A 239,537-nucleotide genomic window follows, 5' to 3' on the forward strand; every position below is an offset into this window, starting at 1 on the left:
CAGGGCTGGGAGATGCAACCTCCCAGCTCTGGGTCCCTGCAGGAAGTGTTGGCAAGCACTGGGCCAGTCCTCCAAAGGCCCAGGTGCAGGGAGCCCAGGCCAAGCAGCCTGTGCAAGAAGCCACATGCCGTGCCACCCCGGGAACACGACTGCAGGTCACGGCCCCTCCCTCCCCCCACTCCTCTTCCTCCTCCTCCTCCTCCTCCTCCTCCTCCTCCACCTCCTCCTCCCCACCCCCGACATGGCGCAGGGCTCAGAGACACCTCAGACGCTGCTACCAAAGTCCACAGGGCATCGGTTGCTACTCCAAAGCACCCGAGCAGACCGCGTTGTCCAGCCAGCCCCTGGGCCTCCCTGGGGTGCCCACACAAAAGTGCAGACAACCACCGGACTCGCAATGTCAGTTTGAGGATGTTTCTGCCACTCTAAGGACCCGCAGGCCAGCTGGGCCTTCGGGCAGGACAGAGAGCCCCGGAATCCGACGTGGAGAGCTGCGTGTACGTCCCCATCAGGAGGCGGTCCCCACCTCCCCGGCTCTCCCCTTGCAGGGAGCGGCAGCTGCAGGGCCTCAGGGAAGACACCAGGCTGGGCCCCCGCGGCACAGCGGGGCACCTGAGCCAGACTGCTTAGGCCGCCCTGCTGCCGGGTTCCCGGAGGGCTTCCTGGAAGCAGCGTCCACACCAAGCCCTTGGAAGGCCCAGGCGATGGAGGAGCCGGTCAGGCAGGGTCCTAGGAGGGTGACGGGTGGGGAGGATCGTGTAAGGCAGGGGCCGAGGTGAGGGGCCGGGCGGGGAGGAGGGTGTCAGGCAGGGGCAGAGGACGGTGACAGGCCGGGCGGGAAGGAGCCGGTCAGGCAGGGGCCCAGGACGGTGACCGGCCGGGTGGGGAGGAGCGAGTCAGGCAGGGGCCGAGGTGAGGGGCCGGGCGGGGAGGAGGGTGTCAGGCAGGGGCAGAGGACGGTGACAGGCCGGGCGGGAAGGAGCCGGTCAGGCAGGGGCCCAGGACGGTGACCGGCCGGGTGGGGAGGAGCGAGTCAGGCAGGGGCCGAGGTGAGGGGCCGGGCGGGGAGGAGGGTGTCAGGCAGGGGCAGAGGACGGTGACAGGCCGGGCGGGAAGGAGCCGGTCAGGCAGGGGCCCAGGACAGTGACGGGCCTGGCCGGGGAGGAGCGCCTCAGGCAGGGGCAGAGGAGACGGGCTGGGTAAGGGTTAGGGTTACAGTTAGGGCACAATTCACAATGCAAAGATGTGGAAGCGACCCGAGTGCCCATCCATCCAGGAGTGCATTAATAACATGTGGCGCGTGGACACCACAGAGTGCTATTCGGCTGTGAGGAGCAGCGGTGAGAGGGCGCCTCTCGTGCTCTCCTGGCCAGAGCTGGAACCCGTTCCAGTAAGCCAAGTATCCCAAGAATGGACACACGAGCACCACGTGAGCGCGCTCACCAGCAAATTGGTAGGAACGGATGGACACCTAAGTGGACTGAGGGGAATCACCTTCATCGGGTGGGTGTCGGGCGGGCGTGGGGAGGGGGTGGACATACACATCCATTAGGGAGGGGGTGGGTGCGCACCAACTGGGGGATGGGCGCGCTTGGAGCTCTGACCCGAGGGGGGAGGCGGGGAAAGAGCAATGCACCTGACCTTAACCTTGGTACCCTCACAATAGGCTGGGAGAAAATGAGAAATAAATGAATAAGAAAACAGGGGCTGGGGGGCAGGGGCAATACATGTCACCTCAATGCTTGGACTCCCATCATCTGCTTGGAAAGAGAGAGAAAAGAAAATGCAATAATAGAGATAAGAGACACTTTTTAAGAAAATGAATCCGAAAAGAAAAGTAAAAGGAGGCCTGTGGAGCAGGTCTGGGTGTGACTCCGGATCCCCCAACATCTGGTGCCACCACCAAAGATTCCTAGGTGTAGCCCATAGAACCCCGAAAGCAACGGGACGAGTTCTGGTCACATACTCCCTCAAATTACATCCTGGAATGCTTCCGGAACTCCCTCCCCTCTCAGACTCTCAAGGTTTCCTCCAGCGTGTCGGTTCCCACAGACCAGACCTTTGGTCTGAGACCTGACAGTCCAGATGGCACGCATGCTGCCGCGTGGCGGCGGTGCCGCGGCTCGGGACAAGAGGAGGCCCCACGGTGTGGGCTGTGGTGGCAGGCACCCCGGGGGGCGCTGAGGGTGGGGGTGATCCGCGGGACCCGCCGCCGCCTCCGCAGTAGCACTCCCAGAAAGGGGACAGAATGAGAGGCAAAAAAAAAAAGAAAAGTAAAGAAAAAAAAAAAGCCTCCGGCACCCGGTATTCCCAGGCGGTCTCCCATGCAAGTACTAACCAGGACGGAAGCTGCTTAGCTTCGGAGATCAGAAGAGATGGGAAGCGTTCAGGGTGGTGTGGCCTTAGACAGCGGAGGGCGCCCCTGCCCCGCTCAAGAAGCCGAGTCTCACTGCACTTCCCCGCGATAGCTCTGCCCCGCGCCGGGCCGGGCCTGTTGAGTTCGCCGGTCGGACAGGGCCTGTTGAGTTCGCGGGACTGAGGTGAGGGACGGGGCGGGGTGGGGGGCTGTCTCTCCACACACAGACACACAGACACTGACAGACACACACACACACACACACACACACACACACGATGTGCCTCCACGGCTGGACCCGCCAAGGTGGGGACCTTCCAGCCCCCCTCCTCTCCTCACCTCGCCTCCTTCACCTACCCGCTCCCCACTCCCAGGGCGCCGGCCTCCGCTGACTGCGCACACGTGGGGCGCTTGCCCTTTGCCCCCAGCCAGGGGCCGGCCTCGCGCACAACCCCTTTCACCTGCGCCCCCAGCCCTGTGGGTGGGCTGCCGCCTATTCCCCCGGGCTAGGGCTGCGGCACAGCGCATGGGGGAGGCGAGCGAGTGTAGGGGCGTCTCTCGGGATGTGTCCCATGGGTGGGGTGGGGTGGCGTGGCCTGTGGGGCTCTGAAGAAATCAGTCCCCTCCATCTCCTACCTCTGGAAAACCCCCAAGCCCTTGGAGAATGCCGGCACCGCGACCGTGGGGGCCGGGACCCTGCTCTGTGTCCTCCTGTGGCCCAGTCCAAGGGGCCTGGGCCTGGCCGGGGCTGCATTGGACCCCAACCACCCTGGGGTGTGGACTTGCTAAAAGTCGGCGATTAGATATTGGATTCGAGCTTCATTGAGGTCTTTTCACTAATGAATGCACCGAAAAGAGTTTCCTAATCCATCTGTGAGGGTGGCAACTGAAAGAGAATTTTAAAGCTGACAGAATAGGCTAGGAAAGGCATAGGAGATTTCCAAACCCAGTAAGGAAGCCTTTCCCGAAACGGAAGAAAGAAACGAGCAAACAGAAACACCGGTAGCCCGCCCGGATCAGAGTCTGCCCCTGAGAGAAAGTACACTGACCAGGTTCACCCGTGGGTGGGTGGCGAGCTAGCGGCGTTCAGAAGAGCGAGGCCCGCAGTCTGTGCAGAAGACACCTGCACTCGGGTGTGTGTGGCGGCACAATTCCCAAGCAGCTCCAAATGGTAATCCAAAGAGAAGCCAGGGAGTTCCCAACGCCCCAGGTGTCCGCAGCCCACGACTGGCTGCTGTGGGAATGCGAAGCCCGGCTCCTTGTCTCAGAGCGGGACAACCAGGAGGTGTGATGTCCACTCCGGGGGTTCCCAGGAGGATGAGGCTGAAGCTGGGACTTGGCCTGAAAGTGTCCCCTCGCATGGGCACCCCCTTCCGCTTCCGGCTCCTCTACCCCTGGTGCCCCTCCATCCAGGGGCCAGACCTTAAAAAATCACCCGCAAGAGAATCCTGGTCCCAAAGAAGCCCTCTGGGGGACCCGTGCTGAGAGAGCTTGTGGGCATGGCCCACTGGGGCTCTGCCCGACCCAGGGCTGGGAGATGCAACCTCCCAGCTCTGGGTCCCTGCAGGAAGTGTTGGCAAGCACTGGGCCAGTCCTCCAAAGGCCCAGGTGCAGGGAGCCCAGGCCAAGCAGCCTGTGCAAGAAGCCACATGCCGTGCCACCCCGGGAACACGACTGCAGGTCACGGCCCCTCCCTCCCCCCACTCCTCTTCCTCCTCCTCCTCCTCCTCCTCCTCCTCCTCCACCTCCTCCTCCCCACCCCCGACATGGCGCAGGGCTCAGAGACACCTCAGACGCTGCTACCAAAGTCCACAGGGCATCCGTTGCTACTCCAAAGCACCCGAGCAGACCGCGTTGTCCAGCCAGCCCCTGGGCCTCCCTGGGGTGCCCACACAAAAGTGCAGACAACCACCGGACTCGCAATGTCAGTTTGAGGATGTTTCTGCCACTCTAAGGACCCGCAGGCCAGCTGGGCCTTCGGGCAGGACAGAGAGCCCCGGAATCCGACGTGGAGAGCTGCGTGTACGTCCCCATCAGGAGGCGGTCCCCACCTCCCCGGCTCTCCCCTTGCGGGGAGCGGCAGCTGCAGGGCCTCAGGGAAGACACCAGGCTGGGCCCCCGCGGCACAGCGGGGCACCTGAGCCAGACTGCTGAGGCCGCCCTGCTGCCGAGTTCCCGGAGGGCTTCCTGGAAGCAGCGTCCACACCAAGCCCTTGGAAGGCCCAGGCGATGGAGGAGCCGGTCAGGCAGGGTCCTAGGAGGGTGACGGGCGGGGAGGAGCGTGTAAGGCAGGGGCAGAGGACGGTGACAGGCCGGGCGGGAAGGAGCCGGTCAGGCAGGGGCCCAGGACGGTGACCGGCCGGGTGGGGAGGAGCGAGTCAGGCAGGGGCCGAGGTGAGGGGCCGGGCGGGGAGGAGGGTGTCAGGCAGGGGCAGAGGACGGTGACAGGCCGGGCGGGAAGGAGCCGGTCAGGCAGGGGCCCAGGACGGTGACCGGCCGGGTGGGGAGGAGCGAGTCAGGCAGGGGCCGAGGTGAGGGGCCGGGCGGGGAGGAGGGTGTCAGGCAGGGGCAGAGGACGGTGACAGGCCGGGCGGGAAGGAGCCGGTCAGGCAGGGGCCCAGGACAGTGACGGGCCTGGCCGGGGAGGAGCGCCTCAGGCAGGGGCAGAGGAGACGGGCTGGGTAAGGGTTAGGGTTACAGTTAGGGCACAATTCACAATGCAAAGATGTGGAAGCGACCCGAGTGCCCATCCATCCAGGAGTGCATTAATAACATGTGGCGCGTGGACACCACAGAGTGCTATTCGGCTGTGAGGAGCAGCGGTGAGAGGGCGCCTCTCGTGCTCTCCTGGCCAGAGCTGGAACCCGTTCCAGTAAGCCAAGTATCCCAAGAATGGACACACGAGCACCACGTGAGCGCGCTCACCAGCAAATTGGTAGGAACGGATGGACACCTAAGTGGACTGAGGGGAATCACCTTCATCGGGTGGGTGTCGGGCGGGCGTGGGGAGGGGGTGGACATACACATCCATTAGGGAGGGGGTGGGTGCGCACCAACTGGGGGATGGGCGCGCTTGGAGCTCTGACCCGAGGGGGGAGGCGGGGAAAGAGCAATGCACCTGACCTTAACCTTGGTACCCTCACAATAGGCTGGGAGAAAATGAGAAATAAATGAATAAGAAAACAGGGGCTGGGGGGCAGGGGCAATACATGTCACCTCAATGCTTGGACTCCCATCATCTGCTTGGAAAGAGAGAGAAAAGAAAATGCAATAATAGAGATAAGAGACACTTTTTAAGAAAATGAATCCGAAAAGAAAAGTAAAAGGAGGCCTGTGGAGCAGGTCTGGGTGTGACTCCGGATCCCCCAACATCTGGTGCCACCACCAAAGATTCCTAGGTGTAGCCCATAGAACCCCGAAAGCAACGGGACGAGTTCTGGTCACATACTCCCTCAAATTACATCCTGGAATGCTTCCGGAACTCCCTCCCCTCTCAGACTCTCAAGGTTTCCTCCAGCGTGTCGGTTCCCACAGACCAGACCTTTGGTCTGAGACCTGACAGTCCAGATGGCACGCATGCTGCCGCGTGGCGGCGGTGCCGCGGCTCGGGACAAGAGGAGGCCCCACGGTGTGGGCTGTGGTGGCAGGCACCCCGGGGGGCGCTGAGGGTGGGGGTGATCCGCGGGGCCCGCAGCCGCCACCGCAGTAGCACTCCCAGAAAGGGGACAGAATGAGACACAAAAAAAAAAGAAAAGTAAAGAAAAAAAAAAAGCCTCCGGCACCCGGTATTCCCAGGCGGTCTCCCATGCAAGTACTAACCAGGACGGAAGCTGCTTAGCTTCGGAGATCAGAAGAGATGGGAAGCGTTCAGGGTGGTGTGGCCTTAGACGGCGGAGGGCGCCCCTGCCCCGCTCAAGAAGCCGAGTCTCACTGCACTTCCCCGCGATAGCTCTGCCCCGCGCCGGGCCGGGCCTGTTGAGTTCGCGGGACTGAGGTGAGGGACTGGGCGGGGTGGGGTGCTGTCTCTCCACACACAGACACACAGACACACAGACACACACACACACACACACACACACACACACACACACACACACACGATGTGCCTCCACGGCTGGACCCGCCAAGGTGGGGACCTTCCAGCCCCCCTCCTCTCCTCACCTCGCCTCCTTCACCTACCCGCTCCCCACTCCCAGGGCGCCGGCCGCTGCTGACTGCGCACGCGTGGGGCGCTCGCCCTTTGCCCCCAGCCAGGGGCCGGCCTCGCGCACAACCCCTTTCACCTGCGCCCCCAGCCCTGTGGGTGGGCTGCCGCCTATTCCCCCGGGCCAGGGCTGCGGCACAGCGCATGGGGGAGGCGAGCGAGTGTAGGGGCGTCTCTCGGGATGTGTCCCATGGGTGGGGTGGGGTGGCGTGGCCTGTGGGGCGCTGAAGAAATCAATCCTCTCCATCTCCTACCTCTGGAAAACCCCCAAGCCCTTGGAGAATGCCGGCACCGCGACCGTGGGGGCCGGGACCCTGCTCTGTGTCCTCCTGTGGCCCAGTCCAAGGGGCCTGGGCCTGGCCGGGGCTGCATTGGACCCCAACCACCCTGGGGTGTGGACTTGCTAAAAGTCGGCGATTAGATATTGGATTCGAGCTTCATTGAGGTCTTTTCACTAATGAATGCACCGAAAAGAGTTTCCTAATCCATCTGTGAGGGTGGCAACTGAAAGAGAATTTTAAAGCTGACAGAATAGGCGAGGAAAGGCACAGGAGATTTCCAAACCCATTAAGGAAGCCTTTCCCGAAACGGAAGAAAGAAACGAGCAAACAGAAACACCGGTAGCCCGCCCGGATCAGAGTCTGCCCCTGAGAGAAAGTACCCTGACCAGGTTCACCCGTGGGTGGGTGGCGAGCTAGCGGCATTCAGAAGAGCGAGGCCCGCAGTCTGTGCAGAAGACACCTGCACTCGGGTGTGTGTGGCGGCACAATTCCCAAGCAGCTCCAAATGGTAATCCAAAGAGAAGCCAGGGAGTTCCCAACGCCCCAGGTGTCCGCAGCCCACGACTGGCTGCTGTGGGAATGCGAAGCCCGGCTCCTTGTCTCAGAGCGGGACAACCAGGAGGTGTGATGTCCACTCCGGGGGTTCCCAGGAGGATGAGGCTGAAGCTGGGACTTGGCCTGAAAGTGTCCCCTCGCATGGGCACCCCCTTCCGCTTCCGGCTCCTCTACCCCTGGTGCCCCTCCATCCAGGGGCCAGACCTTAAAAAATCACCCGCAAGAGAATCCTGGTCCCAAAGAAGCCCTCTGGGGGACCCGTGCTGAGAGAGCTTGTGGGCATGGCCCGCTGGGGCTCTGCCCGACCCAGGGCTGGGAGATGCAACCTCCCAGCTCTGGGTCCCTGCAGGAAGTGTTGGCAAGCACTGGGCCAGTCCTCCAAAGGCCCAGGTGCAGGGAGCCCAGGCCAAGCAGCCTGTGCAAGAAGCCACATGCCGTGCCACCCCGGGAACACGACTGCAGGTCACGGCCCCTCCCTCCCCCCACTCCTCTTCCTCCTCCTCCTCCTCCTCCTCCTCCACCTCCTCCTCCCCACCCCCGACATGGCGCAGGGCTCAGAGACACCTCAGACGCTGCTACCAAAGTCCACAGGGCATCGGTTGCTACTCCAAAGCACCCGAGCAGACCGCGTTGTCCAGCCAGCCCCTGGGCCTCCCTGGGGTGCCCACACAAAAGTGCAGACAACCACCGGACTCGCAATGTCAGTTTGAGGATGTTTCTGCCACTCTAAGGACCCGCAGGCCAGCTGGGCCTTCGGGCAGGACAGAGAGCCCCGGAATCCGACGTGGAGAGCTGTGTGTACGTCCCCATCAGGAGGCGGTCCCTACCTCCCCGGCTCTCCCCTTGCGGGGAGCGGCAGCTGCAGGGCCTCAGGGAAGACACCAGGCTGGGCCCCCGCGGCACAGCGGGGCACCTGAGCCAGACTGCTGAGGCCGCCCTGCTGCCGGGTGCCCGGAGGGCTTCCCGGAAGCAGCGTCCACACCAAGCCCTTGGAAGGCCCAGGCGATGGAGGAGCCGGACAGGCAGGGTCCTAGGAGGGTGACGGGCGGGGTGAGCGTGTCAGGCAGGGGCAGAGGACGGTGACAAACCGGGCGGGAAGGAGCCGGTCAGGCAGGGGCCCAGGACGGTGACCGGCCGGGTGGGGAGGAGCGAGTCAGGCAGGGTCCTAGGAGGGTGACGGGCGGGGAGGAGCGTGTAAGGCAGGGGCAGAGGACGGTGACAGGCCGGGCGGGAAGGAGCCGGTCAGGCAGGGGCCCAGGACGGTGACCGGCCGGGTGGGGAGGAGCGAGTCAGGCAGGGGCCGAGGTGAGGGGCCGGGCGGGGAGGAGGGTGTCAGGCAGGGGCAGAGGACGGTGACAGGCCGGGCGGGAAGGAGCCGGTCAGGCAGGGGCCCAGGACGGTGACCGGCCGCGTGGGGAGGAGCGAGTTAGGCAGGGGCCGAGGTGAGGGGCCGGGCGGGGAGGAGGGTGTCAGGCAGGGGCAGAGGACGGTGACAGGCCGGGCGGGAAGGAGCCGGTCAGGCAGGGGCCCAGGACAGTGACGGGCCTGGCCGGGGAGGAGCGCCTCAGGCAGGGGCAGAGGAGACGGGCTGGGTAAGGGTTAGGGTTACAGTTAGGGCACAATTCACAATCGCAAAGATGTGGAAGCGACCCGAGTGCCCATCCATCCAGGAGTGCATTAATAACATGTGGCGCGTGGACACCACGGAGTGCTATTCGGCTATGAGGAGCAGCGGTGAGAGGGCGCCTCTCATGCTCTCCTGGCCAGAGCTGGAACCCGTTCCAGTAAGCCAAGTATCCCAAGAATGGACACACGAGCACCACGTGAGCGCGCTCACCAGCAAATTGGTAGGAACGGATGGACACCTAAGTGGACTGAGGGGAATCACCTTCATCGGGTGGGTGTCGGGCGGGCGTGGGGAGGGGGTGGACATACACATCCATTAGGGAGGGGGTGGGTGCGCACCAACTGGGGGATGGGCGCGCTTGGAGCTCTGACCCGAGGGGGGAGGCGGGGAAAGAGCAATGCACCTGACCTTAACCTTGGTACCCTCACAATAGGCTGGGAGAAAATGAGAAATAAATGAATAAGAAAACAGGGGCTGGGGGGCAGGGGCAATACATGTCACCTCAATGCTTGGACTCCCATCATCTGCTTGGAAAGAGAGAGAAAAGAAAATGCAATAATAGAGATAAGAGACACTTTTTAAGAAAATGAATCCGAAAAGAAAAGTAAAAGGAGGCCTGTGGAGCAGGTCTGGGTGTGACTCCGGATCCCCCAACATCTGGTGCCACCACCAAAGATTCCTAGGTGTAGCCCATAGAACCCCGAAAGCAACGGGACGAGTTCTGGTCACATACTCCCTCAAATTACATCCTGGAATGCTTCCGGAACTCCCTCCCCTCTCAGACTCTCAAGGTTTCCTCCAGCGTGTCGGTTCCCACAGACCAGACCTTTGGTCTGAGACCTGACAGTCCAGATGGCACGCATGCTGCCGCGTGGCGGCGGTGCCGCGGCTGGGGACAAGAGGAGGCCCCACGGTGTGGGCTGTGGTGGCAGGCACCCCGGGGGGCGCTGAGGGTGGGGGTGATCCGCGGGACCCGCCGCCGCCACCGCAGTAGCACTCCCAGAAAGGGGACAGAATGAGAGGCAAAAAAAAAAGAAAAGTAAAGAAAAAAAAAAAGCCTCCAGCACCCGGTATTCCCAGGCGGTCTCCCATGCAAGTACTAACCAGGACGGAAGCTGCTTAGCTTCGGAGATCAGAAGAGATGGGAAGCGTTCAGGGTGGTGTGGCCTTAGACAGCGGAGGGCGCCCCTGCCCCGCTCAAGAAGCCGAGTCTCACTGCACTTCCCCGGGATAGCTCTGCCCTTTGCCGGGCCGGGCCTGTTGAGTTCGCCGGTCGGACAGGGCCTGTTGAGTTCGCGGGACTGAGGTGAGGGACGGGGCGGGGTGGGGGGCTGTCTCTCCACACACAGACACACAGACACACACACACACACACACACACACACACACACACACACACACACACGATGTGCCTCCACGTCTGGACCCGCCAAGGTGGGGACCTTCCAGCCCCCCTCCTCTCCTCACCTCGCCTCCTTCACCTACCCGCTCCCCACTCCCAGGGCGCCGGCCGCCGCTGACTGCGCACGCGTGGGGCGCTCGCCCTTTGCCCCCAGCCAGGGGCCCGCCTCGTGCACAACCCCTTTCACCTGCGCCCCCAGCCCTGTGGGTGGGCTGCCGCCTATTCCCCCGGGCCAGGGCTGCGGCACAGCGCATGGGGGAGGCGAGCGAGTGTAGGGGCGTCTCTCGGGATGTGTCCCATGGGTGGGGTGGGGTGGCGTGTCCTGTGGGGCGCTGAAGAAATCAGTCCCCTCCATCTCCTACCTCTGGAAAACCCCCAAGCCCTTGGAGAATGCCGGCACCGCGACCGTGGGGGCCGGGACCCTGCTCTGTGTCCTCCTGTGGCCCAGTCCAAGGGGCCTGGGCCTGGCCGGGGCTGCATTGGACCCCAACCACCCTGGGGTGTGGACTTGCTAAAAGTCGGCGATTAGATATTGGATTCGAGCTTCATTGAGGTCTTTTCACTAATGAATGCACCGAAAAGAGTTTCCTAATCCATCTGTGAGGGTAGCAACTGAAAGAGAATTTTAAAGCTGACAGAATAGGCGAGGAAAGGCATAGGAGATTTCCAAACCCAGTAAGGAAGCCTTTCCCGAAACGGAAGAAAGAAACGAGCAAACAGAAACACCGGTAGCCCGCCCGGATCAGAGTCTGCCCCTGAGAGAAAGTACCCTGACCAGGTTCACCCGTGGGTGGGTGGCGAGCTAGCGGCGTTCAGAAGAGCGAGGCCCGCAGTCTGTGCAGAAGACACCTGCACTCGGGTGTGTGTGGCGGCACAATTCCCAAGCAGCTCCAAATGGTAATCCAAAGAGAAGCCAGGGAGTTCCCAACGCCCCAGGTGTCCGCAGCCCACGACTGGCTGCTGTGGGAATGCGAAGCCCGGCTCCTTGTCTCAGAGCGGGACAACCAGGAGGTGTGATGTCCACTCCGGGGGTTCCCAGGAGGATGAGGCTGAAGCTGGGACTTGGCCTGAAAGTGTCCCCTCGCATGGGCACCCCCTTCCGCTTCCGGCTCCTCTACCCCTGGTGCCCCTCCATCCAGGGGCCAGACCTTAAAAAATCACCCGCAAGAGAATCCTGGTCCCAAAGAAGCCCTCTGGGGGACCCGTGCTGAGAGAGCTTGTGGGCATGGCCCGCTGGGGCTCTGCCCGACCCAGGGCTGGGAGATGCAACCTCCCAGCTCTGGGTCCCTGCAGGAAGTGTTGGCAAGCACTGGGCCAGTCCTCCAAAGGCCCAGGTGCAGGGAGCCCAGGCCAAGCAGCCTGTGCAAGAAGCCACATGCCGTGCCACCCCGGGAACACGACTGCAGGTCACGGCCCCTCCCTCCCCCCACTCCTCTTCCTCCTCCTCCTCCTCCTCCTCCTCCTCCTCCTCCTCCTCCACCTCCTCCTCCCCACCCCCGACATGGCGCAGGGCTCAGAGACACCTCAGACGCTGCTACCAAAGTCCACAGGGCATCGGTTGCTACTCCAAAGCACCCGAGCAGACCGCGTTGTCCAGCCAGCCCCTGGGCCTCCCTGGGGTGCCCACACAAAAGTGCAGACAACCACCGGACTCGCAATGTCAGTTTGAGGATGTTTCTGCCACTCTAAGGACCCGCAGGCCAGCTGGGCCTTCGGGCAGGACAGAGAGCCCCGGAATCCGACGTGGAGAGCTGCGTGTACGTCCCCATCAGGAGGCGGTCCCCACCTCCCCGGCTCTCCCCTTGCGGGGAGCGGCAGCTGCAGGGCCTCAGGGAAGACACCAGGCTGGGCCCCCGCGGCACAGCGGGGCACCTGAGCCAGACTGCTGAGGCCGCCCTGCTGCCGGGTGCCCGGAGGGCTTCCTGGAAGCAGCGTCCACACCAAGCCCTTGGAAGGCCCAGGCGATGGAGGAGCCGGTCAGGCAGGGTCCTAGGAGGGTGTCGGGCGGGGTGAGCGTGTCAGGCAGGGGCAGAGGACGGTGACAAACCGGGCGGGAAGGAGCCGGTCAGGCAGGGGCCCAGGACGGTGACCGGCCGGGTGGGGAGGAGCGAGTCAGGCAGGGGCCGAGGTGAGGGGCCGGGCGGGGAGGAGGGTGTCAGGCAGGGGCAGAGGACGGTGACAGGCCAGGCGGGAAGGAGCCGGTCAGGCAGGGGCCCAGGACAGTGACGGGCCTGGCCGGGGAGGAGCGCCTCAGGCAGGGGCAGAGGAGACGGGCTGGGTAAGGGTTAGGGTTACAGTTAGGGCACAATTCACAATCGCAAAGATGTGGAAGCGACCCGAGTGCCCATCCATCCAGGAGTGCATTAATAACATGTGGCGCGTGGACACCACGGAGTGCTATTCGGCTATGAGGAGCAGCGGTGAGAGGGCGCCTCTCCTGCTCTCCTGGCCAGAGCTGGAACCCGTTCCAGTAAGCCAAGTATCCCAAGAATGGACACACGAGCACCACGTGAGCGCGCTCACCAGCAAATTGGTAGGAACGGATGGACACCTAAGTGGACTGAGGGGAATCACCTTCATCGGGTGGGTGTCGGGCGGGCGTGGGGAGGGGGTGGACATACACATCCATTAGGGAGGGGGTGGGTGCGCACCAACTGGGGGATGGGCGCGCTTGGAGCTCTGACCCGAGGGGGGAGGCGGGGAAAGAGCAATGCACCTGACCTTAACCTTGGTACCCTCACAATAGGCTGGGAGAAAATGAGAAATAAATGAATAAGAAAACAGGGGCTGGGGGGCAGGGGCAATACATGTCACCTCAATGCTTGGACTCCCATCATCTGCTTGGAAAGAGAGAGAAAAGAAAATGCAATAATAGAGATAAGAGACACTTTTTAAGAAAATGAATCCGAAAAGAAAAGTAAAAGGAGGCCTGTGGAGCAGGTCTGGGTGTGACTCCGGATCCCCCAACATCTGGTGCCACCACCAAAGATTCCTAGGTGTAGCCCATAGAACCCCGAAAGCAACGGGACGAGTTCTGGTCACATACTCCCTCAAATTACATCCTGGAATGCTTCCGGAACTCCCTCCCCTCTCAGACTCTCAAGGTTTCCTCCAGCGTGTCGGTTCCCACAGACCAGACCTTTGGTCTGAGACCTGACAGTCCAGATGGCACGCATGCTGCCGCGTGGCGGCGGTGCCGCGGCTCGGGACAAGAGGAGGCCCCACGGTGTGGGCTGTGGTGGCAGGCACCCCGGGGGGCGCTGAGGGTGGGGGTGATCCGCGGGGCCCGCAGCCACCACCGCAGTAGCACTCCCAGAAAGGGGACAGAATGAGAGGCAAAAAAAAAAGAAAAGTAAAGAAAAAAAAAAAGCCTCCAGCACCCGGTATTCCCAGGCGGTCTCCCATGCAAGTACTAACCAGGACGGAAGCTGCTTAGCTTCGGAGATCAGAAGAGATGGGAAGCGTTCAGGGTGGTGTGGCCTTAGACAGCGGAGGGCGCCCCTGCCCCGCTCAAGAAGCCGAGTCTCACTGCACTTCCCCGGGATAGCTCTGCCCCGCGCCGGGCCGGGCCTGTTGAGTTCGCAGGTCGGACAGGGCCTGTTGAGTTCGCGGGACTGAGGTGAGGGACGGGGCGGGGTGGGGGGCTGTCTCTCCACACACAGACACACAGACACACAGACACACACACACACACACACACACACACACACACACACGATGTGCCTCCACGTCTGGACCCGCCAAGGTGGGGACCTTCCAGCCCCCCTCCTCTCCTCACCTCGCCTCCTTCACCTACCCGCTCCCCACTCCCAGGGCGCCGGCTTCCGCTGACTGCGCACGCGTGTGGCGCTCGCCCTTTGCCCCCAGCCAGGGGCCGGCCTCGCGCACAACCCCTTTCACCTGTGCCCCCAGCCCTGTGGGTGGGCTGCCGCCTATTCCCCCGGGCCCGGGCTGGGGCACAGCGCATGGGGGAGGGGAGCGAGTGTATGGGGTGTCTCTCTCTCTCTCTAGGGATGTGTCCCATGGGTGGGGTGGGGTGGCGTGGCCTGTGGGGCGCTGAAGAAATCAGTCCCCTCCATCTCCTACCTCTGGAAAACCCCCAAGCCCTTGGAGAATGCCGGCACCGCGACCGTGGGGGCCGGGACCCTGCTCTGTGTCCTCCTGTGGCCCAGTCCAAGGGGCCTGGGCCTGGCCGGGACTGCATTGGACCCCAACCACCCTGGGGTGTGGACTTGCTAAAAGTCGGCGATTAGATATTGGATTCGAGCTTCATTGAGGTCTTTTCACTAATGAATGCACCGAAAAGAGTTTCCTAATCCATCTGTGAGGGTGGCAACTGAAAGAGAATTTTAAAGCTGACAGAATAGGCGAGGAAAGGCATAGGAGATTTCCAAACCCAGTAAGGAAGCCTTTCCCGAAACGGAAGAAAGAAACGAGCAAACAGAAACACCGGTAGCCTGCCCGGATCAGAGTCTGCCCCTGAGAGAAAGTACCCTGACCAGATTCACCCGTGGGTGGGTGGCGAGCTAGCGGCGTTCAGAAGAGCGAGGCCCGCAGTCTGTGCAGAAGACACCTGCACTCGGGTGTGTGTGGCGGCACAATTCCCAAGCAGCTCCAAATGGTAATCCAAAGAGAAGCCAGGGAGTTCCCAACGCCCCAGGTGTCCGCAGCCCACGACTGGCTGCTGTGGTAATGCGAAGCCCGGCTCCTTGTCTCAGAGCGGGACAACCAGGAGGTGTGATGTCCACTCCGGGGGTTCCCAGGAGGATGAGGCTGAAGCTGGGACTTGGCCTGAAAGTGTCCCCTCGCATGGGCACCCCCTTCCGCTTCCGGCTCCTCTACCCCTGGTGCCCCTCCATCCAGGGGCCAGACCTTAAAAAATCACCCGCAAGAGAATCCTGGTCCCAAAGAAGCCCTCTGGGGGACCCGTGCTGAGAGAGCTTGTGGGCATGGCCCGCTGGGGCTCTGCCCGACCCAGGGCTGGGAGATGCAACCTCCCAGCTCTGGGTCCCTGCAGGAAGTGTTGGCAAGCACTGGGCCAGTCCTCCAAAGGCCCAGGTGCAGGGAGCCCAGGCCAAGCAGCCTGTGCAAGAAGCCACATGCCGTGCCACCCCGGGGACACGACTGCAGGTCACGGCCCCTCCCTCCCCCCACTCCTCTTCCTCCTCCTCCTCCTCCTCCTCCTCCTCCTCCACCTCCTCCTCCCCTCCCCCGACATGGCGCAGGGCTCAGAGACACCTCAGACGCTGCTACCAAAGTCCACAGGGCATCGGTTGCTACTCCAAAGCACCCGAGCAGACCGCGTTGTCCAGCCAGCCCCTGGGCCTCCCTGGGGTGCCCACACAAAAGTGCAGACAACCACCGGACTCGCAATGTCAGTTTGAGGATGTTTCTGCCACTCTAAGGACCCGCAGGCCAGCTGGGCCTTCGGGCAGGACAGAGAGCCCCGGAATCCGACGTGGAGAGCTGCGTGTACGTCCCCATCAGGAGGCGGTCCCCACCTCCCCGGCTCTCCCCTTGCGGGGAGCGGCAGCTGCAGGGCCTCAGGGAAGACACCAGGCTGGGCCCCCGCGGCACAGCGGGGCACCTGAGCCAGACTGCTGAGGCCGCCCTGCTGCCGGGTTCCCGGAGGGCTTCCTGGAAGCAGCGTCCACACCAAGCCCTTGGAAGGCCCAGGCGATGGAGGAGCCGGTCAGGCAGGGTCCTAGGAGGGTGACGGGCGGGGAGGAGCGTGTAAGGCAGGGGCAGAGGAGGGAGACAGGCCGGGCGGGAAGGAGCCGGTCAGGCAGGGGCGCAGGACGGTGACAGGCCGGGTGGGGAGGAGCGAGTCAGGCAGGGGCCGAGTTGAGGGGCCGGGCGGGGAGGAAGGTGTCAGGCAGGGGCAGAGGATGGTGACAGGCCGGGCGGGAAGGAGCCGGTCAGGCAGGGGCCCAGGACAGTGACGGGCCTGGCCGGGGAGGAGCGCGTCAGGCAGGGGCAGAGGAGACGGGCTGGGTAAGGGTTAGGGTTACAGTTAGGGCACAATTCACAATCACAAAGATGTGGAAGCGACCCGAGTGCCCATCCATCAAGGAGTGCATTAATAACATGTGGCGCGTGGACACCACGGTGTGCTATTCAGCTAGGAGGAGCAGCGGTGAGAGGGCACCTCTCGTGCTCTCCTGGCCAGAGCTGGAACCCGTTCCAGTAAGCCAAGTATCCCAAGAATGGACACACGAGCACCACGTGAGCGCGCTCACCAGCAAATTGGTAGGAATGGATGGACACCTAAGTGGACAGAGGGGAATCACCTTCATCGGGTGGGTTTCGGGCGGGTGGGGGGAGGGGATGGGCATACACCTCCATTAGGTATGGAGTGGGTGTGCACCGACTGTGGGATGGGCACACTTGAAGCTCTGACCTGAGGGGGGAGGTTGGGAGAGGGCAATGTACCTGACCTTAACATTGGTACCCCCACAATACGCTGGAACGACATCAGAGGTAAATGAGTAAGAACACAGGGGGGAGGGGGGCACGGGCAACACATGTCACCTGAATACTTGTACTCCCATCATCTTCTTGAAACAGAGAGAAAAGAAAATGCAATGATAGAGGTGGAGACACTTTTTAAAAATAATGAATCCGAAGAGAAAAGTAAAAGGAGGCCTGTGGAGCAGGTCTGGGTGTGACTCCGGATCCCCCACCATCAGGTGCCACCACTCTAGAATCCTACGTGTAGCCCATAGAACCCCAAAACCAATGGGACGAGTTCTGGTCACATACTCCCTCAAAATGACCTCCTGGCCTTCTTCTGGAACTCCGTCCCCTCTCAGACTGTCAAGGTTTCCTCCAGCGTGTCGGTTCCCAAAGAGCAGACGCTGTGAGGATCTTCCCGTATCCACACACCCACGGGAGACAGGCAGGCGGGGTCGTGTGTGGAACTGGCTGTGTCCACACACCTATGGGTGATGGTCAGGCAGGGCACAGTGTGGAACTTGCTGTGTCCACACACCCACTGGAGATGGGCAGGAAGGGCGCTGTGTGGACATGGCTGTTTCCACTGATTCACGGGAGATGGGCAGGCAGGGCGCTGTGTGGATCTGGGTGTGTCCACACACCCACGGGAGACGGGCAGGCAGGGCGCAGTTGGAACTGGCTGTTTCCCCACACCCATGGGATACGGTCAGGCCGGGCGCGGTGTGGATCCGGCTGTGTCCACTCACCCATGAGACGGGCAGGCAGGACTCAGTGTGGATGTTGCTGTGTCCACTCACCCATGGGAGACGGGCAGGCAGAGCTCTGAGTGGAACTGGCTGTGTCCACTCACCCACGGGAGATGGGCAGGCAGGGCGCAGTGTGGATGTGGCTGTATCCACACACCCACGGGTGACGGTCAGGCAGAATGCTGTGTGGATGTGGCTTGTCCACACACCCACGGGAGATTGGCAGGCTGGGCGCCTAGTGGATCGGGCTGAGTCCACACACCCAAGGGAGACGGGCAGGTAGGGCACAGTGTGGATGTGACTGTGTCCACTCACCCCCGGTAGACCGGCAGGCTGGGTGCAGTGTGGAACTGGCTGTGTCCAATGACCCAAGTGAGACGGGCAGGCCGGGCGCAGTGTGGATGTGGCTGTGTCCACTCACCCACGGGAGACTGGCAGGTAGGGCGCAGTGTTGAACTGGCTGTGTCCACTCACCCACGAGATACGGGCAGTCAGGGCGCAGTGTGAAACTGGCTGTCGGCACACACCAAAGGGAGACGGGCAAGCAGGGCGCATTGTGGACCTGGCTGTGTCCACTCACCCATGGGTGACGGGCACGCAGGGCGCAGTGTGGAACTGGCTGTGTCCACACACTCACGAGAGATGAGCAGGCAGGGCTCAGTGTGGAACTGGCTGTGTCCACACACCCATGAGAGACGGGCAGGCCGTGCACTGTGCTGATCTGGGTGTGTCCACACACCCTTGGGAGACTGGCAGGCCGTGCGCTGTGTTGATCTGGCTGAGTCCACACACCCACGGGAGACGGGCAGGCAGGACGCTGTGTGTAACTGGCTGTGTCCACACACCCATGGGTGACGGGCAGGCAGGGCACAGTGTGGAACTTGCTGTGTCCACACTCCCACCGGAGACTGGCAGGAAGGGCGCTGTGTGGACATGGCTTTTTCCACTGACCCACAGGAGATGGGCAGGCAGGGCGCTCTGTGGACTTGGCTGTGTCCACTCACCCAAAGGAGACAGGCAGGCAGGGCGCTGTGTGGATCTGGGTGTGTCCACACACCAACGGGAGACGGGCAGGCAGGGCGCAGTTGGAACAGGCTGTGTCCACAAACCCTTGGAAAACGGTCAGGCAGGTTGCTGTGTGGATCTGGCTGTGTCCACACACCCAAGGGAGATGGGCAGGCTGGGCGCTGTGTGGAACTGGCTGTGTCCACTCACCCACAGGAGACGGGCAGGCATGGCTCAGTAAGGAACTGGCTGTGTCCACGCACCCATGGGGGTCGGTCTGGCAGGGTGCTGTGTGGATCTGGCCGTGTCCACACACCCACGGGAGACGAGCAGTCAGGGCACAGTGTGGAACTTGCTGTGTCCACATACCCACTGGAGACTGGCAGGAAGGGCGCTTTGTGTACATGGCTGTTTCCACTGACCCACGGGAGACAGGCAGGCAGGGCGCTCTGTGGACGTGGCTGTGTCCACTCTCCCAAAGGAGAGAGGCAGGCAGGGCGCAGTGTGGATGTGCCTGTGTCCACTCACCCACGGGAGACGGGAAGGCAGTGTGCAGTGTGGATCTTGCTGTGTCCACACACCCACGGGAGACGGGCAGGCAGGGCGCAGTGTGGATGTGGCTGTTTCCACTCACCCACGGGAGACGGGAAGGTAGGGCAGAGTGTGGAACTTGCTATGTCCACTCACACATGGGCGACGGGCAAGTAGGGCAAAGTGTGGATCTTGCCGTGTCCACACACCCACCGAGGATGGGCAGGCAGGGCGCAGTGTGGAACTGGCTTTGTCCACTCACCCATGGGTGACGGGCAGGCAGGGCGTTGTGTGGATGTGGCTGTGTCCACTCACCCATGGGAGACGGGCAGGCAGGGCGCTGTGTGGATGTGGCTGTGTCCACTCACACATGGGAGACGGGCAAGCTGGGTGCCGTGTGGATCTGGCTGTGTCCACTCACCCATGGGTGATGGGCAGGCAGGGCACAGAGTGAACTAGCTGTGTCCACACAAGCACAGGAGACGGGCAGGCAGAGCTCTGTGTGGAACTTGCTGTGACCACACACGCACGCGAGACGGGCAGGCAGGGCGCAGTGTGGATCTGGCTGTGTCCACTCACTCACGGGAGACGGGCAGGCTGGGTGCCGTGTGGATCTGGCTGTGTCCAAACACCCACAGGAGACGGGCAGGCAGGGCGCAGTGTGCATCTTGCTGTGTCCATACACCCACGGGAGACGGGCAGTCGGGGCGCAGTGTGGATGTGGCTGTATCCACTCACCCTTGGGAGACGGGCAGGTAGGGCGCAGTGTGGAACTAGCTGTGTCCACTCAAACATGGGTGATGGGCCGGCAGGGCACAATTTGGAACTGGCTGTGTCCACACACCCACCGGAGAGGGGCAGGCAGGGCTCTGTGTAGAAATGGCTATGTCCACATACCCACGGGAGACGGGCAGGCAGGGTGCAGTGTGGATCTGGCTGTGTCCACTCAACCAAGGGAGACGGGCAGGCAGGGTGCAGTGTGGATCTGGCTGTGTCCACTCACCCATGGGTGATGGGCAGGCAGGGCGCAGTGTGGAACTGGCTGTGTCCACACACCCATGGGAGACGGGCAGGCCGTGCGCTGTGTTGATCTGGCTGTGTCCACTCACCCACTGGAGATGGGCAGGCTGGGCGCTGAGTTGATCTGGATGTGTCCCCACACCGATTAGAGATGGGCATGAAGGGCGCAGTGTGGAACTGGGTGTGTCCACACACCCACGGGAGTCGGGCAGGCAGGGCGCAGTGTGGATCTGGCTGTGTCCACTCACCCATGGGTGACAGGCAGGCAGGGCGCAGTGTGGAACTGGCTGTGACCACACACCCATGGGAGACGGCAGGCCGTGCGCTGTGTTGATCTGGGTGTGTCCACACACCCATGGGAGACTGGCAGGCCGTGTGCTGTGTTGATCTGGGTGTGTCCACACACCCACGGGAGACGGGCAGGCAGGGCGCAGTGTGGAACTGGCTGTGTCCACTCACCCACGGGAGACGGGCAAGCAGGGCTCTGTGTGGAACTGGCTGTCTACACAGCCCATGGGAGACGGTCAGGCAGGGCGCTGTGTGGAACTTGCTGTGTCCACACACTCACCAGAGACAAGCAGGCAGGGCGCAGTGTGGATCTGGCTGTGTCCACTAACCCACGGGAGACGGGCAGGCAGGGCGCTGTGTGGATCTTGCCGTGTCCACACAGCCACGGGAGATGGGCAGGCAGGGCGCTGTCTGGGTCTGGCTGTGTCCAATTACCCATGTGGGACGGGCAGGCAGGGCGCTGTGTGGATCTGGCTGTGTCCACACACCCACGGGAGACGGGCAGGCAGGGAGCAGTGTGGAACTGGCTGTGTCTACACACCCTCAGGAGACGGGCAGGCACGGTGCTTTGTGGATCTAGATGTTTCCACACAACCATGGGATACGGTCAGGCAGGGTGCTGTGTGGATGTGGCTGTGTCCACACACCCACGGGAGACGGGCAGGCTGGGCGCCGTGTGGATCTGGCTGTGTCCACACACCCCCGGGAGACAGACAGGCAGGGCACATTGTGGATGTGTCTGTGTCCACTCACCCACAAGAGATGGGCAGGAAGGGCGCAGTGTGGAACCGGCTGTGTCCACTCACCCACGGGATACAGGCAGGTAGGGTGCAGTGTGGATCTTGCCGTGTCCACACACCCACGGGAGACGGGCAGGCAAGGCACAGTGTGGAACTGGCTGTGTCCACTCACCCATGGGTGACGGGCACACAGGGCACAGTGTAGAACTGGCTGTGTCCACTCACCCACGGGAGACGGGAAGGCAGGGCGCAGTGTGGATATGACTGTGTCCACTCACCCATGGGTGATGGGCAGGCAGAGCTCTGTGTAAATCTGGCTGTGTCCACACACCCACCGGAGAAGGGAAGGTAGGGCGCTGTGTGGATCTGGGTGTGTCCACTCACCCATGGGAGACAGTCAGGCAGGGGGCTGAGTGGATGTGGCTGTGTCCACTCACTCACGGGAGACGGGCTGGCAGAGCGCAGTGTGGATCTTGCCATGTCCACACACCCACGGGAGACGGGCAGGCAGTGCGCAGATTCGATGTGGCCGTGTGCACACACCCACGGGAGATGGGCAGGCAGGGCGCAGTGTGGATCTTGTCGTGTCCAAACACCCACGGGAGACCGGCAGGCAGGGCGCAGTGTGGAAATGGCAGTGTCCACACACCCTCGGGAGATGGGCAGGCAGGGCGCTGTGTGGATCTGGCTGTGTCCAATCACCCACGGGAGACGGGCAGGCAGGGCGCAGTATGGATCTGGCCGTGACCACCCACCCACGGGAGACGGACAGGCAGGGCGCTGTGTGGATCTTGCCGTGTTCACACAGCCACGGGAGATGGGCAGGCAGGGCGCTGTGTGGGTCTGCCTGTGTCTAATTACCCATGGGGGACAGGCAGGCAGGGCGCTGTGTAGATCTGGCTCTGTCCACACACCCATGGGAGACGGTCAGGCAGGGCAGTGTTGGATCTGGCTGTGTCCACACACCCACGGGAGACGGGCAGGCAGGGCGCTGTGTAGATCTGCCCGTATACACACACCCACGGGAGATGGGCAGGCAGGGCGCAGTGTGGAACTGGCTGTGTCCACTCACCAACGAGATACGGGCAGTCAGGGCGCAGTGTGAAACAGGCTGTGTGCACACACCAAAGGGAGATGGGCAAGCAGGGAGTATTGTGGATCTGGCTGTGTCCACTCACCCATGGGTGACGGGCAGGCAGGGCGCATTGTGGAACTGGCTGTGTCCACACACCCACGGGAGACTGGCAGGCAGGGCGCAGTGTGGATCTTGCCATGTCCACACACCCACGGGAGACGGGCAGGCAGGGCGCAGTGTGAAACTGGCTGTGTCCACTCACCCACGGGAGACGGGCAAGCAGGGCTCTGTGTGGAACTGGCTGTCTACACATCCCATGGGAGACGGTCAGGCAGGGCGGTGTGTGGATCTGGCTGTGTCCACACACCCACGGGAGTCGTGCAGGCAGGGCGCTGTGTGGAACTTGCTGTGTCCACAAACTCACCAGAGACAAGCAGGCAGGGCGCAGTGTGGATCTAGCTGTGTCCACTAACCCACGGGAGACGGGCAGGCAGGGCGCTGTGTGGATCTTGCCGTGTTCACACAGCCACGGGAGATGGGCAGGCAGGGTGCTGTGTGGGTCTGCCTGTGTCCAATTACCCATGGGGGACAGGCAGGCAGGGCGCTGTGTAGACCTGGCTCTGTCCACACACTCATGGGAGACGGTCAGGCAGGGCAGTGTTGGATCTGGCTGTGTCCACACACCAACGGGAGACAGGCAGGCAGGGCGCTGTGTAGATCTGCCCGTATACACACACCCACGGGAGACAGGCAGGGAGGGCGCAGTGTGGATGTGGCCGTGTCCACACACCCACGGGAGACGGGCAGGCCGGGCGCTGTGTGGATCTGGCTGTGTCCACACACCCATGGGAGACGGGCAGGCAGGGCGCAGTGTGGAAATGGCTGTGTCCACACACCCACCAGAGACAGGCAGGCAGGGCGCTGCGTTGATGTGGCTGTCTCCACTCACCCACTGGAGACAGGCAGGCAGGGCTCAGTGTGGAACTGGCTGTGTCTACACACCCACGGGAGACGGGCAGGCAGGGTGCTGTGTGGATGTGGCTGTGTCCACACACCCACGGGAGACGGGCAGGCTGGGCGCCGTGTGGATCTGGCTGTGTCCAACACTCCCGGGAGACGGACAGGCAGGGCACGTTGTGGATGTGGCTGTGTCCACTCACCCACAAGAGATGGGCAGGAAGGGCGCAGTGTGGAACCGGCTGTGTCCACTCACCCACGGGATACAGGCAGGCAGGGCGCAGTGTGGATATGGCTGTGTCCACTCACCCACGGGGGACGGGCAGGCAGGGCGCTGTTTTATACTGGCAGTGTTCACTCACCCACGGGACACGGGCAGGCAGGGCGTGGTGTGGATCTGGCAGTGTCCACTCACCCACGGCTGACGGGCAGGTAGGGCGCAGTGTGGAACTGGCAGTGTCCACTCACCCACGGTTGACAGGCAGGTAGGGCGCTGTGTGGAACTGGCAGTGTCCACTCACCCACGGTTGACGCGCAGGTAGGGCGCTGTGTGGAACTCGCTGTGTCCACTGACCCACGGGTGATGGGCAGGTAGGGCGCTGTGTGGAACTGGCAGTGTCCACTCACCCACGGGAGACGGGCAGGCAGGGTGCGGTTTGGAACTGGCGCTGTCCACTCACCCATGGTAGAGAGGCACTTAGGGCGCTCTGTGGGATGGGCTGTGTCCACTGACCCACGGGTGACGGGTAGATAAGGCACTGTGTGACACTGGCTTTGTCCACTCACCCACGCGGGACGGGCAGGTAGGGCGCAGTGTTGAACTGGCAGTGTCCACTCACCCACGGCTGATGGCAGTTAGGGCGCTGTGTGGAATTGGCTCTGTCCACTGACCCATGGGTGACAGGCAAGTAGGGCGCTGTGTGGAAGTGGCAGTGTCCACTCACCCACGGGAGACAGGCAGGCAGGTCGCTGTGTTGAACTGGCTGAGTCCATTCACACACGGGAGACAGGCAGGCAGGGCGCTATGTTGAACTGGCAGTGTCCACTCACCAACGGTATCGGGCAGGCAGGTCACTGTCTTGACCTGGCTGTGTCCACTCACCCATGGGACACGGGCAGGCAGAGCATGGTGTGGAACTGGCAGTGTCCACTCACCCACAGTTGACGGGCAGGTAAGGCACTGTGTGGAACTGGCTTTGTCCACTCACCCCCGGGGGACGGGCAGGCAGGGCGCTGTTTTCTACTGGCAGTGTCCACTCTCCCACAAGACACGGGTAGGCAGGGCGCTGTTTTGTACTGGCAGTGTCCACTCTCCCACGGGACACGGGCATTCAGGGCACGGTGTGGAACTGGCAGTGTCCACTCACCCACGGCTGACGGACAGGTAGGGCGCTGTGTGGAACTGGCTCTGTCCACTGACCCACAGGTGACAGGCAAGTAGGGCGCTGTGTTGAACTGGCAGTGTCCACTCACCCACGGGAGACGGGCAGGCAGGTCGCTGTGTTGAACTGGCTGTGTCCACTCACACATGGGAGATGGGCAGGCAGGGCACGGTGTGGAACTGGCAGTGTCCACTCCCCCACGGCTGACGGGCAGGTAGGGTGCTGTGTGGAACTGGCTGTGTCCACTGACCCACGGGTGACAGGCAGGTAGGGCGCTGTGTGGAACTGGCAGTGTCCACTCACCCACGGTTGACGGGCAGGTAGTGCGCTGTGTGGAACTGGCAGTGTCCACTCACCCACGGTTGACGCGCAGGTAGGGCGCTGTGTGGAACTTGCTGTGTCCACTGACCACGAGTGATGGGCAGGTAGGGCGCTGTGTGGAACTGGCAGTGTCCACTCACCCACGGGAGACGGGCAGACAGAGTGCAGTGTGGAACTGGCGCTGTCCACTCACCCATGGTAGAGAGGCAGGTAGGGCGCTCTGTGGGACGGGCTGTGTCCACTGACCCATGGGTGACGTGTAGGCAAGGCACTGTGTAGAACTTGCTTTGTCCACTCACCTACGCGGGACGGGAAGGCAGGGCGCTGTGTTAAACTGGAAGTGTCCACTCACCCACAGCTGATGGCTGGTAGGGCGCGGTGTGGAATTGGTTCTGTCCACTGACCCATGGGTGACAGGCAGGTAGGGCGCTGTGTGGAACTGGCAGTGTCCACTCACCCACGGCTGATGGCAGTTAGGGCGCTGTGTGGAATTGGCTCTGTCCACTGACCCATGGGTGACAGGCAGGTAGGGCGCTGTGTGGAACTGGCAGTGTCCACTCAGCCACGGGAGACAGTCAGGCAGGTCGCTGTGTTGAACTGGCTGAGTCCACTCACACACGGGAGATGGGCAGGCAGGGCGCTGTGTTGACCTGGCAGTGTCCACTGACCCACGGAACACGGGCAGGCAGGGAGTGGTGTGGAACTGGCAGTGTCCACTCACCCAAGGCTGACGGGCAGGTAGGGCGCTCTGTGGAACTGGCTGTGTCCACTGACCCACGGGTGATGGGCAGGTAGGGCGCTGTGTGCAACTGGCAGTGTCCACTCACTCACGGGAGACGGGCAGGCAGGGCGCGGTGTGGAACAGGCGCTGTCCACTCACCCATGGTAGAGAGGCAGGTAGGGTGCTCTGTGGGAAGGGCTAGGTCCCCTGACCCACGGGTGACGGGTAGGTAAGGCACTGTGTGGAACTGGCTTTGTACACTCACCCACGGGATACGGGCAGGCAGGGCGCCGTGTTGAACTGGCTGTGTCCACTCACCCACGGTAGACGGGCAGGACGGTCACTCTGTTGACCTGGCTGTGTCCACTGACCCACGGGAGACGGCCAGATAGGGAGCTGTGTGGAACTGCCTGTGTCCACTCACGGACGGGAGACGGGCAGGCAGGGCGTGGTGTGGAACTGGCAGTGTCCACTCACTGATGGTTGACGGGCAGGTAGGGCGCTGTGTGGAACTGGCTGTGTCCACAGACCCACGGGTGACGGGCAGGTAGGGCGCTGTGTGGAACTGGCAGTGTCCACTCACCCACGGGAGACGGTCAGGCAGGGCACGGTGTGGAACTGGCACTGTCCACTCACCCATGGTAGAGAGGCAGGTAGGGCGCTCTGTGGGACGGACTATGTCCACTGACCCACGGGTGACGGGTAGGTAAGGCACTGTGTGGAACTGGCTTTGTCCATTCACCCACGGGGGATGGACAGGCAGGGTGGTGTTTTGTACTGGCAGTGTCCACTCACCCACAGGACACGGGCAGGCAGGGCGTGGTGTGGAACTGGCAGTGTCCACTCACCTACGGCTGAAGGGAAGGTAGGGCGCTGTGTGGAACTGGCTGTGTCCACTGACTGACGGGTGACAGGCAGGTAGGGCGCAGTGTGAAACTGGCAGTGTCCACTCACCCATGGGAGACTGGCAGGCAGATCGCTGTGTTGAACTGGCTGTGTCCACTCACACACGGGAGACGGGCAGGCAGGGCGCTGTGTTGAACTGGCAGTGTCCACTCACCCACGGGAGACGGGCAGGCAGGTCACTGTGTTGACCTGGCTGTGTCCACTCACGTACGGGACACGGGCAGGCAGGGCGCAGTGTGGATCTGGCGCTGTCCACTCACCCATGGTAGAGAGGAATGTAGGGCGCTGTGTGGAACTGGCTGTGTCCACTGACCCACAGGTGACGGGCAGGTAGGGCGCTGTCTGGAACTGGCTGTGTCCACTCACCCAAGGGAGACGGGCAGGCAGGGCACGGTGTGGAACTGGCCCCTTCCACTCACCCATGGTAGAGAGGCAGGTAGGGCGCTCTGTGGGACGGGCTGTGTCCACTGACCCACGGGTGACGGGTAGTTAAGACACTGTGTGGAACTGGCTTTGTCCACTCACCCACGGGGGACGGTCAGGCAGGGCGCTGTTTGGTACTGGCAGTGTCCACTCACCCGCGGTTGACGGGCAGGTAGGGTGCTGTGTGGAACTGGCTGTGTCCACTGACCCATGGGTGACGGGCAGGTAAGGCACTGTTTGGAACTGGCAGTGTCCACTCACCCACGGCAGACGGGCAGGAAGGGCACGGTGTGGAACTGTCGCTGTCCACTCACCCATGGTAGAGAGGCAGGTAGGGTGCTCTGTGGGACGTGCTGTGTCCACAGACTCACGGGTGATGGGCAGGTAGGGCGCTGTGTGGAACTGGCATTGTCCACTCACCCATGGGAGACGGGCAGGCAGGTCACTGTCTTGAACTGGCTGTGTCCACTCACACACGGGAGACGGGCAGGCAGGGCGCTGTGTTGAACTGGCAGTGTCCACTCACCCACGAGAGACGGGAAGGCAGTTCACTGTGTTGACCTGGCTGTGTCCACTCACCCACGGGACACGAGCAGTAAGGGGGAGGTGTGAAACTGGCAGTGTCCACTTACCGACGGTTGACGGGCAGGTAGGGCGCTGTGTGGAACTGGCTGTGTCCACAGACCCATGGGTGACGGGCAGGTAGGGCGCTGTGTGGAACTGGCAGTGTCCACTCATGCACAGGAGACGGGCAGGCAGGGCACGGTGTGGATCTGGCGCTGTCCACTCACCCATGGTAGAGAGGCAGGTAGGGCGCTCTGTGGGACGGGCTGTGTCCACTGACACACGGGTGACGGGTAGGTAAGGCACTGTGTGGAAGTGGCTTTGTCCACACACCCACGGGGAACGGGCAGGCAGGGCGCTGTTTTTTCCTGGCAGTGTCCACTCACCCACGGGACACGGGCAGGCAATGCGTGGTGTGGAACTGGCAGTGTCCACTCACCCACAGCTGACGGGCAGGTAGGGCACTGTGTGTAACTGGCTCTGTCCACTGACCCACGGGTGACTGGCAGGTAGGGGGCTGTGTGGAACTGGCTGTGTCCACTGACCCACGGGTGACGGGCAGGCAGGGTGCTGTGTGGAACTGGCAGTGTCCACTCACCCACGGGAGACGGGCAGGCAGGCCACGGTGTGGAACTGGTGCTGTCCACTCACCCATGGTAGAGAGGCAGGTAGGGCGCTCTGTGGGACGGGCTGTTTCCACTGACCCATGGGTGATGGGTAGGTAAGGCACTGTGTGGAAGTGGCTTTCTCCACTCACCCACGGGGGATGGGCAGGCAGTGCGCTGTTTTGTACTGGCAGTGTCAACTCACCCACGGGACACGGGCAGGCAGGGCGTGGTGTGGAACTGGCAGTGTCCACTGACCCATGGGTGATGGGCAGGTAGGGTGCTGTGTGGAACTGGCAATGTCCACTCACCCACGGGAGACCGGCAGGCAGGGCGCGGTGTGGAAATGGCGCTGTCCACTCACCCATGGTAGAGAGGCAGGTAGGGCGCTCTGTGGGACGGGCTGTGTCCACTGACCCACGGGTGACGGGTAGGTAAGGCACTGTGTGGAAGTGGCTTTCTCCACTCACCCACGGGGTACGGGCAGGCAGGGCGCTGTTTTGTACTGGCAGTGTCCACTCACCCACGGGAGACGGGCAAGCAGGGCTCTGTGTGGAACTGGCTGTCTACACACCCCATGGGAGACGGTCAGGCAGGGCGGTGTGTGGATCTGGCTGTGTCCACACACCCACGGGAGTCGGGCAGGCAGGGCGCTGTGTGGAACTTGCTGTGTCCACACACTCACCAGAGACAAGCAGGCAGGGCGCAGTGTGGATCTGGCTGTGTCCACTAACCCACGGGAGATGGGCAGGCAGGGCGCTGTGTGGATCTTGCTGTGTCCACACAGCCACGGGAGATGGGCAGGCAGGGCGCTGTGTGGGTCTGGCTGTGTCCAATTACCCATGGGTGACGGGCAGGCAGGGCGCTGTGTGGATCTGGCTCTGTCCACACACCCACGGGAGTTGGGCAGGCAGGGCGCAGTGTGGATGTGGCCTTGTCCACACATCCACGGGAGACAAGCAGGGCACAGTGTGGAACTGGCAGTGTCCACACACCCACGGGAGACAGGCAGGAAGGGCTCTGTGTGGATGTGCCTGTCCTCAGTCACCCACGGAACATGGGCAGGCAGGGCGCAGTGTGGATCTGGCTGTTTCCACACACCCATGGATACGGTCAGGCAGGGCGCTGTTTGGATCTGGCGGTGTCCACATACACAACGAAGATGGGCAGGAAGGGCGCTGTGTGGAACTTGCTGTGTCCACACACCCACCGGAGAGGGGCAGGCGGGGCATAGTGTGGAACTGGCTGTGTCCACACACCCATGGGAGACTGTTACGCAGGGTGCTGTGTGGATGTGGCTGTATCCACTCACCCACCGGAGATGACCAGGCTGGGCACCGTGTCGATCTGGCTGTGTACATTCACAAATGGGATACGGTCAGGCAGAGCGCTGTGTGGATCTGGCTGTGTCCACTCACCCACGGGAGACGGGCAGGCAGGGCGCTGTGTGGATCTGGCCATGTCCACACACCCACGGGAGATGGGCAGGCAGGGCGCAGTGTGGATCTGGCCGTTTACACTCACCCACGAAGAGGGGCAGGCAGTGCGCTGTGTGGTTGTGTCTGTGTCCACTCACCCACGGGAGACGGGCAGGTAGGCGCAGTGTGCAACTGGCTGTGTCCACTCACCCATGGGAGATGGGCAGGCAGGGCGCAGTGTGGATCTTGCCGTGTCCACACACCCACGAAAGAGGGGCAGGCAGGGCGCAGTGTGGATGTGGCTGTGTCCACTCACCCACGGGAGACGGGCTGGTAGGGCACAGTTTGGAACTGGCTGTGTCCACTCACCCTCGGGAGACTTGCAGGATGGGTGCGGTGTGGATCTGGCTGTTTCCCCACACCCATGGGATACGGTCAGGCCGGGCGCGGTGTGGATCCGGCTGTGTCCACTCACCCACGAGACGGGCAGGCAGGACTCAGTGTAGATATTGCTGTGTCCCCTCATCCATGGGAGACAGGCAGTCAGGGCTCTGTGTGGAACTGGCTGTGTCCACTCACCCACGGGAGATGGGCAGGCAGGGCGCAGTGTGGATGTGGCTGTGTCCACTCACCCACGGGAGACGGGGAGGCAGGGCGCTGTGTGGATGTGGCTGTGTCCACTCAGCCACGTGAGACAGGCAGGCTGGGCATAGTGAGGAACTGGCTGTGTCCACTCACCCACGGGAGACGGGCAGGCAGGTCTCTGTGTAGAACTGGCTGTGTCCACTCACACATGGGCGACGGGCAGGCAGGGCGCAGTGTGGATCTTGCTGTGTCCACACACCCATGAGTGATGGGCAGGAAAGGTGCAGTGTGGAACTGGCTGTGTCCACACACGCACCGGAGACGGGCAGGCAGGGCTCTGTGTGGATCTGGCTGTGACCACACACCCACGGGAGACGGGCAGGCAGGGCGCAGTGTGGAACAGGCTGTGTCAACACACCCACCAGAGAAGGGCCGGCAGGGCTCTGTGTAGAACTGGCAGTGTCAACACACCCACGGGAGACGGGCAGGCAGGGGCAGTGTGGATCTGGCTGTGATCACTCACCCATGGGTGACAAGCAGGCATGGCGCAGTGTGGAAATGGCTGTGTCCAAACACCCACCAGAGACGGGAAGGCAGGGCGCTGTGTGCTTGTGGCTGTCTCCACTCACCCACGGGAGACGGGCAGGCAGGGCGCAGCGTGGAACTGGCTGTTTCTACTCACCCATGGGAGACGGGCAGGAAGGACGCTGTGTGGACATGGCTGTTTCCACACACCCAAGGGATATGGTCGGGCAGGGCGCTCTGTGGATCTGGCTGTGTCCACTCACCCACGGGAGATGGGCTGGCAGAGCGCAGTGTGGATCTTGTCGTGTCCACACTCCCACGGGAGACGGGCACGCAGGGCGCAGTGTGGATCTGGCTGTGTCCACTCACCCACGGGAGATGATCTGGCAGGACGCAGTGTGGATTTGTCGTGTCCAAACACCCACGGGAGATGGACAGGCAGGGCGCAGTGTGGATCTGGCTTGTCCACACACCCTCAGGAGACGGGCAGGCAGGGGGCAGTCTGGATGTGGCCGTGTCCACACACCCACGGTAGACGGGCAGGCAGGGCGCAGTGTGGATCTGGCTATGTCTACTCACCCACAGGAGATGGGCAGGCAGGGCGCAGTTTGGATCTGACTGTTTCCACTCACCCATGGGTTACGGGCAGGCAGAGCTCTGTGTGGATCTGCCTGTGTCCACACAGCCACCGGAGACGGGCAGGCAGGGCGCTGTGTGGATCTGGCTGTCTCCAAACACCCAAGGGATACAGTCAGGCAGGGCGCTGTGTGGAACTGGCTGTGGCCACTCACGGTAGACGGGCAGGCAGGGCGCTCTGTGGATCTGGCTTGTCCACTCACCCACAGGAGATGGGCAGGCAGGGCGCAGTGTGGAACTGGCTGTGTCCACAGCCCATGGGGGACGGTCAGGCAGGGCGCTGTGTAGATCTGGCTGTGTCCACACACCCACGAGAGACGGGCAGGCAGGGCGCAGTGTGGATTAGGCTGTGTCCACTAACCCACGGAAGACGGGCAGGCAGGGCGCTGTGTGGATCTGGCTGTGTCCACACAACCATGAGAGACAGGCTGGCAGGGCGCAGTGTGGATCTTGCCGTGTCCACACACCCATGAGAGCCGGGCAGGCAGGGCGCTGTGTGGATCTGGCTGTGTCCAATTACCCATGGGTGACGGGCAGGCAGGGCGCTGTGTGGATCTGGCTCTGTCCACACACCCACGGGAGATGGGCAGGCAGGGCGCTGAGTGGATCTGGCCGTGTACACTCACCCACGGGAGACGGGCAGGCAGGGCGCTGTGTAGATCTGGCCGTGTCCACACACCCACGGGAGATGGGCAGGCAGGGCGCAGTGTGGAGGTGGCCGTGTCCCCTCACCCATGGGTGACGGGCAGGCAGGGGACAGAGTGGAAATGGCTGTGTCCACACACCCACCGGAGACAGGCAGGCTGGGCGCCGTGTGGATCTGGTTGTGTCCACTCACCCATGGGTGATGGGCAGGCAGGGCGCAGTGTGGAACTGGCAGTGTCCACACACCCACCGGAGACGGGCAGGAAGGGCTCTGTGTGGATGTAGCTGTTCTCAGTCACCCACGGAACATGGGCAGGCAGGGTGCAGTGTGGATCTGGCTGTTTCCACACACCCATGGATACGGTCAGGCAGGGCGCTGTTTGGATCTGGCTGTGTCCACATACACAACGGAGACTGGCATGAAGGGCGCTGTGTGGAACTTTCTGTGTCCACACACCCACGGGAGACGGGCAGGCAGGGCGCAGTGTGGATCTTGCCGTGTTCACACACCCAAGTCAGACGGGCAAGCAGGTCGCAGTGTGGAACTGTCTGTGTCCTCTCATCCACAGGAGACGTACAGGAAGGTCGTATGTGGATGTGGCTGTGTCCACTCACCTACAGGAGACGGGCAGGCAGGGCAGAGTGTAGAAGTGGCTGTGTCCACTCACCCAAGGGAGACGGGCAGGAAGGGCTCTGTGTGGAACTGGCTGTGTCCACTCACCCACGGGAGACGTACAGGCAGGGCGCAGTGTGGATCTTGCTGTGTCCACACACCCATGGGAGACGGGCAGGCACGGCGCAGTGTGAATGTGGCTCTGTCCCCTCACCCACGGGAACGGGGAGGCAGGGTGCAGTGTGGAACTTGCTGTGTCCACACACCCACCGGAGACGTCAGGTACGGCGCTTTGTGGAACTGGCTGTGTCCACAGACCCATGGGAGACGGTCAGGCAGGGTGCTGTGTGGATGTGGCTGTGTCCACTCACCCACGAGAGACGGGCAGGCTGGGTGCTGTGTGGATCTGGCGGTGTCCACTCATCCACAGTAGACGGGCAGGCAGGCGCTGTGTGGATGTGGCTGTCTCCACTCACCCGCGGAAGACGGGCAGGTAGGGTGCAGTGTGTAAAAGGCTGTGTCCACTCACCCACGGTAAACGGGGAGGCAGGGCACCGTGTGGATCTTGCCGTGTTCACACACCCATGGGAGACAGGCAGGCAGGGCGCAGTGTGGTTGTGGCTGTGTCCACACACCCACGGGAGACAGGCACGCTGGGCGCCGTGTGGACCTGGTTGTGTACACACACCCACGGGAGATGGGTAGGCAGGGCGCAGTGTGGATGTGGCTGTGTCCACTCACCAACCGGAGATGGGCAGGTAGGGCGCAGTGTGAAACTGGCCTTGTCTAAACACCCCAGGGAGATGGGCAGGCAGTGCGCTGTGTGGCTGTGGCTTTGTCCACACACCCACGGGGTGGGCAGGCAGGGCGCAGTGTGGATCTGGCTGTGTCCACTCACACACGGGCGACGTGCAGGTAGGGTGCAGTGTGGATATTGCCGTGTCCACACATCCACGGGAGACGGGCAGGCAGGGCGCAGTGTGGAACTGGCTGTGTCCACTCACCCATGGGTGATGGGCAGACAGGGCGCGGTATGGAACTGGCTGTGTCCACACACCCACCGGAGATGGGTAGGCAGGGCCCAATATAGATGTGGCTGTGTCCACACACCAACGGGAGACGGGCAGGCAGGGCGCAGTGTGGATCTTGCCGTATCCACACACCCACGGGTGACGGGCAGGCAGGGCGCAGTGTTGATGTGGCTGTGTCCACTCACCCATGGGAGAGGGGCAGGCAGGGCGCAGTGTGGATCTTGGTGTGTCCACACACCCACGGGATATGGGCAGGCTGGTCGCCATGTGGATCTGGCTGTGTCCAATCACCCACGGGAGACGGGCAGGCTGGGCCCCGTGTGGATCTGGCTGTGTTCACACACCCATGGGTGATGGGCAGGCAGGGCACACTTTGGAACTTGCTGTGTCCACACACCCACCGGAGATGGGCAGGCAGGGCTCTGTGTGGAAGTGGCTGTCTCCACACACCCACAGAAAATGCGTAGGCAGGGCGCAGTGTGGAACTGGCTGTGTCTACTCACCCATGGGAGACGGGCAGGCAGGGCGCTGTGTGTATCTGTCTGTTTCCACACACACATGGGAGACGGTCTGGCAGGGTGCTCTGTGGATGTGGCTGTGTCCACACACCCACGGGAGACAGGCACGCTGGGCGCCGTGTGGATCTGGCTGTGTCCACACACCTTCGGGAGATGGGCAGGCAGGGCGCACGGTGGATATGGCTGTGTCCACTCACCAACGGGAGACGGGCAGGTAGGGCGCAGTCTGGAACTGGCCATATCCAAACACCCCCGGGAGATGGGCAGGCCGGGCGCTTTGTGGATGTGGCTTTGTCCACACACCCATGGGAGAGGGCAGGCAGGGCGCAGTGTGGAACTGTCTGTGTCCACTCACACACGGGAGACGTACAGGAAGGTCGCAGAGTGGATGTGGCTGTGTCCACTCACCCACGGGAAATGGGCATGCAGGGCACAGTGTGGAACTGGCTATGTCCACTCACCCATGGGAGACGGGCAGTAAGGGCTCTGTGTGGAACTGGCTGTGTCCACTCACCGACGGGAGACGCATAGGCAGGGCACAGAGTGGATCTTGCTGTGTCCACACACGCATGGGAGACGGGCAGGCACAGCGCAGTGTGAATGTGGCTGTGTCCACTCACCCACGGGAGAAGGGCAGGCAGGGTGCAGTGTGGAACTTGCTGTGTCCACACAACCACCTGAGACGTCAGGTAGGGCGCTGTGTGGAACTGGCTGTGTCCACTCACTCACGAGACAGACAGGCAGGGCGCAGTGTGGAACTGGCTATGTCCACTCACCCATGGGTGATGGGCAGACAGGGCGCAGTATGGAATGTGCTGTGTCCACACACCCACCGGAGACGGGCAGGCAGGGCGCAGTATAGATGTGGCTGTGCCCACTCACACACGGGAGACGGGCAGGTAGGGTGCCGTGTGCATCTGACTGTGTCCACACACTCATGGGAGACGGGCAGGCTGGGCGACGTGTGGATCCGGCTGTGTGCACACACCCATGGGAGACTGCCAGGCAGGGTTCTGTGTGGAACTCGCTGTGTCCACACACCCACGGGAGACGGGCATGCAGAGTGCAGTGTGGTTCTGGCCGTGTCCACACACCCATGGGAGACGTGCAGGCAGGGAGCTGTGTGTATCTGGCTGTGTCCACTCACCCATGGGAGACGGGCAGGCAGGGTGCAGTGTGGATCTGGCTGTGTCCACTCACCCACGGGAGACGGGCAGGCAGGGCGCTGTGTGTATCTGGCTGTGTCCACACACCCATGGGAGACGTGCAGGCTGGGCGCCGTGTGGATCTGGTTGTGTCGACACACTCATGAGAGACGGACAGGCAGGGCACTGTGTGGATCTGGCTGTGCCTACTCACCCATGGGAGACGGGCAGGCAGGGCGCTGTGTGGATCTGGCTGTGTCTACTCACCCACGGGAGACGGGCAGGCAGGGCGCAGTGTGGAACTGGCTGTGTCCACTCAACTACAGGAGACGGGCAGGTAGGGCACAGTGTGGATCTTGCCGTGTCCACACACTCATGGGAGACGGGCAGGCAGGGCCCAGTGTTGAACTGGCTGGTTCCACTCACCCAGGGGTGTCGGGCAGACAGGGTGCAGTGTGGAACTGGTGTGTCCACACACCCACGGGAAACGGGAGGCAGGGCGCAGTGTGGATGTGGCTGTGTCCACTCACCCACGGGAGATGGGCAGGCAGAGCGCAGTGTGGAACTTGCTGTGTCCACACACCCATGGGAGATGGTCAGGCAAGGTGCTTTGTGGATGTGGCTGTGTCCACTCACCAATGGGAGACGGGCAGGCTGGGCGCCATGTGTATCTGGCTCTGTCCACTCACCCACGGGAGATGGGCAGGCAGCGCGCAGTGTGGATCCTGCTGTTTCCACTCACCCACGGGAGACGGGCAGGCAGGGCGCAGTGTGGATCTGACTGTGTCCACTCACCCATGGGTGATGGGCATGCAGAGCTCTGTGTGGATCTGGCTTTGTCCACACACCCACTAGAGACGGGAAGGCAGGGCGCTGTTTGGATCTGGGTGTGTCCACTTACCCATGGGATACGGTCAGGCAGGGCGCTGTGTGGAACTGGCTGTGTCCACTCACCCATGGGAGACGGGCAGGCTGGGCGCCGTGTGGATGTTGCCATGTACACACACTCACGGGAGACGGGCAGGGAGGGCGCTATGTGGATCTGGCTCTGTCCACTCACCCACGGCAGATGGGCAGGCAGGGCGCTGTGTGGAACATGCTGTGTCCACACATCCATGGGAGATGGTCAGAAAGGGTGCTGTGTGGATGTGGCTGAGTCCACTCACCCACCGGAGACGGGCAGGCAGGGCGCTGTGTGGATCGGGCTGTGTCCACACACCCACCGGAGACGGGCAGGCAGGGCGCTGTGTGGATCTGGCTGTGTCCACACACCCACCGGAGACGGGCAGGCAGGGTGCTGTGTGGATATGGCTGTGTCCACACACCCACCGGAGACAGGCAGGCAGGGTGCTGTGTGGATCTGGTTGTGTCCACTTACACATGGTTGACGGGCAAGCAGGGCGCAGTGTGGAAATGGCTGTGTACACACAGCCACAAGAGACGGGCAGGCAGGGCGCTGTGTGGATGTGGCTATCTCCACTCACCCACAGGAGACTGGCAGGCAGGGCGCAGTGTGGAACTGGCTGTGTCCACTCACCCACGGGAGACGGGCAGTCTGGGTGCAGTGTGGAACTGGCTGTGTCCACTCAACCACGGGAGACGAGCAGGCAGGGTGCAGTGTGGATCTGGCTTGTCCAATCTCCAATGGGTGACGGGCAGGCAGGGCGCAGTGTGGAACTGGCTGTGATCACTCACCCATGGGTGACGGGCAAGCAGGACGCAGTGTGGAAATGGCTGTGTCCACACACCCACCAGAGACGGGCAGGCAGGGCATGTGTGGATGTGGCTGTCTCCACTCACCCACGGGAGACGGGCAGGCAGGGCGCAGTGTGGAACTGGCTGTGTCTACTCACCCACGGGAGACGGTCAGGCAGGGTGCTGTGTGGATGTGGCTGTGTCAACACACCCACGGGAGACGGGCAGGCTGGGAGCCGTGTGGATCTGGCTGTGTCCACACACAAACGGGAGACGGGCATGCAGGGCGCAGTGTGCATCTGGCTGTGTCCACTCACGCATGGGTGACGAGAAGGCAGAGCACAGTGTGGAACTGGCTATGTCCACACACCTACGGGAGACTGTCAGGCAGTGCTCTGTGTGGAACTGACTCTGTCCACACAAGCACGGGAGATGAGCAGGCCGGGCGCAGTGTGGATCTAGCTGTGTCCACTCACCCATGGGTAACGGGCAGGCTAGGCACAGTGTGGAACTGGCTGTGTCCACTCACCCACGGGAGACGGGCATGCAGGGCGCATTATGGATGTGGAGGTGTCCACTCACCAAAGGGAGATGGGCAGGCAGGGCTCTGTGTGGAACTGGCTGTGTCCACTTACTCACGGGAGACGGGCAGGCAGTGCGTCGTGTGGATGTGGCTGTGTCCAAAAACCCAAGGGAGACGGTCAGGCAGGGCGCAGTGTGGATGTGGCTGTGTCCACTCAACCATCGGAGACGGGCAGGCTGTTCGCCGTGTGGATCTGGCTGTGTCCACTCACCCATGGGTGATGAACAGGCAGGGCACAGTGTGGAACTGGCTATGTCAACACAGGCACCGGAGACGTGCAGGTAGGACTCTGTGTGGAACTGGCTGTGTCCACACACCCATGGGAGATGGGCAGGCAGGGCGCAGTTTGGATCTTGCCGTGTCCACACACCCACGGGAGACGGGCAGGCAGGGCGCAGTGTGGATCTTGCCGTGTCCACACACCCACGGGAGACGGGATGGCAGGTTGCAGTGTGGATGTGGCTGTGTCCACTCACCCACGGGAGACGGGTAGGCAGGGCGCAGTGTAGATCTGGCTGTTTCCACTGACTCACGGTAGACGGGCAGGCAGGGCGCTGTGTGGATGTGGCTGTGTCCACTCACCCATGGGAGACGGGCAGGCAGGGCGCTGTTTGGATCTGGGTGTGTCCACTTACCCATGGGATATGGTCAGGCAGGGCGCTGTGTGGAACATGGTGTGTCTACTTACCCACGGGAGACGGGACGGCAGGGCGCTGTTTGGATCTGGGTGTGTCCACTTACCCATGCGATATGGTCAGGCAGGGCGCTGTGTGGAACTGGCTGTGTCCACTCACCCACAGGAGACAGGGAGGCAGGGCGCAGTGTCGATCTTGCCATGTCCACACAGCCACGGGAGACGGGGAGGCAGGGCGCAGTGTGGATCTTGCCGTGTCCACACACCCACGGGAGACGGGATGGCAGGTTGCAGTGTGGATGTGGCTGTGTCCACTCACCCACGGGAGACGGGTAGGCAGGGCGCAGTGTAGATCTGGCTGTTTCCACTGACTCACGGTAGACGAGCAGGCAAGGCGCTGTGTGGATGTGGCTGTGTCCACTCACGCACGGGAGACGGGCAGGCTGGGCGCTGTGTGGATGTTGCCGTGTACACACACTCACGGGAGACGGGCAGGGAGGGCGCTATGTGGATCTGGCTCTGTCCACTCACCCACGGCAGATGGGCAGGCAGGGCGCTGTGTGGAACATGCTGTGTCCACACATCCATGGGAGATGGTCAGAAAGGGTGCTGTGTGGATGTGGCTGTGTCCACTCACCCACCGGAAACGGGCAGGCAGGGCGCTGTGTGGATCTGACTGTGTCCACACACCCACCGGAGACGGGCAGGCAGGGCGCTGTGTGGATCTGGCTGTGTCCACTCACCCATGGGAGACGGGCAGGCAGGGCGCTGTGTGGATATGGCTGTGTCCACACACCCACCGGAGACAGGCAGGCAGGGTGCTGTGTGGATCTGGCTGTGTCCACTTACACATGGTTGACGGGCAAGCAGGGCGCAGTGTGGAAATGGCTGTGTACACACAGCCACAAGAGACGGGCAGGCAGGGCGCTGTGTGGATGTGGCGATCTCCACTCACCCACAGGAGACTGGCAGGCAGGGCGCAGTGTGGAACTGGCTGTGTCCACTCACCCACGGGAGACGGGCAGTCTGGGTGCAGTGTGGAACTGGCTGTGTCCACTCAACCACGGGAGACGGGCAGGCAGGGTGCAGTGTGGATCTGGCTTGTCCAATCTCCAATGGGTGACGGGCCGGCAGGGCGCAGTGTGGAACTGGCTGTGTCCACACACCCATGGGAGATGGGCAGGCAGGGCGCAGTTTGGATCCTGCCGTGTCCACACACCCACGGGAGACGGGCAGGCAGGGCGCAGTGTGGATGTGGCTGTGTCCACTCACCCATGGGAGACGGGCAGGCAGGGTGCAGTGTGGATGTGGCTGTGTCCACTCACCCATGGGAGACGGGCAGGCAGGTCGCAGTGTGGATCTGGCTGTGTCCTCACACACACGGGAGACTTGCAGGCAGGGCGCAGTGTACATCTGGCTGTGTCCACTCACCCATGCGTGATGGGCAGGCAGGGCCCAGTGTGGAACTGGCTGTGTACACACCCCCACCGGAGACGGGCAGGCAGGGCGCTGTGTGGATGTGGATGTCCTCACTCACCCACGGAAGATGGGCAGGCAGGGCGCAGTGTGGAACTAGCTGTGTCTACTTACCCACGGGAGACGGGCAGGCAGGGCGCTGTGTGGATCTGGCTGTTTCCACACACCCATGGGATACGTTCAGGCAGGGCGCTGTGTGGATGTGGCTGTGTCCACTCACCCACACAAGATGGGCAGGCTGGGCACCGTGACGATCTGGCTGTGTCCACTCACCCACGGGAGACGGGCAGGCAGGGTGCAGTGTGGATCTGGCTGTGTCCACTCACCCACGGGAGACGGGCAGACAGGGCGCTGTATCTGGCTGTGTCCACACACCCATGGGAGACGTGCAGGCTGGGCGCCGTGTGGATCTGGTTGTGTCGACACACTCATGAGAGACGGACAGGCAGGGCACTGTGTGGATCTGCCTGTGTCTACTCACCCACGGGAGACGGGCAGGCAGGGCGCAGTGTGGAACTGGCTGTGTCCACTCCACCACAGGAGACGGGCAGGTAGGGCACAGTGTGGATCTTGCCGTGTCCACACACTCATGGGAGACGGGCAGGCAGGGCCCAGTGTTGAACTGGCTGGTTCCACTCACCCAGGGGTGTCAGGCAGACAGGGTGCAGTGTGGAACTGGTGTGTCCACACACCCACAGGAAACGGGAGGCAGGGCGCAGTGTTGATGTGGCTGTGTCCACTCACCCACGGGAGATGGGCAGGCAGAGCGCAGTGTGGAACTTGCTGTGTCCACACACCCATGGGAGATGGTCAGGCAAGGTGCTTTGTGGATGTGGCTGTGTCCACTCACCAATGGGAGACGGGCAGGCTGGGCGCCGTGTGTATCTGGCTCTGTCCACTCACCCACTGGAGATGGGCAGGCAGCGCGCAGTGTGGATCCTGCTGTTTCCACTCAACCACGGGAGACGGGCAGGCAGGGCGCAGTGTGGATCTGACTGTGTCCACTCACCCATGGGTGATGGGCAGGCAGAGCTCTGTGTGGATCTGGCTTTGTCTACACACCCAATGGAGACAGGAAGGCAGGGCGCTGTTTGGATCTGGGTGTGTCCACTTACCCATGGGATATGGTCAGGCAGGGCGCTGTGTGGAACTGGCTGTGTCCACTCACCCACAGGAGACAGGGAGGCAGGGTGCAGTGTCGATCTGCCGTGTCCACACAGTTACGGTAGACGGGGAGGCAGGGCGCAGTGTGGATCTTGCCGTGTCCACACACCCATGGGAGACGGGATGGCAGGTTGCAGTGTGGATGTGGCTGTGTCCACTCACCCACGGGAGATGAGCAGGCAGGGCGCAGTGTAGATCTGGCTGTTTCCACTGACCCACGGTAGATGGGCAGGCAGGGCGCTGTGTGGATGTGGCTGTGTCCACTCACGCACGGGAGACGGGCAGGGAGGGCGCTATGTGGATCTGGCTCTGTCCACTCACCCACGGCAGATGGGCAGGCAGGGCGCTGTGTGGAACATGCTGTGTCCACACATCCATGGGAGATGGTCAGAAAGGGTGCTGTGTGGATGTGGCTGTGTCCACTCACCCACCGGAGACGGGCAGGCAGGGCGCTGTGTGGATCTGGCTGTGTCCACACACCCACCAGAGATGGGCAGGCAGGGCGCGGTGTGGATCTGGCTGTGTCCACTCACCCATGGGAGACGGGCAGGAAGGGTGCTGTGTGGATGTGGCTGTGTCAACACACCCACGGGAGACGGGCAGAGAGTGTGCTGTTTGGATCTGGCCAGAAAGGGTGCTGTGTGGATGTGGCTGTGTCCACTCACCCACCGGAGACGGGCAGGCAGGGCACTGTGTAGATCTGGCTGTGTCCACACACCCACCGGAGACGGGCAGGCAGGGCGCGGTGTGGATCTGGCTGTGTCCACACACCCATGGGGGACGGTCAGACAGGGTGCCAGACTTTTGGTCTGAGACCTGAGAGTCCAGATGCCACGCATGCTGCCGCGTGGCAGCGGTGTCGCGGCTTGGGACAAGAGGAGGCCCCACGGTGAGGGCTGGCGCGCCAGGCACCACGGCGGGCGCCGAGGGTGGGGGTCACCCCCACCCCGGCCGCTGCTGCGCTCCCAGAAAGGGGACAGAACAAGAGGCAAAAAAAAGAAGAAGAAGAAGAAGAAGCCTGTGGCACCCGGTATGCCCAGGCGTTCTCCCATCCAGGTACTAACGATGGCCCAACCCTGCTTAGCTTCTAAGACCAGACGAGATACGGGGCGTTCAGGGTGGTGTGGCCACCCTCTGTGCTTCCCCCCCCCCCCCCCCCCCCCGCCTCCTCCCGCCCCAGGCCCCGTGGGCTCCCAGGGAAGGAAGGGGGTGATGGGCGGGGCGGGGCAGGGTGGCGGGCTGTCTCTCTATACACACACACACACTCACACTAACACAAGATGCGCCTCCATGGCTGGACTCGCCAAGGTGGAGCCCTTCCAGCCCCCCTCGTCTCCTCCCCCGGCCTCCATCACCTACCCGCTGCCCACCCCCAGCCCGTCGCCACCACTGACTACGCACAGCGCCGGATGCTCGCCCTTTGACCACAGCCAGGGGCCGCCCTCCCCCACAACCCCTTTCAGCTGCGCCCCCCCTCGCCCTGTGGGTGGGCTGCCGCCTATTCCCCCGGGCCAGGGCTGGGGCACAGCGCAAGGGGAAGGGGAGCCAGTGTATGGGGACTCTCTCTGGGGATGTGTCCCATGGGTGGGGTGGGGTGGCGTGGTTTGTGGGGCGCTGAAGAAATCAGTCCCCTCCATCTCCTACCTCTGGAAAACGCCCAAGCCCGTGGAGAAATGCCGGCACCGCTTCCTGGGGGCTGGGACCCTCCTCTGTGTCCTCCTGTGGCCCGGTCCAAGGGGCCTGGGCCTGGCCGGGGCTGCATTGGACCCCGACCACCCTGGCGTGTGGACTCGCTAAAAATCGGTGATTAGATATTGGATTCCAGCTTCATTGAGGTCATTTCACTAATGAGTGCACCAGAAAGAGTTTCCTAATCCATCTCTGAGGGTGGCAACTGAAAGAGAATTTTAAAGCAGACAGAATAGGCGAGGAAAGGCATAGGAGATTTCCACACCCAAAAAGGAAGACTTTCCCGAAATGGAAGAAAGAAACGAGCAAACAGAGACACAGTTAGCCCGCCCGGATCAGAGTCTGCCCCTGAGAGAAAGTACCCTGACCAGGTTCACCTGTGGGTGGGTCGCGAGCTGGCGGCATTCAGAAGAGCGAGGCCCGCAGTCTGTGCGGAAGACACCCGCACTCGGGTGTGTGTGGCGGCACAATTCACAAGCAGCTCCAGATGTTAAGCCAAGGAGAAGCCAGGGAGTTCCCAACCCCCCAGGTGTCCTCAGCCCACGACTGGCTGCTGTGGGAATGCGAAGCCCGGCTCCTTGTCTCAGAGCGGGGTTCCCAGGAGGATCAGGCTGAAGCTGGGACTTGGCCTCAAAGTGTCCCCTCGCATGGCCACCCCCTTCCCCTTCCTGCTCCTCTACTCCTGGTGCCCCTCCATCCAGGGACCAGACCTTAAAGAGTCACCCGCAAGAGAATCCTGGTCCCAAAAGAGCCTTCTGGGGGACCCGTGCTGAGAGAGGTTGTGGGCATGGCCCGCTGGGGCTCTGCCTGACCCAGGGCTGAGAGATGCAACCTCCCAGCTCTGGGTCCCTGCAGGGGAAGCGTTGGCAAGCACAGGGCCAGTCCTCCAAAGGCCCAGGTGCAGGGAGCCCAGGCCAAGCAGCCACATCCACCGGACCCTCAATCTCAGTTTTCGGATGTTTTTGCCACTCTAAGGACCCGCAGGCCAGCTGGGCCTTCTGGCAGGACAGAGAGCCCCGGAATCCGATGTGGAGAGCTGGGTGTACGTCCCCACGAGGAGGCGGTCCCCACCTCCGCGGCTCTCCCCTTGAGGGGGAAAAGCAGCCGCTGGGCCTCAGAGAAGACACCAGGCTGGGCGCCCACGGCACAGCGGGGGCACGTCCCCCGCAGGCCACTTAGCGATGGCCGCCACCAAAGATTCCTACGTGTAGCTCATAGAACCCCAAAAGCAACGGGACGAGTTCTGGTCACATACTCCCTCAAAATGACATCCTGGCCTTCTTCTGGAACTCCCTCCCCTCTCAGACTCTCAAGGTTTCCTCCAGCGTGTCGGTTCCCACAGAGCAGACCTTTGGTCTGAGACCTGACAGTCCAGAAGCCACGCATGCTGCCGCGTGACGGCGGTGTCGCGGCTTGGGACAAGAGGAGGCCCCACGGTGCGGGCTGGGGCGCCAGGCACCGCGGCGGGCGCTGAGGGTGGGGGTGACCCCCACCCCGGGCCGCCGACTCGCTCCCAGAAAGGGGACAGAACAAGAGGCAAAACAACAACAACAAAAAAGAAGCAGCCTACAGCACCCGGTATTCCCAGGCGGTCTGGCATCCAAGTACTAACCAGGCCAGACTCTGCTTAGCTCCCGAGATCAGACGAGGTCGGGCGCGTTCAGGGTGGTGTGGCCCCAGACGGCGGAGGGCGCCCCTGCCCCGCTCAAGAAGCCGAGCCTCTCTGCGCTTCCCCGCCGCCTCCTCCCGCCCCAGGCCCCGCGCCGGGCCGGTCTGTTGAGTTCACAGGCCAGGTCCTGCGTGCTCTGAGGGACGGGGGTGACAGGCAGGGAGGGGCGGGGCAGGTAGGGAGCGGCGGACCGGGGTGGGGGGCTGTCTCTCTCTATACACACACACACACACACACTCACACTCACACTCACTCACTCACACTCACATAAGATGCGCCTCCACGGCTGGACTCGCCAGGTGGAGACCTTCCAGCCCCCTTCCTCTCCTCGCCTGGCCTCCTTCACCTACCCGCCCCCCACCCCCAGCTCCTGGCCACCGCCGCCGCCACCGCCAATTGCGCACGCGCGGGTCGCCCGCCCTTTGACCCCAGGCAGGGGCCGCCCTCCCCCACAACCCCTTTCAGCTGCGCCCCCAACCCTGTGGGTGGGCTGCCGCCTATTCTCCATGGCCAGGGCTGGGGCAAAGCACATGGGGGAGGGGAGCGAGTGTATGGGACGTCTCTCTCTCTCTCTAGGGATGTGTCCCATGGGTGGGGTGGCGTGGTTTGTGGGGCGTGGTTTGTGGGGCTGCATTGGACCCCTCAGCTTCGTTGAGGTCATTTCACTAATGAGTGCACCGGAAAGAGTTTCTTAATCCATCTGTGAGGGTGGCAACTGAAAGAGAATTTTAAAGCTGACAGAATAGGCGAGGAAAGGCATAGGAGATTTCCACACCCAGTAAGGAAGCCTTTCCCGAAATGGAAGAAAGAAACGAGCAAACAGAGACACCGGTAGCCCGCCAGGATCAGAGTCTGCCCCCGAGAGAAAGTACCCTGACCAGGTTCACCCGTGGGTGGGTGGCGAGCTAGCGGCATTCAGAAGAGCGAGGCCCGCAGTCTGTGCGGAAGACACCTGCACTCGGGTGTGTGTGGCGGCACGATTCACAAGCAGCTCCAGATGTTAAGCCAAGGAGAAGCCAGGGAGTTCCCAACGCCCCAGGTGTCCTCAGCCCACGACTGGCTGCTGGGGGAATGCGAAGCCCGGCTCCTTGTCTCAGAGCGGGACAACCAGGAGGTGTGACATACACCCCGGGGTTCCCAGGAGGATCAGGCTGAAGCTGGGACTTGGCCTGAAAGTGTCCCCTCGCATGGCCACCCCCTTCCCCTTCCTGCTCCTCTACTCCTGGTGCCCCTCCATCCAGGGGCCAGACCTTAAAGAGTCACCCGCAAGAGAATCCTGGTCCCAAAGGAGCCTTCTGGGGGACCCGTGCTGAGAGAGGTTGTGGGCATGGCCCGCTGGGGCTCTGCCCGACCCAGGGCTGAGAGATGCAACCTCCCAGCTCTGGGTCCCTGCAGGGGAAGCGTTGGCAAGCACAGGGCCAGTCCTCCAAAGGCCCAGGTGCAGGGAGCCCAGGCCAAGCAGCCTGTGGAAGAAGCCACCCCGGGAACACGACTGCAGGCCACGGCCCTTCCCACCTCCTCCTCCTCCTCCTCCTGCTCCTCCACCCCCCCCCCCGACCTCCCACCCCCCCCCCCCCCGCGACATGGCGCAGGGCTCAGAGACACCTCAGACACTTGCTACCCAAAGTGCAAAGGGCATCAGTTGCTCCTCCAAACCCCCCCCCTGCCCAGCAGACCACGTTGTCCAGCCAGCCCCCGGGCCTCCTTGGGGTGCCCAGCACAAAAGTGCAGACAACCACCGGACCCTCAATCTCAGTTTTCGGATGTTTTTGCCACTCTAAGGACCCGCAGGCCAGCTGGGCCTTCTGGCAGGACAGAGAGCCCCGGAATCCGACGTGGAGAGCTGGGTGTACGTCCCCACGAGGAGGCGGTCCCCACCTCCGCGGCTCTCCCCTTGCGGGGGGGAAAAGCAGCCACGGGGCCTCAGAGAAGACACCAGGCTGGGCGCCCGCCCCACAGTGGGGGCACGTCCCCCGCAGGCCACTTAGCGACGGCCGCCGGCCGGCGGACGGTTGGGTGGCGCGAGACGCTGCGGCCGCCCTGCTACCGGGTTCCTGGGAGGGCGTCCTGGAACCAGCGTCCACACCAAGCCCTTGGAAGGCCCAGGCGACGGAGGAGCCCCGTCAGGCAGGGGCCGAGGACGGTGACGGCCCGGGCGGGGAGGAGCGTGTCAGGCAGGGGCAGAGGACGGTGACAGGTGACAGGCCGGGCGGGAAGGAGTCAGTCAGGCAGGGGCCGAGGAGGAGACGGGCTGGGTAAGGGTTAGGGTTAGAGTCAGGGCACAAGTCACAATCGCAAAGACCTGGAAGCGACCCGAGTGCCCATCGACCCACGAGTGCGTAAATGAAATGTGGCGCGTGGACACCACGGAGTGCTATTCAGCTAGGAGGAGCAGCGGTGAGAGGGCACCTCTCGTGGTTCTCCTGGCCAGAGCTGGAACCCGTTCCAGTAAGCCAGGTAGCCCAAGAATGGACACACGAGCACCACGTGCTCGCGCTCACCAGCAAATGGGTACGAACCGATGGACACCTAAGTGGACACAGAGGAATCACCTTCATCGGGTGGGTGTCGGGCGGGTGGGGGGAGGGGATGGGCATACACCTCCATTAGGAACGGGGTGGGTGCGCACCGACTGGGGGATGGGCGCACTTGAGGCTCTGACCCGAGGGGGGAGGCTGGGAGAGGGCAACGTACCCGACCTTAACATTGGTACCCCCACAATACGCTGGAACAACATCAGAGGTTAATGAATAAGAACACAGGGGGGAGGGGGGCACGGGCAACACATGTCACCTTAATACTTGGACTCCCATCATCTGCTTGAAAAGAGAGAGAAAAGAAAATGCAATCATAGAGATAAGAGACACTTTTTAAACATAATGAATCCGAAGAGAAAAGTAAAAGGAGGCCTGTGGAGCAGGTCTGGGTGTGACTCCGGATCCCCCAACATCAGGTGCCACCACCAAAGATTCCTACGTGTAGCCCATAGAACCCCAAAAGCAACGGGACGAGTTCTGGTCACATACTCCCTCAAAATGACATCCTGGCCTTCTTCTGGAACTCCCTCCCCTCTCAGACTCTCAAGGTTTCCTCCAGCGTGTCGGTTCCCACAGAGCAGACCTTTGGTCTGAGACCTGACAGTCCAGAAGCCACGCATGCTGCCGCGTGACGGCGGTGTCGCGGCTTGGGACAAGAGGAGGCCCCACGGTGCGGGCTGGGGCACCAGGCACCGCGGCGGGCGCTGAGGGTGGGGGTGACCCCCGCCCCGGGCCGCCGCCTGGCTCCCAGAGAGGGGACAGAACAAGAGGCAAAACAAAAAAAAAAAAAAAAAAGAAGCCTAAGGCACCCGGTATTCCCAGGCGGTCTCCCATCCAAGTACTAACCAGGCCCGACCCTGCTTAGCTTTGTGAACTAAAATCCTCAACCCCTACCGGCTGACTGAATGGACCCCCTCGTGGCCAGAGGAATATTCAAGGGCAAAGTTGCCTGCCAGGAGGAGGGAGGTCAGACAGGCCTTATCATGCCCCCCTCCCTTCTTGGAGATTTCCTTTGTAACCCATTAATAGGCCTGAGGGTATGCAAGACAAACCTGCAGGCCTTCTATTTGCAACAAATGGTGGCTTACCTCTGGTAAACAGTTTATGTTAAAACATTCCACCTCTTTAGACAAAGCATGTGTCTTTAGCCAATTACAATCTAAAGAATCTTTAAACCCACCTATAACCTGTAAGCCCCCCCGCTTCGAGATGGCCCTCCTTTTTGGGCCAAACCAATGTATACCTCCCACACATTGATTGATGGCTTTACCCATAACCCTTGTCTCTAAAATGTATAAAAACCAAACTGTAACCCAGCCACAGCGAGTCCACTTGCCCAAGGCCTCTTGGCAGTGGCTCCGGGTCATGGTCCTCAAATTTGGCTCAGAATAAATCTCTTTAAAATTATTTTACAGAGTTTGGATTTTTTTCCGTTAACAATTTTGGCGTAGTCGGCAGGACCTCAGAGAAGACTCAGGGCCGCCTAAGGAGCAGCGCGGACTCGGCGCCAGGTACCGGCACGGCCCTTTTAGGCCTCCGACTCCGAGCTTCTCCTTTGGCGGGAACTGGTAAGTCCTCCTGAGATCCGGACCTCCCGTTTTTGGTTGATGGTCTTGGTTTATTCTGAGCTGGTTCTTTTCCTAGGAATTGTTGTTTGGGATCCTAATTTAGTTTTGGAGGTGCATTCTAAAGGGCTTTCTCCGTTGCCTTTTTTCCACTTAAGAGTGAGGAAGGGCAAAGAAAATGACTCCTGTTGGGGCACCCCAGTTGGTTTGTGGCATCTCTACTTGCAAGTATTTTTGTAAATGAAAAGATTCAAAGGCATGCCAGGTTTTCTAGAGCTCCAGCTGGTTATAGCTAATTCTTGTGCACAAGGTTTTAAGAAAGGGCAAAATTACATCAAGAAAAATTCAGAGCTGAAATGGTCGACCCCCCACTATTAAAATGTCTCAACCTATCTCTCTTTCTTTCTGGCTACTCTAAAATCTGCTAACTTTTTCTAGTGATGTTAAGATAACTCATTGTTTGTGGTATTTACAATTGAAAGGCTACCTGGAGACCTTGCAGCCAGTTCCAGCTAAAATGCTAACATAGAAAACTCATTTTGCACTGAAAAAAAAAAAATCAAACTACCATAAAAACTGCTTTACCCAAAACTTTGATCCACAGGCCTAATTAAGTTACCTATCAGGTCAACTAAAGTTTGCCAGGTGTACAAGTTCCAGTCTCGTCAGAAGAAATTTAGATCCAGCTTTCTTTTACAGACTGGTGAGTTTGTGTTACCATTTCATGGCTAACATTCTAAGGTAAAATTTATCAGAACTTTTTGTGTATGTATGCTTCTGAGAGAGTGTATATGTTTGGGTATGTTTTATGTCTGTCCATGTATCACATGTTTGTGCTTATAGGTTTCGGACTGTTTTAAAATTAAGGAAGCGCTCATAAATTAAACCCAAATGCTTCATGTGAATTTAGTAACCGTTGGTAAATAAGCTGTGTTGTTATTAATAAATAAGGTGTTATTAGTAAAGTAATAGTAAAAATGCTTTCAAACTGTCAGCATACATTTGTTTTTGCCTGGGTTTTACTGGACATTTTTAAGTTCTTGACGTGTAAAGGTTTGATAAAAATGTAAACTCAGCCAAAGACAAAGTAATGGGTGATTTTTGATAAGTAAAGTAAATTTAATATTTGGTCAAATGATATTAACTGAATCTGGGTTACCAACAAAAATACTTAATGTGTTTAACTTTAAGGTAAAAATGCAAATGTGCCTGAGTCAGCAAATTAGAATAAATAAAACAACAAATAGAGGGAAAAAAAAACAAATTTAATCGTTAAAGGTGTATAAAAAAAAACATTTTGGTTTTGATCTTTTAATCCTAACTGCAGAAATAGTTTACCTCCACTCATTCAATGCCTGTGCACAAGGTGTGTTCAACTCATTTAACAGTACTGTTAGGGATTCAAAGTTGTCCTGAAAGTTGAAAGATCTTAAATTGAAAGCTTTAGTGTTACCTTGGTCTTGTCCATTTTTGTCCTACTCTTTACAATCTAGCTGGTTATGATTACATTGTGTTACTGTAATAATGTTTTTGCCTAGAAAAAAATTTCTAAATTATTAATTTTTATATAGTAATTTATTTTAAGATAAAAAGTGAATGATGGTTAAAATCCATGAGAATCTCAAAGTAATCTTACTCTATAAATGTGCTCAAGTTTATGCACTAAACATTGTTTTGAGACCATTTAGATAGTTTTTTTTAACAGCTTAATCTTGAGCCTCATGTAAAAAGCATGTTACCACTTTGTATCATTGTTTGAGGTGCTAACAAATGATGCTGAAAGTTTTTTTCCTCAGTCTACAGCCAGGAGATCTTATGTTGATGGGATCAAAAAAAAAAAAAAAACTAGCTTAAAATAAAGGCTTCAGAAGCAAAATTTTTTGACCTTGCTTGCCTCTTGTGCCAATTCTTCCCTGAAGCTAGCCATAAAACCTAAAATTATTCTATGTAAAATGGCCATAAAGCAATTATCTGACCTATTTTGTTTGTACTTTGTTTTACTGTAAAACCCCATGCCAGAAAGGGCTTTGTCCTACACCCAGAAGGGAAAATGCACACTCAAGAGGCCAAGCAAAATCTAAATATAAAATGCCTAGCTGGTTCTGCCACTAAGCCTGTTAGAATTAGCTCGTATCCTTTTTGTCCAATCATCTTTCTACACAGCTGTCCATACTTTAAACATAAAAAATGGACAATTTCCCCTGCATCTTTGTGTTCATTCTAAAAACGTCCATGTATAAGTTTTAAGTCCTTCTCTTATTAATCCTATTAATTTTAATGTCAGTAGATTTTCAGCAAGCCTTTAGGAGAACAGTGGCCTTTGCTCCCAAACTTTGGGTGCCAGAGACATTCCCCTATGATGCCAATAGATTTTGTTTGGGGATGTGATATTTTGGAAGGATCTAATTAGCAAATACCTTTAAACAAGATATTCTAAAATGACTACTATGTTTACAAAATTTAGAAGTGATGTTATATTTTGTTTAAAATAACAAGTCTTATTTAAATGCTAATTGTTTCTGATAAGATTTGAGTTTGTATTTTAATCCGTGTTCTGTTATATATATCTAGTTTACAGGGTATAAAAATGGTTAATAAAGTAACTTAAACTTTTAATAGCTAAGATCTAAGTAAGGTGCTAATATAGATGAATTAGGTAAATACAAATGCAATAAATGCAAATAAATCTTAAAGTCATGTTAAGTTAAAAAATAATCATAAAATGTCATTATATGTCCCTTATAAATGGGTCATTTGTAAGGTAAAGTACTAGAACATCAGTTCTTAAATATAAGTTTATACCTTCATAGCTTTATATTTAGGAATATTAATACAATTGGTGACTAACAGTTCAAAGTTAATTTAACTTCCTAAGTTTTTCTAAGAGTTAATATTATGATCAGTACGTGTAATTAAAACTTCTAGATAAAAAAAAGAACAATTCTGTACAAAAATTCTTTTAAATAAAATGTTATACAGCATAAGTATTAGTTTTGTTAAAAGATAATTTTGTTTAGGCATTTATGGAAACAAACTTTCCTCTCAGGACTGCTTTAGCTGTGTCCCACAGGTTTTGATAACTTGTGTTTGATAACTTGTGTTGTCATTTAGTTAAAAAAAAAAAATCTTTTGATTTCCATCTTGATTTCCTCATTTATGAAGTGATCATTTAGTAGAAGGTTGTTTAGTTTCCATGATTTTGTGTAAAAATGAGAGTTCCTGTTAGGGTTGATCTCTACATTTACTCCATTGTGATCTAAAAAAGACACGGTATAATTTCTATTTTTAAAAAAAAAAAATTGTTTGAGATATGCTTTGTGTCCTAGGATATGGTCAATCTTAGAGAATGACCCATGAGCTGATGAGAAGAATGTATATTCAGTGGTTTTGGGGTAGAATGTGCTATAAAATGTCAGTCAGGCCCATTTGTTCTAGAGTTCTGTTTAAGTCCATTATTTTGTTTAATTTATTGGTTTCTTTGAAACTACTTATTCAATATGTAAATAATCATTAAAAATTAAGTGGATATAAAAGTTAAAGGTTATAAAAGGTTTATAAAAGTCTTATAGTCTTATAGGTTAAAATTAGATAGATTTGTTTATAAGATTTTATTAAAATTAACTTTGATCATTAATACACTAATACAATGAAATTTGGTTTTCTCTTTTAAACTAGATTGTCATATGATAGGAATAACAAAAGATTTTTTATTCACCTTTTAATAAACTGCAAAAAAAAAAGACACAGATTCAGTTTCCTTATTAACTTATACTGCAGTCTGTCTATTAGGTCTTTTTTTTTTTTTTTTTTTTGAGACAGAGTCTCGCTTTCTTGCCTAGGCTAGAGTGAGTGCCGTGGCGTCAGCCTAGCTCACAGCAACCTCAAACTCCTGGGCTTAAGCAATCCTACTGCCTCAGCCTCCCGAGTTGCTGGGACTATAGGCATGAGCCACCATGCCCAGCTAATTTTTTATATATATATATTAGTTGGCCAATTAATTTCTTTCTATTTTTATAGTAGAGACGGGGTCTCGCTCAGGCTGGTTTTGAACTCCTGACCTTGAGCAATCCGCCCGCCTCGGCCTCCCAGAGTGCTAGGATTACAAGCGTGAGCCACCGCGCCCGGCCATGTCTATTAGGTCTTATAGTTGTTTGAGACACTGAGTCTCCTTTCTCAAAAAATAGGATTTTGGCACTTAAAAAAATATATATATATTTGAATTATTAATTTGGCTATAATTTTACAGTAACCTACAATCTTGTTTCATGACAACTGTCTTATGATAAACAATTCATGACTTCCTACTTAAAAAGATGTAAAGGGACAATGAATATAGAAATATGTTTTTGGTAAGAAAGGTTAATGTAAGGTAAGAAAGTTTAACAGAAAGTAATATAAAGAAAGGATCTTGCATGAAATTTTTGTCCTAAAATGAATGGTTATTTAGGAAAAGGGAATGTTAGGACAAAATCGAAAGTTTTAAGGTATGTTTTGTAAATGGTGTATGGTATGTGCAGGTGAGAATAAAGTTTATAAAAGAAAATTTATTAAAGAATTTTGGCTAAAACAAAGATTTCTGTCAATATTAATTTACTCTTAATGAAATAACATGATGTGTATTCATTTTAATTTTATAACATATTTTTTTTCCTTTTAATATAAAAAGTAGTGTAGTACAAAAGGTTTTTGTTTAATTTTGGTAATTGGCATTTTATGCTTTGGTAAAACATTTTATACTCTGTCAGATAATCCCTGTGCTCTCTTTATTAGGTTCTGACTAACCAGAAAAACTAAAAATAAAGGGTTAAGATTTATATCCATATAACTTTATCACCTTTAGATTTATTTGATGTCTCTCTTTCTTTGTTAAATTATTTTATAGTGGTTTGTGATTATATATGAACAAATGCTTTAAGCCTTTGATATTTGATGACCTTTCCAAAAGTTAAATTCTAAATCCAGCCTTTTGACCTTAAACTAGCTTTTTATACATTAGGATCACTAAAAGTCTAAGAAAGACATTAGATTTATTTAATGTGTCAAAACCATCCAGGGAACATTGTCAAATATAAAATGGTGTTTAATTTTCTTTGGGCTATACTTGTATAAGTATGTTATTAATATACTAGTTTTGTAAATTATTGGCATGTCTTGGTATGTGTATCAATAATAATTATGGTTATGTAAATTGCTATATGTCACATAATAACCAATTTGGTTTGTCAATTGTCTGTAACCATGGCTGGTCAAGTTTTATCATCTTTTAAGTTATTATTTTACTTTGATTCATCTCAGAAAGTGGTTCTTTCTGGCTAAGTCTAAAATTGGCTTCTTCATGGAAAGGACTGACAAATCCACTTAAATACTGGTTTCTAATAACTTTAGAGATTATATATACCACTGGACTAAAACAAAACAAAGTTCCAAGACTTTAATTAAAAATCTGATATGACCATGAGTATAGCTAACTCAAACCTCATGAGATGGAACTAAATTTTCATATAAAGACTCTTTATTTAAAACATTACTAATTCTTTTGTTTTCTAGAGTCCTGACAAATTTTAGGTAATTAGCAAGTTTACCTGATCTCTGGGACCTTAAAACCATGGAATCTGCAAAAGCCTTGTTCAAATATCCTCCCTCTGAGCCCAGGGAATATTGCGGAAGAGGGGGCGTGCCAGATTGTAAGGGCCAATTCTGAGGGATGGAATTAGTTACCCTCCAGATATAGGAGGGACGCTCAAAAGCCTAAAGGAATACTAAAAGAAATACTTTGTCTTTTCAGGCCACATGCTGCAGATATCCATCCCAATCATAAAAGTTCTTTTTTTTCCTGCTTTTTATAAACTTAAAACTTACTGAGTGTAATTTTTATCAGTTACAGATTATACAAAAGAAAATATAATGAGTAATTTATCAGCCACCTTAGTATAAATTACTAAACTTCCTTAGCTTAAATGTTAATTAATGATGCTTATATTTGCTACAAGTCTTCCACTAAACCCAAGAATATAGTATATCTCAATACTTGTAGGTAAATTAGTTTTGTAGCCTTGCCTTTAATATTTTGCATTTTACTCTTATGTCATCTAAAAAATTTTAGCATATTAATGAGTGCCTGTCTACCTCCCATCCTGTATGGCTTATTTAATTGGCTATAAGCCCCAGTTTGGCTCTTCGGTCCTCTTGACCACAAGGGTCCCACCGAGGGACTAGATGGACCCAGGGCAGGTAGCCACACCACCCTGGCAACGGATGGGACAAAATAAAAGTTTGGCCATAGATGCTGCCTATGACAGATCTTGGCCAAAGGGGGGGAATTGTGAACTAAAATCCTCAACCCCTACCGGCTGACTGAATGGACCCCCTCGTGGCCAGAGGAATATTCAAGGGCAAAGTTGCCTGCCAGGAGGAGGGAGGTCAGACAGGCCTTATCATGCCCCCCTCCCTTCTTGGAGATTTCCTTTGTAACCCATTAATAGGCCTGAGGGTATGCAAGACAAACCTGCAGGCCTTCTATTTGCAACAAATGGTGGCTTACCTCTGGTAAACAGTTTATGTTAAAACATTCCACCTCTTTAGACAAAGCATGTGTCTTTAGCCAATTACAATCTAAAGAATCTTTAAACCCACCTATAACCTGTAAGCCCCCCGCTTCGAGATGGCCCTCCTTTTTGGGCCAAACCAATGTATACCTCCCACACATTGATTGATGGCTTTACCCATAACCCTTGTCTCTAAAATGTATAAAAACCAAACTGTAACCCAGCCACAGCGAGTCCACTTGCCCAAGGCCTCTTGGCAGTGGCTCCGGGTCATGGTCCTCAAATTTGGCTCAGAATAAATCTCTTTAAAATTATTTTACAGAGTTTAGATTTTTTTCCGTTAACAGCTTCCGAGACCAGACGAGATCGGGCGCGTTCAGGGTGGTGTGGCCCTAGACGGTGGAGGGCGGCCCTGCCCCGCTCAAGAAGCCGAGCCTCTCTGCGCTTCCCCGCCGACTCCTCCCGCCCCAGGCCCGGCGCCGGCGCTGACCCGCACCGGGCGTACCTGTTGAGTTCACCGGCCGGGTCCGGCGGGCTCCGAGGGACGGGGGTGACAGGCGGGGCGGGGCGGGGCGGGCAGGGAACGGCGGGCCGGGGTGGGGGGCTGTCTCTCTATACACACACACACACACACACACACTCACACTCACTCACTCACACTCACACAAGATGCGCCTCCATGGCTGGAATCGCCAAGGTGGAGACCTTCCAGCCCCCTTCCTCTCCTCGCCTGGCCCACCCCCAGCTCGTGGCCGCCGCCGCCGATTGCGCACGCGCGGGTCGCCTGCCCTTTGACCCCAGGCAGGGGCCGCCCTCCCCGACAACCCCTTTCAGCTGCACCCCCCACCCTGTGGGTGGGCTGCCGCCTATTCCCCCGGGCCCGGGCTGGGGCACAGCGCATGGGGGAGGGGAGCGAGTGTATGGGGCGTCTCTCTCTCTCTCTAGGGATGTGTCCCATGGGTGGGGTGGCGTGGTTTGTGGGGCGCTGAAGAAATCAGTCCCCTCCATCTCCTACCTCTGGAAAACGCCCAAGCCCTTGGAGAACTGCCGGCAACGCGACCGTGGGGGCCGGGACCCTCCTCTGTGTCCTCCTGTGGCCCAGTCCAAGGGGCCTGGGCCTGGCCGGGGCTGCATTGGACCCCGACCACCCTGGCGTGTGGACTCGCTAAAAATCGGCGATTAGATATTGGATTCCAGCTTCATTGAGGTCATTTCACTAATGAGTGCACCGGAAAGAGTTTCCTAATCCATCTGTGAGGGTGGCAACTGAAAGAGAATTTTAAAGCTGACAGAATAGGCGAGGAAAGGCATAGGAGATTTCCACACCCAGTAAGGAAGCCTTTCCCGAAATGGAAGAAAGAAACGAGCAAACAGAGACACCGGTAGCCCACCAGGATCAGAGTCTGCCCCCGAGAGAAAGTACCCTGACCAGGTTCACCCGTGGGTGGGTGGCGAGCTAGCGGCATTCAGAAGAGCGAGGCCCGCAGTCTGTGCAGAAGACACCTGCACTCGGGTGTGTGCGGCGGCACGATTCACAAGCAGCTCCAGATGTTAAGCCAAGGAGAAGCCAGGGAGTTCCCAACGCCCCAGGTGTCCTCAGCCCACGACTGGCTGCTGGGGGAATGCGAAGCCCGGCTCCTTGTCTCAGAGCGGGAAACCAGGAGGTGTGACGTACACCCCGGGGTTCCCAGGAGGATCAGGCTGAAGCTGGGACTTGGCCTGAAAGTGTCTCCTCGCATGGCCACCCCCTTCCCCTTCCTGCTCCTCTACTCCTGGTGCCCCTCCATCCAAGGGCCAGACCTTAAAGAGTCACCCGCAAGAGAATCCTGGTCCCAAAGGAGCCTTCTGGGGGACCCGTGCTGAGAGAGGTTGTGGGCATGGCCTGCTGGGGCTCTGCCCCACCCAGGGCTGAGAGATGCAACCTCCCAGCTCTGGGTCCCTGCAGGGGAAGCGTTGGCAAGCACAGGGCCAGTCCTCCAAAGGCCCAGGTGCAGGGAGCCCAGGCCAAGCAGCCTGTGGAAGAAGCCACCCCGGGAACACGACTGCAGGCCACGGCCCTTCCCACCTCCTCCTCCTCCTCCTCCTGCTCCTCCACCCCCCCGAACTCCCACCCCCCCCAGACATGGCGCAGGGCTCAGAGACACCTCAGACACTTGCTACCCAAAGTGCAAAGGGCATCAGTTGCTCCTCCAAACCCCCCCCCCTGCCCAGCAGACCACGTTGTCCAGCCAGCCCCCGGGCCTCCCTGGGGTGCCCAGCACAAAAGTGCAGACAACCACCGGACCCTCAATCTCAGTTTTCGGATGTTTTTGCCACTCTAAGGACCCGCAGGCCAGCTGGGCCTTCTGGCAGGACAGAGAGCCCCGGAATCCGACGTGGAGAGCTGGGTGTACGTCCCCACGAGGAGGCGGTCCCCACCTCCGCGGCTCTCCCCTTGCGGGGGGGAAAAGCAGCCACGGGGCCTCAGAGAAGACACCAGGCTGGGCGCCCGCCCCACAGTGGGGGCACGTCCCCCGCAGGCCACTTAGCGCCGGCCGCCGGCCGGCGGACGGTTGGGTGGCGCGAGACGCTGCGGCCGCCCTGCTACCGGGTTCCTGGGAGGGCGTCCTGGAACCAGCGTCCACACCAAGCCCTTGGAAGGCCCAGGCGACGGAGGAGCCCCGTCAGGCAGGGGCCGAGGACGGTGACGGCCCGGGCGGGGAGGAGCGTGTCAGGCAGGGGCAGAGGACGGTGACAGGTGACAGGCCGGGCGGGAAGGAGTCAGTCAGGCAGGGGCCGAGGAGGAGACGGGCTGGGTAAGGGTTAGGGTTAGAGTCAGGGCACAAGTCACAATCGCAAAGACCTGGAAGCGACCCGAGTGCCCATCGACCCACGAGTGCGTAAATGAAATGTGGCGCGTGGACACCACGGAGTGCTATTCAGCTAGGAGGAGCAGCGGTGAGAGGGCACCTCTCGTGGTTCTCCTGGCCAGAGCTGGAACCCGTTCCAGTAAGCCAGGTAGCCCAAGAATGGACACACGAGCACCACGTGCTCGCGCTCACCAGCAAATGGGTACGAACCGATGGACACCTAAGTGGACACAGAGGAATCACCTTCATCGGGTGGGTGTCGGGCGGGTGGGGGGAGGGGATGGGCATACACCTCCATTAGGAACGGGGTGGGTGCGCACCGACTGGGGGATGGGCGCACTTGAGGCTCTGACCCGAGGGGGGAGGCTGGGAGAGGGCAACGTACCCGACCTTAACATTGGTACCCCCACAATACGCTGGAACAACATCAGAGGTTAATGAATAAGAACACAGGGGGGAGGGGGGCACGGGCAACACATGTCACCTTAATACTTGGACTCCCATCATCTGCTTGAAAAGAGAGAGAAAAGAAAATGCAATCATAGAGATAAGAGACACTTTTTAAACATAATGAATCCGAAGAGAAAAGTAAAAGGAGGCCTGTGGAGCAGGTCTGGGTGTGACTCCGGATCCCCCAACATCAGGTGCCACCACCAAAGATTCCTACGTGTAGCCCATAGAACCCCAAAAGCAACGGGACGAGTTCTGGTCACATACTCCCTCAAAATGACATCCTGGCCTTCTTCTGGAACTCCCTCCCCTCTCAGACTCTCAAGGTTTCCTCCAGCGTGTCGGTTCCCACAGAGCAGACCTTTGGTCTGAGACCTGACAGTCCAGAAGCCACGCATGCTGCCGCGTGACGGCGGTGTCGCGGCTTGGGACAAGAGGAGGCCCCACGGTGCGGGCTGGGGCGCCAGGCACCGCGGCGGGCGCTGAGGGTGGGGGTGACCCCCACCCCGGGCCGCCGACTCGCTCCCAGAAAGGGGACAGAACAAGAGGCAAAACAAAAAAAAAAAAAAGAAGAAGCCTACGGCACCCGGTATTCCCAGGCGGTCTCCCATCCAAGTACTAACCAGGCCCGACCCTGCTTAGCTTCCGAGACCAGACGAGATCGGGCGCGTTCAGGGTGGTGTGGCCCTAGACGGCGGAGGGCGCCCCTGCCCCGCTCAAGAAGCCGAGCCTCTCTGCGCTTCCCCGCCGCCTCCTCCCCCCGCCCCAGGCCCCGCGCCGGCGCTGACCCGCACCGGGCCGGGCCTGTTGAGTTCACCGGCCGGGTCCGGCGGGCTCCGAGGGACGGGGGTGACAGGCGGGGCGGGGCGGGCAGGGAGCGGCGGGCCGGGGTGGGGGGCTGTCTCTCTATACACACACACACACACACACACACACACACTCACACTCACACTCACTCACTCACACTCACACAAGATGCGCCTCCACGGCTGGACTCGCCAAGGTGGAGACCTTCCAGCCCCCTTCCTCTCCTCGCCTGGCCCACCCCCAGCTCGTGGCCGCCGCCGCCGCCGCCGCCGCCGCCGCCGATTGCGCACGCGCGGGTCGCCTGCCCTTTGACCCCAGGCAGGGGCCGCCATCCCCACAACCCCTTTCAGCTGCGCCCCCCACCCTGTGGGTGGGCTGCCGCCTATTCCCCCGGGCCCGGGCTGGGGCACAGCGCATGGGGGAGGGGAGCGAGTGTATGGGGCGTCTCTCTCTCTCTCTAGGGATGTGTCCCATGGGTGGGGTGGCGTGGTTTGTGGGGCGCTGAAGAAATCAGTCCCCTCCATCTCCTACCTCTGGAAAACGCCCAAGCCCTTGGAGAACTGCCGGCAACGCGACCGTGGGGGCCGGGAACCTCCTCTGGGTCCTCCTGTGGCCCAGTCCAAGGGGCCTGGGCCTGGCCGGGGCTGCATTAGACCCCGACCACCCTGGCGTGTGGACTCGCTAAAAATCGGCGATTAGATATTGGATTCCAGCTTCATTGAGGTCATTTCACTAATGAGTGCACCGGAAAGAGTTTCCTAATCCATCTGTGAGGGTGGCAACTGAAAGAGAATTTTAAAGCTGACAGAATAGGCGAGGAAAGGCATAGGAGATTTCCACACCCAGTAAGGAAGCCTTTCCCGAAATGGAAGAAAGAAACGAGCAAACAGAAACACCGGTAGCCCGCCAGGATCAGAGTCTGCCCCCGAGAGAAAGTACCCTGACCAGGTTCACCCGTGGGTGGGTGGCGAGCTAGCGGCATTCAGAAGAGCGAGGCCCGCAGTCTGTGCAGAAGACACCTGCACTCGGGTGTGTGTGGCGGCACGATTCACAAGCAGCTCCAGATGTTAAGCCAAGGAGAAGCCAGGGAGTTCCCAACGCCCCAGGTGTCCTCAGCCCACGACTGGCTGCTGGGGGAATGCGAAGCCCGGCTCCTTGTCTCAGAGCCCTTGTCTCAGAGCGGGACAACCAGGAGGTGTGACGTACACCCCGGGGTTCCCAGGAGGATCAGGCTGAAGCTGGGACTTGGCCTGAAAGTGTCCCCTCGCATGGCCACCCCCTTCCCCTTCCTGCTCCTCTACTCCTGGTGCCCCTCCATCCAGGGGCCAGACCTTAAAGAGTCACCCGCAAGAGAATCCTGGTCCCAAAGGAGCCTTCTGGGGGACCCGTGCTGAGAGAGGTTGTGGGCATGGCCCGCTGGGGCTCTGCCCGACCCAGGGCTGAGAGATGCAACCTCCCAGCTCTGGGTCCCTGCAGGGGAAGCGTTGGCAAGCACAGGGCCAGTCCTCCAAAGGCCCAGGTGCAGGGAGCCCAGGCCAAGCAGCCTGTGGAAGAAGCCACCCCGGGAACACGACTGCAGGCCACGGCCCTTCCCACCTCCTCCTCCTCCTCCTCCTGCTCCTCCACCCCCCCCGACCTCCCACCCCCCCACCCCACCCCCCGACATGGCGCAGGGCTCAGAGACACCTCAGACACTTGCTACCCAAAGTGCAAAGGGCATCAGTTGCTCCTCCAAACCCCCCCCCCGCCCAGCAGACCGCGTTGTCCAGCCAGCCCCCGGGCCTCCCTGGGGTGCCCAGCACAAAAGTGCAGACAACCACCGGACCCTCAATCTCAGTTTTCGGATGTTTTTGCCACTCTAAGGACCCGCAGGCCAGCTGGGCCTTCTGGCAGGACAGAGAGCCCCGGAATCCGACGTGGAGAGCTGGGTGTACGTCCCCACGAGGAGGCGGTCCCCACCTCCGCGGCTCTCCCCTTGCGGGGGGGAAAAGCAGCCACGGGGCCTCAGAGAAGACACCAGGCTGGGCGCCCGCCCCACAGTGGGGGCACGTCCCCCGCAGGCCACTTAGCGCCGGCCGCCGGCCGGCGGACGGTTGGGTGGCGCGAGACGCTGCGGCCGCCCTGCTACCGGGTTCCTGGGAGGGCGTCCTGGAACCAGCGTCCACACCAAGCCCTTGGAAGGCCCAGGCGACGGAGGAGCCCCGTCAGGCAGGGGCCGAGGACGGTGACGGCCCGGGCGGGGAGGAGCGTGTCAGGCAGGGGCAGAGGACGGTGACAGGTGACAGGCCGGGCGGGAAGGAGTCAGTCAGGCAGGGGCCGAGGAGGAGACGGGCTGGGTAAGGGTTAGGGTTAGAGTCAGGGCACAAGTCACAATCGCAAAGACCTGGAAGCGACCCGAGTGCCCATCGACCCACGAGTGCGTAAATGAAATGTGGCGCGTGGACACCACGGAGTGCTATTCAGCTAGGAGGAGCAGCGGTGAGAGGGCACCTCTCGTGGTTCTCCTGGCCAGAGCTGGAACCCGTTCCAGTAAGCCAGGTAGCCCAAGAATGGACACACGAGCACCACGTGCTCGCGCTCACCAGCAAATGGGTACGAACCGATGGACACCTAAGTGGACACAGAGGAATCACCTTCATCGGGTGGGTGTCGGGCGGGTGGGGGGAGGGGATGGGCATACACCTCCATTAGGAACGGGGTGGGTGCGCACCGACTGGGGGATGGGCGCACTTGAGGCTCTGACCCGAGGGGGGAGGCTGGGAGAGGGCAACGTACCCGACCTTAACATTGGTACCCCCACAATACGCTGGAACAACATCAGAGGTTAATGAATAAGAACACAGGGGGGAGGGGGGCACGGGCAACACATGTCACCTTAATACTTGGACTCCCATCATCTGCTTGAAAAGAGAGAGAAAAGAAAATGCAATCATAGAGATAAGAGACACTTTTTAAACATAATGAATCCGAAGAGAAAAGTAAAAGGAGGCCTGTGGAGCAGGTCTGGGTGTGACTCCGGATCCCCCAACATCAGGTGCCACCACCAAAGATTCCTACGTGTAGCCCATAGAACCCCAAAAGCAACGGGACGAGTTCTGGTCACATACTCCCTCAAAATGACATCCTGGCCTTCTTCTGGAACTCCCTCCCCTCTCAGACTCTCAAGGTTTCCTCCAGCGTGTCGGTTCCCACAGAGCAGACCTTTGGTCTGAGACCTGACAGTCCAGAAGCCACGCATGCTGCCGCGTGACGGCGGTGTCGCGGCTTGGGACAAGAGGAGGCCCCACGGTGCGGGCTGGGGCGCCAGGCACCGCGGCGGGCGCTGAGGGTGGGGGTGACCCCCACCCCGGGCCGCCGACTCGCTCCCAGAAAGGGGACAGAACAAGAGGCAAAACAAAAAAAAAAAAAAAGAAGAAGCCTACGGCACCCGGTATTCCCAGGCGGTCTCCCATCCAAGTACTAACCAGGCCCGACCCTGCTTAGCTTCCGAGACCAGACGAGATCGGGCGCGTTCAGGGTGGTGTGGCCCTAGACGGCGGAGGGCGCCCCTGCCCCGCTCAAGAAGCCGAGCCTCTCTGCGCTTCCCCGCCGCCTCCTCCCCCCGCCCCAGGCCCCGCGCCGGCGCTGACCCGCACCGGGCCGGGCCTGTTGAGTTCACCGGCCGGGTCCGGCGGGCTCCGAGGGACGGGGGTGACAGGCGGGGCGGGGCGGGCAGGGAGCGGCGGGCCGGGGTGGGGGGCTGTCTCTCTATACACACACACACACACACACACACACACACTCACACTCACACTCACTCACTCACACTCACACAAGATGCGCCTCCACGGCTGGACTCGCCAAGGTGGAGACCTTCCAGCCCCCTTCCTCTCCTCGCCTGGCCCACCCCCAGCTCGTGGCCGCCGCCGCCGCCGCCGCCGCCGCCGCCGATTGCGCACGCGCGGGTCGCCTGCCCTTTGACCCCAGGCAGGGGCCGCCATCCCCACAACCCCTTTCAGCTGCGCCCCCCACCCTGTGGGTGGGCTGCCGCCTATTCCCCCGGGCCCGGGCTGGGGCACAGCGCATGGGGGAGGGGAGCGAGTGTATGGGGCGTCTCTCTCTCTCTCTAGGGATGTGTCCCATGGGTGGGGTGGCGTGGTTTGTGGGGCGCTGAAGAAATCAGTCCCCTCCATCTCCTACCTCTGGAAAACGCCCAAGCCCTTGGAGAACTGCCGGCAACGCGACCGTGGGGGCCGGGAACCTCCTCTGGGTCCTCCTGTGGCCCAGTCCAAGGGGCCTGGGCCTGGCCGGGGCTGCATTAGACCCCGACCACCCTGGCGTGTGGACTCGCTAAAAATCGGCGATTAGATATTGGATTCCAGCTTCATTGAGGTCATTTCACTAATGAGTGCACCGGAAAGAGTTTCCTAATCCATCTGTGAGGGTGGCAACTGAAAGAGAATTTTAAAGCTGACAGAATAGGCGAGGAAAGGCATAGGAGATTTCCACACCCAGTAAGGAAGCCTTTCCCGAAATGGAAGAAAGAAACGAGCAAACAGAAACACCGGTAGCCCGCCAGGATCAGAGTCTGCCCCCGAGAGAAAGTACCCTGACCAGGTTCACCCGTGGGTGGGTGGCGAGCTAGCGGCATTCAGAAGAGCGAGGCCCGCAGTCTGTGCAGAAGACACCTGCACTCGGGTGTGTGTGGCGGCACGATTCACAAGCAGCTCCAGATGTTAAGCCAAGGAGAAGCCAGGGAGTTCCCAACGCCCCAGGTGTCCTCAGCCCACGACTGGCTGCTGGGGGAATGCGAAGCCCGGCTCCTTGTCTCAGAGCCCTTGTCTCAGAGCGGGACAACCAGGAGGTGTGACGTACACCCCGGGGTTCCCAGGAGGATCAGGCTGAAGCTGGGACTTGGCCTGAAAGTGTCCCCTCGCATGGCCACCCCCTTCCCCTTCCTGCTCCTCTACTCCTGGTGCCCCTCCATCCAGGGGCCAGACCTTAAAGAGTCACCCGCAAGAGAATCCTGGTCCCAAAGGAGCCTTCTGGGGGACCCGTGCTGAGAGAGGTTGTGGGCATGGCCCGCTGGGGCTCTGCCCGACCCAGGGCTGAGAGATGCAACCTCCCAGCTCTGGGTCCCTGCAGGGGAAGCGTTGGCAAGCACAGGGCCAGTCCTCCAAAGGCCCAGGTGCAGGGAGCCCAGGCCAAGCAGCCTGTGGAAGAAGCCACCCCGGGAACACGACTGCAGGCCACGGCCCTTCCCACCTCCTCCTCCTCCTCCTCCTGCTCCTCCACCCCCCCCGACCTCCCACCCCCCCACCCCACCCCCCGACATGGCGCAGGGCTCAGAGACACCTCAGACACTTGCTACCCAAAGTGCAAAGGGCATCAGTTGCTCCTCCAAACCCCCCCCCCGCCCAGCAGACCGCGTTGTCCAGCCAGCCCCCGGGCCTCCCTGGGGTGCCCAGCACAAAAGTGCAGACAACCACCGGACCCTCAATCTCAGTTTTCGGATGTTTTTGCCACTCTAAGGACCCGCAGGCCAGCTGGGCCTTCTGGCAGGACAGAGAGCCCCGGAATCCGACGTGGAGAGCTGGGTGTACGTCCCCACGAGGAGGCGGTCCCCACCTCCGCGGCTCTCCCCTTGCGGGGGGGAAAAGCAGCCACGGGGCCTCAGAGAAGACACCAGGCTGGGCGCCCGCCCCACAGTGGGGGCACGTCCCCCGCAGGCCACTTAGCGCCGGCCGCCGGCCGGCGGACGGTTGGGTGGCGCGAGACGCTGCGGCCGCCCTGCTACCGGGTTCCTGGGAGGGCGTCCTGGAACCAGCGTCCACACCAAGCCCTTGGAAGGCCCAGGCGACGGAGGAGCCCCGTCAGGCAGGGGCCGAGGACGGTGACGGCCCGGGCGGGGAGGAGCGTGTCAGGCAGGGGCAGAGGACGGTGACAGGTGACAGGCCGGGCGGGAAGGAGTCAGTCAGGCAGGGGCCGAGGAGGAGACGGGCTGGGTAAGGGTTAGGGTTAGAGTCAGGGCACAAGTCACAATCGCAAAGACCTGGAAGCGACCCGAGTGCCCATCGACCCACGAGTGCGTAAATGAAATGTGGCGCGTGGACACCACGGAGTGCTATTCAGCTAGGAGGAGCAGCGGTGAGAGGGCACCTCTCGTGGTTCTCCTGGCCAGAGCTGGAACCCGTTCCAGTAAGCCAGGTAGCCCAAGAATGGACACACGAGCACCACGTGCTCGCGCTCACCAGCAAATGGGTACGAACCGATGGACACCTAAGTGGACACAGAGGAATCACCTTCATCGGGTGGGTGTCGGGCGGGTGGGGGGAGGGGATGGGCATACACCTCCATTAGGAACGGGGTGGGTGCGCACCGACTGGGGGATGGGCGCACTTGAGGCTCTGACCCGAGGGGGGAGGCTGGGAGAGGGCAACGTACCCGACCTTAACATTGGTACCCCCACAATACGCTGGAACAACATCAGAGGTTAATGAATAAGAACACAGGGGGGAGGGGGGCACGGGCAACACATGTCACCTTAATACTTGGACTCCCATCATCTGCTTGAAAAGAGAGAGAAAAGAAAATGCAATCATAGAGATAAGAGACACTTTTTAAACATAATGAATCCGAAGAGAAAAGTAAAAGGAGGCCTGTGGAGCAGGTCTGGGTGTGACTCCGGATCCCCCAACATCAGGTGCCACCACCAAAGATTCCTACGTGTAGCCCATAGAACCCCAAAAGCAACGGGACGAGTTCTGGTCACATACTCCCTCAAAATGACATCCTGGCCTTCTTCTGGAACTCCCTCCCCTCTCAGACTCTCAAGGTTTCCTCCAGCGTGTCGGTTCCCACAGAGCAGACCTTTGGTCTGAGACCTGACAGTCCAGAAGCCACGCATGCTGCCGCGTGACGGCGGTGTCGCGGCTTGGGACAAGAGGAGGCCCCACGGTGCGGGCTGGGGCGCCAGGCACCGCGGCGGGCGCTGAGGGTGGGGGTGACCCCCACCCCGGGCCGCCGACTCGCTCCCAGAAAGGGGACAGAACAAGAGGCAAAACAAAAAAAAAAAAAAGAAGAAGCCTACGGCACCCGGTATTCCCAGGCGGTCTCCCATCCAAGTACTAACCAGGCCCGACCCTGCTTAGCTTCCGAGACCAGACGAGATCGGGCGCGTTCAGGGTGGTGTGGCCCTAGACGGCGGAGGGCGCCCCTGCCCCGCTCAAGAAGCCGAGCCTCTCTGCGCTTCCCCGCCGCCTCCTCCCCCCGCCCCAGGCCCCGCGCCGGCGCTGACCCGCACCGGGCCGGGCCTGTTGAGTTCACCGGCCGGGTCCGGCGGGCTCCGAGGGACGGGGGTGACAGGCGGGGCGGGGCGGGCAGGGAGCGGCGGGCCGGGGTGGGGGGCTGTCTCTCTATACACACACACACACACACACACACACACACTCACACTCACACTCACTCACTCACACTCACACAAGATGCGCCTCCACGGCTGGACTCGCCAAGGTGGAGACCTTCCAGCCCCCTTCCTCTCCTCGCCTGGCCCACCCCCAGCTCGTGGCCGCCGCCGCCGCCGCCGCTGCCGCCGCCGCCAATTGCGCACGCGCGGGTCGCCTGCCCTTTGACCCCAGGCAGGGGCCGCCATCCCCACAACCCCTTTCAGCTGCGCCCCCCACCCTGTGGGTGGGCTGCCGCCTATTCCCCCGGGCCCGGGCTGGGGCACAGCGCATGGGGGAGGGGAGCGAGTGTATGGGGCGTCTCTCTCTCTCTCTAGGGATGTGTCCCATGGGTGGGGTGGCGTGGTTTGTGGGGCGCTGAAGAAATCAGTCCCCTCCATCTCCTACCTCTGGAAAACGCCCAAGCCCTTGGAGAACTGCCGGCAACGCGACCGTGGGGGCCGGGAACCTCCTCTGGGTCCTCCTGTGGCCCAGTCCAAGGGGCCTGGGCCTGGCCGGGGCTGCATTAGACCCCGACCACCCTGGCGTGTGGACTCGCTAAAAATCGGCGATTAGATATTGGATTCCAGCTTCATTGAGGTCATTTCACTAATGAGTGCACCGGAAAGAGTTTCCTAATCCATCTGTGAGGGTGGCAACTGAAAGAGAATTTTAAAGCTGACAGAATAGGCGAGGAAAGGCATAGGAGATTTCCACACCCAGTAAGGAAGCCTTTCCCGAAATGGAAGAAAGAAACGAGCAAACAGAAACACCGGTAGCCCGCCAGGATCAGAGTCTGCCCCCGAGAGAAAGTACCCTGACCAGGTTCACCCGTGGGTGGGTGGCGAGCTAGCGGCATTCAGAAGAGCGAGGCCCGCAGTCTGTGCAGAAGACACCTGCACTCGGGTGTGTGTGGCGGCACGATTCACAAGCAGCTCCAGATGTTAAGCCAAGGAGAAGCCAGGGAGTTCCCAACGCCCCAGGTGTCCTCAGCCCACGACTGGCTGCTGGGGGAATGCGAAGCCCGGCTCCTTGTCTCAGAGCCCTTGTCTCAGAGCGGGACAACCAGGAGGTGTGACGTACACCCCGGGGTTCCCAGGAGGATCAGGCTGAAGCTGGGACTTGGCCTGAAAGTGTCCCCTCGCATGGCCACCCCCTTCCCCTTCCTGCTCCTCTACTCCTGGTGCCCCTCCATCCAGGGGCCAGACCTTAAAGAGTCACCCGCAAGAGAATCCTGGTCCCAAAGGAGCCTTCTGGGGGACCCGTGCTGAGAGAGGTTGTGGGCATGGCCCGCTGGGGCTCTGCCCGACCCAGGGCTGAGAGATGCAACCTCCCAGCTCTGGGTCCCTGCAGGGGAAGCGTTGGCAAGCACAGGGCCAGTCCTCCAAAGGCCCAGGTGCAGGGAGCCCAGGCCAAGCAGCCTGTGGAAGAAGCCACCCCGGGAACACGACTGCAGGCCACGGCCCTTCCCACCTCCTCCTCCTCCTCCTCCTGCTCCTCCACCCCCCCCCGACCTCCCACCCCCCCACCCCACCCCCCGACATGGCGCAGGGCTCAGAGACACCTCAGACACTTGCTACCCAAAGTGCAAAGGGCATCAGTTGCTCCTCCAAACCCCCCCCGTGCCCAGCAGACCGCGTTGTCCAGCCAGCCCCCGGGCCTCCCTGGGGTGCCCAGCACAAAAGTGCAGACAACCACCGGACCCTCAATCTCAGTTTTCGGATGTTTTTGCCACTCTAAGGACCCGCAGGCCAGCTGGGCCTTCTGGCAGGACAGAGAGCCCCGGAATCCGACGTGGAGAGCTGGGTGTACGTCCCCACGAGGAGGCGGTCCCCACCTCCGCGGCTCTCCCCTTGCGGGGGGGAAAAGCAGCCACGGGGCCTCAGAGAAGACACCAGGCTGGGCGCCCGCCCCACAGTGGGGGCACGTCCCCCGCAGGCCACTTAGCGCCGGCCGCCGGCCGGCGGACGGTTGGGTGGCGCGAGACGCTGCGGCCGCCCTGCTACCGGGTTCCTGGGAGGGCGTCCTGGAACCAGCGTCCACACCAAGCCCTTGGAAGGCCCAGGCGACGGAGGAGCCCCGTCAGGCAGGGGCCGAGGACGGTGACGGCCCGGGCGGGGAGGAGCGTGTCAGGCAGGGGCAGAGGACGGTGACAGGTGACAGGCCGGGCGGGAAGGAGTCAGTCAGGCAGGGGCCGAGGAGGAGACGGGCTGGGTAAGGGTTAGGGTTAGAGTCAGGGCACAAGTCACAATCGCAAAGACCTGGAAGCGACCCGAGTGCCCATCGACCCACGAGTGCGTAAATGAAATGTGGCGCGTGGACACCACGGAGTGCTATTCAGCTAGGAGGAGCAGCGGTGAGAGGGCACCTCTCGTGGTTCTCCTGGCCAGAGCTGGAACCCGTTCCAGTAAGCCAGGTAGCCCAAGAATGGACACACGAGCACCACGTGCTCGCGCTCACCAGCAAATGGGTACGAACCGATGGACACCTAAGTGGACACAGAGGAATCACCTTCATCGGGTGGGTGTCGGGCGGGTGGGGGGAGGGGATGGGCATACACCTCCATTAGGAACGGGGTGGGTGCGCACCGACTGGGGGATGGGCGCACTTGAGGCTCTGACCCGAGGGGGGAGGCTGGGAGAGGGCAACGTACCCGACCTTAACATTGGTACCCCCACAATACGCTGGAACAACATCAGAGGTTAATGAATAAGAACACAGGGGGGAGGGGGGCACGGGCAACACATGTCACCTTAATACTTGGACTCCCATCATCTGCTTGAAAAGAGAGAGAAAAGAAAATGCAATCATAGAGATAAGAGACACTTTTTAAACATAATGAATCCGAAGAGAAAAGTAAAAGGAGGCCTGTGGAGCAGGTCTGGGTGTGACTCCGGATCCCCCAACATCAGGTGCCACCACCAAAGATTCCTACGTGTAGCCCATAGAACCCCAAAAGCAACGGGACGAGTTCTGGTCACATACTCCCTCAAAATGACATCCTGGCCTTCTTCTGGAACTCCCTCCCCTCTCAGACTCTCAAGGTTTCCTCCAGCGTGTCGGTTCCCACAGAGCAGACCTTTGGTCTGAGACCTGACAGTCCAGAAGCCACGCATGCTGCCGCGTGACGGCGGTGTCGCGGCTTGGGACAAGAGGAGGCCCCACGGTGCGGGCTGGGGCGCCAGGCACCGCGGCGGGCGCTGAGGGTGGGGGTGACCCCCACCCCGGGCCGCCGACTCGCTCCCAGAAAGGGGACAGAACAAGAGGCAAAACAAAAAAAAAAAAAGAAGAAGCCTACGGCACCCGGTATTCCCAGGCGGTCTCCCATCCAAGTACTAACCAGGCCCGACCCTGCTTAGCTTCCGAGACCAGACGAGATCGGGCGCGTTCAGGGTGGTGTGGCCCTAGACGGCGGAGGGCGCCCCTGCCCCGCTCAAGAAGCCGAGCCTCTCTGCGCTTCCCCGCCGCCTCCTCCCCCCGCCCCAGGCCCCGCGCCGGCGCTGACCCGCACCGGGCCGGGCCTGTTGAGTTCACCGGCCGGGTCCGGCGGGCTCCGAGGGACGGGGGTGACAGGCGGGGCGGGGCGGGCAGGGAGCGGCGGGCCGGGGTGGGGGGCTGTCTCTCTATACACACACACACACACACACACACTCACACTCACACTCACTCACTCACACTCACACAAGATGCGCCTCCACGGCTGGACTCGCCAAGGTGGAGACCTTCCAGCCCCCTTCCTCTCCTCGCCTGGCCCACCCCCAGCTCGTGGCCGCCGCCGCCGCCGCCGCCGCCGCCGATTGCGCACGCGCGGGTCGCCCGCCCTTTGACCCCAGGCAGGGGCCGCCATCCCCACAACCCCTTTCAGCTGCGCCCCCCACCCTGTGGGTGGGCTGCCGCCTATTCCCCCGGGCCCGGGCTGGGGCACAGCGCATGGGGGAGGGGAGCGAGTGTATGGGGCGTCTCTCTCTCTCTCTAGGGATGTGTCCCATGGGTGGGGTGGCGTGGTTTGTGGGGCGCTGAAGAAATCAGTCCCCTCCATCTCCTACCTCTGGAAAACGCCCAAGCCCTTGGAGAACTGCCGGCAACGCGACCGTGGGGGCCGGGAACCTCCTCTGGGTCCTCCTGTGGCCCAGTCCAAGGGGCCTGGGCCTGGCCGGGGCTGCATTAGACCCCGACCACCCTGGCGTGTGGACTCGCTAAAAATCGGCGATTAGATATTGGATTCCAGCTTCATTGAGGTCATTTCACTAATGAGTGCACCGGAAAGAGTTTCCTAATCCATCTGTGAGGGTGGCAACTGAAAGAGAATTTTAAAGCTGACAGAATAGGCGAGGAAAGGCATAGGAGATTTCCACACCCAGTAAGGAAGCCTTTCCCGAAATGGAAGAAAGAAACGAGCAAACAGAAACACCGGTAGCCCGCCAGGATCAGAGTCTGCCCCCGAGAGAAAGTACCCTGACCAGGTTCACCCGTGGGTGGGTGGCGAGCTAGCGGCATTCAGAAGAGCGAGGCCCGCAGTCTGTGCAGAAGACACCTGCACTCGGGTGTGTGTGGCGGCACGATTCACAAGCAGCTCCAGATGTTAAGCCAAGGAGAAGCCAGGGAGTTCCCAACGCCCCAGGTGTCCTCAGCCCACGACTGGCTGCTGGGGGAATGCGAAGCCCGGCTCCTTGTCTCAGAGCCCTTGTCTCAGAGCGGGACAACCAGGAGGTGTGACGTACACCCCGGGGTTCCCAGGAGGATCAGGCTGAAGCTGGGACTTGGCCTGAAAGTGTCCCCTCGCATGGCCACCCCCTTCCCCTTCCTGCTCCTCTACTCCTGGTGCCCCTCCATCCAGGGGCCAGACCTTAAAGAGTCACCCGCAAGAGAATCCTGGTCCCAAAGGAGCCTTCTGGGGGACCCGTGCTGAGAGAGGTTGTGGGCATGGCCCGCTGGGGCTCTGCCCGACCCAGGGCTGAGAGATGCAACCTCCCAGCTCTGGGTCCCTGCAGGGGAAGCGTTGGCAAGCACAGGGCCAGTCCTCCAAAGGCCCAGGTGCAGGGAGCCCAGGCCAAGCAGCCTGTGGAAGAAGCCACCCCGGGAACACGACTGCAGGCCACGGCCCTTCCCACCTCCTCCTCCTCCTCCTCCTGCTCCTCCACCCCCCCCCGACCTCCCACCCCCCCACCCCACCCCCCGACATGGCGCAGGGCTCAGAGACACCTCAGACACTTGCTACCCAAAGTGCAAAGGGCATCAGTTGCTCCTCCAAACCCCCCCCCCTGCCCAGCAGACCGCGTTGTCCAGCCAGCCCCCGGGCCTCCCTGGGGTGCCCAGCACAAAAGTGCAGACAACCACCGGACCCTCAATCTCAGTTTTCGGATGTTTTTGCCACTCTAAGGACCCGCAGGCCAGCTGGGCCTTCTGGCAGGACAGAGAGCCCCGGAATCCGACGTGGAGAGCTGGGTGTACGTCCCCACGAGGAGGCGGTCCCCACCTCCGCGGCTCTCCCCTTGCGGGGGGGAAAAGCAGCCACGGGGCCTCAGAGAAGACACCAGGCTGGGCGCCCGCCCCACAGTGGGGGCACGTCCCCCGCAGGCCACTTAGCGCCGGCCGCCGGCCGGCGGACGGTTGGGTGGCGCGAGACGCTGCGGCCGCCCTGCTACCGGGTTCCTGGGAGGGCGTCCTGGAACCAGCGTCCACACCAAGCCCTTGGAAGGCCCAGGCGACGGAGGAGCCCCGTCAGGCAGGGGCCGAGGACGGTGACGGCCCGGGCGGGGAGGAGCGTGTCAGGCAGGGGCAGAGGACGGTGACAGGTGACAGGCCGGGCGGGAAGGAGTCAGTCAGGCAGGGGCCGAGGAGGAGACGGGCTGGGTAAGGGTTAGGGTTAGAGTCAGGGCACAAGTCACAATCGCAAAGACCTGGAAGCGACCCGAGTGCCCATCGACCCACGAGTGCGTAAATGAAATGTGGCGCGTGGACACCACGGAGTGCTATTCAGCTAGGAGGAGCAGCGGTGAGAGGGCACCTCTCGTGGTTCTCCTGGCCAGAGCTGGAACCCGTTCCAGTAAGCCAGGTAGCCCAAGAATGGACACACGAGCACCACGTGCTCGCGCTCACCAGCAAATGGGTACGAACCGATGGACACCTAAGTGGACACAGAGGAATCACCTTCATCGGGTGGGTGTCGGGCGGGTGGGGGGAGGGGATGGGCATACACCTCCATTAGGAACGGGGTGGGTGCGCACCGACTGGGGGATGGGCGCACTTGAGGCTCTGACCCGAGGGGGGAGGCTGGGAGAGGGCAACGTACCCGACCTTAACATTGGTACCCCCACAATACGCTGGAACAACATCAGAGGTTAATGAATAAGAACACAGGGGGGAGGGGGGCACGGGCAACACATGTCACCTTAATACTTGGACTCCCATCATCTGCTTGAAAAGAGAGAGAAAAGAAAATGCAATCATAGAGATAAGAGACACTTTTTAAACATAATGAATCCGAAGAGAAAAGTAAAAGGAGGCCTGTGGAGCAGGTCTGGGTGTGACTCCGGATCCCCCAACATCAGGTGCCACCACCAAAGATTCCTACGTGTAGCCCATAGAACCCCAAAAGCAACGGGACGAGTTCTGGTCACATACTCCCTCAAAATGACATCCTGGCCTTCTTCTGGAACTCCCTCCCCTCTCAGACTCTCAAGGTTTCCTCCAGCGTGTCGGTTCCCACAGAGCAGACCTTTGGTCTGAGACCTGACAGTCCAGAAGCCACGCATGCTGCCGCGTGACGGCGGTGTCGCGGCTTGGGACAAGAGGAGGCCCCACGGTGCGGGCTGGGGCGCCAGGCACCGCGGCGGGCGCTGAGGGTGGGGGTGACCCCCACCCCGGGCCGCCGACTCGCTCCCAGAAAGGGGACAGAACAAGAGGCAAAACAAAAAAAAAAAAAAAGAAGAAGCCTACGGCACCCGGTATTCCCAGGCGGTCTCCCATCCAAGTACTAACCAGGCCCGACCCTGCTTAGCTTCCGAGACCAGACGAGATCGGGCGCGTTCAGGGTGGTGTGGCCCTAGACGGCGGAGGGCGCCCCTGCCCCGCTCAAGAAGCCGAGCCTCTCTGCGCTTCCCCGCCGCCTCCTCCCCCCGCCCCAGGCCCCGCGCCGGCGCTGACCCGCACCGGGCCGGGCCTGTTGAGTTCACCGGCCGGGTCCGGCGGGCTCCGAGGGACGGGGGTGACAGGCGGGGCGGGGCGGGGCGGGGCGGGCAGGGAGCGGCGGGCCGGGGTGGGGGGCTGTCTCTCGATACACACACACACACACACACACACACACTCACACTCACTCACTCACACTCACACAAGATGCGCCTCCACGGCTGGACTCGCCAAGGTGGAGACCTTCCAGCCCCCTTCCTCTCCTCGCCTGGCCCACCCCCAGCTCGTGGCCGCCGCCGCCGCCGCCGCCGCCGCCGCCGCCGCCGCCGATTGCGCACGCGCGGGTCGCCCGCCCTTTGACCCCAGGCAGGGGCCGCCATCCCCACAACCCCTTTCAGCTGCGCCCCCCACCCTGTGGGTGGGCTGCCGCCTATTCCCCCGGGCCCGGGCTGGGGCACAGCGCATGGGGGAGGGGAGCGAGTGTATGGGGCGTCTCTCTCTCTCTCTAGGGATGTGTCCCATGGGTGGGGTGGCGTGGTTTGTGGGGCGCTGAAGAAATCAGTCCCCTCCATCTCCTACCTCTGGAAAACGCCCAAGCCCTTGGAGAACTGCCGGCAACGCGACCGTGGGGGCCGGGAACCTCCTCTGGGTCCTCCTGTGGCCCAGTCCAAGGGGCCTGGGCCTGGCCGGGGCTGCATTAGACCCCGACCACCCTGGCGTGTGGACTCGCTAAAAATCGGCGATTAGATATTGGATTCCAGCTTCATTGAGGTCATTTCACTAATGAGTGCACCGGAAAGAGTTTCCTAATCCATCTGTGAGGGTGGCAACTGAAAGAGAATTTTAAAGCTGACAGAATAGGCGAGGAAAGGCATAGGAGATTTCCACACCCAGTAAGGAAGCCTTTCCCGAAATGGAAGAAAGAAACGAGCAAACAGAAACACCGGTAGCCCGCCAGGATCAGAGTCTGCCCCCGAGAGAAAGTACCCTGACCAGGTTCACCCGTGGGTGGGTGGCGAGCTAGCGGCATTCAGAAGAGCGAGGCCCGCAGTCTGTGCAGAAGACACCTGCACTCGGGTGTGTGTGGCGGCACGATTCACAAGCAGCTCCAGATGTTAAGCCAAGGAGAAGCCAGGGAGTTCCCAACGCCCCAGGTGTCCTCAGCCCACGACTGGCTGCTGGGGGAATGCGAAGCCCGGCTCCTTGTCTCAGAGCCCTTGTCTCAGAGCGGGACAACCAGGAGGTGTGACGTACACCCCGGGGTTCCCAGGAGGATCAGGCTGAAGCTGGGACTTGGCCTGAAAGTGTCCCCTCGCATGGCCACCCCCTTCCCCTTCCTGCTCCTCTACTCCTGGTGCCCCTCCATCCAGGGGCCAGACCTTAAAGAGTCACCCGCAAGAGAATCCTGGTCCCAAAGGAGCCTTCTGGGGGACCCGTGCTGAGAGAGGTTGTGGGCATGGCCCGCTGGGGCTCTGCCCGACCCAGGGCTGAGAGATGCAACCTCCCAGCTCTGGGTCCCTGCAGGGGAAGCGTTGGCAAGCACAGGGCCAGTCCTCCAAAGGCCCAGGTGCAGGGAGCCCAGGCCAAGCAGCCTGTGGAAGAAGCCACCCCGGGAACACGACTGCAGGCCACGGCCCTTCCCACCTCCTCCTCCTCCTCCTCCTGCTCCTCCACACCCCCCGACCTCCCACCCCCCCACCCCACCCCCCGACATGGCGCAGGGCTCAGAGACACCTCAGACACTTGCTACCCAAAGTGCAAAGGGCATCAGTTGCTCCTCCAAACCCCCCCCCCCTGCCCAGCAGACCGCGTTGTCCAGCCAGCCCCCGGGCCTCCCTGGGGTGCCCAGCACAAAAGTGCAGACAACCACCGGACCCTCAATCTCAGTTTTCGGATGTTTTTGCCACTCTAAGGACCCGCAGGCCAGCTGGGCCTTCTGGCAGGACAGAGAGCCCCGGAATCCGACGTGGAGAGCTGGGTGTACGTCCCCACGAGGAGGCGGTCCCCACCTCCGCGGCTCTCCCCTTGCGGGGGGGAAAAGCAGCCACGGGGCCTCAGAGAAGACACCAGGCTGGGCGCCCGCCCCACAGTGGGGGCACGTCCCCCGCAGGCCACTTAGCGCCGGCCGCCGGCCGGCGGACGGTTGGGTGGCGCGAGACGCTGCGGCCGCCCTGCTACCGGGTTCCTGGGAGGGCGTCCTGGAACCAGCGTCCACACCAAGCCCTTGGAAGGCCCAGGCGACGGAGGAGCCCCGTCAGGCAGGGGCCGAGGACGGTGACGGCCCGGGCGGGGAGGAGCGTGTCAGGCAGGGGCAGAGGACGGTGACAGGTGACAGGCCGGGCGGGAAGGAGTCAGTCAGGCAGGGGCCGAGGAGGAGACGGGCTGGGTAAGGGTTAGGGTTAGAGTCAGGGCACAAGTCACAATCGCAAAGACCTGGAAGCGACCCGAGTGCCCATCGACCCACGAGTGCGTAAATGAAATGTGGCGCGTGGACACCACGGAGTGCTATTCAGCTAGGAGGAGCAGCGGTGAGAGGGCACCTCTCGTGGTTCTCCTGGCCAGAGCTGGAACCCGTTCCAGTAAGCCAGGTAGCCCAAGAATGGACACACGAGCACCACGTGCTCGCGCTCACCAGCAAATGGGTACGAACCGATGGACACCTAAGTGGACACAGAGGAATCACCTTCATCGGGTGGGTGTCGGGCGGGTGGGGGGAGGGGATGGGCATACACCTCCATTAGGAACGGGGTGGGTGCGCACCGACTGGGGGATGGGCGCACTTGAGGCTCTGACCCGAGGGGGGAGGCTGGGAGAGGGCAACGTACCCGACCTTAACATTGGTACCCCCACAATACGCTGGAACAACATCAGAGGTTAATGAATAAGAACACAGGGGGGAGGGGGGCACGGGCAACACATGTCACCTTAATACTTGGACTCCCATCATCTGCTTGAAAAGAGAGAGAAAAGAAAATGCAATCATAGAGATAAGAGACACTTTTTAAACATAATGAATCCGAAGAGAAAAGTAAAAGGAGGCCTGTGGAGCAGGTCTGGGTGTGACTCCGGATCCCCCAACATCAGGTGCCACCACCAAAGATTCCTACGTGTAGCCCATAGAACCCCAAAAGCAACGGGACGAGTTCTGGTCACATACTCCCTCAAAATGACATCCTGGCCTTCTTCTGGAACTCCCTCCCCTCTCAGACTCTCAAGGTTTCCTCCAGCGTGTCGGTTCCCACAGAGCAGACCTTTGGTCTGAGACCTGACAGTCCAGAAGCCACGCATGCTGCCGCGTGACGGCGGTGTCGCGGCTTGGGACAAGAGGAGGCCCCACGGTGCGGGCTGGGGCGCCAGGCACCGCGGCGGGCGCTGAGGGTGGGGGTGACCCCCACCCCGGGCCGCCGACTCGCTCCCAGAAAGGGGACAGAACAAGAGGCAAAACAAAAAAAAAAAAAAGAAGAAGCCTACGGCACCCGGTATTCCCAGGCGGTCTCCCATCCAAGTACTAACCAGGCCCGACCCTGCTTAGCTTCCGAGACCAGACGAGATCGGGCGCGTTCAGGGTGGTGTGGCCCTAGACGGCGGAGGGCGCCCCTGCCCCGCTCAAGAAGCCGAGCCTCTCTGCGCTTCCCCGCCGCCTCCTCCCCCCGCCCCAGGCCCCGCGCCGGCGCTGACCCGCACCGGGCCGGGCCTGTTGAGTTCACCGGCCGGGTCCGGCGGGCTCCGAGGGACGGGGGTGACAGGCGGGGCGGGGCGGGGCGGGGCGGGCAGGGAGCGGCGGGCCGGGGTGGGGGGCTGTCTCTCGATACACACACACACACACACACACACACACTCACACTCACTCACTCACACTCACACAAGATGCGCCTCCACGGCTGGACTCGCCAAGGTGGAGACCTTCCAGCCCCCTTCCTCTCCTCGCCTGGCCCACCCCCAGCTCGTGGCCGCCGCCGCCGCCGCCGCCGCCGCCGCCGCCGCCGCCGATTGCGCACGCGCGGGTCGCCCGCCCTTTGACCCCAGGCAGGGGCCGCCATCCCCACAACCCCTTTCAGCTGCGCCCCCCACCCTGTGGGTGGGCTGCCGCCTATTCCCCCGGGCCCGGGCTGGGGCACAGCGCATGGGGGAGGGGAGCGAGTGTATGGGGCGTCTCTCTCTCTCTCTAGGGATGTGTCCCATGGGTGGGGTGGCGTGGTTTGTGGGGCGCTGAAGAAATCAGTCCCCTCCATCTCCTACCTCTGGAAAACGCCCAAGCCCTTGGAGAACTGCCGGCAACGCGACCGTGGGGGCCGGGAACCTCCTCTGGGTCCTCCTGTGGCCCAGTCCAAGGGGCCTGGGCCTGGCCGGGGCTGCATTAGACCCCGACCACCCTGGCGTGTGGACTCGCTAAAAATCGGCGATTAGATATTGGATTCCAGCTTCATTGAGGTCATTTCACTAATGAGTGCACCGGAAAGAGTTTCCTAATCCATCTGTGAGGGTGGCAACTGAAAGAGAATTTTAAAGCTGACAGAATAGGCGAGGAAAGGCATAGGAGATTTCCACACCCAGTAAGGAAGCCTTTCCCGAAATGGAAGAAAGAAACGAGCAAACAGAAACACCGGTAGCCCGCCAGGATCAGAGTCTGCCCCCGAGAGAAAGTACCCTGACCAGGTTCACCCGTGGGTGGGTGTCGAGCTAGCGGCATTCAGAAGAGCGAGGCCCGCAGTCTGTGCAGAAGACACCTGCACTCGGGTGTGTGTGGCGGCACGATTCACAAGCAGCTCCAGATGTTAAGCCAAGGAGAAGCCAGGGAGTTCCCAACGCCCCAGGTGTCCTCAGCCCACGACTGGCTGCTGGGGGAATGCGAAGCCCGGCTCCTTGTCTCAGAGCCCTTGTCTCAGAGCGGGACAACCAGGAGGTGTGACGTACACCCCGGGGTTCCCAGGAGGATCAGGCTGAAGCTGGGACTTGGCCTGAAAGTGTCCCCTCGCATGGCCACCCCCTCCCCTTCCTGCTCCTCTACTCCTGGTGCCCCTCCATCCAGGGGCCAGACCTTAAAGAGTCACCCGCAAGAGAATCCTGGTCCCAAAGGAGCCTTCTGGGGGACCCGTGCTGAGAGAGGTTGTGGGCATGGCCCGCTGGGGCTCTGCCCGACCCAGGGCTGAGAGATGCAACCTCCCAGCTCTGGGTCCCTGCAGGGGAAGCGTTGGCAAGCACAGGGCCAGTCCTCCAAAGGCCCAGGTGCAGGGAGCCCAGGCCAAGCAGCCTGTGGAAGAAGCCACCCCGGGAACACGACTGCAGGCCACGGCCCTTCCCACCTCCTCCTCCTCCTCCTCCTGCTCCTCCACACCCCCCGACCTCCCACCCCCCCACCCCACCCCCCGACATGGCGCAGGGCTCAGAGACACCTCAGACACTTGCTACCCAAAGTGCAAAGGGCATCAGTTGCTCCTCCAAACCCCCCCCCTGCCCAGCAGACCGCGTTGTCCAGCCAGCCCCCGGGCCTCCCTGGGGTGCCCAGCACAAAAGTGCAGACAACCACCGGACCCTCAATCTCAGTTTTCGGATGTTTTTGCCACTCTAAGGACCCGCAGGCCAGCTGGGCCTTCTGGCAGGACAGAGAGCCCCGGAATCCGACGTGGAGAGCTGGGTGTACGTCCCCACGAGGAGGCGGTCCCCACCTCCGCGGCTCTCCCCTTGCGGGGGGGAAAAGCAGCCACGGGGCCTCAGAGAAGACACCAGGCTGGGCGCCCGCCCCACAGTGGGGGCACGTCCCCCGCAGGCCACTTAGCGCCGGCCGCCGGCCGGCGGACGGTTGGGTGGCGCGAGACGCTGCGGCCGCCCTGCTACCGGGTCCCTGGGAGGGCGTCCTGGAACCAGCGTCCACACCAAGCCCTTGGAAGGCCCAGGCGACGGAGGAGCCCCGTCAGGCAGGGGCCGAGGACGGTGACGGCCCGGGCGGGGAGGAGCGTGTCAGGCAGGGGCAGAGGACGGTGACAGGTGACAGGCCGGGCGGGAAGGAGTCAGTCAGGCAGGGGCCGAGGAGGAGACGGGCTGGGTAAGGGTTAGGGTTAGAGTCAGGGCACAAGTCACAATCGCAAAGACCTGGAAGCGACCCGAGTGCCCATCGACCCACGAGTGCGTAAATGAAATGTGGCGCGTGGACACCACGGAGTGCTATTCAGCTAGGAGGAGCAGCGGTGAGAGGGCACCTCTCGTGGTTCTCCTGGCCAGAGCTGGAACCCGTTCCAGTAAGCCAGGTAGCCCAAGAATGGACACACGAGCACCACGTGCTCGCGCTCACCAGCAAATGGGTACGAACCGATGGACACCTAAGTGGACACAGAGGAATCACCTTCATCGGGTGGGTGTCGGGCGGGTGGGGGGAGGGGATGGGCATACACCTCCATTAGGAACGGGGTGGGTGCGCACCGACTGGGGGATGGGCGCACTTGAGGCTCTGACCCGAGGGGGGAGGCTGGGAGAGGGCAACGTACCCGACCTTAACATTGGTACCCCCACAATACGCTGGAACAACATCAGAGGTAAATGAATAAGAACACAGGGGGGAGGGGGGCACGGGCAACACATGTCACCTTAATACTTGGACTCCCATCATCTGCTTGAAAAGAGAGAGAAAAGAAAATGCAATCATAGAGATAAGAGACACTTTTTAAACATAATGAATCCGAAGAGAAAAGTAAAAGGAGGCCTGTGGAGCAGGTCTGGGTGTGACTCCGGATCCCCCAACATCAGGTGCCACCACCAAAGATTCCTACGTGTAGCCCATAGAACCCCAAAAGCAACGGGACGAGTTCTGGTCACATACTCCCTCAAAATGACATCCTGGCCTTCTTCTGGAACTCCCTCCCCTCTCAGACTCTCAAGGTTTCCTCCAGCGTGTCGGTTCCCACAGAGCAGACCTTTGGTCTGAGACCTGACAGTCCAGAAGCCACGCATGCTGCCGCGTGACGGCGGTGTCGCGGCTTGGGACAAGAGGAGGCCCCACGGTGCAGGCTGGGGCGCCAGGCACCGCGGCGGGCGCTGAGGGTGGGGGTGACCCCCACCCCGGGCCGCCGACTCGCTCCCAGAAAGGGGACAGAACAAGAGGCAAAACAAAAAAAAAAAAAAGAAGAAGCCTAAGGCACCCGGTATTCCCAGGCGGTCTCCCATCCAAGTACTAACCAGGCCCGACCCTGCTTAGCTTCCGAGACCAGACGAGATCGGGCGCGTTCAGGGTGGTGTGGCCCTAGACGGCGGAGGGCGCCCCTGCCCCGCTCAAGAAGCCGAGCCTCTCTGCGCTTCCCCGCCGCCTCCTCCCCCCGCCCCAGGCCCCGCGCCGGCGCTGACCCGCACCGGGCCGGGCCTGTTGAGTTCACCGGCCGGGTCCGGCGGGCTCCGAGGGATGGGGGTGACAGGCGGGGCGGGGCGGGGCGGGGCGGGCAGGGAGCGGCGGGCCGGGGTGGGGGACTGTCTCTCGATACACACACACACACACACACACACACACACTCACACTCACTCACTCACACTCACACAAGATGCGCCTCCACGGCTGCACTCGCCAAGGTGGAGACCTTCCAGCCCCCTTCCTCTCCTCGCCTGGCCCACCCCCAGCTCGTGGCCGCCGCCGCCGTCGCCGCCGCCGCCGCCGCCGATTGCGCACGCGCGGGTCGCCCGCCCTTTGACCCCAGGCAGGGGCCGCCATCCCCACAACCCCTTTCAGCTGCGCCCCCCACCCTGTGGGTGGGCTGCCGCCTATTCCCCCGGGCCCGGGCTGGGGCACAGCGCATGGGGGAGGGGAGCGAGTGTATGGGGCGTCTCTCTCTCTCTCTAGGGATGTGTCCCATGGGTGGGGTGGCGTGGTTTGTGGGGCGCTGAAGAAATCAGTCCCCTCCATCTCCTACCTCTGGAAAACGCCCAAGCCCTTGGAGAACTGCCGGCAACGCGACCGTGGGGGCCGGGAACCTCCTCTGGGTCCTCCTGTGGCCCAGTCCAAGGGGCCTGGGCCTGGCCGGGGCTGCATTAGACCCCGACCACCCTGGCGTGTGGACTCGCTAAAAATCGGCGATTAGATATTGGATTCCAGCTTCATTGAGGTCATTTCACTAATGAGTGCACCGGAAAGAGTTTCCTAATCCATCTGTGAGGGTGGCAACTGAAAGAGAATTTTAAAGCTGACAGAATAGGCGAGGAAAGGCATAGGAGATTTCCACACCCAGTAAGGAAGCCTTTCCCGAAATGGAAGAAAGAAACGAGCAAACAGAAACACCGGTAGCCCGCCAGGATCAGAGTCTGCCCCCGAGAGAAAGTACCCTGACCAGGTTCACCCGTGGGTGGGTGGCGAGCTAGCGGCATTCAGAAGAGCGAGGCCCGCAGTCTGTGCAGAAGACACCTGCACTCGGGTGTGTGTGGCGGCACGATTCACAAGCAGCTCCAGATGTTAAGCCAAGGAGAAGCCAGGGAGTTCCCAACGCCCCAGGTGTCCTCAGCCCACGACTGGCTGCTGGGGGAATGCGAAGCCCGGCTCCTTGTCTCAGAGCCCTTGTCTCAGAGCGGGACAACCAGGAGGTGTGACGTACACCCCGGGGTTCCCAGGAGGATCAGGCTGAAGCTGGGACTTGGCCTGAAAGTGTCCCCTCGCATGGCCACCCCCTTCCCCTTCCTGCTCCTCTACTCCTGGTGCCCCTCCATCCAGGGGCCAGACCTTAAAGAGTCACCCGCAAGAGAATCCTGGTCCCAAAGGAGCCTTCTGGGGGACCCGTGCTGAGAGAGGTTGTGGGCATGGCCCGCTGGGGCTCTGCCCGACCCAGGGCTGAGAGATGCAACCTCCCAGCTCTGGGTCCCTGCAGGGGAAGCGTTGGCAAGCACAGGGCCAGTCCTCCAAAGGCCCAGGTGCAGGGAGCCCAGGCCAAGCAGCCTGTGGAAGAAGCCACCCCGGGAACACGACTGCAGGCCACGGCCCTTCCCACCTCCTCCTCCTCCTCCTCCTGCTCCTCCACCCCCCCCCGACCTCCCACCCCCCCACCCCACCCCCCGACATGGCGCAGGGCTCAGAGACACCTCAGACACTTGCTACCCAAAGTGCAAAGGGCATCAGTTGCTCCTCCAAACCCCCCCCCCCTGCCCAGCAGACCGCGTTGTCCAGCCAGCCCCCGGGCCTCCCTGGGGTGCCCAGCACAAAAGTGCAGACAACCACCGGACCCTCAATCTCAGTTTTCGGATGTTTTTGCCACTCTAAGGACCCGCAGGCCAGCTGGGCCTTCTGGCAGGACAGAGAGCCCCGGAATCCGACGTGGAGAGCTGGGTGTACGTCCCCACGAGGAGGCGGTCCCCACCTCCGCGGCTCTCCCCTTGCGGGGGGGAAAAGCAGCCACGGGGCCTCAGAGAAGACACCAGGCTGGGCGCCCGCCCCACAGTGGGGGCACGTCCCCCGCAGGCCACTTAGCGCCGGCCGCCGGCCGGCGGACGGTTGGGTGGCGCGAGACGCTGCGGCCGCCCTGCTACCGGGTCCCTGGGAGGGCGTCCTGGAACCAGCGTCCACACCAAGCCCTTGGAAGGCCCAGGCGACGGAGGAGCCCCGTCAGGCAGGGGCCGAGGACGGTGACGGCCCGGGCGGGGAGGAGCGTGTCAGGCAGGGGCAGAGGACGGTGACAGGTGACAGGCCGGGCGGGAAGGAGTCAGTCAGGCAGGGGCCGAGGAGGAGACGGGCTGGGTAAGGGTTAGGGTTAGAGTCAGGGCACAAGTCACAATCGCAAAGACCTGGAAGCGACCCGAGTGCCCATCGACCCACGAGTGCGTAAATGAAATGTGGCGCGTGGACACCACGGAGTGCTATTCAGCTAGGAGGAGCAGCGGTGAGAGGGCACCTCTCGTGGTTCTCCTGGCCAGAGCTGGAACCCGTTCCAGTAAGCCAGGTAGCCCAAGAATGGACACACGAGCACCACGTGCTCGCGCTCACCAGCAAATGGGTACGAACCGATGGACACCTAAGTGGACACAGAGGAATCACCTTCATCGGGTGGGTGTCGGGCGGGTGGGGGGAGGGGATGGGCATACACCTCCATTAGGAATGGGGTGGGTGCGCACCGACTGGGGGATGGGCGCACTTGAGGCTCTGACCCGAGGGGGGAGGCTGGGAGAGGGCAACGTACCCGACCTTAACATTGGTACCCCCACAATACGCTGGAACAACATCAGAGGTAAATGAATAAGAACACAGGGGGGAGGGGGGCACGGGCAACACATGTCACCTTAATACTTGGACTCCCATCATCTGCTTGAAAAGAGAGAGAAAAGAAAATGCAATCATAGAGATAAGAGACACTTTTTAAAAATAATGAATCCGAAGAGAAAAGTAAAAGGAGGCCTGTGGAGCAGGTCTGGGTGTGACTCCGGATCCCCCAACATCAGGTGCCACCACCAAAGATTCCTACGTGTAGCCCATAGAACCCCAAAAGCAACGGGACGAGTTCTGGTCACATACTCCCTCAAAATGACATCCTGGCCTTCTTCTGGAACTCCCTCCCCTCTCAGACTCTCAAGGTTTCCTCCAGCGTGTCGGTTCCCACAGAGCAGACCTTTGGTCTGAGACCTGACAGTCCAGAAGCCACGCATGCTGCCGCGTGACGGCGGTGTCGCGGCTTGGGACAAGAGGAGGCCCCACGGTGCGGGCTGGGGCGCCAGGCACCGCGGCGGGCGCTGAGGGTGGGGGTGACCCCCACCCCGGGCCGCCGACTCGCTCCCAGAAAGGGGACAGAACAAGAGGCAAAACAAAAAAAAAAAAAAGAAGAAGCCTACGGCACCCGGTATTCCCAGGCGGTCTCCCATCCAAGTACTAACCAGGCCCGACCCTGCTTAGCTTCCGAGACCAGACGAGATCGGGCGCGTTCAGGGTGGTGTGGCCCTAGACGGCGGAGGGCGCCCCTGCCCCGCTCAAGAAGCCGAGCCTCTCTGCGCTTCCCCGCCGCCTCCTCCCCCCGCCCCAGGCCCCGCGCCGGCGCTGACCCGCACCGGGCCGGGCCTGTTGAGTTCACCGGCCGGGTCCGGCGGGCTCCGAGGGACGGGGGTGACAGGCGGGGCGGGGCGGGCAGGGAGCGGCGGGCCGGGGTGGGGGGCTGTCTCTCTATACACACACACACACACACACACACACACACTCACACTCACACTCACTCACTCACACTCACACAAGATGCGCCTCCACGGCTGGACTCGCCAAGGTGGAGACCTTCCAGCCCCCTTCCTCTCCTCGCCTGGCCCACCCCCAGCTCGTGGCCGCCGCCGCCGCTGCCGCCGCCGCCGATTGCACACGCGCGGGTCGCCTGCCCTTTGACCCCAGGCAGGGGCCGCCATCCCCACAACCCCTTTCAGCTGCGCCCCCCACCCTGTGGGTGGGCTGCCGCCTATTCCCCCGGGCCCGGGCTGGGGCACAGCGCATGGGGGAGGGGAGCGAGTGTATGGGGCGTCTCTCTCTCTCTCTAGGGATGTGTCCCATGGGTGGGGTGGCGTGGTTTGTGGGGCGCTGAAGAAATCAGTCCCCTCCATCTCCTACCTCTGGAAAACGCCCAAGCCCTTGGAGAACTGCCGGCAACGCGACCGTGGGGGCCGGGAACCTCCTCTGGGTCCTCCTGTGGCCCAGTCCAAGGGGCCTGGGCCTGGCCGGGGCTGCATTAGACCCCGACCACCCTGGCGTGTGGACTCGCTAAAAATCGGCGATTAGATATTGGATTCCAGCTTCATTGAGGTCATTTCACTAATGAGTGCACCGGAAAGAGTTTCCTAATCCATCTGTGAGGGTGGCAACTGAAAGAGAATTTTAAAGCTGACAGAATAGGCGAGGAAAGGCATAGGAGATTTCCACACCCAGTAAGGAAGCCTTTCCCGAAATGGAAGAAAGAAACGAGCAAACAGAAACACCGGTAGCCCGCCAGGATCAGAGTCTGCCCCCGAGAGAAAGTACCCTGACCAGGTTCACCCGTGGGTGGGTGGCGAGCTAGCGGCATTCAGAAGAGCGAGGCCCGCAGTCTGTGCAGAAGACACCTGCACTCGGGTGTGTGTGGCGGCACGATTCACAAGCAGCTCCAGATGTTAAGCCAAGGAGAAGCCAGGGAGTTCCCAACGCCCCAGGTGTCCTCAGCCCACGACTGGCTGCTGGGGGAATGCGAAGCCCGGCTCCTTGTCTCAGAGCCCTTGTCTCAGAGCGGGACAACCAGGAGGTGTGACGTACACCCCGGGGTTCCCAGGAGGATCAGGCTGAAGCTGGGACTTGGCCTGAAAGTGTCCCCTCGCATGGCCACCCCCTTCCCCTTCCTGCTCCTCTACTCCTGGTGCCCCTCCATCCAGGGGCCAGACCTTAAAGAGTCACCCGCAAGAGAATCCTGGTCCCAAAGGAGCCTTCTGGGGGACCCGTGCTGAGAGAGGTTGTGGGCATGGCCCGCTGGGGCTCTGCCCGACCCAGGGCTGAGAGATGCAACCTCCCAGCTCTGGGTCCCTGCAGGGGAAGCGTTGGCAAGCACAGGGCCAGTCCTCCAAAGGCCCAGGTGCAGGGAGCCCAGGCCAAGCAGCCTGTGGAAGAAGCCACCCCGGGAACACGACTGCAGGCCACGGCCCTTCCCACCTCCTCCTCCTCCTCCTCCTGCTCCTCCACCCCCCCCCGACCTCCCACCCCCCCACCCCACCCCCCGACATGGCGCAGGGCTCAGAGACACCTCAGACACTTGCTACCCAAAGTGCAAAGGGCATCAGTTGCTCCTCCAAACCCCCCCCGTGCCCAGCAGACCGCGTTGTCCAGCCAGCCCCCGGGCCTCCCTGGGGTGCCCAGCACAAAAGTGCAGACAACCACCGGACCCTCAATCTCAGTTTTCGGATGTTTTTGCCACTCTAAGGACCCGCAGGCCAGCTGGGCCTTCTGGCAGGACAGAGAGCCCCGGAATCCGACGTGGAGAGCTGGGTGTACGTCCCCACGAGGAGGCGGTCCCCACCTCCGCGGCTCTCCCCTTGCGGGGGGGAAAAGCAGCCACGGGGCCTCAGAGAAGACACCAGGCTGGGCGCCCGCCCCACAGTGGGGGCACGTCCCCCGCAGGCCACTTAGCGCCGGCCGCCGGCCGGCGGACGGTTGGGTGGCGCGAGACGCTGCGGCCGCCCTGCTACCGGGTTCCTGGGAGGGCGTCCTGGAACCAGCGTCCACACCAAGCCCTTGGAAGGCCCAGGCGACGGAGGAGCCCCGTCAGGCAGGGGCCGAGGACGGTGACGGCCCGGGCGGGGAGGAGCGTGTCAGGCAGGGGCAGAGGACGGTGACAGGTGACAGGCCGGGCGGGAAGGAGTCAGTCAGGCAGGGGCCGAGGAGGAGACGGGCTGGGTAAGGGTTAGGGTTAGAGTCAGGGCACAAGTCACAATCGCAAAGACCTGGAAGCGACCCGAGTGCCCATCGACCCACGAGTGCGTAAATGAAATGTGGCGCGTGGACACCACGGAGTGCTATTCAGCTAGGAGGAGCAGCGGTGAGAGGGCACCTCTCGTGGTTCTCCTGGCCAGAGCTGGAACCCGTTCCAGTAAGCCAGGTAGCCCAAGAATGGACACACGAGCACCACGTGCTCGCGCTCACCAGCAAATGGGTACGAACCGATGGACACCTAAGTGGACACAGAGGAATCACCTTCATCGGGTGGGTGTCGGGCGGGTGGGGGGAGGGGATGGGCATACACCTCCATTAGGAACGGGGTGGGTGCGCACCGACTGGGGGATGGGCGCACTTGAGGCTCTGACCCGAGGGGGGAGGCTGGGAGAGGGCAACGTACCCGACCTTAACATTGGTACCCCCACAATACGCTGGAACAACATCAGAGGTTAATGAATAAGAACACAGGGGGGAGGGGGGCACGGGCAACACATGTCACCTTAATACTTGGACTCCCATCATCTGCTTGAAAAGAGAGAGAAAAGAAAATGCAATCATAGAGATAAGAGACACTTTTTAAACATAATGAATCCGAAGAGAAAAGTAAAAGGAGGCCTGTGGAGCAGGTCTGGGTGTGACTCCGGATCCCCCAACATCAGGTGCCACCACCAAAGATTCCTACGTGTAGCCCATAGAACCCCAAAAGCAACGGGACGAGTTCTGGTCACATACTCCCTCAAAATGACATCCTGGCCTTCTTCTGGAACTCCCTCCCCTCTCAGACTCTCAAGGTTTCCTCCAGCGTGTCGGTTCCCACAGAGCAGACCTTTGGTCTGAGACCTGACAGTCCAGAAGCCACGCATGCTGCCGCGTGACGGCGGTGTCGCGGCTTGGGACAAGAGGAGGCCCCACGGTGCGGGCTGGGGCGCCAGGCACCGCGGCGGGCGCTGAGGGTGGGGGTGACCCCCACCCCGGGCCGCCGACTCGCTCCCAGAAAGGGGACAGAACAAGAGGCAAAACAAAAAAAAAAAAAGAAGAAGCCTACGGCACCCGGTATTCCCAGGCGGTCTCCCATCCAAGTACTAACCAGGCCCGACCCTGCTTAGCTTCCGAGACCAGACGAGATCGGGCGCGTTCAGGGTGGTGTGGCCCTAGACGGCGGAGGGCGCCCCTGCCCCGCTCAAGAAGCCGAGCCTCTCTGCGCTTCCCCGCCGCCTCCTCCCCCCGCCCCAGGCCCCGCGCCGGCGCTGACCCGCACCGGGCCGGGCCTGTTGAGTTCACCGGCCGGGTCCGGCGGGCTCCGAGGGACGGGGGTGACAGGCGGGGCGGGGCGGGCAGGGAGCGGCGGGCCGGGGTGGGGGGCTGTCTCTCTATACACACACACACACACACACACACTCACACTCACACTCACTCACTCACACTCACACAAGATGCGCCTCCACGGCTGGACTCGCCAAGGTGGAGACCTTCCAGCCCCCTTCCTCTCCTCGCCTGGCCCACCCCCAGCTCGTGGCCGCCGCCGCCGCCGCCGCCGCCGCCGATTGCGCACGCGCGGGTCGCCTGCCCTTTGACCCCAGGCAGGGGCCGCCATCCCCACAACCCCTTTCAGCTGCGCCCCCCACCCTGTGGGTGGGCTGCCGCCTATTCCCCCGGGCCCGGGCTGGGGCACAGCGCATGGGGGAGGGGAGCGAGTGTATGGGGCGTCTCTCTCTCTCTCTAGGGATGTGTCCCATGGGTGGGGTGGCGTGGTTTGTGGGGCGCTGAAGAAATCAGTCCCCTCCATCTCCTACCTCTGGAAAACGCCCAAGCCCTTGGAGAACTGCCGGCAACGCGACCGTGGGGGCCGGGAACCTCCTCTGGGTCCTCCTGTGGCCCAGTCCAAGGGGCCTGGGCCTGGCCGGGGCTGCATTAGACCCCGACCACCCTGGCGTGTGGACTCGCTAAAAATCGGCGATTAGATATTGGATTCCAGCTTCATTGAGGTCATTTCACTAATGAGTGCACCGGAAAGAGTTTCCTAATCCATCTGTGAGGGTGGCAACTGAAAGAGAATTTTAAAGCTGACAGAATAGGCGAGGAAAGGCATAGGAGATTTCCACACCCAGTAAGGAAGCCTTTCCCGAAATGGAAGAAAGAAACGAGCAAACAGAAACACCGGTAGCCCGCCAGGATCAGAGTCTGCCCCCGAGAGAAAGTACCCTGACCAGGTTCACCCGTGGGTGGGTGGCGAGCTAGCGGCATTCAGAAGAGCGAGGCCCGCAGTCTGTGCAGAAGACACCTGCACTCGGGTGTGTGTGGCGGCACGATTCACAAGCAGCTCCAGATGTTAAGCCAAGGAGAAGCCAGGGAGTTCCCAACGCCCCAGGTGTCCTCAGCCCACGACTGGCTGCTGGGGGAATGCGAAGCCCGGCTCCTTGTCTCAGAGCCCTTGTCTCAGAGCGGGACAACCAGGAGGTGTGACGTACACCCCGGGGTTCCCAGGAGGATCAGGCTGAAGCTGGGACTTGGCCTGAAAGTGTCCCCTCGCATGGCCACCCCCTTCCCCTTCCTGCTCCTCTACTCCTGGTGCCCCTCCATCCAGGGGCCAGACCTTAAAGAGTCACCCGCAAGAGAATCCTGGTCCCAAAGGAGCCTTCTGGGGGACCCGTGCTGAGAGAGGTTGTGGGCATGGCCCGCTGGGGCTCTGCCCGACCCAGGGCTGAGAGATGCAACCTCCCAGCTCTGGGTCCCTGCAGGGGAAGCGTTGGCAAGCACAGGGCCAGTCCTCCAAAGGCCCAGGTGCAGGGAGCCCAGGCCAAGCAGCCTGTGGAAGAAGCCACCCCGGGAACACGACTGCAGGCCACGGCCCTTCCCACCTCCTCCTCCTCCTCCTCCTGCTCCTCCACCCCCCCCGACCTCCCACCCCCCCACCCCACCCCCCGACATGGCGCAGGGCTCAGAGACACCTCAGACACTTGCTACCCAAAGTGCAAAGGGCATCAGTTGCTCCTCCAAACCCCCCCCCCCTGCCCAGCAGACCGCGTTGTCCAGCCAGCCCCCGGGCCTCCCTGGGGTGCCCAGCACAAAAGTGCAGACAACCACCGGACCCTCAATCTCAGTTTTCGGATGTTTTTGCCACTCTAAGGACCCGCAGGCCAGCTGGGCCTTCTGGCAGGACAGAGAGCCCCGGAATCCGACGTGGAGAGCTGGGTGTACGTCCCCACGAGGAGGCGGTCCCCACCTCCGCGGCTCTCCCCTTGCGGGGGGGAAAAGCAGCCACGGGGCCTCAGAGAAGACACCAGGCTGGGCGCCCGCCCCACAGTGGGGGCACGTCCCCCGCAGGCCACTTAGCGCCGGCCGCCGGCCGGCGGACGGTTGGGTGGCGCGAGACGCTGCGGCCGCCCTGCTACCGGGTTCCTGGGAGGGCGTCCTGGAACCAGCGTCCACACCAAGCCCTTGGAAGGCCCAGGCGACGGAGGAGCCCCGTCAGGCAGGGGCCGAGGACGGTGACGGCCCGGGCGGGGAGGAGCGTGTCAGGCAGGGGCAGAGGACGGTGACAGGTGACAGGCCGGGCGGGAAGGAGTCAGTCAGGCAGGGGCCGAGGAGGAGACGGGCTGGGTAAGGGTTAGGGTTAGAGTCAGGGCACAAGTCACAATCGCAAAGACCTGGAAGCGACCCGAGTGCCCATCGACCCACGAGTGCGTAAATGAAATGTGGCGCGTGGACACCACGGAGTGCTATTCAGCTAGGAGGAGCAGCGGTGAGAGGGCACCTCTCGTGGTTCTCCTGGCCAGAGCTGGAACCCGTTCCAGTAAGCCAGGTAGCCCAAGAATGGACACACGAGCACCACGTGCTCGCGCTCACCAGCAAATGGGTACGAACCGATGGACACCTAAGTGGACACAGAGGAATCACCTTCATCGGGTGGGTGTCGGGCGGGTGGGGGGAGGGGATGGGCATACACCTCCATTAGGAACGGGGTGGGTGCGCACCGACTGGGGGATGGGCGCACTTGAGGCTCTGACCCGAGGGGGGAGGCTGGGAGAGGGCAACGTACCCGACCTTAACATTGGTACCCCCACAATACGCTGGAACAACATCAGAGGTTAATGAATAAGAACACAGGGGGGAGGGGGGCACGGGCAACACATGTCACCTTAATACTTGGACTCCCATCATCTGCTTGAAAAGAGAGAGAAAAGAAAATGCAATCATAGAGATAAGAGACACTTTTTAAACATAATGAATCCGAAGAGAAAAGTAAAAGGAGGCCTGTGGAGCAGGTCTGGGTGTGACTCCGGATCCCCCAACATCAGGTGCCACCACCAAAGATTCCTACGTGTAGCCCATAGAACCCCAAAAGCAACGGGACGAGTTCTGGTCACATACTCCCTCAAAATGACATCCTGGCCTTCTTCTGAAACTCCCTCCCCTCTCAGACTCTCAAGGTTTCCTCCAGCGTGTCGGTTCCCACAGAGCAGACCTTTGGTCTGAGACCTGACAGTCCAGAAGCCACGCATGCTGCCGCGTGACGGCGGTGTCGCGGCTTGGGACAAGAGGAGGCCCCACGGTGCGGGCTGGGGCGCCAGGCACCGCGGCGGGCGCTGAGGGTGGGGGTGACCCCCACCCCGGGCCGCCGACTCGCTCCCAGAAAGGGGACAGAACAAGAGGCAAAACAAAAAAAAAAAAAAAGAAGAAGCCTACGGCACCCGGTATTCCCAGGCGGTCTCCCATCCAAGTACTAACCAGGCCCGACCCTGCTTAGCTTCCGAGACCAGACGAGATCGGGCGCGTTCAGGGTGGTGTGGCCCTAGACGGCGGAGGGCGCCCCTGCCCCGCTCAAGAAGCCGAGCCTCTCTGCGCTTCCCCGCCGCCTCCTCCCCCCGCCCCAGGCCCCGCGCCGGCGCTGACCCGCACCGGGCCGGGCCTGTTGAGTTCACCGGCCGGGTCCGGCGGGCTCCGAGGGACGGGGGTGACAGGCGGGGCGGGGCGGGGCGGGGCGGGCAGGGAGCGGCGGGCCGGGGTGGGGGGCTGTCTCTCGATACACACACACACACACACACACACACACTCACACTCACTCACTCACACTCACACAAGATGCGCCTCCACGGCTGGACTCGCCAAGGTGGAGACCTTCCAGCCCCCTTCCTCTCCTCGCCTGGCCCACCCCCAGCTCGTGGCCGCCGCCGCCGCCGCCGCCGCCGCCGCCGCCGCCGCCGCCGCCGATTGCGCACGCGCGGGTCGCCCGCCCTTTGACCCCAGGCAGGGGCCGCCATCCCCACAACCCCTTTCAGCTGCGCCCCCCACCCTGTGGGTGGGCTGCCGCCTATTCCCCCGGGCCCGGGCTGGGGCACAGCGCATGGGGGAGGGGAGCGAGTGTATGGGGCGTCTCTCTCTCTCTCTAGGGATGTGTCCCATGGGTGGGGTGGCGTGGTTTGTGGGGCGCTGAAGAAATCAGTCCCCTCCATCTCCTACCTCTGGAAAACGCCCAAGCCCTTGGAGAACTGCCGGCAACGCGACCGTGGGGGCCGGGAACCTCCTCTGGGTCCTCCTGTGGCCCAGTCCAAGGGGCCTGGGCCTGGCCGGGGCTGCATTAGACCCCGACCACCCTGGCGTGTGGACTCGCTAAAAATCGGCGATTAGATATTGGATTCCAGCTTCATTGAGGTCATTTCACTAATGAGTGCACCGGAAAGAGTTTCCTAATCCATCTGTGAGGGTGGCAACTGAAAGAGAATTTTAAAGCTGACAGAATAGGCGAGGAAAGGCATAGGAGATTTCCACACCCAGTAAGGAAGCCTTTCCCGAAATGGAAGAAAGAAACGAGCAAACAGAAACACCGGTAGCCCGCCAGGATCAGAGTCTGCCCCCGAGAGAAAGTACCCTGACCAGGTTCACCCGTGGGTGGGTGTCGAGCTAGCGGCATTCAGAAGAGCGAGGCCCGCAGTCTGTGCAGAAGACACCTGCACTCGGGTGTGTGTGGCGGCACGATTCACAAGCAGCTCCAGATGTTAAGCCAAGGAGAAGCCAGGGAGTTCCCAACGCCCCAGGTGTCCTCAGCCCACGACTGGCTGCTGGGGGAATGCGAAGCCCGGCTCCTTGTCTCAGAGCCCTTGTCTCAGAGCGGGACAACCAGGAGGTGTGACGTACACCCCGGGGTTCCCAGGAGGATCAGGCTGAAGCTGGGACTTGGCCTGAAAGTGTCCCCTCGCATGGCCACCCCCTCCCCTTCCTGCTCCTCTACTCCTGGTGCCCCTCCATCCAGGGGCCAGACCTTAAAGAGTCACCCGCAAGAGAATCCTGGTCCCAAAGGAGCCTTCTGGGGGACCCGTGCTGAGAGAGGTTGTGGGCATGGCCCGCTGGGGCTCTGCCCGACCCAGGGCTGAGAGATGCAACCTCCCAGCTCTGGGTCCCTGCAGGGGAAGCGTTGGCAAGCACAGGGCCAGTCCTCCAAAGGCCCAGGTGCAGGGAGCCCAGGCCAAGCAGCCTGTGGAAGAAGCCACCCCGGGAACACGACTGCAGGCCACGGCCCTTCCCACCTCCTCCTCCTCCTCCTCCTGCTCCTCCACACCCCCCGACCTCCCACCCCCCCACCCCACCCCCCGACATGGCGCAGGGCTCAGAGACACCTCAGACACTTGCTACCCAAAGTGCAAAGGGCATCAGTTGCTCCTCCAAACCCCCCCCCCTGCCCAGCAGACCGCGTTGTCCAGCCAGCCCCCGGGCCTCCCTGGGGTGCCCAGCACAAAAGTGCAGACAACCACCGGACCCTCAATCTCAGTTTTCGGATGTTTTTGCCACTCTAAGGACCCGCAGGCCAGCTGGGCCTTCTGGCAGGACAGAGAGCCCCGGAATCCGACGTGGAGAGCTGGGTGTACGTCCCCACGAGGAGGCGGTCCCCACCTCCGCGGCTCTCCCCTTGCGGGGGGGAAAAGCAGCCACGGGGCCTCAGAGAAGACACCAGGCTGGGCGCCCGCCCCACAGTGGGGGCACGTCCCCCGCAGGCCACTTAGCGCCGGCCGCCGGCCAGCGGACGGTTGGGTGGCGCGAGACGCTGCGGCCGCCCTGCTACCGGGTCCCTGGGAGGGCGTCCTGGAACCAGCGTCCACACCAAGCCCTTGGAAGGCCCAGGCGACGGAGGAGCCCCGTCAGGCAGGGGCCGAGGACGGTGACGGCCCGGGCGGGGAGGAGCGTGTCAGGCAGGGGCAGAGGACGGTGACAGGTGACAGGCCGGGCGGGAAGGAGTCAGTCAGGCAGGGGCCGAGGAGGAGACGGGCTGGGTAAGGGTTAGGGTTAGAGTAAGGGCACAAGTCACAATCGCAAAGACCTGGAAGCGACCCGAGTGCCCATCGACCCACGAGTGCGTAAATGAAATGTGGCGCGTGGACACCACGGAGTGCTATTCAGCTAGGAGGAGCAGCGGTGAGAGGGCACCTCTCGTGGTTCTCCTGGCCAGAGCTGGAACCCGTTCCAGTAAGCCAGGTAGCCCAAGAATGGACACACGAGCACCACGTGCTCGCGCTCACCAGCAAATGGGTACGAACCGATGGACACCTAAGTGGACACAGAGGAATCACCTTCATCGGGTGGGTGTCGGGCGGGTGGGGGGAGGGGATGGGCATACACCTCCATTAGGAACGGGGTGGGTGCGCACCGACTGGGGGATGGGCGCACTTGAGGCTCTGACCCGAGGGGGGAGGCTGGGAGAGGGCAACGTACCCGACCTTAACATTGGTACCCCCACAATACGCTGGAACAACATCAGAGGTAAATGAATAAGAACACAGGGGGGAGGGGGGCACGGGCAACACATGTCACCTTAATACTTGGACTCCCATCATCTGCTTGAAAAGAGAGAGAAAAGAAAATGCAATCATAGAGATAAGAGACACTTTTTAAACATAATGAATCCGAAGAGAAAAGTAAAAGGAGGCCTGTGGAGCAGGTCTGGGTGTGACTCCGGATCCCCCAACATCAGGTGCCACCACCAAAGATTCCTACGTGTAGCCCATAGAACCCCAAAAGCAACGGGACGAGTTCTGGTCACATACTCCCTCAAAATGACATCCTGGCCTTCTTCTGGAACTCCCTCCCCTCTCAGACTCTCAAGGTTTCCTCCAGCGTGTCGGTTCCCACAGAGCAGACCTTTGGTCTGAGACCTGACAGTCCAGAAGCCACGCATGCTGCCGCGTGACGGCGGTGTCGCGGCTTGGGACAAGAGGAGGCCCCACGGTGCAGGCTGGGGCGCCAGGCACCGCGGCGGGCGCTGAGGGTGGGGGTGACCCCCACCCCGGGCCGCCGACTCGCTCCCAGAAAGGGGACAGAACAAGAGGCAAAACAAAAAAAAAAAAAAGAAGAAGCCTACGGCACCCGGTATTCCCAGGCGGTCTCCCATCCAAGTACTAACCAGGCCCGACCCTGCTTAGCTTCCGAGACCAGACGAGATCGGGCGCGTTCAGGGTGGTGTGGCCCTAGACGGCGGAGGGCGCCCCTGCCCCGCTCAAGAAGCCGAGCCTCTCTGCGCTTCCCCGCCGCCTCCTCCCCCCGCCCCAGGCCCCGCGCCGGCGCTGACCCGCACCGGGCCAGGCCTGTTGAGTTCACCGGCCGGGTCCGGCGGGCTCCGAGGGATGGGGGTGACAGGCGGGGCGGGGCGGGGCGGGGCGGGCAGGGAGCGGCGGGCCGGGGTGGGGGACTGTCTCTCGATACACACACACACACACACACACACACACACTCACACTCACTCACTCACACTCACACAAGATGCGCCTCCACGGCTGGACTCGCCAAGGTGGAGACCTTCCAGCCCCCTTCCTCTCCTCGCCTGGCCCACCCCCAGCTCGTGGCCGCCGCCGCCGTCGCCGCCGCCGCCGCCGCCGATTGCGCACGCGCGGGTCGCCCGCCCTTTGACCCCAGGCAGGGGCCGCCATCCCCACAACCCCTTTCAGCTGCGCCCCCCACCCTGTGGGTGGGCTGCCGCCTATTCCCCCGGGCCCGGGCTGGGGCACAGCGCATGGGGGAGGGGAGCGAGTGTATGGGGCGTCTCTCTCTCTCTCTAGGGATGTGTCCCATGGGTGGGGTGGCGTGGTTTGTGGGGCGCTGAAGAAATCAGTCCCCTCCATCTCCTACCTCTGGAAAACGCCCAAGCCCTTGGAGAACTGCCGGCAACGCGACCGTGGGGGCCGGGAACCTCCTCTGGGTCCTCCTGTGGCCCAGTCCAAGGGGCCTGGGCCTGGCCGGGGCTGCATTAGACCCCGACCACCCTGGCGTGTGGACTCGCTAAAAATCGGCGATTAGATATTGGATTCCAGCTTCATTGAGGTCATTTCACTAATGAGTGCACCGGAAAGAGTTTCCTAATCCATCTGTGAGGGTGGCAACTGAAAGAGAATTTTAAAGCTGACAGAATAGGCGAGGAAAGGCATAGGAGATTTCCACACCCAGTAAGGAAGCCTTTCCCGAAATGGAAGAAAGAAACGAGCAAACAGAAACACCGGTAGCCCGCCAGGATCAGAGTCTGCCCCCGAGAGAAAGTACCCTGACCAGGTTCACCCGTGGGTGGGTGGCGAGCTAGCGGCATTCAGAAGAGCGAGGCCCGCAGTCTGTGCAGAAGACACCTGCACTCGGGTGTGTGTGGCGGCACGATTCACAAGCAGCTCCAGATGTTAAGCCAAGGAGAAGCCAGGGAGTTCCCAACGCCCCAGGTGTCCTCAGCCCACGACTGGCTGCTGGGGGAATGCGAAGCCCGGCTCCTTGTCTCAGAGCCCTTGTCTCAGAGCGGGACAACCAGGAGGTGTGACGTACACCCCGGGGTTCCCAGGAGGATCAGGCTGAAGCTGGGACTTGGCCTGAAAGTGTCCCCTCGCATGGCCACCCCCTTCCCCTTCCTGCTCCTCTACTCCTGGTGCCCCTCCATCCAGGGGCCAGACCTTAAAGAGTCACCCGCAAGAGAATCCTGGTCCCAAAGGAGCCTTCTGGGGGACCCGTGCTGAGAGAGGTTGTGGGCATGGCCCGCTGGGGCTCTGCCCGACCCAGGGCTGAGAGATGCAACCTCCCAGCTCTGGGTCCCTGCAGGGGAAGCGTTGGCAAGCACAGGGCCAGTCCTCCAAAGGCCCAGGTGCAGGGAGCCCAGGCCAAGCAGCCTGTGGAAGAAGCCACCCCGGGAACACGACTGCAGGCCACGGCCCTTCCCACCTCCTCCTCCTCCTCCTCCTGCTCCTCCACCCCCCCCCGACCTCCCACCCCCCCACCCCACCCCCCGACATGGCGCAGGGCTCAGAGACACCTCAGACACTTGCTACCCAAAGTGCAAAGGGCATCAGTTGCTCCTCCAAACCCCCCCCCCCTGCCCAGCAGACCGCGTTGTCCAGCCAGCCCCCGGGCCTCCCTGGGGTGCCCAGCACAAAAGTGCAGACAACCACCGGACCCTCAATCTCAGTTTTCGGATGTTTTTGCCACTCTAAGGACCCGCAGGCCAGCTGGGCCTTCTGGCAGGACAGAGAGCCCCGGAATCCGACGTGGAGAGCTGGGTGTACGTCCCCACGAGGAGGCGGTCCCCACCTCCGCGGCTCTCCCCTTGCGGGGGGGAAAAGCAGCCACGGGGCCTCAGAGAAGACACCAGGCTGGGCGCCCGCCCCACAGTGGGGGCACGTCCCCCGCAGGCCACTTAGCGCCGGCCGCCGGCCGGCGGACGGTTGGGTGGCGCGAGACGCTGCGGCCGCCCTGCTACCGGGTCCCTGGGAGGGCGTCCTGGAACCAGCGTCCACACCAAGCCCTTGGAAGGCCCAGGCGACGGAGGAGCCCCGTCAGGCAGGGGCCGAGGACGGTGACGGCCCGGGCGGGGAGGAGCGTGTCAGGCAGGGGCAGAGGACGGTGACAGGTGACAGGCCGGGCGGGAAGGAGTCAGTCAGGCAGGGGCCGAGGAGGAGACGGGCTGGGTAAGGGTTAGGGTTAGAGTCAGGGCACAAGTCACAATCGCAAAGACCTGGAAGCGACCCGAGTGCCCATCGACCCACGAGTGCGTAAATGAAATGTGGCGCGTGGACACCACGGAGTGCTATTCAGCTAGGAGGAGCAGCGGTGAGAGGGCACCTCTCGTGGTTCTCCTGGCCAGAGCTGGAACCCGTTCCAGTAAGCCAGGTAGCCCAAGAATGGACACACGAGCACCACGTGCTCGCGCTCACCAGCAAATGGGTACGAACCGATGGACACCTAAGTGGACACAGAGGAATCACCTTCATCGGGTGGGTGTCGGGCGGGTGGGGGGAGGGGATGGGCATACACCTCCATTAGGAATGGGGTGGGTGCGCACCGACTGGGGGATGGGCGCACTTGAGGCTCTGACCCGAGGGGGGAGGCTGGGAGAGGGCAACGTACCCGACCTTAACATTGGTACCCCCACAATACGCTGGAACAACATCAGAGGTAAATGAATAAGAACACAGGGGGGAGGGGGGCACGGGCAACACATGTCACCTTAATACTTGGACTCCCATCATCTGCTTGAAAAGAGAGAGAAAAGAAAATGCAATCATAGAGATAAGAGACACTTTTTAAAAATAATGAATCCGAAGAGAAAAGTAAAAGGAGGCCTGTGGAGCAGGTCTGGGTGTGACTCCGGATCCCCCAACATCAGGTGCCACCACCAAAGATTCCTACGTGTAGCCCATAGAACCCCAAAAGCAACGGGACGAGTTCTGGTCACATACTCCCTCAAAATGACATCCTGGCCTTCTTCTGGAACTCCCTCCCCTCTCAGACTCTCAAGGTTTCCTCCAGCGTGTCGGTTCCCACAGAGCAGACCTTTGGTCTGAGACCTGACAGTCCAGAAGCCACGCATGCTGCCGCGTGACGGCGGTGTCGCGGCTTGGGACAAGAGGAGGCCCCACGGTGCGGGCTGGGGCGCCAGGCACCGCGGCGGGCGCTGAGGGTGGGGGTGACCCCCACCCCGGGCCGCCGACTCGCTCCCAGAAAGGGGACAGAACAAGAGGCAAAACAAAAAAAAAAAAAAGAAGAAGCCTACGGCACCCGGTATTCCCAGGCGGTCTCCCATCCAAGTACTAACCAGGCCCGACCCTGCTTAGCTTCCGAGACCAGACGAGATCGGGCACGTTCAGGGTGGTGTGGCCCTAGACGGCGGAGGGCGCCCCTGCCCCGCTCAAGAAGCCGAGCCTCTCTGCGCTTCCCCGCCGCCTCCTCCCCCCGCCCCAGGCCCCGCGCCGGCGCTGACCCGCACCGGGCCGGGCCTGTTGAGTTCACCGGCCGGGTCCGGCGGGCTCCGAGGGACGGGGGTGACAGGCGGGGCGGGGCGGGCAGGGAGCGGCGGGCCGGGGTGGGGGGCTGTCTCTCTATACACACACACACACACACACACACACACACTCACACTCACACTCACTCACTCACACTCACACAAGATGCGCCTCCACGGCTGGACTCGCCAAGGTGGAGACCTTCCAGCCCCCTTCCTCTCCTCGCCTGGCCCACCCCCAGCTCGTGGCCGCCGCCGCCGCTGCCGCCGCCGCCGATTGCGCACGCGCGGGTCGCCTGCCCTTTGACCCCAGGCAGGGGCCGCCATCCCCACAACCCCTTTCAGCTGCGCCCCCCACCCTGTGGGTGGGCTGCCGCCTATTCCCCCGGGCCCGGGCTGGGGCACAGCGCATGGGGGAGGGGAGCGAGTGTATGGGGCGTCTCTCTCTCTCTCTAGGGATGTGTCCCATGGGTGGGGTGGCGTGGTTTGTGGGGCGCTGAAGAAATCAGTCCCCTCCATCTCCTACCTCTGGAAAACGCCCAAGCCCTTGGAGAACTGCCGGCAACGCGACCGTGGGGGCCGGGAACCTCCTCTGGGTCCTCCTGTGGCCCAGTCCAAGGGGCCTGGGCCTGGCCGGGGCTGCATTAGACCCCGACCACCCTGGCGTGTGGACTCGCTAAAAATCGGCGATTAGATATTGGATTCCAGCTTCATTGAGGTCATTTCACTAATGAGTGCACCGGAAAGAGTTTCCTAATCCATCTGTGAGGGTGGCAACTGAAAGAGAATTTTAAAGCTGACAGAATAGGCGAGGAAAGGCATAGGAGATTTCCACACCCAGTAAGGAAGCCTTTCCCGAAATGGAAGAAAGAAACGAGCAAACAGAAACACCGGTAGCCCGCCAGGATCAGAGTCTGCCCCCGAGAGAAAGTACCCTGACCAGGTTCACCCGTGGGTGGGTGGCGAGCTAGCGGCATTCAGAAGAGCGAGGCCCGCAGTCTGTGCAGAAGACACCTGCACTCGGGTGTGTGTGGCGGCACGATTCACAAGCAGCTCCAGATGTTAAGCCAAGGAGAAGCCAGGGAGTTCCCAACGCCCCAGGTGTCCTCAGCCCACGACTGGCTGCTGGGGGAATGCGAAGCCCGGCTCCTTGTCTCAGAGCCCTTGTCTCAGAGCGGGACAACCAGGAGGTGTGACGTACACCCCGGGGTTCCCAGGAGGATCAGGCTGAAGCTGGGACTTGGCCTGAAAGTGTCCCCTCGCATGGCCACCCCCTTCCCCTTCCTGCTCCTCTACTCCTGGTGCCCCTCCATCCAGGGGCCAGACCTTAAAGAGTCACCCGCAAGAGAATCCTGGTCCCAAAGGAGCCTTCTGGGGGACCCGTGCTGAGAGAGGTTGTGGGCATGGCCCGCTGGGGCTCTGCCCGACCCAGGGCTGAGAGATGCAACCTCCCAGCTCTGGGTCCCTGCAGGGGAAGCGTTGGCAAGCACAGGGCCAGTCCTCCAAAGGCCCAGGTGCAGGGAGCCCAGGCCAAGCAGCCTGTGGAAGAAGCCACCCCGGGAACACGACTGCAGGCCACGGCCCTTCCCACCTCCTCCTCCTCCTCCTCCTGCTCCTCCACCCCCCCCCCGACCTCCCACCCCCCCACCCCACCCCCCGACATGGCGCAGGGCTCAGAGACACCTCAGACACTTGCTACCCAAAGTGCAAAGGGCATCAGTTGCTCCTCCAAACCCCCCCCGTGCCCAGCAGACCGCGTTGTCCAGCCAGCCCCCGGGCCTCCCTGGGGTGCCCAGCACAAAAGTGCAGACAACCACCGGACCCTCAATCTCAGTTTTCGGATGTTTTTGCCACTCTAAGGACCCGCAGGCCAGCTGGGCCTTCTGGCAGGACAGAGAGCCCCGGAATCCGACGTGGAGAGCTGGGTGTACGTCCCCACGAGGAGGCGGTCCCCACCTCCGCGGCTCTCCCCTTGCGGGGGGGAAAAGCAGCCACGGGGCCTCAGAGAAGACACCAGGCTGGGCGCCCGCCCCACAGTGGGGGCACGTCCCCCGCAGGCCACTTAGCGCCGGCCGCCGGCCGGCGGACGGTTGGGTGGCGCGAGACGCTGCGGCCGCCCTGCTACCGGGTTCCTGGGAGGGCGTCCTGGAACCAGCGTCCACACCAAGCCCTTGGAAGGCCCAGGCGACGGAGGAGCCCCGTCAGGCAGGGGCCGAGGACGGTGACGGCCCGGGCGGGGAGGAGCGTGTCAGGCAGGGGCAGAGGACGGTGACAGGTGACAGGCCGGGCGGGAAGGAGTCAGTCAGGCAGGGGCCGAGGAGGAGACGGGCTGGGTAAGGGTTAGGGTTAGAGTCAGGGCACAAGTCACAATCGCAAAGACCTGGAAGCGACCCGAGTGCCCATCGACCCACGAGTGCGTAAATGAAATGTGGCGCGTGGACACCACGGAGTGCTATTCAGCTAGGAGGAGCAGCGGTGAGAGGGCACCTCTCGTGGTTCTCCTGGCCAGAGCTGGAACCCGTTCCAGTAAGCCAGGTAGCCCAAGAATGGACACACGAGCACCACGTGCTCGCGCTCACCAGCAAATGGGTACGAACCGATGGACACCTAAGTGGACACAGAGGAATCACCTTCATCGGGTGGGTGTCGGGCGGGTGGGGGGAGGGGATGGGCATACACCTCCATTAGGAACGGGGTGGGTGCGCACCGACTGGGGGATGGGCGCACTTGAGGCTCTGACCCGAGGGGGGAGGCTGGGAGAGGGCAACGTACCCGACCTTAACATTGGTACCCCCACAATACGCTGGAACAACATCAGAGGTTAATGAATAAGAACACAGGGGGGAGGGGGGCACGGGCAACACATGTCACCTTAATACTTGGACTCCCATCATCTGCTTGAAAAGAGAGAGAAAAGAAAATGCAATCATAGAGATAAGAGACACTTTTTAAACATAATGAATCCGAAGAGAAAAGTAAAAGGAGGCCTGTGGAGCAGGTCTGGGTGTGACTCCGGATCCCCCAACATCAGGTGCCACCACCAAAGATTCCTACGTGTAGCCCATAGAACCCCAAAAGCAACGGGACGAGTTCTGGTCACATACTCCCTCAAAATGACATCCTGGCCTTCTTCTGGAACTCCCTCCCCTCTCAGACTCTCAAGGTTTCCTCCAGCGTGTCGGTTCCCACAGAGCAGACCTTTGGTCTGAGACCTGACAGTCCAGAAGCCACGCATGCTGCCGCGTGACGGCGGTGTCGCGGCTTGGGACAAGAGGAGGCCCCACGGTGCGGGCTGGGGCGCCAGGCACCGCGGCGGGCGCTGAGGGTGGGGGTGACCCCCACCCCGGGCCGCCGACTCGCTCCCAGAAAGGGGACAGAACAAGAGGCAAAACAAAAAAAAAAAAAGAAGAAGCCTACGGCACCCGGTATTCCCAGGCGGTCTCCCATCCAAGTACTAACCAGGCCCGACCCTGCTTAGCTTCCGAGACCAGACGAGATCGGGCGCGTTCAGGGTGGTGTGGCCCTAGACGGCGGAGGGCGCCCCTGCCCCGCTCAAGAAGCCGAGCCTCTCTGCGCTTCCCCGCCGCCTCCTCCCCCCGCCCCAGGCCCCGCGCCGGCGCTGACCCGCACCGGGCCGGGCCTGTTGAGTTCACCGGCCGGGTCCGGCGGGCTCCGAGGGACGGGGGTGACAGGCGGGGCGGGGCGGGCAGGGAGCGGCGGGCCGGGGTGGGGGGCTGTCTCTCTATACACACACACACACACACACACACTCACACTCACACTCACTCACTCACACTCACACAAGATGCGCCTCCACGGCTGGACTCGCCAAGGTGGAGACCTTCCAGCCCCCTTCCTCTCCTCGCCTGGCCCACCCCCAGCTCGTGGCCGCCGCCGCCGCCGCCGCCGCCGCCGCCGATTGCGCACGCGCGGGTCGCCTGCCCTTTGACCCCAGGCAGGGGCCGCCATCCCCACAACCCCTTTCAGCTGCGCCCCCCACCCTGTGGGTGGGCTGCCGCCTATTCCCCCGGGCCCGGGCTGGGGCACAGCGCATGGGGGAGGGGAGCGAGTGTATGGGGCGTCTCTCTCTCTCTCTAGGGATGTGTCCCATGGGTGGGGTGGCGTGGTTTGTGGGGCGCTGAAGAAATCAGTCCCCTCCATCTCCTACCTCTGGAAAACGCCCAAGCCCTTGGAGAACTGCCGGCAACGCGACCGTGGGGGCCGGGAACCTCCTCTGGGTCCTCCTGTGGCCCAGTCCAAGGGGCCTGGGCCTGGCCGGGGCTGCATTAGACCCCGACCACCCTGGCGTGTGGACTCGCTAAAAATCGGCGATTAGATATTGGATTCCAGCTTCATTGAGGTCATTTCACTAATGAGTGCACCGGAAAGAGTTTCCTAATCCATCTGTGAGGGTGGCAACTGAAAGAGAATTTTAAAGCTGACAGAATAGGCGAGGAAAGGCATAGGAGATTTCCACACCCAGTAAGGAAGCCTTTCCCGAAATGGAAGAAAGAAACGAGCAAACAGAAACACCGGTAGCCCGCCAGGATCAGAGTCTGCCCCCGAGAGAAAGTACCCTGACCAGGTTCACCCGTGGGTGGGTGGCGAGCTAGCGGCATTCAGAAGAGCGAGGCCCGCAGTCTGTGCAGAAGACACCTGCACTCGGGTGTGTGTGGCGGCACGATTCACAAGCAGCTCCAGATGTTAAGCCAAGGAGAAGCCAGGGAGTTCCCAACGCCCCAGGTGTCCTCAGCCCACGACTGGCTGCTGGGGGAATGCGAAGCCCGGCTCCTTGTCTCAGAGCCCTTGTCTCAGAGCGGGACAACCAGGAGGTGTGACGTACACCCCGGGGTTCCCAGGAGGATCAGGCTGAAGCTGGGACTTGGCCTGAAAGTGTCCCCTCGCATGGCCACCCCCTTCCCCTTCCTGCTCCTCTACTCCTGGTGCCCCTCCATCCAGGGGCCAGACCTTAAAGAGTCACCCGCAAGAGAATCCTGGTCCCAAAGGAGCCTTCTGGGGGACCCGTGCTGAGAGAGGTTGTGGGCATGGCCCGCTGGGGCTCTGCCCGACCCAGGGCTGAGAGATGCAACCTCCCAGCTCTGGGTCCCTGCAGGGGAAGCGTTGGCAAGCACAGGGCCAGTCCTCCAAAGGCCCAGGTGCAGGGAGCCCAGGCCAAGCAGCCTGTGGAAGAAGCCACCCCGGGAACACGACTGCAGGCCACGGCCCTTCCCACCTCCTCCTCCTCCTCCTCCTGCTCCTCCACCCCCCCCGACCTCCCACCCCCCCACCCCACCCCCCGACATGGCGCAGGGCTCAGAGACACCTCAGACACTTGCTACCCAAAGTGCAAAGGGCATCAGTTGCTCCTCCAAACCCCCCCCCCCTGCCCAGCAGACCGCGTTGTCCAGCCAGCCCCCGGGCCTCCCTGGGGTGCCCAGCACAAAAGTGCAGACAACCACCGGACCCTCAATCTCAGTTTTCGGATGTTTTTGCCACTCTAAGGACCCGCAGGCCAGCTGGGCCTTCTGGCAGGACAGAGAGCCCCGGAATCCGACGTGGAGAGCTGGGTGTACGTCCCCACGAGGAGGCGGTCCCCACCTCCGCGGCTCTCCCCTTGCGGGGGGGAAAAGCAGCCACGGGGCCTCAGAGAAGACACCAGGCTGGGCGCCCGCCCCACAGTGGGGGCACGTCCCCCGCAGGCCACTTAGCGCCGGCCGCCGGCCGGCGGACGGTTGGGTGGCGCGAGACGCTGCGGCCGCCCTGCTACCGGGTTCCTGGGAGGGCGTCCTGGAACCAGCGTCCACACCAAGCCCTTGGAAGGCCCAGGCGACGGAGGAGCCCCGTCAGGCAGGGGCCGAGGACGGTGACGGCCCGGGCGGGGAGGAGCGTGTCAGGCAGGGGCAGAGGACGGTGACAGGTGACAGGCCGGGCGGGAAGGAGTCAGTCAGGCAGGGGCCGAGGAGGAGACGGGCTGGGTAAGGGTTAGGGTTAGAGTCAGGGCACAAGTCACAATCGCAAAGACCTGGAAGCGACCCGAGTGCCCATCGACCCACGAGTGCGTAAATGAAATGTGGCGCGTGGACACCACGGAGTGCTATTCAGCTAGGAGGAGCAGCGGTGAGAGGGCACCTCTCGTGGTTCTCCTGGCCAGAGCTGGAACCCGTTCCAGTAAGCCAGGTAGCCCAAGAATGGACACACGAGCACCACGTGCTCGCGCTCACCAGCAAATGGGTACGAACCGATGGACACCTAAGTGGACACAGAGGAATCACCTTCATCGGGTGGGTGTCGGGCGGGTGGGGGGAGGGGATGGGCATACACCTCCATTAGGAACGGGGTGGGTGCGCACCGACTGGGGGATGGGCGCACTTGAGGCTCTGACCCGAGGGGGGAGGCTGGGAGAGGGCAACGTACCCGACCTTAACATTGGTACCCCCACAATACGCTGGAACAACATCAGAGGTTAATGAATAAGAACACAGGGGGGAGGGGGGCACGGGCAACACATGTCACCTTAATACTTGGACTCCCATCATCTGCTTGAAAAGAGAGAGAAAAGAAAATGCAATCATAGAGATAAGAGACACTTTTTAAACATAATGAATCCGAAGAGAAAAGTAAAAGGAGGCCTGTGGAGCAGGTCTGGGTGTGACTCCGGATCCCCCAACATCAGGTGCCACCACCAAAGATTCCTACGTGTAGCCCATAGAACCCCAAAAGCAACGGGACGAGTTCTGGTCACATACTCCCTCAAAATGACATCCTGGCCTTCTTCTGAAACTCCCTCCCCTCTCAGACTCTCAAGGTTTCCTCCAGCGTGTCGGTTCCCACAGAGCAGACCTTTGGTCTGAGACCTGACAGTCCAGAAGCCACGCATGCTGCCGCGTGACGGCGGTGTCGCGGCTTGGGACAAGAGGAGGCCCCACGGTGCGGGCTGGGGCGCCAGGCACCGCGGCGGGCGCTGAGGGTGGGGGTGACCCCCACCCCGGGCCGCCGACTCGCTCCCAGAAAGGGGACAGAACAAGAGGCAAAACAAAAAAAAAAAAAAGAAGAAGCCTACGGCACCCGGTATTCCCAGGCGGTCTCCCATCCAAGTACTAACCAGGCCCGACCCTGCTTAGCTTCCGAGACCAGACGAGATCGGGCGCGTTCAGGGTGGTGTGGCCCTAGACGGCGGAGGGCGCCCCTGCCCCGCTCAAGAAGCCGAGCCTCTCTGCGCTTCCCCGCCGCCTCCTCCCCCCGCCCCAGGCCCCGCGCCGGCGCTGACCCGCACCGGGCCGGGCCTGTTGAGTTCACCGGCCGGGTCCGGCGGGCTCCGAGGGACGGGGGTGACAGGCGGGGCGGGGCGGGGCGGGGCGGGCAGGGAGCGGCGGGCCGGGGTGGGGGGCTGTCTCTCGATACACACACACACACACACACACACACACTCACACTCACTCACTCACACTCACACAAGATGCGCCTCCACGGCTGGACTCGCCAAGGTGGAGACCTTCCAGCCCCCTTCCTCTCCTCGCCTGGCCCACCCCCAGCTCGTGGCCGCCGCCGCCGCCGCCGCCGCCGCCGCCGCCGCCGCCGATTGCGCACGCGCGGGTCGCCCGCCCTTTGACCCCAGGCAGGGGCCGCCATCCCCACAACCCCTTTCAGCTGCGCCCCCCACCCTGTGGGTGGGCTGCCGCCTATTCCCCCGGGCCCGGGCTGGGGCACAGCGCATGGGGGAGGGGAGCGAGTGTATGGGGCGTCTCTCTCTCTCTCTAGGGATGTGTCCCATGGGTGGGGTGGCGTGGTTTGTGGGGCGCTGAAGAAATCAGTCCCCTCCATCTCCTACCTCTGGAAAACGCCCAAGCCCTTGGAGAACTGCCGGCAACGCGACCGTGGGGGCCGGGAACCTCCTCTGGGTCCTCCTGTGGCCCAGTCCAAGGGGCCTGGGCCTGGCCGGGGCTGCATTAGACCCCGACCACCCTGGCGTGTGGACTCGCTAAAAATCGGCGATTAGATATTGGATTCCAGCTTCATTGAGGTCATTTCACTAATGAGTGCACCGGAAAGAGTTTCCTAATCCATCTGTGAGGGTGGCAACTGAAAGAGAATTTTAAAGCTGACAGAATAGGCGAGGAAAGGCATAGGAGATTTCCACACCCAGTAAGGAAGCCTTTCCCGAAATGGAAGAAAGAAACGAGCAAACAGAAACACCGGTAGCCCGCCAGGATCAGAGTCTGCCCCCGAGAGAAAGTACCCTGACCAGGTTCACCCGTGGGTGGGTGGCGAGCTAGCGGCATTCAGAAGAGCGAGGCCCGCAGTCTGTGCAGAAGACACCTGCACTCGGGTGTGTGTGGCGGCACGATTCACAAGCAGCTCCAGATGTTAAGCCAAGGAGAAGTCAGGGAGTTCCCAACGCCCCAGGTGTCCTCAGCCCACGACTGGCTGCTGGGGGAATGCGAAGCCCGGCTCCTTGTCTCAGAGCCCTTGTCTCAGAGCGGGACAACCAGGAGGTGTGACGTACACCCCGGGGTTCCCAGGAGGATCAGGCTGAAGCTGGGACTTGGCCTGAAAGTGTCCCCTCGCATGGCCACCCCCTTCCCCTTCCTGCTCCTCTACTCCTGGTGCCCCTCCATCCAGGGGCCAGACCTTAAAGAGTCACCCGCAAGAGAATCCTGGTCCCAAAGGAGCCTTCTGGGGGACCCGTGCTGAGAGAGGTTGTGGGCATGGCCCGCTGGGGCTCTGCCCGACCCAGGGCTGAGAGATGCAACCTCCCAGCTCTGGGTCCCTGCAGGGGAAGCGTTGGCAAGCACAGGGCCAGTCCTCCAAAGGCCCAGGTGCAGGGAGCCCAGGCCAAGCAGCCTGTGGAAGAAGCCACCCCGGGAACACGACTGCAGGCCACGGCCCTTCCCACCTCCTCCTCCTCCTCCTCCTGCTCCTCCACCCCCCCCCGACCTCCCACCCCCCCACCCCACCCCCCGACATGGCGCAGGGCTCAGAGACACCTCAGACACTTGCTACCCAAAGTGCAAAGGGCATCAGTTGCTCCTCCAAACCCCCCCCCCCTGCCCAGCAGACCGCGTTGTCCAGCCAGCCCCCGGGCCTCCCTGGGGTGCCCAGCACAAAAGTGCAGACAACCACCGGACCCTCAATCTCAGTTTTCGGATGTTTTTGCCACTCTAAGGACCCGCAGGCCAGCTGGGCCTTCTGGCAGGACAGAGAGCCCCGGAATCCGACGTGGAGAGCTGGGTGTACGTCCCCACGAGGAGGCGGTCCCCACCTCCGCGGCTCTCCCCTTGCGGGGGGGAAAAGCAGCCACGGGGCCTCAGAGAAGACACCAGGCTGGGCGCCCGCCCCACAGTGGGGGCACGTCCCCCGCAGGCCACTTAGCGCCGGCCGCCGGCCGGCGGACGGTTGGGTGGCGCGAGACGCTGCGGCCGCCCTGCTACCGGGTTCCTGGGAGGGCGTCCTGGAACCAGCGTCCACACCAAGCCCTTGGAAGGCCCAGGCGACGGAGGAGCCCCGTCAGGCAGGGGCCGAGGACGGTGACGGCCCGGGCGGGGAGGAGCGTGTCAGGCAGGGGCAGAGGACGGTGACAGGTGACAGGCCGGGCGGGAAGGAGTCAGTCAGGCAGGGGCCGAGGAGGAGACGGGCTGGGTAAGGGTTAGGGTTAGAGTCAGGGCACAAGTCACAATCGCAAAGACCTGGAAGCGACCCGAGTGCCCATCGACCCACGAGTGCGTAAATGAAATGTGGCGCGTGGACACCACGGAGTGCTATTCAGCTAGGAGGAGCAGCGGTGAGAGGGCACCTCTCGTGGTTCTCCTGGCCAGAGCTGGAACCCGTTCCAGTAAGCCAGGTAGCCCAAGAATGGACACACGAGCACCACGTGCTCGCGCTCACCAGCAAATGGGTACGAACCGATGGACACCTAAGTGGACACAGAGGAATCACCTTCATCGGGTGGGTGTCGGGCGGGTGGGGGGAGGGGATGGGCATACACCTCCATTAGGAACGGGGTGGGTGCGCACCGACTGGGGGATGGGCGCACTTGAGGCTCTGACCCGAGGGGGGAGGCTGGGAGAGGGCAACGTACCCGACCTTAACATTGGTACCCCCACAATACGCTGGAACAACATCAGAGGTTAATGAATAAGAACACAGGGGGGAGGGGGGCACGGGCAACACATGTCACCTTAATACTTGGACTCCCATCATCTGCTTGAAAAGAGAGAGAAAAGAAAATGCAATCATAGAGATAAGAGACACTTTTTAAACATAATGAATCCGAAGAGAAAAGTAAAAGGAGGCCTGTGGAGCAGGTCTGGGTGTGACTCCGGATCCCCCAACATCAGGTGCCACCACCAAAGATTCCTACGTGTAGCCCATAGAACCCCAAAAGCAACGGGACGAGTTCTGGTCACATACTCCCTCAAAATGACATCCTGGCCTTCTTCTGAAACTCCCTCCCCTCTCAGACTCTCAAGGTTTCCTCCAGCGTGTCGGTTCCCACAGAGCAGACCTTTGGTCTGAGACCTGACAGTCCAGAAGCCACGCATGCTGCCGCGTGACGGCGGTGTCGCGGCTTGGGACAAGAGGAGGCCCCACGGTGCGGGCTGGGGCGCCAGGCACCGCGGCGGGCGCTGAGGGTGGGGGTGACCCCCACCCCGGGCCGCCGACTCGCTCCCAGAAAGGGGACAGAACAAGAGGCAAAACAAAAAAAAAAAAAAAGAAGAAGCCTACGGCACCCGGTATTCCCAGGCGGTCTCCCATCCAAGTACTAACCAGGCCCGACCCTGCTTAGCTTCCGAGACCAGACGAGATCGGGCGCGTTCAGGGTGGTGTGGCCCTAGACGGCGGAGGGCGCCCCTGCCCCGCTCAAGAAGCCGAGCCTCTCTGCGCTTCCCCGCCGCCTCCTCCCCCCGCCCCAGGCCCCGCGCCGGCGCTGACCCGCACCGGGCCGGGCCTGTTGAGTTCACCGGCCGGGTCCGGCGGGCTCCGAGGGACGGGGGTGACAGGCGGGGCGGGGCGGGGCGGGGCGGGCAGGGAGCGGCGGGCCGGGGTGGGGGGCTGTCTCTCGATACACACACACACACACACACACACACACTCACACTCACTCACTCACACTCACACAAGATGCGCCTCCACGGCTGGACTCGCCAAGGTGGAGACCTTCCAGCCCCCTTCCTCTCCTCGCCTGGCCCACCCCCAGCTCGTGGCCGCCGCCGCCGCCGCCGCCGCCGCCGCCGCCGCCGCCGCCGATTGCGCACGCGCGGGTCGCCCGCCCTTTGACCCCAGGCAGGGGCCGCCATCCCCACAACCCCTTTCAGCTGCGCCCCCCACCCTGTGGGTGGGCTGCCGCCTATTCCCCCGGGCCCGGGCTGGGGCACAGCGCATGGGGGAGGGGAGCGAGTGTATGGGGCGTCTCTCTCTCTCTCTAGGGATGTGTCCCATGGGTGGGGTGGCGTGGTTTGTGGGGCGCTGAAGAAATCAGTCCCCTCCATCTCCTACCTCTGGAAAACGCCCAAGCCCTTGGAGAACTGCCGGCAACGCGACCGTGGGGGCCGGGAACCTCCTCTGGGTCCTCCTGTGGCCCAGTCCAAGGGGCCTGGGCCTGGCCGGGGCTGCATTAGACCCCGACCACCCTGGCGTGTGGACTCGCTAAAAATCGGCGATTAGATATTGGATTCCAGCTTCATTGAGGTCATTTCACTAATGAGTGCACCGGAAAGAGTTTCCTAATCCATCTGTGAGGGTGGCAACTGAAAGAGAATTTTAAAGCTGACAGAATAGGCGAGGAAAGGCATAGGAGATTTCCACACCCAGTAAGGAAGCCTTTCCCGAAATGGAAGAAAGAAACGAGCAAACAGAAACACCGGTAGCCCGCCAGGATCAGAGTCTGCCCCCGAGAGAAAGTACCCTGACCAGGTTCACCCGTGGGTGGGTGTCGAGCTAGCGGCATTCAGAAGAGCGAGGCCCGCAGTCTGTGCAGAAGACACCTGCACTCGGGTGTGTGTGGCGGCACGATTCACAAGCAGCTCCAGATGTTAAGCCAAGGAGAAGCCAGGGAGTTCCCAACGCCCCAGGTGTCCTCAGCCCACGACTGGCTGCTGGGGGAATGCGAAGCCCGGCTCCTTGTCTCAGAGCCCTTGTCTCAGAGCGGGACAACCAGGAGGTGTGACGTACACCCCGGGGTTCCCAGGAGGATCAGGCTGAAGCTGGGACTTGGCCTGAAAGTGTCCCCTCGCATGGCCACCCCCTCCCCTTCCTGCTCCTCTACTCCTGGTGCCCCTCCATCCAGGGGCCAGACCTTAAAGAGTCACCCGCAAGAGAATCCTGGTCCCAAAGGAGCCTTCTGGGGGACCCGTGCTGAGAGAGGTTGTGGGCATGGCCCGCTGGGGCTCTGCCCGACCCAGGGCTGAGAGATGCAACCTCCCAGCTCTGGGTCCCTGCAGGGGAAGCGTTGGCAAGCACAGGGCCAGTCCTCCAAAGGCCCAGGTGCAGGGAGCCCAGGCCAAGCAGCCTGTGGAAGAAGCCACCCCGGGAACACGACTGCAGGCCACGGCCCTTCCCACCTCCTCCTCCTCCTCCTCCTGCTCCTCCACACCCCCCGACCTCCCACCCCCCCACCCCACCCCCCGACATGGCGCAGGGCTCAGAGACACCTCAGACACTTGCTACCCAAAGTGCAAAGGGCATCAGTTGCTCCTCCAAACCCCCCCCCCTGCCCAGCAGACCGCGTTGTCCAGCCAGCCCCCGGGCCTCCCTGGGGTGCCCAGCACAAAAGTGCAGACAACCACCGGACCCTCAATCTCAGTTTTCGGATGTTTTTGCCACTCTAAGGACCCGCAGGCCAGCTGGGCCTTCTGGCAGGACAGAGAGCCCCGGAATCCGACGTGGAGAGCTGGGTGTACGTCCCCACGAGGAGGCGGTCCCCACCTCCGCGGCTCTCCCCTTGCGGGGGGGAAAAGCAGCCACGGGGCCTCAGAGAAGACACCAGGCTGGGCGCCCGCCCCACAGTGGGGGCACGTCCCCCGCAGGCCACTTAGCGCCGGCCGCCGGCCAGCGGACGGTTGGGTGGCGCGAGACGCTGCGGCCGCCCTGCTACCGGGTCCCTGGGAGGGCGTCCTGGAACCAGCGTCCACACCAAGCCCTTGGAAGGCCCAGGCGACGGAGGAGCCCCGTCAGGCAGGGGCCGAGGACGGTGACGGCCCGGGCGGGGAGGAGCGTGTCAGGCAGGGGCAGAGGACGGTGACAGGTGACAGGCCGGGCGGGAAGGAGTCAGTCAGGCAGGGGCCGAGGAGGAGACGGGCTGGGTAAGGGTTAGGGTTAGAGTAAGGGCACAAGTCACAATCGCAAAGACCTGGAAGCGACCCGAGTGCCCATCGACCCACGAGTGCGTAAATGAAATGTGGCGCGTGGACACCACGGAGTGCTATTCAGCTAGGAGGAGCAGCGGTGAGAGGGCACCTCTCGTGGTTCTCCTGGCCAGAGCTGGAACCCGTTCCAGTAAGCCAGGTAGCCCAAGAATGGACACACGAGCACCACGTGCTCGCGCTCACCAGCAAATGGGTACGAACCGATGGACACCTAAGTGGACACAGAGGAATCACCTTCATCGGGTGGGTGTCGGGCGGGTGGGGGGAGGGGATGGGCATACACCTCCATTAGGAACGGGGTGGGTGCGCACCGACTGGGGGATGGGCGCACTTGAGGCTCTGACCCGAGGGGGGAGGCTGGGAGAGGGCAACGTACCCGACCTTAACATTGGTACCCCCACAATACGCTGGAACAACATCAGAGGTAAATGAATAAGAACACAGGGGGGAGGGGGGCACGGGCAACACATGTCACCTTAATACTTGGACTCCCATCATCTGCTTGAAAAGAGAGAGAAAAGAAAATGCAATCATAGAGATAAGAGACACTTTTTAAACATAATGAATCCGAAGAGAAAAGTAAAAGGAGGCCTGTGGAGCAGGTCTGGGTGTGACTCCGGATCCCCCAACATCAGGTGCCACCACCAAAGATTCCTACGTGTAGCCCATAGAACCCCAAAAGCAACGGGACGAGTTCTGGTCACATACTCCCTCAAAATGACATCCTGGCCTTCTTCTGGAACTCCCTCCCCTCTCAGACTCTCAAGGTTTCCTCCAGCGTGTCGGTTCCCACAGAGCAGACCTTTGGTCTGAGACCTGACAGTCCAGAAGCCACGCATGCTGCCGCGTGACGGCGGTGTCGCGGCTTGGGACAAGAGGAGGCCCCACGGTGCAGGCTGGGGCGCCAGGCACCGCGGCGGGCGCTGAGGGTGGGGGTGACCCCCACCCCGGGCCGCCGACTCGCTCCCAGAAAGGGGACAGAACAAGAGGCAAAACAAAAAAAAAAAAAAGAAGAAGCCTACGGCACCCGGTATTCCCAGGCGGTCTCCCATCCAAGTACTAACCAGGCCCGACCCTGCTTAGCTTCCGAGACCAGACGAGATCGGGCGCGTTCAGGGTGGTGTGGCCCTAGACGGCGGAGGGCGCCCCTGCCCCGCTCAAGAAGCCGAGCCTCTCTGCGCTTCCCCGCCGCCTCCTCCCCCCGCCCCAGGCCCCGCGCCGGCGCTGACCCGCACCGGGCCAGGCCTGTTGAGTTCACCGGCCGGGTCCGGCGGGCTCCGAGGGATGGGGGTGACAGGCGGGGCGGGGCGGGGCGGGGCGGGCAGGGAGCGGCGGGCCGGGGTGGGGGACTGTCTCTCGATACACACACACACACACACACACACACACACTCACACTCACTCACTCACACTCACACAAGATGCGCCTCCACGGCTGGACTCGCCAAGGTGGAGACCTTCCAGCCCCCTTCCTCTCCTCGCCTGGCCCACCCCCAGCTCGTGGCCGCCGCCGCCGTCGCCGCCGCCGCCGCCGCCGATTGCGCACGCGCGGGTCGCCCGCCCTTTGACCCCAGGCAGGGGCCGCCATCCCCACAACCCCTTTCAGCTGCGCCCCCCACCCTGTGGGTGGGCTGCCGCCTATTCCCCCGGGCCCGGGCTGGGGCACAGCGCATGGGGGAGGGGAGCGAGTGTATGGGGCGTCTCTCTCTCTCTCTAGGGATGTGTCCCATGGGTGGGGTGGCGTGGTTTGTGGGGCGCTGAAGAAATCAGTCCCCTCCATCTCCTACCTCTGGAAAACGCCCAAGCCCTTGGAGAACTGCCGGCAACGCGACCGTGGGGGCCGGGAACCTCCTCTGGGTCCTCCTGTGGCCCAGTCCAAGGGGCCTGGGCCTGGCCGGGGCTGCATTAGACCCCGACCACCCTGGCGTGTGGACTCGCTAAAAATCGGCGATTAGATATTGGATTCCAGCTTCATTGAGGTCATTTCACTAATGAGTGCACCGGAAAGAGTTTCCTAATCCATCTGTGAGGGTGGCAACTGAAAGAGAATTTTAAAGCTGACAGAATAGGCGAGGAAAGGCATAGGAGATTTCCACACCCAGTAAGGAAGCCTTTCCCGAAATGGAAGAAAGAAACGAGCAAACAGAAACACCGGTAGCCCGCCAGGATCAGAGTCTGCCCCCGAGAGAAAGTACCCTGACCAGGTTCACCCGTGGGTGGGTGGCGAGCTAGCGGCATTCAGAAGAGCGAGGCCCGCAGTCTGTGCAGAAGACACCTGCACTCGGGTGTGTGTGGCGGCACGATTCACAAGCAGCTCCAGATGTTAAGCCAAGGAGAAGCCAGGGAGTTCCCAACGCCCCAGGTGTCCTCAGCCCACGACTGGCTGCTGGGGGAATGCGAAGCCCGGCTCCTTGTCTCAGAGCCCTTGTCTCAGAGCGGGACAACCAGGAGGTGTGACGTACACCCCGGGGTTCCCAGGAGGATCAGGCTGAAGCTGGGACTTGGCCTGAAAGTGTCCCCTCGCATGGCCACCCCCTTCCCCTTCCTGCTCCTCTACTCCTGGTGCCCCTCCATCCAGGGGCCAGACCTTAAAGAGTCACCCGCAAGAGAATCCTGGTCCCAAAGGAGCCTTCTGGGGGACCCGTGCTGAGAGAGGTTGTGGGCATGGCCCGCTGGGGCTCTGCCCGACCCAGGGCTGAGAGATGCAACCTCCCAGCTCTGGGTCCCTGCAGGGGAAGCGTTGGCAAGCACAGGGCCAGTCCTCCAAAGGCCCAGGTGCAGGGAGCCCAGGCCAAGCAGCCTGTGGAAGAAGCCACCCCGGGAACACGACTGCAGGCCACGGCCCTTCCCACCTCCTCCTCCTCCTCCTCCTGCTCCTCCACCCCCCCCCGACCTCCCACCCCCCCACCCCACCCCCCGACATGGCGCAGGGCTCAGAGACACCTCAGACACTTGCTACCCAAAGTGCAAAGGGCATCAGTTGCTCCTCCAAACCCCCCCCCCCTGCCCAGCAGACCGCGTTGTCCAGCCAGCCCCCGGGCCTCCCTGGGGTGCCCAGCACAAAAGTGCAGACAACCACCGGACCCTCAATCTCAGTTTTCGGATGTTTTTGCCACTCTAAGGACCCGCAGGCCAGCTGGGCCTTCTGGCAGGACAGAGAGCCCCGGAATCCGACGTGGAGAGCTGGGTGTACGTCCCCACGAGGAGGCGGTCCCCACCTCCGCGGCTCTCCCCTTGCGGGGGGGAAAAGCAGCCACGGGGCCTCAGAGAAGACACCAGGCTGGGCGCCCGCCCCACAGTGGGGGCACGTCCCCCGCAGGCCACTTAGCGCCGGCCGCCGGCCGGCGGACGGTTGGGTGGCGCGAGACGCTGCGGCCGCCCTGCTACCGGGTCCCTGGGAGGGCGTCCTGGAACCAGCGTCCACACCAAGCCCTTGGAAGGCCCAGGCGACGGAGGAGCCCCGTCAGGCAGGGGCCGAGGACGGTGACGGCCCGGGCGGGGAGGAGCGTGTCAGGCAGGGGCAGAGGACGGTGACAGGTGACAGGCCGGGCGGGAAGGAGTCAGTCAGGCAGGGGCCGAGGAGGAGACGGGCTGGGTAAGGGTTAGGGTTAGAGTCAGGGCACAAGTCACAATCGCAAAGACCTGGAAGCGACCCGAGTGCCCATCGACCCACGAGTGCGTAAATGAAATGTGGCGCGTGGACACCACGGAGTGCTATTCAGCTAGGAGGAGCAGCGGTGAGAGGGCACCTCTCGTGGTTCTCCTGGCCAGAGCTGGAACCCGTTCCAGTAAGCCAGGTAGCCCAAGAATGGACACACGAGCACCACGTGCTCGCGCTCACCAGCAAATGGGTACGAACCGATGGACACCTAAGTGGACACAGAGGAATCACCTTCATCGGGTGGGTGTCGGGCGGGTGGGGGGAGGGGATGGGCATACACCTCCATTAGGAATGGGGTGGGTGCGCACCGACTGGGGGATGGGCGCACTTGAGGCTCTGACCCGAGGGGGGAGGCTGGGAGAGGGCAACGTACCCGACCTTAACATTGGTACCCCCACAATACGCTGGAACAACATCAGAGGTAAATGAATAAGAACACAGGGGGGAGGGGGGCACGGGCAACACATGTCACCTTAATACTTGGACTCCCATCATCTGCTTGAAAAGAGAGAGAAAAGAAAATGCAATCATAGAGATAAGAGACACTTTTTAAAAATAATGAATCCGAAGAGAAAAGTAAAAGGAGGCCTGTGGAGCAGGTCTGGGTGTGACTCCGGATCCCCCAACATCAGGTGCCACCACCAAAGATTCCTACGTGTAGCCCATAGAACCCCAAAAGCAACGGGACGAGTTCTGGTCACATACTCCCTCAAAATGACATCCTGGCCTTCTTCTGGAACTCCCTCCCCTCTCAGACTCTCAAGGTTTCCTCCAGCGTGTCGGTTCCCACAGAGCAGACCTTTGGTCTGAGACCTGACAGTCCAGAAGCCACGCATGCTGCCGCGTGACGGCGGTGTCGCGGCTTGGGACAAGAGGAGGCCCCACGGTGCGGGCTGGGGCGCCAGGCACCGCGGCGGGCGCTGAGGGTGGGGGTGACCCCCACCCCGGGCCGCCGACTCGCTCCCAGAAAGGGGACAGAACAAGAGGCAAAACAAAAAAAAAAAAAAGAAGAAGCCTACGGCACCCGGTATTCCCAGGCGGTCTCCCATCCAAGTACTAACCAGGCCCGACCCTGCTTAGCTTCCGAGACCAGACGAGATCGGGCGCGTTCAGGGTGGTGTGGCCCTAGACGGCGGAGGGCGCCCCTGCCCCGCTCAAGAAGCCGAGCCTCTCTGCGCTTCCCCGCCGCCTCCTCCCCCCGCCCCAGGCCCCGCGCCGGCGCTGACCCGCACCGGGCCGGGCCTGTTGAGTTCACCGGCCGGGTCCGGCGGGCTCCGAGGGACGGGGGTGACAGGCGGGGCGGGGCGGGCAGGGAGCGGCGGGCCGGGGTGGGGGGCTGTCTCTCTATACACACACACACACACACACACACACACACTCACACTCACACTCACTCACTCACACTCACACAAGATGCGCCTCCACGGCTGGACTCGCCAAGGTGGAGACCTTCCAGCCCCCTTCCTCTCCTCGCCTGGCCCACCCCCAGCTCGTGGCCGCCGCCGCCGCTGCCGCCGCCGCCGATTGCGCACGCGCGGGTCGCCTGCCCTTTGACCCCAGGCAGGGGCCGCCATCCCCACAACCCCTTTCAGCTGCGCCCCCCACCCTGTGGGTGGGCTGCCGCCTATTCCCCCGGGCCCGGGCTGGGGCACAGCGCATGGGGGAGGGGAGCGAGTGTATGGGGCGTCTCTCTCTCTCTCTAGGGATGTGTCCCATGGGTGGGGTGGCGTGGTTTGTGGGGCGCTGAAGAAATCAGTCCCCTCCATCTCCTACCTCTGGAAAACGCCCAAGCCCTTGGAGAACTGCCGGCAACGCGACCGTGGGGGCCGGGAACCTCCTCTGGGTCCTCCTGTGGCCCAGTCCAAGGGGCCTGGGCCTGGCCGGGGCTGCATTAGACCCCGACCACCCTGGCGTGTGGACTCGCTAAAAATCGGCGATTAGATATTGGATTCCAGCTTCATTGAGGTCATTTCACTAATGAGTGCACCGGAAAGAGTTTCCTAATCCATCTGTGAGGGTGGCAACTGAAAGAGAATTTTAAAGCTGACAGAATAGGCGAGGAAAGGCATAGGAGATTTCCACACCCAGTAAGGAAGCCTTTCCCGAAATGGAAGAAAGAAACGAGCAAACAGAAACACCGGTAGCCCGCCAGGATCAGAGTCTGCCCCCGAGAGAAAGTACCCTGACCAGGTTCACCCGTGGGTGGGTGGCGAGCTAGCGGCATTCAGAAGAGCGAGGCCCGCAGTCTGTGCAGAAGACACCTGCACTCGGGTGTGTGTGGCGGCACGATTCACAAGCAGCTCCAGATGTTAAGCCAAGGAGAAGCCAGGGAGTTCCCAACGCCCCAGGTGTCCTCAGCCCACGACTGGCTGCTGGGGGAATGCGAAGCCCGGCTCCTTGTCTCAGAGCCCTTGTCTCAGAGCGGGACAACCAGGAGGTGTGACGTACACCCCGGGGTTCCCAGGAGGATCAGGCTGAAGCTGGGACTTGGCCTGAAAGTGTCCCCTCGCATGGCCACCCCCTTCCCCTTCCTGCTCCTCTACTCCTGGTGCCCCTCCATCCAGGGGCCAGACCTTAAAGAGTCACCCGCAAGAGAATCCTGGTCCCAAAGGAGCCTTCTGGGGGACCCGTGCTGAGAGAGGTTGTGGGCATGGCCCGCTGGGGCTCTGCCCGACCCAGGGCTGAGAGATGCAACCTCCCAGCTCTGGGTCCCTGCAGGGGAAGCGTTGGCAAGCACAGGGCCAGTCCTCCAAAGGCCCAGGTGCAGGGAGCCCAGGCCAAGCAGCCTGTGGAAGAAGCCACCCCGGGAACACGACTGCAGGCCACGGCCCTTCCCACCTCCTCCTCCTCCTCCTCCTGCTCCTCCACCCCCCCCCGACCTCCCACCCCCCCACCCCACCCCCCGACATGGCGCAGGGCTCAGAGACACCTCAGACACTTGCTACCCAAAGTGCAAAGGGCATCAGTTGCTCCTCCAAACCCCCCCCGTGCCCAGCAGACCGCGTTGTCCAGCCAGCCCCCGGGCCTCCCTGGGGTGCCCAGCACAAAAGTGCAGACAACCACCGGACCCTCAATCTCAGTTTTCGGATGTTTTTGCCACTCTAAGGACCCGCAGGCCAGCTGGGCCTTCTGGCAGGACAGAGAGCCCCGGAATCCGACGTGGAGAGCTGGGTGTACGTCCCCACGAGGAGGCGGTCCCCACCTCCGCGGCTCTCCCCTTGCGGGGGGGAAAAGCAGCCACGGGGCCTCAGAGAAGACACCAGGCTGGGCGCCCGCCCCACAGTGGGGGCACGTCCCCCGCAGGCCACTTAGCGCCGGCCGCCGGCCGGCGGACGGTTGGGTGGCGCGAGACGCTGCGGCCGCCCTGCTACCGGGTTCCTGGGAGGGCGTCCTGGAACCAGCGTCCACACCAAGCCCTTGGAAGGCCCAGGCGACGGAGGAGCCCCGTCAGGCAGGGGCCGAGGACGGTGACGGCCCGGGCGGGGAGGAGCGTGTCAGGCAGGGGCAGAGGACGGTGACAGGTGACAGGCCGGGCGGGAAGGAGTCAGTCAGGCAGGGGCCGAGGAGGAGACGGGCTGGGTAAGGGTTAGGGTTAGAGTCAGGGCACAAGTCACAATCGCAAAGACCTGGAAGCGACCCGAGTGCCCATCGACCCACGAGTGCGTAAATGAAATGTGGCGCGTGGACACCACGGAGTGCTATTCAGCTAGGAGGAGCAGCGGTGAGAGGGCACCTCTCGTGGTTCTCCTGGCCAGAGCTGGAACCCGTTCCAGTAAGCCAGGTAGCCCAAGAATGGACACACGAGCACCACGTGCTCGCGCTCACCAGCAAATGGGTACGAACCGATGGACACCTAAGTGGACACAGAGGAATCACCTTCATCGGGTGGGTGTCGGGCGGGTGGGGGGAGGGGATGGGCATACACCTCCATTAGGAACGGGGTGGGTGCGCACCGACTGGGGGATGGGCGCACTTGAGGCTCTGACCCGAGGGGGGAGGCTGGGAGAGGGCAACGTACCCGACCTTAACATTGGTACCCCCACAATACGCTGGAACAACATCAGAGGTTAATGAATAAGAACACAGGGGGGAGGGGGGCACGGGCAACACATGTCACCTTAATACTTGGACTCCCATCATCTGCTTGAAAAGAGAGAGAAAAGAAAATGCAATCATAGAGATAAGAGACACTTTTTAAACATAATGAATCCGAAGAGAAAAGTAAAAGGAGGCCTGTGGAGCAGGTCTGGGTGTGACTCCGGATCCCCCAACATCAGGTGCCACCACCAAAGATTCCTACGTGTAGCCCATAGAACCCCAAAAGCAATGGGACGAGTTCTGGTCACATACTCCCTCAAAATGACATCCTGGCCTTCTTCTGGAACTCCCTCCCCTCTCAGACTCTCAAGGTTTCCTCCAGCGTGTCGGTTCCCACAGAGCAGACCTTTGGTCTGAGACCTGACAGTCCAGAAGCCACGCATGCTGCCGCGTGACGGCGGTGTCGCGGCTTGGGACAAGAGGAGGCCCCACGGTGCGGGCTGGGGCGCCAGGCACCGCGGCGGGCGCTGAGGGTGGGGGTGACCCCCACCCCGGGCCGCCGACTCGCTCCCAGAAAGGGGACAGAACAAGAGGCAAAACAAAAAAAAAAAAAGAAGAAGCCTACGGCACCCGGTATTCCCAGGCGGTCTCCCATCCAAGTACTAACCAGGCCCGACCCTGCTTAGCTTCCGAGACCAGACGAGATCGGGCGCGTTCAGGGTGGTGTGGCCCTAGACGGCGGAGGGCGCCCCTGCCCCGCTCAAGAAGCCGAGCCTCTCTGCGCTTCCCCGCCGCCTCCTCCCCCCGCCCCAGGCCCCGCGCCGGCGCTGACCCGCACCGGGCCGGGCCTGTTGAGTTCACCGGCCGGGTCCGGCGGGCTCCGAGGGACGGGGGTGACAGGCGGGGCGGGGCGGGCAGGGAGCGGCGGGCCGGGGTGGGGGGCTGTCTCTCTATACACACACACACACACACACACACTCACACTCACACTCACTCACTCACACTCACACAAGATGCGCCTCCACGGCTGGACTCGCCAAGGTGGAGACCTTCCAGCCCCCTTCCTCTCCTCGCCTGGCCCACCCCCAGCTCGTGGCCGCCGCCGCCGCCGCCGCCGCCGCCGCCGATTGCGCACGCGCGGGTCGCCTGCCCTTTGACCCCAGGCAGGGGCCGCCATCCCCACAACCCCTTTCAGCTGCGCCCCCCACCCTGTGGGTGGGCTGCCGCCTATTCCCCCGGGCCCGGGCTGGGGCACAGCGCATGGGGGAGGGGAGCGAGTGTATGGGGCGTCTCTCTCTCTCTCTAGGGATGTGTCCCATGGGTGGGGTGGCGTGGTTTGTGGGGCGCTGAAGAAATCAGTCCCCTCCATCTCCTACCTCTGGAAAACGCCCAAGCCCTTGGAGAACTGCCGGCAACGCGACCGTGGGGGCCGGGAACCTCCTCTGGGTCCTCCTGTGGCCCAGTCCAAGGGGCCTGGGCCTGGCCGGGGCTGCATTAGACCCCGACCACCCTGGCGTGTGGACTCGCTAAAAATCGGCGATTAGATATTGGATTCCAGCTTCATTGAGGTCATTTCACTAATGAGTGCACCGGAAAGAGTTTCCTAATCCATCTGTGAGGGTGGCAACTGAAAGAGAATTTTAAAGCTGACAGAATAGGCGAGGAAAGGCATAGGAGATTTCCACACCCAGTAAGGAAGCCTTTCCCGAAATGGAAGAAAGAAACGAGCAAACAGAAACACCGGTAGCCCGCCAGGATCAGAGTCTGCCCCCGAGAGAAAGTACCCTGACCAGGTTCACCCGTGGGTGGGTGGCGAGCTAGCGGCATTCAGAAGAGCGAGGCCCGCAGTCTGTGCAGAAGACACCTGCACTCGGGTGTGTGTGGCGGCACGATTCACAAGCAGCTCCAGATGTTAAGCCAAGGAGAAGCCAGGGAGTTCCCAACGCCCCAGGTGTCCTCAGCCCACGACTGGCTGCTGGGGGAATGCGAAGCCCGGCTCCTTGTCTCAGAGCCCTTGTCTCAGAGCGGGACAACCAGGAGGTGTGACGTACACCCCGGGGTTCCCAGGAGGATCAGGCTGAAGCTGGGACTTGGCCTGAAAGTGTCCCCTCGCATGGCCACCCCCTTCCCCTTCCTGCTCCTCTACTCCTGGTGCCCCTCCATCCAGGGGCCAGACCTTAAAGAGTCACCCGCAAGAGAATCCTGGTCCCAAAGGAGCCTTCTGGGGGACCCGTGCTGAGAGAGGTTGTGGGCATGGCCCGCTGGGGCTCTGCCCGACCCAGGGCTGAGAGATGCAACCTCCCAGCTCTGGGTCCCTGCAGGGGAAGCGTTGGCAAGCACAGGGCCAGTCCTCCAAAGGCCCAGGTGCAGGGAGCCCAGGCCAAGCAGCCTGTGGAAGAAGCCACCCCGGGAACACGACTGCAGGCCACGGCCCTTCCCACCTCCTCCTCCTCCTCCTCCTGCTCCTCCACCCCCCCCGACCTCCCACCCCCCCACCCCACCCCCCGACATGGCGCAGGGCTCAGAGACACCTCAGACACTTGCTACCCAAAGTGCAAAGGGCATCAGTTGCTCCTCCAAACCCCCCCCCCCTGCCCAGCAGACCGCGTTGTCCAGCCAGCCCCCGGGCCTCCCTGGGGTGCCCAGCACAAAAGTGCAGACAACCACCGGACCCTCAATCTCAGTTTTCGGATGTTTTTGCCACTCTAAGGACCCGCAGGCCAGCTGGGCCTTCTGGCAGGACAGAGAGCCCCGGAATCCGACGTGGAGAGCTGGGTGTACGTCCCCACGAGGAGGCGGTCCCCACCTCCGCGGCTCTCCCCTTGCGGGGGGGAAAAGCAGCCACGGGGCCTCAGAGAAGACACCAGGCTGGGCGCCCGCCCCACAGTGGGGGCACGTCCCCCGCAGGCCACTTAGCGCCGGCCGCCGGCCGGCGGACGGTTGGGTGGCGCGAGACGCTGCGGCCGCCCTGCTACCGGGTTCCTGGGAGGGCGTCCTGGAACCAGCGTCCACACCAAGCCCTTGGAAGGCCCAGGCGACGGAGGAGCCCCGTCAGGCAGGGGCCGAGGACGGTGACGGCCCGGGCGGGGAGGAGCGTGTCAGGCAGGGGCAGAGGACGGTGACAGGTGACAGGCCGGGCGGGAAGGAGTCAGTCAGGCAGGGGCCGAGGAGGAGACGGGCTGGGTAAGGGTTAGGGTTAGAGTCAGGGCACAAGTCACAATCGCAAAGACCTGGAAGCGACCCGAGTGCCCATCGACCCACGAGTGCGTAAATGAAATGTGGCGCGTGGACACCACGGAGTGCTATTCAGCTAGGAGGAGCAGCGGTGAGAGGGCACCTCTCGTGGTTCTCCTGGCCAGAGCTGGAACCCGTTCCAGTAAGCCAGGTAGCCCAAGAATGGACACACGAGCACCACGTGCTCGCGCTCACCAGCAAATGGGTACGAACCGATGGACACCTAAGTGGACACAGAGGAATCACCTTCATCGGGTGGGTGTCGGGCGGGTGGGGGGAGGGGATGGGCATACACCTCCATTAGGAACGGGGTGGGTGCGCACCGACTGGGGGATGGGCGCACTTGAGGCTCTGACCCGAGGGGGGAGGCTGGGAGAGGGCAACGTACCCGACCTTAACATTGGTACCCCCACAATACGCTGGAACAACATCAGAGGTTAATGAATAAGAACACAGGGGGGAGGGGGGCACGGGCAACACATGTCACCTTAATACTTGGACTCCCATCATCTGCTTGAAAAGAGAGAGAAAAGAAAATGCAATCATAGAGATAAGAGACACTTTTTAAACATAATGAATCCGAAGAGAAAAGTAAAAGGAGGCCTGTGGAGCAGGTCTGGGTGTGACTCCGGATCCCCCAACATCAGGTGCCACCACCAAAGATTCCTACGTGTAGCCCATAGAACCCCAAAAGCAACGGGACGAGTTCTGGTCACATACTCCCTCAAAATGACATCCTGGCCTTCTTCTGAAACTCCCTCCCCTCTCAGACTCTCAAGGTTTCCTCCAGCGTGTCGGTTCCCACAGAGCAGACCTTTGGTCTGAGACCTGACAGTCCAGAAGCCACGCATGCTGCCGCGTGACGGCGGTGTCGCGGCTTGGGACAAGAGGAGGCCCCACGGTGCGGGCTGGGGCGCCAGGCACCGCGGCGGGCGCTGAGGGTGGGGGTGACCCCCACCCCGGGCCGCCGACTCGCTCCCAGAAAGGGGACAGAACAAGAGGCAAAACAAAAAAAAAAAAAAGAAGAAGCCTACGGCACCCGGTATTCCCAGGCGGTCTCCCATCCAAGTACTAACCAGGCCCGACCCTGCTTAGCTTCCGAGACCAGACGAGATCGGGCGCGTTCAGGGTGGTGTGGCCCTAGACGGCGGAGGGCGCCCCTGCCCCGCTCAAGAAGCCGAGCCTCTCTGCGCTTCCCCGCCGCCTCCTCCCCCCGCCCCAGGCCCCGCGCCGGCGCTGACCCGCACCGGGCCGGGCCTGTTGAGTTCACCGGCCGGGTCCGGCGGGCTCCGAGGGACGGGGGTGACAGGCGGGGCGGGGCGGGGCGGGGCGGGCAGGGAGCGGCGGGCCGGGGTGGGGGGCTGTCTCTCGATACACACACACACACACACACACACACACTCACACTCACTCACTCACACTCACACAAGATGCGCCTCCACGGCTGGACTCGCCAAGGTGGAGACCTTCCAGCCCCCTTCCTCTCCTCGCCTGGCCCACCCCCAGCTCGTGGCCGCCGCCGCCGCCGCCGCCGCCGCCGCCGCCGCCGCCGATTGCGCACGCGCGGGTCGCCCGCCCTTTGACCCCAGGCAGGGGCCGCCATCCCCACAACCCCTTTCAGCTGCGCCCCCCACCCTGTGGGTGGGCTGCCGCCTATTCCCCCGGGCCCGGGCTGGGGCACAGCGCATGGGGGAGGGGAGCGAGTGTATGGGGCGTCTCTCTCTCTCTCTAGGGATGTGTCCCATGGGTGGGGTGGCGTGGTTTGTGGGGCGCTGAAGAAATCAGTCCCCTCCATCTCCTACCTCTGGAAAACGCCCAAGCCCTTGGAGAACTGCCGGCAACGCGACCGTGGGGGCCGGGAACCTCCTCTGGGTCCTCCTGTGGCCCAGTCCAAGGGGCCTGGGCCTGGCCGGGGCTGCATTAGACCCCGACCACCCTGGCGTGTGGACTCGCTAAAAATCGGCGATTAGATATTGGATTCCAGCTTCATTGAGGTCATTTCACTAATGAGTGCACCGGAAAGAGTTTCCTAATCCATCTGTGAGGGTGGCAACTGAAAGAGAATTTTAAAGCTGACAGAATAGGCGAGGAAAGGCATAGGAGATTTCCACACCCAGTAAGGAAGCCTTTCCCGAAATGGAAGAAAGAAACGAGCAAACAGAAACACCGGTAGCCCGCCAGGATCAGAGTCTGCCCCCGAGAGAAAGTACCCTGACCAGGTTCACCCGTGGGTGGGTGGCGAGCTAGCGGCATTCAGAAGAGCGAGGCCCGCAGTCTGTGCAGAAGACACCTGCACTCGGGTGTGTGTGGCGGCACGATTCACAAGCAGCTCCAGATGTTAAGCCAAGGAGAAGCCAGGGAGTTCCCAACGCCCCAGGTGTCCTCAGCCCACGACTGGCTGCTGGGGGAATGCGAAGCCCGGCTCCTTGTCTCAGAGCCCTTGTCTCAGAGCGGGACAACCAGGAGGTGTGACGTACACCCCGGGGTTCCCAGGAGGATCAGGCTGAAGCTGGGACTTGGCCTGAAAGTGTCCCCTCGCATGGCCACCCCCTTCCCCTTCCTGCTCCTCTACTCCTGGTGCCCCTCCATCCAGGGGCCAGACCTTAAAGAGTCACCCGCAAGAGAATCCTGGTCCCAAAGGAGCCTTCTGGGGGACCCGTGCTGAGAGAGGTTGTGGGCATGGCCCGCTGGGGCTCTGCCCGACCCAGGGCTGAGAGATGCAACCTCCCAGCTCTGGGTCCCTGCAGGGGAAGCGTTGGCAAGCACAGGGCCAGTCCTCCAAAGGCCCAGGTGCAGGGAGCCCAGGCCAAGCAGCCTGTGGAAGAAGCCACCCCGGGAACACGACTGCAGGCCACGGCCCTTCCCACCTCCTCCTCCTCCTCCTCCTGCTCCTCCACACCCCCCGACCTCCCACCCCCCCACCCCACCCCCCGACATGGCGCAGGGCTCAGAGACACCTCAGACACTTGCTACCCAAAGTGCAAAGGGCATCAGTTGCTCCTCCAAACCCCCCCCCCTGCCCAGCAGACCGCGTTGTCCAGCCAGCCCCCGGGCCTCCCTGGGGTGCCCAGCACAAAAGTGCAGACAACCACCGGACCCTCAATCTCAGTTTTCGGATGTTTTTGCCACTCTAAGGACCCGCAGGCCAGCTGGGCCTTCTGGCAGGACAGAGAGCCCCGGAATCCGACGTGGAGAGCTGGGTGTACGTCCCCACGAGGAGGCGGTCCCCACCTCCGCGGCTCTCCCCTTGCGGGGGGGAAAAGCAGCCACGGGGCCTCAGAGAAGACACCAGGCTGGGCGCCCGCCCCACAGTGGGGGCACGTCCCCCGCAGGCCACTTAGCGCCGGCCGCCGGCCGGCGGACGGTTGGGTGGCGCGAGACGCTGCGGCCGCCCTGCTACCGGGTTCCTGGGAGGGCGTCCTGGAACCAGCGTCCACACCAAGCCCTTGGAAGGCCCAGGCGACGGAGGAGCCCCGTCAGGCAGGGGCCGAGGACGGTGACGGCCCGGGCGGGGAGGAGCGTGTCAGGCAGGGGCAGAGGACGGTGACAGGTGACAGGCCGGGCGGGAAGGAGTCAGTCAGGCAGGGGCCGAGGAGGAGACGGGCTGGGTAAGGGTTAGGGTTAGAGTCAGGGCACAAGTCACAATCGCAAAGACCTGGAAGCGACCCGAGTGCCCATCGACCCACGAGTGCGTAAATGAAATGTGGCGCGTGGACACCACGGAGTGCTATTCAGCTAGGAGGAGCAGCGGTGAGAGGGCACCTCTCGTGGTTCTCCTGGCCAGAGCTGGAACCCGTTCCAGTAAGCCAGGTAGCCCAAGAATGGACACACGAGCACCACGTGCTCGCGCTCACCAGCAAATGGGTACGAACCGATGGACACCTAAGTGGACACAGAGGAATCACCTTCATCGGGTGGGTGTCGGGCGGGTGGGGGGAGGGGATGGGCATACACCTCCATTAGGAACGGGGTGGGTGCGCACCGACTGGGGGATGGGCGCACTTGAGGCTCTGACCCGAGGGGGGAGGCTGGGAGAGGGCAACGTACCCGACCTTAACATTGGTACCCCCACAATACGCTGGAACAACATCAGAGGTTAATGAATAAGAACACAGGGGGGAGGGGGGCACGGGCAACACATGTCACCTTAATACTTGGACTCCCATCATCTGCTTGAAAAGAGAGAGAAAAGAAAATGCAATCATAGAGATAAGAGACACTTTTTAAACATAATGAATCCGAAGAGAAAAGTAAAAGGAGGCCTGTGGAGCAGGTCTGGGTGTGACTCCGGATCCCCCAACATCAGGTGCCACCACCAAAGATTCCTACGTGTAGCCCATAGAACCCCAAAAGCAACGGGACGAGTTCTGGTCACATACTCCCTCAAAATGACATCCTGGCCTTCTTCTGGAACTCCCTCCCCTCTCAGACTCTCAAGGTTTCCTCCAGCGTGTCGGTTCCCACAGAGCAGACCTTTGGTCTGAGACCTGACAGTCCAGAAGCCACGCATGCTGCCGCGTGACGGCGGTGTCGCGGCTTGGGACAAGAGGAGGCCCCACGGTGCGGGCTGGGGCGCCAGGCACCGCGGCGGGCGCTGAGGGTGGGGGTGACCCCCACCCCGGGCCGCCGACTCGCTCCCAGAAAGGGGACAGAACAAGAGGCAAAACAAAAAAAAAAAAAAGAAGAAGCCTACGGCACCCGGTATTCCCAGGCGGTCTCCCATCCAAGTACTAACCAGGCCCGACCCTGCTTAGCTTCCGAGACCAGACGAGATCGGGCGCGTTCAGGGTGGTGTGGCCCTAGACGGCGGAGGGCGCCCCTGCCCCGCTCAAGAAGCCGAGCCTCTCTGCGCTTCCCCGCCGCCTCCTCCCCCCGCCCCAGGCCCCGCGCCGGCGCTGACCCGCACCGGGCCGGGCCTGTTGAGTTCACCGGCCGGGTCCGGCGGGCTCCGAGGGACGGGGGTGACAGGCGGGGCGGGGCGGGCAGGGAGCGGCGGGCCGGGGTGGGGGGCTGTCTCTCTATACACACACACACACACACACACACACACACACACACTCACACTCACTCACTCACACTCACACAAGATGCGCCTCCACGGCTGGACTCGCCAAGGTGGAGACATTCCAGCCCCCTTCCTCTCCTCGCCTGGCCCACCCCCAGCTCGTGGCCGCCGCCGCCGCCGCCGCCGCCGATTGCGCACGCGCGGGTCGCCCGCCCTTTGACCCCAGGCAGGGTCCGCCATCCCCGACAACCCCTTTCAGCTGCGCCCCCCACCCTGTGGGTGGGCTGCCGCCTATTCCCCCGGGCCCGGGCTGGGGCACAGCGCATGGGGGAGGGGAGCGAGTGTATGGGGCGTCTCTCTCTCTCTCTAGGGATGTGTCCCATGGGTGGGGTGGCGTGGTTTGTGGGGCGCTGAAGAAATCAGTCCCCTCCATCTCCTACCTCTGGAAAACGCCCAAGCCCTTGGAGAACTGCCGGCAACGCGACCGTGGGGGCCGGGACCCTCCTCTGTGTCCTCCTGTGGCCCAGTCCAAGGGGCCTGGGCCTGGCCGGGGCTGCATTGGACCCCGACCACCCTGGCGTGTGGACTCGCTAAAAATCGGCGATTAGATATTGGATTCCAGCTTCATTGAGGTCATTTCACTAATGAGTGCACCGGAAAGAGTTTCCTAATCCATCTGTGAGGGTGGCAACTGAAAGAGAATTTTAAAGCTGACAGAATAGGCGAGGAAAGGCATAGGAGATTTCCACACCCAGTAAGGAAGCCTTTCCCGAAATGGAAGAAAGAAACGAGCAAACAGAAACACCGGTAGCCCGCCAGGATCAGAGTCTGCCCCCGAGAGAAAGTACCCTGACCAGGTTCACCCGTGGGTGGGTGGCGAGCTAGCGGCATTCAGAAGAGCGAGGCCCGCAGTCTGTGCAGAAGACACCTGCACTCGGGTGTGTGTGGCGGCACGATTCACAAGCAGCTCCAGATGTTAAGCCAAGGAGAAGCCAGGGAGTTCCCAACGCCCCAGGTGTCCTCAGCCCACGACTGGCTGCTGGGGGAATGCGAAGCCCGGCTCCTTGTCTCAGAGCCCTTGTCTCAGAGCGGGACAACCAGGAGGTGTGACGTACACCCCGGGGTTCCCAGGAGGATCAGGCTGAAGCTGGGACTTGGCCTGAAAGTGTCCCCTCGCATGGCCACCCCCTTCCCCTTCCTGCTCCTCTACTCCTGGTGCCCCTCCATCCAGGGGCCAGACCTTAAAGAGTCACCCGCAAGAGAATCCTGGTCCCAAAGGAGCCTTCTGGGGGACCCGTGCTGAGAGAGGTTGTGGGCATGGCCCGCTGGGGCTCTGCCCGACCCAGGGCTGAGAGATGCAATCTCCCAGCTCTGGGTCCCTGCAGGGGAAGCGTTGGCAAGCACAGGGCCAGTCCTCCAAAGGCCCAGGTGCAGGGAGCCCAGGCCAAGCAGCCTGTGGAAGAAGCCACCCCGGGAACACGACTGCAGGCCACGGCCCTTCCCACCTCCTCCTCCTCCTCCTCCTGCTCCTCCACACCCCCCGACCTCCCACCCCCCCACCCCACCCCCCGACATGGCGCAGGGCTCAGAGACACCTCAGACACTTGCTACCCAAAGTGCAAAGGGCATCAGTTGCTCCTCCAAACCCCCCCCCCCTGCCCAGCAGACCGCGTTGTCCAGCCAGCCCCCGGGCCTCCCTGGGGTGCCCAGCACAAAAGTGCAGACAACCACCGGACCCTCAATCTCAGTTTTCGGATGTTTTTGCCACTCTAAGGACCCGCAGGCCAGCTGGGCCTTCTGGCAGGACAGAGAGCCCCGGAATCCGACGTGGAGAGCTGGGTGTACGTCCCCACGAGGAGGCGGTCCCCACCTCCGCGGCTCTCCCCTTGCGGGGGGGAAAAGCAGCCACGGGGCCTCAGAGAAGACACCAGGCTGGGCGCCCGCCCCACAGTGGGGGCACGTCCCCCGCAGGCCACTTAGCGCCGGCCGCCGGCCGGCGGACGGTTGGGTGGCGCGAGACGCTGCGGCCGCCCTGCTACCGGGTTCCTGGGAGGGCGTCCTGGAACCAGCGTCCACACCAAGCCCTTGGAAGGCCCAGGCGACGGAGGAGCCCCGTCAGGCAGGGGCCGAGGACGGTGACGGCCCGGGCGGGGAGGAGCGTGTCAGGCAGGGGCAGAGGACGGTGACAGGTGACAGGCCGGGCGGGAAGGAGTCAGTCAGGCAGGGGCCGAGGAGGAGACGGGCTGGGTAAGGGTTAGGGTTAGAGTCAGGGCACAAGTCACAATCGCAAAGACCTGGAAGCGACCCGAGTGCCCATCGACCCACGAGTGCGTAAATGAAATGTGGCGCGTGGACACCACGGAGTGCTATTCAGCTAGGAGGAGCAGCGGTGAGAGGGCACCTCTCGTGGTTCTCCTGGCCAGAGCTGGAACCCGTTCCAGTAAGCCAGGTAGCCCAAGAATGGACACACGAGCACCACGTGCTCGCGCTCACCAGCAAATGGGTACGAACCGATGGACACCTAAGTGGACACAGAGGAATCACCTTCATCGGGTGGGTGTCGGGCGGGTGGGGGGAGGGGATGGGCATACACCTCCATTAGGAACGGGGTGGGTGCGCACCGACTGGGGGATGGGCGCACTTGAGGCTCTGACCCGAGGGGGGAGGCTGGGAGAGGGCAACGTACCCGACCTTAACATTGGTACCCCCACAATACGCTGGAACAACATCAGAGGTTAATGAATAAGAACACAGGGGGGAGGGGGGCACGGGCAACACATGTCACCTTAATACTTGGACTCCCATCATCTGCTTGAAAAGAGAGAGAAAAGAAAATGCAATCATAGAGATAAGAGACACTTTTTAAACATAATGAATCCGAAGAGAAAAGTAAAAGGAGGCCTGTGGAGCAGGTCTGGGTGTGACTCCGGATCCCCCAACATCAGGTGCCACCACCAAAGATTCCTACGTGTAGCCCATAGAACCCCAAAAGCAACGGGACGAGTTCTGGTCACATACTCCCTCAAAATGACATCCTGGCCTTCTTCTGGAACTCCCTCCCCTCTCAGACTCTCAAGGTTTCCTCCAGCGTGTCGGTTCCCACAGAGCAGACCTTTGGTCTGAGACCTGACAGTCCAGAAGCCACGCATGCTGCCGCGTGACGGCGGTGTCGCGGCTTGGGACAAGAGGAGGCCCCACGGTGCGGGCTGGGGCGCCAGGCACCGCGGCGGGCGCTGAGGGTGGGGGTGACCCCCACCCCGGGCCGCCGACTCGCTCCCAGAAAGGGGACAGAACAAGAGGCAAAACAAAAAAAAAAAAAAGAAGAAGCCTACGGCACCCGGTATTCCCAGGCGGTCTCCCATCCAAGTACTAACCAGGCCCGACCCTGCTTAGCTTCCGAGACCAGACGAGATCGGGCGCGTTCAGGGTGGTGTGGCCCTAGACGGCGGAGGGCGCCCCTGCCCCGCTCAAGAAGCCGAGCCTCTCTGCGCTTCCCCGCCGCCTCCTCCCCCCGCCCCAGGCCCCGCGCCGGCGCTGACCCGCACCGGGCCGGGCCTGTTGAGTTCACCGGCCGGGTCCGGCGGGCTCCGAGGGACGGGGGTGACAGGCGGGGCGGGGCGGGGCGGGCAGGGAGCGGCGGGCCGGGGTGGGGGGCTGTCTCTCTATACACACACACACACACACACACACACACACTCACACTCACTCACTCACACTCACACAAGATGCGCCTCCACGGCTGGACTCGCCAAGGTGGAGACCTTCCAGCCCCCTTCCTCTCCTCGCCTGGCCCACCCCCAGCTCGTGGCCGCCGCCGCCGCCGCCGCCGCCGCAGCCGCCGCCGCCGATTGCGCACGCGCGGGTCGCCCGCCCTTTGACCCCAGGCAGGGGCCGCCATCCCCACAACCCCTTTCAGCTGCGCCCCCCACCCTGTGGGTGGGCTGCCGCCTATTCCCCCGGGCCCGGGCTGGGGCACAGCGCATGGGGGAGGGGAGCGAGTGTATGGGGCGTCTCTCTCTCTCTCTAGGGATGTGTCCCATGGGTGGGGTGGCGTGGTTTGTGGGGCGCTGAAGAAATCAGTCCCCTCCATCTCCTACCTCTGGAAAACGCCCAAGCCCTTGGAGAACTGCCGGCAACGCGACCGTGGGGGCCGGGAACCTCCTCTGGGTCCTCCTGTGGCCCAGTCCAAGGGGCCTGGGCCTGGCCGGGGCTGCATTAGACCCCGACCACCCTGGCGTGTGGACTCGCTAAAAATCGGCGATTAGATATTGGATTCCAGCTTCATTGAGGTCATTTCACTAATGAGTGCACCGGAAAGAGTTTCCTAATCCATCTGTGAGGGTGGCAACTGAAAGAGAATTTTAAAGCTGACAGAATAGGCGAGGAAAGGCATAGGAGATTTCCACACCCAGTAAGGAAGCCTTTCCCGAAATGGAAGAAAGAAACGAGCAAACAGAAACACCGGTAGCCCGCCAGGATCAGAGTCTGCCCCCGAGAGAAAGTACCCTGACCAGGTTCACCCGTGGGTGGGTGTCGAGCTAGCGGCATTCAGAAGAGCGAGGCCCGCAGTCTGTGCAGAAGACACCTGCACTCGGGTGTGTGTGGCGGCACGATTCACAAGCAGCTCCAGATGTTAAGCCAAGGAGAAGCCAGGGAGTTCCCAACGCCCCAGGTGTCCTCAGCCCACGACTGGCTGCTGGGGGAATGCGAAGCCCGGCTCCTTGTCTCAGAGCCCTTGTCTCAGAGCGGGACAACCAGGAGGTGTGACGTACACCCCGGGGTTCCCAGGAGGATCAGGCTGAAGCTGGGACTTGGCCTGAAAGTGTCCCCTCGCATGGCCACCCCCTCCCCTTCCTGCTCCTCTACTCCTGGTGCCCCTCCATCCAGGGGCCAGACCTTAAAGAGTCACCCGCAAGAGAATCCTGGTCCCAAAGGAGCCTTCTGGGGGACCCGTGCTGAGAGAGGTTGTGGGCATGGCCCGCTGGGGCTCTGCCCGACCCAGGGCTGAGAGATGCAACCTCCCAGCTCTGGGTCCCTGCAGGGGAAGCGTTGGCAAGCACAGGGCCAGTCCTCCAAAGGCCCAGGTGCAGGGAGCCCAGGCCAAGCAGCCTGTGGAAGAAGCCACCCCGGGAACACGACTGCAGGCCACGGCCCTTCCCACCTCCTCCTCCTCCTCCTCCTGCTCCTCCACACCCCCCGACCTCCCACCCCCCCACCCCACCCCCCGACATGGCGCAGGGCTCAGAGACACCTCAGACACTTGCTACCCAAAGTGCAAAGGGCATCAGTTGCTCCTCCAAACCCCCCCCCCTGCCCAGCAGACCGCGTTGTCCAGCCAGCCCCCGGGCCTCCCTGGGGTGCCCAGCACAAAAGTGCAGACAACCACCGGACCCTCAATCTCAGTTTTCGGATGTTTTTGCCACTCTAAGGACTCGCAGGCCAGCTGGGCCTTCTGGCAGGACAGAGAGCCCCGGAATCCGACGTGGAGAGCTGGGTGTACGTCCCCACGAGGAGGCGGTCCCCACCTCCGCGGCTCTCCCCTTGCGGGGGGGAAAAGCAGCCACGGGGCCTCAGAGAAGACACCAGGCTGGGCGCCCGCCCCACAGTGGGGGCACGTCCCCCGCAGGCCACTTAGCGCCGGCCGCCGGCCGGCGGACGGTTGGGTGGCGCGAGACGCTGCGGCCGCCCTGCTACCGGGTCCCTGGGAGGGCGTCCTGGAACCAGCGTCCACACCAAGCCCTTGGAAGGCCCAGGCGACGGAGGAGCCCCGTCAGGCAGGGGCCGAGGACGGTGACGGCCCGGGCGGGGAGGAGCGTGTCAGGCAGGGGCAGAGGACGGTGACAGGTGACAGGCCGGGCGGGAAGGAGTCAGTCAGGCAGGGGCCGAGGAGGAGACGGGCTGGGTAAGGGTTAGGGTTAGAGTAAGGGCACAAGTCACAATCGCAAAGACCTGGAAGCGACCCGAGTGCCCATCGACCCACGAGTGCGTAAATGAAATGTGGCGCGTGGACACCACGGAGTGCTATTCAGCTAGGAGGAGCAGCGGTGAGAGGGCACCTCTCGTGGTTCTCCTGGCCAGAGCTGGAACCCGTTCCAGTAAGCCAGGTAGCCCAAGAATGGACACACGAGCACCACGTGCTCGCGCTCACCAGCAAATGGGTACGAACCGATGGACACCTAAGTGGACACAGAGGAATCACCTTCATCGGGTGGGTGTCGGGCGGGTGGGGGGAGGGGATGGGCATACACCTCCATTAGGAACGGGGTGGGTGCGCACCGACTGGGGGATGGGCGCACTTGAGGCTCTGACCCGAGGGGGGAGGCTGGGAGAGGGCAACGTACCCGACCTTAACATTGGTACCCCCACAATACGCTGGAACAACATCAGAGGTAAATGAATAAGAACACAGGGGGGAGGGGGGCACGGGCAACACATGTCACCTTAATACTTGGACTCCCATCATCTGCTTGAAAAGAGAGAGAAAAGAAAATGCAATCATAGAGATAAGAGACACTTTTTAAACATAATGAATCCGAAGAGAAAAGTAAAAGGAGGCCTGTGGAGCAGGTCTGGTTGTGACTCCGGATCCCCCAACATCAGGTGCCACCACCAAAGATTCCTACGTGTAGCCCATAGAACCCCAAAAGCAACGGGACGAGTTCTGGTCACATACTCCCTCAAAATGACATCCTGGCCTTCTTCTGGAACTCCCTCCCCTCTCAGACTCTCAAGGTTTCCTCCAGCGTGTCGGTTCCCACAGAGCAGACCTTTGGTCTGAGACCTGACAGTCCAGAAGCCACGCATGCTGCCGCGTGACGGCGGTGTCGCGGCTTGGGACAAGAGGAGGCCCCACGGTGCAGGCTGGGGCGCCAGGCACCGCGGCGGGCGCTGAGGGTGGGGGTGACCCCCACCCCGGGCCGCCGACTCGCTCCCAGAAAGGGGACAGAACAAGAGGCAAAACAAAAAAAAAAAAAAGAAGAAGCCTACGGCACCCGGTATTCCCAGGCGGTCTCCCATCCAAGTACTAACCAGGCCCGACCCTGCTTAGCTTCCGAGACCAGACGAGATCGGGCGCGTTCAGGGTGGTGTGGCCCTAGACGGCGGAGGGCGCCCCTGCCCCGCTCAAGAAGCCGAGCCTCTCTGCGCTTCCCCGCCGCCTCCTCCCCCCGCCCCAGGCCCCGCGCCGGCGCTGACCCGCACCGGGCCGGGCCTGTTGAGTTCACCGGCCGGGTCCGGCGGGCTCCGAGGGATGGGGGTGACAGGCGGGGCGGGGCGGGGCGGGGCGGGCAGGGAGCGGCGGGCCGGGGTGGGGGACTGTCTCTCGATACACACACACACACACACACACACACACACTCACACTCACTCACTCACACTCACACAAGATGCGCCTCCACGGCTGGACTCGCCAAGGTGGAGACCTTCCAGCCCCCTTCCTCTCCTCGCCTGGCCCACCCCCAGCTCGTGGCCGCCGCCGCCGCCGCCGCCGCCGCCGCCGCCGCCGATTGCGCACGCGCGGGTCGCCCGCCCTTTGACCCCAGGCAGGGGCCGCCATCCCCACAACCCCTTTCAGCTGCGCCCCCCACCCTGTGGGTGGGCTGCCGCCTATTCCCCCGGGCCCGGGCTGGGGCACAGCGCATGGGGGAGGGGAGCGAGTGTATGGGGCGTCTCTCTCTCTCTCTAGGGATGTGTCCCATGGGTGGGGTGGCGTGGTTTGTGGGGCGCTGAAGAAATCAGTCCCCTCCATCTCCTACCTCTGGAAAACGCCCAAGCCCTTGGAGAACTGCCGGCAACGCGACCGTGGGGGCCGGGAACCTCCTCTGGGTCCTCCTGTGGCCCAGTCCAAGGGGCCTGGGCCTGGCCGGGGCTGCATTAGACCCCGACCACCCTGGCGTGTGGACTCGCTAAAAATCGGCGATTAGATATTGGATTCCAGCTTCATTGAGGTCATTTCACTAATGAGTGCACCGGAAAGAGTTTCCTAATCCATCTGTGAGGGTGGCAACTGAAAGAGAATTTTAAAGCTGACAGAATAGGCGAGGAAAGGCATAGGAGATTTCCACACCCAGTAAGGAAGCCTTTCCCGAAATGGAAGAAAGAAACGAGCAAACAGAAACACCGGTAGCCCGCCAGGATCAGAGTCTGCCCCCGAGAGAAAGTACCCTGACCAGGTTCACCCGTGGGTGGGTGGCGAGCTAGCGGCATTCAGAAGAGCGAGGCCCGCAGTCTGTGCAGAAGACACCTGCACTCGGGTGTGTGTGGCGGCACGATTCACAAGCAGCTCCAGATGTTAAGCCAAGGAGAAGCCAGGGAGTTCCCAACGCCCCAGGTGTCCTCAGCCCACGACTGGCTGCTGGGGGAATGCGAAGCCCGGCTCCTTGTCTCAGAGCCCTTGTCTCAGAGCGGGACAACCAGGAGGTGTGACGTACACCCCGGGGTTCCCAGGAGGATCAGGCTGAAGCTGGGACTTGGCCTGAAAGTGTCCCCTCGCATGGCCACCCCCTTCCCCTTCCTGCTCCTCTACTCCTGGTGCCCCTCCATCCAGGGGCCAGACCTTAAAGAGTCACCCGCAAGAGAATCCTGGTCCCAAAGGAGCCTTCTGGGGGACCCGTGCTGAGAGAGGTTGTGGGCATGGCCCGCTGGGGCTCTGCCCGACCCAGGGCTGAGAGATGCAACCTCCCAGCTCTGGGTCCCTGCAGGGGAAGCGTTGGCAAGCACAGGGCCAGTCCTCCAAAGGCCCAGGTGCAGGGAGCCCAGGCCAAGCAGCCTGTGGAAGAAGCCACCCCGGGAACACGACTGCAGGCCACGGCCCTTCCCACCTCCTCCTCCTCCTCCTCCTGCTCCTCCACCCCCCCCGACCTCCCACCCCCCCACCCCACCCCCCGACATGGCGCAGGGCTCAGAGACACCTCAGACACTTGCTACCCAAAGTGCAAAGGGCATCAGTTGCTCCTCCAAACCCCCCCCCCCTGCCCAGCAGACCGCGTTGTCCAGCCAGCCCCCGGGCCTCCCTGGGGTGCCCAGCACAAAAGTGCAGACAACCACCGGACCCTCAATCTCAGTTTTCGGATGTTTTTGCCACTCTAAGGACCCGCAGGCCAGCTGGGCCTTCTGGCAGGACAGAGAGCCCCGGAATCCGACGTGGAGAGCTGGGTGTACGTCCCCACGAGGAGGCGGTCCCCACCTCCGCGGCTCTCCCCTTGCGGGGGGGAAAAGCAGCCACGGGGCCTCAGAGAAGACACCAGGCTGGGCGCCCGCCCCACAGTGGGGGCACGTCCCCCGCAGGCCACTTAGCGCCGGCCGCCGGCCGGCGGACGGTTGGGTGGCGCGAGACGCTGCGGCCGCCCTGCTACCGGGTCCCTGGGAGGGCGTCCTGGAACCAGCGTCCACACCAAGCCCTTGGAAGGCCCAGGCGACGGAGGAGCCCCGTCAGGCAGGGGCCGAGGACGGTGACGGCCCGGGCGGGGAGGAGCGTGTCAGGCAGGGGCAGAGGACGGTGACAGGTGACAGGCCGGGCGGGAAGGAGTCAGTCAGGCAGGGGCCGAGGAGGAGACGGGCTGGGTAAGGGTTAGGGTTAGAGTCAGGGCACAAGTCACAATCGCAAAGACCTGGAAGCGACCCGAGTGCCCATCGACCCACGAGTGCGTAAATGAAATGTGGCGCGTGGACACCACGGAGTGCTATTCAGCTAGGAGGAGCAGCGGTGAGAGGGCACCTCTCGTGGTTCTCCTGGCCAGAGCTGGAACCCGTTCCAGTAAGCCAGGTAGCCCAAGAATGGACACACGAGCACCACGTGCTCGCGCTCACCAGCAAATGGGTACGAACCGATGGACACCTAAGTGGACACAGAGGAATCACCTTCATCGGGTGGGTGTCGGGCGGGTGGGGGGAGGGGATGGGCATACACCTCCATTAGGAACGGGGTGGGTGCGCACCGACTGGGGGATGGGCGCACTTGAGGCTCTGACCCGAGGGGGGAGGCTGGGAGAGGGCAACGTACCCGACCTTAACATTGGTACCCCCACAATACGCTGGAACAACATCAGAGGTAAATGAATAAGAACACAGGGGGGAGGGGGGCACGGGCAACACATGTCACCTTAATACTTGGACTCCCATCATCTGCTTGAAAAGAGAGAGAAAAGAAAATGCAATCATAGAGATAAGAGACACTTTTTAAAAATAATGAATCCGAAGAGAAAAGTAAAAGGAGGCCTGTGGAGCAGGTCTGGGTGTGACTCCGGATCCCCCAACATCAGGTGCCACCACCAAAGATTCCTACGTGTAGCCCATAGAACCCCAAAAGCAACGGGACGAGTTCTGGTCACATACTCCCTCAAAATGACATCCTGGCCTTCTTCTGGAACTCCCTCCCCTCTCAGACTCTCAAGGTTTCCTCCAGCGTGTCGGTTCCCACAGAGCAGACCTTTGGTCTGAGACCTGACAGTCCAGAAGCCACGCATGCTGCCGCGTGACGGCGGTGTCGCGGCTTGGGACAAGAGGAGGCCCCACGGTGCGGGCTGGGGCGCCAGGCACCGCGGCGGGCGCTGAGGGTGGGGGTGACCCCCACCCCGGGCCGCCGACTCGCTCCCAGAAAGGGGACAGAACAAGAGGCAAAACAAAAAAAAAAAAGAAGAAGAAGCCTACGGCACCCGGTATTCCCAGGCGGTCTCCCATCCAAGTACTAACCAGGCCCGACCCTGCTTAGCTTCCGAGACCAGACGAGATCGGGCGCGTTCAGGGTGGTGTGGCCCTAGACGGCGGAGGGCGCCCCTGCCCCGCTCAAGAAGCCGAGCCTCTCTGCGCTTCCCCGCCGCCTCCTCCCCCCGCCCCAGGCCCCGCGCCGGCGCTGACCCGCACCGGGCCGGGCCTGTTGAGTTCACCGGCCGGGTCCGGCGGGCTCCGAGGGACGGGGGTGACAGGCGGGGCGGGGCGGGGCGGGCAGGGAGCGGCGGGCCGGGGTGGGGGGCTGTCTCTCTATACACACACACACACACACACACACACACACACTCACACTCACACTCACTCACTCACACTCACACAAGATGCGCCTCCACGGCTGGACTCGCCAAGGTGGAGACCTTCCAGCCCCCTTCCTCTCCTCGCCTGGCCCACCCCCAGCTCGTGGCCGCCGCCGCCGCCGCCGCCGCCGCCGCCGCCGCCGCCGCCGATTGCGCACGCGCGGGTCGCCCGCCCTTTGACCCCAGGCAGGGGCCGCCATCCCCACAACCCCTTTCAGCTGCGCCCCCCACCCTGTGGGTGGGCTGCCGCCTATTCCCCCGGGCCCGGGCTGGGGCACAGCGCATGGGGGAGGGGAGCGAGTGTATGGGGCGTCTCTCTCTCTCTCTAGGGATGTGTCCCATGGGTGGGGTGGCGTGGTTTGTGGGGCGCTGAAGAAATCAGTCCCCTCCATCTCCTACCTCTGGAAAACGCCCAAGCCCTTGGAGAACTGCCGGCAACGCGACCGTGGGGGCCGGGAACCTCCTCTGGGTCCTCCTGTGGCCCAGTCCAAGGGGCCTGGGCCTGGCCGGGGCTGCATTAGACCCCGACCACCCTGGCGTGTGGACTCGCTAAAAATCGGCGATTAGATATTGGATTCCAGCTTCATTGAGGTCATTTCACTAATGAGTGCACCGGAAAGAGTTTCCTAATCCATCTGTGAGGGTGGCAACTGAAAGAGAATTTTAAAGCTGACAGAATAGGCGAGGAAAGGCATAGGAGATTTCCACACCCAGTAAGGAAGCCTTTCCCGAAATGGAAGAAAGAAACGAGCAAACAGAAACACCGGTAGCCCGCCAGGATCAGAGTCTGCCCCCGAGAGAAAGTACCCTGACCAGGTTCACCCGTGGGTGGGTGGCGAGCTAGCGGCATTCAGAAGAGCGAGGCCCGCAGTCTGTGCAGAAGACACCTGCACTCGGGTGTGTGTGGCGGCACGATTCACAAGCAGCTCCAGATGTTAAGCCAAGGAGAAGCCAGGGAGTTCCCAACGCCCCAGGTGTCCTCAGCCCACGACTGGCTGCTGGGGGAATGCGAAGCCCGGCTCCTTGTCTCAGAGCCCTTGTCTCAGAGCGGGACAACCAGGAGGTGTGACGTACACCCCGGGGTTCCCAGGAGGATCAGGCTGAAGCTGGGACTTGGCCTGAAAGTGTCCCCTCGCATGGCCACCCCCTTCCCCTTCCTGCTCCTCTACTCCTGGTGCCCCTCCATCCAGGGGCCAGACCTTAAAGAGTCACCCGCAAGAGAATCCTGGTCCCAAAGGAGCCTTCTGGGGGACCCGTGCTGAGAGAGGTTGTGGGCATGGCCCGCTGGGGCTCTGCCCGACCCAGGGCTGAGAGATGCAACCTCCCAGCTCTGGGTCCCTGCAGGGGAAGCGTTGGCAAGCACAGGGCCAGTCCTCCAAAGGCCCAGGTGCAGGGAGCCCAGGCCAAGCAGCCTGTGGAAGAAGCCACCCCGGGAACACGACTGCAGGCCACGGCCCTTCCCACCTCCTCCTCCTCCTCCTCCTGCTCCTCCACCCCCCCCGACCTCCCACCCCCCCACCCCACCCCCCGACATGGCGCAGGGCTCAGAGACACCTCAGACACTTGCTACCCAAAGTGCAAAGGGCATCAGTTGCTCCTCCAAACCCCCCCCCCCTGCCCAGCAGACCGCGTTGTCCAGCCAGCCCCCGGGCCTCCCTGGGGTGCCCAGCACAAAAGTGCAGACAACCACCGGACCCTCAATCTCAGTTTTCGGATGTTTTTGCCACTCTAAGGACCCGCAGGCCAGCTGGGCCTTCTGGCAGGACAGAGAGCCCCGGAATCCGACGTGGAGAGCTGGGTGTACGTCCCCACGAGGAGGCGGTCCCCACCTCCGCGGCTCTCCCCTTGCGGGGGGGAAAAGCAGCCACGGGGCCTCAGAGAAGACACCAGGCTGGGCGCCCGCCCCACAGTGGGGGCACGTCCCCCGCAGGCCACTTAGCGCCGGCCGCCGGCCGGCGGACGGTTGGGTGGCGCGAGACGCTGCGGCCGCCCTGCTACCGGGTCCCTGGGAGGGCGTCCTGGAACCAGCGTCCACACCAAGCCCTTGGAAGGCCCAGGCGACGGAGGAGCCCCGTCAGGCAGGGGCCGAGGACGGTGACGGCCCGGGCGGGGAGGAGCGTGTCAGGCAGGGGCAGAGGACGGTGACAGGTGACAGGCCGGGCGGGAAGGAGTCAGTCAGGCAGGGGCCGAGGAGGAGACGGGCTGGGTAAGGGTTAGGGTTAGAGTCAGGGCACAAGTCACAATCGCAAAGACCTGGAAGCGACCCGAGTGCCCATCGACCCACGAGTGCGTAAATGAAATGTGGCGCGTGGACACCACGGAGTGCTATTCAGCTAGGAGGAGCAGCGGTGAGAGGGCACCTCTCGTGGTTCTCCTGGCCAGAGCTGGAACCCGTTCCAGTAAGCCAGGTAGCCCAAGAATGGACACACGAGCACCACGTGCTCGCGCTCACCAGCAAATGGGTACGAACCGATGGACACCTAAGTGGACACAGAGGAATCACCTTCATCGGGTGGGTGTCGGGCGGGTGGGGGGAGGGGATGGGCATACACCTCCATTAGGAACGGGGTGGGTGCGCACCGACTGGGGGATGGGCGCACTTGAGGCTCTGACCCGAGGGGGGAGGCTGGGAGAGGGCAACGTACCCGACCTTAACATTGGTACCCCCACAATACGCTGGAACAACATCAGAGGTAAATGAATAAGAACACAGGGGGGAGGGGGGCACGGGCAACACATGTCACCTTAATACTTGGACTCCCATCATCTGCTTGAAAAGAGAGAGAAAAGAAAATGCAATCATAGAGATAAGAGACACTTTTTAAAAATAATGAATCCGAAGAGAAAAGTAAAAGGAGGCCTGTGGAGCAGGTCTGGGTGTGACTCCGGATCCCCCAACATCAGGTGCCACCACCAAAGATTCCTACGTGTAGCCCATAGAACCCCAAAAGCAACGGGACGAGTTCTGGTCACATACTCCCTCAAAATGACATCCTGGCCTTCTTCTGGAACTCCCTCCCCTCTCAGACTCTCAAGGTTTCCTCCAGCGTGTCGGTTCCCACAGAGCAGACCTTTGGTCTGAGACCTGACAGTCCAGAAGCCACGCATGCTGCCGCGTGACGGCGGTGTCGCGGCTTGGGACAAGAGGAGGCCCCACGGTGCGGGCTGGGGCGCCAGGCACCGCGGCGGGCGCTGAGGGTGGGGGTGACCCCCACCCCGGGCCGCCGACTCGCTCCCAGAAAGGGGACAGAACAAGAGGCAAAACAAAAAAAAAAAAGAAGAAGAAGCCTACGGCACCCGGTATTCCCAGGCGGTCTCCCATCCAAGTACTAACCAGGCCCGACCCTGCTTAGCTTCCGAGACCAGACGAGATCGGGCGCGTTCAGGGTGGTGTGGCCCTAGACGGCGGAGGGCGCCCCTGCCCCGCTCAAGAAGCCGAGCCTCTCTGCGCTTCCCCGCCGCCTCCTCCCCCCGCCCCAGGCCCCGCGCCGGCGCTGACCCGCACCGGGCCGGGCCTGTTGAGTTCACCGGCCGGGTCCGGCGGGCTCCGAGGGACGGGGGTGACAGGCGGGGCGGGGCGGGGCGGGCAGGGAGCGGCGGGCCGGGGTGGGGGGCTGTCTCTCTATACACACACACACACACACACACACACACACACTCACACTCACACTCACTCACTCACACTCACACAAGATGCGCCTCCACGGCTGGACTCGCCAAGGTGGAGACCTTCCAGCCCCCTTCCTCTCCTCGCCTGGCCCACCCCCAGCTCGTGGCCGCCGCCGCCGCCGCCGCCGCCGCCGATTGCGCACGCGCGGGTCGCCCGCCCTTTGACCCCAGGCAGGGTCCGCCATCCCCGACAACCCCTTTCAGCTGCGCCCCCCACCCTGTGGGTGGGCTGCCGCCTATTCCCCCGGGCCCGGGCTGGGGCACAGCGCATGGGGGAGGGGAGCGAGTGTATGGGGCGTCTCTCTCTCTCTCTAGGGATGTGTCCCATGGGTGGGGTGGCGTGGTTTGTGGGGCGCTGAAGAAATCAGTCCCCTCCATCTCCTACCTCTGGAAAACGCCCAAGCCCTTGGAGAACTGCCGGCAACGCGACCGTGGGGGCCGGGACCCTCCTCTGTGTCCTCCTGTGGCCCAGTCCAAGGGGCCTGGGCCTGGCCGGGGCTGCATTGGACCCCGACCACCCTGGCGTGTGGACTCGCTAAAAATCGGCGATTAGATATTGGATTCCAGCTTCATTGAGGTCATTTCACTAATGAGTGCACCGGAAAGAGTTTCCTAATCCATCTGTGAGGGTGGCAACTGAAAGAGAATTTTAAAGCTGACAGAATAGGCGAGGAAAGGCATAGGAGATTTCCACACCCAGTAAGGAAGCCTTTCCCGAAATGGAAGAAAGAAACGAGCAAACAGAAACACCGGTAGCCCGCCAGGATCAGAGTCTGCCCCCGAGAGAAAGTACCCTGACCAGGTTCACCCGTGGGTGGGTGGCGAGCTAGCGGCATTCAGAAGAGCGAGGCCCGCAGTCTGTGCAGAAGACACCTGCACTCGGGTGTGTGTGGCGGCACGATTCACAAGCAGCTCCAGATGTTAAGCCAAGGAGAAGCCAGGGAGTTCCCAACGCCCCAGGTGTCCTCAGCCCACGACTGGCTGCTGGGGGAATGCGAAGCCCGGCTCCTTGTCTCAGAGCCCTTGTCTCAGAGCGGGACAACCAGGAGGTGTGACGTACACCCCGGGGTTCCCAGGAGGATCAGGCTGAAGCTGGGACTTGGCCTGAAAGTGTCCCCTCGCATGGCCACCCCCTTCCCCTTCCTGCTCCTCTACTCCTGGTGCCCCTCCATCCAGGGGCCAGACCTTAAAGAGTCACCCGCAAGAGAATCCTGGTCCCAAAGGAGCCTTCTGGGGGACCCGTGCTGAGAGAGGTTGTGGGCATGGCCCGCTGGGGCTCTGCCCGACCCAGGGCTGAGAGATGCAACCTCCCAGCTCTGGGTCCCTGCAGGGGAAGCGTTGGCAAGCACAGGGCCAGTCCTCCAAAGGCCCAGGTGCAGGGAGCCCAGGCCAAGCAGCCTGTGGAAGAAGCCACCCCGGGAACACGACTGCAGGCCACGGCCCTTCCCACCTCCTCCTCCTCCTCCTCCTGCTCCTCCACCCCCCCCGACCTCCCACCCCCCCACCCCACCCCCCGACATGGCGCAGGGCTCAGAGACACCTCAGACACTTGCTACCCAAAGTGCAAAGGGCATCAGTTGCTCCTCCAAACCCCCCCCCTGCCCAGCAGACCGCGTTGTCCAGCCAGCCCCCGGGCCTCCCTGGGGTGCCCAGCACAAAAGTGCAGACAACCACCGGACCCTCAATCTCAGTTTTCGGATGTTTTTGCCACTCTAAGGACCCGCAGGCCAGCTGGGCCTTCTGGCAGGACAGAGAGCCCCGGAATCCGACGTGGAGAGCTGGGTGTACGTCCCCACGAGGAGGCGGTCCCCACCTCCGCGGCTCTCCCCTTGCGGGGGGGAAAAGCAGCCACGGGGCCTCAGAGAAGACACCAGGCTGGGCGCCCGCCCCACAGTGGGGGCACGTCCCCCGCAGGCCACTTAGCGCCGGCCGCCGGCCGGCGGACGGTTGGGTGGCGCGAGACGCTGCGGCCGCCCTGCTACCGGGTCCCTGGGAGGGCGTCCTGGAACCAGCGTCCACACCAAGCCCTTGGAAGGCCCAGGCGACGGAGGAGCCCCGTCAGGCAGGGGCCGAGGACGGTGACGGCCCGGGCGGGGAGGAGCGTGTCAGGCAGGGGCAGAGGACGGTGACAGGTGACAGGCCGGGCGGGAAGGAGTCAGTCAGGCAGGGGCCGAGGAGGAGACGGGCTGGGTAAGGGTTAGGGTTAGAGTCAGGGCACAAGTCACAATCGCAAAGACCTGGAAGCGACCCGAGTGCCCATCGACCCACGAGTGCGTAAATGAAATGTGGCGCGTGGACACCACGGAGTGCTATTCAGCTAGGAGGAGCAGCGGTGAGAGGGCACCTCTCGTGGTTCTCCTGGCCAGAGCTGGAACCCGTTCCAGTAAGCCAGGTAGCCCAAGAATGGACACACGAGCACCACGTGCTCGCGCTCACCAGCAAATGGGTACGAACCGATGGACACCTAAGTGGACACAGAGGAATCACCTTCATCGGGTGGGTGTCGGGCGGGTGGGGGGAGGGGATGGGCATACACCTCCATTAGGAATGGGGTGGGTGCGCACCGACTGGGGGATGGGCGCACTTGAGGCTCTGACCCGAGGGGGGAGGCTGGGAGAGGGCAACGTACCCGACCTTAACATTGGTACCCCCACAATACGCTGGAACAACATCAGAGGTAAATGAATAAGAACACAGGGGGGAGGGGGGCACGGGCAACACATGTCACCTTAATACTTGGACTCCCATCATCTGCTTGAAAAGAGAGAGAAAAGAAAATGCAATCATAGAGATAAGAGACACTTTTTAAAAATAATGAATCCGAAGAGAAAAGTAAAAGGAGGCCTGTGGAGCAGGTCTGGGTGTGACTCCGGATCCCCCAACATCAGGTGCCACCACCAAAGATTCCTACGTGTAGCCCATAGAACCCCAAAAGCAACGGGACGAGTTCTGGTCACATACTCCCTCAAAATGACATCCTGGCCTTCTTCTGGAACTCCCTCCCCTCTCAGACTCTCAAGGTTTCCTCCAGCGTGTCGGTTCCCACAGAGCAGACCTTTGGTCTGAGACCTGACAGTCCAGAAGCCACGCATGCTGCCGCGTGACGGCGGTGTCGCGGCTTGGGACAAGAGGAGGCCCCACGGTGCGGGCTGGGGCGCCAGGCACCGCGGCGGGCGCTGAGGGTGGGGGTGACCCCCACCCCGGGCCGCCGACTCGCTCCCAGAAAGGGGACAGAACAAGAGGCAAAACAAAAAAAAAAAAGAAGAAGAAGCCTACGGCACCCGGTATTCCCAGGCGGTCTCCCATCCAAGTACTAACCAGGCCCGACCCTGCTTAGCTTCCGAGACCAGACGAGATCGGGCGCGTTCAGGGTGGTGTGGCCCTAGACGGCGGAGGGCGCCCCTGCCCCGCTCAAGAAGCCGAGCCTCTCTGCGCTTCCCCGCCGCCTCCTCCCCCCGCCCCAGGCCCCGCGCCGGCGCTGACCCGCACCGGGCCGGGCCTGTTGAGTTCACCGGCCGGGTCCGGCGGGCTCCGAGGGACGGGGGTGACAGGCGGGGCCGGGCGGGGCGGGGCGGGGCGGGCAGGGAGCGGCGGGCCGGGGTGGGGGGCTGTCTCTCTATACACACACACACACACACACACACACACACACTCACACTCACACTCACTCACTCACACTCACACAAGATGCGCCTCCACGGCTGGACTCGCCAAGGTGGAGACCTTCCAGCCCCCTTCCTCTCCTCGCCTGGCCCACCCCCAGCTCGTGGCCGCCGCCGCCGCCGCCGCCGCCGCCGATTGCGCACGCGCGGGTCGCCCGCCCTTTGACCCCAGGCAGGGTCCGCCATCCCCGACAACCCCTTTCAGCTGCGCCCCCCACCCTGTGGGTGGGCTGCCGCCTATTCCCCCGGGCCCGGGCTGGGGCACAGCGCATGGGGGAGGGGAGCGAGTGTATGGGGCGTCTCTCTCTCTCTCTAGGGATGTGTCCCATGGGTGGGGTGGCGTGGTTTGTGGGGCGCTGAAGAAATCAGTCCCCTCCATCTCCTACCTCTGGAAAACGCCCAAGCCCTTGGAGAACTGCCGGCAACGCGACCGTGGGGGCCGGGACCCTCCTCTGTGTCCTCCTGTGGCCCAGTCCAAGGGGCCTGGGCCTGGCCGGGGCTGCATTGGACCCCGACCACCCTGGCGTGTGGACTCGCTAAAAATCGGCGATTAGATATTGGATTCCAGCTTCATTGAGGTCATTTCACTAATGAGTGCACCGGAAAGAGTTTCCTAATCCATCTGTGAGGGTGGCAACTGAAAGAGAATTTTAAAGCTGACAGAATAGGCGAGGAAAGGCATAGGAGATTTCCACACCCAGTAAGGAAGCCTTTCCCGAAATGGAAGAAAGAAACGAGCAAACAGAAACACCGGTAGCCCGCCAGGATCAGAGTCTGCCGCCGAGAGAAAGTACCCTGACCAGGTTCACCCGTGGGTGGGTGGCGAGCTAGCGGCATTCAGAAGAGCGAGGCCCGCAGTCTGTGCAGAAGACACCTGCACTCGGGTGTGTGTGGCGGCACGATTCACAAGCAGCTCCAGATGTTAAGCCAAGGAGAAGCCAGGGAGTTCCCAACGCCCCAGGTGTCCTCAGCCCATGACTGGCTGCTGGGGGAATGCGAAGCCCGGCTCCTTGTCTCAGAGCCCTTGTCTCAGAGCGGGACAACCAGGAGGTGTGACGTACACCCCGGGGTTCCCAGGAGGATCAGGCTGAAGCTGGGACTTGGCCTGAAAGTGTCCCCTCGCATGGCCACCCCCTTCCCCTTCCTGCTCCTCTACTCCTGGTGCCCCTCCATCCAGGGGCCAGACCTTAAAGAGTCACCCGCAAGAGAATCCTGGTCCCAAAGGAGCCTTCTGGGGGACCCGTGCTGAGAGAGGTTGTGGGCATGGCCCGCTGGGGCTCTGCCCGACCCAGGGCTGGGAGATGCAACCTCCCAGCTCTGGGTCCCTGCAGGGGAAGCGTTGGCAAGCACAGGGCCAGTCCTCCAAAGGCCCAGGTGCAGGGAGCCCAGGCCAAGCAGCCTGTGGAAGAAGCCACCCCGGGAACACGACTGCAGGCCACGGCCCTTCCCACCTCCTCCTCCTCCTCCTCCTGCTCCTCCACCCCCCCCGACCTCCCACCCCCCCACCCCACCCCCCGACATGGCGCAGGGCTCAGAGACACCTCAGACACTTGCTACCCAAAGTGCAAAGGGCATCAGTTGCTCCTCCAAACCCCCCCCCCCTGCCCAGCAGACCGCGTTGTCCAGCCAGCCCCCGGGCCTCCCTGGGGTGCCCAGCACAAAAGTGCAGACAACCACCGGACCCTCAATCTCAGTTTTCGGATGTTTTTGCCACTCTAAGGACCCGCAGGCCAGCTGGGCCTTCTGGCAGGACAGAGAGCCCCGGAATCCGACGTGGAGAGCTGGGTGTACGTCCCCACGAGGAGGCGGTCCCCACCTCCGCGGCTCTCCCCTTGCGGGGGGGAAAAGCAGCCACGGGGCCTCAGAGAAGACACCAGGCTGGGCGCCCGCCCCACAGTGGGGGCACGTCCCCCGCAGGCCACTTAGCGCCGGCCGCCGGCCGGCGGACGGTTGGGTGGCGCGAGACGCTGCGGCCGCCCTGCTACCGGGTCCCTGGGAGGGCGTCCTGGAACCAGCGTCCACACCAAGCCCTTGGAAGGCCCAGGCGACGGAGGAGCCCCGTCAGGCAGGGGCCGAGGACGGTGACGGCCCGGGCGGGGAGGAGCGTGTCAGGCAGGGGCAGAGGACGGTGACAGGTGACAGGCCGGGCGGGAAGGAGTCAGTCAGGCAGGGGCCGAGGAGGAGACGGGCTGGGTAAGGGTTAGGGTTAGAGTCAGGGCACAAGTCACAATCGCAAAGACCTGGAAGCGACCCGAGTGCCCATCGACCCACGAGTGCGTAAATGAAATGTGGCGCGTGGACACCACGGAGTGCTATTCAGCTAGGAGGAGCAGCGGTGAGAGGGCACCTCTCGTGGTTCTCCTGGCCAGAGCTGGAACCCGTTCCAGTAAGCCAGGTAGCCCAAGAATGGACACACGAGCACCACGTGCTCGCGCTCACCAGCAAATGGGTACGAACCGATGGACACCTAAGTGGACACAGAGGAATCACCTTCATCGGGTGGGTGTCGGGCGGGTGGGGGGAGGGGATGGGCATACACCTCCATTAGGAATGGGGTGGGTGCGCACCGACTGGGGGATGGGCGCACTTGAGGCTCTGACCCGAGGGGGGAGGCTGGGAGAGGGCAACGTACCCGACCTTAACATTGGTACCCCCACAATACGCTGGAACAACATCAGAGGTAAATGAATAAGAACACAGGGGGGAGGGGGGCACGGGCAACACATGTCACCTTAATACTTGGACTCCCATCATCTGCTTGAAAAGAGAGAGAAAAGAAAATGCAATCATAGAGATAAGAGACACTTTTTAAAAATAATGAATCCGAAGAGAAAAGTAAAAGGAGGCCTGTGGAGCAGGTCTGGGTGTGACTCCGGATCCCCCAACATCAGGTGCCACCACCAAAGATTCCTACGTGTAGCCCATAGAACCCCAAAAGCAACGGGACGAGTTCTGGTCACATACTCCCTCAAAATGACATCCTGGCCTTCTTCTGGAACTCCCTCCCCTCTCAGACTCTCAAGGTTTCCTCCAGCGTGTCGGTTCCCACAGAGCAGACCTTTGGTCTGAGACCTGACAGTCCAGAAGCCACGCATGCTGCCGCGTGACGGCGGTGTCGCGGCTTGGGACAAGAGGAGGCCCCACGGTGCGGGCTGGGGCGCCAGGCACCGCGGCGGGCGCTGAGGGTGGGGGTGACCCCCACCCCGGGCCGCCGACTCGCTCCCAGAAAGGGGACAGAACAAGAGGCAAAACAAAAAAAAAAAAGAAGAAGAAGCCTACGGCACCCGGTATTCCCAGGCGGTCTCCCATCCAAGTACTAACCAGGCCCGACCCTGCTTAGCTTCCGAGACCAGACGAGATCGGGCGCGTTCAGGGTGGTGTGGCCCTAGACGGCGGAGGGCGCCCCTGCCCCGCTCAAGAAGCCGAGCCTCTCTGCGCTTCCCCGCCGCCTCCTCCCCCCGCCCCAGGCCCCGCGCCGGCGCTGACCCGCACCGGGCCGGGCCTGTTGAGTTCACCGGCCGGGTCCGGCGGGCTCCGAGGGACGGGGGTGACAGGCGGGGCGGGGCGGGGCGGGCAGGGAGCGGCGGGCCGGGGTGGGGGGCTGTCTCTCTATACACACACACACACACACACACACACACACACTCACACTCACACTCACTCACTCACACTCACACAAGATGCGCCTCCACGGCTGGACTCGCCAAGGTGGAGACCTTCCAGCCCCCTTCCTCTCCTCGCCTGGCCCACCCCCAGCTCGTGGCCGCCGCCGCCGCCGCCGCCGCCGCCGATTGCGCACGCGCGGGTCGCCCGCCCTTTGACCCCAGGCAGGGTCCGCCATCCCCGACAACCCCTTTCAGCTGCGCCCCCCACCCTGTGGGTGGGCTGCCGCCTATTCCCCCGGGCCCGGGCTGGGGCACAGCGCATGGGGGAGGGGAGCGAGTGTATGGGGCGTCTCTCTCTCTCTCTAGGGATGTGTCCCATGGGTGGGGTGGCGTGGTTAGTGGGGCGCTGAAGAAATCAGTCCCCTCCATCTCCTACCTCTGGAAAACGCCCAAGCCCTTGGAGAACTGCCGGCAACGCGACCGTGGGGGCCGGGACCCTCCTCTGTGTCCTCCTGTGGCCCAGTCCAAGGGGCCTGGGCCTGGCCGGGGCTGCATTGGACCCCGACCACCCTGGCGTGTGGACTCGCTAAAAATCGGCGATTAGATATTGGATTCCAGCTTCATTGAGGTCATTTCACTAATGAGTGCACCGGAAAGAGTTTCCTCATCCATCTGTGAGGGTGGCAACTGAAAGAGAATTTTAAAGCTGACAGAATAGGCGAGGAAAGGCATAGGAGATTTCCACACCCAGTAAGGAAGCCTTTCCCGAAATGGAAGAAAGAAACGAGCAAACAGAAACACCGGTAGCCCGCCAGGATCAGAGTCTGCCCCCGAGAGAAAGTACCCTGACCAGGTTCACCCGTGGGTGGGTGGCGAGCTAGCGGCATTCAGAAGAGCGAGGCCCGCAGTCTGTGCAGAAGACACCTGCACTCGGGTGTGTGTGGCGGCACGATTCACAAGCAGCTCCAGATGTTAAGCCAAGGAGAAGCCAGGGAGTTCCCAACGCCCCAGGTGTCCTCAGCCCACGACTGGCTGCTGGGGGAATGCGAAGCCCGGCTCCTTGTCTCAGAGCGGGACAACCAGGAGGTGTGACGTACACCCCGGGGTTCCCAGGAGGATCAGGCTGAAGCTGGGACTTGGCCTGAAAGTGTCCCCTCGCACGGCCACCCCCTTCCCCTTCCTGCTCCTCTACTCCTGGTGCCCCTCCATCCAGGGGCCAGACCTTAAAGAGTCACCCGCAAGAGAATCCTGGTCCCAAAGGAGCCTTCTGGGGGACCCGTGCTGAGAGAGGTTGTGGGCATGGCCCGCTGGGGCTCTGCCCGACCCAGGGCTGAGAGATGCAACCTCCCAGCTCTGGGTCCCTGCAGGGGAAGCGTTGGCAAGCACAGGGCCAGTCCTCCAAAGGCCCAGGTGCAGGGAGCCCAGGCCAAGCAGCCTGTGGAAGAAGCCACCCCGGGAACACGACTGCAGGCCACGGCCCTTCCCACCTCCTCCTCCTCCTCCTCCTCCTCCTGCTCCTCCACCCCCCCGACCTCCCACCCCCCCCCCGACATGGCGCAGGGCTCAGAGACACCTCAGACACTTGCTACCCAAAGTGCAAAGGGCATCAGTTGCTCCTCCAAACCCCCCCCCGCCCAGCAGACCGCGTTGTCCAGCCAGCCCCCGGGCCTCCCTGGGGTGCCCAGCACAAAAGTGCAGACAACCACCGGACCCTCAATCTCAGTTTTCGGATGTTTTTGCCACTCTAAGGACCCGCAGGCCAGCTGGGCCTTCTGGCAGGACAGAGAGCCCCGGAATCCGACGTGGAGAGCTGGGTGTACGTCCCCACGAGGAGGCGGTCCCCACCTCTGCGGCTCTCCCCTTGCGGGGGGGAAAAGCAGCCACGGGGCCTCAGAGAAGACACCAGGCTGGGCGCCCGCCCCACAGTGGGGGCACGTCCCCCGCAGGCCACTTAGCGCCGGCCGCCGGCCGGCGGACGGTTGGGTGGCGCGAGACGCTGCGGCCGCCCTGCTACCGGGTTCCTGGGAGGGCGTCCTGGAACCAGCGTCCACACCAAGCCCTTGGAAGGCCCAGGCGACGGAGGAGCCCCGTCAGGCAGGGGCCGAGGACGGTGACGGCCCGGGCGGGGAGGAGCGTGTCAGGCAGGGGCAGAGGACGGTGACAGGTGACAGGCCGGGCGGGAAGGAGTCAGTCAGGCAGGGGCCGAGGAGGAGACGGGGCTGGGTAAGGGTTAGGGTTAGAGTCAGGGCACAAGTCACAATCGCAAAGACCTGGAAGCGACCCGAGTGCCCATCGACCCACGAGTGCGTAAATGAAATGTGGCGCGTGGACACCACGGAGTGCTATTCAGCTAGGAGGAGCAGCGGTGAGAGGGCACCTCTCGTGGTTCTCCTGGCCAGAGCTGGAACCCGTTCCAGTAAGCCAGGTAGCCCAAGAATGGACACACGAGCACCACGTGCTGGCGCTCACCAGCAAATGGGTACGAACCGACGGACACCCAAGTGGACACAGAGGAATCACCTTCATCGGGTGGGTGTCGGGCGGGTGGGGGGAAGGGATGGGCATACACCTCCATTAGGAATGGGGTGGGTGCGCACCGACTGGGGGATGGGCGCACTTGAGGCTCTGACCCGAGGGGGGAGGCTGGGAGAGGGCAACGTACCCAACCTTAACATTGGTACCCCCACAATACGCTGGAACAACATCAGAGGTTAATGAATAAGAACACAGGGGGGAGGGGGGCACGGGCAACACATGTCACCTTAATACTTGGACTCCCATCATCTGCTTGAAAAGAGAGAGAAAAGAAAATGCAATCATAGAGATAAGAGACACTTTTTAAACATAATGAATCCGAAGAGAAAAGTAAAAGGAGGCCTGTGGGGCAGGTCTGGGTGTGACTCCGGATCCCCCAACATCAGGTGCCACCACCAAAGATTCCTACGTGTAGCCCATAGAACCCCAAAAGCAACGGGACGAGTTCTGGTCACATACTCCCTCAAAATGACATCCTGGCCTTCTTCTGGAACTCCCTCCCCTCTCAGACTCTCAAGGTTTCCTCCAGCGTGTCGGTTCCCACAGAGCAGACCTTTGGTCTGAGACCTGACAGTCCAGAAGCCACGCATGCTGCCGCGTGACGGCGGTGTCGCGGCTTGGGACAAGAGGAGGCCCCACGGTGCGGGCTGGGGCGCCAGGCACCGCGGCGGGCGCTGAGGGTGGGGGTGACCCCCGCCCCGGGCCGCCGCCTCGCTCCCAGAGAGGGGACAGAACAAGAGGCAAAACAAAAAAAAAAAAAAAAAAAAAGAAGCCTACGGCACCCGGTATTCCCAGGCGGTCTCCCATCCAAGTACTAACCAGGCCCGACCCTGCTTAGCTTCCGAGACCAGACGAGATCGGGCGCGTTCAGGGTGGTGTGGCCCTAGACGGCGGAGGGCGCCCCTGCCCCGCTCAAGAAGCCGAGCCTCTCTGCGCTTCCCCGCCGCCTCCTCCCGCCCCAGGCCCCGCGCCGGCGCTGACCCGCACCGCGCGGGCCTGTTGAGTTCACCGGCCGGGTCCGGCGGGCTCCGAGGGACGGGGGTGACAGGCGGGGCGGGGCGGGGCGGGCAGGGAGCGGCGGGCCGGGGTGGGGGGCTGTCTCTCTATACACACACACACACACACACACACACACACACTCACACTCACTCACTCACACTCACACAAGATGCGCCTCCACGGCTGGACTCGCCAAGGTGGAGACCTTCCAGCCCCCTTCCTCTCCTCGCCTGGCCCACCCCCAGCTCATGGCCGCCGCCGCCGCCGCCGCCGCCGCCGCCGCCGATTGCGCACGCGCGGGTCGCCCGCCCTTTGACCCCAGGCAGGGGCCGCCCTCCCCGACAACCCCTTTCAGCTGTGCCCCCCACCCTGTGGGTGGGCTGCCGCCTATTCCCCCGGGCCCGGGCTGGGGCACAGCGCATGGGGGAGGGGAGCGAGTGTATGGGGCGTCTCTCTCTCTCTCTAGGGATGTGTCCCATGGGTGGGGTGGCGTGGTTAGTGGGGCGCTGAAGAAATCAGTCCCCTCCATCTCCTACCTCTGGAAAACGCCCAAGCCCTTGGAGAACTGCCGGCAACGCGACCGTGGGGGCCGGGACCCTCCTCTGTGTCCTCCTGTGGCCCAGTCCAAGGGGCCTGGGCCTGGCCGGGGCTGCATTGGACCCCGACCACCCTGGCGTGTGGACTCGCTAAAAATCGGCGATTAGATATTGGATTCCAGCTTCATTGAGGTCATTTCACTAATGAGTGCACCGGAAAGAGTTTCCTAATCCATCTGTGAGGGTGGCAACTGAAAGAGAATTTTAAAGCTGACAGAATAGGCGAGGAAAGGCATAGGAGATTTCCACACCCAGTAAGGAAGCCTTTCCCGAAATGGAAGAAAGAAACGAGCAAACAGAGACACCGGTAGCCCGCCAGGATCAGAGTCTGCCCCCGAGAGAAAGTACCCTGACCAGGTTCACCCGTGGGTGGGTGGCGAGCTAGCGGCATTCAGAAGAGCGAGGCCCGCAGTCTGTGCAGAAGACACCTGCACTCGGGTGTGTGTGGCGGCACGATTCACAAGCAGCTCCAGATGTTAAGCCAAGGAGAAGCCAGGGAGTTCCCAACGCCCCAGGTGTCCTCAGCCCACGACTGGCTGCTGGGGGAATGCGAAGCCCGGCTCCTTGTCTCAGAGCGGGACAACCAGGAGGTGTGACGTACACCCCGGGGTTCCCAGGAGGATCAGGCTGAAGCTGGGACTTGGCCTGAAAGTGTCCCCTCGCACGGCCACCCCCTTCCCCTTCCTGCTCCTCTACTCCTGGTGCCCCTCCATCCAGGGGCCAGACCTTAAAGAGTCACCCGCAAGAGAATCCTGGTCCCAAAGGAGCCTTCTGGGGGACCCGTGCTGAGAGAGGTTGTGGGCATGGCCCGCTGGGGCTCTGCCCGACCCAGGGCTGAGAGATGCAACCTCCCAGCTCTGGGTCCCTGCAGGGGAAGCGTTGGCAAGCACAGGGCCAGTCCTCCAAAGGCCCAGGTGCAGGGAGCCCAGGCCAAGCAGCCTGTGGAAGAAGCCACCCCGGGAACACGACTGCAGGCCACGGCCCTTCCCACCTCCTCCTCCTCCTCCTGCTCCTCCACCCCCCCCCCGACCTCCCACCCCCCCCCGACATGGCGCAGGGCTCAAAGACACCTCAGACACTTGCTACCCAAAGTGCAAAGGGCATCAGTTGCTCCTCCAAACCCCCCCCCCCGCCCAGCAGACCGCGTTGTCCAGCCAGCCCCCGGGCCTCCCTGGGGTGCCCAGCACAAAAGTGCAGACAACCACCGGACCCTCAATCTCAGTTTTCGGATGTTTTTGCCACTCTAAGGACCCGCAGGCCAGCTGGGCCTTCTGGCAGGACAGAGAGCCCCGGAATCCGACGTGGAGAGCTGGGTGTACGTCCCCACGAGGAGGCGGTCCCCACCTCCGTGGCTCTCCCCTTGCGGGGGGGAAAAGCAGCCACGGGGCCTCAGAGAAGACACCAGGCTGGGCGCCCGCCCCACAGTGGGGGCACGTCCCCCGCAGGCCACTTAGCGACGGCCGCCGGCCGGCGGATGGTTGGGTGGCGCGAGACGCTGCGGCCGCCCTGCTACCGGGTTCCTGGGAGGGCGTCCTGGAACCAGCGTCCACACCAAGCCCTTGGAAGGCCCAGGCGACGGAGGAGCCCCGTCAGGCAGGGGCCGAGGACGGTGACGGCCCGGGCGGGGAGGAGCGTGTCAGGCAGGGGCAGAGGACGGTGACAGGTGACAGGCCGGGCGGGAAGGAGTCAGTCAGGCAGGGGCCGAGGAGGAGACGGGGCTGGGTAAGGGTTAGGGTTAGAGTCAGGGCACAAGTCACAATCGCAAAGACCTGGAAGCGACCCGAGTGCCCATCGACCCACGAGTGCGTAAATGAAATGTGGCGCGTGGACACCACGGAGTGCTATTCAGCTAGGAGGAGCAGCGGTGAGAGGGCACCTCTCGTGGTTCTCCTGGCCAGAGCTGGAACCCGTTCCAGTAAGCCAGGTAGCCCAAGAATGGACACACGAGCACCACGTGCTCGCGCTCACCAGCAAATGGGTACGAACCGATGGACACCTAAGTGGACACAGAGGAATCACCTTCATCGGGTGGGTGTCGGGCGGGTGGGGGGAGGGGATGGGCATACACCTCCATTAGGAACGGGGTGGGTGCGCACCGACTGGGGGATGGGCGCACTTGAGGCTCTGACCCGAGGGGGGAGGCTGGGAGAGGGCAACGTACCCGACCTTAACATTGGTACCCCCACAATACGCTGGAACAACATCAGAGGTTAATGAATAAGAACACAGGGGGGAGGGGGGCACGGGCAACACATGTCACCTTAATACTTGGACTCCCATCATCTGCTTGAAAAGAGAGAGAAAAGAAAATGCAATCATAGAGATAAGAGACACTTTTTAAACATAATGAATCCGAAGAGAAAAGTAAAAGGAGGCCTGTGGAGCAGGTCTGGGTGTGACTCCGGATCCCCCAACATCAGGTGCCACCACCAAAGATTCCTACGTGTAGCCCATAGAACCCCAAAAGCAACGGGACGAGTTCTGGTCACATACTCCCTCAAAATGACATCCTGGCCTTCTTCTGGAACTCCCTCCCCTCTCAGACTCTCAAGGTTTCCTCCAGCGTGTCGGTTCCCACAGAGCAGACCTTTGGTCTGAGACCTGACAGTCCAGAAGCCACGCATGCTGCCGCGTGACGGCGGTGTCGCGGCTTGGGACAAGAGGAGGCCCCACGGTGCGGGCTGGGGCGCCAGGCACCGCGGCGGGCGCTGAGGGTGGGGGTGACCCCCACCCCGGGCCGCCGACTCGCTCCCAGAAAGGGGACAGAACAAGAGGCAAAACAAAAAAAAAAAAAAGAAGAAGCCTACGGCACCCGGTATTCCCAGGCGGTCTCCCATCCAAGTACTAACCAGGCCCGACCCTGCTTAGCTTCCGAGACCAGACGAGATCGGGCGCGTTCAGGGTGGTGTGGCCCTAGACGGCGGAGGGCGCCCCTGCCCCGCTCAAGAAGCCGAGCCTCTCTGCGCTTCCCCGCCGCCTCCTCCCCCCGCCCCAGGCCCCGCGCCGGCGCTGACCCGCACCGGGCCGGGCCTGTTGAGTTCACCGGCCGGGTCCGGCGGGCTCCGAGGGACGGGGGTGACAGGCGGGGCGGGGCGGGGCGGGCAGGGAGCGGCGGGCCGGGGTGGGGGGCTGTCTCTCTATACACACACACACACACACACACACACACACTCACACTCACTCACTCACACTCACACAAGATGCGCCTCCACGGCTGGACTCGCCAAGGTGGAGACCTTCCAGCCCCCTTCCTCTCCTCGCCTGGCCCACCCCCAGCTCGTGGCCGCCGCCGCCGCCGCCGCCGCCGCCGCCGCCGCCGCCGATTGCGCACGCGCGGGTCGCCCGCCCTTTGACCCCAGGCAGGGGCCGCCATCCCCACAACCCCTTTCAGCTGCGCCCCCCACCCTGTGGGTGGGCTGCCGCCTATTCCCCCGGGCCCGGGCTGGGGCACAGCGCATGGGGGAGGGGAGCGAGTGTATGGGGCGTCTCTCTCTCTCTCTAGGGATGTGTCCCATGGGTGGGGTGGCGTGGTTTGTGGGGCGCTGAAGAAATCAGTCCCCTCCATCTCCTACCTCTGGAAAACGCCCAAGCCCTTGGAGAACTGCCGGCAACGCGACCGTGGGGGCCGGGAACCTCCTCTGGGTCCTCCTGTGGCCCAGTCCAAGGGGCCTGGGCCTGGCCGGGGCTGCATTAGACCCCGACCACCCTGGCGTGTGGACTCGCTAAAAATCGGCGATTAGATATTGGATTCCAGCTTCATTGAGGTCATTTCACTAATGAGTGCACCGGAAAGAGTTTCCTAATCCATCTGTGAGGGTGGCAACTGAAAGAGAATTTTAAAGCTGACAGAATAGGCGAGGAAAGGCATAGGAGATTTCCACACCCAGTAAGGAAGCCTTTCCCGAAATGGAAGAAAGAAACGAGCAAACAGAAACACCGGTAGCCCGCCAGGATCAGAGTCTGCCCCCGAGAGAAAGTACCCTGACCAGGTTCACCCGTGGGTGGGTGTCGAGCTAGCGGCATTCAGAAGAGCGAGGCCCGCAGTCTGTGCAGAAGACACCTGCACTCGGGTGTGTGTGGCGGCACGATTCACAAGCAGCTCCAGATGTTAAGCCAAGGAGAAGCCAGGGAGTTCCCAACGCCCCAGGTGTCCTCAGCCCACGACTGGCTGCTGGGGGAATGCGAAGCCCGGCTCCTTGTCTCAGAGCCCTTGTCTCAGAGCGGGACAACCAGGAGGTGTGACGTACACCCCGGGGTTCCCAGGAGGATCAGGCTGAAGCTGGGACTTGGCCTGAAAGTGTCCCCTCGCATGGCCACCCCCTCCCCTTCCTGCTCCTCTACTCCTGGTGCCCCTCCATCCAGGGGCCAGACCTTAAAGAGTCACCCGCAAGAGAATCCTGGTCCCAAAGGAGCCTTCTGGGGGACCCGTGCTGAGAGAGGTTGTGGGCATGGCCCGCTGGGGCTCTGCCCGACCCAGGGCTGAGAGATGCAACCTCCCAGCTCTGGGTCCCTGCAGGGGAAGCGTTGGCAAGCACAGGGCCAGTCCTCCAAAGGCCCAGGTGCAGGGAGCCCAGGCCAAGCAGCCTGTGGAAGAAGCCACCCCGGGAACACGACTGCAGGCCACGGCCCTTCCCACCTCCTCCTCCTCCTCCTCCTGCTCCTCCACACCCCCCGACCTCCCACCCCCCCACCCCACCCCCCGACATGGCGCAGGGCTCAGAGACACCTCAGACACTTGCTACCCAAAGTGCAAAGGGCATCAGTTGCTCCTCCAAACCCCCCCCCCTGCCCAGCAGACCGCGTTGTCCAGCCAGCCCCCGGGCCTCCCTGGGGTGCCCAGCACAAAAGTGCAGACAACCACCGGACCCTCAATCTCAGTTTTCGGATGTTTTTGCCACTCTAAGGACTCGCAGGCCAGCTGGGCCTTCTGGCAGGACAGAGAGCCCCGGAATCCGACGTGGAGAGCTGGGTGTACGTCCCCACGAGGAGGCGGTCCCCACCTCCGCGGCTCTCCCCTTGCGGGGGGGAAAAGCAGCCACGGGGCCTCAGAGAAGACACCAGGCTGGGCGCCCGCCCCACAGTGGGGGCACGTCCCCCGCAGGCCACTTAGCGCCGGCCGCCGGCCGGCGGACGGTTGGGTGGCGCGAGACGCTGCGGCCGCCCTGCTACCGGGTCCCTGGGAGGGCGTCCTGGAACCAGCGTCCACACCAAGCCCTTGGAAGGCCCAGGCGACGGAGGAGCCCCGTCAGGCAGGGGCCGAGGACGGTGACGGCCCGGGCGGGGAGGAGCGTGTCAGGCAGGGGCAGAGGACGGTGACAGGTGACAGGCCGGGCGGGAAGGAGTCAGTCAGGCAGGGGCCGAGGAGGAGACGGGCTGGGTAAGGGTTAGGGTTAGAGTAAGGGCACAAGTCACAATCGCAAAGACCTGGAAGCGACCCGAGTGCCCATCGACCCACGAGTGCGTAAATGAAATGTGGCGCGTGGACACCACGGAGTGCTATTCAGCTAGGAGGAGCAGCGGTGAGAGGGCACCTCTCGTGGTTCTCCTGGCCAGAGCTGGAACCCGTTCCAGTAAGCCAGGTAGCCCAAGAATGGACACACGAGCACCACGTGCTCGCGCTCACCAGCAAATGGGTACGAACCGATGGACACCTAAGTGGACACAGAGGAATCACCTTCATCGGGTGGGTGTCGGGCGGGTGGGGGGAGGGGATGGGCATACACCTCCATTAGGAACGGGGTGGGTGCGCACCGACTGGGGGATGGGCGCACTTGAGGCTCTGACCCGAGGGGGGAGGCTGGGAGAGGGCAACGTACCCGACCTTAACATTGGTACCCCCACAATACGCTGGAACAACATCAGAGGTAAATGAATAAGAACACAGGGGGGAGGGGGGCACGGGCAACACATGTCACCTTAATACTTGGACTCCCATCATCTGCTTGAAAAGAGAGAGAAAAGAAAATGCAATCATAGAGATAAGAGACACTTTTTAAACATAATGAATCCGAAGAGAAAAGTAAAAGGAGGCCTGTGGAGCAGGTCTGGGTGTGACTCCGGATCCCCCAACATCAGGTGCCACCACCAAAGATTCCTACGTGTAGCCCATAGAACCCCAAAAGCAACGGGACGAGTTCTGGTCACATACTCCCTCAAAATGACATCCTGGCCTTCTTCTGGAACTCCCTCCCCTCTCAGACTCTCAAGGTTTCCTCCAGCGTGTCGGTTCCCACAGAGCAGACCTTTGGTCTGAGACCTGACAGTCCAGAAGCCACGCATGCTGCCGCGTGACGGCGGTGTCGCGGCTTGGGACAAGAGGAGGCCCCACGGTGCAGGCTGGGGCGCCAGGCACCGCGGCGGGCGCTGAGGGTGGGGGTGACCCCCACCCCGGGCCGCCGACTCGCTCCCAGAAAGGGGACAGAACAAGAGGCAAAACAAAAAAAAAAAAAAGAAGAAGCCTACGGCACCCGGTATTCCCAGGCGGTCTCCCATCCAAGTACTAACCAGGCCCGACCCTGCTTAGCTTCCGAGACCAGACGAGATCGGGCGCGTTCAGGGTGGTGTGGCCCTAGACGGCGGAGGGCGCCCCTGCCCCGCTCAAGAAGCCGAGCCTCTCTGCGCTTCCCCGCCGCCTCCTCCCCCCGCCCCAGGCCCCGCGCCGGCGCTGACCCGCACCGGGCCGGGCCTGTTGAGTTCACCGGCCGGGTCCGGCGGGCTCCGAGGGATGGGGGTGACAGGCGGGGCGGGGCGGGGCGGGGCGGGCAGGGAGCGGCGGGCCGGGGTGGGGGACTGTCTCTCGATACACACACACACACACACACACACACACACTCACACTCACTCACTCACACTCACACAAGATGCGCCTCCACGGCTGGACTCGCCAAGGTGGAGACCTTCCAGCCCCCTTCCTCTCCTCGCCTGGCCCACCCCCAGCTCGTGGCCGCCGCCGCCGCCGCCGCCGCCGCCGCCGCCGCCGCCGCCGATTGCGCACGCGCGGGTCGCCCGCCCTTTGACCCCAGGCAGGGGCCGCCATCCCCACAACCCCTTTCAGCTGCGCCCCCCACCCTGTGGGTGGGCTGCCGCCTATTCCCCCGGGCCCGGGCTGGGGCACAGCGCATGGGGGAGGGGAGCGAGTGTATGGGGCGTCTCTCTCTCTCTCTAGGGATGTGTCCCATGGGTGGGGTGGCGTGGTTTGTGGGGCGCTGAAGAAATCAGTCCCCTCCATCTCCTACCTCTGGAAAACGCCCAAGCCCTTGGAGAACTGCCGGCAACGCGACCGTGGGGGCCGGGAACCTCCTCTGGGTCCTCCTGTGGCCCAGTCCAAGGGGCCTGGGCCTGGCCGGGGCTGCATTAGACCCCGACCACCCTGGCGTGTGGACTCGCTAAAAATCGGCGATTAGATATTGGATTCCAGCTTCATTGAGGTCATTTCACTAATGAGTGCACCGGAAAGAGTTTCCTAATCCATCTGTGAGGGTGGCAACTGAAAGAGAATTTTAAAGCTGACAGAATAGGCGAGGAAAGGCATAGGAGATTTCCACACCCAGTAAGGAAGCCTTTCCCGAAATGGAAGAAAGAAACGAGCAAACAGAAACACCGGTAGCCCGCCAGGATCAGAGTCTGCCCCCGAGAGAAAGTACCCTGACCAGGTTCACCCGTGGGTGGGTGGCGAGCTAGCGGCATTCAGAAGAGCGAGGCCCGCAGTCTGTGCAGAAGACACCTGCACTCGGGTGTGTGTGGCGGCACGATTCACAAGCAGCTCCAGATGTTAAGCCAAGGAGAAGCCAGGGAGTTCCCAACGCCCCAGGTGTCCTCAGCCCACGACTGGCTGCTGGGGGAATGCGAAGCCCGGCTCCTTGTCTCAGAGCCCTTGTCTCAGAGCGGGACAACCAGGAGGTGTGACGTACACCCCGGGGTTCCCAGGAGGATCAGGCTGAAGCTGGGACTTGGCCTGAAAGTGTCCCCTCGCATGGCCACCCCCTTCCCCTTCCTGCTCCTCTACTCCTGGTGCCCCTCCATCCAGGGGCCAGACCTTAAAGAGTCACCCGCAAGAGAATCCTGGTCCCAAAGGAGCCTTCTGGGGGACCCGTGCTGAGAGAGGTTGTGGGCATGGCCCGCTGGGGCTCTGCCCGACCCAGGGCTGAGAGATGCAACCTCCCAGCTCTGGGTCCCTGCAGGGGAAGCGTTGGCAAGCACAGGGCCAGTCCTCCAAAGGCCCAGGTGCAGGGAGCCCAGGCCAAGCAGCCTGTGGAAGAAGCCACCCCGGGAACACGACTGCAGGCCACGGCCCTTCCCACCTCCTCCTCCTCCTCCTCCTGCTCCTCCACCCCCCCCGACCTCCCACCCCCCCACCCCACCCCCCGACATGGCGCAGGGCTCAGAGACACCTCAGACACTTGCTACCCAAAGTGCAAAGGGCATCAGTTGCTCCTCCAAACCCCCCCCCCCTGCCCAGCAGACCGCGTTGTCCAGCCAGCCCCCGGGCCTCCCTGGGGTGCCCAGCACAAAAGTGCAGACAACCACCGGACCCTCAATCTCAGTTTTCGGATGTTTTTGCCACTCTAAGGACCCGCAGGCCAGCTGGGCCTTCTGGCAGGACAGAGAGCCCCGGAATCCGACGTGGAGAGCTGGGTGTACGTCCCCACGAGGAGGCGGTCCCCACCTCCGCGGCTCTCCCCTTGCGGGGGGGAAAAGCAGCCACGGGGCCTCAGAGAAGACACCAGGCTGGGCGCCCGCCCCACAGTGGGGGCACGTCCCCCGCAGGCCACTTAGCGCCGGCCGGCGGCCGGCGGACGGTTGGGTGGCGCGAGACGCTGCGGCCGCCCTGCTACCGGGTCCCTGGGAGGGCGTCCTGGAACCAGCGTCCACACCAAGCCCTTGGAAGGCCCAGGCGACGGAGGAGCCCCGTCAGGCAGGGGCCGAGGACGGTGACGGCCCGGGCGGGGAGGAGCGTGTCAGGCAGGGGCAGAGGACGGTGACAGGTGACAGGCCGGGCGGGAAGGAGTCAGTCAGGCAGGGGCCGAGGAGGAGACGGGCTGGGTAAGGGTTAGGGTTAGAGTCAGGGCACAAGTCACAATCGCAAAGACCTGGAAGCGACCCGAGTGCCCATCGACCCACGAGTGCGTAAATGAAATGTGGCGCGTGGACACCACGGAGTGCTATTCAGCTAGGAGGAGCAGCGGTGAGAGGGCACCTCTCGTGGTTCTCCTGGCCAGAGCTGGAACCCGTTCCAGTAAGCCAGGTAGCCCAAGAATGGACACACGAGCACCACGTGCTCGCGCTCACCAGCAAATGGGTACGAACCGATGGACACCTAAGTGGACACAGAGGAATCACCTTCATCGGGTGGGTGTCGGGCGGGTGGGGGGAGGGGATGGGCATACACCTCCATTAGGAATGGGGTGGGTGCGCACCGACTGGGGGATGGGCGCACTTGAGGCTCTGACCCGAGGGGGGAGGCTGGGAGAGGGCAACGTACCCGACCTTAACATTGGTACCCCCACAATACGCTGGAACAACATCAGAGGTAAATGAATAAGAACACAGGGGGGAGGGGGGCACGGGCAACACATGTCACCTTAATACTTGGACTCCCATCATCTGCTTGAAAAGAGAGAGAAAAGAAAATGCAATCATAGAGATAAGAGACACTTTTTAAAAATAATGAATCCGAAGAGAAAAGTAAAAGGAGGCCTGTGGAGCAGGTCTGGGTGTGACTCCGGATCCCCCAACATCAGGTGCCACCACCAAAGATTCCTACGTGTAGCCCATAGAACCCCAAAAGCAACGGGACGAGTTCTGGTCACATACTCCCTCAAAATGACATCCTGGCCTTCTTCTGGAACTCCCTCCCCTCTCAGACTCTCAAGGTTTCCTCCAGCGTGTCGGTTCCCACAGAGCAGACCTTTGGTCTGAGACCTGACAGTCCAGAAGCCACGCATGCTGCCGCGTGACGGCGGTGTCGCGGCTTGGGACAAGAGGAGGCCCCACGGTGCGGGCTGGGGCGCCAGGCACCGCGGCGGGCGCTGAGGGTGGGGGTGACCCCCACCCCGGGCCGCCGACTCGCTCCCAGAAAGGGGACAGAACAAGAGGCAAAACAAAAAAAAAAAAGAAGAAGAAGCCTACGGCACCCGGTATTCCCAGGCGGTCTCCCATCCAAGTACTAACCAGGCCCGACCCTGCTTAGCTTCCGAGACCAGACGAGATCGGGCGCGTTCAGGGTGGTGTGGCCCTAGACGGCGGAGGGCGCCCCTGCCCCGCTCAAGAAGCCGAGCCTCTCTGCGCTTCCCCGCCGCCTCCTCCCCCCGCCCCAGGCCCCGCGCCGGCGCTGACCCGCACCGGGCCGGGCCTGTTGAGTTCACCGGCCGGGTCCGGCGGGCTCCGAGGGACGGGGGTGACAGGCGGGGCCGGGCGGGGCGGGGCGGGGCGGGCAGGGAGCGGCGGGCCGGGGTGGGGGGCTGTCTCTCTATACACACACACACACACACACACACACACACACTCACACTCACACTCACTCACTCACACTCACACAAGATGCGCCTCCACGGCTGGACTCGCCAAGGTGGAGACCTTCCAGCCCCCTTCCTCTCCTCGCCTGGCCCACCCCCAGCTCGTGGCCGCCGCCGCCGCCGCCGCCGCCGCCGATTGCGCACGCGCGGGTCGCCCGCCCTTTGACCCCAGGCAGGGTCCGCCATCCCCGACAACCCCTTTCAGCTGCGCCCCCCACCCTGTGGGTGGGCTGCCGCCTATTCCCCCGGGCCCGGGCTGGGGCACAGCGCATGGGGGAGGGGAGCGAGTGTATGGGGCGTCTCTCTCTCTCTCTAGGGATGTGTCCCATGGGTGGGGTGGCGTGGTTTGTGGGGCGCTGAAGAAATCAGTCCCCTCCATCTCCTACCTCTGGAAAACGCCCAAGCCCTTGGAGAACTGCCGGCAACGCGACCGTGGGGGCCGGGACCCTCCTCTGTGTCCTCCTGTGGCCCAGTCCAAGGGGCCTGGGCCTGGCCGGGGCTGCATTGGACCCCGACCACCCTGGCGTGTGGACTCGCTAAAAATCGGCGATTAGATATTGGATTCCAGCTTCATTGAGGTCATTTCACTAATGAGTGCACCGGAAAGAGTTTCCTAATCCATCTGTGAGGGTGGCAACTGAAAGAGAATTTTAAAGCTGACAGAATAGGCGAGGAAAGGCATAGGAGATTTCCACACCCAGTAAGGAAGCCTTTCCCGAAATGGAAGAAAGAAACGAGCAAACAGAAACACCGGTAGCCCGCCAGGATCAGAGTCTGCCCCCGAGAGAAAGTACCCTGACCAGGTTCACCCGTGGGTGGGTGGCGAGCTAGCGGCATTCAGAAGAGCGAGGCCCGCAGTCTGTGCAGAAGACACCTGCACTCGGGTGTGTGTGGCGGCACGATTCACAAGCAGCTCCAGATGTTAAGCCAAGGAGAAGCCAGGGAGTTCCCAACGCCCCAGGTGTCCTCAGCCCACGACTGGCTGCTGGGGGAATGCGAAGCCCGGCTCCTTGTCTCAGAGCCCTTGTCTCAGAGCGGGACAACCAGGAGGTGTGACGTACACCCCGGGGTTCCCAGGAGGATCAGGCTGAAGCTGGGACTTGGCCTGAAAGTGTCCCCTCGCATGGCCACCCCCTTCCCCTTCCTGCTCCTCTACTCCTGGTGCCCCTCCATCCAGGGGCCAGACCTTAAAGAGTCACCCGCAAGAGAATCCTGGTCCCAAAGGAGCCTTCTGGGGGACCCGTGCTGAGAGAGGTTGTGGGCATGGCCCGCTGGGGCTCTGCCCGACCCAGGGCTGAGAGATGCAACCTCCCAGCTCTGGGTCCCTGCAGGGGAAGCGTTGGCAAGCACAGGGCCAGTCCTCCAAAGGCCCAGGTGCAGGGAGCCCAGGCCAAGCAGCCTGTGGAAGAAGCCACCCCGGGAACACGACTGCAGGCCACGGCCCTTCCCACCTCCTCCTCCTCCTCCTCCTGCTCCTCCACCCCCCCCCGACCTCCCACCCCCCCACCCCACCCCCCGACATGGCGCAGGGCTCAGAGACACCTCAGACACTTGCTACCCAAAGTGCAAAGGGCATCAGTTGCTCCTCCAAACCCCCCCCCTGCCCAGCAGACCGCGTTGTCCAGCCAGCCCCCGGGCCTCCCTGGGGTGCCCAGCACAAAAGTGCAGACAACCACCGGACCCTCAATCTCAGTTTTCGGATGTTTTTGCCACTCTAAGGACCCGCAGGCCAGCTGGGCCTTCTGGCAGGACAGAGAGCCCCGGAATCCGACGTGGAGAGCTGGGTGTACGTCCCCACGAGGAGGCGGTCCCCACCTCCGCGGCTCTCCCCTTGCGGGGGGGAAAAGCAGCCACGGGGCCTCAGAGAAGACACCAGGCTGGGCGCCCGCCCCACAGTGGGGGCACGTCCCCCGCAGGCCACTTAGCGCCGGCCGCTGGCCGGCGGACGGTTGGGTGGCGCGAGACGCTGCGGCCGCCCTGCTACCGGGTCCCTGGGAGGGCGTCCTGGAACCAGCGTCCACACCAAGCCCTTGGAAGGCCCAGGCGACGGAGGAGCCCCGTCAGGCAGGGGCCGAGGACGGTGACGGCCCGGGCGGGGAGGAGCGTGTCAGGCAGGGGCAGAGGACGGTGACAGGTGACAGGCCGGGCGGGAAGGAGTCAGTCAGGCAGGGGCCGAGGAGGAGACGGGCTGGGTAAGGGTTAGGGTTAGAGTCAGGGCACAAGTCACAATCGCAAAGACCTGGAAGCGACCCGAGTGCCCATCGACCCACGAGTGCGTAAATGAAATGTGGCGCGTGGACACCACGGAGTGCTATTCAGCTAGGAGGAGCAGCGGTGAGAGGGCACCTCTCGTGGTTCTCCTGGCCAGAGCTGGAACCCGTTCCAGTAAGCCAGGTAGCCCAAGAATGGACACACGAGCACCACGTGCTCGCGCTCACCAGCAAATGGGTACGAACCGACGGACACCCAAGTGGACACAGAGGAATCACCTTCATCGGGTGGGTGTCGGGCGGGTGGGGGGAGGGGATGGGCATACACCTCCATTAGGAATGGGGTGGGTGCGCACCGACTGGGGGATGGGCGCACTTGAGGCTCTGACCCGAGGGGGGAGGCTGGGAGAGGGCAACGTACCCGACCTTAACATTGGTACCCCCACAATACGCTGGAACAACATCAGAGGTAAATGAATAAGAACACAGGGGGGAGGGGGGCACGGGCAACACATGTCACCTTAATACTTGGACTCCCATCATCTGCTTGAAAAGAGAGAGAAAAGAAAATGCAATCATAGAGATAAGAGACACTTTTTAAAAATAATGAATCCGAAGAGAAAAGTAAAAGGAGGCCTGTGGAGCAGGTCTGGGTGTGACTCCGGATCCCCCAACATCAGGTGCCACCACCAAAGATTCCTACGTGTAGCCCATAGAACCCCAAAAGCAACGGGACGAGTTCTGGTCACATACTCCCTCAAAATGACATCCTGGCCTTCTTCTGGAACTCCCTCCCCTCTCAGACTCTCAAGGTTTCCTCCAGCGTGTCGGTTCCCACAGAGCAGACCTTTGGTCTGAGACCTGACAGTCCAGAAGCCACGCATGCTGCCGCGTGACGGCGGTGTCGCGGCTTGGGACAAGAGGAGGCCCCACGGTGCGGGCTGGGGCGCCAGGCACCGCGGCGGGCGCTGAGGGTGGGGGTGACCCCCACCCCGGGCCGCCGACTCGCTCCCAGAAAGGGGACAGAACAAGAGGCAAAACAAAAAAAAAAAAGAAGAAGAAGCCTACGGCACCCGGTATTCCCAGGCGGTCTCCCATCCAAGTACTAACCAGGCCCGACCCTGCTTAGCTTCCGAGACCAGACGAGATCGGGCGCGTTCAGGGTGGTGTGGCCCTAGACGGCGGAGGGCGCCCCTGCCCCGCTCAAGAAGCCGAGCCTCTCTGCGCTTCCCCGCCGCCTCCTCCCCCCGCCCCAGGCCCCGCGCCGGCGCTGACCCGCACCGGGCCGGGCCTGTTGAGTTCACCGGCCGGGTCCGGCGGGCTCCGAGGGACGGGGGTGACAGGCGGGGCCGGGCGGGGCGGGCAGGGAGCGGCGGGCCGGGGTGGGGGGCTGTCTCTCTATACACACACACACACACACACACACACACACTCACACTCACTCACTCACACTCACACAAGATGCGCCTCCACGGCTGGACTCGCCAAGGTGGAGACCTTCCAGCCCCCTTCCTCTCCTCGCCTGGCCCACCCCCAGCTCGTGGCCGCCGCCGCCGCCGCCGCCGCCGCCGCCGCCGCCGCCGCCGATTGCGCACGCGCGGGTCGCCCGCCCTTTGACCCCAGGCAGGGGCCGCCATCCCCACAACCCCTTTCAGCTGCGCCCCCCACCCTGTGGGTGGGCTGCCGCCTATTCCCCCGGGCCCGGGCTGGGGCACAGCGCATGGGGGAGGGGAGCGAGTGTATGGGGCGTCTCTCTCTCTCTCTAGGGATGTGTCCCATGGGTGGGGTGGCGTGGTTTGTGGGGCGCTGAAGAAATCAGTCCCCTCCATCTCCTACCTCTGGAAAACGCCCAAGCCCTTGGAGAACTGCCGGCAACGCGACCGTGGGGGCCGGGAACCTCCTCTGGGTCCTCCTGTGGCCCAGTCCAAGGGGCCTGGGCCTGGCCGGGGCTGCATTAGACCCCGACCACCCTGGCGTGTGGACTCGCTAAAAATCGGCGATTAGATATTGGATTCCAGCTTCATTGAGGTCATTTCACTAATGAGTGCACCGGAAAGAGTTTCCTAATCCATCTGTGAGGGTGGCAACTGAAAGAGAATTTTAAAGCTGACAGAATAGGCGAGGAAAGGCATAGGAGATTTCCACACCCAGTAAGGAAGCCTTTCCCGAAATGGAAGAAAGAAACGAGCAAACAGAAACACCGGTAGCCCGCCAGGATCAGAGTCTGCCCCCGAGAGAAAGTACCCTGACCAGGTTCACCCGTGGGTGGGTGTCGAGCTAGCGGCATTCAGAAGAGCGAGGCCCGCAGTCTGTGCAGAAGACACCTGCACTCGGGTGTGTGTGGCGGCACGATTCACAAGCAGCTCCAGATGTTAAGCCAAGGAGAAGCCAGGGAGTTCCCAACGCCCCAGGTGTCCTCAGCCCACGACTGGCTGCTGGGGGAATGCGAAGCCCGGCTCCTTGTCTCAGAGCCCTTGTCTCAGAGCGGGACAACCAGGAGGTGTGACGTACACCCCGGGGTTCCCAGGAGGATCAGGCTGAAGCTGGGACTTGGCCTGAAAGTGTCCCCTCGCATGGCCACCCCCTCCCCTTCCTGCTCCTCTACTCCTGGTGCCCCTCCATCCAGGGGCCAGACCTTAAAGAGTCACCCGCAAGAGAATCCTGGTCCCAAAGGAGCCTTCTGGGGGACCCGTGCTGAGAGAGGTTGTGGGCATGGCCCGCTGGGGCTCTGCCCGACCCAGGGCTGAGAGATGCAACCTCCCAGCTCTGGGTCCCTGCAGGGGAAGCGTTGGCAAGCACAGGGCCAGTCCTCCAAAGGCCCAGGTGCAGGGAGCCCAGGCCAAGCAGCCTGTGGAAGAAGCCACCCCGGGAACACGACTGCAGGCCACGGCCCTTCCCACCTCCTCCTCCTCCTCCTCCTGCTCCTCCACACCCCCCGACCTCCCACCCCCCCACCCCACCCCCCGACATGGCGCAGGGCTCAGAGACACCTCAGACACTTGCTACCCAAAGTGCAAAGGGCATCAGTTGCTCCTCCAAACCCCCCCCCCTGCCCAGCAGACCGCGTTGTCCAGCCAGCCCCCGGGCCTCCCTGGGGTGCCCAGCACAAAAGTGCAGACAACCACCGGACCCTCAATCTCAGTTTTCGGATGTTTTTGCCACTCTAAGGACTCGCAGGCCAGCTGGGCCTTCTGGCAGGACAGAGAGCCCCGGAATCCGACGTGGAGAGCTGGGTGTACGTCCCCACGAGGAGGCGGTCCCCACCTCCGCGGCTCTCCCCTTGCGGGGGGGAAAAGCAGCCACGGGGCCTCAGAGAAGACACCAGGCTGGGCGCCCGCCCCACAGTGGGGGCACGTCCCCCGCAGGCCACTTAGCGCCGGCCGCCGGCCGGCGGACGGTTGGGTGGCGCGAGACGCTGCGGCCGCCCTGCTACCGGGTCCCTGGGAGGGCGTCCTGGAACCAGCGTCCACACCAAGCCCTTGGAAGGCCCAGGCGACGGAGGAGCCCCGTCAGGCAGGGGCCGAGGACGGTGACGGCCCGGGCGGGGAGGAGCGTGTCAGGCAGGGGCAGAGGACGGTGACAGGTGACAGGCCGGGCGGGAAGGAGTCAGTCAGGCAGGGGCCGAGGAGGAGACGGGCTGGGTAAGGGTTAGGGTTAGAGTAAGGGCACAAGTCACAATCGCAAAGACCTGGAAGCGACCCGAGTGCCCATCGACCCACGAGTGCGTAAATGAAATGTGGCGCGTGGACACCACGGAGTGCTATTCAGCTAGGAGGAGCAGCGGTGAGAGGGCACCTCTCGTGGTTCTCCTGGCCAGAGCTGGAACCCGTTCCAGTAAGCCAGGTAGCCCAAGAATGGACACACGAGCACCACGTGCTCGCGCTCACCAGCAAATGGGTACGAACCGATGGACACCTAAGTGGACACAGAGGAATCACCTTCATCGGGTGGGTGTCGGGCGGGTGGGGGGAGGGGATGGGCATACACCTCCATTAGGAACGGGGTGGGTGCGCACCGACTGGGGGATGGGCGCACTTGAGGCTCTGACCCGAGGGGGGAGGCTGGGAGAGGGCAACGTACCCGACCTTAACATTGGTACCCCCACAATACGCTGGAACAACATCAGAGGTAAATGAATAAGAACACAGGGGGGAGGGGGGCACGGGCAACACATGTCACCTTAATACTTGGACTCCCATCATCTGCTTGAAAAGAGAGAGAAAAGAAAATGCAATCATAGAGATAAGAGACACTTTTTAAACATAATGAATCCGAAGAGAAAAGTAAAAGGAGGCCTGTGGAGCAGGTCTGGGTGTGACTCCGGATCCCCCAACATCAGGTGCCACCACCAAAGATTCCTACGTGTAGCCCATAGAACCCCAAAAGCAACGGGACGAGTTCTGGTCACATACTCCCTCAAAATGACATCCTGGCCTTCTTCTGGAACTCCCTCCCCTCTCAGACTCTCAAGGTTTCCTCCAGCGTGTCGGTTCCCACAGAGCAGACCTTTGGTCTGAGACCTGACAGTCCAGAAGCCACGCATGCTGCCGCGTGACGGCGGTGTCGCGGCTTGGGACAAGAGGAGGCCCCACGGTGCAGGCTGGGGCGCCAGGCACCGCGGCGGGCGCTGAGGGTGGGGGTGACCCCCACCCCGGGCCGCCGACTCGCTCCCAGAAAGGGGACAGAACAAGAGGCAAAACAAAAAAAAAAAAAAGAAGAAGCCTACGGCACCCGGTATTCCCAGGCGGTCTCCCATCCAAGTACTAACCAGGCCCGACCCTGCTTAGCTTCCGAGACCAGACGAGATCGGGCGCGTTCAGGGTGGTGTGGCCCTAGACGGCGGAGGGCGCCCCTGCCCCGCTCAAGAAGCCGAGCCTCTCTGCGCTTCCCCGCCGCCTCCTCCCCCCGCCCCAGGCCCCGCGCCGGCGCTGACCCGCACCGGGCCGGGCCTGTTGAGTTCACCGGCCGGGTCCGGCGGGCTCCGAGGGATGGGGGTGACAGGCGGGGCGGGGCGGGGCGGGGCGGGCAGGGAGCGGCGGGCCGGGGTGGGGGACTGTCTCTCGATACACACACACACACACACACACACACACACTCACACTCACTCACTCACACTCACACAAGATGCGCCTCCACGGCTGGACTCGCCAAGGTGGAGACCTTCCAGCCCCCTTCCTCTCCTCGCCTGGCCCACCCCCAGCTCGTGGCCGCCGCCGCCGCCGCCGCCGCCGCCGCCGCCGCCGATTGCGCACGCGCGGGTCGCCCGCCCTTTGACCCCAGGCAGGGGCCGCCATCCCCACAACCCCTTTCAGCTGCGCCCCCCACCCTGTGGGTGGGCTGCCGCCTATTCCCCCGGGCCCGGGCTGGGGCACAGCGCATGGGGGAGGGGAGCGAGTGTATGGGGCGTCTCTCTCTCTCTCTAGGGATGTGTCCCATGGGTGGGGTGGCGTGGTTTGTGGGGCGCTGAAGAAATCAGTCCCCTCCATCTCCTACCTCTGGAAAACGCCCAAGCCCTTGGAGAACTGCCGGCAACGCGACCGTGGGGGCCGGGAACCTCCTCTGGGTCCTCCTGTGGCCCAGTCCAAGGGGCCTGGGCCTGGCCGGGGCTGCATTAGACCCCGACCACCCTGGCGTGTGGACTCGCTAAAAATCGGCGATTAGATATTGGATTCCAGCTTCATTGAGGTCATTTCACTAATGAGTGCACCGGAAAGAGTTTCCTAATCCATCTGTGAGGGTGGCAACTGAAAGAGAATTTTAAAGCTGACAGAATAGGCGAGGAAAGGCATAGGAGATTTCCACACCCAGTAAGGAAGCCTTTCCCGAAATGGAAGAAAGAAACGAGCAAACAGAAACACCGGTAGCCCGCCAGGATCAGAGTCTGCCCCCGAGAGAAAGTACCCTGACCAGGTTCACCCGTGGGTGGGTGGCGAGCTAGCGGCATTCAGAAGAGCGAGGCCCGCAGTCTGTGCAGAAGACACCTGCACTCGGGTGTGTGTGGCGGCACGATTCACAAGCAGCTCCAGATGTTAAGCCAAGGAGAAGCCAGGGAGTTCCCAACGCCCCAGGTGTCCTCAGCCCACGACTGGCTGCTGGGGGAATGCGAAGCCCGGCTCCTTGTCTCAGAGCCCTTGTCTCAGAGCGGGACAACCAGGAGGTGTGACGTACACCCCGGGGTTCCCAGGAGGATCAGGCTGAAGCTGGGACTTGGCCTGAAAGTGTCCCCTCGCATGGCCACCCCCTTCCCCTTCCTGCTCCTCTACTCCTGGTGCCCCTCCATCCAGGGGCCAGACCTTAAAGAGTCACCCGCAAGAGAATCCTGGTCCCAAAGGAGCCTTCTGGGGGACCCGTGCTGAGAGAGGTTGTGGGCATGGCCCGCTGGGGCTCTGCCCGACCCAGGGCTGAGAGATGCAACCTCCCAGCTCTGGGTCCCTGCAGGGGAAGCGTTGGCAAGCACAGGGCCAGTCCTCCAAAGGCCCAGGTGCAGGGAGCCCAGGCCAAGCAGCCTGTGGAAGAAGCCACCCCGGGAACACGACTGCAGGCCACGGCCCTTCCCACCTCCTCCTCCTCCTCCTCCTGCTCCTCCACCCCCCCCGACCTCCCACCCCCCCACCCCACCCCCCGACATGGCGCAGGGCTCAGAGACACCTCAGACACTTGCTACCCAAAGTGCAAAGGGCATCAGTTGCTCCTCCAAACCCCCCCCCCCTGCCCAGCAGACCGCGTTGTCCAGCCAGCCCCCGGGCCTCCCTGGGGTGCCCAGCACAAAAGTGCAGACAACCACCGGACCCTCAATCTCAGTTTTCGGATGTTTTTGCCACTCTAAGGACCCGCAGGCCAGCTGGGCCTTCTGGCAGGACAGAGAGCCCCGGAATCCGACGTGGAGAGCTGGGTGTACGTCCCCACGAGGAGGCGGTCCCCACCTCCGCGGCTCTCCCCTTGCGGGGGGGAAAAGCAGCCACGGGGCCTCAGAGAAGACACCAGGCTGGGCGCCCGCCCCACAGTGGGGGCACGTCCCCCGCAGGCCACTTAGCGCCGGCCGCCGGCCGGCGGACGGTTGGGTGGCGCGAGACGCTGCGGCCGCCCTGCTACCGGGTCCCTGGGAGGGCGTCCTGGAACCAGCGTCCACACCAAGCCCTTGGAAGGCCCAGGCGACGGAGGAGCCCCGTCAGGCAGGGGCCGAGGACGGTGACGGCCCGGGCGGGGAGGAGCGTGTCAGGCAGGGGCAGAGGACGGTGACAGGTGACAGGCCGGGCGGGAAGGAGTCAGTCAGGCAGGGGCCGAGGAGGAGACGGGCTGGGTAAGGGTTAGGGTTAGAGTCAGGGCACAAGTCACAATCGCAAAGACCTGGAAGCGACCCGAGTGCCCATCGACCCACGAGTGCGTAAATGAAATGTGGCGCGTGGACACCACGGAGTGCTATTCAGCTAGGAGGAGCAGCGGTGAGAGGGCACCTCTCGTGGTTCTCCTGGCCAGAGCTGGAACCCGTTCCAGTAAGCCAGGTAGCCCAAGAATGGACACACGAGCACCACGTGCTCGCGCTCACCAGCAAATGGGTACGAACCGATGGACACCTAAGTGGACACAGAGGAATCACCTTCATCGGGTGGGTGTCGGGCGGGTGGGGGGAGGGGATGGGCATACACCTCCATTAGGAATGGGGTGGGTGCGCACCGACTGGGGGATGGGCGCACTTGAGGCTCTGACCCGAGGGGGGAGGCTGGGAGAGGGCAACGTACCCGACCTTAACATTGGTACCCCCACAATACGCTGGAACAACATCAGAGGTAAATGAATAAGAACACAGGGGGGAGGGGGGCACGGGCAACACATGTCACCTTAATACTTGGACTCCCATCATCTGCTTGAAAAGAGAGAGAAAAGAAAATGCAATCATAGAGATAAGAGACACTTTTTAAAAATAATGAATCCGAAGAGAAAAGTAAAAGGAGGCCTGTGGAGCAGGTCTGGGTGTGACTCCGGATCCCCCAACATCAGGTGCCACCACCAAAGATTCCTACGTGTAGCCCATAGAACCCCAAAAGCAACGGGACGAGTTCTGGTCACATACTCCCTCAAAATGACATCCTGGCCTTCTTCTGGAACTCCCTCCCCTCTCAGACTCTCAAGGTTTCCTCCAGCGTGTCGGTTCCCACAGAGCAGACCTTTGGTCTGAGACCTGACAGTCCAGAAGCCACGCATGCTGCCGCGTGACGGCGGTGTCGCGGCTTGGGACAAGAGGAGGCCCCACGGTGCGGGCTGGGGCGCCAGGCACCGCGGCGGGCGCTGAGGGTGGGGGTGACCCCCACCCCGGGCCGCCGACTCGCTCCCAGAAAGGGGACAGAACAAGAGGCAAAACAAAAAAAAAGAAGAAGAAGAAGCCTACGGCACCCGGTATTCCCAGGCGGTCTCCCATCCAAGTACTAACCAGGCCCGACCCTGCTTAGCTTCCGAGACCAGACGAGATCGGGCGCGTTCAGGGTGGTGTGGCCCTAGACGGCGGAGGGCGCCCCTGCCCCGCTCAAGAAGCCGAGCCTCTCTGCGCTTCCCCGCCGCCTCCTCCCCCCGCCCCAGGCCCCGCGCCGGCGCTGACCCGCACCGGGCCGGGCCTGTTGAGTTCACCGGCCGGGTCCGGCGGGCTCCGAGGGACGGGGGTGACAGGCGGGGCCGGGCGGGGCGGGGCGGGGCGGGCAGGGAGCGGCGGGCCGGGGTGGGGGGCTGTCTCTCTATACACACACACACACACACACACACACACACACTCACACTCACACTCACTCACTCACACTCACACAAGATGCGCCTCCACGGCTGGACTCGCCAAGGTGGAGACCTTCCAGCCCCCTTCCTCTCCTCGCCTGGCCCACCCCCAGCTCGTGGCCGCCGCCGCCGCCGCCGCCGCCGCCGATTGCGCACGCGCGGGTCGCCCGCCCTTTGACCCCAGGCAGGGGCCGCCATCCCCACAACCCCTTTCAGCTGCGCCCCCCACCCTGTGGGTGGGCTGCCGCCTATTCCCCCGGGCCCGGGCTGGGGCACAGCGCATGGGGGAGGGGAGCGAGTGTATGGGGCGTCTCTCTCTCTCTCTAGGGATGTGTCCCATGGGTGGGGTGGCGTGGTTTGTGGGGCGCTGAAGAAATCAGTCCCCTCCATCTCCTACCTCTGGAAAACGCCCAAGCCCTTGGAGAACTGCCGGCAACGCGACCGTGGGGGCCGGGACCCTCCTCTGTGTCCTCCTGTGGCCCAGTCCAAGGGGCCTGGGCCTGGCCGGGGCTGCATTGGACCCCGACCACCCTGGCGTGTGGACTCGCTAAAAATCGGCGATTAGATATTGGATTCCAGCTTCATTGAGGTCATTTCACTAATGAGTGCACCGGAAAGAGTTTCCTAATCCATCTGTGAGGGTGGCAACTGAAAGAGAATTTTAAAGCTGACAGAATAGGCGAGGAAAGGCATAGGAGATTTCCACACCCAGTAAGGAAGCCTTTCCCGAAATGGAAGAAAGAAACGAGCAAACAGAAACACCGGTAGCCCGCCAGGATCAGAGTCTGCCCCCGAGAGAAAGTACCCTGACCAGGTTCACCCGTGGGTGGGTGGCGAGCTAGCGGCATTCAGAAGAGCGAGGCCCGCAGTCTGTGCAGAAGACACCTGCACTCGGGTGTGTGTGGCGGCACGATTCACAAGCAGCTCCAGATGTTAAGCCAAGGAGAAGCCAGGGAGTTCCCAACGCCCCAGGTGTCCTCAGCCCACGACTGGCTGCTGGGGGAATGCGAAGCCCGGCTCCTTGTCTCAGAGCCCTTGTCTCAGAGCGGGACAACCAGGAGGTGTGACGTACACCCCGGGGTTCCCAGGAGGATCAGGCTGAAGCTGGGACTTGGCCTGAAAGTGTCCCCTCGCATGGCCACCCCCTTCCCCTTCCTGCTCCTCTACTCCTGGTGCCCCTCCATCCAGGGGCCAGACCTTAAAGAGTCACCCGCAAGAGAATCCTGGTCCCAAAGGAGCCTTCTGGGGGACCCGTGCTGAGAGAGGTTGTGGGCATGGCCCGCTGGGGCTCTGCCCGACCCAGGGCTGAGAGATGCAACCTCCCAGCTCTGGGTCCCTGCAGGGGAAGCGTTGGCAAGCACAGGGCCAGTCCTCCAAAGGCCCAGGTGCAGGGAGCCCAGGCCAAGCAGCCTGTGGAAGAAGCCACCCCGGGAACACGACTGCAGGCCACGGCCCTTCCCACCTCCTCCTCCTCCTCCTCCTGCTCCTCCACCCCCCCCCGACCTCCCACCCCCCCACCCCACCCCCCGACATGGCGCAGGGCTCAGAGACACCTCAGACACTTGCTACCCAAAGTGCAAAGGGCATCAGTTGCTCCTCCAAACCCCCCCCCTGCCCAGCAGACCGCGTTGTCCAGCCAGCCCCCGGGCCTCCCTGGGGTGCCCAGCACAAAAGTGCAGACAACCACCGGACCCTCAATCTCAGTTTTCGGATGTTTTTGCCACTCTAAGGACCCGCAGGCCAGCTGGGCCTTCTGGCAGGACAGAGAGCCCCGGAATCCGACGTGGAGAGCTGGGTGTACGTCCCCACGAGGAGGCGGTCCCCACCTCCGCGGCTCTCCCCTTGCGGGGGGGAAAAGCAGCCACGGGGCCTCAGAGAAGACACCAGGCTGGGCGCCCGCCCCACAGTGGGGGCACGTCCCCCGCAGGCCACTTAGCGCCGGCCGCTGGCCGGCGGACGGTTGGGTGGCGCGAGACGCTGCGGCCGCCCTGCTACCGGGTCCCTGGGAGGGCGTCCTGGAACCAGCGTCCACACCAAGCCCTTGGAAGGCCCAGGCGACGGAGGAGCCCCGTCAGGCAGGGGCCGAGGACGGTGACGGCCCGGGCGGGGAGGAGCGTGTCAGGCAGGGGCAGAGGACGGTGACAGGTGACAGGCCGGGCGGGAAGGAGTCAGTCAGGCAGGGGCCGAGGAGGAGACGGGCTGGGTAAGGGTTAGGGTTAGAGTCAGGGCACAAGTCACAATCGCAAAGACCTGGAAGCGACCCGAGTGCCCATCGACCCACGAGTGCGTAAATGAAATGTGGCGCGTGGACACCACGGAGTGCTATTCAGCTAGGAGGAGCAGCGGTGAGAGGGCACCTCTCGTGGTTCTCCTGGCCAGAGCTGGAACCCGTTCCAGTAAGCCAGGTAGCCCAAGAATGGACACACGAGCACCACGTGCTCGCGCTCACCAGCAAATGGGTACGAACCGACGGACACCCAAGTGGACACAGAGGAATCACCTTCATCGGGTGGGTGTCGGGCGGGTGGGGGGAGGGGATGGGCATACACCTCCATTAGGAATGGGGTGGGTGCGCACCGACTGGGGGATGGGCGCACTTGAGGCTCTGACCCGAGGGGGGAGGCTGGGAGAGGGCAACGTACCCGACCTTAACATTGGTACCCCCACAATACGCTGGAACAACATCAGAGGTAAATGAATAAGAACACAGGGGGGAGGGGGGCACGGGCAACACATGTCACCTTAATACTTGGACTCCCATCATCTGCTTGAAAAGAGAGAGAAAAGAAAATGCAATCATAGAGATAAGAGACACTTTTTAAAAATAATGAATCCGAAGAGAAAAGTAAAAGGAGGCCTGTGGAGCAGGTCTGGGTGTGACTCCGGATCCCCCAACATCAGGTGCCACCACCAAAGATTCCTACGTGTAGCCCATAGAACCCCAAAAGCAACGGGACGAGTTCTGGTCACATACTCCCTCAAAATGACATCCTGGCCTTCTTCTGGAACTCCCTCCCCTCTCAGACTCTCAAGGTTTCCTCCAGCGTGTCGGTTCCCACAGAGCAGACCTTTGGTCTGAGACCTGACAGTCCAGAAGCCACGCATGCTGCCGCGTGACGGCGGTGTCGCGGCTTGGGACAAGAGGAGGCCCCACGGTGCGGGCTGGGGCGCCAGGCACCGCGGCGGGCGCTGAGGGTGGGGGTGACCCCCACCCCGGGCCGCCGACTCGCTCCCAGAAAGGGGACAGAACAAGAGGCAAAACAAAAAAAAAAAAGAAGAAGAAGCCTACGGCACCCGGTATTCCCAGGCGGTCTCCCATCCAAGTACTAACCAGGCCCGACCCTGCTTAGCTTCCGAGACCAGACGAGATCGGGCGCGTTCAGGGTGGTGTGGCCCTAGACGGCGGAGGGCGCCCCTGCCCCGCTCAAGAAGCCGAGCCTCTCTGCGCTTCCCCGCCGCCTCCTCCCCCCGCCCCAGGCCCCGCGCCGGCGCTGACCCGCACCGGGCCGGGCCTGTTGAGTTCACCGGCCGGGTCCGGCGGGCTCCGAGGGACGGGGGTGACAGGCGGGGCCGGGCGGGGCGGGGCGGGGCGGGCAGGGAGCGGCGGGCCGGGGTGGGGGGCTGTCTCTCTATACACACACACACACACACACACACACACACACTCACACTCACACTCACTCACTCACACTCACACAAGATGCGCCTCCACGGCTGGACTCGCCAAGGTGGAGACCTTCCAGCCCCCTTCCTCTCCTCGCCTGGCCCACCCCCAGCTCGTGGCCGCCGCCGCCGCCGCCGCCGCCGCCGATTGCGCACGCGCGGGTCGCCCGCCCTTTGACCCCAGGCAGGGTCCGCCATCCCCGACAACCCCTTTCAGCTGCGCCCCCCACCCTGTGGGTGGGCTGCCGCCTATTCCCCCGGGCCCGGGCTGGGGCACAGCGCATGGGGGAGGGGAGCGAGTGTATGGGGCGTCTCTCTCTCTCTCTAGGGATGTGTCCCATGGGTGGGGTGGCGTGGTTTGTGGGGCGCTGAAGAAATCAGTCCCCTCCATCTCCTACCTCTGGAAAACGCCCAAGCCCTTGGAGAACTGCCGGCAACGCGACCGTGGGGGCCGGGACCCTCCTCTGTGTCCTCCTGTGGCCCAGTCCAAGGGGCCTGGGCCTGGCCGGGGCTGCATTGGACCCCGACCACCCTGGCGTGTGGACTCGCTAAAAATCGGCGATTAGATATTGGATTCCAGCTTCATTGAGGTCATTTCACTAATGAGTGCACCGGAAAGAGTTTCCTAATCCATCTGTGAGGGTGGCAACTGAAAGAGAATTTTAAAGCTGACAGAATAGGCGAGGAAAGGCATAGGAGATTTCCACACCCAGTAAGGAAGCCTTTCCCGAAATGGAAGAAAGAAACGAGCAAACAGAAACACCGGTAGCCCGCCAGGATCAGAGTCTGCCGCCGAGAGAAAGTACCCTGACCAGGTTCACCCGTGGGTGGGTGGCGAGCTAGCGGCATTCAGAAGAGCGAGGCCCGCAGTCTGTGCAGAAGACACCTGCACTCGGGTGTGTGTGGCGGCACGATTCACAAGCAGCTCCAGATGTTAAGCCAAGGAGAAGCCAGGGAGTTCCCAACGCCCCAGGTGTCCTCAGCCCATGACTGGCTGCTGGGGGAATGCGAAGCCCGGCTCCTTGTCTCAGAGCCCTTGTCTCAGAGCGGGACAACCAGGAGGTGTGACGTACACCCCGGGGTTCCCAGGAGGATCAGGCTGAAGCTGGGACTTGGCCTGAAAGTGTCCCCTCGCATGGCCACCCCCTTCCCCTTCCTGCTCCTCTACTCCTGGTGCCCCTCCATCCAGGGGCCAGACCTTAAAGAGTCACCCGCAAGAGAATCCTGGTCCCAAAGGAGCCTTCTGGGGGACCCGTGCTGAGAGAGGTTGTGGGCATGGCCCGCTGGGGCTCTGCCCGACCCAGGGCTGGGAGATGCAACCTCCCAGCTCTGGGTCCCTGCAGGGGAAGCGTTGGCAAGCACAGGGCCAGTCCTCCAAAGGCCCAGGTGCAGGGAGCCCAGGCCAAGCAGCCTGTGGAAGAAGCCACCCCGGGAACACGACTGCAGGCCACGGCCCTTCCCACCTCCTCCTCCTCCTCCTCCTGCTCCTCCACCCCCCCCGACCTCCCACCCCCCCACCCCACCCCCCGACATGGCGCAGGGCTCAGAGACACCTCAGACACTTGCTACCCAAAGTGCAAAGGGCATCAGTTGCTCCTCCAAACCCCCCCCCCCTGCCCAGCAGACCGCGTTGTCCAGCCAGCCCCCGGGCCTCCCTGGGGTGCCCAGCACAAAAGTGCAGACAACCACCGGACCCTCAATCTCAGTTTTCGGATGTTTTTGCCACTCTAAGGACCCGCAGGCCAGCTGGGCCTTCTGGCAGGACAGAGAGCCCCGGAATCCGACGTGGAGAGCTGGGTGTACGTCCCCACGAGGAGGCGGTCCCCACCTCCGCGGCTCTCCCCTTGCGGGGGGGAAAAGCAGCCACGGGGCCTCAGAGAAGACACCAGGCTGGGCGCCCGCCCCACAGTGGGGGCACGTCCCCCGCAGGCCACTTAGCGCCGGCCGCCGGCCGGCGGACGGTTGGGTGGCGCGAGACGCTGCGGCCGCCCTGCTACCGGGTCCCTGGGAGGGCGTCCTGGAACCAGCGTCCACACCAAGCCCTTGGAAGGCCCAGGCGACGGAGGAGCCCCGTCAGGCAGGGGCCGAGGACGGTGACGGCCCGGGCGGGGAGGAGCGTGTCAGGCAGGGGCAGAGGACGGTGACAGGTGACAGGCCGGGCGGGAAGGAGTCAGTCAGGCAGGGGCCGAGGAGGAGACGGGCTGGGTAAGGGTTAGGGTTAGAGTCAGGGCACAAGTCACAATCGCAAAGACCTGGAAGCGACCCGAGTGCCCATCGACCCACGAGTGCGTAAATGAAATGTGGCGCGTGGACACCACGGAGTGCTATTCAGCTAGGAGGAGCAGCGGTGAGAGGGCACCTCTCGTGGTTCTCCTGGCCAGAGCTGGAACCCGTTCCAGTAAGCCAGGTAGCCCAAGAATGGACACACGAGCACCACGTGCTCGCGCTCACCAGCAAATGGGTACGAACCGATGGACACCTAAGTGGACACAGAGGAATCACCTTCATCGGGTGGGTGTCGGGCGGGTGGGGGGAGGGGATGGGCATACACCTCCATTAGGAATGGGGTGGGTGCGCACCGACTGGGGGATGGGCGCACTTGAGGCTCTGACCCGAGGGGGGAGGCTGGGAGAGGGCAACGTACCCGACCTTAACATTGGTACCCCCACAATACGCTGGAACAACATCAGAGGTAAATGAATAAGAACACAGGGGGGAGGGGGGCACGGGCAACACATGTCACCTTAATACTTGGACTCCCATCATCTGCTTGAAAAGAGAGAGAAAAGAAAATGCAATCATAGAGATAAGAGACACTTTTTAAAAATAATGAATCCGAAGAGAAAAGTAAAAGGAGGCCTGTGGAGCAGGTCTGGGTGTGACTCCGGATCCCCCAACATCAGGTGCCACCACCAAAGATTCCTACGTGTAGCCCATAGAACCCCAAAAGCAACGGGACGAGTTCTGGTCACATACTCCCTCAAAATGACATCCTGGCCTTCTTCTGGAACTCCCTCCCCTCTCAGACTCTCAAGGTTTCCTCCAGCGTGTCGGTTCCCACAGAGCAGACCTTTGGTCTGAGACCTGACAGTCCAGAAGCCACGCATGCTGCCGCGTGACGGCGGTGTCGCGGCTTGGGACAAGAGGAGGCCCCACGGTGCGGGCTGGGGCGCCAGGCACCGCGGCGGGCGCTGAGGGTGGGGGTGACCCCCACCCCGGGCCGCCGACTCGCTCCCAGAAAGGGGACAGAACAAGAGGCAAAACAAAAAAAAAAAAGAAGAAGAAGCCTACGGCACCCGGTATTCCCAGGCGGTCTCCCATCCAAGTACTAACCAGGCCCGACCCTGCTTAGCTTCCGAGACCAGACGAGATCGGGCGCGTTCAGGGTGGTGTGGCCCTAGACGGCGGAGGGCGCCCCTGCCCCGCTCAAGAAGCCGAGCCTCTCTGCGCTTCCCCGCCGCCTCCTCCCCCCGCCCCAGGCCCCGCGCCGGCGCTGACCCGCACCGGGCCGGGCCTGTTGAGTTCACCGGCCGGGTCCGGCGGGCTCCGAGGGACGGGGGTGACAGGCGGGGCGGGGCGGGGCGGGCAGGGAGCGGCGGGCCGGGGTGGGGGGCTGTCTCTCTATACACACACACACACACACACACACACACACACTCACACTCACACTCACTCACTCACACTCACACAAGATGCGCCTCCACGGCTGGACTCGCCAAGGTGGAGACCTTCCAGCCCCCTTCCTCTCCTCGCCTGGCCCACCCCCAGCTCGTGGCCGCCGCCGCCGCCGCCGCCGCCGCCGATTGCGCACGCGCGGGTCGCCCGCCCTTTGACCCCAGGCAGGGTCCGCCATCCCCGACAACCCCTTTCAGCTGCGCCCCCCACCCTGTGGGTGGGCTGCCGCCTATTCCCCCGGGCCCGGGCTGGGGCACAGCGCATGGGGGAGGGGAGCGAGTGTATGGGGCGTCTCTCTCTCTCTCTAGGGATGTGTCCCATGGGTGGGGTGGCGTGGTTTGTGGGGCGCTGAAGAAATCAGTCCCCTCCATCTCCTACCTCTGGAAAACGCCCAAGCCCTTGGAGAACTGCCGGCAACGCGACCGTGGGGGCCGGGACCCTCCTCTGTGTCCTCCTGTGGCCCAGTCCAAGGGGCCTGGGCCTGGCCGGGGCTGCATTGGACCCCGACCACCCTGGCGTGTGGACTCGCTAAAAATCGGCGATTAGATATTGGATTCCAGCTTCATTGAGGTCATTTCACTAATGAGTGCACCGGAAAGAGTTTCCTAATCCATCTGTGAGGGTGGCAACTGAAAGAGAATTTTAAAGCTGACAGAATAGGCGAGGAAAGGCATAGGAGATTTCCACACCCAGTAAGGAAGCCTTTCCCGAAATGGAAGAAAGAAACGAGCAAACAGAAACACCGGTAGCCCGCCAGGATCAGAGTCTGCCCCCGAGAGAAAGTACCCTGACCAGGTTCACCCGTGGGTGGGTGGCGAGCTAGCGGCATTCAGAAGAGCGAGGCCCGCAGTCTGTGCAGAAGACACCTGCACTCGGGTGTGTGTGGCGGCACGATTCACAAGCAGCTCCAGATGTTAAGCCAAGGAGAAGCCAGGGAGTTCCCAACGCCCCAGGTGTCCTCAGCCCACGACTGGCTGCTGGGGGAATGCGAAGCCCGGCTCCTTGTCTCAGAGCCCTTGTCTCAGAGCGGGACAACCAGGAGGTGTGACGTACACCCCGGGGTTCCCAGGAGGATCAGGCTGAAGCTGGGACTTGGCCTGAAAGTGTCCCCTCGCATGGCCACCCCCTTCCCCTTCCTGCTCCTCTACTCCTGGTGCCCCTCCATCCAGGGGCCAGACCTTAAAGAGTCACCCGCAAGAGAATCCTGGTCCCAAAGGAGCCTTCTGGGGGACCCGTGCTGAGAGAGGTTGTGGGCATGGCCCGCTGGGGCTCTGCCCGACCCAGGGCTGAGAGATGCAACCTCCCAGCTCTGGGTCCCTGCAGGGGAAGCGTTGGCAAGCACAGGGCCAGTCCTCCAAAGGCCCAGGTGCAGGGAGCCCAGGCCAAGCAGCCTGTGGAAGAAGCCACCCCGGGAACACGACTGCAGGCCACGGCCCTTCCCACCTCCTCCTCCTCCTCCTCCTGCTCCTCCACCCCCCCCCGACCTCCCACCCCCCCACCCCACCCCCCGACATGGCGCAGGGCTCAGAGACACCTCAGACACTTGCTACCCAAAGTGCAAAGGGCATCAGTTGCTCCTCCAAACCCCCCCCCTGCCCAGCAGACCGCGTTGTCCAGCCAGCCCCCGGGCCTCCCTGGGGTGCCCAGCACAAAAGTGCAGACAACCACCGGACCCTCAATCTCAGTTTTCGGATGTTTTTGCCACTCTAAGGACCCGCAGGCCAGCTGGGCCTTCTGGCAGGACAGAGAGCCCCGGAATCCGACGTGGAGAGCTGGGTGTACGTCCCCACGAGGAGGCGGTCCCCACCTCCGCGGCTCTCCCCTTGCGGGGGGGAAAAGCAGCCACGGGGCCTCAGAGAAGACACCAGGCTGGGCGCCCGCCCCACAGTGGGGGCACGTCCCCCGCAGGCCACTTAGCGCCGGCCGCTGGCCGGCGGACGGTTGGGTGGCGCGAGACGCTGCGGCCGCCCTGCTACCGGGTCCCTGGGAGGGCGTCCTGGAACCAGCGTCCACACCAAGCCCTTGGAAGGCCCAGGCGACGGAGGAGCCCCGTCAGGCAGGGGCCGAGGACGGTGACGGCCCGGGCGGGGAGGAGCGTGTCAGGCAGGGGCAGAGGACGGTGACAGGTGACAGGCCGGGCGGGAAGGAGTCAGTCAGGCAGGGGCCGAGGAGGAGACGGGCTGGGTAAGGGTTAGGGTTAGAGTCAGGGCACAAGTCACAATCGCAAAGACCTGGAAGCGACCCGAGTGCCCATCGACCCACGAGTGCGTAAATGAAATGTGGCGCGTGGACACCACGGAGTGCTATTCAGCTAGGAGGAGCAGCGGTGAGAGGGCACCTCTCGTGGTTCTCCTGGCCAGAGCTGGAACCCGTTCCAGTAAGCCAGGTAGCCCAAGAATGGACACACGAGCACCACGTGCTCGCGCTCACCAGCAAATGGGTACGAACCGACGGACACCCAAGTGGACACAGAGGAATCACCTTCATCGGGTGGGTGTCGGGCGGGTGGGGGGAGGGGATGGGCATACACCTCCATTAGGAATGGGGTGGGTGCGCACCGACTGGGGGATGGGCGCACTTGAGGCTCTGACCCGAGGGGGGAGGCTGGGAGAGGGCAACGTACCCGACCTTAACATTGGTACCCCCACAATACGCTGGAACAACATCAGAGGTAAATGAATAAGAACACAGGGGGGAGGGGGGCACGGGCAACACATGTCACCTTAATACTTGGACTCCCATCATCTGCTTGAAAAGAGAGAGAAAAGAAAATGCAATCATAGAGATAAGAGACACTTTTTAAAAATAATGAATCCGAAGAGAAAAGTAAAAGGAGGCCTGTGGAGCAGGTCTGGGTGTGACTCCGGATCCCCCAACATCAGGTGCCACCACCAAAGATTCCTACGTGTAGCCCATAGAACCCCAAAAGCAACGGGACGAGTTCTGGTCACATACTCCCTCAAAATGACATCCTGGCCTTCTTCTGGAACTCCCTCCCCTCTCAGACTCTCAAGGTTTCCTCCAGCGTGTCGGTTCCCACAGAGCAGACCTTTGGTCTGAGACCTGACAGTCCAGAAGCCACGCATGCTGCCGCGTGACGGCGGTGTCGCGGCTTGGGACAAGAGGAGGCCCCACGGTGCGGGCTGGGGCGCCAGGCACCGCGGCGGGCGCTGAGGGTGGGGGTGACCCCCACCCCGGGCCGCCGACTCGCTCCCAGAAAGGGGACAGAACAAGAGGCAAAACAAAAAAAAAAAAGAAGAAGAAGCCTACGGCACCCGGTATTCCCAGGCGGTCTCCCATCCAAGTACTAACCAGGCCCGACCCTGCTTAGCTTCCGAGACCAGACGAGATCGGGCGCGTTCAGGGTGGTGTGGCCCTAGACGGCGGAGGGCGCCCCTGCCCCGCTCAAGAAGCCGAGCCTCTCTGCGCTTCCCCGCCGCCTCCTCCCCCCGCCCCAGGCCCCGCGCCGGCGCTGACCCGCACCGGGCCGGGCCTGTTGAGTTCACCGGCCGGGTCCGGCGGGCTCCGAGGGACGGGGGTGACAGGCGGGGCCGGGCGGGGCGGGCAGGGAGCGGCGGGCCGGGGTGGGGGGCTGTCTCTCTATACACACACACACACACACACACACACACACTCACACTCACTCACTCACACTCACACAAGATGCGCCTCCACGGCTGGACTCGCCAAGGTGGAGACCTTCCAGCCCCCTTCCTCTCCTCGCCTGGCCCACCCCCAGCTCGTGGCCGCCGCCGCCGCCGCCGCCGCCGCCGCCGCCGCCGCCGCCGATTGCGCACGCGCGGGTCGCCCGCCCTTTGACCCCAGGCAGGGGCCGCCATCCCCACAACCCCTTTCAGCTGCGCCCCCCACCCTGTGGGTGGGCTGCCGCCTATTCCCCCGGGCCCGGGCTGGGGCACAGCGCATGGGGGAGGGGAGCGAGTGTATGGGGCGTCTCTCTCTCTCTCTAGGGATGTGTCCCATGGGTGGGGTGGCGTGGTTTGTGGGGCGCTGAAGAAATCAGTCCCCTCCATCTCCTACCTCTGGAAAACGCCCAAGCCCTTGGAGAACTGCCGGCAACGCGACCGTGGGGGCCGGGAACCTCCTCTGGGTCCTCCTGTGGCCCAGTCCAAGGGGCCTGGGCCTGGCCGGGGCTGCATTAGACCCCGACCACCCTGGCGTGTGGACTCGCTAAAAATCGGCGATTAGATATTGGATTCCAGCTTCATTGAGGTCATTTCACTAATGAGTGCACCGGAAAGAGTTTCCTAATCCATCTGTGAGGGTGGCAACTGAAAGAGAATTTTAAAGCTGACAGAATAGGCGAGGAAAGGCATAGGAGATTTCCACACCCAGTAAGGAAGCCTTTCCCGAAATGGAAGAAAGAAACGAGCAAACAGAAACACCGGTAGCCCGCCAGGATCAGAGTCTGCCCCCGAGAGAAAGTACCCTGACCAGGTTCACCCGTGGGTGGGTGTCGAGCTAGCGGCATTCAGAAGAGCGAGGCCCGCAGTCTGTGCAGAAGACACCTGCACTCGGGTGTGTGTGGCGGCACGATTCACAAGCAGCTCCAGATGTTAAGCCAAGGAGAAGCCAGGGAGTTCCCAACGCCCCAGGTGTCCTCAGCCCACGACTGGCTGCTGGGGGAATGCGAAGCCCGGCTCCTTGTCTCAGAGCCCTTGTCTCAGAGCGGGACAACCAGGAGGTGTGACGTACACCCCGGGGTTCCCAGGAGGATCAGGCTGAAGCTGGGACTTGGCCTGAAAGTGTCCCCTCGCATGGCCACCCCCTCCCCTTCCTGCTCCTCTACTCCTGGTGCCCCTCCATCCAGGGGCCAGACCTTAAAGAGTCACCCGCAAGAGAATCCTGGTCCCAAAGGAGCCTTCTGGGGGACCCGTGCTGAGAGAGGTTGTGGGCATGGCCCGCTGGGGCTCTGCCCGACCCAGGGCTGAGAGATGCAACCTCCCAGCTCTGGGTCCCTGCAGGGGAAGCGTTGGCAAGCACAGGGCCAGTCCTCCAAAGGCCCAGGTGCAGGGAGCCCAGGCCAAGCAGCCTGTGGAAGAAGCCACCCCGGGAACACGACTGCAGGCCACGGCCCTTCCCACCTCCTCCTCCTCCTCCTCCTGCTCCTCCACACCCCCCGACCTCCCACCCCCCCACCCCACCCCCCGACATGGCGCAGGGCTCAGAGACACCTCAGACACTTGCTACCCAAAGTGCAAAGGGCATCAGTTGCTCCTCCAAACCCCCCCCCCTGCCCAGCAGACCGCGTTGTCCAGCCAGCCCCCGGGCCTCCCTGGGGTGCCCAGCACAAAAGTGCAGACAACCACCGGACCCTCAATCTCAGTTTTCGGATGTTTTTGCCACTCTAAGGACTCGCAGGCCAGCTGGGCCTTCTGGCAGGACAGAGAGCCCCGGAATCCGACGTGGAGAGCTGGGTGTACGTCCCCACGAGGAGGCGGTCCCCACCTCCGCGGCTCTCCCCTTGCGGGGGGGAAAAGCAGCCACGGGGCCTCAGAGAAGACACCAGGCTGGGCGCCCGCCCCACAGTGGGGGCACGTCCCCCGCAGGCCACTTAGCGCCGGCCGCCGGCCGGCGGACGGTTGGGTGGCGCGAGACGCTGCGGCCGCCCTGCTACCGGGTCCCTGGGAGGGCGTCCTGGAACCAGCGTCCACACCAAGCCCTTGGAAGGCCCAGGCGACGGAGGAGCCCCGTCAGGCAGGGGCCGAGGACGGTGACGGCCCGGGCGGGGAGGAGCGTGTCAGGCAGGGGCAGAGGACGGTGACAGGTGACAGGCCGGGCGGGAAGGAGTCAGTCAGGCAGGGGCCGAGGAGGAGACGGGCTGGGTAAGGGTTAGGGTTAGAGTAAGGGCACAAGTCACAATCGCAAAGACCTGGAAGCGACCCGAGTGCCCATCGACCCACGAGTGCGTAAATGAAATGTGGCGCGTGGACACCACGGAGTGCTATTCAGCTAGGAGGAGCAGCGGTGAGAGGGCACCTCTCGTGGTTCTCCTGGCCAGAGCTGGAACCCGTTCCAGTAAGCCAGGTAGCCCAAGAATGGACACACGAGCACCACGTGCTCGCGCTCACCAGCAAATGGGTACGAACCGATGGACACCTAAGTGGACACAGAGGAATCACCTTCATCGGGTGGGTGTCGGGCGGGTGGGGGGAGGGGATGGGCATACACCTCCATTAGGAACGGGGTGGGTGCGCACCGACTGGGGGATGGGCGCACTTGAGGCTCTGACCCGAGGGGGGAGGCTGGGAGAGGGCAACGTACCCGACCTTAACATTGGTACCCCCACAATACGCTGGAACAACATCAGAGGTAAATGAATAAGAACACAGGGGGGAGGGGGGCACGGGCAACACATGTCACCTTAATACTTGGACTCCCATCATCTGCTTGAAAAGAGAGAGAAAAGAAAATGCAATCATAGAGATAAGAGACACTTTTTAAACATAATGAATCCGAAGAGAAAAGTAAAAGGAGGCCTGTGGAGCAGGTCTGGGTGTGACTCCGGATCCCCCAACATCAGGTGCCACCACCAAAGATTCCTACGTGTAGCCCATAGAACCCCAAAAGCAACGGGACGAGTTCTGGTCACATACTCCCTCAAAATGACATCCTGGCCTTCTTCTGGAACTCCCTCCCCTCTCAGACTCTCAAGGTTTCCTCCAGCGTGTCGGTTCCCACAGAGCAGACCTTTGGTCTGAGACCTGACAGTCCAGAAGCCACGCATGCTGCCGCGTGACGGCGGTGTCGCGGCTTGGGACAAGAGGAGGCCCCACGGTGCAGGCTGGGGCGCCAGGCACCGCGGCGGGCGCTGAGGGTGGGGGTGACCCCCACCCCGGGCCGCCGACTCGCTCCCAGAAAGGGGACAGAACAAGAGGCAAAACAAAAAAAAAAAAAAGAAGAAGCCTACGGCACCCGGTATTCCCAGGCGGTCTCCCATCCAAGTACTAACCAGGCCCGACCCTGCTTAGCTTCCGAGACCAGACGAGATCGGGCGCGTTCAGGGTGGTGTGGCCCTAGACGGCGGAGGGCGCCCCTGCCCCGCTCAAGAAGCCGAGCCTCTCTGCGCTTCCCCGCCGCCTCCTCCCCCCGCCCCAGGCCCCGCGCCGGCGCTGACCCGCACCGGGCCGGGCCTGTTGAGTTCACCGGCCGGGTCCGGCGGGCTCCGAGGGATGGGGGTGACAGGCGGGGCGGGGCGGGGCGGGGCGGGCAGGGAGCGGCGGGCCGGGGTGGGGGACTGTCTCTCGATACACACACACACACACACACACACACACACTCACACTCACTCACTCACACTCACACAAGATGCGCCTCCACGGCTGGACTCGCCAAGGTGGAGACCTTCCAGCCCCCTTCCTCTCCTCGCCTGGCCCACCCCCAGCTCGTGGCCGCCGCCGCCGCCGCCGCCGCCGCCGCCGCCGCCGATTGCGCACGCGCGGGTCGCCCGCCCTTTGACCCCAGGCAGGGGCCGCCATCCCCACAACCCCTTTCAGCTGCGCCCCCCACCCTGTGGGTGGGCTGCCGCCTATTCCCCCGGGCCCGGGCTGGGGCACAGCGCATGGGGGAGGGGAGCGAGTGTATGGGGCGTCTCTCTCTCTCTCTAGGGATGTGTCCCATGGGTGGGGTGGCGTGGTTTGTGGGGCGCTGAAGAAATCAGTCCCCTCCATCTCCTACCTCTGGAAAACGCCCAAGCCCTTGGAGAACTGCCGGCAACGCGACCGTGGGGGCCGGGAACCTCCTCTGGGTCCTCCTGTGGCCCAGTCCAAGGGGCCTGGGCCTGGCCGGGGCTGCATTAGACCCCGACCACCCTGGCGTGTGGACTCGCTAAAAATCGGCGATTAGATATTGGATTCCAGCTTCATTGAGGTCATTTCACTAATGAGTGCACCGGAAAGAGTTTCCTAATCCATCTGTGAGGGTGGCAACTGAAAGAGAATTTTAAAGCTGACAGAATAGGCGAGGAAAGGCATAGGAGATTTCCACACCCAGTAAGGAAGCCTTTCCCGAAATGGAAGAAAGAAACGAGCAAACAGAAACACCGGTAGCCCGCCAGGATCAGAGTCTGCCCCCGAGAGAAAGTACCCTGACCAGGTTCACCCGTGGGTGGGTGGCGAGCTAGCGGCATTCAGAAGAGCGAGGCCCGCAGTCTGTGCAGAAGACACCTGCACTCGGGTGTGTGTGGCGGCACGATTCACAAGCAGCTCCAGATGTTAAGCCAAGGAGAAGCCAGGGAGTTCCCAACGCCCCAGGTGTCCTCAGCCCACGACTGGCTGCTGGGGGAATGCGAAGCCCGGCTCCTTGTCTCAGAGCCCTTGTCTCAGAGCGGGACAACCAGGAGGTGTGACGTACACCCCGGGGTTCCCAGGAGGATCAGGCTGAAGCTGGGACTTGGCCTGAAAGTGTCCCCTCGCATGGCCACCCCCTTCCCCTTCCTGCTCCTCTACTCCTGGTGCCCCTCCATCCAGGGGCCAGACCTTAAAGAGTCACCCGCAAGAGAATCCTGGTCCCAAAGGAGCCTTCTGGGGGACCCGTGCTGAGAGAGGTTGTGGGCATGGCCCGCTGGGGCTCTGCCCGACCCAGGGCTGAGAGATGCAACCTCCCAGCTCTGGGTCCCTGCAGGGGAAGCGTTGGCAAGCACAGGGCCAGTCCTCCAAAGGCCCAGGTGCAGGGAGCCCAGGCCAAGCAGCCTGTGGAAGAAGCCACCCCGGGAACACGACTGCAGGCCACGGCCCTTCCCACCTCCTCCTCCTCCTCCTCCTGCTCCTCCACCCCCCCCGACCTCCCACCCCCCCACCCCACCCCCCGACATGGCGCAGGGCTCAGAGACACCTCAGACACTTGCTACCCAAAGTGCAAAGGGCATCAGTTGCTCCTCCAAACCCCCCCCCCCTGCCCAGCAGACCGCGTTGTCCAGCCAGCCCCCGGGCCTCCCTGGGGTGCCCAGCACAAAAGTGCAGACAACCACCGGACCCTCAATCTCAGTTTTCGGATGTTTTTGCCACTCTAAGGACCCGCAGGCCAGCTGGGCCTTCTGGCAGGACAGAGAGCCCCGGAATCCGACGTGGAGAGCTGGGTGTACGTCCCCACGAGGAGGCGGTCCCCACCTCCGCGGCTCTCCCCTTGCGGGGGGGAAAAGCAGCCACGGGGCCTCAGAGAAGACACCAGGCTGGGCGCCCGCCCCACAGTGGGGGCACGTCCCCCGCAGGCCACTTAGCGCCGGCCGCCGGCCGGCGGACGGTTGGGTGGCGCGAGACGCTGCGGCCGCCCTGCTACCGGGTCCCTGGGAGGGCGTCCTGGAACCAGCGTCCACACCAAGCCCTTGGAAGGCCCAGGCGACGGAGGAGCCCCGTCAGGCAGGGGCCGAGGACGGTGACGGCCCGGGCGGGGAGGAGCGTGTCAGGCAGGGGCAGAGGACGGTGACAGGTGACAGGCCGGGCGGGAAGGAGTCAGTCAGGCAGGGGCCGAGGAGGAGACGGGCTGGGTAAGGGTTAGGGTTAGAGTCAGGGCACAAGTCACAATCGCAAAGACCTGGAAGCGACCCGAGTGCCCATCGACCCACGAGTGCGTAAATGAAATGTGGCGCGTGGACACCACGGAGTGCTATTCAGCTAGGAGGAGCAGCGGTGAGAGGGCACCTCTCGTGGTTCTCCTGGCCAGAGCTGGAACCCGTTCCAGTAAGCCAGGTAGCCCAAGAATGGACACACGAGCACCACGTGCTCGCGCTCACCAGCAAATGGGTACGAACCGATGGACACCTAAGTGGACACAGAGGAATCACCTTCATCGGGTGGGTGTCGGGCGGGTGGGGGGAGGGGATGGGCATACACCTCCATTAGGAATGGGGTGGGTGCGCACCGACTGGGGGATGGGCGCACTTGAGGCTCTGACCCGAGGGGGGAGGCTGGGAGAGGGCAACGTACCCGACCTTAACATTGGTACCCCCACAATACGCTGGAACAACATCAGAGGTAAATGAATAAGAACACAGGGGGGAGGGGGGCACGGGCAACACATGTCACCTTAATACTTGGACTCCCATCATCTGCTTGAAAAGAGAGAGAAAAGAAAATGCAATCATAGAGATAAGAGACACTTTTTAAAAATAATGAATCCGAAGAGAAAAGTAAAAGGAGGCCTGTGGAGCAGGTCTGGGTGTGACTCCGGATCCCCCAACATCAGGTGCCACCACCAAAGATTCCTACGTGTAGCCCATAGAACCCCAAAAGCAACGGGACGAGTTCTGGTCACATACTCCCTCAAAATGACATCCTGGCCTTCTTCTGGAACTCCCTCCCCTCTCAGACTCTCAAGGTTTCCTCCAGCGTGTCGGTTCCCACAGAGCAGACCTTTGGTCTGAGACCTGACAGTCCAGAAGCCACGCATGCTGCCGCGTGACGGCGGTGTCGCGGCTTGGGACAAGAGGAGGCCCCACGGTGCGGGCTGGGGCGCCAGGCACCGCGGCGGGCGCTGAGGGTGGGGGTGACCCCCACCCCGGGCCGCCGACTCGCTCCCAGAAAGGGGACAGAACAAGAGGCAAAACAAAAAAAAAGAAGAAGAAGAAGCCTACGGCACCCGGTATTCCCAGGCGGTCTCCCATCCAAGTACTAACCAGGCCCGACCCTGCTTAGCTTCCGAGACCAGACGAGATCGGGCGCGTTCAGGGTGGTGTGGCCCTAGACGGCGGAGGGCGCCCCTGCCCCGCTCAAGAAGCCGAGCCTCTCTGCGCTTCCCCGCCGCCTCCTCCCCCCGCCCCAGGCCCCGCGCCGGCGCTGACCCGCACCGGGCCGGGCCTGTTGAGTTCACCGGCCGGGTCCGGCGGGCTCCGAGGGACGGGGGTGACAGGCGGGGCCGGGCGGGGCGGGGCGGGGCGGGCAGGGAGCGGCGGGCCGGGGTGGGGGGCTGTCTCTCTATACACACACACACACACACACACACACACACACTCACACTCACACTCACTCACTCACACTCACACAAGATGCGCCTCCACGGCTGGACTCGCCAAGGTGGAGACCTTCCAGCCCCCTTCCTCTCCTCGCCTGGCCCACCCCCAGCTCGTGGCCGCCGCCGCCGCCGCCGCCGCCGCCGATTGCGCACGCGCGGGTCGCCCGCCCTTTGACCCCAGGCAGGGGCCGCCATCCCCACAACCCCTTTCAGCTGCGCCCCCCACCCTGTGGGTGGGCTGCCGCCTATTCCCCCGGGCCCGGGCTGGGGCACAGCGCATGGGGGAGGGGAGCGAGTGTATGGGGCGTCTCTCTCTCTCTCTAGGGATGTGTCCCATGGGTGGGGTGGCGTGGTTTGTGGGGCGCTGAAGAAATCAGTCCCCTCCATCTCCTACCTCTGGAAAACGCCCAAGCCCTTGGAGAACTGCCGGCAACGCGACCGTGGGGGCCGGGACCCTCCTCTGTGTCCTCCTGTGGCCCAGTCCAAGGGGCCTGGGCCTGGCCGGGGCTGCATTGGACCCCGACCACCCTGGCGTGTGGACTCGCTAAAAATCGGCGATTAGATATTGGATTCCAGCTTCATTGAGGTCATTTCACTAATGAGTGCACCGGAAAGAGTTTCCTAATCCATCTGTGAGGGTGGCAACTGAAAGAGAATTTTAAAGCTGACAGAATAGGCGAGGAAAGGCATAGGAGATTTCCACACCCAGTAAGGAAGCCTTTCCCGAAATGGAAGAAAGAAACGAGCAAACAGAAACACCGGTAGCCCGCCAGGATCAGAGTCTGCCCCCGAGAGAAAGTACCCTGACCAGGTTCACCCGTGGGTGGGTGGCGAGCTAGCGGCATTCAGAAGAGCGAGGCCCGCAGTCTGTGCAGAAGACACCTGCACTCGGGTGTGTGTGGCGGCACGATTCACAAGCAGCTCCAGATGTTAAGCCAAGGAGAAGCCAGGGAGTTCCCAACGCCCCAGGTGTCCTCAGCCCACGACTGGCTGCTGGGGGAATGCGAAGCCCGGCTCCTTGTCTCAGAGCCCTTGTCTCAGAGCGGGACAACCAGGAGGTGTGACGTACACCCCGGGGTTCCCAGGAGGATCAGGCTGAAGCTGGGACTTGGCCTGAAAGTGTCCCCTCGCATGGCCACCCCCTTCCCCTTCCTGCTCCTCTACTCCTGGTGCCCCTCCATCCAGGGGCCAGACCTTAAAGAGTCACCCGCAAGAGAATCCTGGTCCCAAAGGAGCCTTCTGGGGGACCCGTGCTGAGAGAGGTTGTGGGCATGGCCCGCTGGGGCTCTGCCCGACCCAGGGCTGAGAGATGCAACCTCCCAGCTCTGGGTCCCTGCAGGGGAAGCGTTGGCAAGCACAGGGCCAGTCCTCCAAAGGCCCAGGTGCAGGGAGCCCAGGCCAAGCAGCCTGTGGAAGAAGCCACCCCGGGAACACGACTGCAGGCCACGGCCCTTCCCACCTCCTCCTCCTCCTCCTCCTGCTCCTCCACCCCCCCCCGACCTCCCACCCCCCCACCCCACCCCCCGACATGGCGCAGGGCTCAGAGACACCTCAGACACTTGCTACCCAAAGTGCAAAGGGCATCAGTTGCTCCTCCAAACCCCCCCCCTGCCCAGCAGACCGCGTTGTCCAGCCAGCCCCCGGGCCTCCCTGGGGTGCCCAGCACAAAAGTGCAGACAACCACCGGACCCTCAATCTCAGTTTTCGGATGTTTTTGCCACTCTAAGGACCCGCAGGCCAGCTGGGCCTTCTGGCAGGACAGAGAGCCCCGGAATCCGACGTGGAGAGCTGGGTGTACGTCCCCACGAGGAGGCGGTCCCCACCTCCGCGGCTCTCCCCTTGCGGGGGGGAAAAGCAGCCACGGGGCCTCAGAGAAGACACCAGGCTGGGCGCCCGCCCCACAGTGGGGGCACGTCCCCCGCAGGCCACTTAGCGCCGGCCGCTGGCCGGCGGACGGTTGGGTGGCGCGAGACGCTGCGGCCGCCCTGCTACCGGGTCCCTGGGAGGGCGTCCTGGAACCAGCGTCCACACCAAGCCCTTGGAAGGCCCAGGCGACGGAGGAGCCCCGTCAGGCAGGGGCCGAGGACGGTGACGGCCCGGGCGGGGAGGAGCGTGTCAGGCAGGGGCAGAGGACGGTGACAGGTGACAGGCCGGGCGGGAAGGAGTCAGTCAGGCAGGGGCCGAGGAGGAGACGGGCTGGGTAAGGGTTAGGGTTAGAGTCAGGGCACAAGTCACAATCGCAAAGACCTGGAAGCGACCCGAGTGCCCATCGACCCACGAGTGCGTAAATGAAATGTGGCGCGTGGACACCACGGAGTGCTATTCAGCTAGGAGGAGCAGCGGTGAGAGGGCACCTCTCGTGGTTCTCCTGGCCAGAGCTGGAACCCGTTCCAGTAAGCCAGGTAGCCCAAGAATGGACACACGAGCACCACGTGCTCGCGCTCACCAGCAAATGGGTACGAACCGACGGACACCCAAGTGGACACAGAGGAATCACCTTCATCGGGTGGGTGTCGGGCGGGTGGGGGGAGGGGATGGGCATACACCTCCATTAGGAATGGGGTGGGTGCGCACCGACTGGGGGATGGGCGCACTTGAGGCTCTGACCCGAGGGGGGAGGCTGGGAGAGGGCAACGTACCCGACCTTAACATTGGTACCCCCACAATACGCTGGAACAACATCAGAGGTAAATGAATAAGAACACAGGGGGGAGGGGGGCACGGGCAACACATGTCACCTTAATACTTGGACTCCCATCATCTGCTTGAAAAGAGAGAGAAAAGAAAATGCAATCATAGAGATAAGAGACACTTTTTAAAAATAATGAATCCGAAGAGAAAAGTAAAAGGAGGCCTGTGGAGCAGGTCTGGGTGTGACTCCGGATCCCCCAACATCAGGTGCCACCACCAAAGATTCCTACGTGTAGCCCATAGAACCCCAAAAGCAACGGGACGAGTTCTGGTCACATACTCCCTCAAAATGACATCCTGGCCTTCTTCTGGAACTCCCTCCCCTCTCAGACTCTCAAGGTTTCCTCCAGCGTGTCGGTTCCCACAGAGCAGACCTTTGGTCTGAGACCTGACAGTCCAGAAGCCACGCATGCTGCCGCGTGACGGCGGTGTCGCGGCTTGGGACAAGAGGAGGCCCCACGGTGCGGGCTGGGGCGCCAGGCACCGCGGCGGGCGCTGAGGGTGGGGGTGACCCCCACCCCGGGCCGCCGACTCGCTCCCAGAAAGGGGACAGAACAAGAGGCAAAACAAAAAAAAAAAAGAAGAAGAAGCCTACGGCACCCGGTATTCCCAGGCGGTCTCCCATCCAAGTACTAACCAGGCCCGACCCTGCTTAGCTTCCGAGACCAGACGAGATCGGGCGCGTTCAGGGTGGTGTGGCCCTAGACGGCGGAGGGCGCCCCTGCCCCGCTCAAGAAGCCGAGCCTCTCTGCGCTTCCCCGCCGCCTCCTCCCCCCGCCCCAGGCCCCGCGCCGGCGCTGACCCGCACCGGGCCGGGCCTGTTGAGTTCACCGGCCGGGTCCGGCGGGCTCCGAGGGACGGGGGTGACAGGCGGGGCCGGGCGGGGCGGGGCGGGGCGGGCAGGGAGCGGCGGGCCGGGGTGGGGGGCTGTCTCTCTATACACACACACACACACACACACACACACACACTCACACTCACACTCACTCACTCACACTCACACAAGATGCGCCTCCACGGCTGGACTCGCCAAGGTGGAGACCTTCCAGCCCCCTTCCTCTCCTCGCCTGGCCCACCCCCAGCTCGTGGCCGCCGCCGCCGCCGCCGCCGCCGCCGATTGCGCACGCGCGGGTCGCCCGCCCTTTGACCCCAGGCAGGGTCCGCCATCCCCGACAACCCCTTTCAGCTGCGCCCCCCACCCTGTGGGTGGGCTGCCGCCTATTCCCCCGGGCCCGGGCTGGGGCACAGCGCATGGGGGAGGGGAGCGAGTGTATGGGGCGTCTCTCTCTCTCTCTAGGGATGTGTCCCATGGGTGGGGTGGCGTGGTTTGTGGGGCGCTGAAGAAATCAGTCCCCTCCATCTCCTACCTCTGGAAAACGCCCAAGCCCTTGGAGAACTGCCGGCAACGCGACCGTGGGGGCCGGGACCCTCCTCTGTGTCCTCCTGTGGCCCAGTCCAAGGGGCCTGGGCCTGGCCGGGGCTGCATTGGACCCCGACCACCCTGGCGTGTGGACTCGCTAAAAATCGGCGATTAGATATTGGATTCCAGCTTCATTGAGGTCATTTCACTAATGAGTGCACCGGAAAGAGTTTCCTAATCCATCTGTGAGGGTGGCAACTGAAAGAGAATTTTAAAGCTGACAGAATAGGCGAGGAAAGGCATAGGAGATTTCCACACCCAGTAAGGAAGCCTTTCCCGAAATGGAAGAAAGAAACGAGCAAACAGAAACACCGGTAGCCCGCCAGGATCAGAGTCTGCCGCCGAGAGAAAGTACCCTGACCAGGTTCACCCGTGGGTGGGTGGCGAGCTAGCGGCATTCAGAAGAGCGAGGCCCGCAGTCTGTGCAGAAGACACCTGCACTCGGGTGTGTGTGGCGGCACGATTCACAAGCAGCTCCAGATGTTAAGCCAAGGAGAAGCCAGGGAGTTCCCAACGCCCCAGGTGTCCTCAGCCCATGACTGGCTGCTGGGGGAATGCGAAGCCCGGCTCCTTGTCTCAGAGCCCTTGTCTCAGAGCGGGACAACCAGGAGGTGTGACGTACACCCCGGGGTTCCCAGGAGGATCAGGCTGAAGCTGGGACTTGGCCTGAAAGTGTCCCCTCGCATGGCCACCCCCTTCCCCTTCCTGCTCCTCTACTCCTGGTGCCCCTCCATCCAGGGGCCAGACCTTAAAGAGTCACCCGCAAGAGAATCCTGGTCCCAAAGGAGCCTTCTGGGGGACCCGTGCTGAGAGAGGTTGTGGGCATGGCCCGCTGGGGCTCTGCCCGACCCAGGGCTGGGAGATGCAACCTCCCAGCTCTGGGTCCCTGCAGGGGAAGCGTTGGCAAGCACAGGGCCAGTCCTCCAAAGGCCCAGGTGCAGGGAGCCCAGGCCAAGCAGCCTGTGGAAGAAGCCACCCCGGGAACACGACTGCAGGCCACGGCCCTTCCCACCTCCTCCTCCTCCTCCTCCTGCTCCTCCACCCCCCCCGACCTCCCACCCCCCCACCCCACCCCCCGACATGGCGCAGGGCTCAGAGACACCTCAGACACTTGCTACCCAAAGTGCAAAGGGCATCAGTTGCTCCTCCAAACCCCCCCCCCCTGCCCAGCAGACCGCGTTGTCCAGCCAGCCCCCGGGCCTCCCTGGGGTGCCCAGCACAAAAGTGCAGACAACCACCGGACCCTCAATCTCAGTTTTCGGATGTTTTTGCCACTCTAAGGACCCGCAGGCCAGCTGGGCCTTCTGGCAGGACAGAGAGCCCCGGAATCCGACGTGGAGAGCTGGGTGTACGTCCCCACGAGGAGGCGGTCCCCACCTCCGCGGCTCTCCCCTTGCGGGGGGGAAAAGCAGCCACGGGGCCTCAGAGAAGACACCAGGCTGGGCGCCCGCCCCACAGTGGGGGCACGTCCCCCGCAGGCCACTTAGCGCCGGCCGCCGGCCGGCGGACGGTTGGGTGGCGCGAGACGCTGCGGCCGCCCTGCTACCGGGTCCCTGGGAGGGCGTCCTGGAACCAGCGTCCACACCAAGCCCTTGGAAGGCCCAGGCGACGGAGGAGCCCCGTCAGGCAGGGGCCGAGGACGGTGACGGCCCGGGCGGGGAGGAGCGTGTCAGGCAGGGGCAGAGGACGGTGACAGGTGACAGGCCGGGCGGGAAGGAGTCAGTCAGGCAGGGGCCGAGGAGGAGACGGGCTGGGTAAGGGTTAGGGTTAGAGTCAGGGCACAAGTCACAATCGCAAAGACCTGGAAGCGACCCGAGTGCCCATCGACCCACGAGTGCGTAAATGAAATGTGGCGCGTGGACACCACGGAGTGCTATTCAGCTAGGAGGAGCAGCGGTGAGAGGGCACCTCTCGTGGTTCTCCTGGCCAGAGCTGGAACCCGTTCCAGTAAGCCAGGTAGCCCAAGAATGGACACACGAGCACCACGTGCTCGCGCTCACCAGCAAATGGGTACGAACCGATGGACACCTAAGTGGACACAGAGGAATCACCTTCATCGGGTGGGTGTCGGGCGGGTGGGGGGAGGGGATGGGCATACACCTCCATTAGGAATGGGGTGGGTGCGCACCGACTGGGGGATGGGCGCACTTGAGGCTCTGACCCGAGGGGGGAGGCTGGGAGAGGGCAACGTACCCGACCTTAACATTGGTACCCCCACAATACGCTGGAACAACATCAGAGGTAAATGAATAAGAACACAGGGGGGAGGGGGGCACGGGCAACACATGTCACCTTAATACTTGGACTCCCATCATCTGCTTGAAAAGAGAGAGAAAAGAAAATGCAATCATAGAGATAAGAGACACTTTTTAAAAATAATGAATCCGAAGAGAAAAGTAAAAGGAGGCCTGTGGAGCAGGTCTGGGTGTGACTCCGGATCCCCCAACATCAGGTGCCACCACCAAAGATTCCTACGTGTAGCCCATAGAACCCCAAAAGCAACGGGACGAGTTCTGGTCACATACTCCCTCAAAATGACATCCTGGCCTTCTTCTGGAACTCCCTCCCCTCTCAGACTCTCAAGGTTTCCTCCAGCGTGTCGGTTCCCACAGAGCAGACCTTTGGTCTGAGACCTGACAGTCCAGAAGCCACGCATGCTGCCGCGTGACGGCGGTGTCGCGGCTTGGGACAAGAGGAGGCCCCACGGTGCGGGCTGGGGCGCCAGGCACCGCGGCGGGCGCTGAGGGTGGGGGTGACCCCCACCCCGGGCCGCCGACTCGCTCCCAGAAAGGGGACAGAACAAGAGGCAAAACAAAAAAAAAAAAGAAGAAGAAGCCTACGGCACCCGGTATTCCCAGGCGGTCTCCCATCCAAGTACTAACCAGGCCCGACCCTGCTTAGCTTCCGAGACCAGACGAGATCGGGCGCGTTCAGGGTGGTGTGGCCCTAGACGGCGGAGGGCGCCCCTGCCCCGCTCAAGAAGCCGAGCCTCTCTGCGCTTCCCCGCCGCCTCCTCCCCCCGCCCCAGGCCCCGCGCCGGCGCTGACCCGCACCGGGCCGGGCCTGTTGAGTTCACCGGCCGGGTCCGGCGGGCTCCGAGGGACGGGGGTGACAGGCGGGGCCGGGCGGGGCGGGGCGGGGCGGGCAGGGAGCGGCGGGCCGGGGTGGGGGGCTGTCTCTCTATACACACACACACACACACACACACACACACACTCACACTCACACTCACTCACTCACACTCACACAAGATGCGCCTCCACGGCTGGACTCGCCAAGGTGGAGACCTTCCAGCCCCCTTCCTCTCCTCGCCTGGCCCACCCCCAGCTCGTGGCCGCCGCCGCCGCCGCCGCCGCCGCCGATTGCGCACGCGCGGGTCGCCCGCCCTTTGACCCCAGGCAGGGTCCGCCATCCCCGACAACCCCTTTCAGCTGCGCCCCCCACCCTGTGGGTGGGCTGCCGCCTATTCCCCCGGGCCCGGGCTGGGGCACAGCGCATGGGGGAGGGGAGCGAGTGTATGGGGCGTCTCTCTCTCTCTCTAGGGATGTGTCCCATGGGTGGGGTGGCGTGGTTTGTGGGGCGCTGAAGAAATCAGTCCCCTCCATCTCCTACCTCTGGAAAACGCCCAAGCCCTTGGAGAACTGCCGGCAACGCGACCGTGGGGGCCGGGACCCTCCTCTGTGTCCTCCTGTGGCCCAGTCCAAGGGGCCTGGGCCTGGCCGGGGCTGCATTGGACCCCGACCACCCTGGCGTGTGGACTCGCTAAAAATCGGCGATTAGATATTGGATTCCAGCTTCATTGAGGTCATTTCACTAATGAGTGCACCGGAAAGAGTTTCCTAATCCATCTGTGAGGGTGGCAACTGAAAGAGAATTTTAAAGCTGACAGAATAGGCGAGGAAAGGCATAGGAGATTTCCACACCCAGTAAGGAAGCCTTTCCCGAAATGGAAGAAAGAAACGAGCAAACAGAAACACCGGTAGCCCGCCAGGATCAGAGTCTGCCCCCGAGAGAAAGTACCCTGACCAGGTTCACCCGTGGGTGGGTGGCGAGCTAGCGGCATTCAGAAGAGCGAGGCCCGCAGTCTGTGCAGAAGACACCTGCACTCGGGTGTGTGTGGCGGCACGATTCACAAGCAGCTCCAGATGTTAAGCCAAGGAGAAGCCAGGGAGTTCCCAACGCCCCAGGTGTCCTCAGCCCACGACTGGCTGCTGGGGGAATGCGAAGCCCGGCTCCTTGTCTCAGAGCCCTTGTCTCAGAGCGGGACAACCAGGAGGTGTGACGTACACCCCGGGGTTCCCAGGAGGATCAGGCTGAAGCTGGGACTTGGCCTGAAAGTGTCCCCTCGCATGGCCACCCCCTTCCCCTTCCTGCTCCTCTACTCCTGGTGCCCCTCCATCCAGGGGCCAGACCTTAAAGAGTCACCCGCAAGAGAATCCTGGTCCCAAAGGAGCCTTCTGGGGGACCCGTGCTGAGAGAGGTTGTGGGCATGGCCCGCTGGGGCTCTGCCCGACCCAGGGCTGAGAGATGCAACCTCCCAGCTCTGGGTCCCTGCAGGGGAAGCGTTGGCAAGCACAGGGCCAGTCCTCCAAAGGCCCAGGTGCAGGGAGCCCAGGCCAAGCAGCCTGTGGAAGAAGCCACCCCGGGAACACGACTGCAGGCCACGGCCCTTCCCACCTCCTCCTCCTCCTCCTCCTGCTCCTCCACCCCCCCCCGACCTCCCACCCCCCCACCCCACCCCCCGACATGGCGCAGGGCTCAGAGACACCTCAGACACTTGCTACCCAAAGTGCAAAGGGCATCAGTTGCTCCTCCAAACCCCCCCCCTGCCCAGCAGACCGCGTTGTCCAGCCAGCCCCCGGGCCTCCCTGGGGTGCCCAGCACAAAAGTGCAGACAACCACCGGACCCTCAATCTCAGTTTTCGGATGTTTTTGCCACTCTAAGGACCCGCAGGCCAGCTGGGCCTTCTGGCAGGAGAGAGAGCCCCGGAATCCGACGTGGAGAGCTGGGTGTACGTCCCCACGAGGAGGCGGTCCCCACCTCCGCGGCTCTCCCCTTGCGGGGGGGAAAAGCAGCCACGGGGCCTCAGAGAAGACACCAGGCTGGGCGCCCGCCCCACAGTGGGGGCACGTCCCCCGCAGGCCACTTAGCGCCGGCCGCCGGCCGGCGGACGGTTGGGTGGCGCGAGACGCTGCGGCCGCCCTGCTACCGGGTCCCTGGGAGGGCGTCCTGGAACCAGCGTCCACACCAAGCCCTTGGAAGGCCCAGGCGACGGAGGAGCCCCGTCAGGCAGGGGCCGAGGACGGTGACGGCCCGGGCGGGGAGGAGCGTGTCAGGCAGGGGCAGAGGACGGTGACAGGTGACAGGCCGGGCGGGAAGGAGTCAGTCAGGCAGGGGCCGAGGAGGAGACGGGCTGGGTAAGGGTTAGGGTTAGAGTCAGGGCACAAGTCACAATCGCAAAGACCTGGAAGCGACCCGAGTGCCCATCGACCCACGAGTGCGTAAATGAAATGTGGCGCGTGGACACCACGGAGTGCTATTCAGCTAGGAGGAGCAGCGGTGAGAGGGCACCTCTCGTGGTTCTCCTGGCCAGAGCTGGAACCCGTTCCAGTAAGCCAGGTAGCCCAAGAATGGACACACGAGCACCACGTGCTCGCGCTCACCAGCAAATGGGTACGAACCGATGGACACCTAAGTGGACACAGAGGAATCACCTTCATCGGGTGGGTGTCGGGCGGGTGGGGGGAGGGGATGGGCATACACCTCCATTAGGAATGGGGTGGGTGCGCACCGACTGGGGGATGGGCGCACTTGAGGCTCTGACCCGAGGGGGGAGGCTGGGAGAGGGCAACGTACCCGACCTTAACATTGGTACCCCCACAATACGCTGGAACAACATCAGAGGTAAATGAATAAGAACACAGGGGGGAGGGGGGCACGGGCAACACATGTCACCTTAATACTTGGACTCCCATCATCTGCTTGAAAAGAGAGAGAAAAGAAAATGCAATCATAGAGATAAGAGACACTTTTTAAAAATAATGAATCCGAAGAGAAAAGTAAAAGGAGGCCTGTGGAGCAGGTCTGGGTGTGACTCCGGATCCCCCAACATCAGGTGCCACCACCAAAGATTCCTACGTGTAGCCCATAGAACCCCAAAAGCAACGGGACGAGTTCTGGTCACATACTCCCTCAAAATGACATCCTGGCCTTCTTCTGGAACTCCCTCCCCTCTCAGACTCTCAAGGTTTCCTCCAGCGTGTCGGTTCCCACAGAGCAGACCTTTGGTCTGAGACCTGACAGTCCAGAAGCCACGCATGCTGCCGCGTGACGGCGGTGTCGCGGCTTGGGACAAGAGGAGGCCCCACGGTGCGGGCTGGGGCGCCAGGCACCGCGGCGGGCGCTGAGGGTGGGGGTGACCCCCACCCCGGGCCGCCGACTCGCTCCCAGAAAGGGGACAGAACAAGAGGCAAAACAAAAAAAAAAAAGAAGAAGAAGCCTACGGCACCCGGTATTCCCAGGCGGTCTCCCATCCAAGTACTAACCAGGCCCGACCCTGCTTAGCTTCCGAGACCAGACGAGATCGGGCGCGTTCAGGGTGGTGTGGCCCTAGACGGCGGAGGGCGCCCCTGCCCCGCTCAAGAAGCCGAGCCTCTCTGCGCTTCCCCGCCGCCTCCTCCCCCCGCCCCAGGCCCCGCGCCGGCGCTGACCCGCACCGGGCCGGGCCTGTTGAGTTCACCGGCCGGGTCCGGCGGGCTCCGAGGGACGGGGGTGACAGGCGGGGCCGGGCGGGGCGGGGCGGGGCGGGCAGGGAGCGGCGGGCCGGGGTGGGGGGCTGTCTCTCTATACACACACACACACACACACACACACACACACTCACACTCACACTCACTCACTCACACTCACACAAGATGCGCCTCCACGGCTGGACTCGCCAAGGTGGAGACCTTCCAGCCCCCTTCCTCTCCTCGCCTGGCCCACCCCCAGCTCGTGGCCGCCGCCGCCGCCGCCGCCGCCGCCGATTGCGCACGCGCGGGTCGCCCGCCCTTTGACCCCAGGCAGGGTCCGCCATCCCCGACAACCCCTTTCAGCTGCGCCCCCCACCCTGTGGGTGGGCTGCCGCCTATTCCCCCGGGCCCGGGCTGGGGCACAGCGCATGGGGGAGGGGAGCGAGTGTATGGGGCGTCTCTCTCTCTCTCTAGGGATGTGTCCCATGGGTGGGGTGGCGTGGTTTGTGGGGCGCTGAAGAAATCAGTCCCCTCCATCTCCTACCTCTGGAAAACGCCCAAGCCCTTGGAGAACTGCCGGCAACGCGACCGTGGGGGCCGGGACCCTCCTCTGTGTCCTCCTGTGGCCCAGTCCAAGGGGCCTGGGCCTGGCCGGGGCTGCATTGGACCCCGACCACCCTGGCGTGTGGACTCGCTAAAAATCGGCGATTAGATATTGGATTCCAGCTTCATTGAGGTCATTTCACTAATGAGTGCACCGGAAAGAGTTTCCTAATCCATCTGTGAGGGTGGCAACTGAAAGAGAATTTTAAAGCTGACAGAATAGGCGAGGAAAGGCATAGGAGATTTCCACACCCAGTAAGGAAGCCTTTCCCGAAATGGAAGAAAGAAACGAGCAAACAGAAACACCGGTAGCCCGCCAGGATCAGAGTCTGCCCCCGAGAGAAAGTACCCTGACCAGGTTCACCCGTGGGTGGGTGGCGAGCTAGCGGCATTCAGAAGAGCGAGGCCCGCAGTCTGTGCAGAAGACACCTGCACTCGGGTGTGTGTGGCGGCACGATTCACAAGCAGCTCCAGATGTTAAGCCAAGGAGAAGCCAGGGAGTTCCCAACGCCCCAGGTGTCCTCAGCCCACGACTGGCTGCTGGGGGAATGCGAAGCCCGGCTCCTTGTCTCAGAGCCCTTGTCTCAGAGCGGGACAACCAGGAGGTGTGACGTACACCCCGGGGTTCCCAGGAGGATCAGGCTGAAGCTGGGACTTGGCCTGAAAGTGTCCCCTCGCATGGCCACCCCCTTCCCCTTCCTGCTCCTCTACTCCTGGTGCCCCTCCATCCAGGGGCCAGACCTTAAAGAGTCACCCGCAAGAGAATCCTGGTCCCAAAGGAGCCTTCTGGGGGACCCGTGCTGAGAGAGGTTGTGGGCATGGCCCGCTGGGGCTCTGCCCGACCCAGGGCTGAGAGATGCAACCTCCCAGCTCTGGGTCCCTGCAGGGGAAGCGTTGGCAAGCACAGGGCCAGTCCTCCAAAGGCCCAGGTGCAGGGAGCCCAGGCCAAGCAGCCTGTGGAAGAAGCCACCCCGGGAACACGACTGCAGGCCACGGCCCTTCCCACCTCCTCCTCCTCCTCCTCCTGCTCCTCCACCCCCCCCCGACCTCCCACCCCCCCACCCCACCCCCCGACATGGCGCAGGGCTCAGAGACACCTCAGACACTTGCTACCCAAAGTGCAAAGGGCATCAGTTGCTCCTCCAAACCCCCCCCCTGCCCAGCAGACCGCGTTGTCCAGCCAGCCCCCGGGCCTCCCTGGGGTGCCCAGCACAAAAGTGCAGACAACCACCGGACCCTCAATCTCAGTTTTCGGATGTTTTTGCCACTCTAAGGACCCGCAGGCCAGCTGGGCCTTCTGGCAGGACAGAGAGCCCCGGAATCCGACGTGGAGAGCTGGGTGTACGTCCCCACGAGGAGGCGGTCCCCACCTCCGCGGCTCTCCCCTTGCGGGGGGGAAAAGCAGCCACGGGGCCTCAGAGAAGACACCAGGCTGGGCGCCCGCCCCACAGTGGGGGCACGTCCCCCGCAGGCCACTTAGCGCCGGCCGCTGGCCGGCGGACGGTTGGGTGGCGCGAGACGCTGCGGCCGCCCTGCTACCGGGTCCCTGGGAGGGCGTCCTGGAACCAGCGTCCACACCAAGCCCTTGGAAGGCCCAGGCGACGGAGGAGCCCCGTCAGGCAGGGGCCGAGGACGGTGACGGCCCGGGCGGGGAGGAGCGTGTCAGGCAGGGGCAGAGGACGGTGACAGGTGACAGGCCGGGCGGGAAGGAGTCAGTCAGGCAGGGGCCGAGGAGGAGACGGGCTGGGTAAGGGTTAGGGTTAGAGTCAGGGCACAAGTCACAATCGCAAAGACCTGGAAGCGACCCGAGTGCCCATCGACCCACGAGTGCGTAAATGAAATGTGGCGCGTGGACACCACGGAGTGCTATTCAGCTAGGAGGAGCAGCGGTGAGAGGGCACCTCTCGTGGTTCTCCTGGCCAGAGCTGGAACCCGTTCCAGTAAGCCAGGTAGCCCAAGAATGGACACACGAGCACCACGTGCTCGCGCTCACCAGCAAATGGGTACGAACCGACGGACACCCAAGTGGACACAGAGGAATCACCTTCATCGGGTGGGTGTCGGGCGGGTGGGGGGAGGGGATGGGCATACACCTCCATTAGGAATGGGGTGGGTGCGCACCGACTGGGGGATGGGCGCACTTGAGGCTCTGACCCGAGGGGGGAGGCTGGGAGAGGGCAACGTACCCGACCTTAACATTGGTACCCCCACAATACGCTGGAACAACATCAGAGGTAAATGAATAAGAACACAGGGGGGAGGGGGGCACGGGCAACACATGTCACCTTAATACTTGGACTCCCATCATCTGCTTGAAAAGAGAGAGAAAAGAAAATGCAATCATAGAGATAAGAGACACTTTTTAAAAATAATGAATCCGAAGAGAAAAGTAAAAGGAGGCCTGTGGAGCAGGTCTGGGTGTGACTCCGGATCCCCCAACATCAGGTGCCACCACCAAAGATTCCTACGTGTAGCCCATAGAACCCCAAAAGCAACGGGACGAGTTCTGGTCACATACTCCCTCAAAATGACATCCTGGCCTTCTTCTGGAACTCCCTCCCCTCTCAGACTCTCAAGGTTTCCTCCAGCGTGTCGGTTCCCACAGAGCAGACCTTTGGTCTGAGACCTGACAGTCCAGAAGCCACGCATGCTGCCGCGTGACGGCGGTGTCGCGGCTTGGGACAAGAGGAGGCCCCACGGTGCGGGCTGGGGCGCCAGGCACCGCGGCGGGCGCTGAGGGTGGGGGTGACCCCCACCCCGGGCCGCCGACTCGCTCCCAGAAAGGGGACAGAACAAGAGGCAAAACAAAAAAAAAAAAGAAGAAGAAGCCTACGGCACCCGGTATTCCCAGGCGGTCTCCCATCCAAGTACTAACCAGGCCCGACCCTGCTTAGCTTCCGAGACCAGACGAGATCGGGCGCGTTCAGGGTGGTGTGGCCCTAGACGGCGGAGGGCGCCCCTGCCCCGCTCAAGAAGCCGAGCCTCTCTGCGCTTCCCCGCCGCCTCCTCCCCCCGCCCCAGGCCCCGCGCCGGCGCTGACCCGCACCGGGCCGGGCCTGTTGAGTTCACCGGCCGGGTCCGGCGGGCTCCGAGGGACGGGGGTGACAGGCGGGGCCGGGCGGGGCGGGGCGGGGCGGGCAGGGAGCGGCGGGCCGGGGTGGGGGGCTGTCTCTCTATACACACACACACACACACACACACACACACACTCACACTCACACTCACTCACTCACACTCACACAAGATGCGCCTCCACGGCTGGACTCGCCAAGGTGGAGACCTTCCAGCCCCCTTCCTCTCCTCGCCTGGCCCACCCCCAGCTCGTGGCCGCCGCCGCCGCCGCCGCCGCCGCCGATTGCGCACGCGCGGGTCGCCCGCCCTTTGACCCCAGGCAGGGTCCGCCATCCCCGACAACCCCTTTCAGCTGCGCCCCCCACCCTGTGGGTGGGCTGCCGCCTATTCCCCCGGGCCCGGGCTGGGGCACAGCGCATGGGGGAGGGGAGCGAGTGTATGGGGCGTCTCTCTCTCTCTCTAGGGATGTGTCCCATGGGTGGGGTGGCGTGGTTTGTGGGGCGCTGAAGAAATCAGTCCCCTCCATCTCCTACCTCTGGAAAACGCCCAAGCCCTTGGAGAACTGCCGGCAACGCGACCGTGGGGGCCGGGACCCTCCTCTGTGTCCTCCTGTGGCCCAGTCCAAGGGGCCTGGGCCTGGCCGGGGCTGCATTGGACCCCGACCACCCTGGCGTGTGGACTCGCTAAAAATCGGCGATTAGATATTGGATTCCAGCTTCATTGAGGTCATTTCACTAATGAGTGCACCGGAAAGAGTTTCCTAATCCATCTGTGAGGGTGGCAACTGAAAGAGAATTTTAAAGCTGACAGAATAGGCGAGGAAAGGCATAGGAGATTTCCACACCCAGTAAGGAAGCCTTTCCCGAAATGGAAGAAAGAAACGAGCAAACAGAAACACCGGTAGCCCGCCAGGATCAGAGTCTGCCGCCGAGAGAAAGTACCCTGACCAGGTTCACCCGTGGGTGGGTGGCGAGCTAGCGGCATTCAGAAGAGCGAGGCCCGCAGTCTGTGCAGAAGACACCTGCACTCGGGTGTGTGTGGCGGCACGATTCACAAGCAGCTCCAGATGTTAAGCCAAGGAGAAGCCAGGGAGTTCCCAACGCCCCAGGTGTCCTCAGCCCATGACTGGCTGCTGGGGGAATGCGAAGCCCGGCTCCTTGTCTCAGAGCCCTTGTCTCAGAGCGGGACAACCAGGAGGTGTGACGTACACCCCGGGGTTCCCAGGAGGATCAGGCTGAAGCTGGGACTTGGCCTGAAAGTGTCCCCTCGCATGGCCACCCCCTTCCCCTTCCTGCTCCTCTACTCCTGGTGCCCCTCCATCCAGGGGCCAGACCTTAAAGAGTCACCCGCAAGAGAATCCTGGTCCCAAAGGAGCCTTCTGGGGGACCCGTGCTGAGAGAGGTTGTGGGCATGGCCCGCTGGGGCTCTGCCCGACCCAGGGCTGGGAGATGCAACCTCCCAGCTCTGGGTCCCTGCAGGGGAAGCGTTGGCAAGCACAGGGCCAGTCCTCCAAAGGCCCAGGTGCAGGGAGCCCAGGCCAAGCAGCCTGTGGAAGAAGCCACCCCGGGAACACGACTGCAGGCCACGGCCCTTCCCACCTCCTCCTCCTCCTCCTCCTGCTCCTCCACCCCCCCCGACCTCCCACCCCCCCACCCCACCCCCCGACATGGCGCAGGGCTCAGAGACACCTCAGACACTTGCTACCCAAAGTGCAAAGGGCATCAGTTGCTCCTCCAAACCCCCCCCCCCTGCCCAGCAGACCGCGTTGTCCAGCCAGCCCCCGGGCCTCCCTGGGGTGCCCAGCACAAAAGTGCAGACAACCACCGGACCCTCAATCTCAGTTTTCGGATGTTTTTGCCACTCTAAGGACCCGCAGGCCAGCTGGGCCTTCTGGCAGGACAGAGAGCCCCGGAATCCGACGTGGAGAGCTGGGTGTACGTCCCCACGAGGAGGCGGTCCCCACCTCCGCGGCTCTCCCCTTGCGGGGGGGAAAAGCAGCCACGGGGCCTCAGAGAAGACACCAGGCTGGGCGCCCGCCCCACAGTGGGGGCACGTCCCCCGCAGGCCACTTAGCGCCGGCCGCCGGCCGGCGGACGGTTGGGTGGCGCGAGACGCTGCGGCCGCCCTGCTACCGGGTCCCTGGGAGGGCGTCCTGGAACCAGCGTCCACACCAAGCCCTTGGAAGGCCCAGGCGACGGAGGAGCCCCGTCAGGCAGGGGCCGAGGACGGTGACGGCCCGGGCGGGGAGGAGCGTGTCAGGCAGGGGCAGAGGACGGTGACAGGTGACAGGCCGGGCGGGAAGGAGTCAGTCAGGCAGGGGCCGAGGAGGAGACGGGCTGGGTAAGGGTTAGGGTTAGAGTCAGGGCACAAGTCACAATCGCAAAGACCTGGAAGCGACCCGAGTGCCCATCGACCCACGAGTGCGTAAATGAAATGTGGCGCGTGGACACCACGGAGTGCTATTCAGCTAGGAGGAGCAGCGGTGAGAGGGCACCTCTCGTGGTTCTCCTGGCCAGAGCTGGAACCCGTTCCAGTAAGCCAGGTAGCCCAAGAATGGACACACGAGCACCACGTGCTCGCGCTCACCAGCAAATGGGTACGAACCGATGGACACCTAAGTGGACACAGAGGAATCACCTTCATCGGGTGGGTGTCGGGCGGGTGGGGGGAGGGGATGGGCATACACCTCCATTAGGAATGGGGTGGGTGCGCACCGACTGGGGGATGGGCGCACTTGAGGCTCTGACCCGAGGGGGGAGGCTGGGAGAGGGCAACGTACCCGACCTTAACATTGGTACCCCCACAATACGCTGGAACAACATCAGAGGTAAATGAATAAGAACACAGGGGGGAGGGGGGCACGGGCAACACATGTCACCTTAATACTTGGACTCCCATCATCTGCTTGAAAAGAGAGAGAAAAGAAAATGCAATCATAGAGATAAGAGACACTTTTTAAAAATAATGAATCCGAAGAGAAAAGTAAAAGGAGGCCTGTGGAGCAGGTCTGGGTGTGACTCCGGATCCCCCAACATCAGGTGCCACCACCAAAGATTCCTACGTGTAGCCCATAGAACCCCAAAAGCAACGGGACGAGTTCTGGTCACATACTCCCTCAAAATGACATCCTGGCCTTCTTCTGGAACTCCCTCCCCTCTCAGACTCTCAAGGTTTCCTCCAGCGTGTCGGTTCCCACAGAGCAGACCTTTGGTCTGAGACCTGACAGTCCAGAAGCCACGCATGCTGCCGCGTGACGGCGGTGTCGCGGCTTGGGACAAGAGGAGGCCCCACGGTGCGGGCTGGGGCGCCAGGCACCGCGGCGGGCGCTGAGGGTGGGGGTGACCCCCACCCCGGGCCGCCGACTCGCTCCCAGAAAGGGGACAGAACAAGAGGCAAAACAAAAAAAAAAAAGAAGAAGAAGCCTACGGCACCCGGTATTCCCAGGCGGTCTCCCATCCAAGTACTAACCAGGCCCGACCCTGCTTAGCTTCCGAGACCAGACGAGATCGGGCGCGTTCAGGGTGGTGTGGCCCTAGACGGCGGAGGGCGCCCCTGCCCCGCTCAAGAAGCCGAGCCTCTCTGCGCTTCCCCGCCGCCTCCTCCCCCCGCCCCAGGCCCCGCGCCGGCGCTGACCCGCACCGGGCCGGGCCTGTTGAGTTCACCGGCCGGGTCCGGCGGGCTCCGAGGGACGGGGGTGACAGGCGGGGCCGGGCGGGGCGGGGCGGGGCGGGCAGGGAGCGGCGGGCCGGGGTGGGGGGCTGTCTCTCTATACACACACACACACACACACACACACACACACTCACACTCACACTCACTCACTCACACTCACACAAGATGCGCCTCCACGGCTGGACTCGCCAAGGTGGAGACCTTCCAGCCCCCTTCCTCTCCTCGCCTGGCCCACCCCCAGCTCGTGGCCGCCGCCGCCGCCGCCGCCGCCGCCGATTGCGCACGCGCGGGTCGCCCGCCCTTTGACCCCAGGCAGGGTCCGCCATCCCCGACAACCCCTTTCAGCTGCGCCCCCCACCCTGTGGGTGGGCTGCCGCCTATTCCCCCGGGCCCGGGCTGGGGCACAGCGCATGGGGGAGGGGAGCGAGTGTATGGGGCGTCTCTCTCTCTCTCTAGGGATGTGTCCCATGGGTGGGGTGGCGTGGTTTGTGGGGCGCTGAAGAAATCAGTCCCCTCCATCTCCTACCTCTGGAAAACGCCCAAGCCCTTGGAGAACTGCCGGCAACGCGACCGTGGGGGCCGGGACCCTCCTCTGTGTCCTCCTGTGGCCCAGTCCAAGGGGCCTGGGCCTGGCCGGGGCTGCATTGGACCCCGACCACCCTGGCGTGTGGACTCGCTAAAAATCGGCGATTAGATATTGGATTCCAGCTTCATTGAGGTCATTTCACTAATGAGTGCACCGGAAAGAGTTTCCTAATCCATCTGTGAGGGTGGCAACTGAAAGAGAATTTTAAAGCTGACAGAATAGGCGAGGAAAGGCATAGGAGATTTCCACACCCAGTAAGGAAGCCTTTCCCGAAATGGAAGAAAGAAACGAGCAAACAGAAACACCGGTAGCCCGCCAGGATCAGAGTCTGCCCCCGAGAGAAAGTACCCTGACCAGGTTCACCCGTGGGTGGGTGGCGAGCTAGCGGCATTCAGAAGAGCGAGGCCCGCAGTCTGTGCAGAAGACACCTGCACTCGGGTGTGTGTGGCGGCACGATTCACAAGCAGCTCCAGATGTTAAGCCAAGGAGAAGCCAGGGAGTTCCCAACGCCCCAGGTGTCCTCAGCCCACGACTGGCTGCTGGGGGAATGCGAAGCCCGGCTCCTTGTCTCAGAGCCCTTGTCTCAGAGCGGGACAACCAGGAGGTGTGACGTACACCCCGGGGTTCCCAGGAGGATCAGGCTGAAGCTGGGACTTGGCCTGAAAGTGTCCCCTCGCATGGCCACCCCCTTCCCCTTCCTGCTCCTCTACTCCTGGTGCCCCTCCATCCAGGGGCCAGACCTTAAAGAGTCACCCGCAAGAGAATCCTGGTCCCAAAGGAGCCTTCTGGGGGACCCGTGCTGAGAGAGGTTGTGGGCATGGCCCGCTGGGGCTCTGCCCGACCCAGGGCTGAGAGATGCAACCTCCCAGCTCTGGGTCCCTGCAGGGGAAGCGTTGGCAAGCACAGGGCCAGTCCTCCAAAGGCCCAGGTGCAGGGAGCCCAGGCCAAGCAGCCTGTGGAAGAAGCCACCCCGGGAACACGACTGCAGGCCACGGCCCTTCCCACCTCCTCCTCCTCCTCCTCCTGCTCCTCCACCCCCCCCCGACCTCCCACCCCCCCACCCCACCCCCCGACATGGCGCAGGGCTCAGAGACACCTCAGACACTTGCTACCCAAAGTGCAAAGGGCATCAGTTGCTCCTCCAAACCCCCCCCCTGCCCAGCAGACCGCGTTGTCCAGCCAGCCCCCGGGCCTCCCTGGGGTGCCCAGCACAAAAGTGCAGACAACCACCGGACCCTCAATCTCAGTTTTCGGATGTTTTTGCCACTCTAAGGACCCGCAGGCCAGCTGGGCCTTCTGGCAGGACAGAGAGCCCCGGAATCCGACGTGGAGAGCTGGGTGTACGTCCCCACGAGGAGGCGGTCCCCACCTCCGCGGCTCTCCCCTTGCGGGGGGGAAAAGCAGCCACGGGGCCTCAGAGAAGACACCAGGCTGGGCGCCCGCCCCACAGTGGGGGCACGTCCCCCGCAGGCCACTTAGCGCCGGCCGCTGGCCGGCGGACGGTTGGGTGGCGCGAGACGCTGCGGCCGCCCTGCTACCGGGTCCCTGGGAGGGCGTCCTGGAACCAGCGTCCACACCAAGCCCTTGGAAGGCCCAGGCGACGGAGGAGCCCCGTCAGGCAGGGGCCGAGGACGGTGACGGCCCGGGCGGGGAGGAGCGTGTCAGGCAGGGGCAGAGGACGGTGACAGGTGACAGGCCGGGCGGGAAGGAGTCAGTCAGGCAGGGGCCGAGGAGGAGACGGGCTGGGTAAGGGTTAGGGTTAGAGTCAGGGCACAAGTCACAATCGCAAAGACCTGGAAGCGACCCGAGTGCCCATCGACCCACGAGTGCGTAAATGAAATGTGGCGCGTGGACACCACGGAGTGCTATTCAGCTAGGAGGAGCAGCGGTGAGAGGGCACCTCTCGTGGTTCTCCTGGCCAGAGCTGGAACCCGTTCCAGTAAGCCAGGTAGCCCAAGAATGGACACACGAGCACCACGTGCTCGCGCTCACCAGCAAATGGGTACGAACCGATGGACACCTAAGTGGACACAGAGGAATCACCTTCATCGGGTGGGTGTCGGGCGGGTGGGGGGAGGGGATGGGCATACACCTCCATTAGGAATGGGGTGGGTGCGCACCGACTGGGGGATGGGCGCACTTGAGGCTCTGACCCGAGGGGGGAGGCTGGGAGAGGGCAACGTACCCGACCTTAACATTGGTACCCCCACAATACGCTGGAACAACATCAGAGGTAAATGAATAAGAACACAGGGGGGAGGGGGGCACGGGCAACACATGTCACCTTAATACTTGGACTCCCATCATCTGCTTGAAAAGAGAGAGAAAAGAAAATGCAATCATAGAGATAAGAGACACTTTTTAAAAATAATGAATCCGAAGAGAAAAGTAAAAGGAGGCCTGTGGAGCAGGTCTGGGTGTGACTCCGGATCCCCCAACATCAGGTGCCACCACCAAAGATTCCTACGTGTAGCCCATAGAACCCCAAAAGCAACGGGACGAGTTCTGGTCACATACTCCCTCAAAATGACATCCTGGCCTTCTTCTGGAACTCCCTCCCCTCTCAGACTCTCAAGGTTTCCTCCAGCGTGTCGGTTCCCACAGAGCAGACCTTTGGTCTGAGACCTGACAGTCCAGAAGCCACGCATGCTGCCGCGTGACGGCGGTGTCGCGGCTTGGGACAAGAGGAGGCCCCACGGTGCGGGCTGGGGCGCCAGGCACCGCGGCGGGCGCTGAGGGTGGGGGTGACCCCCACCCCGGGCCGCCGACTCGCTCCCAGAAAGGGGACAGAACAAGAGGCAAAACAAAAAAAAAAAAGAAGAAGAAGCCTACGGCACCCGGTATTCCCAGGCGGTCTCCCATCCAAGTACTAACCAGGCCCGACCCTGCTTAGCTTCCGAGACCAGACGAGATCGGGCGCGTTCAGGGTGGTGTGGCCCTAGACGGCGGAGGGCGCCCCTGCCCCGCTCAAGAAGCCGAGCCTCTCTGCGCTTCCCCGCCGCCTCCTCCCCCCGCCCCAGGCCCCGCGCCGGCGCTGACCCGCACCGGGCCGGGCCTGTTGAGTTCACCGGCCGGGTCCGGCGGGCTCCGAGGGACGGGGGTGACAGGCGGGGCCGGGCGGGGCGGGGCGGGGCGGGCAGGGAGCGGCGGGCCGGGGTGGGGGGCTGTCTCTCTATACACACACACACACACACACACACACACACACTCACACTCACACTCACTCACTCACACTCACACAAGATGCGCCTCCACGGCTGGACTCGCCAAGGTGGAGACCTTCCAGCCCCCTTCCTCTCCTCGCCTGGCCCACCCCCAGCTCGTGGCCGCCGCCGCCGCCGCCGCCGCCGCCGATTGCGCACGCGCGGGTCGCCCGCCCTTTGACCCCAGGCAGGGTCCGCCATCCCCGACAACCCCTTTCAGCTGCGCCCCCCACCCTGTGGGTGGGCTGCCGCCTATTCCCCCGGGCCCGGGCTGGGGCACAGCGCATGGGGGAGGGGAGCGAGTGTATGGGGCGTCTCTCTCTCTCTCTAGGGATGTGTCCCATGGGTGGGGTGGCGTGGTTTGTGGGGCGCTGAAGAAATCAGTCCCCTCCATCTCCTACCTCTGGAAAACGCCCAAGCCCTTGGAGAACTGCCGGCAACGCGACCGTGGGGGCCGGGACCCTCCTCTGTGTCCTCCTGTGGCCCAGTCCAAGGGGCCTGGGCCTGGCCGGGGCTGCATTGGACCCCGACCACCCTGGCGTGTGGACTCGCTAAAAATCGGCGATTAGATATTGGATTCCAGCTTCATTGAGGTCATTTCACTAATGAGTGCACCGGAAAGAGTTTCCTAATCCATCTGTGAGGGTGGCAACTGAAAGAGAATTTTAAAGCTGACAGAATAGGCGAGGAAAGGCATAGGAGATTTCCACACCCAGTAAGGAAGCCTTTCCCGAAATGGAAGAAAGAAACGAGCAAACAGAAACACCGGTAGCCCGCCAGGATCAGAGTCTGCCCCCGAGAGAAAGTACCCTGACCAGGTTCACCCGTGGGTGGGTGGCGAGCTAGCGGCATTCAGAAGAGCGAGGCCCGCAGTCTGTGCAGAAGACACCTGCACTCGGGTGTGTGTGGCGGCACGATTCACAAGCAGCTCCAGATGTTAAGCCAAGGAGAAGCCAGGGAGTTCCCAACGCCCCAGGTGTCCTCAGCCCACGACTGGCTGCTGGGGGAATGCGAAGCCCGGCTCCTTGTCTCAGAGCCCTTGTCTCAGAGCGGGACAACCAGGAGGTGTGACGTACACCCCGGGGTTCCCAGGAGGATCAGGCTGAAGCTGGGACTTGGCCTGAAAGTGTCCCCTCGCATGGCCACCCCCTTCCCCTTCCTGCTCCTCTACTCCTGGTGCCCCTCCATCCAGGGGCCAGACCTTAAAGAGTCACCCGCAAGAGAATCCTGGTCCCAAAGGAGCCTTCTGGGGGACCCGTGCTGAGAGAGGTTGTGGGCATGGCCCGCTGGGGCTCTGCCCGACCCAGGGCTGGGAGATGCAACCTCCCAGCTCTGGGTCCCTGCAGGGGAAGCGTTGGCAAGCACAGGGCCAGTCCTCCAAAGGCCCAGGTGCAGGGAGCCCAGGCCAAGCAGCCTGTGGAAGAAGCCACCCCGGGAACACGACTGCAGGCCACGGCCCTTCCCACCTCCTCCTCCTCCTCCTCCTGCTCCTCCACCCCCCCCGACCTCCCACCCCCCCACCCCACCCCCCGACATGGCGCAGGGCTCAGAGACACCTCAGACACTTGCTACCCAAAGTGCAAAGGGCATCAGTTGCTCCTCCAAACCGCCCCCCCTGCCCAGCAGACCGCGTTGTCCAGCCAGCCCCCGGGCCTCCCTGGGGTGCCCAGCACAAAAGTGCAGACAACCACCGGACCCTCAATCTCAGTTTTCGGATGTTTTTGCCACTCTAAGGACCCGCAGGCCAGCTGGGCCTTCTGGCAGGACAGAGAGCCCCGGAATCCGACGTGGAGAGCTGGGTGTACGTCCCCACGAGGAGGCGGTCCCCACCTCCGCGGCTCTCCCCTTGCGGGGGGGAAAAGCAGCCACGGGGCCTCAGAGAAGACACCAGGCTGGGCGCCCGCCCCACAGTGGGGGCACGTCCCCCGCAGGCCACTTAGCGCCGGCCGCCGGCCGGCGGACGGTTGGGTGGCGCGAGACGCTGCGGCCGCCCTGCTACCGGGTCCCTGGGAGGGCGTCCTGGAACCAGCGTCCACACCAAGCCCTTGGAAGGCCCAGGCGACGGAGGAGCCCCGTCAGGCAGGGGCCGAGGACGGTGACGGCCCGGGCGGGGAGGAGCGTGTCAGGCAGGGGCAGAGGACGGTGACAGGTGACAGGCCGGGCGGGAAGGAGTCAGTCAGGCAGGGGCCGAGGAGGAGACGGGCTGGGTAAGGGTTAGGGTTAGAGTCAGGGCACAAGTCACAATCGCAAAGACCTGGAAGCGACCCGAGTGCCCATCGACCCACGAGTGCGTAAATGAAATGTGGCGCGTGGACACCACGGAGTGCTATTCAGCTAGGAGGAGCAGCGGTGAGAGGGCACCTCTCGTGGTTCTCCTGGCCAGAGCTGGAACCCGTTCCAGTAAGCCAGGTAGCCCAAGAATGGACACACGAGCACCACGTGCTCGCGCTCACCAGCAAATGGGTACGAACCGATGGACACCTAAGTGGACACAGAGGAATCACCTTCATCGGGTGGGTGTCGGGCGGGTGGGGGGAGGGGATGGGCATACACCTCCATTAGGAATGGGGTGGGTGCGCACCGACTGGGGGATGGGCGCACTTGAGGCTCTGACCCGAGGGGGGAGGCTGGGAGAGGGCAACGTACCCGACCTTAACATTGGTACCCCCACAATACGCTGGAACAACATCAGAGGTAAATGAATAAGAACACAGGGGGGAGGGGGGCACGGGCAACACATGTCACCTTAATACTTGGACTCCCATCATCTGCTTGAAAAGAGAGAGAAAAGAAAATGCAATCATAGAGATAAGAGACACTTTTTAAACATAATGAATCCGAAGAGAAAAGTAAAAGGAGGCCTGTGGAGCAGGTCTGGGTGTGACTCCGGATCCCCCAACATCAGGTGCCACCACCAAAGATTCCTACGTGTAGCCCATAGAACCCCAAAAGCAACGGGACGAGTTCTGGTCACATACTCCCTCAAAATGACATCCTGGCCTTCTTCTGGAACTCCCTCCCCTCTCAGACTCTCAAGGTTTCCTCCAGCGTGTCGGTTCCCACAGAGCAGACCTTTGGTCTGAGACCTGACAGTCCAGAAGCCACGCATGCTGCCGCGTGACGGCGGTGTCGCGGCTTGGGACAAGAGGAGGCCCCACGGTGCGGGCTGGGGCGCCAGGCACCGCGGCGGGCGCTGAGGGTGGGGGTGACCCCCACCCCGGGCCGCCGACTCGCTCCCAGAAAGGGGACAGAACAAGAGGCAAAACAAAAAAAAAAAAGAAGAAGAAGCCTACGGCACCCGGTATTCCCAGGCGGTCTCCCATCCAAGTACTAACCAGGCCCGACCCTGCTTAGCTTCCGAGACCAGACGAGATCGGGCGCGTTCAGGGTGGTGTGGCCCTAGACGGCGGAGGGCGCCCCTGCCCCGCTCAAGAAGCCGAGCCTCTCTGCGCTTCCCCGCCGCCTCCTCCCCCCGCCCCAGGCCCCGCGCCGGCGCTGACCCGCACCGGGCCGGGCCTGTTGAGTTCACCGGCCGGGTCCGGCGGGCTCCGAGGGACGGGGGTGACAGGCGGGGCGGGGCGGGGCGGGGCGGGGCGGGCAGGGAGCGGCGGGCCGGGGTGGGGGGCTGTCTCTCTATACACACACACACACACACACACACACACACACTCACACTCACTCACTCACACTCACACAAGATGCGCCTCCACGGCTGGACTCGCCAAGGTGGAGACCTTCCAGCCCCCTTCCTCTCCTCGCCTGGCCCACCCCCAGCTCGTGGCCGCCGCCGCCGCCGCCGCCGCCGCCGCCGCCGATTGCGCACGCGCGGGTCGCCCGCCCTTTGACCCCAGGCAGGGGCCGCCCTCCCCGACAACCCCTTTCAGCTGTGCCCCCCACCCTGTGGGTGGGCTGCCGCCTATTCCCCCGGGCCCGGGCTGGGGCACAGCGCATGGGGGAGGGGAGCGAGTGTATGGGGCGTCTCTCTCTCTCTCTAGGGATGTGTCCCATGGGTGGGGTGGCGTGGTTAGTGGGGCGCTGAAGAAATCAGTCCCCTCCATCTCCTACCTCTGGAAAACGCCCAAGCCCTTGGAGAACTGCCGGCAACGCGACCGTGGGGGCCGGGACCCTCCTCTGTGTCCTCCTGTGGCCCAGTCCAAGGGGCCTGGGCCTGGCCGGGGCTGCATTGGACCCCGACCACCCTGGCGTGTGGACTCGCTAAAAATCGGCGATTAGATATTGGATTCCAGCTTCATTGAGGTCATTTCACTAATGAGTGCACCGGAAAGAGTTTCCTAATCCATCTGTGAGGGTGGCAACTGAAAGAGAATTTTAAAGCTGACAGAATAGGCGAGGAAAGGCATAGGAGATTTCCACACCCAGTAAGGAAGCCTTTCCCGAAATGGAAGAAAGAAACGAGCAAACAGAGACACCGGTAGCCCGCCAGGATCAGAGTCTGCCCCCGAGAGAAAGTACCCTGACCAGGTTCCCCCGTGGGTGGGTGGCGAGCTAGCGGCATTCAGAAGAGCGAGGCCCGCAGTCTGTGCAGAAGACACCTGCACTCGGGTGTGTGTGGCGGCACGATTCACAAGCAGCTCCAGATGTTAAGCCAAGGAGAAGCCAGGGAGTTCCCAACGCCCCAGGTGTCCTCAGCCCACGACTGGCTGCTGGGGGAATGCGAAGCCCGGCTCCTTGTCTCAGAGCGGGACAACCAGGAGGTGTGACGTACACCCCGGGGTTCCCAGGAGGATCAGGCTGAAGCTGGGACTTGGCCTGAAAGTGTCCCCTCGCACGGCCACCCCCTTCCCCTTCCTGCTCCTCTACTCCTGGTGCCCCTCCATCCAGGGGCCAGACCTTAAAGAGTCACCCGCAAGAGAATCCTGGTCCCAAAGGAGCCTTCTGGGGGACCCGTGCTGAGAGAGGTTGTGGGCATGGCCCGCTGGGGCTCTGCCCGACCCAGGGCTGAGAGATGCAACCTCCCAGCTCTGGGTCCCTGCAGGGGAAGCGTTGGCAAGCACAGGGCCAGTCCTCCAAAGGCCCAGGTGCAGGGAGCCCAGGCCAAGCAGCCTGTGGAAGAAGCCACCCCGGGAACACGACTGCAGGCCACGGCCCTTCCCACCTCCTCCTCCTCCTCCTCCTCCTCCTGCTCCTCCACCCCCCCCCCGACCTCCCACCCCCCCCCCCGACATGGCGCAGGGCTCAGAGACACCTCAGACACTTGCTACCCAAAGTGCAAAGGGCATCAGTTGCTCCTCCAACCCCCCCCCCCGCCCAGCAGACCGCGTTGTCCAGCCAGCCCCCGGGCCTCCCTGGGGGGCCCAGCACAAAAGTGCAGACAACCACCGGACCCTCAATCTCAGTTTTCGGATGTTTTTGCCACTCTAAGGACCCGCAGGCCAGCTGGGCCTTCTGGCAGGACAGAGAGCCCCGGAATCCGACGTGGAGAGCTGGGTGTACGTCCCCACGAGGAGGCGGTCCCCACCTCCGCGGCTCTCCCCTTGCGGGGGGGGGGGAAAGCAGCCACGGGGCCTCAGAGAAGACACCAGGCTGGGCGCCCGCCCCACAGTGGGGGCACGTCCCCCGCAGGCCACTTAGCGACGGCCGCCGGCCGGCGGACGGTTGGGTGGCGCGAGACGCTGCGGCCGCCCTGCTACCGGGTTCCTGGGAGGGCGTCCTGGAACCAGCGTCCACACCAAGCCCTTGGAAGGCCTAGGCGACGGAGGAGCCCCGTCAGGCAGGGGCCGAGGACGGTGACGGCCCGGGCGGGGAGGAGCGTGTCAGGCAGGGGCAGAGGACGGTGACAGGTGACAGGCCGGGCGGGAAGGAGTCAGTCAGGCAGGGGCCGAGGAGGAGACGGGCTGGGTAAGGGTTAGGGTTAGAGTCAGGGCACAAGTCACAATCGCAAAGACCTGGAAGCGACCCGAGTGCCCATCGACCCACGAGTGCGTAAATGAAATGTGGCGCGTGGACACCACGGAGTGCTATTCAGCTAGGAGGAGCAGCGGTGAGAGGGCACCTCTCGTGGTTCTCCTGGCCAGAGCTGGAACCCGTTCCAGTAAGCCAGGTAGCCCAAGAATGGACACACGAGCACCACGTGCTCGCGCTCACCAGCAAATGGGTACGAACCGACGGACACCCAAGTGGACACAGAGGAATCACCTTCATCGGGTGGGTGTCGGGCGGGTGGGGGGAGGGGATGGGCATACACCTCCATTAGGAATGGGGTGGGTGCGCACCGACTGGAGGATGGGCGCACTTGAGGCTCTGACCCGAGGGGGGAGGCTGGGAGAGGGCAACGTACCCGACCTTAACATTGGTACCCCCACAATACGCTGGAACAACATCAGAGGTTAATGAATAAGAACACAGGGGGGAGGGGGGCACGGGCAACACATGTCACCTTAATACTTGGACTCCCATCATCTGCTTGAAAAGAGAGAGAAAAGAAAATGCAATCATAGAGATAAGAGACACTTTTTAAACATAATGAATCCGAAGAGAAAAGTAAAAGGAGGCCTGTGGGGCAGGTCTGGGTGTGACTCCGGATCCCCCAACATCAGGTGCCACCACCAAAGATTCCTACGTGTAGCCCATAGAACCCCAAAAGCAACGGGACGAGTTCTGGTCACATACTCCCTCAAAATGACATCCTGGCCTTCTTCTGGAACTCCCTCCCCTCTCAGACTCTCAAGGTTTCCTCCAGCGTGTCGGTTCCCACAGAGCAGACCTTTGGTCTGAGACCTGACAGTCCAGAAGCCACGCATGCTGCCGCGTGACGGCGGTGTCGCGGCTTGGGACAAGAGGAGGCCCCACGGTGCGGGCTGGGGCGCCAGGCACCGCGGCGGGCGCTGAGGGTGGGGGTGACCCCCGCCCCGGGCCGCCGCCTCGCTCCCAGAGAGGGGACAGAACAAGAGGCAAAACAAAAAAAAAAAAAAAAAAAAAAGAAGCCTACGGCACCCGGTATTCCCAGGCGGTCTCCCATCCAAGTACTAACCAGGCCCGACCCTGCTTAGCTTCCGAGACCAGACGAGATCGGGCGCGTTCAGGGTGGTGTGGCCCTAGACGGCGGAGGGCGCCCCTGCCCCGCTCAAGAAGCCGAGCCTCTCTGCGCTTCCCCGCCGCCTCCTCCCGCCCCAGGCCCCGCGCCGGCGCTGACCCGCACCGGGCGGGCCTGTTGAGTTCACCGGCCGGGTCCGGCGGGCTCCGAGGGACGGGGGTGACAGGCGGGGCGGGGCGGGGCGGGCAGGGAGCGGCGGGCCGGGGTGGGGGGCTGTCTCTCTATACACACACACACACACACACACACTCACACTCACTCACTCACACTCACACAAGATGCGCCTCCACGGCTGGACTCGCCAAGGTGGAGACCTTCCAGCCCCCTTCCTCTCCTCGCCTGGCCCACCCCCAGCTCGTGGCCGCCGCCGCCGCCGCCGCCGCCGCCGCCGCCGCCGATTGCGCACGCGCGGGTCGCCCGCCCTTTGACCCCAGGCAGGGGCCGCCCTCCCCGACAACCCCTTTCAGCTGTGCCCCCCACCCTGTGGGTGGGCTGCCGCCTATTCCCCCGGGCCCGGGCTGGGGCACAGCACATGGGGGAGGGGAGCGAGTGTATGGGGCGTCTCTCTCTCTCTCTAGGGATGTGTCCCGTGGGTGGGGTGGCGTGGTTAGTGGGGCGCTGAAGAAATCAGTCCCCTCCATCTCCTACCTCTGGAAAACGCCCAAGCCCTTGGAGAACTGCCGGCAACGCGACCGTGGGGGCCGGGACCCTCCTCTGTGTCCTCCTGTGGCCCAGTCCAAGGGGCCTGGGCCTGGCCGGGGCTGCATTGGACCCCGACCACCCTGGCGTGTGGACTCGCTAAAAATCGGCGATTAGATATTGGATTCCAGCTTCATTGAGGTCATTTCACTAATGAGTGCACCGGAAAGAGTTTCCTAATCCATCTGTGAGGGTGGCAACTGAAAGAGAATTTTAAAGCTGACAGAATAGGCGAGGAAAGGCATAGGAGATTTCCACACCCAGTAAGGAAGCCTTTCCCGAAATGGAAGAAAGAAACGAGCAAACAGAGACACCGGTAGCCCGCCAGGATCAGAGTCTGCCCCCGAGAGAAAGTACCCTGACCAGGTTCCCCCGTGGGTGGGTGGCGAGCTAGCGGCATTCAGAAGAGCGAGGCCCGCAGTCTGTGCAGAAGACACCTGCACTCGGGTGTGTGTGGCGGCACGATTCACAAGCAGCTCCAGATGTTAAGCCAAGGAGAAGCCAGGGAGTTCCCAACGCCCCAGGTGTCCTCAGCCCACGACTGGCTGCTGGGGGAATGCGAAGCCCGGCTCCTTGTCTCAGAGCGGGACAACCAGGAGGTGTGACGTACACCCCGGGGTTCCCAGGAGGATCAGGCTGAAGCTGGGACTTGGCCTGAAAGTGTCCCCTCGCACGGCCACCCCCTTCCCCTTCCTGCTCCTCTACTCCTGGTGCCCCTCCATCCAGGGGCCAGACCTTAAAGAGTCACCCGCAAGAGAATCCTGGTCCCAAAGGAGCCTTCTGGGGGACCCGTGCTGAGAGAGGTTGTGGGCATGGCCCGCTGGGGCTCTGCCCGACCCAGGGCTGAGAGATGCAACCTCCCAGCTCTGGGTCCCTGCAGGGGAAGCGTTGGCAAGCACAGGGCCAGTCCTCCAAAGGCCCAGGTGCAGGGAGCCCAGGCCAAGCAGCCTGTGGAAGAAGCCACCCCGGGAACACGACTGCAGGCCACGGCCCTTCCCACCTCCTCCTCCTCCTCCTGCTCCTCCACCCCCCCCCCGACCTCCCACCCCCCCCCGACATGGCGCAGGGCTCAGAGACACCTCAGACACTTGCTACCCAAAGTGCAAAGGGCATCAGTTGCTCCTCCAAACCCCCCCCCCCGCCCAGCAGACCGCGTTGTCCAGCCAGCCCCCGGGCCTCCCTGGGGTGCCCAGCACAAAAGTGCAGACAACCACCGGACCCTCAATCTCAGTTTTCGGATGTTTTTGCCACTCTAAGGACCCGCAGGCCAGCTGGGCCTTCTGGCAGGACAGAGAGCCCCGGAATCCGACGTGGAGAGCTGGGTGTACGTCCCCACGAGGAGGCGGTCCCCACCTCCGTGGCTCTCCCCTTGCGGGGGGGAAAAGCAGCCACGGGGCCTCAGAGAAGACACCAGGCTGGGCGCCCGCCCCACAGTGGGGGCACGTCCCCCGCAGGCCACTTAGCGACGGCCGCCGGCCGGCGGACGGTTGGGTGGCGCGAGACGCTGCGGCCGCCCTGCTACCGGGTTCCTGGGAGGGCGTCCTGGAACCAGCGTCCACACCAAGCCCTTGGAAGGCCCAGGCGACGGAGGAGCCCCGTCAGGCAGGGGCCGAGGACGGTGACGGCCCGGGCGGGGAGGAGCGTGTCAGGCAGGGGCAGAGGACGGTGACAGGTGACAGGCCGGGCGGGAAGGAGTCAGTCAGGCAGGGGCCGAGGAGGAGACGGGGCTGGGTAAGGGTTAGGGTTAGAGTCAGGGCACAAGTCACAATCGCAAAGACCTGGAAGCGACCCGAGTGCCCATCGACCCACGAGTGCGTAAATGAAATGTGGCGCGTGGACACCACGGAGTGCTATTCAGCTAGGAGGAGCAGCGGTGAGAGGGCACCTCTCGTGGTTCTCCTGGCCAGAGCTGGAACCCGTTCCAGTAAGCCAGGTAGCCCAAGAATGGACACACGAGCACCACGTGCTCGCGCTCACCAGCAAATGGGTACGAACCGACGGACACCCAAGTGGACACAGAGGAATCACCTTCATCGGGTGGGTGTCGGGCGGGTGGGGGGAAGGGATGGGCATACACCTCCATTAGGAATGGGGTGGGTGCGCACCGACTGGGGGATGGGCGCACTTGAGGCTCTGACCCGAGGGGGGAGGCTGGGAGAGGGCAACGTACCCAACCTTAACATTGGTACCCCCACAATACGCTGGAACAACATCAGAGGTTAATGAATAAGAACACAGGGGGGAGGGGGGCACGGGCAACACATGTCACCTTAATACTTGGACTCCCATCATCTGCTTGAAAAGAGAGAGAAAAGAAAATGCAATCATAGAGATAAGAGACACTTTTTAAACATAATGAATCCGAAGAGAAAAGTAAAAGGAGGCCTGTGGGGCAGGTCTGGGTGTGACTCCGGATCCCCCAACATCAGGTGCCACCACCAAAGATTCCTACGTGTAGCCCATAGAACCCCAAAAGCAACGGGACGAGTTCTGGTCACATACTCCCTCAAAATGACATCCTGGCCTTCTTCTGGAACTCCCTCCCCTCTCAGACTCTCAAGGTTTCCTCCAGCGTGTCGGTTCCCACAGAGCAGACCTTTGGTCTGAGACCTGACAGTCCAGAAGCCACGCATGCTGCCGCGTGACGGCGGTGTCGCGGCTTGGGACAAGAGGAGGCCCCACGGTGCGGGCTGGGGCGCCAGGCACCGCGGCGGGCGCTGAGGGTGGGGGTGACCCCCGCCCCGGGCCGCCGCCTCGCTCCCAGAGAGGGGACAGAACAAGAGGCAAAACAAAAAAAAAAAAAAAAAAAAAGAAGCCTACGGCACCCGGTATTCCCAGGCGGTCTCCCATCCAAGTACTAACCAGGCCCGACCCTGCTTAGCTTCCGAGACCAGACGAGATCGGGCGCGTTCAGGGTGGTGTGGCCCTAGACGGCGGAGGGCGCCCCTGCCCCGCTCAAGAAGCCGAGCCTCTCTGCGCTTCCCCGCCGCCTCCTCCCGCCCCAGGCCCCGCGCCGGCGCTGACCCGCACCGCGCGGGCCTGTTGAGTTCACCGGCCGGGTCCGGCGGGCTCCGAGGGACGGGGGTGACAGGCGGGGCGGGGCGGGGCGGGCAGGGAGCGGCGGGCCGGGGTGGGGGGCTGTCTCTCTATACACACACACACACACACACACACACACACACTCACACTCACTCACTCACACTCACACAAGATGCGCCTCCACGGCTGGACTCGCCAAGGTGGAGACCTTCCAGCCCCCTTCCTCTCCTCGCCTGGCCCACCCCCAGCTCGTGGCCGCCGCCGCCGCCGCCGCCGCCGCCGCCGCCGCCGATTGCGCACGCGCGGGTCGCCCGCCCTTTGACCCCAGGCAGGGGCCGCCCTCCCCGACAACCCCTTTCAGCTGTGCCCCCCACCCTGTGGGTGGGCTGCCGCCTATTCCCCCGGGCCCGGGCTGGGGCACAGCGCATGGGGGAGGGGAGCGAGTGTATGGGGCGTCTCTCTCTCTCTCTAGGGATGTGTCCCATGGGTGGGGTGGCGTGGTTAGTGGGGCGCTGAAGAAATCAGTCCCCTCCATCTCCTACCTCTGGAAAACGCCCAAGCCCTTGGAGAACTGCCGGCAACGCGACCGTGGGGGCCGGGACCCTCCTCTGTGTCCTCCTGTGGCCCAGTCCAAGGGGCCTGGGCCTGGCCGGGGCTGCATTGGACCCCGACCACCCTGGCGTGTGGACTCGCTAAAAATCGGCGATTAGATATTGGATTCCAGCTTCATTGAGGTCATTTCACTAATGAGTGCACCGGAAAGAGTTTCCTAATCCATCTGTGAGGGTGGCAACTGAAAGAGAATTTTAAAGCTGACAGAATAGGCGAGGAAAGGCATAGGAGATTTCCACACCCAGTAAGGAAGCCTTTCCCGAAATGGAAGAAAGAAACGAGCAAACAGAGACACCGGTAGCCCGCCAGGATCAGAGTCTGCCCCCGAGAGAAAGTACCCTGACCAGGTTCACCCGTGGGTGGGTGGCGAGCTAGCGGCATTCAGAAGAGCGAGGCCCGCAGTCTGTGCAGAAGACACCTGCACTCGGGTGTGTGTGGCGGCACGATTCACAAGCAGCTCCAGATGTTAAGCCAAGGAGAAGCCAGGGAGTTCCCAACGCCCCAGGTGTCCTCAGCCCACGACTGGCTGCTGGGGGAATGCGAAGCCCGGCTCCTTGTCTCAGAGCGGGACAACCAGGAGGTGTGACGTACACCCCGGGGTTCCCAGGAGGATCAGGCTGAAGCTGGGACTTGGCCTGAAAGTGTCCCCTCGCACGGCCACCCCCTTCCCCTTCCTGCTCCTCTACTCCTGGTGCCCCTCCATCCAGGGGCCAGACCTTAAAGAGTCACCCGCAAGAGAATCCTGGTCCCAAAGGAGCCTTCTGGGGGACCCGTGCTGAGAGAGGTTGTGGGCATGGCCCGCTGGGGCTCTGCCCGACCCAGGGCTGAGAGATGCAACCTCCCAGCTCTGGGTCCCTGCAGGGGAAGCGTTGGCAAGCACAGGGCCAGTCCTCCAAAGGCCCAGGTGCAGGGAGCCCAGGCCAAGCAGCCTGTGGAAGAAGCCACCCCGGGAACACGACTGCAGGCCACGGCCCTTCCCACCTCCTCCTCCTCCTCCTGCTCCTCCACCCCCCCCCCGACCTCCCACCCCCCCCCGACATGGCGCAGGGCTCAGAGACACCTCAGACACTTGCTACCCAAAGTGCAAAGGGCATCAGTTGCTCCTCCAAACCCCCCCCCCCGCCCAGCAGACCGCGTTGTCCAGCCAGCCCCCGGGCCTCCCTGGGGTGCCCAGCACAAAAGTGCAGACAACCACCGGACCCTCAATCTCAGTTTTCGGATGTTTTTGCCACTCTAAGGACCCGCAGGCCAGCTGGGCCTTCTGGCAGGACAGAGAGCCCCGGAATCCGACGTGGAGAGCTGGGTGTACGTCCCCACGAGGAGGCGGTCCCCACCTCCGTGGCTCTCCCCTTGCGGGGGGGAAAAGCAGCCACGGGGCCTCAGAGAAGACACCAGGCTGGGCGCCCGCCCCACAGTGGGGGCACGTCCCCCGCAGGCCACTTAGCGACGGCCGCCGGCCGGCGGACGGTTGGGTGGCGCGAGACGCTGCGGCCGCCCTGCTACCGGGTTCCTGGGAGGGCGTCCTGGAACCAGCGTCCACACCAAGCCCTTGGAAGGCCCAGGCGACGGAGGAGCCCCGTCAGGCAGGGGCCGAGGACGGTGACGGCCCGGGCGGGGAGGAGCGTGTCAGGCAGGGGCAGAGGACGGTGACAGGTGACAGGCCGGGCGGGAAGGAGTCAGTCAGGCAGGGGCCGAGGAGGAGACGGGGCTGGGTAAGGGTTAGGGTTAGAGTCAGGGCACAAGTCACAATCGCAAAGACCTGGAAGCGACCCGAGTGCCCATCGACCCACGAGTGCGTAAATGAAATGTGGCGCGTGGACACCACGGAGTGCTATTCAGCTAGGAGGAGCAGCGGTGAGAGGGCACCTCTCGTGGTTCTCCTGGCCAGAGCTGGAACCCGTTCCAGTAAGCCAGGTAGCCCAAGAATGGACACACGAGCACCACGTGCTCGCGCTCACCAGCAAATGGGTACGAACCGACGGACACCCAAGTGGACACAGAGGAATCACCTTCATCGGGTGGGTGTCGGGCGGGTGGGGGGAAGGGATGGGCATACACCTCCATTAGGAATGGGGTGGGTGCGCACCGACTGGGGGATGGGCGCACTTGAGGCTCTGACCCGAGGGGGGAGGCTGGGAGAGGGCAACGTACCCAACCTTAACATTGGTACCCCCACAATACGCTGGAACAACATCAGAGGTTAATGAATAAGAACACAGGGGGGAGGGGGGCACGGGCAACACATGTCACCTTAATACTTGGACTCCCATCATCTGCTTGAAAAGAGAGAGAAAAGAAAATGCAATCATAGAGATAAGAGACACTTTTTAAACATAATGAATCCGAAGAGAAAAGTAAAAGGAGGCCTGTGGGGCAGGTCTGGGTGTGACTCCGGATCCCCCAACATCAGGTGCCACCACCAAAGATTCCTACGTGTAGCCCATAGAACCCCAAAAGCAACGGGACGAGTTCTGGTCACATACTCCCTCAAAATGACATCCTGGCCTTCTTCTGGAACTCCCTCCCCTCTCAGACTCTCAAGGTTTCCTCCAGCGTGTCGGTTCCCACAGAGCAGACCTTTGGTCTGAGACCTGACAGTCCAGAAGCCACGCATGCTGCCGCGTGACGGCGGTGTCGCGGCTTGGGACAAGAGGAGGCCCCACGGTGCGGGCTGGGGCGCCAGGCACCGCGGCGGGCGCTGAGGGTGGGGGTGACCCCCGCCCCGGGCCGCCGCCTCGCTCCCAGAGAGGGGACAGAACAAGAGGCAAAACAAAAAAAAAAAAAAAAAAAAAGAAGCCTACGGCACCCGGTATTCCCAGGCGGTCTCCCATCCAAGTACTAACCAGGCCCGACCCTGCTTAGCTTCTGAGACCAGACGAGATCGGGCGCGTTCAGGGTGGTGTGGCCCTAGACGGCGGAGGGCGCCCCTGCCCCGCTCAAGAAGCCGAGCCTCTCTGCGCTTCCCCGCCGCCTCCTCCCGCCCCAGGCCCCGCGCCGGCGCTGACCCCCGCGCGGGCCTGTTGAGTTCACCGGCCGGGTCCGGCGGGCTCCGAGGGACGGGGGTGACAGGCGGGGCGGGGCGGGGCGGGCAGGGAGCGGCGGGCCGGGGTGGGGGGCTGTCTCTCTATACACACACACACACACACACACACACACACACTCACACTCACTCACTCACACTCACACAAGATGCGCCTCCACGGCTGGACTCGCCAAGGTGGAGACCTTCCAGCCCCCTTCCTCTCCTCGCCTGGCCCACCCCCAGCTCGTGGCCGCCGCCGCCGCCGCCGCCGCCGCCGCCGCCGCCGCCGATTGCGCACGCGCGGGTCGCCCGCCCTTTGACCCCAGGCAGGGGCCGCCCTCCCCGACAACCCCTTTCAGCTGTGCCCCCCACCCTGTGGGTGGGCTGCCGCCTATTCCCCCGGGCCCGGGCTGGGGCACAGCGCATGGGGGAGGGGAGCGAGTGTATGGGGCGTCTCTCTCTCTCTCTAGGGATGTGTCCCATGGGTGGGGTGGCGTGGTTAGTGGGGCGCTGAAGAAATCAGTCCCCTCCATCTCCTACCTCTGGAAAACGCCCAAGCCCTTGGAGAACTGCCGGCAACGCGACCGTGGGGGCCGGGACCCTCCTCTGTGTCCTCCTGTGGCCCAGTCCAAGGGGCCTGGGCCTGGCCGGGGCTGCATTGGACCCCGACCACCCTGGCGTGTGGACTCGCTAAAAATCGGCGATTAGATATTGGATTCCAGCTTCATTGAGGTCATTTCACTAATGAGTGCACCGGAAAGAGTTTCCTAATCCATCTGTGAGGGTGGCAACTGAAAGAGAATTTTAAAGCTGACAGAATAGGCGAGGAAAGGCATAGGAGATTTCCACACCCAGTAAGGAAGCCTTTCCCGAAATGGAAGAAAGAAACGAGCAAACAGAGACACCGGTAGCCCGCCAGGATCAGAGTCTGCCCCCGAGAGAAAGTACCCTGACCAGGTTCCCCCGTGGGTGGGTGGCGAGCTAGCGGCATTCAGAAGAGCGAGGCCCGCAGTCTGTGCAGAAGACACCTGCACTCGGGTGTGTGTGGCGGCACGATTCACAAGCAGCTCCAGATGTTAAGCCAAGGAGAAGCCAGGGAGTTCCCAACGCCCCAGGTGTCCTCAGCCCACGACTGGCTGCTGGGGGAATGCGAAGCCCGGCTCCTTGTCTCAGAGCGGGACAACCAGGAGGTGTGACGTACACCCCGGGGTTCCCAGGAGGATCAGGCTGAAGCTGGGACTTGGCCTGAAAGTGTCCCCTCGCACGGCCACCCCCTTCCCCTTCCTGCTCCTCTACTCCTGGTGCCCCTCCATCCAGGGGCCAGACCTTAAAGAGTCACCCGCAAGAGAATCCTGGTCCCAAAGGAGCCTTCTGGGGGACCCGTGCTGAGAGAGGTTGTGGGCATGGCCCGCTGGGGCTCTGCCCGACCCAGGGCTGAGAGATGCAACCTCCCAGCTCTGGGTCCCTGCAGGGGAAGCGTTGGCAAGCACAGGGCCAGTCCTCCAAAGGCCCAGGTGCAGGGAGCCCAGGCCAAGCAGCCTGTGGAAGAAGCCACCCCGGGAACACGACTGCAGGCCACGGCCCTTCCCACCTCCTCCTCCTCCTCCTGCTCCTCCACCCCCCCCCCCGACCTCCCACCCCCCCCCGACATGGCGCAGGGCTCAGAGACACCTCAGACACTTGCTACCCAAAGTGCAAAGGGCATCAGTTGCTCCTCCAAACCCCCCCCCCCGCCCAGCAGACCGCGTTGTCCAGCCAGCCCCCGGGCCTCCCTGGGGTGCCCAGCACAAAAGTGCAGACAACCACCGGACCCTCAATCTCAGTTTTCGGATGTTTTTGCCACTCTAAGGACCCGCAGGCCAGCTGGGCCTTCTGGCAGGACAGAGAGCCCCGGAATCCGACGTGGAGAGCTGGGTGTACGTCCCCACGAGGAGGCGGTCCCCACCTCCGTGGCTCTCCCCTTGCGGGGGGGAAAAGCAGCCACGGGGCCTCAGAGAAGACACCAGGCTGGGCGCCCGCCCCACAGTGGGGGCACGTCCCCCGCAGGCCACTTAGCGACGGCCGCCGGCCGGCGGACGGTTGGGTGGCGCGAGACGCTGCGGCCGCCCTGCTACCGGGTTCCTGGGAGGGCGTCCTGGAACCAGCGTCCACACCAAGCCCTTGGAAGGCCCAGGCGACGGAGGAGCCCCGTCAGGCAGGGGCCGAGGACGGTGACGGCCCGGGCGGGGAGGAGCGTGTCAGGCAGGGGCAGAGGACGGTGACAGGTGACAGGCCGGGCGGGAAGGAGTCAGTCAGGCAGGGGCCGAGGAGGAGACGGGGCTGGGTAAGGGTTAGGGTTAGAGTCAGGGCACAAGTCACAATCGCAAAGACCTGGAAGCGACCCGAGTGCCCATCGACCCACGAGTGCGTAAATGAAATGTGGCGCGTGGACACCACGGAGTGCTATTCAGCTAGGAGGAGCAGCGGTGAGAGGGCACCTCTCGTGGTTCTCCTGGCCAGAGCTGGAACCCGTTCCAGTAAGCCAGGTAGCCCAAGAATGGACACACGAGCACCACGTGCTCGCGCTCACCAGCAAATGGGTACGAACCGACGGACACCCAAGTGGACACAGAGGAATCACCTTCATCGGGTGGGTGTCGGGCGGGTGGGGGGAAGGGATGGGCATACACCTCCATTAGGAATGGGGTGGGTGCGCACCGACTGGGGGATGGGCGCACTTGAGGCTCTGACCCGAGGGGGGAGGCTGGGAGAGGGCAACGTACCCAACCTTAACATTGGTACCCCCACAATACGCTGGAACAACATCAGAGGTTAATGAATAAGAACACAGGGGGGAGGGGGGCACGGGCAACACATGTCACCTTAATACTTGGACTCCCATCATCTGCTTGAAAAGAGAGAGAAAAGAAAATGCAATCATAGAGATAAGAGACACTTTTTAAACATAATGAATCCGAAGAGAAAAGTAAAAGGAGGCCTGTGGGGGCAGGTCTGGGTGTGACTCCGGATCCCCCAACATCAGGTGCCACCACCAAAGATTCCTACGTGTAGCCCATAGAACCCCAAAAGCAACGGGACGAGTTCTGGTCACATACTCCCTCAAAATGACATCCTGGCCTTCTTCTGGAACTCCCTCCCCTCTCAGACTCTCAAGGTTTCCTCCAGCGTGTCGGTTCCCACAGAGCAGACCTTTGGTCTGAGACCTGACAGTCCAGAAGCCACGCATGCTGCCGCGTGACGGCGGTGTCGCGGCTTGGGACAAGAGGAGGCCCCACGGTGCGGGCTGGGGCGCCAGGCACCGCGGCGGGCGCTGAGGGTGGGGGTGACCCCCGCCCCGGGCCGCCGCCTCGCTCCCAGAGAGGGGACAGAACAAGAGGCAAAACAAAAAAAAAAAAAAAAAAAAAGAAGCCTACGGCACCCGGTATTCCCAGGCGGTCTCCCATCCAAGTACTAACCAGGCCCGACCCTGCTTAGCTTCCGAGACCAGACGAGATCGGGCGCGTTCAGGGTGGTGTGGCCCTAGACGGCGGAGGGCGCCCCTGCCCCGCTCAAGAAGCCGAGCCTCTCTGCGCTTCCCCGCCGCCTCCTCCCGCCCCAGGCCCCGCGCCGGCGCTGACCCGCACCGCGCGGGCCTGTTGAGTTCACCGGCCGGGTCCGGCGGGCTCCGAGGGACGGGGGTGACAGGCGGGGCGGGGCGGGGCGGGCAGGGAGCGGCGGGCCGGGGTGGGGGGCTGTCTCTCTATACACACACACACACACACACACACACACACACTCACACTCACTCACTCACACTCACACAAGATGCGCCTCCACGGCTGGACTCGCCAAGGTGGAGACCTTCCAGCCCCCTTCCTCTCCTCGCCTGGCCCACCCCCAGCTCGTGGCCGCCGCCGCCGCCGCCGCCGCCGCCGCCGCCGCCGATTGCGCACGCGCGGGTCGCCCGCCCTTTGACCCCAGGCAGGGGCCGCCCTCCCCGACAACCCCTTTCAGCTGTGCCCCCCACCCTGTGGGTGGGCTGCCGCCTATTCCCCCGGGCCCGGGCTGGGGCACAGCGCATGGGGGAGGGGAGCGAGTGTATGGGGCGTCTCTCTCTCTCTCTAGGGATGTGTCCCATGGGTGGGGTGGCGTGGTTAGTGGGGCGCTGAAGAAATCAGTCCCCTCCATCTCCTACCTCTGGAAAACGCCAAGCCCTTGGAGAACTGCCGGCAACGCGACCGTGGGGGCCGGGACCCTCCTCTGTGTCCTCCTGTGGCCCAGTCCAAGGGGCCTGGGCCTGGCCGGGGCTGCATTGGACCCCGACCACCCTGGCGTGTGGACTCGCTAAAAATCGGCGATTAGATATTGGATTCCAGCTTCATTGAGGTCATTTCACTAATGAGTGCACCGGAAAGAGTTTCCTAATCCATCTGTGAGGGTGGCAACTGAAAGAGAATTTTAAAGCTGACAGAATAGGCGAGGAAAGGCATAGGAGATTTCCACACCCAGTAAGGAAGCCTTTCCCGAAATGGAAGAAAGAAACGAGCAAACAGAGACACCGGTAGCCCGCCAGGATCAGAGTCTGCCCCCGAGAGAAAGTACCCTGACCAGGTTCCCCCGTGGGTGGGTGGCGAGCTAGCGGCATTCAGAAGAGCGAGGCCCGCAGTCTGTGCAGAAGACACCTGCACTCGGGTGTGTGTGGCGGCACGATTCACAAGCAGCTCCAGATGTTAAGCCAAGGAGAAGCCAGGGAGTTCCCAACGCCCCAGGTGTCCTCAGCCCACGACTGGCTGCTGGGGGAATGCGAAGCCCGGCTCCTTGTCTCAGAGCGGGACAACCAGGAGGTGTGACGTACACCCGGGGTTCCCAGGAGGATCAGGCTGAAGCTGGGACTTGGCCTGAAAGTGTCCCCTCGCACGGCCACCCCCTTCCCCTTCCTGCTCCTCTACTCCTGGTGCCCCTCCATCCAGGGGCCAGACCTTAAAGAGTCACCCGCAAGAGAATCCTGGTCCCAAAGGAGCCTTCTGGGGACCCGTGCTGAGAGAGGTTGTGGGCATGGCCCGCTGGGGCTCTGCCCGACCCAGGGCTGAGAGATGCAACCTCCCAGCTCTGGGTCCCTGCAGGGGAAGCGTTGGCAAGCACAGGGCCAGTCCTCCAAAGGCCCAGGTGCAGGGAGCCCAGGCCAAGCAGCCTGTGGAAGAAGCCACCCCGGGAACACGACTGCAGGCCACGGCCCTTCCCACCTCCTCCTCCTCCTCCTGCTCCTCCACCCCCCCCCCGACCTCCCACCCCCCCCCGACATGGCGCAGGGCTCAGAGACACCTCAGACACTTGCTACCCAAAGTGCAAAGGGCATCAGTTGCTCCTCCAAACCCCCCCCCCCGCCCAGCAGACCGCGTTGTCCAGCCAGCCCCCGGGCCTCCCTGGGGTGCCCAGCACAAAAGTGCAGACAACCACCGGACCCTCAATCTCAGTTTTCGGATGTTTTTGCCACTCTAAGGACCCGCAGGCCAGCTGGGCCTTCTGGCAGGACAGAGAGCCCCGGAATCCGACGTGGAGAGCTGGGTGTACGTCCCCACGAGGAGGCGGTCCCCACCTCCGTGGCTCTCCCCTTGCGGGGGGGAAAAGCAGCCACGGGGCCTCAGAGAAGACACCAGGCTGGGCGCCCGCCCCACAGTGGGGGCACGTCCCCCGCAGGCCACTTAGCGACGGCCGCCGGCCGGCGGACGGTTGGGTGGCGCGAGACGCTGCGGCCGCCCTGCTACCGGGTTCCTGGGAGGGCGTCCTGGAACCAGCGTCCACACCAAGCCCTTGGAAGGCCCAGGCGACGGAGGAGCCCCGTCAGGCAGGGGCCGAGGACGGTGACGGCCCGGGCGGGGAGGAGCGTGTCAGGCAGGGGCAGAGGACGGTGACAGGTGACAGGCCGGGCGGGAAGGAGTCAGTCAGGCAGGGGCCGAGGAGGAGACGGGGCTGGGTAAGGGTTAGGGTTAGAGTCAGGGCACAAGTCACAATCGCAAAGACCTGGAAGCGACCCGAGTGCCCATCGACCCACGAGTGCGTAAATGAAATGTGGCGCGTGGACACCACGGAGTGCTATTCAGCTAGGAGGAGCAGCGGTGAGAGGGCACCTCTCGTGGTTCTCCTGGCCAGAGCTGGAACCCGTTCCAGTAAGCCAGGTAGCCCAAGAATGGACACACGAGCACCACGTGCTCGCGCTCACCAGCAAATGGGTACGAACCGACGGACACCCAAGTGGACACAGAGGAATCACCTTCATCGGGTGGGTGTCGGGCGGGTGGGGGGAAGGGATGGGCATACACCTCCATTAGGAATGGGGTGGGTGCGCACCGACTGGGGGATGGGCGCACTTGAGGCTCTGACCCGAGGGGGGAGGCTGGGAGAGGGCAACGTACCCAACCTTAACATTGGTACCCCCACAATACGCTGGAACAACATCAGAGGTTAATGAATAAGAACACAGGGGGGAGGGGGGCACGGGCAACACATGTCACCTTAATACTTGGACTCCCATCATCTGCTTTGAAAAGAGAGAGAAAAGAAAATGCAATCATAGAGATAAGAGACACTTTTTAAACATAATGAATCCGAAGAGAAAAGTAAAAGGAGGCCTGTGGGGCAGGTCTGGGTGTGACTCCGGATCCCCCAACATCAGGTGCCACCACCAAAGATTCCTACGTGTAGCCCATAGAACCCCAAAAGCAACGGGACGAGTTCTGGTCACATACTCCCTCAAAATGACATCCTGGCCTTCTTCTGGAACTCCCTCCCCTCTCAGACTCTCAAGGTTTCCTCCAGCGTGTCGGTTCCCACAGAGCAGACCTTTGGTCTGAGACCTGACAGTCCAGAAGCCACGCATGCTGCCGCGTGACGGCGGTGTCGCGGCTTGGGACAAGAGGAGGCCCCACGGTGCGGGCTGGGGCGCCAGGCACCGCGGCGGGCGCTGAGGGTGGGGGTGACCCCCGCCCCGGGCCCGCCGCCTCGCTCCCAGAGAGGGACAGAACAAGAGGCAAAACAAAAAAAAAAAAAAAAAAAAGAAGCCTACGGCACCCGGTATTCCCAGGCGGTCTCCCATCCAAGTACTAACCAGGCCCGACCCTGCTTAGCTTCCGAGACCAGACGAGATCGGGCGCGTTCAGGGTGGTGTGGCCCTAGACGGCGGAGGGCGCCCCTGCCCCGCTCAAGAAGCCGAGCCTCTCTGCGCTTCCCCGCCGCCTCCTCCCGCCCCAGGCCCCGCGCCGGCGCTGACCCGCACCGCGCGGGCCTGTTGAGTTCACCGGCCGGGTCCGGCGGGCTCCGAGGGACGGGGGTGACAGGCGGGGCGGGGCGGGGCGGGCAGGGAGCGGCGGGCCGGGGTGGGGGGCTGTCTCTCTATACACACACACACACACACACACACACACACACACTCACACTCACTCACTCACACTCACACAAGATGCGCCTCCACGGCTGGACTCGCCAAGGTGGAGACCTTCCAGCCCCCTTCCTCTCCTCGCCTGGCCCACCCCCAGCTCGTGGCCGCCGCCGCCGCCGCCGCCGCCGCCGCCGCCGCCGATTGCGCACGCGCGGGTCGCCCGCCCTTTGACCCCAGGCAGGGGCCGCCCTCCCCGACAACCCCTTTCAGCTGTGCCCCCCACCCTGTGGGTGGGCTGCCGCCTATTCCCCCGGGCCCGGGCTGGGGCACAGCGCATGGGGGAGGGGAGCGAGTGTATGGGGCGTCTCTCTCTCTCTCTAGGGATGTGTCCCATGGGTGGGGTGGCGTGGTTAGTGGGGCGCTGAAGAAATCAGTCCCCTCCATCTCCTACCTCTGGAAAACGCCCAAGCCCTTGGAGAACTGCCGGCAACGCGACCGTGGGGGCCGGGACCCTCCTCTGTGTCCTCCTGTGGCCCAGTCCAAGGGGCCTGGGCCTGGCCGGGGCTGCATTGGACCCCGACCACCCTGGCGTGTGGACTCGCTAAAAATCGGCGATTAGATATTGGATTCCAGCTTCATTGAGGTCATTTCACTAATGAGTGCACCGGAAAGAGTTTCCTAATCCATCTGTGAGGGTGGCAACTGAAAGAGAATTTTAAAGCTGACAGAATAGGCGAGGAAAGGCATAGGAGATTTCCACACCCAGTAAGGAAGCCTTTCCCGAAATGGAAGAAAGAAACGAGCAAACAGAGACACCGGTAGCCCGCCAGGATCAGAGTCTGCCCCCGAGAGAAAGTACCCTGACCAGGTTCACCCGTGGGTGGGTGGCGAGCTAGCGGCATTCAGAAGAGCGAGGCCCGCAGTCTGTGCAGAAGACACCTGCACTCGGGTGTGTGTGGCGGCACGATTCACAAGCAGCTCCAGATGTTAAGCCAAGGAGAAGCCAGGGAGTTCCCAACGCCCCAGGTGTCCTCAGCCCACGACTGGCTGCTGGGGGAATGCGAAGCCCGGCTCCTTGTCTCAGAGCGGGACAACCAGGAGGTGTGACGTACACCCCGGGGTTCCCAGGAGGATCAGGCTGAAGCTGGGACTTGGCCTGAAAGTGTCCCCTCGCACGGCCACCCCCTTCCCCTTCCTGCTCCTCTACTCCTGGTGCCCCTCCATCCAGGGGCCAGACCTTAAAGAGTCACCCGCAAGAGAATCCTGGTCCCAAAGGAGCCTTCTGGGGGACCCGTGCTGAGAGAGGTTGTGGGCATGGCCCGCTGGGGCTCTGCCCGACCCAGGGCTGAGAGATGCAACCTCCCAGCTCTGGGTCCCTGCAGGGGAAGCGTTGGCAAGCACAGGGCCAGTCCTCCAAAGGCCCAGGTGCAGGGAGCCCAGGCCAAGCAGCCTGTGGAAGAAGCCACCCCGGGAACACGACTGCAGGCCACG

General features: G+C 62.5%; 50 non-coding genes and 1 pseudogene across 50 annotated transcripts; all 51 read right to left on the reverse strand.

Moving 5' to 3' along the window:
• Nucleotides 1-44,085: 44,085 nt before the first annotated feature.
• LOC142865506 (uncharacterized) lies at nt 44,086-44,204 on the reverse strand (annotated as a pseudogene).
• Nucleotides 44,205-58,711: 14,507 nt separating this feature from the next.
• LOC142865077 (5S ribosomal RNA) lies at nt 58,712-58,830 on the reverse strand. Its single transcript, XR_012915378.1, has one exon. It is a non-coding gene; the product is annotated as a 5S ribosomal RNA (ribosomal RNA).
• A 3,529-nt stretch (nt 58,831-62,359) lies between these two features.
• Nucleotides 62,360-62,478, reverse strand: LOC142865078 (5S ribosomal RNA). Its single transcript, XR_012915379.1, has one exon. It is a non-coding gene; the product is annotated as a 5S ribosomal RNA (ribosomal RNA).
• Nucleotides 62,479-66,006: 3,528 nt separating this feature from the next.
• LOC142865079 (5S ribosomal RNA) lies at nt 66,007-66,125 on the reverse strand. Its single transcript, XR_012915380.1, has one exon. It is a non-coding gene; the product is annotated as a 5S ribosomal RNA (ribosomal RNA).
• A 3,531-nt stretch (nt 66,126-69,656) lies between these two features.
• LOC142865080 (5S ribosomal RNA) lies at nt 69,657-69,775 on the reverse strand. Its single transcript, XR_012915381.1, has one exon. It is a non-coding gene; the product is annotated as a 5S ribosomal RNA (ribosomal RNA).
• A 3,522-nt stretch (nt 69,776-73,297) lies between these two features.
• LOC142865081 (5S ribosomal RNA) lies at nt 73,298-73,416 on the reverse strand. The gene has a single exon (XR_012915382.1). It is a non-coding gene; the product is annotated as a 5S ribosomal RNA (ribosomal RNA).
• A 3,541-nt stretch (nt 73,417-76,957) lies between these two features.
• Nucleotides 76,958-77,076, reverse strand: LOC142865082 (5S ribosomal RNA). Its single transcript, XR_012915383.1, has one exon. It is a non-coding gene; the product is annotated as a 5S ribosomal RNA (ribosomal RNA).
• A 3,538-nt stretch (nt 77,077-80,614) lies between these two features.
• On the reverse strand, nt 80,615-80,733 carry LOC142865292 (5S ribosomal RNA). Its single transcript, XR_012915595.1, has one exon. It is a non-coding gene; the product is annotated as a 5S ribosomal RNA (ribosomal RNA).
• A 3,538-nt stretch (nt 80,734-84,271) lies between these two features.
• LOC142865083 (5S ribosomal RNA) lies at nt 84,272-84,390 on the reverse strand. Its single transcript, XR_012915384.1, has one exon. It is a non-coding gene; the product is annotated as a 5S ribosomal RNA (ribosomal RNA).
• A 3,525-nt stretch (nt 84,391-87,915) lies between these two features.
• LOC142865084 (5S ribosomal RNA) lies at nt 87,916-88,034 on the reverse strand. The gene has a single exon (XR_012915386.1). It is a non-coding gene; the product is annotated as a 5S ribosomal RNA (ribosomal RNA).
• Nucleotides 88,035-91,556: 3,522 nt separating this feature from the next.
• LOC142865085 (5S ribosomal RNA) lies at nt 91,557-91,675 on the reverse strand. Its single transcript, XR_012915387.1, has one exon. It is a non-coding gene; the product is annotated as a 5S ribosomal RNA (ribosomal RNA).
• Nucleotides 91,676-95,220: 3,545 nt separating this feature from the next.
• LOC142865087 (5S ribosomal RNA) lies at nt 95,221-95,339 on the reverse strand. Its single transcript, XR_012915389.1, has one exon. It is a non-coding gene; the product is annotated as a 5S ribosomal RNA (ribosomal RNA).
• Nucleotides 95,340-98,877: 3,538 nt separating this feature from the next.
• LOC142865294 (5S ribosomal RNA) lies at nt 98,878-98,996 on the reverse strand. Its single transcript, XR_012915597.1, has one exon. It is a non-coding gene; the product is annotated as a 5S ribosomal RNA (ribosomal RNA).
• Nucleotides 98,997-102,522: 3,526 nt separating this feature from the next.
• On the reverse strand, nt 102,523-102,641 carry LOC142865088 (5S ribosomal RNA). The gene has a single exon (XR_012915390.1). It is a non-coding gene; the product is annotated as a 5S ribosomal RNA (ribosomal RNA).
• A 3,524-nt stretch (nt 102,642-106,165) lies between these two features.
• On the reverse strand, nt 106,166-106,284 carry LOC142865089 (5S ribosomal RNA). Its single transcript, XR_012915391.1, has one exon. It is a non-coding gene; the product is annotated as a 5S ribosomal RNA (ribosomal RNA).
• Nucleotides 106,285-109,827: 3,543 nt separating this feature from the next.
• On the reverse strand, nt 109,828-109,946 carry LOC142865090 (5S ribosomal RNA). Its single transcript, XR_012915392.1, has one exon. It is a non-coding gene; the product is annotated as a 5S ribosomal RNA (ribosomal RNA).
• Nucleotides 109,947-113,488: 3,542 nt separating this feature from the next.
• Nucleotides 113,489-113,607, reverse strand: LOC142865091 (5S ribosomal RNA). The gene has a single exon (XR_012915393.1). It is a non-coding gene; the product is annotated as a 5S ribosomal RNA (ribosomal RNA).
• Nucleotides 113,608-117,145: 3,538 nt separating this feature from the next.
• On the reverse strand, nt 117,146-117,264 carry LOC142865092 (5S ribosomal RNA). Its single transcript, XR_012915394.1, has one exon. It is a non-coding gene; the product is annotated as a 5S ribosomal RNA (ribosomal RNA).
• Nucleotides 117,265-120,789: 3,525 nt separating this feature from the next.
• Nucleotides 120,790-120,908, reverse strand: LOC142865093 (5S ribosomal RNA). Its single transcript, XR_012915395.1, has one exon. It is a non-coding gene; the product is annotated as a 5S ribosomal RNA (ribosomal RNA).
• A 3,524-nt stretch (nt 120,909-124,432) lies between these two features.
• LOC142865094 (5S ribosomal RNA) lies at nt 124,433-124,551 on the reverse strand. The gene has a single exon (XR_012915396.1). It is a non-coding gene; the product is annotated as a 5S ribosomal RNA (ribosomal RNA).
• Nucleotides 124,552-128,091: 3,540 nt separating this feature from the next.
• Nucleotides 128,092-128,210, reverse strand: LOC142865095 (5S ribosomal RNA). Its single transcript, XR_012915397.1, has one exon. It is a non-coding gene; the product is annotated as a 5S ribosomal RNA (ribosomal RNA).
• Nucleotides 128,211-131,735: 3,525 nt separating this feature from the next.
• On the reverse strand, nt 131,736-131,854 carry LOC142865096 (5S ribosomal RNA). The gene has a single exon (XR_012915398.1). It is a non-coding gene; the product is annotated as a 5S ribosomal RNA (ribosomal RNA).
• A 3,536-nt stretch (nt 131,855-135,390) lies between these two features.
• Nucleotides 135,391-135,509, reverse strand: LOC142865098 (5S ribosomal RNA). Its single transcript, XR_012915400.1, has one exon. It is a non-coding gene; the product is annotated as a 5S ribosomal RNA (ribosomal RNA).
• Nucleotides 135,510-139,050: 3,541 nt separating this feature from the next.
• Nucleotides 139,051-139,169, reverse strand: LOC142865099 (5S ribosomal RNA). Its single transcript, XR_012915401.1, has one exon. It is a non-coding gene; the product is annotated as a 5S ribosomal RNA (ribosomal RNA).
• Nucleotides 139,170-142,719: 3,550 nt separating this feature from the next.
• LOC142865100 (5S ribosomal RNA) lies at nt 142,720-142,838 on the reverse strand. Its single transcript, XR_012915402.1, has one exon. It is a non-coding gene; the product is annotated as a 5S ribosomal RNA (ribosomal RNA).
• Nucleotides 142,839-146,372: 3,534 nt separating this feature from the next.
• LOC142865101 (5S ribosomal RNA) lies at nt 146,373-146,491 on the reverse strand. The gene has a single exon (XR_012915403.1). It is a non-coding gene; the product is annotated as a 5S ribosomal RNA (ribosomal RNA).
• A 3,546-nt stretch (nt 146,492-150,037) lies between these two features.
• Nucleotides 150,038-150,156, reverse strand: LOC142865102 (5S ribosomal RNA). Its single transcript, XR_012915404.1, has one exon. It is a non-coding gene; the product is annotated as a 5S ribosomal RNA (ribosomal RNA).
• Nucleotides 150,157-153,675: 3,519 nt separating this feature from the next.
• LOC142865103 (5S ribosomal RNA) lies at nt 153,676-153,794 on the reverse strand. The gene has a single exon (XR_012915405.1). It is a non-coding gene; the product is annotated as a 5S ribosomal RNA (ribosomal RNA).
• A 3,506-nt stretch (nt 153,795-157,300) lies between these two features.
• LOC142865104 (5S ribosomal RNA) lies at nt 157,301-157,419 on the reverse strand. The gene has a single exon (XR_012915406.1). It is a non-coding gene; the product is annotated as a 5S ribosomal RNA (ribosomal RNA).
• Nucleotides 157,420-160,955: 3,536 nt separating this feature from the next.
• LOC142865105 (5S ribosomal RNA) lies at nt 160,956-161,074 on the reverse strand. Its single transcript, XR_012915407.1, has one exon. It is a non-coding gene; the product is annotated as a 5S ribosomal RNA (ribosomal RNA).
• Nucleotides 161,075-164,621: 3,547 nt separating this feature from the next.
• On the reverse strand, nt 164,622-164,740 carry LOC142865106 (5S ribosomal RNA). The gene has a single exon (XR_012915408.1). It is a non-coding gene; the product is annotated as a 5S ribosomal RNA (ribosomal RNA).
• Nucleotides 164,741-168,285: 3,545 nt separating this feature from the next.
• LOC142865107 (5S ribosomal RNA) lies at nt 168,286-168,404 on the reverse strand. The gene has a single exon (XR_012915409.1). It is a non-coding gene; the product is annotated as a 5S ribosomal RNA (ribosomal RNA).
• A 3,539-nt stretch (nt 168,405-171,943) lies between these two features.
• Nucleotides 171,944-172,062, reverse strand: LOC142865109 (5S ribosomal RNA). The gene has a single exon (XR_012915411.1). It is a non-coding gene; the product is annotated as a 5S ribosomal RNA (ribosomal RNA).
• Nucleotides 172,063-175,603: 3,541 nt separating this feature from the next.
• Nucleotides 175,604-175,722, reverse strand: LOC142865110 (5S ribosomal RNA). The gene has a single exon (XR_012915412.1). It is a non-coding gene; the product is annotated as a 5S ribosomal RNA (ribosomal RNA).
• Nucleotides 175,723-179,266: 3,544 nt separating this feature from the next.
• LOC142865111 (5S ribosomal RNA) lies at nt 179,267-179,385 on the reverse strand. The gene has a single exon (XR_012915413.1). It is a non-coding gene; the product is annotated as a 5S ribosomal RNA (ribosomal RNA).
• Nucleotides 179,386-182,931: 3,546 nt separating this feature from the next.
• LOC142865112 (5S ribosomal RNA) lies at nt 182,932-183,050 on the reverse strand. The gene has a single exon (XR_012915414.1). It is a non-coding gene; the product is annotated as a 5S ribosomal RNA (ribosomal RNA).
• A 3,535-nt stretch (nt 183,051-186,585) lies between these two features.
• On the reverse strand, nt 186,586-186,704 carry LOC142865113 (5S ribosomal RNA). The gene has a single exon (XR_012915415.1). It is a non-coding gene; the product is annotated as a 5S ribosomal RNA (ribosomal RNA).
• Nucleotides 186,705-190,243: 3,539 nt separating this feature from the next.
• On the reverse strand, nt 190,244-190,362 carry LOC142865114 (5S ribosomal RNA). Its single transcript, XR_012915416.1, has one exon. It is a non-coding gene; the product is annotated as a 5S ribosomal RNA (ribosomal RNA).
• Nucleotides 190,363-193,903: 3,541 nt separating this feature from the next.
• Nucleotides 193,904-194,022, reverse strand: LOC142865115 (5S ribosomal RNA). The gene has a single exon (XR_012915417.1). It is a non-coding gene; the product is annotated as a 5S ribosomal RNA (ribosomal RNA).
• Nucleotides 194,023-197,566: 3,544 nt separating this feature from the next.
• On the reverse strand, nt 197,567-197,685 carry LOC142865116 (5S ribosomal RNA). Its single transcript, XR_012915418.1, has one exon. It is a non-coding gene; the product is annotated as a 5S ribosomal RNA (ribosomal RNA).
• Nucleotides 197,686-201,231: 3,546 nt separating this feature from the next.
• Nucleotides 201,232-201,350, reverse strand: LOC142865117 (5S ribosomal RNA). The gene has a single exon (XR_012915419.1). It is a non-coding gene; the product is annotated as a 5S ribosomal RNA (ribosomal RNA).
• A 3,545-nt stretch (nt 201,351-204,895) lies between these two features.
• LOC142865118 (5S ribosomal RNA) lies at nt 204,896-205,014 on the reverse strand. Its single transcript, XR_012915420.1, has one exon. It is a non-coding gene; the product is annotated as a 5S ribosomal RNA (ribosomal RNA).
• Nucleotides 205,015-208,559: 3,545 nt separating this feature from the next.
• Nucleotides 208,560-208,678, reverse strand: LOC142865120 (5S ribosomal RNA). Its single transcript, XR_012915422.1, has one exon. It is a non-coding gene; the product is annotated as a 5S ribosomal RNA (ribosomal RNA).
• Nucleotides 208,679-212,224: 3,546 nt separating this feature from the next.
• LOC142865121 (5S ribosomal RNA) lies at nt 212,225-212,343 on the reverse strand. Its single transcript, XR_012915423.1, has one exon. It is a non-coding gene; the product is annotated as a 5S ribosomal RNA (ribosomal RNA).
• Nucleotides 212,344-215,888: 3,545 nt separating this feature from the next.
• Nucleotides 215,889-216,007, reverse strand: LOC142865122 (5S ribosomal RNA). Its single transcript, XR_012915424.1, has one exon. It is a non-coding gene; the product is annotated as a 5S ribosomal RNA (ribosomal RNA).
• Nucleotides 216,008-219,552: 3,545 nt separating this feature from the next.
• On the reverse strand, nt 219,553-219,671 carry LOC142865123 (5S ribosomal RNA). Its single transcript, XR_012915425.1, has one exon. It is a non-coding gene; the product is annotated as a 5S ribosomal RNA (ribosomal RNA).
• Nucleotides 219,672-223,208: 3,537 nt separating this feature from the next.
• On the reverse strand, nt 223,209-223,327 carry LOC142865124 (5S ribosomal RNA). Its single transcript, XR_012915426.1, has one exon. It is a non-coding gene; the product is annotated as a 5S ribosomal RNA (ribosomal RNA).
• A 3,505-nt stretch (nt 223,328-226,832) lies between these two features.
• LOC142865125 (5S ribosomal RNA) lies at nt 226,833-226,951 on the reverse strand. The gene has a single exon (XR_012915427.1). It is a non-coding gene; the product is annotated as a 5S ribosomal RNA (ribosomal RNA).
• Nucleotides 226,952-230,464: 3,513 nt separating this feature from the next.
• On the reverse strand, nt 230,465-230,583 carry LOC142865302 (5S ribosomal RNA). The gene has a single exon (XR_012915605.1). It is a non-coding gene; the product is annotated as a 5S ribosomal RNA (ribosomal RNA).
• A 3,515-nt stretch (nt 230,584-234,098) lies between these two features.
• On the reverse strand, nt 234,099-234,217 carry LOC142865126 (5S ribosomal RNA). The gene has a single exon (XR_012915428.1). It is a non-coding gene; the product is annotated as a 5S ribosomal RNA (ribosomal RNA).
• A 3,510-nt stretch (nt 234,218-237,727) lies between these two features.
• On the reverse strand, nt 237,728-237,846 carry LOC142865127 (5S ribosomal RNA). The gene has a single exon (XR_012915429.1). It is a non-coding gene; the product is annotated as a 5S ribosomal RNA (ribosomal RNA).
• Between the last annotated feature and the right edge of the window lie 1,691 nt (nt 237,847-239,537).

Source organism: Microcebus murinus, chromosome 28, assembly GCF_040939455.1.
Source record: "Microcebus murinus isolate Inina chromosome 28, M.murinus_Inina_mat1.0, whole genome shotgun sequence".
In the NCBI taxonomy this organism is placed as follows: domain Eukaryota; kingdom Metazoa; phylum Chordata; class Mammalia; order Primates; family Cheirogaleidae; genus Microcebus; species Microcebus murinus.